Source organism: Mustela putorius, unplaced genomic scaffold (genome assembly GCF_011764305.1).
Source record: "Mustela putorius furo isolate JIRA1106 unplaced genomic scaffold, ASM1176430v1.1 tig00003834_pilon_pilon_pilon, whole genome shotgun sequence".
Taxonomy (NCBI): domain Eukaryota; kingdom Metazoa; phylum Chordata; class Mammalia; order Carnivora; family Mustelidae; genus Mustela; species Mustela putorius.
Window position 1 is genome coordinate 40,313,387 of NW_025421987.1, and position 275,492 is coordinate 40,588,878.

Genomic DNA, 275,492 nt, shown 5'->3' on the forward strand with positions numbered 1-275,492 from the left:
GAAGGTTATTACTGACAAGACTAAATTACCAGCGTGCAAGTTGTTTTTTTTTTTTTTTTTTTTGAGACTTCTCAGTTCATTGATTTACTCTTTTTTCTTCTCTTTACTTTCCCCTTTATTGATTATGGACACTAATTGAATATTAGGATTAGAAAGAGTCTGAGAGATCATCTAACCTAGTGTAAGGAAAAATTGTGAAAGAGTAAAATTTGGTGGGTACCCTCATTCGTTCTTATATTTGATAGGGATACTTTACAACTTTGCCAAGATAAAGGTTAATTTATAAAAGACTGCTAGTAAAGCAAAAAATTCCTGTCTATAGAAATGCATCTGATAGGGGTGCCTAGGTGGCTCAGTGGATTAAAGCCTCTGCCTTTGGCTCAGGTCATGACCCTAGGGTTCTGGGATCCAGCCCCACATAGGGCTCTCTACTCAGCGGGGAGCCATTTTGTCATAGTTGGCCTCAAATCCATGTCTCCTGACTCTGACTCTAGGAACTAGAATTGACTTATGAATTCTTCCCTTGCCAACATTCTACACTTCCTCAAATTTTCTTGGTCCTTCAATATCCTATCGTGTCTCTGTAGTACGATTAATTGATAGCTTCAGTATCTACTTAGTACAGAGCATGTTTACCCCCAATCACATGTGTAGCAATTACTTGGCAATAGATGGTGAGGGTGACTGTGGTGCATGTTCTCAGGGGTTCCTGTCTGCCGTATTCTCCACACTTCTTCCCCAGACTACTCAAAATGCATCTCTTTATCTGACACTCACTAACACTTTGGTGAGTACCAATGAGCATCATTTACTTGGCCAGAAGGTACTGACCCTAAATAAACTATAAATACACCTGGAAGGAGTAAATATAGTACTTCATACATATTAGTTCATTGAATTCTTTACAGTTTGAACTCTAGATGATGGAAGGTTGTTAAAGGAGAAGATTGGCTTGAAGGATGTGGGCATTTGATATTTGAGGAGAGGCTTGTTTTTCACACAATGATCTCTTGATGTCTGTTGTATAGTTTTGGTATACTCTTCTACACTCATGTCTCTTGATCCCTTAATCATTGTGCCTCTACTTTATGTATATTTCTCCTTTATACAGACTAAACTTAATGGTGAGAGTTTTCCTAAGACTGAAAGTGATGGCTGTTGGAATCGCTCAGCTTTATATCTGGGAATTTCAATTTAGTTTGCAAAGTCATATTTTTCTACAAGTTCTCAAGGGTTATAATTTTTAGAACTTTCTCTCTTTTATCCCATTCAGCAGTAACACTTTCTTATACTAATCTGTTTAAGTTTGGTGCCCAGTCCTCCCCATTTTGTGATGAGTCTAGAAATCATGTATTATCATTTCCCTAGATCCCATATTTCTATTAGTCATTGAAACAAGTATCTCTCGGGTTATTTAAATTCAGCTATAAACATCTCTAGTCATATATGGGCAGATATTGATGAAGCTTCACATACTATGGTATTGTACAGTACACTTTAGAGGTACTTAATTTTTGTACACTTTCTAAATATGCTTATACTCTAGTGAATTAATTTGTTTCCCAGGGGCATCCCTAAATTTCTTAATTGACTTCCTTATTCTCTTCCTTTCTTCCTTCCCTTTTCTTTACCTTCTTTTTTCTTCCCTCTCTCCCTCCTTCCTCCCTTCATTAAGTGTTTACCAAGTTCCCAATGTGCAGCATTTTGCTAGGCACCATGAAATATGCTGTAATATCTAAAGTAAACATTTTTATGTCAAAGACTTACAGATTACAGACTTTAGGTACACAATGCCCAGTTTTTCCAGGAGATGGTTTTTGTTCTTGTTTTTTTTGGAGGGAAATGTGTAGAACATTGTTTGAAATGTCCGCCATTTAGAAAATTTAGATAGAAAGTCCATTTTACATTGATCGTGACAAAATGTAACCTTTCAATGTGGTTAGTGACCACTGGTTTTGGTATTTTTTTTTAAATAGTAATGGCTATGAAAGTGATAATAATATTCATTTGGAGAAAGCACCTGTGATGTTGATGAGATGTTCTCCAGAGCAGGACTTAAATTGGCCAAATATCAGGTATATAGAACTTTTCCTTTGTCATTGTAGAAAAATTCACCAACACTACAAGTTAACTTTTGGAAAGTCTTCCTTGCATTTCATGTTTCAGTGAAATTCCCCTTTATTAAACTGTTTCATGTAGTAAGATATAAGAATGGTCCTACTGCATGTGGAGAAATTGGAACCCTCTTATGTTGCTGATGGGAATGTAAAATAGTACATTTGGAAAACCATTTCGGCAGTTCCTGAAAATGTTAAACATAGATTTACCATATGACTCAACAATTTCACTCCTAAGTCTATACCCAAAAGAAATGAAAACATATGTTCACACAAAACTGGTACACAAATGTTCATAGCAATATCATTTATAGTAGCGAAAAGTGAATATAACCCAAATATCCATCAATTGATGAATGGACGAATAAAATGGAGTATGTCCATACAGTGGACTCTTGTTTGAAAATAAAAAGGAATGTATTACTGACACATGCTACAATATGAATAAACCTTGAAAATACTATGCTCAGTGAAAGAAGCCAGTTACAAATCACTACATATTATATGATTCCATTTATATGAGCTGTCTAGAAAAGGCAAACCCATAGAAAGAGGAAATAAATCAGTGGCTACCTGTGGCTCTGGGTGGAAGGAAATGAAGTAACTGCTAATGGAGGTGATGAAATTTGAGGTGGATGAAAATGTTCTGGAATTAGATCGTGATGATGGTTGCACAATTCTGTGAATATACAAAGAAAACACAAAATTGTGTATTTTAAATGCTGAATTTTCTGGTCTATGAATTATATCTCAACAATATTGTTTTTTTTTTTGTTTTGTTTTTGTTTTTTTTTTTTTTTTTAAAAAAGCTTTCTGGAGTGGCTGAGTGGCTCAGTTGTTTAGCGTCTGACTCTTGGTTTTGGTTCAGGTCATGATCTCAGGGTCACGGGATTGAACCCCTCATCTGGACGGCCCTCAGCGCACAGTCTACTTGTCTCCTCCCTTCCCCCTCAGTCATACTCTCTCTCTCTAAAATAAATAAACAAAACTTAAAAAAATAAATTTTAAAAAGCTTTCAGACTTTCAGGGAAGATGGTGGGTTAGGAGAAGGCTAAACTCACCTCTTCCCATGGACACAACTAGATAACACCCATGTCAGTATAAATAACCCAGAAAGTGACATGAAGACTGGCAGAATAGACTTTCTGCCACTAAAGGTAGAGAAGAGGCCACATTGAAGAGTGTAGGAAGGGCAGAGATGTGATATGGAGCTAAATGGACCCAGAGGATTGTCCACTGGAGGGAGGGATGCTGTGATTATGAAGAGAAGAAAGAAACAGACACCCCAGGCATTCAGGTAGAGGGAAGATGAACCTCCCTCCTGCTCCAACATTTGGCTTTGAAAACCAAAGGGGCCAAATATTGTGAGTTCTCACATTCAGTCAGGCTTAACACCTGGAACTTTAAAAATCAGTGGGCTCAGCTCTGGGAGAGCTGGGAGGGTGGAGTCCCTGCCCTTAATGAGACATCACAACAAAGAGCCCCACTGAGATACAGCATAGAGGCGGCAATTTGAAAAAACACCCGGGGTATACAGGAGGGAGATTTGTTTACTAATCTCAGAGCATGTGCTGGAGGGACAGAGATCATTGGGAGACTTTTCCAGGAACAGAAGAACTGGCAGGTTCTCTTTCCCTCCCCCCTGCCCAGCCTACATGCATGGACACCTGCAGAAACTAGCACAGCAACAACACTGTCCACTGACTTTCTAACACCATGCATGTCACCCTCTTGTTCTCCTGCAGACCTGTCCCCTCTGATATGCACTTGGCTGGAGATATCCAAAACAGTACCAGAAGCCTGGCAATGTGCAAGCAGCCCCAATTGGGGCCAGTGGGACTCCAGGTAAAAAGAGAAAACAAGCACACACATCCATCCAATTGAGTGCTAGCAGTGGGCTGGTTCTGAAACAAACAAAAAATTCTCAGGATACAATATAGGGAAAGCACCTGGCACTTTGGTGCTACTGCATCTATGGCAAACTCCTGGTCTGACTCAGCTCAAACCCAACATGGCCCCAGATATGCCCACTAACAATATAGGGACTAAATCCTGCCCACAGCAGGCAAAAGAGCCAGGCAGAAAATGACTATGCTGAAGACAAAAGTGGCTCAACCACAATAGTAGGGCACACATACATACATAGGAGACATCCCTGAAGTGCCAGGTTTTAGTGAATGGAACATTGTACTACAGGGCACTAAAGGACCTCTTCTTCATGACAATTACTTTTCAAACCATTCAAGGAAACATAGCTGACTTTCCTAACAAAGAAATAACACAGAGAATCAGATAAAATGAGGAGATTATATCCCAAATGAAACAACAGGACAAAAACCACAGCAAAAAAGCTAAATGAAACAGGTAATAATATGCCTGATAGAGAATTTAAAGTGTGGTCATAATACTCACTGGACTTGAGAAAAAAGTGGAGGACCTCAGTGAGACCCTTAACAAAGAAACAGAAAACATTAAAAAGAACCAATCAGAATGATGAACTCAATAACTGGAATTGAAAATACACTAGATGGAATAAATAGTAGACTAGAGAAAAAAACAGCAACAGATCAGTGTTCTGGTGGACAGAGTAATGGAAAACAATGAAGCTGAACAGGAGAAAAAATAAAAAATAATAAAAAATGAAGAGAGAGTTAGGGAACTTAGTGACACCATCAAGTATAATAATATCCATGTTACAGGAATCCCAGAAAGGTAAGAGATAAAATGGGCAAAAAACTTATTTGAAGAAATAATAGCTGAAAAATTCCTGAATCTGAGGTAGGAAACCAAAATCTAGATCCTGGAGGCACAGAGAGTCCCCAACTAACACAAGGAGGTCCCCACCAAGACACACAGAAATAAAATGTCAAAAATAGTGGTGATGTGATAAATTCAAAAACAGCAAGAGGAAAGAAAACAGTTACATATAAGGGAAACCATGAGGCTATCAGCTGATTTTTCAGCAGAAACTTTACAGACCAAAGAGAATGGCATGCTATATTCAAAGTGCTGAAAGGAAAAAAAAAAAAAAAAAACAACTTCAGCTAAAAAATACTCTGTCCAGAAAGGCTATCATTCAGAATAGAGAAAAGAGAAAGAGTTTTTCAGAAAAACAAAAGTTAAAGGAATTCATGACCACTAAACCAGCCCTACAAGAAATGTTAAAGGAGAATTTTTGAGTGGAAAATATAGACTGCAAAGAGGAATAAGGAAAGTAGAAAGCACAAAAGTAGTAAAATTAAGTATATCTATAAAAATCAGTGAAGGGATCACAAAGTAAAGGATGTAAAGTATGACACCGTATATCTAAAACATGGAGGGGAAAGGAGTAAGAAATAGCTTCAAATTTAAGCAACCATCAACTTATTATAGACTATAATGTATGCATAAGATGTTATCTGCATAAGATGTGCAGATATAATGATAACCACAAATCAAAAATGAGTAATAGATATATGAAAAATAAAGAGAAAGGAATCTAAGTATATCACTAAAGAAAGCAAGCAAACTGTGAGAGAAGAGAGCAAGAGAAGAAAGGAACAGAGAACTACTACAAAAATAACCATGAAACAGGTGACAACATGGCAATAAGTACATACCTATCAATAATTACTTTGAATATAAATGGACAAAATGTTCCAATCAAAAGGCACAGGGTGACAGAATGAATAAAAAACAGAAGGACCCATCTATATTCTGACTACTAGAGACTCATTTCAGACCTAAAGACACATGCAGATTAAAAGCAAAGAGATAGAAGAGCATTTATCATGCAAATGATAATGAAAGGAAAACCAGGTAGCAATACTTATATTAGACAATGTAGACTTTAAAATAAAGACTAACAAGAGACAAAGAATGACACTATATTGTCAGAAAGGGAAAAAGAACAAGAAGATATAACAATTGTAAATATTTATGAACCCAACATGGGAGCACCCAAATACATAAAGCAGCTAATAACAAACATAAAGGAAGTAATCAGTAGTAATATAGTAATGGTAAGGAACTTTGACATCCCACTTATATCAATGGATAGATCATCCAAACAGAAAATCAACAAGGAGAATAGCTTTGAATTACATTTTGGACCAGATGGATCTAATAGATATTTAGAACATTCCATCCTAAAACAGCAAACCCACATTCTTTTCAAGTGCATATGTAACACTGTCCATAATATATCACATATTAGGCCACAGAACAAATTTCAACAGAGTTAAGAAGATTGAAGTCATATCACACATTTTTTTTCTGGCCACAATGAAATATATGAAATATGAAACAAGAAATCAAGCACAAGGAAAAAATCTAAGAAAATAAAAAATACATGGAAATTAGGTAACATGCTATGAAATAAAGAGTGGGTCAACCAGGAAATCAAAGAGGTAATAACAAAATACTTGGAGACAAATGAAAATGAAAACACAGTGAGTGGTCCAAAATTTTGAGGATATAGCAAAAGCTAACCTGAGAGGTAAATTTATAGCAATACAGGCCTACATCAAGAATCAAGAGAAATCTCAAACACCTATCATTACATCTAAAGGAGATAGAAAAAAAGAACAAATAAAACTCCAAACCAGTAGGGGGAAAGAAATAATAAAGATTAGACTAGCAAAAATAAATGAAGTAGAAAATAAAAACAAAAAACAATAGAACAGATCAATGAAACTAGGAGCTAATTCATTGAAACAATAAAATTGACAAACCTTTAGCTATATTCATAAAAAAATCAGAAATGAAAAAGGAGAAATAACAACCAACAGCACAGAGATACAAAAGATTATAAGAAAATATTATAAAAAATTATATGCCAACAAATTGGACAACCTAGAAAAATGGATAAATTCTTTGAAATATAAACCTCCCCAAAACTGAATCAGAAAGAAATAGGAAATGTGAATAGAACAGTTACCAGCAATGAAATTGAATCAGTAATCCAAAAACTCCCAACAAACAAAGTTCAGGACCATGTGGGTTCACAGGTGAATTCTACAAACATTTAAAGAAGAGTTAATGCCTATTCTTCTCAAAATGTTTCAAAAACTAGAAGAGGAAGGAAAGCTTCCAAATTCATTCTATGAGGTCAGCATAACCTTAATACCAAAACTAGATAGAGATCACTAGAAAAAAAGAGAACCACAGGTCAGTATCTCTAATGAAAATAGATGCAAAAATCCTCAACAAAATAGCAAACTAAATCCAACAATACATTACAAAAATCATTCACCTCAGTCAAGTGGGATTTATTCCTGAGATGCAAGGGTGGTTCAGTATTCACAAATCAATAATGTGATATATCTTATCAATAATAAAGGATAAAACTCTATATGATCATTTCAATGGATGCAGGAAAAGCATTTGACAAAGTATGACATCCATTCATGATAAAAAGCCCTCAAAAGAGTAGATTTAGAGGAACATACCTCAATATAATAAAGACCATATATGAAAAATCCACAGCTAACATCATACTCAAGGAGGAAAAACTTAAGAACTTTCCCCCCAGCATCGGGAATAAGACAAGAATGTCTACTTTCTTCACTTTGATTTGACATAGTACTGGAAGTCATAGCCCCATCAATCAGACAAGAAAAAGAAAAGGCGGGCGCCTGGGTGGCTCAGTGGGTTAAGCCGCTGCCTTCGGCTCAGGTCATGATCTCGGGGTCCTGGGATCGAGTCCCACATCAGGCTCTCTGCTCAGCAGGAGCCTGCTTCCTCCTCTCTCTCTCTCTGCCTGCCTCTCTGCCTCCTCGTGATCTCTCTCTGTCAAATAAATAAATAAAATCTTTAAAAAAAAAAAAAAAAAAAAGAAAAGGCATTCAAATTGGTAGGGAAGAAGCAAAACTTTCATTATTTGAAGATGACATGATACTCTATATAGAAGACTCTAATGAGACCACCAAAAAAACTACTTGAATGGATAAATGAATTCAGTAGGGTCACAGGATACAAAATCAACATAGAGAAATGCACTACATTTCTATATGTTAATAATGAATCAGCAGAAAGAGAAATTAAGAAAACAATCCCATTTATAATTGCACCAAAGATAATAAAATACCCAAGAATAAACTTAACCAAGGAGAAAGAAGACCTATAACTCTGGGAGCTATAAAATATTGATGGAAGAAACTGAAAATGACACACACACAAAATGGAAAGATATCCCATGCTCATGGTTTGGAAGAACAAATATTGTTAAAATATCCATTCTACATAAAAGCAATTTACAAATTAATGCAATTCCTATCAAAATACCAAGGCATTTTTTATAGAGCTAGAATAAATAATCCTAAAATTTGTACGGAACCACAAAAAACCCTGAATAGCCAAAGCAATCTTGTAAAAGAACAAAACTGGAGGTATCATAATCCCAGATTTCAAGATATACTGCAAAGCTGTAGTCATCAAAACAATATGGCACTAGCACAAAATAGACACACAGATCAATAAAATGGAATAGAGGGCCCAGAAATATACCCACGATCATATTGTCAATTAATTTTTGACAAAGGAGGCCAGAGTACATAGTGGAAAAAAGATGGTCTCCAAATGGTATTGGGAAAACTGGACAGCAACAAAAAAATGAAACTGGACTCCTTTCTTAAGCCACACACAAAAATAAACTCAAAGTGGGTGAAGGACCTAAATGTGAGATGTGAAACCATAAAACTAGAGGAGAACACAGGCAGTAATTTCTCTGACATTGGCTATAGCAGTATTTTTCTATACATGTCTCCTCAGGCAAGGGAAACAAAAGCAAAAATAACTATTGGGATTACCTAAAAATAAAATCTTCTGCACAGCAAAGGAAACGGTCAACAAAATTCAAAGTCTACCTACTGAATGGGAGCAGATATTTGCAAATGACATATCCCATAAAGGGTTAGTATCCAAAATATGTGAAGAACTTCTACAACTCAACACCAAACAAACCCCAAATAATCCAGTTTAAAAATGGGCAAAAGACATGAGTATTTCTTCAGAGAAGACATCCAGATGGCCAACAGACAAAAGAAAAGATGCTCAAGATCACTCCTCATCACAGAAATGCAAATCAAATCCACAGCAAGATAGTACCTCACACCTGTCAGAATGGCTAAAATAAGAAACACAAAAAACAATAAGCATTGGCGAGGATGTGGAGAATAAGGAACCTTCATGTACTATTGGTAGGAATGCAAAGTAGTGCAGCCACTGTGGAAAACAGTATAGAGTTTCCCAGAAAATTTAAAAATATAATTACTGTATAATCCAGTAATTCTACTACTAGGTATTTACTCAAAGAAAACAAAAACACTAATTCGAAAACACTGAAACAAAACCCTTACATTTTTTACAGCATTATTTACACTTTACAATGGAAGCAACCCAAATGTTCATCACTAGATGCATGGGTAAAGAAGATGTGGTATATACATACATACAGTAGAGTATTACTCAGCCATAAAAAATAAATGAATTCTTGCCATTTGTAAAAACATGGATGGATCTAGAGGGTATAACGCTAAGTGAAATAAGCCACCTAGAGAAAGACAAATACTATATGTATGTATACACACACACAGACACACACAGACACACACACACACACATATGGAAACCAAAATAGTCATATGGAATATATATATGGAAACCAAATAAGTAGTCATCTGACTGGCTGGAAATTTGAATTTGAGGTCCTAAGGAAATGTAGGTGGTTATTTTGAAAAGACTTTGGAAGATTCAGTAAGGATTGTGGAGTTAACATCAGGAGTTTCCTTTTCTTGCTATCACTTATCAGTTACTAGCTCGCTTTTGTTTTCATTCTTCAAGAAATGACTGTAATGATGTCCCACAGTTTGTGTGTGTGTGTATGTATAGGAGAGTGAGAGAAAATGATCCTGATCCATAGCAATTATATTATTATTTCATTACTTAGGATTGAATTTAGTAATTTTTTAGAGAATTATCAGTTTAAAATCAGACAACAAAGTTCTAATTAAATAGTAATAAGTCAGTCAATAGTAATCAATAGTAAAACTATCCCTCGGAGATGGAGAGAATTTAGGGACTTGGTGAAGAAGAAAGGTTTAAAAAAAAAAAAAAAAGGCAAGAAGGAGAGTTTCACAGGGATAGAGAAGGAGGAGAACAACACTAGTGCTTCCAAAGATTCTGATTGTTAAAAACTGAGGACATTTAATAAAATTGCTAATTAGTTTGAAGCTTAAAAAGCACAGACTTTGAAGCATTCGGAGTTTTGAAACTTCACTGTTTTTCAAACATGAATAAAGAGCTCTCTTCAAAAATGTAGTAGCTGTTGCAACTCCCCTTTAGAAAGAACAATAGACACAAGTGGGGTTATCAAGTTTTCTACATCAGAAGCCTGAATAATTTTCCATTTTAAAATATGAACTTTTGTATATTCACATTATATCTCTGAAATATTAAAAAGTCATTAGGACATTAGAGACTCACTCACTCTCTCTCTGAAAAGTGGCTACCAAGTCAAGGGTGCTGTTCAGTGGCATTAGAGGATTAAGGAAATTGGTAAATGTAGTGTTGAATTCTGTCTACAGAATGGAAGTTTTCCATGATAGAGGCAAACTTCTATCTATTCGTCATCCATTTCTGTGTTGTTAGACAAAGAAAGGTACTTGGAAATAAGGACCATCACAAGTCAGACACCTAAATTGTGTATTATTTGTGGCAACACACTGGGATGTATTTAGTGTCCATTCACATTCTGCACCATAAAGAACTGTGTGAGCTAATATGGTATGTAGCTGTTTGAATGTAAATTAATTGCATTTAAATAAAATTAAACCTTTAGTTCCTTAGTCACACCAGCCACATATGACTAGTGGCTGCTATAGTGGACAGTATAGACAGAACATTTATATTTTCTCAGGCTTTGTTGGGCAGTACTGGTAAAGCCACCCAAAACCACCCAAGGTCACCAAAAAGATACTAATTTTTGCATATGGGCTGATTTGATATTTGGGTTGATTAGTTGAGGTTACTAATAAGGCAGAGTTTTGACACCAACTAAGGGCATTAATTTCACATAGAGCTATCTTTAAGCTTAGCTAGAAGCATCACAAATATATTAATCAACTCAGGCTGGATGAGAAAGTAGAAAAGAATCATTTATTTATTCAGCAAATATTTATTAAGCACCTACTATATTTTGGGTACTATATTCACCCATGCTGGCTCCTCATGGTAAAAACACTGTCCTTGACCTGAAGAAAACTTATGAAAACAGATAGACTTACGTAAGGCTATTATGGGGTCTACATAATAGACCTAGGTTCTTAGGGACACTGTGGAAGGAGTGGTTTTTTTATGGAATTGGGTACAGGGAATAATTGGGGATCCTACTTTAAATTGTTCCATGTTTGTGATAAGAAGATGGGTTCCTTGGTGATGAGGGAGAAGTGGCATTGATTACTTCTTCTTTATCTCCCACAGAATCTAGCATAATTCTAAATTCAAAATAGACCGTCAGTATACCAACTGAATAATTTTGCAAGTACCATTCACTTATTTAGGCTTTAGCAGATTTTTCTTAAAGTAGCTCTCTCTTTTAAACTGAGATTTTTAAAAAAATTCAGCAAAAGACGAATATGTCAGGATGACTTCTGGAAGCTCAGGGTAGTTGTGTGAGCAGAAATTAAGGCAAACATAATATTCTTACATTTTAATGTATATTAAATTTACCATTATTTTAATATCAACCACAGGACCTTATGGATACCATCTACAAATGTACATTTTCTTTCTGCTCATTTTACAATGAACTGTAGATGACAGACAGGGAATGGAAGTCTGAGCACTACCTGCCAGGTTGGAAGCAGTCCAGACATCATAATACTGGGAGCCTAATAAGTGGGGGGTGAGGGGAGGAGGAAGTCCAGAACCAAGAAGATGCGATGTAGATTAAGGCAGTTGTCATGAACAGTGGGGTGGGCATTAACTTTCCTGAACACATTCATGCATTGAACAATTCCAAACTACCATTTCGTTTTCACAGTTGCCACCAGATGGGTTGTCCAGTTCCTCCTACTCTGTATTAAACAACATATCTAATAAATATTCAACACTTAGCACATGCAAACTACACTTGTTGAGCCTCCTAACAGCCACTAATGAGGACATTAGCTTTCAATTAACTATATAAAGCTTTGGGTTTGGACTAGAACATTCATTCAGCACAGGCATCAATTTGTAGATCATTATAGGACATTAGTTGGTTGCTAGACAACCACATGTCCTAGCAGATTTTAGGCTGAGCTCCAACAGTAAGCAAGGATCAGATATTTCAGCTCTTAAATTAGGTCTTATCATCTCCTCCTAACAACTCTGCAAGTCTCCTGGGCAGATGTTTGAGGGAAGCAGCTACTAAGTTCCAATAATGAGGGAAAATATGAAAGAGTAGACCATGTATCCTGAAGGCAGAATTAGAAATGTTAGTGTAGCTTGAGGCTGGTGACAATCTCAGCCAAACTACCAAGAGGACCACCATAAGAGGCAGATAAATCTACTTAGCATCTGGGATGATTTAATAGCTTCATGTTAGTATCTTCTTTGCATTTACTACAGTCTCTTGATTAATATTTTTTAAATAAAACTCTTCTATGAAAAATGTGACTTACAAGTATTTTCTGTAGCTCTTATTTTGTTTCATTATATATGAGTGTTTTCTATAAATATGCCTGTGATATTACAGTGGAACAAATAGGAAAAATAGGATATAAATATTACTAAAGCAAATTGTTCCACCTCAGTGACCTATTTTGTTAAGTACTTCAACAAGTAAACCTTAATAAACAGATTTCTCAGGTTTGATAAAATGGCCACGACAGAAAATTGACAGCTTGGAAAGGAGAAAATAACTTGTTTTGTATTACATAGATATCTGAGCTGTGTTTGAAATTTTTGTGAGGTTTATCTGTGGAGTTCCAGTCATGGTTGTGGCCTTTTATACTCATTCCGTGAAGCAGGCTGTGACCCCTGTCTATTTTTTCCCTGTTGTCACAGGTTGGATCACATTCTATGCCCCCACCAAAGTTTATATACTGAAGTTTTAAACCCCAGTACCTCAAAATGTTACCTAATTGGGAAGTAAGGTTATGCAGATGTAATTATTTAAGATGAGATCATTTGGGAGAAGAGTATTTCCCTAATACAATATAGCTGGTGTCCTTATTATATGGCGACATTTGGACACATACATAACAGGGAGAAGACCATGTGAAGATGAAGACAGAGATCACAATAATGTTTCTGTAAGCTGAGGAACACCAAAGGTTGCTAGCAAATACCGGAAGAGATTTGGAAGTGTAGAACAGATTCTGTCTCATAGCTCTCAGAAGGCAGCAAACTTAGTCTTGGTTTAGCCTCTGGAACCAAGACAATAAATTTCTGTTGTTTAAGCCATCCCATTTGGGGTACTTTCTTGAGGCAGCCCTAGCAAACTAAGGCACCTGTAGTAGTAAAGTAAGTAGCTGCCCATTCACTCCTGGGGTAATCAGTTCTCCCAAGTGTCCTGCACAGAGGTAAGGCCTCAAGCTCCTGGTCATACAATATTTTCAAAATGAAGAGGAGATACAATCAATAGGCTTAAATACTGCTATGAATTCATTTGTGTCATCCGTCAATAATACAGCCCTTGTGGCTGATCCATGTCCAATTCATTCCAGCAAGTGATTTTCAATGATAGCAAAAGAAGCCATCCACTTCTATTCACTTTTAGAAGCATGTGTCAGCACTCCCTAAAACCTGTACTGATCTCATTCCAATAGCTGCCTCTTCTTTGAGGAAGCAGAGAAGGGCCTGATAAAAGCCCAATTAAAGAGGGTTGCCATTGACCAGGGCACTTTTCCAGAGAGAACTAAAAGCACCTGATATATCTTCAGTCCATTAGGGCAAGCCACACCTGCCAGAGGCTCATCAGTAATTAAAAGTTACAAGACACTGAATGTCCCCAGTGGGCCCTCTATAGGTGAGAGACACACACACACATGACCTGGAGAAATGTGGTACATTATGATGCTCTTCACATTTGACTCCAAGCGCTGGTTGAGCTCCATGGTTGTTTATTGCCAGTATTCTTTCTATCCAGGACTGGTCCCCATTCATCAAATATAGCAAATTCTTAGTAACATTTATTAATAGAATCAATGGATGAATAAATAGAACTAAGGCCCTAGAGGTAAATTCTGGCTTCACTCCTAAGCTTTACCTTTATCCCCTTTCAAGAGCTCTTCATTGGGCATTAGCACTGTGACACTGATTCCATTTTCTTACAAAATCAAGTTCCAGATATTCTGGTAAACATACTATTTCTCCTTGCCACAGGCTTGACTTAATGTTGTACCTCTTATCTCTGACTTGGCATCAAGTCATACCTCATTCCTCAAAATGTGTCAAAATCCACCTAGCTTGGTGATCCATCTGACAGATATTAGGGACTGGTGTGTTTACTCAATTGTACAAATAAGTTCATTTTTAATTTGCAGCTTCAGAAACTGTCATTCTACCCAGTTTTGATGGCCAGTCTCTCCTTGCTCATTAAAGCCTGCAGAGGTAAGGGTTTGCATGAAACAGTGGGACTTACACCTCAGGTTAATGGTCTATTTATACCCAAGACACCTGTTGCAGAACTAGCGAGTTTTTCTTTCTTTAGTATCTAACTTCTACCTATTCTCCAGGTCCCAGTTCAGACTTCACTCATTGGAGGAAGACTTCCTGAGCCTCCCGTATCCTTCAAAGTTAGAGGTCTCACCTCTGTGAGACCTCATTTCCTTGTACCATAATGCCCAGGACACTAATCATAACTTTTGGAGACTATCATTTTACTTGTCTGCCTTTATAAACACTTCGAGAGAAGGGGGCCTGTCTCATTGTCTACTGCCAGTACCTACTTAGCATAGTACCAGGGGTACAGCAGACATTCAGTTTATCCACCCATTCATTAGTTCATTCTTCCACTGTTCAACACATGTTAGGCATCTGCATATTGACAAATAATAGTGGGAAAAAATTCTGTGGTTACAAGCCAATGTTATAAAAGGGGAATTTATAATCTGGAGCATGCTGAATAAGGATAAGTTCTGTGGAGAAAAAAGGGAAATAATGAAAGGTATGGGGAATGCTAAGATGGATTGCGGCCCCAATGGTGGTGACAGATTCTAAGTAGAGTTGTCAAAGGAGGCATCATTGATAAGTTGAGCAATGGCCAGAAGGAGCTGAAGAGGCTAATAGGAGTATCCAAATACAATTAGGTCTCTCTTTACTTTCACAGGACAGCATAAAATAGAATTTTTTTTTTTTTTTCGCTAACGCTTCAGAGAGGGATTGCTGGATTTTAGTAGGCCTGCATCAAGTGGTTGCCTCCTCCAGAACAGTTCTTATCTCCAAACGTTAGTTTTTCCTTTCTCTTCCTCCTACTTCTCCCCTCAAGCCCTGCCTCTTCCCATTCCTCTCTGACTCATTCTGCTCTTTGATTCTTGGTCAGAATTCTGGCTTCTGACTCATTCACTTCTAATCAATGGAATTTACTTCCTATGTGGCCAGCACTATCCGAGGCAACAGGAAAAATTACAAAAAAGCACAGCTGCTTGAGAATTTTCTACCTATAGACAAAAAAGACATAAACAAGTACCTCATCTCAACATCTCAACAAACACCTATGCCAATATCCTACGACCTATGAAGTGAGCTCTATTTTGTTCAAAAAATGCATAACATCCCAATAAAAGGGGATCTACATGATATACCTCAAATTGGAAAGAGGTTTATTCACTACCAATGTCTCTATCTTCTGATTATTCTCCAAATCCTTCTCTTACAAATGACATTATTCTAGCAGACAGGTAGTAACTGGATATGCATTATTCATGTACTCAAAGTATTTATAACATTTGTACTTTGGAAAAATACCCACCTCTCTTCCACATCACACATGAACAATTATGCGGTGGCTAAAAACAATGCAGTCATTGTTGGTGAGCAGTTAAGTGTCCCGTAAAGGTGAAGTTCATTTTTATTGCTTTAAAAATAACATACAGATTTGTCCACATTGGATTTTTTATTTGTTCATGTGTTTCTGATTGAAAGGGGCAGGGTTTTGCCAGCATGACTGTAGGAGTCAGAGAGAACATTTTCAGCATTCTGGTTTGGTTCTAAAGGAAGAAGAAAAACGAATTAGCAATTGAACCCCTGTTTGGTGCCAGGTACCATGGCAGGTACCTTCCAATATATTACCTTATTTAACATGTGCTGTCTCCCGATCAATACACACACACCTACACAAATGTGGGAAGGAGGTACTATTACTTGCTTCAGTTTAAATGAAAAAATGAGTAACTCAGAGTTTGAATAGGTTTTTCAATGAGGCATAGCTTGTGAATAGCAAAAATGGGATTCCATTCTAGGTGTGTCTGACTTTAAGATCTATGTTTCATAGAAACATAGAAAACATGGGTTTTTCTATGTTTCATAAAGTTTCTCTCAGGTGAGAGTATTAGGCTGATAAGATGAAGGCCAAGGCCATGAGGAGGGCTTGTGTTGACTTTAGTCCAGGTCATAACCTCCCCTCCCCTCCATCTTCCAGTTTCAGGCTAAAGCCTTACAGATCCAAAGTATGATTTAAAAAGTTACCAAATGAGAATATGTAAACTAGATGAGTAAAAACCCATCCTGACCACTGGGTAAACAAAAGTAAATGCCTATACCGATGATGGGTCCTCTTTGTTGTATTCAAAGGCTAACACAACCTGACCTCTATTTTCCTATAAATCTATGTCAGTCTTTTTCCTTCAAATGAAGGAGGAAATTATAGGGATTCTAGCTCTCTAGATCAGGAGAGGATATAGCTAGATTCATTTTGACTAATCATAGGTGTCTTAGAATAACAGGGAAAAGTTGCCAGAATTATTTGTGTCTGCTAATTTCACTGCTGCCCTTTGAGAATCACAGTCATGAATCCTGAACTCCAGTTTCCATTAGCTACTGCTTTAGTGTAGAGAATGATACTGAATATGTGTGTTTATGGTGATATAAACATATGGTAGTGACTAGAGTGCTCAATTGATAACATTAATTGAAAAGGTTCTAAGACTCCCTTAGAGGAGATAAATGAATCTGAATCCCAACAAATTAGTGGTCTTCAATCTGTGCTACAGCTTACATGTCCACCAAATTTTGAGCAATGTATAAAACTTATTTTTATAATTGAGTAAACACACCGATCCCTAATATCTATCAGATGGATCACCGAGCTAGGTGGATTTTGACACATTTTGAGGAATGAGATATGACTTGATGCCAAGTCAGAGATAAGAGGTACAGAATTAAGTCTAGCCTGTGGCAAGAAGAAATAGTATATTTACCAGAATATCTAAAGCCCTAGATTAGGCACTCAAAAAATTAAGTCTGATGCCCAATGGCAATGGGAAGAAATCAAAGAAGGTAATAGGAACTCCATTTCCTTTCTTTAAGAATACATTAGGAATGTTTATACTTAAAGGAGGAGATTACCTAGTTCAGAAAAAGGAAACCTTACAATTTGTGAAGTCTAAGAATATGCAGATACCAGCTATGTTAAAAAAAAAAAAATCATCTACTTTGAGTCTATGGTATGCTGGATTTGACTATTATGACTCTGAAGAGCTAATTTTTTAATTTTCAGAAAACCTATGAGCCAGGTGTTAAACATCATTTATTAAGTTATGTAAACTTTCAATTAAATAAATTATTTTTTAAAAATAAACACTCCAAGATTATCAGTTCCTAATTATTTTACTGTATTTCACTATTAGTTCTGCTCTTGAGGATATTTTTATCTGTTATATCTCTGTGGAAATACTTTGGAAAGGAGTGCTGCTATACATCTCTTCCCCAGACCCAGAATTCAGTGATGACATGTGGGTAGAAGAAGTCAGCCATTTGAGGAGTACTGACAGCATGGAAAGTGGCAAATGCTAGAAAGCAGGTGTCCCCTAGCCAGAGAGCTAGCATTAAACACTCTCTTGCACAGAGCTGCTTTGAACCCAGAGATCTAATAGTTGGAGGGTCTGAGAGCTGAGTTTGGCAGACTTGACTCAGAGTAGATTTGTGTCATAACTGGTTGCTCAATGCTTCTTAAATGCTTTTCTTACATTTTGTTAATTTCCTATATTAGATTCCCTTGCCATGGGTATAGGCTATAACCTAAGAAGGGGTGCTGCTTAGAATTTCTGTTGCTGGCCATGTTGGTGGGGTGTGGTGGAGGGGCATGGAGAGGGAGCATGTTGGAGTTACTGGTATGGCGACTGTCTGGGTCTCCTAGGCTGTGAGAACTGTGCTGTCTGCCTTTGCCCTGAAATGGGCAGATCACAGCTTCAGGGAACTGATGGAGTGATCTGGCTCTAATTCAGGGCTAATCAACCTCAGACCTGAGCCTTAGCCTGATTTTTCTGACTATGAGGTTTTGGAGAGCCTGTGATCTTCCTCTTCCATCAGTTTATCTTCTGCTTGAAATAACTAGATGGGCTCTGAGTTTTAAAACAAAGAACCTGGATTAATGCCGCAGCTTATTTCTATTTTAGCACGCCATAAATGGAACTATAATTGTTTAAATTTTGACATTATAGAACAAAAACACAATTACATTGCACAGATTAAAATCTTTACTACCAATTTATATTTTTATAAAAATGTTGGGAAATATAGGAGTATTTGTTACCCATGAGTCATCACGGCTAACACTTAATATTTTACTTTTCTCTTTTTGCATGCAGTATGTATTTTAATAAGAGCAAGCTCACACTGTGTATTATATTGCATCGCCTTGTGCTACATTGGTGGCATTAACTATATATATTTAATTAGCATTACCTGCATTTATCTTTTTTTTTTAAGGTTTTATTTATTTATTTGACAGACAGAGATCACAAGTAGACAGAGAGGCAGGCAGAGAGAGGAAGGGAATAGGCTCCCCGCTGAGCAGAGAGCCCCATGCAGGGCTTGATCCCAGGACCCTGGAATCATGACCTGAGCCGAAGGCAGAGGCTTTAACCTACTGAGCCACCCAGGTGCGCCTGCGTTTATCTTTTTAAATGAAAATTGTATTCATTTCTGAATTTGGATAGTTTATATGAGGGCTTTCTTTTGAATCTTACTTTTTTGAAGCTTTGTTAAGTTTTTGATTTGTGGAGACAGTCTGAACATGCTTGCCCAAAACAAGCATGGCCTTTGGAATTCATTTATTTAATAAATGATTGAGTGTCTATCTTCCAGGTGCAAGGCACTATTGTCAGTTGGTTGAGTGAGAACATAGAAGAAAATCCTTGCCCTCAAGGGGTTTATATCTTGATAGTGGAGGTAGGGAGTATAGCTAAGGAGCAAGTTAAAGCATATGGAGAAAAATTAAGTTGGGCAGGGAGGATGGAAGCACCAGAAGAGAAGAAGGTACTTTCAGTTTTAAGAAGGGTGGTGAGGTAGAACTCCCTGGGGTAATGCAGCAACTGAGTCAGAACTCCAAGGCAAAGGAGCTTGTTGGGGAGGGGACCTTCAGGCAGAGGGCCCAGCTAGTGGAAAAGCCCAAGGCAGAATCTTGTCTCCTTTATTTGAGAAACACTGAGGAGACTAATGTGGCTGAAGTGGAATGTGCAAGGGCGGAGAGTAGTAGTGGATGGTGAGAAAGGTAGGGGCCGTGGAGAGAGGGGAAATTGGATCATTTAGGAATGTGGGCCATTGCAAGGAGTATGACTTTTACATTGAGTGAGATGAGAAGCTATTGGATTACTTTGAGCACAGGAGAAATATGACTTCATTTGTTTCTAAAGGTATTACTCGGACTTCTTCCATTCAGAGTGTTGTTTGTGAACTGGGAATATCAGCATTTCCTGGAGGAGGTTAGAAAGGGAGACTCGCAGGCCTCACCCCAGACCTACTACATCAGTCTGCCTTCAACTAGAGCCCCAGGTGATTGCATGCACAATACCATTTGAAAAACAGGAATGCACACTAAGGAGGAGAGTAAGAGAAACCACCAGGGAACAGGTAAGAAGCCCTCACTATAATCCTGGTAGGAGATGATAAAAGCGTGGGTCAGGGTACTATCAGTGGCGGTAGAGAGAAGGAACTCGACACAGGGAGAGAAAGGACAAACTGAGAATTACTCCACAGGTTTGGACACAGGCAAGTGCAAGGATGGAGCTCTTACTGAGTTGGGGAAAGAAAGCAGACAGAACAGATTTGATCAAGTTATATTTGAGATGTGTGATGGTTCATTTTACTTGTCAACTTGGGGAGGGTATTTTTAGATGAGATTGACATTTATATCAGTGAACTTTGGGTAAAGCAGATTGCCCTCCAAAATGTGAAAGGGCTTCATCCAGTAAGTTGAAGGCCCGAATAGACTGCCTTTGGACTTCATCTTCATCTGCACCATTGGCTTTCTTGAGTCTCTGCCTATTGGCGCATACTGCAGACTTGGATTTCCAGTCCCCATAATCATGTGAGCCAATTCCTTATAATAAATAATTGGTTCTGTTCCTCTGGAGAAGTCTTTTTTTTTTTTTAAGAGTTTATTTATTTGACAGAGAGAGAGAAAGATCACAAATAGGCAGAAAGGCAGGCAGAGGGGGAGAGGGAAGCAGGCTCCCCACTGAGCAGAGTGCCTGATTTGGGGCTAGATCCCAGAACCCTGAGATCATGACCTGAGCCAAAGGCAGAGGCTTAACCCAGTTAGCCACCCAGGCGCCCCTCTGGAGAAGTCTTATATAAGATGTTAAATAGTTATTTATGTAAGTCTAAAGGTAAGACTAGGGTAAGACCCAATCTCTGGACGTAAGAAATTGAGAATCATCAGCATATAATTGAAATTTAAAATCATTGGATTAAATAGAACTAAAGAAGTGAGGTAGATAGAGAAATAAGGAAGCTAAAAGAACTAGGCTCTGGGATCCTCCAAAATTAAGAAGTCAGAGACAAAAGAAGAAACCAGCAGAGGCTGAAGGAGGGTCCAGAGAAGAGGAGAAAACCAAGCGAATTTGACACCTTGAAGCTAAGTGAAGAAGTGTTTCAATAAAGAGGTTTTGATTACTGTATCTAATGCTATTAAAAAATTAGGTATGATGAGGATTGAGAATTAGATGTAACAATATGGAGGTCTTGGGTGACCATGATTAGGTCAATGTCACTGGAGAAGTGACACCATGGAAAACCTGATTAGAGTGGATTTAGAGGGGAATGTTTAGACAGCTAAATATATGTGAAATTTTATTGTTTTTATTACCTTTTAAATGACTTTAATAGCAGTTTTAGGTTTACAAAAACTTGAGCAGAAAGTATAGACTTACTGCATTCTCACAGTTTCTCCTATTATTAACATCTTGAATTAATATGGTGCATTTATTAAAATTGATTAAAATATCTATATATTATTATTAACTGAAGTCCATAGCTTACATTAGGGTCCACTCTTCATATGTATGTTCCATGGATTTAGACAAATCTATAATGTCATGTATCCACCATTACAGTTAAATCTTGAAGTCACAGATTGGGGCACCTGGGTGGCTCAATGGGTTAAGCCTCTGCCTTCAGCTCAGGTCATGATCCCAGGGTCCTGAGGTGGAGCCCCACATTGGGCTCTCTGCTCAGCAGGGAGCCTGCTTCCCCCTCTCTATCTGCCTGTCTCTCTGTCCACTTATGATCTCTCTGTCAAATAAATCAATAAAATCTTTTAAAAAAATTTTTAAGTCACAGATCAACCATTTACTAGCTATGTGACCTTGAGCAAAGTACTTCAAACTGAATTCCTTCCAGCTATTATGGTTAAATAAGATATATGAAAATGTCTGACATAATTACCTAAATCTATTAAATATTCTCTTTTATTCTCTTTTGAATGGAAATGAAGAGCTATAGCCAAATACTTAGCTTTATTAAAAGGCAACATTGAAACCTTGTGATAACTTACATGTTTCCAGCTTCATATGAACCTTTGCAGGACAAAAATCCACTCCAAATAACTGTTTTGCTATGATAATTGTGAGTATTTGATCTATGTGACTCTTTGGTTCAGGGTAATAAAGAGGCCAAGTCATCAGTTAATCTCTATGTGGGTCAGCTAGTTTTCCAATAAGAAAAATGGTTACAATGCCATAGATATCACAAACCACCAACCCTAGCCATCCATTGCTCAGACTCAAAGAAGCCTCAGCTTAAGTATAAAGATATCCCAGTGCGGTCTCATCACTTTTAGAAAAACAAAAACTGTTTTCAAACTCTCAAGTGGGAGAGCATATCTTTAGGTGAAAGCTATTTCCATATAGACTTGTAGAAGTTTAAACATTGAATGAGAGGTTAATTAGATAACCTTAAGAACCCTTTCAACCTGCCATCTTCACAAAACTTAAGAGCCAGTAAAATAAGTGTGAGATTCTGGAGCCAGAGAACTGTGTTCTTTAGGAGAAAGAAAAAATAAATAAACTGTTGAAAGGAATTTTATTTGAAAACTTGAAGGAGTTTTGATGGACTTCATAAAGCAGAAGAAAGGTGAATATTTCTCTAGGATGTACTAGGAGGAAATTTTGGTTTGGCTATAGAAGCTTTAATGATCATTTATTTCATGGAATCAAAATCTTTTTTGTTAAGATAACATTTAGGGAAAATATCTAGTTTGTAGAAGGATACAGCTAATAACAAGGCTAAACTGAACTGGATAGTTCAATAAGATTATAGAATATAAAATGTTTTTTCCTTGCTTTTCTGGAAGATGTGTTAATTGTAATCTGTCCTCTTAAATTTCAAGTGCAAGATCAATAGTACTTGTTAGGTCTCAGATCAACAGTAAATCGTCACATGGAGTTCAATTTAATTAAGAGGAGGGAACGTGCTAGTACAGGTGTCCATAAGAGCTCAGAACAGGGCACAGTCTACCTACCAGGAAGAATAAATTAAGTCAGCTGTCTGAGTAGTAGCCCAGGACTGGACAAGGGAGGATTTGAATGAGCACAGTCTTCACAGCAATACAGCGTTTTGGATAAAAACTAGATAAGATTTAGGGTCAAATTAACCAGATCAGGGCAATGGAGTCAGGAAACGTGAGGCCAAAGAGAAGTCAAAGATGAGACAAGGACTTCTGGCAGAGCCAGGTTGTTCCCTTTCATTGGTTGTTCAGGTTTCCAGGGTGAAGCCATCTGCCAGGTAACTCTTTGTGGCCCTTACATAATTAAATTTCCATTTACTCAATAATTCATGTAGCAGCTGCTTGAGTTTTGGTATAGTCAAGTACCATTATGTGATTAGCTGCTTAATGTATTTTCTTAAATAGACTGACTTTTTAAGAACTTTATATACATATGTTTTAAGGGGCACCTGGGTGGCTCAGTGAGTTAAGCCTCTGCCTTTGGCTCAGGTCATGATCTCAGGCTTTCTGCTCATCAGGGACCAGCTTGCCCTCTCTGCCTGCCTTTCTGCCTACTTGTGATCTCTGTCAAATAAATAAAATCTTTTTTTAAAAAAAATGTTTTAAAGGGAAACTTTTTATCACTAGTTTAAATAGAAAACATTTTATGAGAAAAATAAGGTGGTGCTACATAAAAATATAATGGAAACAGCAGTGCTAATTATATTTTAACTGTTCTTACCAGTACTTTTGCCAGACTCTGATATTGATATTCACTTCCTCTTTGTGAAATGGGAGGTTACTTTAGTGTTGGATCACTGATGAACCAGTACCAAATTAAGACTTTCTCCAATCAGAGGAACTGAAGGAAAACAGAAAAAAGGGCAAGATAACTTTTTTCCACTATGTGACTCAGTGTTATTTTTTGCCCAGTTGAAGTGTACTGTGAAACCTTATTCACCACCCCAAATAATCTTATTTATTAAATCATCTGGCAAATATTAAATAGTTAATTCTCTTCCAATCAAAATCATTTAAAATCTCACATTGGGGAAAATACTACTCTGGAATTAAATTTCCAAAATCTGAGGGCAGTTTTCCAAACCCTTGTATGCAGAGACTTCTTCTGCTGCTGCTGTCTAAAAGGATTGTTGCTGGTCCCTACTGAAATAAAAAATAAGGACAATATGTGAATTTTTCTTCTTGTTAAGTTCATTCAGCTTACAGTTAATTATAAGATTTATAATTATAAAATTATAAAACCATAATGGAAGAATTTTTCCAGTTTTATATTTAAAACACATTAAAGGGCACCTAGGTGGCTCAGTTATTAAGCGTCTGCCTTGGGCTCAGGTCATGATCCCTTGGTGCTGGGATTGAGCCCCACATCAGGCTCCCTGTTCTATGGGAAGCCTGCTTCTCTCTCTCCCACTCCCTCTTCTTGTGTTCCCTCTCTCGTTGTGTCTCTCTCTATCAAATAAATAAGTTAAATCTTTAAAAAAAAAGATAAAAATAAAACTCATAAAAGCTCATCCTACCCTGTTTTGAGAATTTTTTTTTGAATGATTGGTCAACCTACAATTTTGGAATCCCCATATCAAAACTTTTAACCGTGAAAGACTGCAAATTCTCTACTTTTGCCCCTTTTGCTCTACCATCCTAGAATGTGACTTCTATCTTCTGATTCAAAGTGGCCTGTACCACTCAGTCATCATGCTAAAGTGTCAGGCCAGAGAAAGAAGGAAAGATAAAAGTATAAAAACTAGTACTCTGCCTGTTGATTTGTGTCATTTTAAGCAGCTGTTCTGGTTGTCTACACCCAATTTGCTTGGACCCCATTGGTCAGAACATAATCAGATGGCTACAGCTAGGTATATACTATGCTGGGAAATATTGTTTCTTGATTTGGTCTCCATACGAATAGAATTAGATGTCTTTTCCTAAGTATAAAGAGGAAAATGGATATTAAGTAGCAACTGGTGTCTGTCACACCATTGTTCAATTCTAGTTCAAGTCTCATGGTTCTTTTTCTGAAACACACAAACTCTCACAGCTTCCGTCTCACCTAAAATAACACCTTATTGATTTTGATCATGTTCTACTTTGCATGTTTTCTTGTCTTTTGTATTCAAAGAGGCAGTGCCTAGCACATCTTGCATATAGCTGATGCTTAATAAACTTGTCAATTATTTAATTAATGCATCAATAATTAGTAAAGAGGCATAATGTAGAGCTAGGAGGATGTCAAGGTAAAGTTCAGCTCTCCCCGTACCACTGCTCCAGTCTTTTTTCCAAAGTTGACCCAATTTGTACTTCTCAAACCATCTGGTAGTCCATCTTTTCTATTTATAGCATTGGTAGCTTTTGCCGGTACCACTTTCCCTTGTGTGAACTTCTTTCAAACATAATTTTGTGTGCTTCATGACCAAGAGAAAACTCAGGAGTGGAGATGGTCCTCTGTGAATCAGGAGTTGGTAGCTATCCAGCTTCCCTGGGCAGAAATCCACACTACAAAGTATCACTGTCCAAATTGGCAAGAATTCTCTGGATTCAGCAGAAAGGACACTACCTGAACAGACAACAGAATATGAAATCCAAATTGTCTCTTCTGGCTTGAGCAACTCCCTAAAACTTCATTGACAGTCGATTAGCTCTGTGTGTCCTTCTAACACTAGACTCTTAATATCCCGGGCTCTCCAATCTAAGAAGAATTAGCCTGTATCCTTCTCCCAGGCCTATATTTTAAAAAGACTTAATTCCAAGATTAAGAAGAAGGTTTTTGTTTCTCGGTTACCTACAAGTATAGCATTACAGCCCAAGAAAAGAAGAATAGGGTTGAGATTATTTTTAATAGCTGTATCATTGATTTCTGACCCCAGCGTATTTTCTTTGGAAGTTCGGTTGTCTGTTAGAAGTTCTGGAAAGGGTATTACTTGGTTGCCTGCATGTTTTATTCCATGACTATATTTGTGGGCCTTCACAGATGTTGGCAAACTCCTTTTTCTGGTTCTTCTTTACAAGTAACAAAGGCTAACTGAGTTAAAGCATTTAGGGCTAAAGACTCCATCAAAGACAAGAATTTACCTTTGTCTTTACCAAAGACGATAATTTGTATAGACACACACGTAGCCTCCCTATTTAGTCTGACATTAATATATATAAATCCATGATGATAAGACAGGAAAGTGGCAGCTTGGAAATGTAGTCATTGTGATGGGAGCAGAGAAATCACCCAAGAGGTTTTGTGAACTGTGCTGTCCTGTCTGAACTAAGATTAGTGCATTTGAAATGTAGGGAGATAATTTTCACTAATTTGGACCATAAAAGGAGGGCATGCAAAGTGAATTACAAGTAAACCTCTTCTTAACATCTTTAGGCTTTGGTTTCTTCAGCTTTAAAGTGAGAAAATTGGACCAGGATATCCCAGAGGCTTGCTTCAGCTCCATGTTTTATGGTTCTGCAGGATCAGCTGATTAGAATGAAGATGACAGATCTACCTCATGCCAAGTTTGATGAGATTTCTGACACATTTAGTAAGGTTTTCCTAACTGAACCAACACAATCACATTGAATACTGATTACGTTATGCTTCCTACCCCTCCCCATTTCTGCATAAATATGGCTTGTTGCAAATAGTTTTCTTAAGGTTCAGAGTGTGGTTTGGCTGAATTCTCACTGACTCATTTGGGTGCCGTATCATTATCTAATTTTGTTCATTGCTCACTTAATCAGGTGCTTCTATGGAATGGCAGTCTCCAGAATGCAAAAAGAAAATTGTTAGTCAGGGCAAGAGGTGGAAAACAGGTGCACTGTGCTCAGCACTGCTAACTTAATATAGCAAAAAACTGTAATCAGGTTTCTAGGGGGTACCAGCCCTACCTATCATAACCTGGGTAAAGTTATTGCTTCTCCATCATAACTTAATCACTTGCCTTCATTCTCAATATATATGAAACAATAACAATATCAATACCATCTCTCCTTCAGGCTATTACAACACTCATAGTGCCTTTTCCAATTGCTTCAGACTTCTGTGAAAATAGGGCACAAATTACTTTCTTAATGCTTTTCCTTCTCTCACCTCTTTCACAAGAAAGGTGTGACTTTCTCTTTAATTAAAATAGATAAGCAGTCTTAAACAGCTTCTCTCCCTTCATCTATTTTTGCTTGCTTTTCCCACTGATCTCAAACCATGAAACCATGAAAGAAATATATTTCCTTTTAAACAGTGAATGTATGTTCACAGTGTCATCTCATAGACACCTATCTAAAAATTCAGTGAACAAATATTTATTAAGCACTTACTACGTGTTAAGAACCAGGGATGCTAAAATAAGGCATGTTCTCATAAAGAGTTCAATGTCTTGGGGGACAGGTAGACATGTAAGCTGACAAATACAAATGGCGTGTGCTATGTCAGAGGTAAGTGCAGATGTAGGGAGTAGAGGAGAGAAGCACCTAAGTCTGGTAGGGCAGTAGGACAGGGTCAAAGAAAGTTTCTCAGAGGAGAAAACACCAGCAGTGTGTTTTGAAATATTAGTGTGAGTGATGGACTGAAGTGGAGGAATTGCAAATGGTCGAATATCACTGGGAAATGAACTGAGAGTGGGGTAAGGGAGAATGGCAAGAAATGCCAATGACAAGGTAGACCAGGCTGTGACATGGAGACCCCAGTAAGCTATACTGTGGGGCTTGGATTTTATTCTAAGGACCCTAGACGCTGGAAAATTGAATTTGAAACAAAAGAATCACATGAACAAATTCACATTTTAGTGGTATCACACTGCATGCAAGGTAATGTCCAGAAACAAGAGCAGAGCTAGGTACTTAGTTAGGCCTCTAGGAAGCTTTTGTTGAATGAATGCATTGTGTCCAGATGAGAATGGGTAAGATACAGGCAAGTTGAGGCAGGGAATCCTGGTGAGTGACTAGTGTACTAATGATTGAGACCAATAATGCTGAGGATGGGGAGAAGAGAATGTATTTTGGGTGTTCTTTAAAAAGATTTTATTTATTTGAGAGAGAGAACAAGCTGGGGGGAGGAGGCAGAGGGAAAGGGACAGGCAGACTCCCCACCGAGTAAAGAGCCCAACATGGGGCTCAGTCCCAGGACCCTCAGATCCTGATCTGAACTGAAGGCAGACCCTCAGTGGACTGTGCCACCCAGTGGTCCCTATGCTTCAGTTTTCTATAATCTAGTATTTTTTTTTACATCATTCCATTGCTGAATCATTGTCTTTAGCCTGTGCTGAAGATACCCTTTTAATCTACTCCATCAGGCTTGGGAAGCCTGATGAAGTTTTCCATGACACCTAAGCCAAACTATTTGATATCAGTTTTGTGCTAACAATTTGAAAAGTAAAGAAATTAGAAGATCAAGACAATAGACTTTTTTAAAGATAAAAACTCACAATTGGGAAATTTTTAAAAAAATGAGTGGGAAGGGGACAGGGATGTTTGAAGATACTGAGAAGTTGTATAAATAGAAGTAGCTTCCTTCAATCCACTAGCTGAAGAATGTCCAGAGAGTGATTGTAATTACCTATAGTCCACTCTCTTCTACCCCCAGTTCCTCCTCAAGGACCCTACTCAAAGCTTCAGTTCCATTTCTCTTCCTTCCTCTTCCTTCCCCATTCTCCTTTCTTTCTCCGCTCCATTTTTCACCTCTCCATCTTCATCCTTCCTCTTCTTTCTCTTCTTTGTCATTACTGAACTCTGCAGCAAGGAATTCAGAAAACTTGCCAGTCTTCACACAAGTGTAAGATATAAATAAAGGCAAGAGTAAATGTGGAATAGAACAACTGGGCAGCATGCCAAGTTCATTCCACCATTCAATACAGTTTAAGTCACTTCAGGAATAATTTATAAAGTGCCTCCTACATGCAAGGCATCATAGTAAGCACTGAGGACACAAAGATGGAATTCAGCATGTCATTGTATTAAAGGATATTCCAGTGTATTCAGAAATTCATTGACTGCTTGCTTTTTGCTGAAGAGAATTATCATCTTTTTCATTTTTCATCTACTGTTTACTGAAGAATTTATGTAGCAGCATTTGAAGACTATATAACTAAGATCTGGCAAGGATGACTGTTGGCTATTTTGTTGCCTGGGACAATAAGTGTGTATCAGAGGAGTTCTTTATATGTCTTGATATTTAAGACTCTAGCATGATACTGTTACTTAATTTCATCCACTTGGAATAAAAAACAAAAAGATTAAACTAAGTCCAAGACTTCCCTTCTTGTCTTTGTTGTAAGAAAAATAGAGCAAAATCCCTAAACTGAAAGCCCCAGGCTGGTTTTGCTATGTATGAATACCTTTCCACTGCACCAGAAGACTGAGCTGGTGATGCTCGTTGTTTTTTCCCTCAGTCCTCCATGCTTTCCTTCCCTCTTTCCATTTCTTTTTTAAGCATTTTTGACTCTCCACAATAGGGTAGGCACTACAGTATATTTTGCTCTTCCTAAGGCCATTTTAAGGGCCACCAATGTCTTTCAAAGGTATAAAGCTTGTGAATTATGTAAGTTACACAGTTTCTTTTAGCTCCCACATACAGTTTTTAAATTGAATAATTCTTTAATCAAAGTCAAACATGAACTTTATTTAAGGAGTGAAAGATTATAAGACAAAAAATTTACATTGTTCTGTGTGCCCATTTCCTACTCTGCAGATGCAAATTCTGTCAGCACTTACAACTGTTTCTTTAGAGAAACACCTCTTTATTTTAAATATGCCTAAATTGCTGCTCCTCCCCCCCCCCCCAATATTAAGCATGATCTATTGATGAGACATTTTGGAAGGTAAATACACAGCCCTGTATTAGCACTGTTCTCCACCCTCCTTTGTAGTTCTGGGATGGGCTATGGTGTGTGATCCTTACCAGTGGAGACTGAGGAAAAGTCTACTGGGAGGTGGGCCAGACCTTGTAAGTGCTGCCTTACATTCTCTCAGCCCCCATTTCCCTGGCCTTTGCTCTAAAAAGCAGATATGCATCCCAGTATAGCTCATAGCATTTTGTCTCCATGAATTCCTTGCTTTCTGCCTTGGACCATCTCTGTACCTCCCTGTGGGAACTCTGGGAATATGAATATTCATGTATTCCTACAACTGGAAGTGAAACCAAGTTCAGCCTTGGTCAAATGGGGGACAAGAGCTGGTAGACATATGTTCCCTTCTTCCATCTTGGACTAAAAACCACAAAGGGCAGTCTATGTGGTTCTTCAGAGGACTTCAGTGGGACCCAGCTACAAGTGCTTATGCTGGTAGCCAGTTTAATAATGCTCCCTCCCACTGACTTTCATTCTCCCTGGTTCCACTTATCCTAGCCCTTCTCCCCAAAATAACTACCTCCATGCAAGCTCTTATACTAGACTCTTTTTTTTTTTTTTTTTTTTTTTTCCTAGAGGGAGGAAGGGAGGGAGGGAGGAACTCAGACTCTATAAAGGCTTTTAGGAAGGATATTTCTCCCTGGTTAAAGAAAGAGATGGGTCAGGAGAAAGGTCTGCCTTTTCTTTTCACTTTGAGGAGATGATGCTTGCAGCTATGAGAAGAGGCCAGAGAATCACAAAAGAAGAAATTCATAAAGAATCGCAAAGGAGGAGGCTCAATATTGTTAAGTTAGGTTAATTGCCTAATTAGCCACTTCTAGAACTGGCTTCTTTTGGATTTCTCATTATGTGAAATAATAGTGCTTTTAAAATAGTGCTATCTAGGAATTTCTTAATTGCAGCTGAAACTATAATGACACACATTGTGATCTGTCTTGGCTTCATGCCCTGGTGGGGACTGAAAACAACTTCCTCACATCCTAATCTTTGCACATGCTGTTCCTTCTACCTGGAATGGCTTTCTATTTCTTTTCTTCCTATTCTCTCTCCTCAGCTAATTCCGGTTCTTCCCTCAAGTTTCAACTCAAGCTCCACATTTAGTTTGGATTAAATGATCCTCCATTAACTTACCTAATGTTCTCTGCATGCATCCCATCAGAATATCTAAAACAATCATAATCTGCTACTTGTCTTTCTGTCTCCTCTGTAGATCACAGTAGTCCTGAAAACAGGAACTCCATATTCAGGGCTTAGCATACTGCCTAATATAACTAAACATTATAACTTACTGAATGATTGGGTGTGGTTGGTGGGGAAAATGGTGGCAGAGTGGTGAGATGGACAAACCATATTTTGGACATTTATGACAGCACTCCTGTTTCATAGAAAAACAAAACAGGTTACATATAGATAGTGAATAACTTGTGTTATATCAGATTACTAAAGTATTCTGTAAAGCAAGTTGAGAAGATTAGGTGATCTTTGATTCCTTCCAAAACAACACAAAATTTATATTATTTTTTTTAAGTTTGTTTTTGTTTTTGTATTTTAATTACCACATACTGACAGGGCAAGTCCTAAGGTCTAGGTTTCCTGATTTAAAAAAAAATTTTTTTTTTGTTAACATATAATGTATTATTAGCCCCAGGGTTACAGGTCTGTGAATTGCCAGGTTTACACTCTTCACAGCACTCACCATAGCACATACCTTCCTCAATGACCATAATCCAACCACCCTCTCCCTACCCACCTCCCCCTGGCAACCCTCAGTTTGTTTTGTGAGATTAAGAGTCTCTTATGGTTTGTCTCCCTCTTGATCCCATCTTGTTATATTTATTCATTTCCTACCCCCAAGCCCCCCATGTTGCCTCTCAACTTCCTCATATCAGGGAGATCATATGATAATTGTCTTTCTCTGATTGACTTATTTCACTAAGCATAATACCCTCTAGTTCCATCCATATCATTGCAAATGACAAGATTTCATTTCTTTTGATGGCTACATAGTATTCTATTGTATTTATATACCACCTCTTCTTTAACCATTCATTTGTTGATGGACATCTAGGTTCTTTCCATAGTTTGGCTATTGTGGATATTGCTGCTATAAACATTTGGGTGCACGTGCCCCTTCAGATCACTGCATTTGTATCTTTAGGGTAAATACTCAGTAGTGCAATTGCTGGGTTGTAGAGTAGCTCTATTTTCAACTTTTTGAGGAACCTCCATACTGTTTTCCAGACTGGCTGTACCAGCTTGCATTTCCACCAACAGTGTAGGAGGACTCCCCTTTCTCTGCATCCTCACCAGCATCTGTCATTTCCTGATTTGTTAATTTTAGCCATTCTGACTGGTGTGAGATGGTATCTTATTGTGGTTTTGATTTGTATTTCCCTGATGCCAAGTGAGGGGAAGCACTTTTTCATGTGTCAGTGGCCATCTGGATGTCTTCTTTGCAGAAATATCTGCTCATGTCTTCTGCCCATTTATTGATTGGATTATTTGTTCTTTGGGTGTTGATTTTGATAAGTTCCTTATAGACTTTGGATACTAGCCCTTTATGTTATATGTTGTTTGCAAATATCTTCTCCCATTCGGTCAGTTGTCTTTTGGTTTTGATGACTGTTTCCTTTGCTGTACAAAAGCTTTTGATCTTGATGAAGTTGCAATAGTTCCTTTTTGCCCCTGCTTCCCTTGTCCTTGGCAATGTTCCTAGGAAGAAGTTTCAGTGGCTGAGGTCGAAGAGGTTGCTGCCTGTGCTCTCCTCAAGGATTGTGATGGATTCCTTTCTCACATTGAGATCCTTCATCCATTTTGAATCCATTTTCATGTGTGGTTTAAGGAAATGGTCTAGTTCATTCTTCTGCATGTGGCTGTCCAATTTTCCCAACACCATTTGTTGAAGATACTGTATTTTTTCCATTGGGCATTCTTTTCTGCTTTGTCGAATAGAGTTGAGGGTCTATTTCTGGGCTCTCTATTCTGTTCCATTGATGTATGTTACTGTTTTTGTGCCAGTACCATACTGTCTTGATGATGACAGCTTTGTAATAGAGCTTGAATTCTGGAATTGTGATGCCATCAACTTTGGCTTTCTTTTTCAATATTCTTCTGGCTACTTGACATCTTTTCTGGTTCCATATATTTGGATTATTTGTTCCATTTCTTTGAAAAAATTGATGGGGTTTTGATAGGGATTGCATTAAACGTGTAGATTGCTTTAGGTAGCATAGACATTTTCACAATATTTGTTCTTCCAAACCATGAGCATGGAACATTTTTCCATTTCTTTGTGTCTTCCTCAATTTCTTTCATGATTACTTTATAGTTTTCTCAGTACATATTCTTCGTCTCTGGTTAGGTTTATTCTTGGGTATCTTATGGTTTGGGGTACAATTGTAAATGGCTCTTATTGACTCCTTAATTTCTCTTTTTTCTGTCTTGTTGTTGGTGTATAGAAATGCTACTCTGGTTAGGTTTATTCTTGGGTATCTTATGGTTTGGGGTGCAATTGTAAAAGGCTCTTACTGACTCAATTTCTCTTTTTTCTGTCTTGTTGTTGATGTATAGAAATGCAACTGATTTCTAAGCATTGATTTTATATCCTGACACTTTACTGAATTCCTTTACAAGTTCTAGCAGATTTGGAGTGGAGTCTTTTGGGTTTTCCACATAAAGTATCCTATCATTTGCAAAGAGTGATAGTTTGACTTCTTCTTTGCCAATTTGGATGACTTTAATTTTTTTGTTCTCTGGTTACTGAGGCTAGGACTTCTAGTACTATGTTGAATAGCAGTGGTGATAATGGACATTGCTTTGTTCCTGACCTTAGCAGAAAAGCTCTCAGTTTTTCACCATTGAGAATGATATTCGCTGTGGGTTTTTCATAGATGGCTTTGATGATATTGAGGTATGTACCCTTTATCCCTACACTTTGAAGAGTTTTGATCAGGAAAGGATGCTATACATTGTCAAATGCTTTTTCAGCATCTATTGAGAGTATAATATGGTTCTTGTTCTTTCTTTTATTAATGTATTGCATCCCATTGATTGATTTGCATATGTTGAACCAATCTTGCAGTCCTGAAATAAATCCTACTTGGTCGTGGTGAATAATCCTTTTAATATACGGTTGGATCCTATTGACTAGTATTTTGGTTAGAATTTTCACATCTGTGTTCATCAAGGATAATAATTTATAATTCTCTTTTTTAATGGGATCTTTGTCTGGTTTGGGGATCAAGATCAAGGTAATGCTGGTCTCATCAAATGAGTTTGGAAGTTTTCCTTCCATTTCTATTTTTTGAAACAGTTTCAGGAGAGTAGAAATTAATTCTTCTTTAAATGTTTGGTAGAATTCCCCTGGGAAGCTGTCTGGCCCTGGGCTCTTGCTTTTTGGGAGATTTTTGATGACTGCTTCAATCTCCTTACTGGTTATAGCTCTGTTCAGGTTTTCTATTTCTTCCTGGTTCTGTAGTGGTAGTTTATATTTCTCTAGGAATGCATCCATTTCTTTCAGATGGTCAACTTTGCTGGTATATAGTTCCTCATAATATATTCTTATAATTGTTTGTATTTCTTTGGTGTTGGTTGTGATCTTTCCTTTTACATTCATGGTTTTATTTATTTGGGTCCTTTCTCCTTTCTTTTTGATAAGTCTGGCCAGGGGGTTATCAATCTTATTAATTCTTTCAAAGAACCAGCTCCTAGTTTCATTGATTTGTTCTAGTGGTTTTTTTTGGTTTCTATTTCATTGATTTCTGCTCTGATCTTTATTATTTCTCTTCTCCTGCTGGGTTTAGGTTTTCTTTGTTGTTCTTTCTGCAGCTCCTTTAGGTGTAGGATTAGGTTGTATATCTGAGAACTTTCATGTTTCTTGAAAAAGGCTCTTATTGCTATATATTTTCCTCTCAGGACTGCCTTTGGTGTGTCCCACAGATTTTGAACTGTTGTGTTTTCATTATCATTTGTTTCCATGAATTTTTTGAATTCTTTTTTAATTTCCTGGTTCCATTCATTCTTTAGAAGGGTGCTCTTTAGTCTCCATGTATTTGGGTTCATTCCAAATTTCCTCTTGTGGTTGAGTTCTAGCTTCAGAGCATCGTGGTCTGAAAATACGCAGGGAATGATTCCAATCTTTTGGACCAGTTGAGACCTGATTTATGATCCAGGATGTGATCTATTCTGGAGAATGTTCCATGTGCACTAGAGAAGAATGTGTATTCTGTTGCTTTGGCATGGAATGTTCTGAATTTATCTGTGATGTCCATCTGGTCCAGTGTGTCATTTAAGGCCTTTATTTCCTTGTTGATCTTTTGCTTGGATGATCTGTCCATTTCAGTGAGGGGAGTGTTAAGTCCCCTACTATTTTTGTATTATTGTCGATGTGTTTCTTTGATTTTGTTATTAATTGATTTATAAAATTGGCTGCTCCCATGTTAGAGGTTTAGATATTTAAGATTGTTAGATCTTCTTGTTGGACAGACCCTTTAAGTATGATATAGTGTCCTTCCTCATCTCTTATTATAATCTTTGGCTTAAAATCTACTTGATCTGATATAAGGGTTGCCACCAGCTTTCTTTTGATGTCCATTAGCATGGTAAATTGCTTTCCATCCCCTCACTTTAAATCTGGAGGTGTCTTTGGGTCTAAAATGAGTTTCTTGCAGATGGCATATTGATGGGTTTTGTTTTTTATGCATTCTGATACCCTGGGTCTTTTGATTGGGGCATTTAGCCCATTTTCATTCAGGGTATCTATTGAGAGATACAAATTTAGTGCCATTGTATTTCCCATAAGGTGACTATTACTGTATATTGTCTCTGTTCCTTTCTGGTCTACTACATTTAGGCTCTCTCTTTGGTTAGAGGACCCCTTTCAATATATCCTGTAGAGCTGCTTGGTGTTTACAAATTCAATTTTTGTTTGTCCTGGAAACTTTTTATCTCCCCTTCCATTTTCAGTGATAGACTAACTGGATATAGTATTCTTGGCTGCATGTTTTTCTTATTACTGCTCTGAATATATCATGCCAGTTCTTTCTGGCCTGCCAGGTCTCTATGGATAAGTCTGCTGCCAATCTAATATTTTTACTGTTGTATGTTACAGACTTCTTGTCCTGGACTGCTTTCAGAATTTTCTCTTTGTCACTAAGATTTGTAACTTTTACTATTAAATGACAGGCTGTGTACCCATTCTTATTGATTTTAAGGGCGGTTTTCTGTGCCTTCTGAATTTTGATGCTTGTTCCCTTTGCCATATTAGGGAAATTCTCTACAATAATTTGCTCCAATATACCTTCTGCTCCTCTCTCTCTTTCTTCCTCTTATGGAATCCCAATTATTCTAATGTGCTTTCATTTTATGGTATCACTTATCTCTTGAATTCTCCTCTCGTGGTCCAGTAGTTGTTTGTCTCTCTTTTGCTCAGCTTCTTTATTCTCTGTCATTTGGTCTTCTATATCATTAATTCTCTCTTCTGTCTCATTTATCTTAGCAGTAAGAGCCTCCATTTTGATTGTACCTCATTAATAGCTTTTAAAAATTTCAGCTTGGTTAGATTTTAGTTCTTTTATTTCTCCAGAAAGGGCTTTTTTTTCTCCAGATGGGATTTCTCTAATATCTTCCATGCCTTTTTCAAGCCCACCTAGCACCTTGAGAATCATCATTCTGAACTTTAGATCTGACATATTACCAATGTCCGTATTGATTAGGTTCCTAGCCTGGTACTGCCTCTTGTTCTTTTTTCACTTCTTTTCTTTTCTTTTCTTTCTTTCTTTTTTTTTTTTTCTTTTTTTTTCTTTTTTTTTGGTGAGTTTTTGCACCTTGTCATTTATCCAGATAAGAATATATGGAGAGAATAAAATACTAAAAGAGTGACAAAGACCCCAGGAAAATGTGTGTTAACCAGATCAGAAGAGATACCAAATTGCGGGGGGAAGAAAGGGGTTAAAAAGAAGTTCAGAAAAAAAAAAATTAAAGAAAAAGAAAAAGAGGAAAAAGAAAATATATATATTAGACTAGTGAATAGAACAGAGCCACCCACTTAATTTTGGGAGTATTTTTGTCTCTTAGTAGAAACTACCTCTCAAAATTTTAAAGAAAGGAAAACATATACACACACACACACACACACACACACACACAATAAGTGTAAACACGAGGAAGGGATGGAATATGACTATAAAGATAAAAAATTTTTTTTTAATTCTAAAAAAGGTGTTGATATGTTGTTTGAGGAAAGAAAGAAAAAGAGAGTGGAGAGAACTTGCTGAGACTGGAGACTAGAACAAAGCCCTGTGCTAGATTTAGGGTATATTTTGATCTATTAGAAGAAGTTGTATCCCAAATTTTTTTTAGAAGAAAAAACCCTGTGTGTATACAAAAAATAAAGTTAGATACAATGAAGGATAATATATGACTATAATAATGAAGTTTCACAAAGATTTGTTTTAAATGAAAGATATTGTTAACTGGTTAAAAAATGTTAAAAGAGGAAAGAGTAAAAGTTAAAAAAAATTAGAATAAGAAAAAAAATAAAATTAAAAAAAAAATAAATAACTTTGCAAGACTAAAGAATCATGGGGTTTGCTTTCTCCTCCTCTGGAGTTCTGCTGTTCCCCTTGATAAGTGAACTTGGTCTTGGTTGGATTTCTTGCTGATATTCTGGGGGAGGGGCCTGTTGTAGTGAATCTCAAGTGTCTTTGCCTGAGGTAGAATTACACTGCCCCTGCCAGGGGCCTGGCTGAGTAATCTGCTTGGGTTCGCTCTCAGGAACTTTTGTTCTCTGAACACTTTGCATAGAGTTTTGGAGGATGGGAATGAAAATGGCAGCCTCTGAATCTCTGGCCCAGAGGAGCTGAGAGCTTGGGACCCCACTCCTCACTGTGCCCTTGGAGAAAAGCACTCAATCACTCCTGTCTCCCTGGCCCCTGGCTGTGCTCTAAGCTCACCCAGCCTATGACCAAGCATCTCTGTCTCTGGCACACAGTCCTGCCTGGACTCTCCAAACCCAGCACATTTCTGCTGCTCTTCCAGGGGGTCTCCCTGGATCTGCCACTTGTGGGGTCCCTCTTCAGAAAGCAGTGGTCTGACTGTGCCATGGATCACAATTTAAGGTAACCCCAAGTTGAGAGCTCACTCCCCAGTTCCATATCTGTAGCTGGCTTCCCCACTCTAGTACCTGTGAGCTCTGTGACACTGAGACACCACCAACCCTTTTGTGACCCCGTGGGACGTGAGACCACACTGTCCCCATATGGGCTTCGCCCTGGTTTAGCCTCTGGAGCAATGCCCCTCAGTGGAGCAGAATTTTAAAAGTTCTGACTTTGTGCTCCATCGCTCCACTGCTTGCTGGAAGCCAGCCCCTCCCCCTGTGGTCTATCTCCCTGTCACTTTGGATTCACTTCTCTGCAGGTCCTACCTTTCAGAAAGTGGTCGATTTTCTGTTCCTAGAATTGCTGCTTTTCTTCTCTTCTATCTCCTGTTGGATTTGTAGGTGTTCAGAATATTTTGATAAACTATCTAGTTGATCTCCTGCTACCTGATGTCATCTCAGCCTGCTACTCTTCTGCCACCTTGACTCCTAGGTTTCCTGACTTTTACTGAGTTTTCTTTTTTTCAAATTTTTCTTTTTTCACCTAGCTCAATGGATACATAAAAGCATATCATTATTGAAGTTGGCCCAAGGCAACAGTGAGCAGAATTACAGGCAAATAACAGAGTGTTGCAAATAAAATGGTGTGCTGGCTATTAAGCTCTCATTTTTCAAATTACCCTTCTATACCCTGTTCTTTGATGCTGTGCTGGGACCCTGCTCACTATGTTGCTGCTTTACCAGCTGACTCTCATAGGTTCTGCCAACAGAGAATACTAGGGGGAGACCGGAAGGCAGGAGGAGGCAAAAGAAAGGGTCATGCTTCTTCCTGTTGGCTTCCTATTCCTGTTCATCTCACTGTCACTTGGGCATGGCTCTTTGTCCCAGCCACAAGGGCAAGTTCCAGCAGCAGTTTGTTCCCTACTTCCAAACTCAGCCTTCTTCCTCACAAATGCCCTTAGTAGCTAGGTCCTAGCTCCACATGGATCCCTCAGAGCACCTGAGTCATCAGCACTAGCTGGGCAGTGATCTCCCTCAGAACACCGCTCTCAGCTCTGTGGGGCCACCCACCACACTTTTTTGGTCTGAGAACCTGTTACCCTTTGTTACTCCAGCCCTAGGGTTGGTAGCTTTCTGCAGTCTCTGCTTCTGTGTTATCTTGGTGTTCTCTTTTGCCTTGTTCTAGTCCTCCAAAACCTGTTTAAGTAAATCCCTATATAAATTCTATTAAAATAACTGGCATGGTTTCTATTTTATTAACCAGACCCATGATATAGGAGATAAATAAATTTACTATAAAACATATGTACATGCATATCTTTCTAAATTTAATTCTATCATAGAAAGTAAATGTCTTAATTAACTTCTGTAAACATTTTTTTCTTTATGTCCAGTCATTATGGGCTCCTTGAAAGCAGTGATGATCTTATTAATTTATATATTTCCTGACCTAACACAGTGCTTGAGCCATAATAGATGGGCTGTTGAATGACTGAATTAATGAGTGAGAATCTGGTTAAAATGCTGCCAATACAAAGGAAGGACTAACACCTGAAGCCACGACTACCTCAGCAGGAATTTAACCTGAACTATTGAAAGCAAAGGATCATCTCTGAGGGAAGGAAACTGTGGCATTGTCTGACATAACTCTTTGAATTTTATATCAATTTGGAAAATAAGTTTATTTATGACTTAAAGAAGCTACACGTGGAGACAAATGTTTGGCCACAGGGAGTTGGAGTGTGCCAAGATCATAAAAACCCTAACCATTCTCTGTGTTCCTGCTGTGTGACTGCAGGGTGCTGACCATTTTGCATATATTATCTGCATCTAGTCCCCCATGAGATATTATTGGTTAGTAATATACTATTCATTTTATTTATTTCTGTTTTTTTCCTTATTTACATAAGCTCTATGCCCAACATGGGGCTCAAATTCACAACCCTCTGATCAGGAGTCGCAACTGCTCCCCTTTTACTACTCATTTTGTAAATTAAGAAAAAGACTCATAAGAGTCTAGGTAAATTCCTTAGGATTCCATAGCTACTAGGAATAGGTAAGTTATGACATAAAACAGGTATTTTTTTTTTCTTACTCCAAAGACCATTTTCTTTTGTCTTCTCTTCCCAGTACCCAAGACTTGGATTGTTATATGAAGATAGAAAAAGATCTGCCATTTAGTGTCTTCATATCAAAGACAATGGACTCTAATAAGCTCTTGAACTTATTGTTGGCCAGTATGAGAGATAAAAGTTTGACAACAACTTCTGGAGTTTTTTCCTGTGGAAATAAATGCCCGTGGAAGAAAAGTACCAGTTACACTCTTCTAATGACAGTTACACTCTTCTAATGACAGTTAGACATAGTTTAACCTATTCCTGGTCTAGTGATAGGCTTTGGACAGATTGTTCACTCGAATCTGAATCTAATTCCCTATTGAAATTTGAGATTTAGGGGTGCCTGGGTGGCTCAGTGGGTTAGATCGCTGCCTTCGGCTCAGGTCATGATCTCAGGGTCCTGGGATCGAGTCCCGCATCGGGCTCTCTGCTCAGCAGGGAGCCTGCTTCCTCCTCTCTCTCTCTCTGCCTGCCTCTCTGCCTACTTGTGATCTCTCTCTGTCAAATAAATAAATAAAATCTTAAAAAAAAAAAAAAGAAATTTGAGATTTAGCTTTGATTATTTTGGTGTCAGAGGTCATTGGGAAAAAATGAAACAAGATGAAATCAGAGAGGGAGACAAATCATAAGAGACTCTTAATTTCACAAAACAAACTGAGGGTTCCTGGGGAGGTGGGTGGTTGGGATAGGGTGGCTGGGTTATGGACATTGGGGAGGGTATGTGCTATGGTGAGTGCTGTGAAATGTGTAAGTCTGATGATTCACAGACCTGTACCCCTGGGGATAAAAGTATATGTTTATAAAAAATAAAAAATTAAAAAAAAAAAGCTGAAATCCTACCTCACTACTTATATCAAAATGAATTGCAGATGAAAACACCAATTTTAAAGGGGAAAAAGCTAAAGATATTAGATAAGTACCAATTCTGAAAATATTAGAGCTGAGAAGAACTTTATAATCATGTTACGAAACCTAGAAGCTATATTGAAAAAAATAGATAAGTTTGACTATATGCAAATTAAAACTATTGAATGGTGGGGGAGGGGAGAAATGCCATTAAAAACTTAAAAATCAAACAAGAAACAGGGACAAATATTTACAACATTTGTGGGAAAGTGTTCATTTCTTTTACAAAACACTCCAACAAATCAATAAGTAAAAGATCCAAAAATTTGGTAGGAAAAGGGCAAAGAACACAAAGAGGAGGTTCACGGGTAAATCTGAATGGCGAGTTGACAGTATAAAATAATTCTGACCCAGTATTCGTAATTAGGAAGTTACAAATTAAAATGTTAGTGAAGTGCCATTTTTCTTCTATCAGATTGGCACAGATTAAAAGTTAGATACTAAACAGTAATAGAGGGTGGAGAAAAACAGGCACTCACTCCTGCCTGAAGACACATGTTTAAAGATGCTAATTGCTCCATTGTTTTTAATAACAAAGCAAAGCAAAAACAGATGTAATGTAAATGTGTCTTATTAGAGAAGTCTCAGTTGGGTAGAAGGCCTTTTTACCATTGTCTGGCTCAGTCACTGATGCAACCATATTAACTCATGAACTGAGGCCCACCTTAAAAACCAGAGGCTATCAATTTATGAAGTCTTGCTACTGGGCGAGGAGTTCTTTCTTGAAAGGATATCTGAGTGGTTCTGAAGAGTAAGCAAATGAAATTTCATTTGCATAGAAAGGCCATTCATATATATGCATTGCTATAGTAGTTGTCCTTACTTGTGGGGGATACATTCCAAGACGCCCCCCAAGTAGATGATTGAAATATGCAGAGAGTACGGGATCCTATATATAATTTTTTTTCCTATGCATACACACCTATGGTAAAGTTTAACTGATGAATTATACACAGTAAGAGATTAACACCAATAACTAATAATAGAATAATTATAACAATATACTGTAATAAAAGTTACATGAATCTCTCCCACTATCTCCAAATACCTTCCCAATATCACCCTTCTTGTGATGTGAGATGATCAAATGCTTACAGGAAGAGATGAAGTGAGGTGAATAATGTAGGCCTTGTGATGTAGTGTTAGGCTACCACTGACCTTCTGATGATTCATGAGGAGGAGCATTATCTGCTTCTAGACCAGGGTGAACCTAGGGTAACTGAAAGCTCAGAAAGCAAAACCATGGTTGGTGGGGGGGATGGACTACTGTATATACATAGATAGAAAATATTTATAAAAATACAGAAGAAAATGGTTAACAGTATTCCAATAAGTAGTAGTTTGGGGAGGACAGTGCTTTTTTATATCCTATTTAGCACATATACATATTTTTAGCACATATACATATTGCTTTTATAACTATTATCAAAAGCTCTTGATGAATTTAGAAATAATGTTAACTTTTTCTGAGACCCTCCTTAGAGGCCATGTCCAACACACACTTACGATTCCTTAATCTTTCATTTGCTCACAGGCCTTCCCAGATACTCCCAGATACTCTAGGCCTTCCCAGATACTTTCTCTTTCTTACCTCAATCACTTTCTATATCTGGCTTCATTTTTCCTTAGGTTTCCTGGACCCAATTCCAATGTGAGGAGTGAGTTTTTTCCCCACTACAAAGACTCCGAACACCAGCTCAGTGTCTCATAATTCAACTTAATTCTGACACTATCTACCTGGAAATAACACCAGATCCCACATGTTAAGCGTTCAATGTCACAAGACTGTCCTGCATCCCCACTTCAGATGCCAGTTGCAAGCCCATGTTGTTACCTGTACTTCTGGTCAACTGGCTACAGATTGGAGGTTCCCTCCTTAAGTTCCATTAATTTACTAGAGTGACTTACAGAACTCAGAAAAACCTTTTACTTGCTCGATCACTGGTTTATTATAAAAAGATGTAAGTCAGGAATGGCCAGATGTTAGAGATGTGTAGGACCAGGCAGGGCCAAAGGGCCCAGAGAGCTTCCATTCGGTCTCAGAGTACAACACTTCCCTGTCTCTGAATGTTCACCAAAGCTCTCCAAACCCTGTCCTTTTGGGGTTTTATGGAGACTTCATTAAATTGGCAGGATTAATTAAATCATTGGCCATTGGTGATTGATTCAACCTCCAGCCCCTCTCCCTGCTCCCTAGAGGTCAGGGAGTAGAACTAAAAAATCCAATTTTCTAACCACATGGTTGACTCCACTGGCAACCAGTCCCCATCCTTAGGTACTTTCAGAAAGCCACCTCATTAACATAATGGAAGATACCTTCAGCACTCATCACTTAGGAAATTCCAAGGACTCTGGGAACTATGAGCCAGAAACCTTGGAGGAAGACAAAATATATATATGAAAAACATATTTTGGTCATCTAAGTGACCAAAAATATATTTTTCTGATTTATCACAGTACCACAACTTTACTCATAATTCTCATCTGAAATTCTTATTTGTTTACATGTTTATTCCCTGCTTCGACCACTATGTAATCAACTCGAAGAGGGCAGGACTTAGTGCCTATCTTGTTTACTGCTATAGCCTCAATTTTCTAGTAAAGTACCTGATACATAGGAAGCACTCAAAAAATATTTGTTGAATGATTGAATGAATTACAAACAATATTAAAAAGAACTTAGTCTACATGTTGCCTCATTTCACCTGGAATATAAATTGGGTTTCTCCAACTTAAAACTTTCATTCTCTATTGTTCCTTTAATACAGTATACAGTTAGTACCTGCTATGTAGAAGAGCACAGAGCTGTGAAGAATAACAATATGTCTGTCTTGTCCTCATGAAACTTACAATTTGCGGATGGAAACAGGTCATTTCTAGTCAGCTAGTCATTCACTGAGGACTTTCTGAACCAGGAGAAACCACACAGGGGTCAGGCCAAGAGAAGTGGTTCTTGTCTCATTAGCGGGTAGGGTGCAGGCGAGTTTCTGCTCCCCCGTGCTGGAAGACAAGAGTACTGGAAACCACCATTATATCAAATCTCCTGGGATTTACCCCCATGTGGAGACAATTCTGATATGCTATCCCTCTTCTGCCAGTGTTTCTCACACATATGGTTTCTATGGTTCCCCTGAATCTCTGATGCCTGGGAGGGACCCCTGCCATCTATGCCAGCTGGCTTGTGGGCCCTGTTTTCTCACCTCTTTTCTGCCAACTCTGTTTCAGATTGCTGTGCCTGGTTCCCATTTTATCCAGCCTTCTCTCAAAGAGCATTTCCTGAACACAGTCATCTCAGAAGGGGAAAAGAAGTATAATCAGGATACAACAGCTTTCCAATACTCATTGGGTTCTCTGCCTGGAAATTTCCACTATTAGAGACTCATTTTTTAGAGTTAATACATTAGCCTCTTTTGGAATTCAAATGCCTTTGGGAATAAAGAGGGGAACATTAAAATATTAAAACAATAAAGAGGAAGAAAACAAAACTATTTAAATCTTGGTGTGAAAATGTGAATAAGGAATCTGGCATTTGGAGTCTGAGCTATCAGAAGTGAAAGGGAAAATGATTATTTAAAAAATTTTTATCCATCCCTCTTGTTTTTACGGAATGAGGACACCGAGCCCAAAGCAAGCATGGTGGCTTGGCTAAGGCCACAACCAAATTTCCTGGGTTTTTGCCTCCTTGGAATTAGAAAGGAAATCCTATGGAGTGTTAGGTGAAGATCCTTACGCAGGCAGTCAGCAGACTGAGATGCTGGGCACCCAGGTTAGTATCCTAAAGAATCACGTTTCTGAAGGAACGTTTTGGTTGTATAGCAGTCAGGGGCTTGGTTCTGGTGATAGCAACATAGCTAAGTCTTTAGCTTTTGCTTTATGATATATATCAGGGCAAGTAACAACATCTTTAATTTGCAGTTTATTCACCTGCAAGAGACAGATGGTGATATTATCTGCAAGATTAAATGAGCTAAAGTAGATAAAACGCATAGCAAAGTTCTTGTCTCATAGTAGGTGCTTGATAAACACTGGCTGTTAAGACCGAGTTATTGAAGAGCTGGTATACTACTGGACGGTGTTGTGAAGGGCTCTCCCAGTGACAGGAAGCTTCTTCAGCCAGTCATCCTCTCATCCCCACTGTCTCTCTGCCTCTCAACTTTCACAGCTTTAGAATGGAATAAATGGTTCATCTCCTTGACCTTCTCCCAAAGAATATCTCATATCTTTTATAAAACAGCTAATTTTAGATGGGATAGTGTTCCTTAGACATCTTCAAATCATACTATTTTGGGAAAATATGAAGGGTTAGGGAAGGTGGGAGAAACAACGGAAGCAGTAGGGTTTTGTGATATTTAAATTATCACCCACCTGTTTCCACATTTCCATTGGCTGAAATGTAGCAGAGATTGGAACCTGAGCATTTGGAGTGTCACTGTGTTCCCTGAGATTTACTGGTTACAGAAAGGGGCAGTATGGTTCTAGTATGCTCCATCTAGCTGCCTAATTAGTCTCAAAGATTGACAGGGATACAGAATTTGTCTACCTGGCTGACTCCAGCAGAGGACAGGTGCTGAGAGCTTACTCTGAAAGAAACTAAAAAAAAAAGAAGAAGAAGAAGAATCCATTCTCTCAGAGGCAACCTGCCTAAACACTCATGTGAAAAGACTTTGTCATGATAAGGCATGTTTGTGGCTTTCCCTGTCATTTATTCCATTTACAACAGCCTATGTTTTTCTGAAGGTCCATGCAGTTATCTGGCAGTTTTAAAATTCAGATTCCTGAGCTGTACCCTTTGGAGAGTTTGATTTAGTAGGACCTTGGAATAAGAATTTTTAATGAGCACCCTTACCTATTACCTCAGGGGGTAATTTGAACCACACTTAGAATTCTATTAAGTGTAATACATGCACATAAATCCCTGTCTCAGTTAGAAAGTTAACATAGACCTACTCTCTTTCATATTCATAATTCTTTTTTGCAGGAACCACTAATTTTACCTAGAGCAGAGATAGGATTTCATTACCTGAGAAGTTGAATAGAACAGAATCAGAAGATTTAGAAAGCAGCTTTTTTTTTTTTTAAAGATTTTATTTATATATTGAACAGAGAGATCACAAGTAGGCAGAGAGGCAGGCAGAGAGAGAGGAGGAAGCAGGTCCCCGTCGAGCAGAGAGCCCGATGTGGGGCTCGATCCCAGCACCCCGGGATCATGACCTGAGCCGAAGACAGAGGCTCAACCCACTGAGCCACCCAGGCGCCCCTAGAAAGCAGCTTTAATTTCAAAGTATATTGAATGAAAAAGAGCAAAACAGTACACTACCATTTTTGTAAAAAAGAAGAGAAAATATCAAATATCTTTAAAAGGAACACAAGATAGTTAATAGAGAGACTAGAGAAATTGATCAGCTGTTGAGAATGGATGGAAATAAAGTGAAAGCAATAATAAATGATACCTTTCTAAATTTACCTTTCAATCTAGTTTTGACTGTTAAACCACATTAATTCACCAAGTGTGTAGTAAAATCCTAAAATTTAACACAAACGGAAACACATGAATTGAATTATATATCAAATTGATAAGAACACAAGAAGTAAAGTCAGAATTAATTTCAGGTGAATGTTGAACACTGTACTCTGACTACATCCCACCTTCAGTGGGTTTTTTCCTACAGATAAACTGTTGTTGGTAGTTTGAAACTATTTTGTTTGTATTATAGAATTGAGCAAATGAGCAATTGTATGCATGTTTGGGGGAATGGAGTTCTCATGTTAAAGAAGTGGAGAAAAAATAGAAGGGGGAAGAAGTTGGTTGGATTATAATTGGAGGTATCAATATGAACTCATGACTTTATAAAAATACATATTCTCTTGCCAGGTTCAAAGAAAGGCTTAGAAGTAATTATACCTCAGTAGCAATGAATGTACTTATCATCCCGATTTTGGTTTCTAACTACCATTTCCCATGCAAAGAAATCAAGACCCCCTGGAAAACTGCCTGATTCTGAGACAGTGGAGTACAAGGTGAGCCTACAACATTAAGTTGCACCAAAAAGTAAAGTAATGCTCAAGCACTGGTAGTAAAATGTCAAAAAATATGAAAACCAGATTGATCACATTTGAGACAACTAGAATATGAAAAGAAATAATGGTGGGAATGGAGTATAGTAGATTTGCTTGTAAAATTGCATGAGGACATAATCATACCAAAAACAATGGGGCTAGATGTAGAGAAGAAAGCAAGCTTTATTTCTACAGAAGAAAAGCAACCATAAATATAGGAAGAATATAAAATAATCATTTTCTATTACCATTGTAATAATTGATTCAAGCAAAACTCATCAAAGCATGCTAAAACTATTGTGTAAAATGTTGGTCTTCATAATTACCCAGTTTCTGAACTATTTAGTAATTATAGAGGGAACATGGTATACTTACATTGGAGAAATCTGGCAGCATCATTTGAAACAAATGATCAAATATACAACCACTAAGTTTGACAAACTTACAACCTATGTCTCTTGGAAGGACTCTCCTGGTGAAAATAATTAACCTTATTCTAGTCACGAGGAAGCAATCAGGAAAAAAAAAATCTAAATTGAGAAATTGCCTACAAAACTACTGGTCTAGACTTTTCAAAATGTCAGTGTCTTAAAAGTTAAAAAAGGGGGTGGGGGAGAGGAGGCAGGCGTGGTTCTAGAATACAAATTACTAAGGAGACATGATGACTAAATGGTGCATAATTTTTATTTGTATTCTGGATTTTTTAAAAAGTTATAAAAGGTATTGGGACAATTTGGGAATTTTGAACAGGGATTGTATCATATAATTCACATCAAGACCAAATTTTTTTTGAAAATGATAAATTCTATTATGGAGATGTTGATTGACCCTGTTCTCAGGAGATGCATACTATGGAATTTAGGGGTTAAACATTTCTGATGTCTCCCACTTAATAATTCACCAAAAAGTGTGAAGGAAAATGAAAGCGAAAATAAGCACAGCAAAATATTAACAATTGGTGTATCTTGTAATAGTATCAGGTGATCATTACTAGCTTTCTGTAGTAGCAGCCTTCTGTAGGTCTGAAATTTTTCAAAATAAAAATTTGGAAGCAAAGAAAAAAAAAGTTGGGGACAGTATTGGTTGCAACCAGAATTGGTTGCCAGAATGTGGTGATATAAACCCCCATTTATCATTTACTGGGCAAGGCATGCACCTGCTAATAGCCACGCCACATTCATTAATTAATTTCCCTCTGCAGCCTGGCCCTCTCCCTTCCACTTCCCCTCACCAGAATGCACAGAAGTACAGTAGTGAGGAGATGAGGAGAAGTGTGGAGAAGATTCTCTGTACTCCCATTTCAGAGGGATATTCCTGCTTCAAGGACCCCTCCACAGGGCTGACGGCTCTCAGAGCCTTATTAACATCCTGGGATAAGTTTAAAAAAATTTTTACTTTATGATAGCAATTTGTTACACCAGTTTACCACTTGCCTGCTGCTTTCTTGTTAATCCGATAATCTATATGAGAAAAGCAATTTGACCTACCTCATTCCATCTGCCACCCATCATCCAATCTATATCTTAACTCCCAGTGATTCATCAGTGGCATCTGCATGAAGCTCATCTCCACTCCACTGGCACTCTCCTCCTCAAGCCTCCTTGGATACGTTCTCTGGGTGTATTAGGAGACAAACTCAGCTTGGAGCTTAAAAGCCACAAAGCCTCCTTTCCAGGAGTTGCTTCTTTCAAACATTAGCATTTATGCACATCCACACACTAAGCAAATTGATTTCAGAGTCAGGCTTTAAAAAATGTGAGAAACCAGGATGTTTCCTATCATGCTTTTTATTTAGTCTCCAACCTTGATTTTCTTAGTGGTTCAAGTTAGTCATTGAAAACTGCAGACAGACAGAGGTGGCATTACTCTGTGCCTCACATGAATATTGCATTTCTTATCCTACTTCCCTCAATATAAGGGCATGTGTGAGCTCTGGACCCTGAACTCTTTTCTGCAGACACCGAAGGGGCAGGTAGCTGTTGACCGGATGTTCTGAGGCTGCTCCAAAGAAGGGACCTCGTTCTTGAAGGTGTGAGCTGGGTCTCTGTGCTTCAGGGCATCATTTGTGATTGCTGTGATTTATTTTTTTCAAGTCACTCTGGCCTACCCAGAAAAGCAAAGGTTCTGGTATGACTGTCCCAAAAGAGGGAAATAATGGAGTTGGGTGAGTTGAGAATGATGGCAAATAGCAATGTCTGCAACTTCTACGGACTGGACACGCCCTTGACTTAGACTCTGTGCTGCTTCTTTGCCTACAGAAGCTTGAGACTCATGGCCCAATCTATGGTAAGAGAAGAAACATGGGCATAGAATGGAAATCTCAGGAATCCATTGCTACCACTATCTCCTTGCAGTTTCCATAAAATGGGAGTTCATATGGCAGAGTGGTTGGTTCATTGGCTATTAGGTGAATTCTGATTCTGCAACTTCCTATTTGTCTGCTTACGGACCCGTTCAAGTATCCATTACTTCTGTAAAATGGGACTCCTATCGCTGCCTCATAAGGTGATGATTGAGAATAATATGATCAACCAGTAAGTTGTTCTTGTTCTCTGTTTCTCATCAAATGTGATCTGATTTTTAATTCTATAATGATTTTCCTTTTTTAATTTTTTTTTGTTAACATTTTTTTCCCATTAGGTGCCCAGGAGTCCTAGTTATATTTGCCTTGCTTTTCCTGGTTCTCTTTTGGTTAGAATGAGTTTTACCTCATTTTCATTGCCCAGTGTTCTTACCAGCACTATTCTAGATAGTAATTTGGAACTCTGTTGGGAGAATAATCTGTAGCTTGTGATGGGAGTCAACGATGAATAAACAGAAGGGCATTTTCCTGAGCTGATTTGTTTTAAGCAAAGGAGAATGAAAAAAGACAACCCGAGTCTACAATCTACATTTAGCATGGGGTGCCTAGGTGGCTCAGACTGTTAAGCATCTGACTCTTGATCTTCACTCAGGTCTTGATCTCAGGGTTGTGAGTTCAAGGCCTGTGTGAGGCTCAACATGGAGCCTACTTAAAAAAACAAATGAGAAAAAAGAAAAGTAACATTCTATCCAGACTCAAGGGTAGCTAGCATCTTATGTTGTCATCCTTTTAGGCTCACCTGGAAGTGTGCCTTATAAGGTAACAGTTCTGAATGGCTGGTATGTTCCGAGTGACTGAAACTCAAGATTTTGCGTAGTAGTTGTTGATTATACATATTTTATCCTGGCGATTAAATGCCACTTGCTGAAGGATTGGAATGGCTTAATTTATTTTCTTTATGTAGCACCCAGTAAGGTACATTGTACTTAGTAGGTGCTCAATAAATGCTTGAGGAACAAGAGATTGTGGTTTCAACATAATAAGCAGGATGACAATATCTTTTACTGTAATTTTTTGAGTTATTTTTCCTCAGAACTCTGTTACTAAACTTTTTCTTCTGTCGAAGAGTTGCATTTCTTTCTAAAGAGAACATCCCCCTCCACCTTTTCTTCATTAACAGCCTTTTCCAGTACATTTAAGGGACAGTCTGTGACAGTTTCCCACTATTGTCTGTTTGCAGCTGTTACGCAGTTGAGAAACTGAGTAGACATGCTAATGAGTGCCTGGTGTGTGGGAAGAGCACCCCTAAATTCTCCTGGACTGGCCGGGCATCCTGTTCCTACTTACTCTTGCTAAAATAAGCCTTGAGTTGGCAGCCTGGGGATGGGTTATTTGCAGTTTCTGTGGAGGAAGTTCTTGCTTGGACTAGCTATCTATGTTTCTATTTAAGCACAAGTAAACACGTTGCTGCTCCCAAACTCCTTAGGTGTATACCACACTTCAAACTGCCTGATCTAGCCAAGCTCACAGATTCATCCAAATGACTGAAAATCGGCTGCGGTTTATGCTTTATTTTAATTAGTTTAAAAAAATTGTCTTGTGGTGTTTTTTTTTTTTTCTTTCTTTTGCCCACATCCAACCTCTTCCGATGTTGATCTTAGATGTAGTCTCTAGAAAATCAAGAGACATTGTGTCACTGAATGAATTTTGGTCCTTATAACTGTCTTTAGAACTTTTGTGGCTGAAACGGAACATCTCCATCAGGGAATTTTGAGCACTTCATTGTTGATTCTTCCCAGGAGCTTTGAGAAAATGATATTGATCACTCGTTTCCTAAGAGAGGTTACACAGGTGCCTGAATTTCCTAGCATCTGGGATGATGATCTGCAGTACTAATCTGAGATTCTCATTCTGAGTCATGTATTGCAGCCAGTAGGCAGGAATCAAGCTAGTTAATCCCCCTTCAGTGTGTTTTACAGCTGTTAGGATTCCATGACCTTTACGAAGAGACACAGAGAATCTCACTGATCAGAGAGCAAGCTTGGGTGGGAGCGGGGGTTGGGGAGAGCAGGATGGAGGCCTGGAGAGAATGCAGGCTTTGAACAAGGCACAGGGTGGTGGCCAGCCACCTTGTTAATGCAGGCATGGTCTCAACGATAAAGATATTTTTCATTTTCCGAACTATACAAACACAATTCTTTTCCCAGGAAGCTTCTCAGGTGGCTCCTTCTTAGGGGAGGGAGTAAAAGCCTAAAGTGACCATTCCTAGAGAAGTGGCCCTCATTAAAGGGCCAGATTAATTTTTTTTTTATAGGGGGGTGCTCTTTGGAGCATAACCACTTTGTCCCTTAAAAACTAGGAGACCATATACAAGAAGCTGGAACTGTGAGTTTTGGTAGATCTTCTGCCCTTCTGTCCGCTCTGAGCATAGATGGGAACTGTGGAAAAACAGGCCTCATCAGTATCACTGCCTTTCCCTGAAGAGGTAGAAATAAGGGATAGACAATATTGGGTTATATATTCTTTCAAAGAGGGCCAGTCCTGTTCATCTTTGTATCCTATTTCTTTGCCAATTGTTCTTCTAATTTCTCCTCCTCCATGACATAGACAAATAAATCTAATAACAGTTGATATTTTCTCAGAGTAATCCTATCTATCTATCATGTAATAATAATGACATTCAATTTGCACCAATTTCATTTACATGTGCCAAGAGCTGACCGAGTCCTTCTTCAGAGCCTCAAAATACAGCATGGCAATTCCTTTCCTCAATCCTATCCATGATTCAGTTGTACCATTATGCTGCTCTAAGTCCGTATTCAGGTTAAATTGCTAGTGGGTGTTTATCACTTTACTCATCATTTGTCTCAGCTTGGGGAGCTCTTTATTGAAAGAGTCAACATGAAAAGTAACTCTCACAGCTGGAGAAGTTGAAAAATATGTGATGAGATAATCAGACTAATTGGCCGGGTCTGGTAATCAGTAGGTAACCCAATAATTTTGACTCAGACAACAAACAAGAAATTGAGTAGAGTGGGTTGATTTTTCCAGCTAAGAAGAAAACATTCCTTTAAGATGGGGAGACTGTTCTGGCTAGGGATACTAGGATATTTTAATTTCTTAGTATCACATATTGATTGTACTTACAGACTGTGAAACTAGGTGCAGATGGTTGGCTGAATAAGAATTGCCATATGTTTATGATTCAGGCTAAGGTGGCAAAAACCTAGAGGGAAAACTTGAGATTATGTATGAAACGACCCGATAGTGGACGTCTCTGTTTAATACAATAAGAATGTGAATACATTGGCACTACTATCAATTGCAAAATGAAAGCAGTAATCTTAATGAACTCCCTCTCTTCCCCCTCTAAGACTATGAATCAGACACTCTGGGGTGGGGTCCAGAAATCTGCTGTAGCAAGTCCATAGGTGATACTGATGCACACTAATGTTTGAGAACCACTGCTCCACAGCCTCACCAGAGTGTGGTCTGCTGACAAGCACTCTGGGAGTCATTAAAAACTTGTGAGGAATGGAGAATCTGGAGCCTGCCCTCTTTGTGTGTGTGTGTGTGTGTGTGTGTGTGTGTGTGTGTGTGTGTTTGAATTTTTCTTTTTCTTTTTCTTCTTTTATTTTTTCCAGTGTTCCAAAATTCATTGTTTATGTACCACACCGAGTGTTCCATGCAATACATGCCCTCCCTCATACCTACCACCAGGTTCGCATTTTTTTTTTTGACAGAGAGATCACAAACAGAGAGGCAGGCAGAGAGAGAGGAGGAAGCAGGCTCCCTGCTGAGCAGAGAGCCCAGTGCGGGACTTGATCCCAGGACCCTGAGATCATGACTTGAGCCAAAGGCAGCAGCTTAACCCACTGAGCTACCCAGGTGCCCCACATTTTTTTTTAATTTATTTATTTGACAGAGATCACAAGGAGGCAGAGAGGCAGGCAGAGAGAGAGCGCGGGAAGCAGGCTCTCCACTGAGCAGAGAACCTGACACAGGGCTTGATTCCAGGACCCTGAGATCATGACTTGAGCAGAAGGCAGTGGCTCAACCCACTGAGCCACCCAGGAGCCTGCCAGGTTCGCATTTTCGACCAAAGCCCCAGGTGACTAGGTTGCCCCATAAGATTTGCGAAGCTCTGGTCATCATCCCTACCTCCTCAAGTCTGATTGACAGCTCATCTAGCTTTAGCTCCTTCCACTCCCATGAAATTGCTCTCAGTGCTATCCATGACTTCTAATCAGGGCATTCAATGGCTTTTTCCTCCATCAGTCTTTACATTTTGTCTTTCTGCTGCATTACACAGAACTGCCTATTCTATCCTTTAGATTATGGTACAGCCTATTCTCCTGAAACTTTGACAGTAGCCTCTATGGTTCCTTTATAGGCTATTTCCCTTTTTGAGCCTTCTAAGTATTGGCAACTCCTCCCATCCTGCCCATCAACCAAGATTCTGTCCTCAGCTCACAGTTCTCATTCTGTACATTCTTTCTTGGTCATCTTAGCTCATACATTGCTGGCATCCAAATCTAATTCTGGGCCATTCTTCAGTGTCTAATTGCTGTTAGACGTTTTTACTTGTATGTCTTGCAGCTACTGTAAATTCAACACTCAAAAATGAACTCATCTTGGAGTTCAACTTCCTCCTCCTTTTAAAGTGTCACTTTTAGTTGGTGTCACCACAATCTAGTGACTACTAAACCTAGAAGCTTGGAATTTATCCATGATTCTTTTCTTTACTCTCTAATAGAGTGCTGATTGCCATCCAATATCTTCTCCTCTTCCCCCTTTTATTTATTTATTTTTAAAGATTTTGTTTATTTATTTGAGAGAGAGAGAGAGAGAGGATGAGCAGGGGTGAGGAGCAGAGGGAGAGGGAGAAGCAGACCACCCACTGAGCAGAGAGCCCAACATGGGACTCAATCCCAGGACCCTGGAGGCAGATGATTCACTGATGGAACCACCCAGTTGCCTCTACTCTTCCCTTCTTTAATGAAGAACAGAAGTGTTTATTCTGGTACTTGGAATAAAGATTATGTTTCCCCGCCTTACCTTTCCCAGCAGATACACCTAGAAACATGTCTGAGCTTTGGCTACTGAAATGTAGCCAAATGTAGGCAGAAGTCTTCTATAAAGTCTTCTGTAAAGATAGGAAGCAGGCACAGATTTGCCCTTCCTCCATTATTCTGCCTGTAACATGGAGATGATGATTCAGGCTCCAGCAGCCATGTTTGATGATGAGGAATAAGGTCTACATCAGGGATGGCAGAGTGGAGTAATGGAAGGGGCTGGGCTCCTGATGAAAGTGAGCCAGTCCCAGGCTAAATTGTATCATATGGAACATAAGTATACTTTCCTCTTTAGAAGTACTTATTTTTAGGTCTCTGTTTTGACAGCTGAACTTTATTTTCAGTGACATATAACCCATATCCAGTTATCTCAAAGACTTGACAATTTTACCTCAAAATGTGTTCTTTTTTTCTTAAGATTTTTATTTATTTGAGAGAGAAAGAGAGAGGGAGGGAGAGGGAAAGGGAGAAGAAGACGCCCTGCTGAGCAGAGAGCCTGATATGGGACCCAATCCCAGGACCCTGAAATCATGACCTGAGCTGAAGAAGACACTTAACCAACTGAGCCACCCAGACACCCTTCTCAAAATATGTTCTAAATCTGTTTCTCTCTACCTTGTAAACCAGCACTTATTTAGGCCTGAATCATTTCTAACACAAACTACTAAAATAATTCTTGTGCTTAGACCTCTAGTTCTTTATCCTTCAAATTCATTTTTCATTGATGTGAATAATCTAATTTACATAAAAATCTCATTTTGCCTTCCTTTGCTTATAGCTCTATTGACAATCCCCCTTTTCCAGTAGAATAGCTTTCCAGCTTATTTTCTATTCCCTGTGCATTATTATATGCCCAGACATATGAATGTCTTACAGTTCTCAGAATAGCTCTTGATTTTTCATAGATCCATGCTGTTGCTTTCATTCTGGAATGCCCTGTCTCACTTCTAATTGGAAGGCCCATTTTTAGTTTTCTTTCAAGATGTGGCTCAGGGTTCTCATCCCCTAGTCTATGGATGACATTTTAGTTGTGCATTCCACGAGACAAAAAGTAAGAGCATGCAACTGAAATTTAGGTATGTTAATTTACATATTCAAAAAGATGTATATACATACACACACACACACACACACAAATATCAAAATCTTCATAAAAATAGAAGTGAACATAGTTAGAAGTTTTCAAGTTTTATCTTCACCCCCCTGGACTGGCTTGTTTCTCCTGGAGTAAGAGCACTGAATTTGGGAGATCAATTTCTCTACTCTGCAATCTTTTCTCTGAGGACCCCCCACCAAAGCAGAATTGATCACACCCTCTTTCACACCTCCATAGTCTTATACTGTTTATTGATGTGTTTCTCCTATTTCATGAGATTATTATTTAAGCAGGGACTGTATATTAGACATTTTTATATGACTACTACCTATCATTTGGCCACTATTTTATTTTTTAATTCGTTCAATCAAATGACAGTCAACATTTATTGAATATCACCTGTATACTAAGCATTGTTCTAGGTGCTAGGGACTTACAACGAGTTAATCAAAGTTTCTGACCCCATTTAGCTAATGTAGTGGGACATGGGGAAGGAACATAGAGAATAAATAAATAAATAAATAAATAAAATGCTAGGTGTGATAAGTTCACTAAAGAAAAACAGTAATAGTGACATCTTTGGAAAGAGATACTAGCTGACGTCCTGAACAATTGTCATTTCTGTGAACCTAACCACTGAGACATCAAACAACATGTGGTTCTCTTCACACAGTTCCTTTAGCCCTCCTTTATTTCCCAGCAGGAAGTATGGATCCTTATCAGTATGATAAAGGGCTTAGAGAGGAAAGTTTGTAAAGCACCAAGTTCTCCTTCCCCTATTGCTTTGCCACTTCTATTAGAAAACTGGAGCAGGGGATGCCTGGGTAGCTCAGTCAGTTAAGCATCTGCCTTCAGCTCAGATCATGATCCCAGGGTCACGCAATCAAGTCCTGCATTGGGCTCCTTGCTCAATGGGGAGCCTGCTTCTCCCTCTCCCTCTGCCTGCCACTCTGCCTGCCTGTGCTCTCTCTCTGTGTCAAATTAAACAAAACAAAACAAAACAAACCTGGGACAGAAAAGCAAGGGAAGCAAGGGCAAAAATGAACTATTGGGACTTCATCAAGATCAAAAGCTTTTGCACAGCAAAGGAAACAGTCAAAAAAACTAAAAGACAACTGACAGAATGGGAGAAGATGTTCGCAAATGACGTATCAGATAAAGGGCTAGTATCCAAAATCTATAAAGAACTTACCAAAATCAACACTCAAAGAACAAATAATCCAATCAAGAAACGGGCAGAAGACATGAACAGACATTTCTGCAAAGAAGACAGCCAAATGGCCAAAAAACCACATAAAAAAGTGCTCAACATTACTCACCATCAGGGAAATACAAATCAAAACCACAGTGAGATACCACCTCACACCAGTCAGAATGGCTAAAATTAACAAGTCAGGAAACAACAGATATTGGTTAGGACGCAGAGAAAGGAGAACCCTCTTACACTTTTGGTGGGAATGCAAGCTGGTGCAGCCAGTCTGGAAAACATGCATGGAAGTTCCTCAAAAAGTTGAAAATAGAGCTACCCTACAACCCAGCAATTGCACTACTAGGTAGTTACCCTAAAGATACAAATGTAGTGATTCGAAGGAGGACATGCACCCAGATGCTTATAGCAGCAATATCCACAATAGGCAAACTATGGAAAGAGCCTAGGCATCCATCAACAGACAAATGGATAAAGAAGAGGTGGTATACAATGGAATACTATGCAACCATCAAAACCCCCCAAATCTTGCCATTTGCAATGATGTGGATGAAACTAGAGAGTATTAATGCTATGTGAAATAAGTCACTTAGAGAAAGATCATTATCATATGATCTCTCTGATATGAGAAATTTGAGAGGCAGGGCCAGAGGGTTATGAGAGGTAGGGAGGGAAAAAATGAAACAAGATGGGACCAGGAGGGAGACAAACCGAGACTCCTAATCTCATGAAACAAACTGAGGGTTGCTGGGGGATGGGAGAGAGGGAAAGGGTGGCTGGATGATGGACATTGGGGAAGGTATGTGCTATGATGAGTGCTATGAAATGTATAAACCTGATGATCTACAGACCTGTACCCCTGGGACCAATAATACATTATATGTTAATATAAAAATAATTAATTAGTAAATAAATAAAAATAAATATTTTTTTAAAAAAAGAAAGAAACCTGGGTGGGCACCAGGTTCAGTCATTAAGCAGCTGCCTTTGGCTCAGGTCGTGATCCCTGGATCCTGGGACGGAGTTCTGCATCAGAATTCCTGCTCAGTCAGGAGTCTGCTTCTCCCACTGCCTGCTTCTCCTTCTGCCTCCCTCTCCCCTTGCTTGTGTGTTCTCTCTTTCTTTCAATCTATCTTTCTTACAAATAAATATATCTTTGAGAAAACTGGAGTTCTTTAATTCCACAATTGCCTACATAAATCAATTACTTGGGCTTATCCAGCTCTACTGCTAAGTCCCTCTAGCTTACTTTCTGACTCTGCTCCTCTAATGTTTGTTCAGGACCTAACCCTATGTGTGAATTCTCCTCCCTAATACCTGCATCCCTATTTAGTTGACCTGTTGCATTTAAAAGGCCCCCTTAGGTTCTATCCATCCCTAGACAACTTCCTTTCCTGTGTCCTTTGATTGTAGATAAATTCCCTTTGTCTTCAAACCTGCCCACAGAGATTCAGCCAATCTTTTGGCATTTTCTTCAGGGATATCATTTGTATCCTAATGCAGCCAGGTGCATCTCATCACCAGAGAAGAGGTCAGTATGTCCTTGCTTCCCTGTGGTTACTTTTAGTCCACTCTCCCATGGTGACATCTTCATTAAGTTTCTTCCATTTGATCATGCTGCCTACCTTCTTTCTTTCCTTGTTATAGAAATCTCATATTCTGGAAAACTTCCACCTCTGTATTCAATGTGTGAATTACAGTTGTCATTTACTTACTTATTCATGTTTTTTTCGACTCGACATTTCTTGTGATTTAGTCCTCTATAAGATTCAGCCATTGTGGGCACCTGGGTGGCTCAGTGGGTTAAGCCGCTGCCTTTGGCTCAGGTCATGATCTCAGGGTCCTGGGATCGAGCATCGGGTGCTCTGCTCAGCAGGGAGCCTGCTTCCTTCTCTCTCTCTCTCTGCCTCTCCATCTACTTGTGATCTCTGTCTGTCAAATGAATAAATAAAATCTTTAAAAAAAAAAAAAAGATTCAGCCATTGTGGTTGAGGCTTTGTACTAAATACCCTGGTGCCTGCCTTTAATTTTTTTCAATTCTTGCTACCTCACTAAAAATGGCCCCACACTCCTGATCTTGAGCTCAAAATCCCTAATGTGATTACAACTTTGCGTCTTTCTTTTCCTTCTGTTTCATTCGCATGGTCTGCAGGCTCTCCACTCCTCTTCCTCCAAGGCTGCTCTAGCTTCTAGCTCCTTTTCCAGCCTATAACACATGGTAGTGTAAGGGTCTATTTAGCCAGAGTGATTCCATCTGGTTAAACAGTGATTTTGTTTATGCAGTAAAACTTAAACTGACCCTGCCCCCCCGCCCCAGGGGAACTTACTTAAAAGCAAGTCTGGGAAGCCAGTCCCAGGTAACAAAGCCCAAATGCAAGGGTGGGTCAGGTCAGGTGGAGATAACAGCCCCAATGCAGGGATGAGTCAGGTCAGGTGGAGGATGCTCCAATCAGTGGAATGTACATACTCTCTCCCTAGCTACCAAGGAGTATGGGCCCCGCCCTTTGGGCACCATTTGGACGCTAATTCTGACCAAGGTGATAGTTCAATTAGCTACTGTGGGGTGAATTGTAATTCAACTGGCCACCCGTGTGGGACCTAGCATGACTGTGCAGCTTTCTCTGTGTGTTACAATCTCATTGGCCACCTGTGTGTGGCCAGTCCCAACCACACGGCTTTTGCTCTATAAAAGTTAGTCTGTAAGGCAGGGAGGGGTCGCCTCTTTGTAAGAGACTGCCCTGGCGGGTCAGTTTGATTCTCGATGCTTGGCAGGAAATATAGCTTTGCTTGACCTTCACTTTGTATCAGTTTCGTTCCTTTGACCATGGACTCAACAGTAAGTTGTTTCGGTTATGCAACTGCTACCATCATAGAATCTCTTGCCTCCTGCACTTTGCAAATGTCAAATTAATTTTTCTTCTGTTTTCTAATGGGTCACTTGCAGTGGATGACTTCCTCTTTAATATGTATTTTATCACCCTCCTCTTTTGTTCCTGTTTCTCAGGAGGAAGGGCTTGTCTTCTTGCCTGTGGAAATAGTGAACCTGGTTTTAGGTCTCCTGCCTCACCGTGGTGTCATGGCGTCATAGAGAAGGGATGGCCTTGAGCCCAATCTTCACAGGGGCTAGAATTTCAGGCCTGTTGTGGACCTAGATGTATGTCCTAGGGCAACTTATTTAACCTCCTTGCACCCTAGATTTTTGTCATGAATGGAAAATAATAATAATACCTTTTTCACAGTGTTGATGTGGGAACTAAAGAATTAAACATAAATGTGTCCTGCATAGTGTTGGGCCAAAGTAAACAAGGGATAAATGTTAGTTTATTCCTTTCCTCTAGGGCTGCATTAAGAATTTTTACCCTTTTACTTTTTATAGAAGCTCTCTCCTTCCTTTTCCTTTGTGGATACATGTGCTTACACTTACCCTACTTCAGACAAGTTTTCCTCCATCACAGAGTAGTAAATCCTGTGGTTCCATGCCTCCCTGATCTCAAAGTCACATCTGGTACTATTGACTATAATTTTTTTCCTTGAAATGGTCATTTCCTTGGGTTTCTAGAATTAAGTTGCTATCCTACCTTTAATGACTTCTTATTTCTTCCCTTCTCTGGTTTTTTCCTGCTGTGCCTAACAAAAAAATACTTCCCAAAGATCAGACACTTTGCTCTCTACAGTTTTTACCTCCAATATCCTGGTTCCCTCCCATGGCCACAACTCTCACATCTAAAATGATTTTTTCTACCAAATCTCCCTGAAGATTCAATCCCTGATTTTTACCTGCTTCTCTTCAACTTCATGGTCTGGAAATACCTCAATATTCAAAAATTGAAACTCTTCCTCTTAATATCTTTCCCCCAAAGGGGACATTATTTTCTCAGTTATCTCTTTAAGTAAACTCAGTGCCCTACATGGGGCTTGAACTCACAACCCCGAGATCAAGATGTCACGTGTTCTACTGAGCCAGCCAGGTGCCCCTTCTCAGTTATCTTTTATATCTTCTCAGTCTTGCCTCACATCTAATCAGTTGCCAAGACCCATCAATTGTACAATCACAAGTTTTGTTTCTCTTCAAAAAAGTATTATTCTTAGTGCCTTCACTCTACTTCAGACTTGCACCACCTCTCATCTGCACCTTAGAAGTACATTCCTCACCAGTTTCCCATCTTATGTCTCTTTCTTCCCAATCTGTACCAGATCCACCTAGAGACATTTCCCACTTCAAACTCTTTGGAGGCTCCCATTGTCTTTCAGCATCCTAAGCTTTTAATAATGTCCTAGCCCATTATCACTATTTAATCTACTTAACACAAATTTACTCCTAATGACCTTCATGTCCACCAGACTGGAGTATTTGTCCTTCTTGGAACATGCCTGGCCTCTTTCTGCCTTCATTAATATATTTATGGTGCTGCTTTGCTCTGGTTCTCCTTTCACAGTTTGAAATCCTAACCCGCTCTCAAGGCTCATCTGAAGTCTTTCCTCCTCTGTGAAACCATTTATATTCCTCATCTGCACTTCTCTCAACTTCAAAAAAAATATATTATTTGGGGAACATAATTCTTCCTATTATAGCTATTTGTGTACTTGTCTACTAGACTACGTTGTATGTTGTCTAAGAGCAAAGATAGTGTTTTTTCATTTTTTTCTCCCATTTTGTGCTTATCTCATTATCCTGCTAATAGTATTTATATCACAGATATTTGTTGAATTGACATAAAATGGAAGTATGAGCTGATTTATTATGTGCAAATCAAAACTCTGATTTAGTAAAAAATGACAGAACAGATTATTGATTATGAGCTATTTTTTCCCTATATAAGCAATGTGGAGACTCATAAAAAATAGTCTGTGAGGGTGCCTGGGTGGCTCAGTGGGTTAAGCCACTGCCTTCAGCTCGGGTCATGATCTCAGGGTCCTGGGATCGAGTCCCACATTGGGCTCTCTGCTCAGCAAGGAGCCTGCTTCCTCCTCTCTCTCTGCCTGCCTCTCTGCCTATTTGTGATCTCTGTCTGTCAAATAAATAAATAAATAATCTTAAAAAAAAAATAGTCTGTGAACACAAAAAGGGAAGTAGCTGTCCAAGAGTAGACAATCAGGTACATCCACTAGGGCAAGGGAGACTATTTAGGACTTGGTTTCTAAAAAACAGTCACAAGAGGAAAAAAAAAAAAATCACTCCATTTGATAAATTGCCTCCATCTTTGTGGAGGGTTCAGTTTAGCTTTTGAAAGACAACAATTTCTTGTTTGGGCACTTGTGGTCATTTTTAGGGTGGATTATAGTCATAAAAATAGTAACCTTTAAAGTCTGTGCTAGTGAAACACACAAAGGTTAAACAATTAAATGGCATTACTCTTTGGCCCTCAAAGAATCTGGTGGTGTGTGTCACATGTTTGGCCCTCAATTCATTTATTTTTCCAATATCACCACCTGGAGAGGCCCTCCTTTAACCCCTTTACCAAATTAGCTTGTCTCTGTCATGTGACTATCTGCTCCTTTACCTTTCTTTGTTTTTTCTTCAGAGTACTTACATCAACCATCTGTGTCCATTGGAATGTAATCACCCTGGGGGCAGGGACATTGTTAATCTGTTCCTGGCAGTAGCTCCACTCAATTCTAGAAAGACCTGCTACATGGTGAGAACTCGGTTCCCAAATAGTTTTCAGAGAATTAAAATGCCAAAAATAATCGACTCATTCATAACATGTTTGTTACAACTCCCAGTTGTTCGATAGGATATTATTTTATTTGGTACCCCTTAGGTTTTGCTCACAAGGGCAAGACAATTGTAAAAGCTCCTTAATCCTTTCCAGAAATCCTCTTATGTAAATTGACCAAACTACTCTTTCCTTTCTCTTTCCATGATTTACCCTGCTTATTCTTTGAGGGAAGCTGGCTTCAATTTTCCCAGTAAGTGAAAATGGGTTTCTAATTCAGGCTTTCACTCTTTATCCTTCCTTTTAATTCACGGTCATTCTTGTTCCTAGCTGGTCTCTGTTGACCTACTCAGAATCATTACTGGGAACCAGAAGATGGTATGTAATTGAATTGGTATCGCTGCTGTCACCATCAATTTGTGTAGGAAAAAAGGCTGAGGAAACACAAAGGCACAAACTATAATTGAATTTGGTTACTCCAAAGGTAAAACACAGTTGCAATTTTCAGAGAGCATGGCAGGTCAGATGGTGAATGGTAAGGGGCTGAGTGAGATGGATTATCCCTAGAGGATATGAAAACCAAAAAGATGGACTTGGGCCAAAAGGGATCGTCAGAAGTCACTAAACCCACAGCCTTCTTGAGGTCACTTCTTTTCCAGGCATCAAGTACAATGAATTGGATTGTGAGGTGAACAGGAGCTCAGGAGAAGTGGGTTCTAGTTCTAGTTTCACCAGTAAAGGTAAAACAATCAGCACGGTTATTTAATTGCCCTGGGGTATCATCTCGCTTATAAAATTGAGACAACAATGTAATTCCTGCCTCTCAAGTCTGCTAAGAGGATGAAATGACATGGTATCTTTGATTGCTTTTGAATAGTGCTTCATGCTGTTTGGAAGCTAAGTCTTATTATTATTACATGATCAATGCCTTATTTCTACAATGACTAATCATTCCAGTTAGCTTTTTATCCCTTACAGAAAGCATACCACAGAGAATTGGCTTGCTCAAATTATATTTATTTAACTTCCAACCTCCTATGAATATGTATTATCATGGCTGGGAATTTAACAGTCTGTAAGCCAGGACATATGAAAGTGATATCTGCCTGCATTCTTACATTTCAGCACTTCCCCTGTCACAGTGAGGAGTGATGTTTGCTTTGATAATATTTTATCAATGTCATCCACTTACTCTGTTGCCTGAGCAATTATTTTTGTGATCTTGTTACAAATACTACCTTTGAGGGGATCATGTGACTAGACTCACTATTGATCATCAGATGTCTTCTATCCCTCTTTCTTCCACCCAGAATCTTCCCCCATCACTGTTTTTACTTCTTCGCACCTTAGTGCATATAGTCCTAGTCGAGAACTCGTTAATGTTTTAGTCTAATTTTGACCTCCATTAGTTAGTTAACAGATAGACTGCGAACTGCTCAGGTTTTGTCCCCTATTTCATACGTTTCCAAAAGTGTTGGAAAGGTACTAACAGACTAAAGTTTATTTCCTTTTGTTTCACCTCTTGCCCTCCAAAATATTGGCAGCTAGACATATACGTTTTGAAATCCTAATGAAGGTCTGCAAATGGATCATCTATTAAGGACAGGATCACCATACAACCCAGTATGCCTAGGGGGTTCTGGTTTATACTTGGTACCTAGGAATAATTATTAATAGTAATCCCTGTCACTCACAAACATTTCTCATTTGAGATAATATGATCACCCTTTTGGAGATGATATTTTCAAATTACCTTCCACTTGCTAGAACCATGGGTTATCACAATCAGAAGTGTCTTTAGAGTTATCTGTCATTCTTTAACCACAGGGACACTAAGAGGAAAACTTCAATAGTTTGGGTCAACTCAATAAGCTAGTTTTGCTGCAAACTAGCTGTGTGACTTTTGACAAACCAAATTATCTCTCTGACTTTGAGTTTTGGTTCTTTCATAGCATTGTCCTAGTGATAGCATTGGCCTTGAGCCTATGTGGTCGGTCCATCTCTGTGTTTGTGTGTCTCTCTGTGTCTCTTTGTCTTTATTGATATTTTCTGGTTAATGCATAGTATTTTAAAATTGAAACATTATGAACCATAGGAAAAGTGCTCCCACAACTTTATTCTCCAGATATAACCAATATTAGATATATTTGACCTACATTCTTAAACTTTTTTATCTTGTGCCAAAGATCTAAGGAAAGTTGTCTTACAGAAGAGTTATAGAAATATTTATAAAGACAACAGGAGTCATATCAAGTGTCTTGAGGCTGATGACTCTTTAAACTGATTTTTCTAGAAATCATTTCTATGTAGGTCTCATGAAATAGTAGGGGGGTAAGAGCAGCTTTTTATCTCCTCTTTATGCCTCCCTGGTTTTGCTTCGGGACCTGTCATTTGATTGTGCAAAAGCCCACGATGATGAAGTGTAGTGTGCTCTATTTTGGCTGATTCAACATGGTATGAATTATCTGCTGGTTGTATTGTAACTCCTGGACTGGAACACTAATGGTCCTCTTTGGCTTCTTTGGCTGTATTTAGTTGCAGTGATTTGCCTGAATTGATCAGTGGTGACAGGGGCAGATGTCCTGAGAGCCCTCATTCCCCAGGATGAAATGTCCTGGTGGACAGATTCTCTACTGTACATAGAGCGTGGTTTGGTTTCAAAAAGCACATGTCTAAAATTAAATTCTGGGCTTTGGGTTCTAAAGAAATGAATGCCCTCAAACTAATGAACAAATCTGGGCCCTACACTTACCTACGTAGCTTTTGCCATTTATTAATGTGAGAGTAGGGAAAGAGATATGGTGGAAAAATGAATATAATAATGCTGTCATACTTGTTGCAGTAGCTGCAAGAAACTCATAGGGCCACAAAAGCATTTTGAATGTAAAGGGTTACTCAAATGTTAAGCATAATTAAGTTTATTATACTTGATTTGTGGTCTTTCGGTGGATATTCTGGATACTTCTGGTATCCTATTTTGCCTAAACAAAGTGAGTTTATTACAGTTTGTGCCATTTTGTCTCCATTGGGTGGATACATGGAAGGTATACCTCACAGCTCTAGGATATCCCAGGGGGAGGAATTTTAATACTGGTCCCTCCAGTTTTATGATCAGACAAGCATTTGGTCTGGTGTAGAAAATGTTTCAGCTCTTGCATTTAATAATCAGGTAGTAAAGTTATGCCACTTAATTCTTTATCAAATGGATAAATACCCATAAATTGTTTCTCAAATTAAATTAATGCAAAAGAAGGCTTCTTGCCACTCAACTACTTTCTTCTCATCTTGCAGTTTCTTAATTCCACATTTTCTACTGCTGAGGGCTCCCCCGCTCCTGGGGTGCCTGACCTCTAGTCTTTTGGAAGCCTACCTGTATTCTGAGCTTTACTGTCAGGGACCTGATGCCATTTTTTTGCTGGCACTATCTTTTGAGCTCCTCAAAAGTACGTTATTAATGCTAGCAATAAAAAATACTTTCATGCAAAGCACATTTCTGGAACCTGGTAACAGTACAAAATCAAACCCAAAAAACAACAGACTGATAATATTTCTGTGATTATCCAGTTCCACCTGGCTTGGCTTTGATAATCCCCAGTGATAACAACAGTAGAAGCTGGAGGTGTTTGAGACAATCTCAGCGCATAGGATTACCCCGGCTAGTCTCAGTCCAGCTCCTTCTGCTAATCAAACCAGTGATGCAATCTTAGACCATTTTCCAGGAGCCACTTCTCTCTCCAGAGAGACAGAATACATTTAGTGCTTCTTACCCTGCCCTAGGTCCATGACTCCCTACCTTCTGAACAGTCACTGCTGCTAAGGAGCCCAGTGACCCTGTGGCATTCAGCCTCAACCCTGTAGTCTATTCCATCTTTGGTTTTTTTTTTTTGTTTTTCTTCTCTTTGCTGAATTGAATTGCAAATCCAGGCATGCCTCAGTGAAAGCACTTATATTTCTGATTTGCTTCCTGACTCCCCTCCTCCTCAGGGACAGCAAAAACCCTGAGGAAATGTAGTCAGCCTCAGTTAAGTCAAACCTCTGATCAGATTAGCTCCCTGTTTAATAAGACCAAGGTAGGCATTCCAGCTGCGCTCCATTCCATCTCACACAAGGAGAAGGATCAATGGCAGAAGACCCTAGTTTATGAATGTAACTTTGGGCCCTGTTTCTCTTGTTTTATCATGAGGTTTAGACCATAAGGTATATTGTGGGTTTCACTGGGGAGATTTAAAACATAAGAAGAAAGAACTGGAAATATTTATCTAGGGAATGTGACAAAAATGTGGACTATTAAAATGTGGGTCCTATTTACTCTTTTTAAACATTTAACCCTAACAGAACATGATTCTTTTGATAGCATTAAGTCATAGTCTTTCCACATCTTCAGCCCTCTGGCTTCCTTTCCTAATATGTAAAACATATTGGGATAACACAAGATAATTCTCAAAGTCCCTCTCTGTTTCAACACTCATAAAATCCTTGGACCCTAAATGGCTTTTATGGGCAAGATATTTTGAGGAAAGAATGAGGAGACCATAAGTAACATTACTCATTCATTCAACTACCCATATATTTGGCCAACATCTCATTCAGTACTCAGGTGAGGAAGCATGGTGTTTGACTCTAAAGAACTCCATTTAGTGGGGGAGATAGGGCCATAAGGAATCATCATAATCCAGTGTGGTCAGTACATTATCAAGACCGAACAGGGTATTCTGGGTATACAGAAGAGAGACTGTAATATCTATTACAGAAAGAAAAGTTGCCATGCCCTATTTACAAGCTCAGAAGAACCATAGGTGTCCCCACTTTTCTTAGCTCTCTCTTGGAGCTCTCATTGTTCGTTCTCCAGGCCTGCTCTGAGTCTTAACCCAGAGCCTACATTATAATCATTTTGCCTTACAGAAGGATAATAAATCACATAAATGATTTTAGACACCTTAAAATTTATGTTTACCCATAGCGGGCCCTATGAGATCTCAGAAAAGAGCCTGCTGAATCTGTCCTGGGTTACCTCCCAACCCAAATACATCATCAACAATGGCGGCTGGCCCAACCAAACTGATGTAGCTGGTTATCTATCTTACAAAAGAACAGGAAACCAGTAATATTTTAACATGTTACAATATCTGTTTTTGAAAACATACCAAAAACTATGACAGGTGGATTTGTTTCTAAATGCTTTGTTCTTCAATTTTGTAAGTTCATGTCAAGTGCTACATTCATCCTCAGGTGTAGTGCTAAGCCTTTTCTCTTTTGAGGGCAGTGTCCTTGTGCAGTAGAAAAAAAAATACCATATCATTAGGAGGGAGAGCTGGGGTTTAGTTTTGTCTCTGTCATTAACTAGCAAGGTGACCTAAGTCAGAGTATGTAAACTCAATCTTTTCTATGAAATGAAGTGGTTGGGTGAAATGATCCCCAAGTTTTCTTTCAGCTTTGAAAGAATAGTCTCCATTTCACTATGAGTCTCTGATAGTCTCTGATCCTGAGGCTGTTCACTGAATGTGCATAGTCAGCAACACAGGCTCAAAGCATAAGAAATGAGCATGGGTTCTCTGGGAAGCAGGCTCTGAGGTGGAGATTATCAAGCAAGTGGTTATTAGGGAATGCTCTTGGGATGAATCCCTAGAGAAGGGACAGAAGGGAAGCAGTACTGAGCAGTGGGACAAGTAGAGCTTTGATGCCGCCTCAGTGGAAAACACAGATGGGATAATTCTTCAGAGCCATCTTGAGTTGGAGAAGAGAGTTGGGCCTTTGATACCCTTGTGTTGAGGAGTTGTTGGTGCAGCCTGTGGTGAAGCAACTCTCTTGAGCCTAAATAATCTCCCGAAACAAGCAATAATTGAGTGCTTTCTGCCAGCAGCACTCCTGGTAGCTAGAAGAGTGAGTCCTTTGCTCCTAAAGGGGATGGTACATCACAGCATCCACCCAGGGTATCTGTGTGCTTCCACTCTCGTGAGCATCTGTGGAATATATGCAAAAACACCTAACACAGTAACTAGGCTCAACAGATGTTCATTCATCCATTCATCCATCCATTCTTTTATTCTTTTTTTCCCAGAGGTTACAGGAGAGAATCAGCTGGTGATTTCTCCTTTCATTAGCAAGAAAGGATTCTTATTTAAGGAAGAAGATTGGATCTATTAATTTTCTTCCAATCTGAAGCTTCCTCTGTTCTATGATTCTACACTAATTAGCAATAACAAATAGTAATTATTGCTCCATGGTTTACAGTGTTTTGAAATATGCTATTTCATGGGATCCTCACAACTAACTTGTGTGACAAACTAAGCCAGTATTAAGGGTCTCACTGTAGAGATGAAGAAACTGAGGATAGATCTGGTAATTTGTCCAAAACCAGGATGAGATGAAAGGAGACTTTGAATCCAGGTCTGCTGATTTCTGGTCTGGGGTTGTTTCCACAATGCCGGGGTCAGCAGGCACTCACAGGCTCTGAAGCAGCTGATAGGACCTGGCTTGGGGGCAGCCCGCCTTGCTGGCAAGTCTTCTCAGCTAAAACAGACCTATTAGGCAGCACCGGCTTCTAGAGTCAGTGAGTGTAGAGTCTATGGGCCCCTTCCTGGTGCTTTGGTTCCCCACACGCCAGCCCCCTATAGCTCATGGAGCCTGGGCAAAATCCTATGTATATACTGTTGGTAGACCCCTGAACTTGGTAATTTTATACACAGAGCAGCAGAGATTGTTCGCTATGACCTAGTGTGGGTTTATGGTGAAGAAATGATGATGTGACACCACCCCATAGACCAGTGCTTCTCAAACCTCAACTTGTGTTCTGATCACTTGGAGATCTTGTTAAAGTGCAGACTGTTTGAATCGGTCTGGGCTGGGGCCTGGGGTTCTTCATCTTAAGTGTGTGCCCAGGTTTTCCTCTCTCCCGGTGACAGTGAAGGAGCAGGAGGCTGGCTGAGGACAAAGCAAAAGCTGGCGCCTTGCACCCCCCCCCTTCACCCGCTCCCCTCCATATGTGTAGCATTCCTCAGGCACCCCTGACTGCCATAAAATGATAAATAGTTAACTTGCAGAGATCACAGTTCTGCAAGGTAGGAGTCTCCCCTGGTTTGCAAATGTCCTTGAGATTTACAACAAAGAAGTTACCTTATCAATAGCCCTAATGTCATCCTCCCCTCCATGAAAAACCAAAGGAGGCGGAGGTAGAAGGAAAAGTAAATACTTCTAAACCTAAATCTCATTAACAGGGATGCTTGATAGCAGGAATGTAACATTCCACCAGGAGACTCCCAATTGTGTTCAAACTATCAATCAATCAGCTCAGCCCCACCCGAAACTTGTTTGTATCTGTCTATAAAAATCCTGCACCGACCCAGCTCCGGACCTCTCCAGCGTTATCCGTTATCGGCAACGAGAGGCACAGAGGTCCAGGTTCGAACCTGCAATAAACGACCCTTGCTGATTGGCTTTGACTCACGTCTCTGGTGGTCTTTTAAGGTGGGGGTAATATTCAATTGGCATTTCAACAGAAACCCACAGTCTTTCATAGAAAGCTCGAGATTGGTCTCTGCTTTAAAGGCTGATCAGAGCCAGTGATTTGGAAGAAACAGGTCATAATTTTACTTATCTCTTTCACCTCTTTCTAGCCTCCATTCTTTCTAAGAAAGGAGGGAAGGAAGGAGGGTGGCAGAGAAGGGCGGGAGGAAGGAAGAAGAGAAAATCAAATTGACAATGTAAACACGTGGTCAGGATCAATTCAGCCAGAAATGCATCTGATGCTGGTAGCAGGTGCCATGACACTGAATTGGAGACTCCTCTTCTTTAGCAGAGTCAACATTATCCATTTTGTGAAAGAGAAATGGAAACCATATGGATGAAATCTGCAGACACTAAAGGGAAAGATGCTGCGGACAGCCCCTTGGGAGTAAAGGGAGCCCTTGGGGTTAGAAGCCCAGAGGAAAGCCCTGTGATTTGGTTAAACCAGCCCCATTTAATGGGCTGTGGCTGGGTGTTTAAGCAACAGAATGGCCCTCCCTGCAGTCCCTAGGGTGTCATTTACTCTTTGATGGTGTCTGTCCTGTAGAATCTGCATTCATTTCCTGGCTTTGCAGGCTGCTGGAGGGGGTGGGTGGAAGCAAATGCTTTTGAAGTGATTTCCTTGTTAAAACATTCAAATCACTTTTTCCTAAGGGGATGAAATATTTTCTGAATTTTCACTGTACAGTTTCTCCAAGCAATAGAAGGAGGGGGCAGGGGATGCAAGCTGGAAACAGCCTTAGTCAGGAACGTTCTCAGGGGTAATACCAGACAGGGTTGGGGGGAAGGGAGATTTTTCCTATAAGGCAAGAGCTCTAAAAGCAAGAAGAAGAAATATGAAAATCAGGGCCTGCTCACCACGGAAACACTGCCAGTGCAGTGGTGGACTAGGCATGTGAACGGAATATTTAAAACAGGCTTGGTCAGAGCCCTGAGAGCTATTCTGCGAAGAGCAGCGCCTCTCCAGTCCCCTCCTGTCTTCCTGACTCTCCAACCCTGTCCCAGAGCGGTAGTATTGGGTGGGGTTGAACTGATGCCAACAGCCATTGTCTGTCTGTGTTGGGGGGGGGGCGGGGTCCGGGCTGCGAGCCTCTGTGTGCGCATGCATGGTGGGGGAGGGGCGATGGCTGAGGCTTTCCAGGAGCCTGTGTCTCTGGAGATTTGGGGGAGAGCTGAGTTTAGGCCCTGGCGCCAGCCTTCCAGAGGGAAATCAGAAGCATGGTGCATAATTAAGCATCGCCCCCCCTAGGGCAAATGGGGAGAGTTTGCTCTCCCTGAACATCAGTCGGCCTGCAGAGATGAAAACCAGGAGCAAACAGCAGGATTCCCTGCATCCTGGCTCAGGATTCCTGAGGCCCTTGGTGTAAAAAGAAGGTGGTACCCTGAGCTGCTGTCACAGGTGCCACTAGCTGTCAATCTGAGCATCCTGGTCTCTTTAACATGGCGTTTTTTTTTTAGCCCACTTGTTTGATTTATCACAAAGAAATCATTCTATCCTTGAATATTGAAAACTGTGGCATAGAGAGACGCAGGGAGACAGAACAGGGATGTAGAACTTAAAGGAAATCTCCATGGAACTGGAAATAACTTAAAATTTAAAATAGCCAATTTTGCCAGAGCACTTGCCGTGTTTTAGTTGATTTGCATGTGTTCTTCTGTGGAGTTCTATAGCAGGCCCGAGGCAGGCACGGTGATTATCATTTCACAGATGAGGAAACTAGTACTCAGAGAGGCTGTGACCTCACCAAAGTCACACAATTAATAAGTGGCAGATTTGGGACTCAGTAAGAGATATTCCACATTGTGACAGCTCTCCAAATATGAGTCGTTCCATATCTTCTCCATATGGCAACTCTACCAGCCTAGAGTTTGTTTGGGATCTAGTTTGTTATTGTCTGCAGGAAATAGACTGACTCCACCCACTTTGTAATCCTGGGCCATTTCCTTGTTTGTTATCATCTCATTAGATTTATTAAAAAGACCAGAATTTCCCCTGTATGGGGTGGTTGCCTTCCCTGTCTTTCTACCCACTCTGATTTCCAGGAAACAACAGGGTGTCTGCATGCACCAGTGTTATAAAGGTGAAACCAGACTCTGGCTTTCACCTGTTCTAGTAGAAAGCAAGTGAGAGGCAATAGGGTAAATACCAGCATGGGCTTTGCAGTCAGACCTACTTGAATATTCCAGCCTGATTAAGCTTTCTAGGCCTCGGTTTGCTCATCTGTAAAACAGGAATAATAATACTTATCTCAGAGGGTATCCACGAGGATTAGAGAATGCATACGAAGTAGTCAGTAGAATGCAGTCTCAGAATGTTCGAGACTGCAATTTTTAAGTTCATAGACTTTGTAGTGGGACTCATGAAGCGAAGGTTTGACTTTGAGAGACTTTCAAGAATTCAGAGGTGATTGAAACTGCTGTTTGAATGAAAAACCTATATTTGCAACTCTGATTCTAAGTGTTTAGGAAATACCATAGAGCCAAGCCTTTGTTTAATGCATCAAGGCCTTCAATGGAAAAGATGCTCCGTATATTCCAGTTCAGTGGAGTAGGATGGGGAAAGTAGATGGGTAGTTGGTTGGATGCAAGTTATGGCAGGTAGGGGGATATGGTGCTGTGCCCTTTGACAACCACAACCCAATGTCTTTGGTATCCTCCTTTTTAGCTTTGCCTTAGGGACATACGTTAATATTCTTCTTTCTCATACCTTTTCCAGTACAATGTCAGCAGAGATAGATACTCTCACGATTATTGTCTTAGATATAATAAACTCTGCCTTTCTAGGGGTGTGAGAATCTTTGTTCTTAATAAAACCAAAAAGCAGTTGCCTAAATAGAACTTCCAGCTTTTCTGAGCTTTGGAGATTCCTTGAAGACTAATAATTTCTGAATTCACTGCCCTGCTCTTCTTGGCTTACATCTTTTTCTTCTTGAGAATTTACCAAGTCTACCTTCCTTACAGGTCTCATCCTATTTCTCTGCATAGACCAAGCTGTGCTTTCCTGGGTTCCCTGGCCACGGCCATGGTCACAGAGAGCTGTACCTTTAGCTCAGCAGGCTTGATCCTCAGCTTTAATGGAATTCTGTCTTTCAATGACTTCTCAATCCTTTATAAATTGTCCTATAAGATCCTCGTTTCTAAACTGGAGAAAGCAGAGAAACTCTATGTTCAGAACCTATAGGGATTTGAGATCAAGAGAGCTCTTTAGATCTGTTTACCTTGGAATTGATGACCAGTAAAACGTTTAGTTTAGATCATGATTGACTTGACGAGAAGAGCTGCCTATACCAACATGGAGGAGAGAAGCTTCAGTGAAGTGTGATATAAAAGTCATTGAGATCCCTATTAACCTTCAAGTTACTTTACTTTTATGGCATTGAAAGTGCTTTGTGATTATTGTTTATTTCCTCAAGTCCTGCATTAGAGATGCTCAATCAGATCAAACCAAATAGACCCAGAATCATTTTCTAGCTTTGTCCATTACTGGATCTGTGACCTCAGGCAAATTGCTTCAGTTTCCTCATTCTATAAAATGGCAAATATACTCCCTGTGTGATTGTGGTACAGAATAGAAATAATGGATGTAAAGTGGTTCTTGGTGCCTGATGTGTATTAGATGCACAATAAATGAGAGCTATTTATTATTTTAGTATTTATAGGCTGTTCCTCTGTTAAGCCACTCACTAAAATATGAATATGCCTCCTAGAAGGAGTAATACATTCCATTTATCAGTGTAACTAGCTTTCACCCTGGAAAACAAATAGGTTTTAAGGCACGAGAGAAGAGAAGGGTATTGAGGGCCATGGTCAAGGGAAATGGACAGCTATGGCAGGAAGGTAGAATCTAGATAGATACCGTGATGAGATTCTTGGGTAGCCAGGAAATAGCACAAGAGCCCTGGAAGCTTGGGAAGGGGTGGTGACCAAACTGGGAGTCACCCACAGATTATACTATAAACAGTCCCCTATCACTAACAATGGACTCATTGTACCCATGGTGATGGTGGTGGGAAGCGAGGTGGATCAGGCCACAGAATTCCTGGCTATAGGAAAGGTTCTTCATCACAGCTGTGACTCATGAAATCTTCCAAAAAACCCCATTATTGTCTGCTTTCTCCAGCTGCTGCAGAAGGGAGGTTGGTCAGAAACAAATTGGACATTTCTTAAAATGCTGTATGAAGACGAAAACTACACAGCACATGTATTCTTTTAGCTGGTCATTTGACCAATTGCTTGCTCATGGGAGACTGACTTTTGGAAAATTGAGCTAAAGACAGAATCTAAAGGACTCTCCTATTTCATCTGTATCAACTCTGCTTTTATCTATTTTATTTATAGAGTGGTTAAATTCTGTGAAATAATAGAAAATATATGTATTGGTCTTGATCTCCAGTTTCTAGCACAAAGCTAAAACCCTTATAATTTCCTAAGTGTTAAGAAGAGTAGGAATATTTTTCTGATATTTGGTCTTTGACTCCAGTTCCTGTTACAGAGCTTCTAAATCCCTTGGAAATTACAAATTGTCTTCTGCTCTAATGAGGTGACTCTTTGTGGGCTTCTAGATAGCTTTAGGATGGGAGCTGGTCTCCAGAATGATCAAGCCATGATTTGAAGGTTGGAACTTTCAGGTCTATTCCTCATCTACTGGGAAGAAGGGGGGCCTGGAGATTGAGATAAAGATCCTTTCTGCCTACACAATGAAGCCTCCATAAAAATTCCCAAAGTCACCAGGTTTGGAGAGCTTCTGGGTTGATGAGCAAGTCTACAGGCCAGAAAGGTGGCACACTTCAATGGCACAGGGACAGAAGCTCCTGAGCTCAGGACCTTTCTAGACCTCACCCTATCAATCTCTTCATCTGGCTATTTACTCATATTTTTTACTATAGCCTTGATAATAAACCAGTGACTGTAGATAAGTGTTTCTCTGAGTTCTATAAGCCATTCTAGTGAATTATCAAACCCAAGGAGGGGTTATGGGAGTCCCTATTTAGAGCCAGTTGGTCAAAAGTAAGGGTGACAGCCTACAACTTGCAATTATTGTCTGAAGTTGGGGCAGTCTTGTGAGTTTGAGCCCTTCAACTGTGGGATACCTCCTGACCCCAGGTAGACAGTGTCAGAATTGAATTGAATTATAGGATACCTAACGGTGTCAGAAAATTATTTGATACATAGAAGGCCCACACCTCTGGTGGCAGAAGTATTGTATGATAATTGTGTGAGTGTAAAGGAGAAAACAGGAGTGTTTTTAATAGATTCCCTTTTCCCTGTACCTGGGACACTATATTAGGGAAGGCTTTGTGTGGTGCTTCAAATTTGGATTTTTTTTTTTTTTTCCTATACCCAACGCAGGGCTTGAACTCGCAACCCCAATATCAAGAATTGCATGCTCTACCAACTCCAGCCAGGCATCCCTGTGTGGTGCTTCAAAATTGAAGACTATGATTTCTTTTTACTGTAGTGAGGTACAAAAAAGATGTTTCACCAGAAGGGTCAACCACCATTGATATATGATACGGTTTTATGAGCTCTATTCAGAGTTCAGGCTGCTGGAAGCCCTTCATCCCCTGCCCCCTCACTTTTCCAAAACCCTGAATTTTCCATCTGGTAGCCTATCAGAAATTCTCTGGAATTGGCCTAAAATAAAGATGTGGATGACTTTCTAGTTATATGGAGCATTCATCATGGAGGGTGGGAGTAGTAAAACCTTGCTGCCTTCCTGAGTCAAAGCAAAAATATCTGGAGGATTGAGAGTTTGCTGGGCCTAGTGAGCAACTTCCTAGTGAATTATCTGTGCTCTCACTCTAGTTTCTTCCTGAGTTGGATCCACAAACAGATTTATTTGCTTCTTATGCATTTTTTTAACTGAGTGATAAATTTAAAGAGCATTTTAAAGAACACCTGCCATGTTTTATCAAGGGGCTTTGATGCCTCTTAGGAACAAACTCAATCCCAGAAAAACCTCACAAGCAAAGGAACAGCCAAGGGAATACAACAGCCATCTGGAATGCCTGACCAAAGCAGGAGATATGCCCAGTTGTAGTACAGTAAGTGTGAAGTCTTTTTTTTTTTTTTTTTTTTAACTTGGCCTAGAATGTTGATTTAATTACATTTAAAATAAGAGAAAGAAAAAGAGTTCAGGATGCAATGTTCTCCACTTGTAATTGAGGGAAACAATCCATTTTAAGGAAACATCTGACCAAGGCCATTCAGAGAATTAACCTGATTGACCAGAGGGATACAAACAGAATTACCTAGAATATAACTTGAAGCATTAGGATTCTACAAATAATTATATTATCATTTATAGCAGTTCTTGGCATTGTTATACTTAATCCTCATCACAAACATGCCAAATGGGCATTGAACTTCCTATTAGTTAGATGAAAAGAAAGATAAAATATATCCAGTATTGACCTAAGTTTATAAAACCAACGAATGGAAGAACTTGGATTTGAACTTAAAGCTTTTTCTCCTCTCACAATGTCACACTGACTTCTTACTTGCTTATTCTTTATTTCACACAAAGTAATTGCTGTTTTGTTATTAACCATGTATTCTAATTATTCGTACGACGTTCATTTAACCAACATTTGTTGGAAACCTCCTATTTTCCAGGGATTATAGGAGATACAACAATTCATAAGGCAAAGCCCCTCATTTCAGAGTTTACAGTCTGATAGGGAAATAATTGCAACACAAGGCAGAATGTAAAATATGCCAAGAGAGAAGTATGGGTTTCTGCTTCTCTATTCCTCCTTCCCACAGATAATCAATAATTAATCCCACTTTGTATTTTGCTCATACCTGCCTTCCAAGCACACCAAATGCTTTGCATATATTATCTTGTCAACACTCCCAGTAGTAGAACAGCTTCATAGTTCAATTCTGTACACCTATCACTTTGTAAAACTGTGTGCAGACAGCCTCACCCTTTCTCATGTCAGAGCAGTGACACGGCGAATCATGATAGCGCCAGTGATCCCAAGGATGCGGCACCAGCACCAGGGGTCACACACCTCAGTGTTACTTAGATGTACATGGGCACACAGTCCAATTTTCTTTTTATAGATTATGGACTGATAATCCAGTCAGTAGGGCACTAGTGGGGGAGAAAATGAAAAGAATGAAGAAATTTTATTCCTTTTGGACAGTTGCAGAAAGCAAACCCCAAAGGCAAGTTAAGGGGCACCAGGAGCATCTGAATGCTGAGTTCTAATGAAGGCAACCACATATGGTACCGTGTGCTTTGCTTTCATTATTTCACTTAGCCTCTGCATCTTGCAGTCCAAAAGGGTTGTACTTACCTGTGGGCAAGCACTCGTGTTATCTCCATTTCTTTATGGGTGAAGGAACTGGAACTCAGGTCGGTTCAGTGACTTGAGTTGACTTAGGCCACATAGTTAGCCTAAAATGAACAGAAGTTCAGTCACAAATCCGTTTCTTGAAAGCTCTGGTTCTAACAGCTATGTTCTCCCCCTTCTCAGCTTTGGTCGAATCAAGGAAAGCTGTATATATGGAGGTTGGATGCCTGGGAAGGCTGGGGCAAGAACAGGAAGACAGGAATTGGGAAACACTCGGGTTTAAGGTGATGTCATGTATAGTCTAACAGTAAGAATGGCTGAAATGATGGAAACCTTTCTCAAGCTATCTTAAACCATAGGGGAACTTTTTGGCTCAGGGAATCAAACTATGGCACTAGTGGGAGAATGGTCCTGTGGTCTTCATCTAGAGAAGGGAAGGCCTCAGCTCTCTATCTCTGTCTCCCCATACTTGAGGTCTGATCCTCTCTTTTCACTAATACCAGCTTTCTCCATGAGGCTGCAACCATGTCTAGAAGCTGACTCAGGAGTTTATCTTTACAGCTCCATGACTTGCGAGGAAAAAGAGCTGTTCCCATTAATTTGATTTAGGAAAATTTATGACTGGTTTTGCCTACACTATTTACCTCCCTATTAGAATTTTACCCCAACCGACCAGAGGGCAGGAATGGGAGAACTGCTTCCTTTCCTAGGAGAGGAAAAAGAGATGTTTGACTCACAATAACATATACCTCCTACAAGCAGAAATCAGATCAGACATCAGAATAACAGACATCAGAAACTAACCACAGATGGAAATTACACCTTAAAATCAGGTTTTATTTTTCCTTCCTAATAAAGCTTCCTCCTTCCAGAAGATGATCCATGCCAAACCAGGATCTACAACATCATAGACTCACAGAATCCTCCTATCTCCTATCTCTCCCCATTGCATAATATGATCTATCCACATTATTCTTCCTTTGGCCACTTTTTGTATGTACCAAGCTGTTTCCTTGTTAGAGTATACTAGCTGTTCCTCTGCAATGATTTCCCCCAGATAGATGTTCAGGTCTCAGCTCAAATGCCACCTCCTGATACAGGACATCTCAAACTACCTTTTTATTATAAGGCAACCCCTGGCGAGTTTTATCTTGTCATAAACATTACTGACCTTCTCATTCCTCTCTTTTCTCCTCTCCTCTCTTTTCTTCACTGTTTAGCTTCCCTAAAATATGAGTTCTCTGGGAGCACAGATCTTTTCTGTCATCGTGCCCATTGTAATGTTTGGCATACTGTGCAGGTCCTTAATACATATTTGTTGAATAATTGATGAATTTTAGACTTCAAAGAGACCACAGCATTTAACTTGGTGATTTGTACATAAGAGGGTCTTTAGACATGTTTCTGAATAAATGAAAAATAGGAGAATCCAGGAAACCTATATATTTTGTTCAAATTGTGGTGGGAATTTGCTGAATTTATGTAGTATAACCAAGACTTCAGATCTTCACACCAAGGGTGAATGGCAAAGAACCACCTTTCCCTTCTGCATTCTTATTAGGTGTCTGAGCTGTGTGAATGATACTTTGGTAACGACTGGCTTCTCACTTGGCTGTTCATTTATTGAGCAATGTCATATGGTACACACCAAGCCACCTGCTTTACATAGTTTAGCTCTAATTCTGAGAGTTAAAGTAGTAGGTAACTTGCCCAGGGCCCAAAGATTTATAAAAGGTAGAAATAGAAGTGTTCCAAACATGTTCTAGCACATCAAGAAGATCTCAGATTGTGTATTTGGTCAGCTCTAATGGTTAATATCTGCCACAAACCCATCTCATTTTGATCTATGCCTGGCATGTTTGTGAACAGATGAAACTCAGTTCGTGGTTGTCCCTGAGGTCTTTGTCTCTTAGGACTGGTTGAAAAGTATCCCCAGAAGCACATCATTATGTCCCTAGGACATGTTAGAGATGTAAACTCTGAGGTTTCATTCTTGATCCACTAAATCAGAAACTCTGGGGATAGGTCTAGCAATCTGTTTTAAACAAGTCCTCCAGGTGATTCTGATTCACACTCATGCTTGGGAATCGTTGCTTTAAGGGTATCTTTTGAGAAGCCAGGTAATTTCATCCGAGGGTACCTAAGTATTGACGGAGAATTCTAGAGCCCAGTACTGGGAATGAAAAATGGGGGTCGCGTGACAAACTGTCCTGGTTTGTCCAGGACCTTAGGGGTTTTTAGTTTTAAGACTTGGACAGTCTTGGGCAAACTCAGATAAGTTGGCTCCTGTATTAGTTTTTTTTTTTTTTTTAATTGCTACCATAACAAATTACCACAAACTTATAGCTTAAAACAACACATTTATTATCTTTTCGGTTCCATTGATCAGAACTGCAATGCGGGTCTCACTGGGCTGAAATCAGATTGTAGCAGGACTGTTTTTCTTTCTGGAGGTGTGAAAAGAATCCATTTCATTGCTTTTTCCAGTTTCTAGAGGGACCCTTCCTCTGTCTTCCAAGGCAACAATGTTGCATTTTCTGGGACCATTCTTTGCAGCCACGTGGGTCTCTGGCTATAGCCAGAAAAAGTTCTCTTGTTTTAAGAACCCATGTGATTGGGTAGGGCCTCCCTCAAGATCCTTATATTTGCCAAGTCCCTTTCATGTCAGCGAACATACTCACAGGTTCCAGGGAATAAGATTCAGACATCTTTGTGAAGCCAGTATTCTGCCTCCCACAGTTAACCATAACTGGAAGCCAAATTTTCAGAAGTAAATACAGAATTTTTAGTAAGAAAACCAGTAAAGTCCTAGGCAGAGCCAATACAAGTTGATCCCTTCACTGGAGTGAGAGAGGGCAGAGAAGAGCCATCTTCCTGTGGTGGCAGCCACATCATTAAGTGGAGAAGGAGACTCTGAACTAGGCAGAAGTCAAAAGCAGGCAGATCTGTTTTTTTTGAGTCACTTGTTCTGTAATTTTTGTGGAACCTGATTCCAACTTTCTCTTTTTCATGCTTGTGACATGATCTCCCATCTGTAGACATTTTCGTGTGTGTCAAGTATAACAATACTAATTTATTATTAGTCACTAACCATGGGTAATTCACTGTTGCTTATAAAATGCTACATTAACCACTGATACCATTTAGTTATCAAGTTTTGATGGTAGCGAAAACAAATCACAACTTTAATTGTCTGAATCTGCCTCTGTGTGTGTGACCAGCATGTGATCAGGGCCTTGCTGAGTCCTATGGAGAACCGGTAAAAGATGTTCATGGGAATGCGGCTGTCATAGTAGCTCTTGCAGGGAAGTAATGTTCCATGAGTATTTTATTGTGTATGGTATATAGGAAAGATTTGTTTGTTCTGTGTAAATATCTGCCTGTCTCTGGTTCTGCCATCTCTTTAGATGAAATGCAACCAAACAAAATGCCTTTGAGAATAGCTAGAAATGGATGCGTGGATAGAGCATTGGTTATGCCGCTGAAGTTTTGTGACTTTAATATAAACATGGGTATATGAAACCAATCAGTGTCTCCTTCATGGTGACCAGAAGGCTGGGAATGGAATGGAGTGAGGGGTTGGCCCCTGTGAAGTCATAGGTATGGTTTTACTTTACATTATGATATAGATGCTTCTCTGTAAAGGGGAGAGCACAGTCCTGGAGTAAAGATAGACATACAAGTACTCAGATCCCAAGTCCATCCCTTATTAGCTGTGTGACCTAAGGGACATTTCTTATCTTTGTGAGCTTTGTTTTTCTCAGTCTTAAAAAAAAGGATAATGAGACCTTATATTTGTTGTGAAGATTAAATAATAGTATTATACATTAGGTGTCTGGTACAGAGTGGCACAAGTAAATGGCAATTATTAACATCATTAGTTCACTTCTCAAAGATACCTCCAATAACAGTTGAGTGTTTATAAAGGTATTTTTAGTGCAGAAGTAGCTATTTTCACTCCTTGAATGCCATTCATTCAGTTTGCTTTCTATTCTGTGTAAGGCTGAAATGGATGGCATAAAATTAATAAATGAAGAATCTGTATCTTCCAGCAACCACAGTCTTCCTGGAGAGATGACGCTTGCTTGAACTGGAGGAATTGATGAATGACATTTGGAGGAGAAGAGAGCACAGTACCCTTCTAGAACAGCATGAACTGAACCAAAGCACAGAGGTAAGATGCAACCCTGGTCTGTGTTGGGAATGACATGTAGTTTGGTATTGCTGCAATGTAAGTATATCAAGAAAGAAGTAGTAAGAGCTGTGGCTAAAGATACAGCTGAAGCATGAAAGAACTCCATGATGGCAGGGAGCTGGGACATTATCTGTGCATGATGGGGATCAATTGATGGGTTTTTTAAATTTTTTTTTTTAAGATTTTTATTTATTTATTTGAGAGAGAGAGACAGTGAGAGAGAGAGCATGAGAGGGGGGAAGGTCAGAGGGAGAAACAGACTCCCCTTGGAGCTGGGGGACTTGATCCCGAAATCCTGGGGTCATAACCTTAGTGGAAGGCCATTGCTCAACCAACTGAGCCACTCAGGTGCCCCCAATTGATGGTTTTAAGTGGGGAATGATGTGATCTAGCTCTCAAAATATCACTCCAGCCAGTCTATAGAGAAGAGATTGAGGGAGAGGAAATGTAAAAGTGAAATTGGGGAGATCAGTGAAGAGTCTCTAACAGTTATGGTATCTGCATTAAACAGAAACCGACTAAGGTACCTCATGTGACTTCAACTAAAGAACTAAAATAGTGAGTGTGAGCAGAGTTAAGAGAGGCACCAAGCCTGAGAAAGCATGCTAGAATTAGCAACAGTGGCAATCATTACCAACCCCAGTGGCAATCATGGCCACCCCTGTCACGTTCAAGGGACGGGAATAGTGAGAGTTGGAGTCATGGAGAAAGAGGACTGTGATAGGAGTTGTAGGAGTTGGGCTCCCAAGAAGTTGACCCTAGAGGAGGATTCGTGCACAAGTGATTTATGCAGCAAGTGCTTCCAGGAGGAACTAGTAAGGAGCAGGGGAAGAAGCCATGCATAGGTACTATTTCATCAGCATCTGGTGGGAAGAAATTATTTCTTTCCATGAGTTAGGAGTCAGAAGGCTTGGTGCCAGTCTTCTGCCACTAAGTGACTCAAAGTCCCTGGCTTTTAGTTTGATTGTCTATAAAATGGAGAAAGTGCATCCTTACATAGTCATCATGGAAATGAAATAAGGAAGTATGAGGGTTTTTTAAGGGAGGTATGCCAATGTAGGGTGCAATGACATAGAGAAGTCATAGATGTTTTAGCCTGAGTGATCTAGGTAATGTGAGTTTAGACCTAGGACCACACATGGAGGCTGGTCTTCAGTCTTCTGGGCCTCATGTTTATGCTCTAGGCCTGATGTAAACAGTCTTTGAATTAGTTTCTGGACACTAATCTATTTTTTTATGACTAATAGAAAAGATCCCGCCAAACGAATTTTTAATTTTTTATAATGGTGGTTAATTTTGGAGATTTCTGTCTTTTAAAGTGGATACAATACCTGAATGATGGATATAGGTACAAATTACTATGATTATTGTATTTTTAAAAGGCAATTTATCTGATGTTGATTCATTATCACTATATGGGCTCTGTTGACCGACAATATTGTTATCTTGCTATTGGAAGTCTGATGGTATATCTCAAATGAATAGAATTGCTGCCTTCTAAAATGATTTTAAAATCTAATTATTGTCATTATCACTATTTTACATTCCCTAAACTTTTCTATAAACATCTGGGTTATAGAATAGTTTCTCACTAATGATAACATCTAAAACACTGTGAAATAGTTTGGCAAAACTTTTTGCTGTAGAAGACCTTGTCATTATCTGGATGTTGAGGAGACAGGCAGCATAGCAAGGAAGGTGTCCGTTGGGGTATCTGATTCCATTGTGATCGGACACACAAGTTACTTCCTGCGATGACAGCAGGAAATACTGGTAACCTTGGCAACACTGGCGGCCCTTCCCATCCTTTTAAAATTGAAATAGCTGTTGCTAGGAAACATCCTAAAGCAAAAAGAGGGGAAAAGAAGGGAGCAGGAGAATGAGAGAAATGTGAATGGGAGGGGGAGAGGGGATGAAAGGGAAGGAGAGAAAATAAAGAGAATGAAAAAGGAGGATAAAAGAAAAATAATGAGTGGTGTTTGAAGGGTTGGCTTCTGGACATGAAAGAGGCTGTTGAATTATTGCCAAAATTAGAGAACATGGAGTGAGGGTAAAAGTAGAATATTAGTTCCTGACTTACTGAAAATCAATAATTCATACTCCATTTTGACTTTGACTTTTCTCAAGCAAGCTACTTATCCTTGATGCGGGTGTTTTCCTCCTGCCTCAAAAGGGAAATGTTTGTCAGCTCTCTTGCCTTTAGCCAAACCTCTATCAGCATTCTTTCTTCTGATACCTCACTTGTCCACTAGCCTGAAAATGACATATCTGCAGAGAAGAGCATTCTTTTAAAATGCAGTGAATGCTCCCCTGTCAAGAGGGCACAGCCAAAGTTCCTCCAGTGTCTAGAGGAAGCCATAACCCCCCAATCCATATGTCTGCCCTCTCGATCTCCTTACTCTCCAAACATTGCTTGGAGAGTAGGGGAAAACAAAGAGTTGCAGCAGCTGACAACCTCTGAGTTCAGGGGAAAGGTCATGCTTGCTCTGGGTGATTGTAGCTTTTTGTAGCAGGGGAGTCATATGCCAGACTTACAAATGAGAAGAACTGCACTGTCGCTTCCTCTCCCCTGTGGTATGGAAAAGAGTCACCCTGGGCACATTCCCCCATTTCCAGAAATGAGTAGGTTACCCAAGATAGAGCCATAGAGTCTGTGGTTTTGAAATTGTGGACCTCTTGATACAGCTGAAAGGATTGTGTACACTTTGTTCACCATTGGAACATGGTAGGTGCTCAGTAAGTGCCAATGAATGAATGGAAAGCAATCGCTTGCCACAGTCTTCTCACAGTTCCCAATCTTAGTTTGCAGGGGTGCCCATCCCCTTTGGGATCAAAGCTGAGAAAATAGAGTGAGTTTTTTTTCCCTAGAATTCCTACCAATGAACTTTCACTGTCTTCCCCCTGGACGTGAATGAGAAAGGAGATAGTGTCTCATTCTGCCACAGCCATTTTTAAACATGGTAGCCCAAGACAAGAGCCAGTCCTAAGGAAGCAAAGCCAAGAAGGGAGGATCCTGACTTTCTGCCCAGAGGACTGTTTCTGGTGTCTCCCAAAGCTGCACACTCTTCAAATGTCCCAGGGATCAGTGTTTTCCACACTGGGAGCCACAGAGGAACAGAGATGTTGAGATGGCCTTTTCCCAATGCAGTGGCCCACTCTGCCATCTGGGCAGTAAATTAACATTGCTTATGGGTTTTTTGTTGTTGTTGTTGTTTGGTTTTTTGTTTGTTTGTTTGTTTGGTTGGTTGGTTTTTTTGCTTTACGAAATTCCTAAAAACAAAAAACAAAACAAAACAAAGCAAAGCAAAACAACAAACCAAACTGGCAACTCCCTTCCACAGGAGTAACTCCCTTGGTCCCTAGAGCTTCAGATTTGACTGAGAAACTGTCTTCCCTCTTTCATCTTATTACTCTCACTCTAGAGTTGCTCCTGAATTCTTTGGATTTTTCTCACAAACTTTCTTTTTAACGATATCTTCCACTAATGCAAATCATTAAAACAGACACCAAGAAGCTTCCTACCCAGCAGTTTATGATAGTCCTTCAGATTACTCAAGTTTTAGGTAGGCCTCAACCAGGACCCAGTGCCATACATAAAATAAAAGACATTCTAAATGGCTCATTCATTGCCAACATTCTATGGCTTTTAATGCAATGCATGATTTGTATTATCATTCTAAAATTTAAAACTCAATATTTTTTATGTCCTATTGCCTGCCAGGCACTAACCTGAACACTGGTTACTGCTCTCATGGAACTTACAGTCTAGTGGACATGGGAGATAGATAGGCCATGAACAAATGAATGAGATTTTAGGTCATGATATGTGCCACACAGAAGACAAAACAAGGTGATGTGACAGTGTATCTGGGTAGTACCTAGGGTAGCGAAAAGGGCTCTTAGAGGAAGTGACAAGTGAACCAAGATTAAAATGATGAGAAATAGTTAATCACATGAAGAGACAGGGAAATGGTGTTTTAGACAGAGGAAGCCACGGTTGAAAATCATGCAGTGGAAATGAACTTACAGGGTTTTTGTTTTTTTCTTAAGATTTATTTATTGGGATGTCTGGGTGGCTCAGTCATTAACTCTCTGCTTTTGGCTTGGGTCATGATCCCAGGGTCCTGGGATGGAGACCCGCATTGGGCTCCCTGTTCGGTGGGAAGCCTACTTCTCCCTCTCCCACACCCTCTGCTTGTGTTCCCTCTCTTGCTGTGTATCTCTCTGTAAAATAAATAAATAAATCTTTTTTTAAAAAAAGATTTAAATCTTTTTTTTCCTTTTTTTTTAAAGATTTTATTTATTTATTGGGCAGACAGAGATCACAAGCAGACAGAGAGGCAGGCAGAGAGAGAGGAGGAAGCAGGCTCCCTGCTGAGCAGAGAGCCTGATGCAGGGCTCGATCCCAGGACCCCGAGATCATGACCTGAGCCGAAGGCAGAAGCCTAACCCACTGAGCCACCCATGTGCCCCAAGATTTAAATCTTTTTAAAAAAGATAGATTTATTTATTTATTTATTTATTTGAGAGCGAGAGAGGGATAAAGAGAGAGTACAAGCAAGAGGGGCAGGAAGAGGGAGAGAGAATCTCAAGCAGACTTTGTGCCAAACACAGAGTCCAACACAGGGCTTGATCTCTCATGACCTGAGATCACAACTGAAACCAAAAGTCGGACACTTAACCGACTGTGCCACCCAGGTGCACTGAGCTTGGAGTTTTAACGAAAACTAGCAGAAAGATTAATGTGGAAAGATTAAGCAAGGGAGAGAAGAGGGTCCTAGAAAGGATCAAAGTCATGTAGGGTCTTGAAGACCTTGAGGAGGAGCTTGGAAGCTAGTGCAAAGCAAGGGAGCAGTCTGTGATTTTTAAAAGATCAACCTGTTGTTTTGTAGACAGTTGATATAGGGAGATAAGGATACAAGCAAAGTGGCAGACAGGAGCTAATGCAGCAATGTAGTCGCAAGGTGCTGGTAGCTTGGACTAAGGTAGACAGTGCAGTTAGAGAGATTGGATCCAGACAGTGACAAAAGGAGGCAGAATCAAGGACAGCAGCTAGGTTTGGGACTGTGCAAGTGGGTGAATGGGGGCTCATAAACTGAGGGGAGATGTGGGATATAATATTTGGGGGGATTGAGAGTTTCATTTGGATCTAATGCATGTACGTAGGAAGTTGAATACATTAGATTGTAATGCAGAGAAGGGGTCAGAACTGAGGACTGGTATAGATTGTGTATACCAGGTATAGATTGTGGTGTAATTGGGCCATAGATGGTATTTTAATGATGCAGCTGGATGAAATCACCTGGGAGAATGGAGATAGATAAATACAGAGGGCCAAGGAACTCCCACATCTAGAGGAGGTGAAGCAAGCAGGGGAGGACGTGCCCCCAAATAGGATATAATAAAGAAAACCCATAAAGCCAGAGGAAAACAAGAGAGGCTGGTATCAAAAAGTCAGAAAAAGGAGCAGTAACTGTACTGATGGTTGCCCAGAGGTCAGGGTAGATATGTAGGAGATGGAACCATTGGATTTGAAAACACTGATGACCTTAGCAGGAAGGGTTCCAAAGCAGTGGTGGATTGCAAATGAGATTGCACTGAGTTGAAAACTAAGAAGGGCAATAAGGAGAGACTGCAGGCAAAGGAGTTCTGTTATACAAAGAAGAAAAGAAATGCTGTAGCATTTGGAAGGGGATTTGGATTCAAGACACAATTTCTTCTACTTAGTTAAGATCAGAGATACACAAGCATTTAGTTAAGATCAGAGATACACAAGCATTTTTGAGCATGAAATGGAATGATCACCGATGAGCCTTTCAATGTCTGGCCAAAATTCCAAGGACCTGGATTTACAGAGGTAGACAGGTCCTCTCTGAGAACCTTCAGAGGCCTGTAGAATCTAGTCTCAATAGCGTGCCCAAGAGGCATGTGTGTTTATAATGGTTATTGACACACTCTTACAACTCTGAGTTATTAAAAAGTCAATGCTAGATCCAGCTTTCCTTATCAAACTGCTAATGCAGTATCAGTTTTAGCCAACGAATTGAAGAAGAGAAAGCTTTTCTGGGTGGTTAATAACTAAGAAGACAGAAATTAAACTTGGCCTAATATTACTATTTAAAAATAAAATCAAATAGAAGAAAAACAACGATGAGAAAAATAATCTCTACTGAAACAATCTTGGCCATTTTATATTCCCATTCTGCATTATTTTGGGATAAAATTAGTTTACCCTTTTTGCTAAGGGATCGGGCAGTTCTATGTGCTTTTGGGAAATGAGGAGAACAGTCTGGGATCGTACACTGTCCCCATAAGAGTATACACGAAGTTTTAGGTTTTTTTTTTTTTTTTTTGAAGGTAAAAATAAAGCTTCTGACTTTAAAGTTTATCTTCTAGGAGAGAAATGGGAATTAGGTTGGAGGCAGACTATCTTTGTATCCTAATTTAGAAGAAACCCTTCAAAGAAAAGAAGTGGCTATACTGATAGTGCTGTTCTTATTCTGTTTTTGTTTTTTAATTTGGATTGGCCATATAAACATGTATTTATTTCCTCTACATGTCTCTGAGTCTTGGGTTAAGGTGGAGATGGTCACTGAGCATGCAGAACGGTATTCTCCATAGTATAGTCATTGGACCCCTCACATCGGCATCATTAGAGACCTCTCTTAAAAGGCATTGTCCTGGATGCCACTGGCAGACCTACTGGATTAAAATCTTCATAGGTAGATCCACAAAATATGAATATCCAGGAGACTCTCCAGATGATTATTATCAGTTGTGTGCTCCTAGATGTTCAGTTTGGGGGGTAGAGTGGTTTTGGGGGTAGGGTGGAGGGAGAAGCCCTGATTTATATTATTTCCCAATTTCGCCTCTACTCCAAAAAGAGAGGTTAGGCTAATAATGAAAAAGAAACCCTGATGGAGACAAAGGGCAGTTTGGCGACTGTTTTCTTTTTCTTTTTTAATCAAGGACTGTTTTCACTACTCTGAAGTTCAGGCTTACAGCAGACATTTATATTAGCAAGCTCGGCTTTCACCTTGCCTCCTCTTTTCTCAGAAAATAGATAAATCTTTGTTTGATAGTTGCTGTCTCTCCTCCTCACGTTCTCCCTCCAGCCAATCCTTCTCCTTTCAACGTTTCTTCCCCTTCCCCCCAAAGCACTATTTAGATGCCCACTCTTTATCATCTGTGTTATATTTGTAGCTTTGTCTTGAATGCAACAAAGCTGGGATTTCCAGCTCCCCCTCCCCCTCCCTGAAACATTTATATATTAAAAAAAAAAAAAAAAAAAAAAAAAGGCAGCGTTTCTAAGAAGGCAAGAAACCTAAAAACTGATTAGACACAGGAGAGGGAGGTTTCTGCCTTAGACCTGAAGCTCATCAGCTTGCCTCTTCACTCCAGAGAGGAGTCACTGAAAATTCTTCACGCCCACCAGGGTGTCTCACACTGCCTCCTTCAACCTGAGGCTGACCTCAGAGCCAAGGTGCAATCTTATTCCCAACCTCATCACCCGTCACCTGATAATGCATCCCTGTCACATTCTTTTCAATAAACCTTATAATGTCTGTTCATCTCAGCACCTGGGGCCTAACCCCTGGGCAATCATCTCAGAAAGATGACCCTGAAGTTCCTTTCATCTGTTATAGGATTAACATGATACATCAGTGTCCTTTCCTTTTCCCAGTAGGTTGTGAGTTTGGTGGTTACAGGCCCAGTGGAGTTTAAGGATCTGAATTGTTTATCCTGACTCATCCTGCGGTAGGACTTCAAGGAGCTTAACAGCTCAGCCTTCAGTTCTCCCAGCTATGAAAGACAAATAGTACATAATAAAGCTCCCTTCAACCAGGCACACACACTTATTTCATGGGTATTTTTAAAGGATAAATAGCGATAGAAGTTTTGTCAGTTCAGGATCAGTCCTTTGGTTGACTTGAGAACAAAGCTGGAAGTGGTTTAGTATGCCATGTAAAGGTTGCATGTTTTCAGAGAGCTCTGTTGAAGTGCTTCATATGAATCACCCCTTTCATTCTTCCTAACAACTCTGGGAGGGTTTTCTAGATAAGCAAACCAAGGTTCAGAGGACTTAATGTAATAGGGAAAGAGCTGGAATAGACACTCAGGTCACTGGCTTTCCTTAACGACTCTCAACTCAATGTCTCAGACATAAGGAACTCCAGAGCAAGATCTTGCTCTTGAATTCCAGATTTTGTGTCCAAGTACCCATTGAGCATTTCTGCCCTTTGGAGGCAGCCATTATAGGACAAAGGCTTTTCCTGATCTGGTAACTGCTTGCACATCTCATCTGGACTTCTTGTATACCCCTCTCCCTCTCTATGTTGAGCCCTACTGAACTACTTACCAGTTTGGCAAAAACACATGCTCTGATAAATCCTGTGGTCTCTCACATGTATCTTTCCTTTGGGATCAAGGCATCCATTTCTGTAACTACCAGAAGTGCTGGCTTTTGCCCACTGATAGCTGAGAATTTCTAAAGGAATTGCCTTCTACTAGAGGGAGTTGTCATGCAGAAAGTCACACCTCACTCCAGAAGCAATCTGCATTTCAAGACTGGTCAATGCAGGGGTGAAAAGCCTAGTACTCAAAATGGACAGCTCTGAAAGCCATTCCAACTCAGAGCCTCTCCCATAGGAATGGCTGAGTCTTTCTTTGTTGGAACTGTCTTGCTGTTCAAAATTTTCCCTCTACCTAATCCTACTCCTCTTCCTCCTTTACAAGTTTTTTTTTTTTTTTTCTTCCTGAGAGTCCTCTCCATAAATCTATATTCACATTCTGCCACATAGACTGTTTCCTGGGAAATCTGACTTAAAACAATTGTTACCAGAATTGTCTTAGCAGCTTTAAAATGGGATTTTGAAGTTATACTGTCCTTTGGCTAGCTGGAAATGAGAACCCCATTACTGGTGGCAGGTAGAATTTTGATAACTTCTGGAATGCTAGAACAGTGCAAAAGTTACATCTTTCTTCAGTGGTAAACTGGGATGGAAACCAAAAGAGAATGTCCTGGAAGGTGTATTGTCTCAGGAGATTAAGAGGTTCTAGGAAAGTAGTCAATATAGAGACATGGCTTTCTTGGACACTATCAGACATTAGAGAAAAGCAATGAATGACTGAGAGTGATTAATCTCAAATTTAAGACAAAGCAAGAGAAACAGAAGGCCTACAGGTAGAAGATCTGAGGATCAAAGCTAGAATGCGATTTTAAGTACAGAAGAGTTCCAGAGAAGATAAATTTGTCAACCTGGCAAATCTGCCTTACCAAGTCCATGGCCTTAATTGCAAAGGAGTGAGGCTCTGAGATTTAAGAGGACATTATCTAGGTTGATGCCCTTGAAAACCTTGAATCCTGTTTCCTCTGAACCCATAGAAGTACGCTATTCCTTTTTGTTAAAAGTTATCACTTCTTTTTGCTTGCAAGATTGCAAAATAACATATACTTCCATACCTCCCCTCATCTATTTCCACCTTCCCTCTTGCCACCAAACCATTAACTAGGTTAAAGATAGAACATAACTGGCTGTGGAAATGTTTGGTCTACTAGCAAAAAAAAAAAGTTACTGCACACTAAAAGACCTGGAGGAACTGGCCAGCACCAACATGTATTAACAGAACCAAGAGAGAAAGTATGGACTTGACCCTGAGGTTCTGGGTCAAGGCGAAAGGTGTGGGACAATGAGGGCAAACACATAAGTTTGGATAAGGGAGAATTTATATGGAACATTCTCCATTAGTGCAGGACTTAATACCCTGTCAAGGACCCAGGAGATAGTGGTAACATGTAGCTAGAATGGCTCCTAGAAGCTTGGAATGAGCTTTGGTGCACACTAACTTAAAGTACCAGACATTGTCTGGCATACGATAAAAGAAGAAATCAAAGGGTTTAGAGAAGTAGGTGTGCTGGAGTGGTTGTACTATGCAAAGCACAAAATTCATTTGCTAACCAGGTTTCACTTAAAGGTCCACTGGACACTCCATTTACCAGAGTGATAAAGGATGCACTGATGAGAGGGGCACCAGCATAAATGAGATACTCAGTAGTGACTGTTCTCTGTAGGCAATGGCTGACAATGGAAGATGCTGCCATAGGGTTGGGAACCCTGAGAACAATAAAGACAATGGCAAGATAATAGAGGCCAGGTGATGGCACTTCACTATTAAAAGCAAAGTAGTCACAATGATCATAAGTGGCCAGTCTGAATAATAGCCAGGGAGGCCTGACCCAAAGAGGGCCAAGGAAATGGCTAATAGAACACAGTATACCACAGGCAGTCAGCAAAGGTATGCTCTATGTATGCGATCAAAGGAGTCAGATAGATAATCAGGAGGTTGAGAATTTACCTCAATAAAAAGTCAAAATCACTTGTTCAGTTTCTGGAAACTGAGCCAGTTCTCTGGGGCCCAGATCCCATTACTTAAAGAGAAGTCAGTTCTCCAGGAGGGAGAGACCTGCAACCCCTTATTAAGCACATGTGATAATGATTGCCTTAGTACTTCCTCCAGGTACCTATGACTATTAGAATAATCATGCCCTGGGATAAAAGAGAACAGCCAGTTATTTTGATTAAATTTGTAGACAGGGTCTAAGTTAATAGTGATATCCAGGGACCTCAGGATCATTGTGGCATCAATTAGAGGAGAAGCACATAGGAGCCAATTAATAAGTAGAAGCCTGGTCTAGTTCTATTTCTCAGTGAGTTCACTAGGTCCGTTGACTCACTACATAATCATTTCTCTAATTCCTAGATGTAAAATTGGGACATAGTTGGTAGTTGGAAGGACTGCTATACTGGTTCTTTGTCTTTGGACTGGCACATCCCTCTTTAAGCCTGGCAAGATTACTTGGCTCTCTGTGAGCAAACTAATGAATTCATGGGTGGTATCATGTCCTCTATTTCAAACATTAGTATGACTTCTACAAAAAAAACAGGTGGGTCTGTGAAGGTGAGAGTGGACTTCTGCAAACTCCATAAGTAGTAGCCCCCATTGCAACTGCTATGCTGTGTGTGATATCTTTGCTCAAGTAGATTAACACAGCTTCTGATCCATGATATGTAGCAACTTTTCCATTCCTTCTAGGAGGAAGGATCACAAGTGATCTGTGTTCATGTGGACTGGATAGCCATATATAATGGTCTTGCCCCAGACTCTGGTAACTCTCTTGTCCTCTGGTATAATACAATCCAAAGGGACCTATAATCTATTCTTCAGAACATTATCAGTCTACTTATATCAGTGACATGTCACTTGGATTGCATGAGAAAGAAATAGCAAATACAGTGGAGGCCTTGCTTGGTAAGACACATGCACTCCAAAGAATTGGAGATAAATCTAATGAAGATTCAGGGCTCTGACATGTATGTTTTTAGGAGTATAGTCATCTGGGACATGCCAGGATATTCTTTCCAAAGAAAAGGAGAGATTAATGCATCTTGTATCTTCTACCCTTAAGAAAGAAGCACAATACCTTTAAGGTTTCTTTGCACCCTGAGTATGGCATATTTCATACTGGAAAATATTGTTTCAATCCATTCACCAAGTGGCACAGAAGGGCTACTAGCTTTGATTAAGGCCCAGAGCAGGAAAGAATTCTGCAGCAAGTCTGGCACAGATGGTCCTGTAGAAATAGTGGTAGGTATCTGTGATGGAAAAGATGCTGTCTGAGGTTTGTGGTCAGCCCTAATTGATAAATTGCAAAGAGAACTCCTAGGATTTTAGAGCAAAGCTATGCCGTCTTCAGTAAACAGCTAGAGATCAAGGTATTTACAAAGTAACTCTTGCCATGTACCTAGGACCCAGTGGGGCTGGCCCACTGATATAGGAGGAAAAGGACAAATCTTGTTCATTGGTGAATTGGCTTTGTATGTGGGTCCAAGCTGAAAATATAGCTCCATTTCAGGTATGCCCAGAAGGTCAGCAATATGGGGCAATCCTCCCACTGAGTACAGCTTCAGAGGGTCACAGCTATTTCTCTACTTCTTTTGGGGGCAGGGAAAGGAAGAAAAAAATGGCTGGAAGTAAGATAAATAGGAATGTATAGGAAGTGACCTGTTTGGTTGCAGGATTGGAAGGAGAAAAATAATTGAAGGAAAAATTGGACAAAGAGGTGTGGAAAAGAGGTATGTGCATCTGCCTGTAGCAATAGAGATGAACTTTGAATGTCTTTGCATCTCATAGTAATCCTTAGAGCATTTACCAAGGAAGAAACACTAAATAACCAAGTAGCTGGGTAGACAAAATGACTCGGCCAGTTGATGTCATCCAGCTTCTGTTGCTGGCTACTCTAGTGTTGGCATAATGGATGCATGAATGGACTTGAATTGTCAAAGCAATTGGCTCAATGGCATACATCCTCACTGACTAAGACTGATGAAGCTACTACCACTGCTAATTCTCCAGCCTGCCAGCAACAGAGACCAATGCTGAGTCTCTATGAGCATCATCCCTAAAGGACACCAACCAGCTACTTGGTGATTAGTTGATTACATTGGAATCTTTCTATCCTGGACGTTAATAATTCATTTCCACTGGGAAAGAGACATATTCTGGGATAGGTTCCCTTTCTTTCCTACAGGGCCTCTTCTAGCAGCACCATAAGAAGGTTTACAAGAATAAAAAAAAGAAAAAATACTTGAATATTTGATCTATCCACACTATATACTGTGTAGTGTAGCCTCAGACCAAACAATGATGTTGCAGCAGTGGGCACATGACCGAGTGAGTATACATTGGGCCTATTCCATTCTGTACTAATTAGAAGTTGTAGGTCTGAGAATGATGGAATTGACTTTTGAAAGAGCAGCTGAGTTGTTGGCTTGAAGATGATAGTCTATGAGGTTGGGGCACCATCCTCATAGTAGTAACAAAGACCCTTATATAACTCTGTTCTTTAATGGGTCCAGGATGACTCCACTTATCAGTCCTGGTGACTCAGTTGAGGAGTGTATTATTCTCAACCATGTATTCATGGCTCTGTGGGTCTATACTAAGTCCTGGATCCTAAAGGAAGGATCTCTTATTCTCCCTTTAAAAGTCCCGTTAAACTTTAAGCTATGACTACCACATGGTAACCAAAGTTTAGCAAGCAAGGAAAGGAAGCACAATACTGGTAGAGGTCATTGACTCATCATTAGGAGAGGTAAGGCTACTACTACACAATAGGGTCCAGAAAGAATGAAGTTGGTACTCAAGTAATCTATTCTACTGACTTTAGTCAAGAAATGGACAAGCACAGAGGTATGTGGGTGGCTCAGTTGATTAAGCATTTGCCTTCAGCCCAGGTTTAGCCCCATGTCAGGCTCCCTGCTCCGCAGAGAGTTTGCTTCTCCCTCTCTGACCTTCCACCCACTTCTTTGAATGCTTGCTCTCTCTCTCTCTCTCTCTTAAATAAATAAATAAATAAAATCTTTTTTTTTTTTAAAAAAGAAAGAAATGGACCAACCTTGTTGGGAATGGCTGACACTCACCTTACTCACTTTCCTCTTGTAAATTTCTCCAGCAAGAGAGACCACCCAGACACTTGAAGGAGCTCTTTTCAAATGGAATGACTTCCTATATGAATCAGGTGACACTAAGTGGTACAAGGATGGCCCATATTGGATGCTGGGATGTAACACCTAGATCCCTTCTTCAGAAGAAACGTACTCATCCCACAGTTGCTGTTGATAGGCTATAGCTGATATGCTCTCTGAAATTTGAAGGGAGCTGCCTCGTCCAAGCCATACCTTCTCCCAGGGGCAGTCTAATCGAATTACTTGATGAAGCAAGAGTGCATCTTGTCATGATGCAAACAAATATTAATGGATATCCCAGCTCCAAACCTCCCATAGGTCTCTGTCAGTTTCTCCTTTGACCCAATCCTCTTCTCTCATTCTTTTATTGGTGTTGTTCTAAAAAGTGTTCCTTTATAAATAACCCTCATGCAAATGTATACCTCAGAGTCTGTTTTCTAAGCAACTAGACCTGAGGTAAGTGCTCTTACTGCTTTCAGGCTTTTCAACAAGCTCATATGTCGGCTTGAAGTGCCCTTACCTGTCTTGAGCTTTACCTAAGCCAGTGATTTTCAACTCTTCTTTCCCATTAAAATTACTTAATTGCTTAAAAAAAAAAATTCTGAGCACCTATCCCTGAAGAGATGAAATCAGAATCTCTGGGCATGGAGCCCTAACATCTATATTTTCCAAAGGCTCCCTTGATGTTTATGATGCATAATGATGGTTTAAAACTACTGATCTTACCAGTGCTTGCTTATCTTTTCTATATCAACTAGCTATCCCTTCTTCTGAAAAGTTCTCCAAGATCCTTTAAGTTCCTTAAAGAATTCTGACACTTACTGCCCTCTGTACTTGCCTCCAAATGGGGACTTCTCACACTCTTCTCACACCCACTTCCTGATCATTTTCGTCTACTAGACTATGAACTTCTTGAGAGAGAGATTATATCTTAATCATTGCAGTAACCACAATGAATAGCCATGTGTCTGACACTTCTTTCTCTCTACATATATGTTAAGTAAGTAGGATGTAGATTTGGGAGTCACTGGTTTTCAGATAGTAACAAAAGCTGAGAATGAGGATAAGATTACTATGGAAAGTGTACAAGTGTCCATCTTTTTTTTTTTTTTTTACATATGAGAACTCTTTTTTAACTTTAAAGTTCTAATTACAACAGAAAATCCAACATATGTTTGAAACAATTAAAATATGTCTATGGGGAGATTTAGTACATTTATTTTTTTAGATAGTACACATGTGGTTTCAAGGATTTCTTTTGATTATGCAGAAATCTGCTCAAGCATTTTCTAGAAGGAGAGTAGGAACCAGGACAGAACCTTTGGAACATTGATACACAAGAGTAAATGGGAAAAGAAGTGTTTGCCAAGGTAGAAGGGTGGGTCAGAGATAAGTAGAGGCCATTCAGAATGTTGCAGAGGCAAGGGAGGATGGAATGTCAAACTGCTAATATCTAGAAGGGTTAGATAACAGTAGGTTTTGGCTATGGATTTCACCTTTTAACTTCCTTTCTTCCCTTACCCCAACCACAGCCTTTTGAGAAGAGTGGGTGGCCAACACCCTCTGTTAAGACCTTTACCCTTAAATGTACAACTCTGCATACTGGGGCAATCAGATTCTCTCTCTTTCCTCTCTAGAGAATTTGAATTAGAAATTACAAGCATGGGCAAACTAAGAGTAGTAGCAAAGCTGAAAGAAACTACACAGGGGGCCATGAGGTAGAACCTGGCAATAAAAGCAGAGGCTGTGAGTAATTCAAAGACAAATCCATAGACCAAATGAATAAATAAGCAAGTAATTTTACTAATCTAAGTTTTAATTTTCTCTGGGGAAAAAATAAGCAATTTGGATTTGATTGATTTTTTACATTTGACCAGAACTTATTTATTCATTCATGTGCCCATAATGCACTGTGCTAGACACACTCGTTCATTTTATTGGCAAATCTTGTCAGTTCTGCCTTCAAAATATATTGAGAATCCTACTATTGCTTTGTGTATTGTGACCTTCCTGCCCCAAGTCACTATCTTCTCTCTTCTGGATTATTGTAATTAGGGCTTTAATTGGTCTTCCTGCCTCTCACCTAATCCCCACTACAATTTAACCTTCATATAGCACCTAATGTAACTCTTCAAAAACCAAGACAGATCATATTATTCCTCTGATTAAATCCTCCAGACAGTTCCTTTGTCACTCAAAGTAAAAGGCCAAGTCTCTTCTAGTTGCATTCCTGCCTCATCAAAGCTCACTACCACCCTCTTGTCACCCAAGAGGAGGGTTCACCCTCCTTTACTCTATTCTGGGATCACCAGCCTCTTAAGTTTTGCTCCAATGCCCAAAAAGTCTTCCCACTACAGGACCTTTACACATATTATTCTCTCTGGCCAGAAGGAGAAATCTGCTTTGTTGGTTTCCTCCCTTCTGCGGACGTTTACTTAATTGTCACCATGTCATTACAGTCTTTCTTGGTCACCACTTAAAATAAATATCATAGATCCTCTTGCAATGTCATAATGTTCCATCTCCTTTCCCTGGGTTATTCTGTGCATCTATCCCCTGGTCAGCTTCATTTACTGCAGTGCCTAGAACAGTGTCTGGGCTGTGGCTGGCATTCAAAAAAATATTTTTTGAATAAATGAAGTGTTAAACAATGCCTACTTGTGAGAGTCAGAAAAAACTCGGAATTCTACCTGAGCATTTTACAGTGCATTTGGGTTGAGAAATAATCCTCTCTATATCAAATTTGGCAGGGAATTCTCTCTGCTTTTTTTCTTTTTTGAATGGTACTGTGATGTCATTTCTCCCATGACCATTCATCGAGTAGGGGTTTCTATGGTTACAGTGTTATTTCTAGTCAGAATCCTGCTGAGGAGAAACCTGAATTTGGTATCCTGTAAGTCAAGATTCCCATGACATACTATTAAGATAGAGATGGATTTTCACAAATCAGCTTCCTGTGTCATTCACCAAATTATTGGAAAGGTGGAGTGGAAGACATATTTAGAAGCTTACTCTGAATCTGAAAAACAGCATTGTGGGAAATAGACAAAATGAGTTACCAGAACATCTGCTCATTAGTGAGGGTCACAATGAACTCAATCCAGTTTTACCTTGCTTCCCACCACTGGAGCCCTGGTGTACCCCTTGTCATTATCCCCTCAGCTTTATACCCAGTCAAGCTGTGGATTCCATAGGCTGCTTATCCTTTCTGTTCTATTCTGTCAATTGGAACAGAAGTACAGGCGGGTATACCTCTAGAGCCTAACTTGTGAGTTTACCCTAGAAAACAAATGAAGTATGGCTAATGTTGACATTCAGTAAGTACATGGAGAGCTGGCTGCTTTGGAACATTACAGAGGCGCTAAACACACAATTTAGACACATGCCTTAGCTCCTTAAGCTTAGTGTCTACATAGCCAGCATAGAGAACCATGGAGAAGATACAAAATTGTACTTTTAGTTTTGTCTCTTTTTTTCTTTTTGGTGTCCCCTCTATCCTGGTGGCTCTTCTTCCCACCTATTTCCAATCTAGCTCCTATTACTCATAAACTGCCTAGGGATGAACTGTATACAGTTCTGTTGTTAATGAATTATGAAAATGTGAAAACATTTCTGTAACTATTCAGATATCTTCATGAAATCTTTAAGGAACGTTGTAAAGTACAAATTAAATTGCATATGTATGACCCAAATAAAACTTTCATGTCCAAGCCCAACTTTATAAGGAGCTCAAAGCCAGTATCAATGTAATCACTGAAAAGAAGTTTATGTTTTTGTTGAAATCTCTCCAAAATATGGCAAGAGAAATTGGGTCTTAAATACCAGTGTAATGTATTCCTTCTCTGTACCTTGTTGGGGCTGTTTGCTAGTTTCCTCTCCATAGGCTATCTAGCTCTGCTTGCTCAAGCCTGTTCCCTCGGCACGCTTAAAAACAAACAAAACAACAACAAAAAAACTTTGTTCAGGACTTATCATGTCTCCCAGAGTTCATACAATCCTTGAAAGAACTAAGCTTTCATTTATTTATTCATTCAATAAGTGTTTACTGAGCACATACTATGTACATGCACTCTAATAGGAATAAGAACTGACTTCTGTGTTTAAGAAAATGACTATAATGTATGCATTGTGGAGCAAGGTAGGGAGGTATGATATAATCAGTATATTGTCAAGAAGTGACAAATTCTGCGAATCAAATAAGTGAATAAAATCATAAAAGAGTCTCTTGATCCTTCTGGGTAACTCAATTCCTTATTTCCTTGGTGAATAGCCTCATTGCTTCTCTATCATTAAAGTTTTCCCTCCACTAACCCTTCCAAATTGAAAAGAATTCAAGGCACCACTCTAACTTGAGTTTTAAGATCTACCTTTTTGCAGATACATTTTATGACTAAATTGTTCTGTCTGTCTGACATAGGTCATTAGCTTCTTGACTAAGATCTATGCCTTTTTCTAAGTCTATCCCTGCACTAAGTAGCTGCTATTTCACAAATAATAAATAAAAAATGGTAGGGGCGCCTGGGTGGCTCAGTGGTTAAGCCGCTACCTTCGGCTCAGGTCATGATCTCAGGGTCCTGGGATCGAGTCCCGCGTCAGGCTCTCTGCTCGGCAGGGAGACTGCTTCCCTCTCTCTCTCTCTCTCTGCCTGCCTCTCCGTCTACTTGTGATTTCTCTCTGTCAAATAAATAAATAAAATCTTTAACAAAAAAAAAAATAAAATAAAAAATAAAAAAAAATAAAAAATAAAAAATGGTGACGACTCTCTGAGTGTTTGTGATCTACTCACTGGCTTCTAAAACACATCTTTCATTTCTTCTGCTGGGAAATACAGCAAATGCTTCTCTGAGTAATTGAAAAAGTTAGTTTAGCTGTTCATACCAACATTTTAAAAGCGCTGAGTGAGAGTAGATAGAATCAATGATTAGGTGAACTGATTTCCTGGGACCTTAGACTTTGAGTATAAAGAAATATGGCACCTTCTCTGTGCCCAAGAAGGGTACAGCTGTTTGGATTCTTATGTAATCAATTATAGATGAAAGAGAAATTTTGCTTAATAAAATGAGCTCAGTCACACATAGCTAGCTGTGGGGCATGTCCCTTTCAGAAAGGCGACTTGGGAGCTACGCTTGCAATTTCTCTTAGCCAAAATAGCCTCAGACTCCTGAGTCCTTCATAGGATTTCATCTAATGTAATTTCCTGCTGTTGAAATGAGAATTCTTAAAACACTACAGGTTTCATAGCAAAAAAAGCCACTCGTGGCTTGGAAGCTCCAATAGAGAGAACTGCACCAGACTCGGACAAGCTGCTCTGATGCTCAATTTCCTCTGACTTCGTGTTGGCCTTGAAATTACAGTTTTAGGGCTTTCACTCTTGCTTAGACTCCTTCCACACAAGGCTTGCCATGTATGTGTGTAGTAACCATTGCTGTTAGAATGCTAATATGTAGTCAGAAAACCAAAAGTTTGAATTGATAGATACACATTTTAAGTTATTAGGAAAAATTGGGACAATACTTAGTTGCTTTTTAGCATCAAATAATCAAGTATTTAACTTTCTCGATGAATTTATCAGTCTTATTCAGTTAGTGCATCTCATTACAATTAAGCACTGCATTCATTCTAGTGGGAATTTGAGTGAAATCAGACTCCACAAACTTCCCAGGATAGACTGGAACATGCAGACCTAAACAGGATTCCTCACAACCTTCAATAATCTCCAAAACAGCTGCTCCAAATTCCAGCACAGATCCTAATTTCTTAGTGTTTGGGGGACTCTGGGATGGACCAGAGATTTGGAACCTTGTCTTACATTGGGACTAGCAGGTATAAAGTCATGATAATAAAACCTTCCACTCTCTTTCACTGTTCTTGGGTTGTTTTAGTGAAGTGGACCCAGAGGAAACCATGAAGATGTCCATCCAAACTAAAATAAAAAGCATCCAAAAAGCAAAAAGATCAAAAAAAATGTCTTTACATATATTTCTCAATGCAGTGCTAGGGGTGGTAAAAGAGTATTGCATAGACTTTGTTCTTGGTGTCTAAGATCTTAGCAACTATTAGTCTGACTAACAGCACACCCTGATTTGACTCTAGGTTGTGACACTTAGAAAACTGTAGAGATTTGGGTGTGAAATGAAGTGACTTACACAATCCCTATGTGCAGTATTTGTCCCTGTGAGGATCAGCTGACCCAAAGTTTACCATTGGCTGTGGGCTTCTGGTACATGTGTCTCTAATAACTTCAAGTAAGGCTTTTCTGTGTAGACTTTTCTCTTCAATTGTCTCCCAATTGGATTTGTAGAACATATTCATGACTTACATTGATCTGACTTTCTTCTCTTTATTTTTACATTTAATTTAATTTAATTTTTTAAAATTTCTTAAAATGAGCCTTTGTTAGGTTCTTATATATTTTCTAATTTTTTTATTAACGTATAATGTAATATTTGCCCCAGGGGTACAGGTCTGTGAATCATCAGGCTTACACATTTCACAGCACTCACCATAGCACATACCCTCCCCAGTGTCCATAACCCGGCCACCCTATCCCTACCCCCTTAGCCCCCAGCAACCCTCAGTTTGTTTCATGAGGTTAAGAGTCTCTTATGGTTTGTCTTCCTCCTGATCCCATCTTGTTTCATTTTCCCTCCATCCCCCACAACCCCCCACCCTGACTCTCAAACTCTTCATATCAGGGGGGAGATCATATGATAATGGTCTTTCTGATTAACATACAATGTGTTATTCGTTTCAAGGATACAGTTATTTTTACATTTAATTTTAGTTCTCCATAAAGCAGACTGGCAAAGGATTTGAGATTTTTAAGTGTTTTTGAATTGTTTTTTAATAAATTCCTAGCAGTTATAGAAAATGTTAAAGCAAAATTTGTGGGTTTTTATTCTGAATTTCCAAAATTTATTCAAACACTGGCTATTACTCAAATATGAGCAATAGGTACATGAAGAGAGATTAAGTAACAGCTTGAGACAAAATCATGAACAGTTTTGCTACATGAATAACAAGAACAAGACAGTGCCAGTGGAAGTAAAGGTGAAAAACAATTAACGATCTGTACAAACTTCTATAAAGATTTGGGAGTGGAAGCAACCACTACCCACATAAGCCCTGAAATGTTTGGGGAGTCTGCGGAGGCCACATAAATACTTGCTACCTGGCAAGAACATTTTGGCACCCTGGAAATATAGGGACACTGGGAAGAATTTTATAAAGGTTGTTTGAGAGTGGCTGGGTTTTAAATTTATGGTGCTCAATTCACAAGTTGAAATTTTCATGATAGAGATTTAAGTCCTGGATAAACTGTCTTTTACCACGTTTAAGTTGACACCTGCCTGCTCTTATGGTCCAGAGTGTCATGCCTGTTGATACTGACAGGTGGTTGAAGATTTCCGGTAGATGGAGGCTTTGCAAGGAAGCGCTCTTTCTTGATCTGGCCAATGACGCAGTGTGTCTTTTTGCTGTCTTTCGTCTAGTAATGCTTCCTCACTGGAGGTGTAGAGCACACTAGTTATTGTTCAGGTGCAAGGAATTCTACCTGTAATGACCTTCTGTACATCCAGCAAGCTGTGTACCTCTGACCAACCCAATTATATCGCAGGCTAGACAGACCACGCTATATTGGCTCTGGTGAATGGGCCAGGAAGCAAAATGATAAATCTTTATGATAAGTCTTGATTGTTGTACAGGAGGAGAAAAGACCCCTAACCCCACCCAATTTTCTTTTTCATTAGCCTCCTGATACTATCTCCTGAATAACAACGGAAGTAAGCAGCCTATAAATATTGCACAAGTTTCCAATACTAAAAGCTGATAAAGTTTATTGTACTTGTAAAATAGAAGGAAATGTTTTCAGTCTCCTATTTACAGGTCTCTAGGGACATTCCAGGTATAATTTATGGCTTCAATTTAAAAATGTAGTGTCCCTTCAGACATTTTCTTACTTCTTTTGCTTTCTTTTCTCTTTGGTGTTTTATGTCTTAAGCACAACATGTAGGTGACCAGGCACAACCTCAAACCTTCCCTTACACACTTTTATTTTTGTTACATCTTTTTAATTACCCCTTTAAAGGTACATCTCTCATAAGTTTCCCTTTGTTTTCCATTTCTTTTTCTAGTCTCTTCTTAGTTGACATATAGACTATTCTTTCCACATATTTAAGTGTCCTCCTACCCCATGTTTGTATTCTGAAACCACCATTTTTGTAATGGTGTCCTCATAAATTTAGAGACTAACATACAGCTGGTAGTCTGCAACGAAAAATATAAAATATTGTCCATTTCCAGGAATGCTCACCTAGATTTTGTCATTGCTTTATATGGAGGAAAATCTTCTGAGTGTGTGATGAATGGATTCCGAATTTAAAATGCTAAAAAAAAAAAGGGGGGGGTGGGGGAGGGTGCTTCCAGAAACCTCTTGTCATAGATGCTCTGCTTACTGATTATCCAGTGCTGTTCCTACATTCTGGAAACCTGGGCTTTCCCTGCACATAAAAATGACAATGACTGTGGGGATCATCTGGTGTAATATCTCCTTGCATTCACACCACTCCTGGTTTCATTATTTGTGAGATGCTGCATTTTAAAAACAAGTTTGGACTTGAATCATCACCCTGTGTTCTTGGAATCACTGTGCCTTTAACCTTTAATGAATTGCACTTTATTCCACATAATATCCCACAAGGCAGAGGTAGTGGCAGCATCTTAGTTTCCAGATGAGATGGGAGAGAATGGTGTTGTGTTCCTTTATTTATCATACAAACCAGCTGACAAAGAGGCCATCCAAGAATGCTGGCTATCAACATTAGAAGTTCAGAGCTTTGCCAAGTGAGGCTTATAAAATGTAGGAGTGTTTTCACCCATGCCTTTTACTAGAACGTTATTTATATCCACATATAGAAAGGCATGATGCAAAACAATGAATACTATTATAGAGCATTGGTAAATTGCCTTATTAATTTTTATTTTAAAATAATAATACCTGACATTCATTGGGGCTTACTATGTGCCAGAAGTTGAGATGGATTATATACATATTTTCTCATTTAAATTTCATAAGAAAACTGAAGGAAAGACTATTGTCCTCAACTTACAGAAGACAAAAATGGGGCTTAAATAGGTGATATAATTCACTCAAGGTCACATAGGCTCGGTGGCAACAGGTTTAAAATTCAGCTCTTTTTGATTCCAAATTTTTAACCAACTATAATTTTAAAAGCTCTATTTTGAGTCACTATATGTATGCCCTGAGTAACTGTTTTTTTTTTTTTTTGAAGATTTTATTTACTTACTTGATAGAAAGAACAAGCGAGAGAGAGAGAGAGAGAGAGAGAGAGAGAACATTAAAGGGGGGGGGCAGAGAGAGAGGGAGAAACAGGCTCCCCACTGAGCAGGGGGCCCAATGCAGGGCTTGATCCCTGGGATCCTTGATCCCAGGATTCCCATGGAATCTAATCGCCTAGATTACCAGAGGCGAAGGTAAACACTTAACCAACTGAGCCACCCAGGTGCCCTAGTAACTGCTTTTTTGAGGTATTAAGTAAACATTTGGAAATCGTTTGCTTTTTTTGTATTTCAGTAAAAACAATCTAGATAACACTATACTTGATCCTTCATTAAAAAGACATTATACTCTTATAGGAGAATAGAGATGACATAAACAGGAGAAATATTAATAATTAAACATTACATAATGACTTTATACTAGCCTGCAAACTTTAGTTTTTATTTCTAAAACTTAAGCAATTTTTTTCTCTATAACTTTGGAGTTGGAAGAATTCTGTCTAACCTACTCCAAAATACTTCATTTATCTTGTCTAACCCAAAGTGTAACTCTGCTCCATAATGTTCTTCTAGATGTGAAAAAATTTCAGCAAAAAATAAAACTCTTTTATTGAAAGTGTGGGTCTTAAACAGCATTGGTGAGCAGTATAAATACTGTAATTCTTGATAAATTACTATGTAAATTCAGTACTCAAAGATTTGTGCAGTTTGGTTCTAAATTCATTTCTATTTCTTTTACCATTCAGAACCATTCTTCACCCAAACTAGTCTCCCAACCAGTTTTTTGTGTATGTGTGTGTGTTTTCTTCAATTTAGAATGTCTTTTCTCCTGTTAATTCCCTTATTTCCATTCTTTTGTACTGTTGGACTCTTTATAAATAGAACTGTTTTATTCTGTACTTATTGTCTCTAATTCTCTCACAGTCATTATAATCATCTGAGGTCAAAACTATATTTTTATTCCTTTTCACCACAAAAAAGTTTTAATCAGTTTTTTAAAATGTCCATTATGTGGCAGCCCTCTAACCAGATTTTTTAAATAGACTATTTTTAAGAATAGCCTTATATTTACAGAAAAATTAAGAATTTCCCCTATTAAGATCTTACATTGTTGTGATACATTTGCTATATACACTTAATGAACCACTATTGATGCATTAGTACTAAGTTAGTTCATAGTGTTGGGTTGCTTTTATGTAAGTCCCCCCCCCCGGGGGGGAGGGCAGGGTCAGTTTAAGTTTTACTGCATAAACAACAAAAATCACTGTTTAACTGGATGGAATTGCTCTGGCTAAATGGGCCCTTACACATAGTTTACCCAGATTTCCTTAGTTTTTAACTAAATGTCTTTTTCTGTTCTGAGATCCCATAAAAATAGCATATCATGGTATTCATGTCTCCGTAGCCTACTTTTGGCTGTGAGAGTTTTTAGATTTTCCTTGTTTTTGATGACCTTGGTAGTTTTGAAGGGTAGTGATCAAATGTTTTCTAGGATGCTCCTCTAGCGGCATTTGATGTTTTCCCGATGGTTAGACTGGTGTTAGAGGTTTTGTGGGAGGAAGACCTCCAAGAACCATTGTCATTATATCATATTAGAAGTATACAATATTAGTGTGATTTATCACTATTGATATATCTTTAGTCACTTTAGCTAAGGTATTGTTTTTCAAGATTTTTTACTGTAAAGTTATGTACCTCCTGTCCCATTCCCAACTTATAATATTTGAAAGGATGCCACTGTATGTGACCTGTCCTTAGGGGTGGTGATTTATGGAAGGCAGAGTATCTACATAAATCATTTGGAGTTTTTCTGCAAGAGAGATTTCTCTTCTTCCTACTTTTTAATTTACTCAACAGTTTATGTCAGTATGGACTCCTGGATATTTATTTTACATTGTGTGTTATAGTCCAATAGCACTTTATTTCTCAAATTGTTTCAGCTTTAGCCATTAGGAGTTCTTCCAGTTGGTTCCTGCTTCTCTCTTCAATATATCCCCACCAGTGTAGGGGGTTTTATTGTTGCTTGATTTTTGAGAGCTTCCCTATCTGCTGGCACTGTAGATGCTCTAGGCATATCTTGGATATTTCCTGCCTCAGTACCCAAATAAGCCACTTCTTTAAAAAGCCCTGGTTTCTTTATTGGTCTTTGTTACTAAGGGCTGGGGCTAAGTATGCCCATTTTACTGGTGTGTGGTTGCTTTTAGATCATGTTAGCAGACATAGCAAAGAAATGCATGTATGTAACATAACCCAGATATATACACATATCTAGAAGTATTTCTTATATAACCATTTGTATCTATATTAAGCTAAATATGAGTTCATATTGATAGCTCTAGCTTTAATCTGTTTCCACATGGCTCCTGCTAGCCTCATTTTCCTGTTTATCTGTAAATTTCTACAGATAAACATTTTTTACACCTGTAAAAAATGAGAGTTCCTGTTGCTCCAAATCCTTACCAGCATTTGCTGTTGTCAGTGTTTTTGATTTTAGCTAATCTAATTGGTGTGTAGTGGTGTCTCATTGTTGTTTAATATGCAATTACCCGATGACATATGATGTTGAGTGTCTTTTTGTATTTTGGTTTATCATTATCTTATTTGGTGAGGTGTCTGTTCAGATCTTTTGCCCATTTTTAAATTGGGGTTGCTTTCTTACTACTGAGTTTTTAAGAATTCTTATTGTATTTTGGATATAAGATCTTTACCAGTTATGTGTTTTAAGAACATGTTTTGCCAGTCTGTGGCTTGTCTCTTCATTCTCTTAGCCATGTCTTTCACTGAGTTGAAGTTTTTAATTTCAGTAAAGCCCAGCTTTCTAATTATTTTCTTTAATAGGTTGTCCTTTTGTTATATCTAAAAACTTACTGATAAACCCAAGGCACCTAGATTTTCTCTCATGTGTTCTAGAAGTTTTATGATTCTGAATTTTGTATGTAAGTATATGATTCATTTTCAGTTAATTTTTTTGGAAGTATGAAGTCTGCATCTAGATTATTATTATTATTCATTTATTTATTTTTGCAAATGAACATCTAATTGGTCAGCACCATTTGTTGACTATCTTGTTCCCATTAAATTGTCCTTCTGTCTTTGTCAAAGATTAGTTGACTGCATTTGTGGGGCTCCATTTCTTTCTTTTCTTTTCTTTTCTTTACTTTTTTAAGATTTATTATTTGAGAAGGGGAGGAGAGAGAGAGAGTTGGGGAAAGGGCAGAGGAGGGAGAGAATGTCCAAGCAGATTCCCACTGAGAGGGGAGCCTGATGTAGGACTCCATCTCATGAACCATGAGATCAGGAGATGAGCCAAATCCAAGAGTCAGATGCTTAACTGACTAAGCCCCTTAGGGATGTGGGGCCCTATTTCTGGACTCTATTTTGATCCATTTATCAACATTCATATTCTTTTTCTTTTAAGATTTTATTTATTTATTTGACAGAGATCACAAGTAGGCAGAGAGGCAGGCAGAGAGAGAGGAGGAAGCAGGCTCCCTGCTGAGCAGAAAGCCCAATGCGGGGTTCAATCCCAGGACCCGATCATGACCTGAGCTGAAAGCACAGGCTTTAACCCACTAAGCCACCCAGGAGCCCCAAAATTCCGATTCTTTCAATAATACACTGTTCTGATCCTATAGCTTACAATAAGTTTCGAAGCCAGACAGTGCCAGTCTTCAATTTTGTCCTTCAGTATTTTCTTGGCAATTGTATTCAAGTATTTTGCCTTTTCATACAAACTTTGGAATCACTTTATAGAGACATACAAAAATAGCTTATTGAGATTTGGATTCAAATTGTATTGACTATATAGAAGAGTTGGGAAGAATTGACAGCTTAACAAAGTCAAGAATATCTATCTGTTTAGATCTTTCATCAGAATTCTCTAGTTTCCATAGAGCTACCCTATGATCCAGCAATCACACTACTGGGTATTTACCCTAAAGATACAAATGTAGTGATCCAAAGGGGCACATATACCCAAAAGTTTAGAGCAGCAATGTCCACAATAGCCAAGCTATGGAAAGAAGCTAGATGTACATCAACAGATAAATGGATAAAGATGATGTGGTATAGAAATACAATGTAATACTATGCAGCCATCAAAAGAAATGAAATCTTGCCCTTTGCAATGACGTGGATGGCACTAGAGGGTATTATGTTGAGTGAAATAAGTCAATCAGAGAAAGAGAAATATCATATGATCTCCCTGATATGAGGAATTTGAGAGGCAGAGTTGGGGTTGTTGGGGGATAGAAAAGGAAAAAATGAAACAAGATGGGATCAGGAGGGAGATAAACCATAAGAGACTCTTAATCTCACAAAACAAACTGAGGGTCACTGTGGGGAGGGAGGTTATGGAGAGGGTGGGTGGGTTTTGAATATTGGGGAAGGTATGTGATACAGTGAGTGTTGTGACGTGTGTAAGCCTGACGATTCACAGACCTGTACCCCTGGGGAAAATCATACATTATATGTTAATAAAAATAATTAATAAAAAAAGAAATAAAATCTTTCAAAGACTGAAAAAAAATTTCTCTAATTTCCCACATAGAGATCCTATACATATATCATTGGATTTAAACCTAAGAATTGTAGTCTTTGTTGTTATTTTAAATGGTATCATCTTCTTAATTTCAAATTATAACTGTTCATTGCTGGTATATAGGAAAACAAATGATTTTTGTATTTGAGACTTGTCTTCTGAGATCTTGCCATAATCACTTATTAGTTCCAAATGATTTTTTGTTTTTGTCTTTTTTCTTTCAACTCTTTTAGGTTTGTTCACATAGTCAATGTTATTTTTTTTTTTAATTTTTAAATTTTTTTTTAAATTTCTTTTTTTTCCCAAATCTGTTTACATTTCTCCCCTTTTGTTTGCTTAGACTGGCTAGAACTTCCAGTATGATGCTGAATAAGAATGGTGAGAGCATATATGCTTGGTTTTTCCCAACCAGAGGGAAAGACCCCAGTTTCTCACCCTTAAATATGTTACCTATAGGTTTTTGGTAGATAGTCTTTATCAGGATGAAGAAGTTCCTATATATCCCTAGTTTACTCACAGTTTTTATAATGAATAGGTGTTGGATTTTACCAATTGGTATGATCATATATTTTCTCTTCCTTACTATGTTGATGTGGTGGATTATATTAACTGATTTTCACCAAATGCTGAACCAGTGTTGCATACCTAGAATAAACTCTTCTTGGTTCTGGTTTTAAATTCATTTTATACATTGTTGGATTTGATTTGCTGATGTTTTGTTTAGGATTTTAAAATTTATACTGGTCTATAGTTTTCCATTCTTATGTCTTTTTCTGGTTTGGGTATTAGGGTAATGCTGGTCTCATAGAACAAAATAGAAACTAGTCTCTCTCCCTTCTAATTTCTGGAAGAGATTGTAGAGAATTGGTATCATTTATTTCTTCATTGGTAGAATTCACTAATCAAGTCATCTGGGTTGGTACTTTTATTCACTATTGATTTAATACCTTTAATAGATATAGGCTGATTTGGATTCTTTATCTGTTCTCTTATGAATGTTCATAGTTTGCATCTTTGACCTATTTTATCTAAGATATCAAATGTGTGGTTATAGAGATGTTCATAGTAGATTTTTATTATCCTTTTAATGTCAGTGCATCAGTAGTAATGAAAATCTCTTATTTCTGATATAAATAATTTGTGTCTCCTCCTCCTCCTCCTCCTCTTCCTCCTCCTTCTTCTTTTTCCTGGTTAACATGACTAGAAGTTTATCAGTCTAATTGTATTTTAATGGTACATTTCTAATTTGAGTTATCTACTCTAATTTTTATTATTTTTCTTCTTCTTGTCTTTGGCTTATATTTCTTTCTTTAGTCCCTAAGGTAGAAGCCTAGGCTACTAATCTGTGATCTGTTTCTTTTCAAACATATCGATTTCAAGGTTATGAATTTTCCTTTATGTACTGCTTTCACTGAATCCCACAAATTTTGCTAAGCTGTGTTTTTATTTAGTTCCAAAATATTTTTCAATTCTCTTTAGATTTCATTTTCTATGTGTTATTTAGCAGTGTGTTGTTTAATCTCCAAATATTTGAGGATTTTCCAGATACCTTTCTATTATTGATTTCTATGTTAAGTCAGTTAAGATCTGAGAACATGCTTTACATGATTTTCATTTTTTAAAATTTGTTAAAATGTATTTTATGGCCCTACATGTGTTCTACCTTGGTGAATTCTCTGCATGAGCTTAAGAAAAATTTGTATTCTGATGTTGTTGGGTCAAAAATTCTGTAAATGTCAGTTAGTACTATCTGAGTCAACTCTATCATTAATGATTTTTGCCTTCTTAATGTACCAATTTCTGAAAAAGAGATGTTTACCCTCAAGCTACAATATTCTATCAGTTTTCTACTCACATATTTCAACTATCTGTTGGGTGCGTGCTAATTAATGATTATAATGTCTTCTTAGACAATTAACCCCCTTATCTTATGTAATGCCTCTCTTTATCACTGATAATTTTCCTTTTCCTGAAGTCTGATTAATTTAAAATTAAGATAGCTACTCGTACTTGCTTATATCTTTCTCCATATCTTTACTTTTAACCTATTTATGTATTTATATTTAAAGCAGGTTTTTTTGTAGAGAACGTATATAGTTGGGACTTGTTTTTTATTCACTCTGGTAATCTTTGTCTTTAACTGATGTACTTAGACCAACTTCTTTAAAGAGTCTAAGGTTTGCAGTTCTTTTACTTTTTAAAAAAATTTTTAAATTTTTTTAATTTAAATTCAATTAGCCAACATACAGTAATACATCATTAGTTTCAAATGCAGAGTTCAGTAATTCATCAGTTGTATATAAAACCCAGTGCTCATTACATCAAGTGCCCTCTTTAATGTCCATCACCATAATACCCTAGCCCCACTTCTACCTTCCCTCCAGTAGCCCTCAGTTGGTTTCGTATAGTTGAGTCTCTCATGATTTTTCTTCTTCTGTGCTCACTTCCCATTCAGTTTTCCCTCCCTTCTCCTATGAACTTCTGCCCCATTTCTTATATTCCACAGTTAGTGAGCAGCTCCTTAAATATAATCCATCGCTACTATACTGAAGCCATGTATATGTGGTGATATGGAGTGGGAGATGGGAGTTATCCTACAATCTTATGATTAATTTTCAGTCTTTTAATAAACCTGGGTCAATGGGCTATGATCTTCACAAATATTTTTCACCATTATCCCTCTATCCCTTCCCACTTCCTCTACCTTATCTTTACATATGACAGGAAGGGGAGAGAGAGTCAGGAAAATGTCCCTCTCTCAGATGAAATACAGATTATGATAAAGTCTTCTTTTTTTCCATTGGGGAGCAAAACTTTGTTATGGAGAATGCTCTGAGCATATTTGCAAATGGTCACTTTTCTCTTCCCCTTGCCAGAGAAATGAAGTGACTTTTTTCTTGTCTCTTCACCATGAAAACCTCTTGGAGCTCTTGGAGGTACAAATCCATTAAAGCATGCCCTTCACCCCTAAGAATATAGTTTCTAAATCTTCTCACTCTTATAATAGTCTATACTTAGCCACCAGTAATTAATCAAAATTGCCACTTAAGCATCTCTTTCAGTTACTAACTCTAGAGGGTCCTACTCCAGGTAAGATGATCTGACTGTCAATTCTTCTTATTTACTTCTCTCCCCAGATTTCAGGCAATCATTTGCCCTGTGACTTTGATGGACCTGTTGAAGAAAAGTCAGTAATATTTAATTTCTTTTCAGCTTTTTTTCATGCTGTAAGGTTGGGAGTGACAACTTCCAAGCTCTTATATGCATAAATTCTACTCAATTTTGTAGTGCTTTAAGACTCCAACTCACTGTCTTATATTAGCCAAGTGTTTGTTAAATGATCAAATCAGCAAAAAAAAGAAAAAAAAGGAACCAAGTTTAGGTAATTGCTTATTAGAAATAAAATTAGAAAACATGGGAAAAAAGAATGTAGAATAACCATCATTCTATGTTATTTTCAAAATATATTTTGTGCGATTTGGATATAAAACAATTATACAAGATAAAAATTGGATAGTTTTTTTTAGAAATACAGTTTTTTTAAATTTCCAAATATTCAATTATATACTTATTCCAAAACTTCATGCAAAGCAGGGGCATATACATTAAAATGGGAATATAGCCCCTCAACCACAGCTTGGCCTTCCTACTCACATATTAAGAATGGTGCTTTTTTGGGGGGGGGTATGTTTTCTAGATCTTCCCTTGTCATTACATACAAGACTCCCTCAACCCCTTTTTAATCTGGCAAATCTATATTGTGTACCTTATTATATACAAGTACTGTTCTAGATGCTAGAGGTATTAGTAGTAAGATAAAATTCTTACAGATACAGAGAGATACAGATAATAATATCTTACAGATACAGATACAGAGAGATACAGATAATAAATATAGGTAGATGAATATATAATACAATGTCAGAAGGTGGTCAGTTTAATGAAGAAATTAAAGCAAGTGTGGTCAAGAAGGGCTTTATTCTTCTTTACATTTTCATTCTTTTTTATGCCCTTTTACTCAGGTAAAATATAGTAGATCCCTGTGGTTTAGTTCTTAGCAACACTTCCTTAATAGAATTTAAATACAATTCCAAGATTTCTATTAAAATACCTATATCTAGCTAATCTCAAATTTATTTTTTTCTTTTTACTCATTGATTGTTTAATTCATTTCACAACTCTTCATCAAAAGCCCACCATTTGCCAGGCACTGTTCTATATGTTGAGAAACTAAAGATGGTGATATACACTTTGGGATGGTAGGTAGATGTAAAAATTAGGTTAATCTTGGTATCTAAATTACTAAACACATCTCTGATTCAGTATGTTCTTATATTGGCTTAAATCATTCTTTTATTATAGACTACCACTTATGTAACTCTATATGGCTTTCAATACTCTCTCTCAGTTTGCCTATTCCTTTCTTCTACAAAGCAGGAGCAGAAATAAAGAGAAGTTATAGTGTCTGTTGAGAGAGTATAAAACTTGTCACAGGGCCAGATTGTCCTTAATCAGATGTTAAATACTCATTATTCCAGAGAACAAAACTAAAACTGCCCCAGTGCTACCCCTTTATAGTTGGAAGCTAATGTAATTGATTTTATATGGAGAGTACTTCCTTTTACTCTTATCTTATTTACAAACTGCTTCATTAGGAGTGTTCTTGAGAAAGTGACTTTTGAAAGATTCTATATCTCACACACAGACCAGTGTATAAAAATTTTCTGGAAAGAGATTTGTTTCATGTTAATAGCATATAGCATTAAATGGAGGGGCAGCGAATCCAAACTCCCCCCAAAATTAGATATTGAAAGTGTTAAACGATTCAAAATGAAATAATAAAGCACTGGGAAAACAGTATGGAATAAGCAATTTGACTTTTCTATTATTTACAAAACCAGGGGCTGGAAAGAAGGGAAAATGGGTGATTATTGCTCAAGGGGCATAAAGTTTCAGTTATATAAGATGAGTAAGTTCTAGTGATTTGCTGTACAACATAGTACCTATACTCAACAGTATGGTTTTGTGTGCTTTAAAATATGGCAAGAGGATAGGTCACATGTTAAATGTTCTTAATACACACATGCAATACAAAAAAAAAAAAACAAAAAACCCACAAAATATGGAAGTGATGGATACGTTTTGTGGTGATGGTATCATGGGCATATGCATACATCCAAACTCATCAAGAATATGTATTTTTTATATAAATTATACCTCAGTAAAATTTTTAAAACTTCGGGGTGCCTGGGTGGCTCAGTGGGTTAAGCCGCTGCCTTTGGCTCGGGTCATGATCGCAGGGTCATGATCGCAGGGTCCTGGGATCGAGCCCCGCATCGGGCTCTCTGCTCAGCCAGGAGCCTGCTTCCTTCTCTCTCTCTCTGCCTGCCTCTCTGCCTGCTTCTGATCTCTCTCTGTCAAATAAATAAATAAAATCTTTATAAAAAAATTTTTTTTAACTTCAATTTTATATGTTTTGGACAGGAAAACAATACATAAATTAAAAGCTGAACAATTTTTAAAACCATAAAAGACTTGGCATAGTGCCAAATGTTGTTGAAAATAGCCAAATAATAGATCAAATGTTTTGAAGATAAGGCCTGTGTTTAAAGTGCACCAACTGATATTCTCAAGGACCCAGCGAGTTTGGTGTTTTATCATCATACTATCTCACAAATATTGAAGAAGTGGATCAGAGAGAACAGGGGTTTTAACCAAGGTACTACCCAATAAGTAGCAATAATAGTGCCCATCCTTTGTCTTTTGTGTCCCTAGTCCCTAGTTTTTCTAATAGATTTATCTGTTTTAGGACTTATTTGAGGTTATATGTTTTAAGGAAGCTCTAAAGATAAAACAGACTGAATACAGTGGCACCTGACAAATAATTAGATGTATGCACAGCCAATCTGAACAATTCAGAAATAAAATTATCTCTCTCTTTGCCCCCTCTCAATGGTCTGTTTTTCCTGAGTCACTGCTCATAGCATTTCTCTCACTTGGATTTATTCATCTCCCTCTGCCATCTAGCCTTTTCAAGTCTCTCCTTTGCCCTGAGGCTTTTCCTAAGTGTTTCTGTAATAATATAAAATTGAAAGAGGTCCAAACATATGAATTAGTGAATGATATTTTAAATTATAAACGTATTTAATGTTTTTAATATCCAGGGTGCCTGGATGGCTCAGTCGGTAAGTGTCTGCCTTTAGCTCAGGTCATAATCCCAGGGTCTGGGATTGAGTCCCACATCCAGCTCCCTGCTCTGCAGGAAGCCCACTTCTCCCTCTCTCACTCCCTCTGTGTGTGTTCCCTCTCTCTTTGTGTCTCTCTCTGTCAAATAAATAAATAAAACCTTTTTAAAAGATGTATTTAACATCTATTTATTGATAAAACTTCTCAGAAAAATAGGAATAGAGAGGAATTTCCTGAACTTTATAAATAGCATTTACAAAGTAACCAACAGCTGCCATTATACCTAACAGTAAAAGACCTATTACCTTACCCCTAAGATCAAAAACAGGGTAAGGATGTTCATTCTCTCTTCTTTTAATTCAGCATAGTGCTAGAAGTTCTACTTAGTGCAATACAATCAATAAAAGAAAATGGAATACAGATCAAAAAGGCAGAGGTTAAACTACTCCTATTTACAAATGGCATCATTATCAATGTAGAAAATCCTGATAAATCTTCAGAAAACAAAACTCAAGATCTAAGGGAGTTCTATAGGGTCAGAGAATACAGAAAAATATACTCATCCATTTTATTGCTGTATATAAGCAATGAATACATAGGTATTAATAATACCATTTATTATCATATATTCTCTATATATTATTCATTATATGATATATAATGTTATTATATAATAATAACAATACTATTTACAATTGTCCAAAAATTGATATGCTTAGGTACAAAGTTTTCATGAACAGGATTTATATGATGAAAACTACCTAACACTGACGAAAGAAATTAAAGATGATTAAATAAATGGAGGCACATACAGGTGCATGGATTTGGAAGAAGATTCGATAAAGATTTCAGTTCTTCCCAAATTGAATTACAGGTTTAATGTAATTTTTGTCAAAATCCCAGTTATGTTTTTTGTATACAGATAATACTATTCAAAAATTTGCATGGAAAAGCAAAAGAAAGTAGAATAGGTAAAAGAAGAAGAAAGTGAGAGTAATCAGCCTACCCAATTTGAAGTCCTATTATATAGCTATAGTAATCAAGACAGTGTGGCATTGATAGAGGAATAGATACATAGATCATAGACAGAATAGAAAAGCTGAAAATATGCCCACAAAAACAACTCATCTGCTTTTTGCCTAAAGTACAAAAGCAAAATAAAAAAGATCGCTTTTCAATAAAAGTTCTAGAAGCAACTGAACATTAATAGCCTAAACCAAAAAAAACTAAAGTAGTCACACTTCTTGAAAATTTAACTCAAAATGCATCACAAACTTAAATGTTAAATGCCAGACTATAAATCTTTAAGGAAAAAACATATAAGAAAACCTTCAGGATTTAGGGTGAAAAGATAAACATTTGTTTAACTAAACAAATGTTTAGAGTTCTTAGTCTTGACATCAAATATGAACCGTAGGGGGAAAAATTGTACTTCATCAAAACTAAAAACTTTTGCTTCACAAAGATGGTTACATAGATGAAAAGCATACTACAGGATGGGCAAAAGTTTGCAAATCACATATTTGGCATGTTAGTGTCTAGAATATATAAAGAACTCTCAAAATCTGACAGTCTAAAAATAAACAGTTCAAGTAGAGCATGGGCAAAAGAAATCTCACCAAAGATTTTTCAGATGGCAAATAAACACATAAAAAATGTTCAACATTATTAGATACTATAAAGATGAAAAATTAAAAACACAATGAGGTATCACTGCAGATCTATCAGAATGACTAAGGTACAATAGGAGGTGGCAAGACCAAATGCTAGCAAGGTTGTGGGAAACCTGGATCATTCATAAATTGCTGATGGGAATATAAAATGTACAGCCACTCAATTTGGCAGTTTCTTTAAAAACTAAACATGCAACTACAATCAGACATAGCAGTTGTATCCCTGGCTGTTTATCTCAGAGAGGTGAAGATGTGCTCACATAAAAACCTGTGCACAAATGTTTAGCTTATTTATGTAGCTTTATTTCTAGTAGCCCAAACTGGAAACAACCCAAGTGGGCAGAGGTTAAAAAAAAATACTGAGGTAAAGCTACACCATGGAATACTGACTCAGCAATAGAAAGGAAAGAAAATGTTCCGTATCTTGACTATCAATGTCAATATCCTGGTTGTGGCATTGTACTATAGTTTTATAAGATGTTAACATTAGAGGAAACTGAGCAAAAAGCACACGTGATCTCTGCATCATCTCTTAGAATTGCCTTTAATTCTCCAAATATTTCAAAAGTTTTCCTTAAACAATTATGGAACTTTTATATGATGGATACTCTACTACAAAGCCAACTCTCTCTAAACCCCTAAAATGTTAAGTAGACATACTTAATTATGTTATCTGATGTTACATGTTCTATTCTTAAATTCCCAACTATAATGTGAGGTTCTTGAGGGGGTACAAGAAGTTTCAGCACACCACTGAGTACTTGGCAGCCATTCAGTATATTTTATGGAATCATCTGGATTGTTTTATGGAATCATCTGGATATTTGCTCCCAACTAACCCCACTTGGTTTCCGGCATAGATGACCCATAACTGGGGACTTATTAGTACTCTGTTCCTTTGCAGCTTGATAGCGTTTGACATTATTGGCCTCTTCCTCCTCAAAATTCTTTGTTTTGATTTCTGTGACCAACTTTCTTTTAATTCCCCGAGTTATTCATCTACTTTATGATTCATTCTATGATACTTATCTTTCCAAACTCTACATGTAAATGTTACTTAAATTATTTTATTTGGCTTTGTTCTTTCTTTTCCTCTTGAATTTCCATTGATAATCTCAGCCATGTTTCTGCCCTTTTTTCCCCCTTATTAAGACATCTTTACAGATGGCATTCTAATTTTTAGTTTCAATTTTCAGTTCCATGCCTAAGTTCCTAGACTAATGCCTCACTGTTTGATGAACATTGCCATCTGAACTGCCCTGTGACATTTTGAACTCAACATTCCCCATAGAGAACAAACATATAATCTTACTACCCACATCTCTGCCTTCTTTTCTGCTCCCTGTTTCTTGTAAAGACCTTACCAGCATCAATGCCATAAATTCCATATGTTTATCATAGGCAGTGGCCAAGAAAAGTTTTAAATTTCACTCCAGAAAACTGGCATCTATTTTCTGTGCAAGAAAGAATCTTCCCTGAGGCTACTTCATCTGTGGATTCCCTGCAGAGATTATGAACATGGGCTTTGGAGGGTACATAACTCTGATCAAGGCAAAGGCTGTATTTCTCTGCACTTGCATTGGGTATACACTTCACATCATATTGGCTCACCCATTTACTGTAGCCATCACACCTGCAACCAGCTGCAAAAAGATATAAACTCACAGTTGCCTCAAGTCAGCTTCATCACATATTTCTTACCTCCTGATTTGGGGCACCTGTGGCCCATGGGGCTGCCTGCAGAACCTGCATAACCATTCTTTTTTTTTTTAAGATTTTATTTGTTTATTTTATTTTATTTTTAATTTAGTTTTCTTCAGTGTCCCAAAATTCATTGTTTATGCACCACACCCAGTGCTCCATGCAATATGTGCCCTCCACAATACTCACCACCAGGTTCGCTCATGCCCCACCCCCCTTCCCTCCAAATCGCTCAGTTTGTTTCTCAGAGTCCACATTCTATCGTTGTTTGCCTCTCCCTCATATTTCCCCAAACTCGCCTCCCCTCTTCATCTCCCAATGTTCTCCATTTTATTCCTTTTGCTCCACAAGTAAGTGAAGCTGTATGAGAATTGACTCTCTCTGCTTGACTTGTTTCACTCAGCACAATCTCTTCCAGTCCCATCCATGTTGATACAAAAGTTGGGTATTCATCCTTTCTGATGGAGGCATAATACTCCATTGTATATATGGACCATATCTTCTTTATGTATTCATCTGTTGAAAGGCATCTTTGTTCTTTCCACAGTTTGGCGACTGTGGCCATTGCTGCTATGAACATTGGGGTACAAATGGCCCTTCTTTTCACTACATCTGTATCATTGGGGTAAATACCCAGTAGTGCGATTACAGAGTCATAGGGAAGCTCTATTTTTAATTACATTTATTATTATTATTTTTTAAATAAACATATAATGATTTTTAGTGCCAGGGGTACAGGTCTGTGAATCGCCAGGTTTACACACTTCACAGCACTCACCACAGCACACACCCCCCACAATGTCCATAACCCCACCACCCTCTACCTCCACCCCCCCCCAGCAATCCTCAGTTTGTTCTGTGAGATTAAGAGTCTCTTATGGTTTGTCTCCCTCCTGATCCCATCTTGTTTCATTTATTCTTTTCCTACCCTCCAAACCATCCATGTTGCATTTCCACTTCCTCATGTCAGGGAGATCATATGATAGCTGTCTTTCTCGTATTGACTTATTTCGCTAAGCATAATACCCTCTAGTTCTATCCACGTCATCACAAATGGCAAGATTTCATTTCTTTTGATGGCTGCATTGTATTCCATTGTATATATATACCACATCTTCTTTATCCATTCATCTATTGATGGACATCTAGGTTCTTTCCTAGCTTGGCTATTGTGGACATTGCTGCTATAAACATTCAGGTGCACACACCCCTTTGGATCACTTCGTTTGTATCTTTAGGGTAAATACTCAGTAGTGCAATTGCTGAATCATAGGGTAGCTCTATTTTCAACTTTTTGAGGAACCTCCATGCTGTTTTCCAGACTGGCTGCACCAGCTTGCATTCCTACCAACAGTGTAGGAGGGTTCCCCTTTCTCCACATCCTCCCCAGCATCTGTCATTTCCTGACTTGTTAATTTTAGCCATTCTGACTGGTTTGAGGTGGTATATCATTGTGGTTTTGATTTGTATTTCCCTGATGCCGAATGATGTGGAGCAGTTTTTCATGTGTCTGTTGGCCATCTGGATATCTTCTTTGCAGAAATATCTGTTTATGTCTTCTGCCCATTTCTTGATTGGATTATTTGTTCTTTGGGTGTTGAGTTTGCCAAGCTCTTTATAGATTTTGGATACTAGCCCTTTATCTGATATGTCCTTTGCAAATATATTCTCTCATTCTGTCAGTTATCTTTTGGTTTTGTTAACTGTTTCCTTTACTGTGCAAAAGCTTTTGATCTTGATGAAGTCCCAATAGCTCATTTTTGCCCTTGCTTCCCTTGCCTTTGGCAATGTTCCTAGGAAGAAGTTGGGGCCGCTGAGGTCGAAGAGGTTGCTGCCTGTGCTCTCCTCAAGGATTTTGATGGATTCCTTTCTTACATTGAGGTCCTTCATCCATTTTGAGTCTATTTTCGTGTGTGGTGTAAGGAGATGGTCCAATTTCATTTTTCTGCATGTGGCTATCCAATTTTCCCAACACCATTTGTTGAAGAGACTGTCTTTTTTCCATTGGGCATTCTTTTCTGCTTTGTCAAAGATTAGTTGACCATAGATTTGAAGGTCTATTTCTAGGCTCTCTATTCTGTTCCATTGATCTATGTGTCTGTATTTGTGCCAGTACCATACTGTCTTGAGGATGACAGCTTTGTAATAGAGCTTGAAGTCTGGAATTGTGATGCCACGACTTTGGCTTTCTTTATCAAAATTCCTTTGGCTATTCAAGGTCTTTTCTGGTTCCATATAAATTTTTGGATTATTTGTTACATTTCTTTGAAAAAAATAGATGGAATTTTGATTGCATTAAATATGTAGATTGCTTTAGGTAGCATAGACATTTTCACAATATTTGTTCTTCCAATCCATGAGCATGGAACATTTTTCCATTTCTTTGTGTCTTCCTCAATTTCTTTTGTGATTATTTTATAATTTTCTCAGTATAGATTCTTTGCCTCTGGTTAGGTTTATTCTTGGGTATCTTATGGTTTGGGGTGCAGTTGTAAATGGGATTGACTCCTTAATTTCTCTTTTTTCTGTCTTGTTGTTGGTGTATAGAAATGCAACTGATTTCTGAGCATTGATTTTATGACACTTTACTGAATTCCTTTACAAGTTCTAGAAGATTTGGAGTGGAGTCTTTTGGGTTTTCCACATAAAGTATCATATCATCTCCAAAGAGTGATAGTTTGACTACTTCTTTGCCGATTTGGATGACTTTAATTTCTTTTTCTTGTCTGATTGCTGAGGCTAGGACTTCTAGTACTATGTTGAATAGCAGTGGTGATAATGGACATCCCCGCCATGTTCCTGACCTTAGCAGAAAAGCTTTCAGTTTTTCTCCATTGAGAATGATATTTGCAATGGGTTTTTCATAGATGGCTTTGATAATATTGAGGTATGTGCCCTCTATCCCTACACTTTGAAGAGTTTTGATCAGGAAGGGATGCTGTACTTTGTCAAATGCTTTTTCAGCATCTATTGAGAGTATCGCATGGGTCTTGTTCTTTCTTTTATTAAAGTATTGTATCCCATTGATTGATTTGCGGATATGGGACCAACCTTGCAGCTCTGGAATAAATCCCACTTGTTTGTGGTGAATAATCCTTTTAATGTACTATTGGATCCTATTGGCTAGTATTTTGGTAAGAATTTTTGCATCTGTGTTCATCAATAATATTGGTCTGTAATTCTCTTTTTTGATGGGATCCTTCTCTGGTTTTGGGATTAAGGTGATGCTGGCCTCATAACATGAGTTTGGAAGTTTTCCTTCCATTTCTATTTTTTGGAACAGTTTCAGGAGAATAGGAATTAGTTCTTCTTTAAATGTTTGGTGGAATTCCCCCAGGAAGCTGTCTGGCCCTGGGCTTTTGTTTGTTTGGAGATTTTTGATGACAGTTTCAATCCCCTTACTAGTTATGGGTCTGTTCAGGTTTTCTATTTCTTCCTGGTTCAGTTGTGGTAGTTTATATGTCTCTAGGAATGCATCCATTTCTTCCAGATTGTCAAATTTGTTGGTGTAGAGTTGCTCATAGTTTGTTCTTATAATCGTTTGTATTTCTTTGGTGTTGGTTGTGATCTCTCCTCTTTCATTCATGATTTTATTTATTTGGATCCTTTCTCTTTTCTTTTTGATAAGTCTGGCTAGGGGGCTATCGATCTTATTAATTCTTTCAAAGAACCAGCTCCTAGTTTCATTGATTTGTTCTAGTGTTTCTGTGGTTTCTATTTCATTGATTTCTGCTCTGATCTTTATTTCTCTTCTCCTGCTGAGTTTAGGTTTTCTTTGTTCTTTCTCCAACTCCTTTAGGTGTAGGGTTAGGTTGTGTATTTGAGACCTTTCTTGTTTCTTGAGAAAGACTTGTATCACTATGTATTTTCCTCTCAGGACTGCCTTTGCTGTGTCCCACAGATTTTGAACAGTTGTGTTTGCATTATCATTTGTTTCCATGAATTTTTTCAATTCTTCTTTAATTTTCTGGTTGACCCATTCGTTCTTTAGAAGGATGCTCTTTAGTCTCCATGTATTTGGGTTCTTTCCAAATTTCCTCTTGTGATTGAGTTCTAGCTTCAGAGCACTGTGGTCTGAAAATGTGCAGGGAATGATCCCAATCTTTTGATACCGATTGAGACCTGATTTGTGACCCAGGATTTGATCTATTCTGGAGAATGTTCCATGTGCACTAGAGAAGAATGTGTATTCTGTTGCTTTGGCATGGAATGTTCTGAATATACCTGTGATGTCCATCCGGTCCAGTGTATCATTTAAGGCCTTTACTTCCTTGTTGATCTTTTGCTTGGATGATCTGTCCATTTCAGTGAGGGGAGTGTTAAAGTCCCCTACCATTATCGTATCATTGTCAATGTGTTTCTTTGATTTTGTTATTAATTGGTTTATATATAGTTGGCTGTTCCCATGTTAGGGGCATAAATATTTAAAATTGTTATAGCCTCTTGTTGGATAGACCCTTTGAGTATGATATAGTGTCTTTCCACATCTCATAGTATAGTCTTTGGCTTAAAACCTAAATAACCTGATATAAGGATTGTCACCCCAGCTTTCTTCTGATGTCCATTAGCATGGTAAATTCTTTTCCACCCCCTCACTTTAAATCTGGAGGTTTCTTTAGGTCTAAAATGAGTTTCTTGCAGATAGCATATTGATGGGTCTTGTTTTTTTTTTTATCCATTCTGACAGCCTGTGTCTTTTGATTGGGGCATTTAGCCCATTTTCATTCAGGGTAACTATTGAGATATATGAATTTAGTGCCATTGTATTGCCTGTAAGGTGACTGTTATTGTTTATTGCCTCTGTTCCTTTCTAATCTACTACTTTTAGGGTCTCTCTTTGCTTACAGGACCCCTTTCAATATTTCCTATAGAGTTGCTTAGGTGTTTGCAAATTCAGTTTTTGTTTGTCCTGGAAGATTTTTATCTCTTCTTGTATTTTCAGTGATAGCCTAGCTGGATATAGTATTCTTGGCTGCATGCTTTTCTCATTACTGCTCTGAATATATCATGCCAGTTCTTTCTGGCCTGCCAGGTCTCTATGGATAAGTCTGCTGCCAATCTAATGTTTTTACCATTGTATGTTACAGATTTCTTTTCCCGGGCTGCTTTCAGGATTTTCTCTTTGTGGCTAAGACTTGTAAATTTTACTATCAGGTGACGGAGTGTGAACCTATTCTTATTGATTTTGAGGGGGGTTCTCTGCAACTCCTGGATTTTGATACTTGTTCCCTTTGCCATACTAGGGAAATTCTCTCCAATAATTCTCTCCAATATACCTTCTCCTCCCCTCTCTCTTTCTTCTCTTTCTGGAATCCCAATTATTCTAATGTTGTTTCGTCTTATGGTGTCACTTATCTCTCGAATTCTCCCCTCATGGTCCAGTATTTGTTTCTCTCTCTTTTGCTCAGCTTCTTTATTCTCTGTCATTTGGTCTTCTATATCACTAATTCTATCTTTTGCCTCATTTATCCTAGCAGTAAGAGCCTTCATTTTTTATTGAAACTCATTAATACCTTTTTTGATTTCAACTTGGTTAGATTTTAGTTCTTTCATTTCTCCAGAAACGGCTTTTATCTCTCCGGAGAGGGTTTCTCTAATATCTTGCATGCCTTTTTGAGCCTGGCTAGAACCTTGAGAATCATCATTCTATTCTGAACTCTAGATCTGACATATTACCAGTGTCCGTATTGATTAGGTCCCTAGCCTTTGGTACTGCCTTTTGTTCTTCTTATTGTGGTGAGTTTTTCCACCTTGTCATTTGTCCAGATAGGAATATATGAAGGAGCAAATAAAATACTAAAAGGGTGGTAAAGACCTCAGGAAAATGTACTTTAACCAAATCAGAAGAGACCACAAATCATGGGGGGGAGGAAGGGGATAAAAAGAAGTTCAGAAAAAAAAGTTTGAAAAAGAAAACAAATAAAGAAAAAATATAAAAAAAGAAAAAAATATATATATATATATTCGACTGGTGACTAGAATAGGGTCACCCACTTAATTACTTAATTTTGGAAGTATTTTGGTCTCTTAGAAGAAACTACCTATCAAAATTTTAAAGAATGAAAAAAATATATAAGGGTAAACACAATGAAGGGATGGAATATGCCTATGAATATGAACAAAATATTTTCTTTTAATTTCTAAAAAAGGAGTTGATAAAGTCAGTTGGTTGGGAGAATAAAGGAAAAGAAAGTCGAGTGAATTTGCTCAGGCTGGAGACTAGAACAAGCCTGAAGCTAGATTAGGGTATATTTTGATCTATTAGAAGAAGTTGTATCCCACATTTTTTAGAAGGAAAAAACCCTATGTGTACACAAAAAATAAAGTTAGGTACAATGAAGGATAAAACATGACTATAATAATGAAGGTTCAAAAGATTTTTTTTTTAATGAAAGGTATTGTTAAGATAAACTAGTTAAAAAACATTAAAAGAGGAAAGGGTAAAAGTTAAAAAAAATTAGCAGAAGAAAAAAATAACATTAAAAAAAATTAATTAACTGCAAGACTGAAGAATCATGGGGAGAAATCCATGAATTCCATGCTTTGCTTTCTCCTCCTTTGGAATTCCACTGCTCTCTTTGGAAAATGAACATGGTCTTGGCTGGATTTCTTGTTGATCTTCTGGGGGAGGGACCTGTTGTAGTGATTCTCAAGTGTCTTTGCCTGAGGCGGAATTGCACTGCCCTTACCAGGGGCCAGGCTAAGTAATCTGCTCCTGTTCACTTTTATTCTCTGAATGCTTTCCATAGAGTTCTGGAGGACGGGAATGAAAATGGCAGCCTCCCAATCTCCAGCCCAGAGGAGCCGAGAGCTCGGGTTCCCACACTTCAGTGTGCCCTCAGAGAAAAGCGTTCAATCACTCCTATCTTCCTGGCCTCTGTCCGCGCTCTGAGCTTACCCAGCCTGTGACCAAGCATCTCTGTCTCTGGTACACAGCTCCATTTTGAGTTTATCTTTGTGTATGGTGTGAGAGAATGGTCAAGTTTCATTCTTCTATACATGGCTGTTCAATTTTCCCAGCATCATTTATTGAACAGACTGTCTTTTTTTCCACTGTATATTTTTCCTGCTTTGTTGAAGATTATTTGACCACAGAGTTGAGGGTCCATATCTGGGCCCTTTACTTTGTTCCGCTGGTTTATGGGTCTGTTTTTGTGCCAGTATCATCCTGTCTTGGTGATCACAGCTTTGTAGTTAAAGTTGAAGTCTGTCAATGTGATGTCCCCAGGTCCCCCCCCCCCTTTTTTTTTCTTTTTCAACATTTCCTTAGTGATTTGGGGTCTCTTCTGGTTCCATATAAATTTTAGGATTCTTTGTTTCAGCACTTTGAAAAATTCCAGTGGAATTTTGATTGGGATGGTATTGAAATTATAGATTGCTCTAGCCAATATAGACATTTTAACAATGTTTATTCTTCCAAACCATGAGCATGGAATGCTTTTCCATCTTTTTGTGTCTTCTTCAATTTCTTTCATGAGTGTTTTGTAGTTCCTCAAGTACAGATCCTTTACCCCTTTGGTTACGTTTATTCCAAGGTATCTTATGGTTCTTGGTGCTATAGGAAATGGAATTGATTCTCTAATTTCCCTTTCAATAGTTTCATTATAGTTTCATTGTTAGTATATAAGAAAGCAACTGATTTCTGTACATTGATTTTTTGTATCCTGCCACATTACTGAATTGCTGTATGAGTTCTAGTAGTTTGGGGGTGGAGTCTTTTGAGTTTTCCATATAAAGTATCATGTCATCTGTGTAGAGAGAGTTTGACTTCTTCTTTGCCAATTTGAATACCTTTTATTTCTTTTTGTTGTCTGATCGCTGTGCTATGTTGAACAACAGTGGTGAGAGTGGGCATCCTTGTCGTGTTCCTGGTCTCAAAGGAAAGGCTGTCAGCTTTTCCCCATTGAGAATGATATTCACTGTGGGTTTTTCATAGGGAGGTTTTATTAAGTTGAGGAATGTTCCCTCTGTCCCTATACTTTGAAAAGTTTTAATTAGGAATGGCTGGTGTTTCTTGTCAAATGCTTTTTCTGCATCAATTGAGAGGACCATGTGGTTCTTCTCTCTTCTCTTATTAACTTGTTCTATCACATTGATTGATTTGTGAATGTTGAACCACCCTTGCATCCCATGGATAAATCCCACCTGGTCATGGTGGATAATCTTTTAATTTACATTTGGATCCTATTAGCTAGGATCTTGTTGAGAATGGCATCCATATTCATCAGGGATATTGGTCTGAAATTCTCCTTTTTGGCAGGGTCTTTGCCTGGTTTTGAAATCAGATTAATGCTGGAAGTTTTCCTTCTATTTCTATTTTTTGAAACACCTTCAGGAGAAATGGGTATTATTTCTTCTTTGAATGTTTGGTTGAATTCTCCAGGGAATCTGTCTCCAGGCAATCTGTCAGGTCCTGGGCTCTTGTTTTTTGGGATGTTTTTGATCCCTGCTTCAATATCGTTACTAGATATTGGTCTACTCAGGTTGTCAATTTCTTCCTGATTCAGTTTTGGAAGTTTATAGGTTTCCAGGAATGCATCCATTTCGTCTACGTTGCTTAACTTATTGGCATATAACTGCTGATAATAATTTATGATGATTCCACTTCCTTGGTGGTCTCTCCCTTTCCATTCATAATTTTATTAATTTGGGTCCTCTTTCTTTTCTTTGGATTAGTTTGGCCAATGGTTTATTGATCTTATTGATTCTTTCAAAAACCCAGCTTCTAGTTTTGTTGTGTTCTACTGTATCTCTAGTCTCTATCTTATTGATCTCTGCTCTAATCTTGATTATTTCCCTTCTTATATGTGGGGTTGGCTTAATTTGTTGTTGATTCTCCAGTTCTTTAAGGTATAAAGAGAGCTGGTATATTCTGGATTTTTCAGTTTTTTTGAGAGAGGCTAGGATGACTATGTATTTCCCCCTTAGGACTGACTTTGCCATATCCCATAGGTTTTGGACTGAAGTTTCTTCATTTTCATTGGTTTCCATGAATTGTTTAAGTTCTTCTTTGATTTCCTGGTTGATCCAAACATTCTTAAGCAAGGTGGTCTTTAGGTTCCAAGAGTCTGGATTCCTTCCAGACTTTTTCTTGGGTTGAGTTCCAGTTTCAAAGAATTGTGGTCTGAGAATATGCAGGGACTAATATCAATATTTTGATATTAGTTGAGCCTTGATTTGTGACCCAGTATGTGGTCTATTCTGGAAAAAGTTCCATGTGTGCTTCTAGAAGAATAAGTATTCTGTTGTTTTAGGATGGAATGTTCTGTATATACCTATGAGGTCCATCTGGTCCAATGTATCATTCAATGCTCTCATTTCTTTATTGATTTTCTGTTTGGATGATCTGTTATTACTGAGAGTGGCATGTTAAGATCCCCTACTATTAATGTATTCATATCAATATGATTCTTTATCTTGATTAACAGTTTTCTTATGTAGTTGACTGCTCCCATATTGGGGGCATAAATAATTACAATTGTTAGATCTTCTTGGTGGATAGACCCTTTAAGAATGATGTAGTGTCCTTCTTTATCTTTGACTATGGTCTTTGGTTTAAAATCTAATTTATCTGATATGAGAATTGCTACCCCAGCTTTCTTTTGAGGCACATTGGCATGAAAGATGTTTCTCTCCAGCACTTCACTTTCAGTCTGGATGTATCCTTAGGTTTCAAATGGATCTCTTGTAGACAACATATGGATGGGTCCTGTCATTTTATCCAATCTACAATCCTGTGCTGTTTTAGGGAGTGTTTAGTCTGTTTACATTGAGAGTGATTATTGAAAGATACATTTTTATTGACATCATGTTGCCTGTGAAATTCTTGTTTCTACAGGTTGTCTCCATAAATTTCTCTTCTATGTCACTCTTGGGTTCTTTCTTCTTTTATAGAACCCCCCCACCTTAATATTTCTTGTAGTGATGACTTGGTGGTCACATACTCTTTAAATCTTGCCAGTCCTGGAAACTCTTTATCTCTCCATCCATTTTGAATGTCAGCCTTGCTGGATAAACTATTCTTGGCTTCATGTTCTTCTCATTTAGTGCCCTGAATATGTCTTGCCAGCTCTTTCTGTCTTGCAAGATTTCTGGGGACAAGTCTGATGTTATTCTGATGGAGCTTCCTCTGTATGTAAGGAGTCTCTTCCCCCAGCTGCTCTCAAAAGCTCTTGTCTAAAATTATGATTTGTCAGTCTCACAATCAAGTGCCTTGAGGTCTTTCTAAATTTGTTGTTCTTGAGGGGGAGGTGGGTGTTCTCTCTACCTCTAGGACACGAATGCTGTTTCCATTTGCCAGATTGGGAAAATTTTCAGCCAGAATTTGTTTAACTATATCTTCTAGTCTTCTCACTTTCTCTCTCTTTCTCTCTCTCTTTTTAAGATTTTATTTATTTATTTGACATACAGAGATCACAAGTAGGTAGAGAGGCAGGCAGAGAGAAAGGGAGGAAGCAGGCTCCCTGCTGAGCAGAGAGCCCAATGAAGGGCTCGATCCCAGGACCCTGAGACCATGACCCGAGCCAAAGGCAGAGGCTTTAACCCACTGAGCCACCCAGACCCCTCAGTCTTCTCTCTTTCTTCATCTCCTCAGGGATATCAATAATTCTGATGCTGGAATGTTTCATGGTGTTATTTATTTCCCTAATTCTGTTTTTATGGTTTCTAAGCTGTTTCTTCCATGCCTCTTCCTGACCCTTTTTCTCTATCAATTTGTCCTCTAGATCACTAATTCTATCTTCTGCCTCCTTACCCTAGCTGTCAGAGTATTTAGATTAGATTGGATCTCATTGATAGCATTTTTAACTTCTTCCCAGCTGGCTTTCACTTCTGTCCTTAGAGATTCTATGTTGTCACTAATGGTTTTCCCCAGCATAGCCATTGCCTAGATAATTGTTACCCTGAATTCCCTTTCTGACATACTGTTTATGTCCCTATCCAATAGTTCTGATGGAGAGGGCACAGACTCTGAATTTTTCCTCTGTTGAGTGTTCCTCCTCCTAATCATTTTGGTGAGAGGTGGTTGAGAGGATGTATAGCTGAATATATCAATTGTAATCCAGGCAAGGTGCACCCTGGAATGCTTCTGAGCAATCAAAAGTCACCACCAAAAAGAAAGAAAAAAGAAAGAGAGAAGGAGAAAGAGTGAGGAAAAAAAGAGATGATCCAAGCAGGATGGGCCCCAAAGTTAAGATTTATAAGGTAAACAAACAAAAACGGATAAACAAAAAGACTGACAAAAGTAAATGACAAGAAAAAAATAAAGAGCCCAGCCAAAAGGAACCCCAAGGATAGGATTTATATAATGCCAGAACAAAACCAATACACAGAAATACTGACAGAAGAAAAAGATGGCAGGGTGGTTATAAAACCTCGATGTGGTCAAGGAAGGTTATTTTGATTCTTCCTTGGTGTGTCTTGATATCTTTGCTAAAGGACTCAATTTTCCGAGATAAAAGGAGAATAAAACTGGTTTTTATTTAGGGATAGTATTGATTAGGATAAGAGGATTATCTTGAAGATTATATCTATATGTATATTAGAAAAATAGAAAACAAAAAGAAAAACAGAGGTATATGTATGAAAAAACTTCAAGTTAAAAGGTTATTATGGGGGGCACCTGGGTGGCTCAGTTGGTTAAGCAGCTGCCTTCGGCTCAGGTCATGATCCCAGCGTCCTGGGATCGAGTCCCACATCGGGCTCCTTGCTCGGCAGGGAGCCTGCTTCTCCCTCTGTCTCTGCCTACCACTCTGTCTGCCTATGCTCGCTCTCTGTCTCTCTCTCTGACAAATAAAAATAAAATCTTTAAAAAAAAAAGTTATTATGGAATATGTTGTATTAAACCTCTAGTTGTAATGGTAAGTAGGTTAAAAAAATCAAAAAGAACAAGAATAGTGAGAACAAATTAAAAGTAAAAGTTGTATCTATGAAATATACAGGTTTTAGGGCAATGCTGGGAGCTTAAAATATTGTTTTTCCTTGATATTGAAGTTTTACAGTTTTATGAGGACCCCGTGATGGTTGTCCTCTCCTTCTTTTGACTGGATTTCTGGGGAAGGGGACTGTGGCATCGTTTTTCAGTCAGTTGTGTTTGGGTTGAGTCCTCCTGTTCCCTATCAAGGGACTGGACTCTGTGGAAACTGGTTTTTCAAGCTTTTGTTCTCTGGAGGTGTGTTTTTCTTTGGCGGCTTTTTGCGGCTTTTCGGAGGGTTAGTGGAAAGCAAACTGCACCCAGACCTCCATCTCAGAGAGAAGCACTGGGTCCAGAACACACAGACTCTCCTCTCTCCGCTGAGCCGTGCAGCCTCCCACAGGCAGTGCATGTCTCCAGCCACAGTCTCAGGGGTTGCCCAAAGCACCCGCTAATCTCCGCACCCCTGTGCCACTAAAACCACAGCAATATTGGTCCAGGGAGTCTGCTTCTGTGGCTGCCTTTGCCAGGACTGCTGCCCAGGGTCCAGACCTCACAGTTGCACAGGTTGCATGGAGGGATCCTGACCAGAGAGCGCAATGAGTTTTTTCAAGCCCCAGGTGGGAGAGTCCAGACCCTCAGCCGGTTCAAGAGACTGCTAGCTAGTACCCACATGGGTTGGCAGGGAGTAGGTCTGACTCCGGTCGCAGAGTACGCAAAAGTTCTAGGAAGTGCAGGCTGGCACTGTCACCAGACTCCCTCATGCGGGGGTGGGAGTGGGCCCAGCTGATCCGTGGTGCAAGCCGCACAACTCTGGGGGTTCCACCGCACTCTCTCTGACATGGGTGGCCACCGGCAGTGGCCCTCCTGGGAACATGGGCTTGGAACCATGGGCTTAGGCCCGTGCCCATGACCTCCCGATTCCAGCAGTTGCCCCTTAAGATCTTTTGCTCTTTTTGAGTGCTTTTAACCAGACTCCAAGTTAATGATGGTCCCTAATCACAGGGCACTCTTGTATTGGGATATAACTTTCCAATGGGTCGCTTCTGGTGGCTCCCTCCCCCTTCTGTTTATCCTGCAATATCAGTCTGATCATTCCCACTCCTTTACTTCTCCACTGGTGTTTTCTGCCCCCATAGAGTTCCAGAAGTGTATAATTCTACAACTCAGGCTGATTTCATGGGTGTTCAGAGTCTACTGGTAGATAATTAGTTCACTTTAGGGGACCAGTTGAAATAGGGTATCCTACTTCTCCACCATCTTGCCCCTCTTCCTTCTTATTTGTTTATTTTAGAGAGCATGTGTGAGTGGTGGGGGGTGAGGGGTAGAGGGAGAATCTCTAGCAGACTCCATGCTAAATGTGGAGCCAGAGGCTGGGCCCAATCCCAGGACCCTGAGATCATGACCTGACCCAAAACCAAGAGTCAGATCCTCAACTGACTAAGCCACCCGTGTGCAACTTAGCCACACCTGCTTAACCATTTTGACACAAGTATGTGCAACCTTGGACCAACAGTAGAGAATTGAGAGCATTGCCCATCACATGAGCATTTCTGAGACCTGTTCTCTATGGAGCTTCAGAGATTCCATAAGAGGACTGGATCAGGTCCTGGTTACCAAGTAATTAACCTGCTCAATAACACATCCTTGAATTGACATTTCATCCTTTCTGGTTTCACACTTGAGAGATCACAGTTATGTTGTCCAAGCTCTCATCCAAAATTAAATGACATGAATCCTAATCCCTGTCTCAGGCTTTGATTTTAGGGACGCCAAGGCTAAGAATCACTGGAATGCCAAGGTAAGCTAAAACTTGTATTTTATATTATAGGTAATGAAAAGTCACTAAAATTTTACCATTTATACTAAAAATATACTATAATACTATAAATTATACCATTTATATAATGGCATCTTAAGATGATCAGTATATTTCTAGGGTGTAGTGTAAATTGAGTGGTGGAAATTAAGAGGTTTTTGCACTCATTCAGGACTGGGTACCAAGAACCTAAACATTGGGATAGCAAAGTATGGATGATAATAGGACCCTGTGCAGGACTTGGGGGTGGGGGACTATCTGATATTGGTAAGGAGTGGAAGGTTGAAAAGGGAAGTGACAAAGATGTAGCTTTAGGTTGAATTGTGTTCTCCCCCAAATTTCCATGTTGAAGTCCAAACTTTTAATACCTCAGAATGTGACTTTCTTTGGAAACAGAGTTATTACACATGTAGCTAGTTAAGATGCAGTCATACTGGAGTAGGGTGGACCCTTAAAACAATACAATATCCTTATAAAAGGGGAGTTGTGGATATAGGTGGCAAACAGAGAGCCAGATGAAAATAAAGGCAGAAATTAGGGTGCTGCTCCCATAAGCCAAGGAATGCCAGAGATCATTAGTAACACACTAGACCTAGGAGAGAAGCATGGAATAGATTTCTTATTCATAGCCCTTAGAAGGACTAACCCTGCCAACATACTGATTTTGGACTCCTGGCCTCCAGAACTAAGAGAATAAATTTCTGTTGTTGAAGACATCTAGTTTGTGGCACTTCGTTATGGCAGCCCTAGGACACTACTACTGTAGATAACTAGGTGCCATTAACATAGGTAAGAAAGTCAAGGGGGCAAACCCAGTTGAGGTGAGGACAAAAGTAGAGATGCGAGAGTGCTTCAGTTTGGAGCACACTAGATGCATTATAAGGGAAATATAGAAACATGAGTGCCTATTGGAATTTTTGTGTGATAGGGCAAGAACATGGCCCCATTAATTTAGTTGGAAAGGAAAGCATTATGTGAAAAGGGCAGCACTCATCCTCTGCATGTAACTAATGAATCTGCACTTGAAAAAGCATGCTCGCTCCCTTAAGCCTTAGAAGGATAGAGAGGGACCAATTAGGTAAATTGGGTGAAATTCAGATAAGGAATTTATGAGAATGAAGGATTGGCTTTGAGCAAAGATGAAAGGAAAGAAATGTACTTAGCTAGACAAAGTGATGATTAAGTGGGATTTGATGATAAGGGACACGTATATTAAGGGTGAAGCTTCGAAGTAGAAATAAAGTGATATAAAGAGATGCATGCATTGTATCGGTTTTGTTTTATTTATTTTATAAATAAACAGTTCAAATATTTTAAACTAAATGCAGGAGATATTTTTGTAATATGGAAGTGGGAAAGCCCTTTATTATATGATAAGAAAGTGAGAAACAATAGGAGTAAAATAAAAAAGAAATGGTTAACAGGAAAATCTGAGTCTGGAATAAAAAAAAATTTGCATAAAACCACTAAAGGACAAATGAAAATAGGTAAAACATTATATTATATATGAATGATAAAGGATTAATATCCAAAATTTGTAAAATGCTCCTATTAGGAAAAAGTGATTAGTCTAATTTTAAAAAAGGAAAATTAAGTGACCCCAAAATATATCATGGTAGGCATAGAGATGATCAACAGACCATTGGAAAGATACTTAAAGCCACTAAATTATCAAAACATGGAAATTTAAAGTATAAATATATTTTGTATCATATTAGAGAAGTTTGTAGAGACCTAGAGTACTTAATGTTGTGAGGAGAAATTGGTACTTTTGTCCACTAGCTAAGGGATTAAAATGGGTCTAGCCTTTTTTGAGCCCATTTTGAAATTATTTTAAGATTAAAATGTATATATGTTTTGATTCAGCCAGTCAACTTGAAGGAATGTATCCTATAGTAATACTCTTACAAATTCTTTAAGAAATATGTACCATGATATTTACCACACAGTTGTTTGGGTAATGAAAAATTAGAAGCAACCTAAATGTCACCATTTATAAGGAAATAGTTAAATTAATGGTGGCAGCCATAACATAGAGGGCTATGTGGCCATTATAAAAAGAAATGAGGTAGCTTTCTGTACTATTATTATGGTACTAGGAAATACTATAAGTACTAGGAAGTACTAGGAAGTTCCTGTAAGTACTAGGAAGATGCTCGTTCCATATTTTTCAAGTGTAAACAAGTGAATGACGAGATGGTATTAGTCATTAGTCATATGAGCCTCTTTTTTGGTAAGCAAATACATACATATTCATTAAAAGGCCTTAACCACGCATATCTCTGGTAGATGAGATTATGAATGACGTTTACTTTCATTTTGTGCCTATCTGTATCTTTTGAAATGTGTGAATGTATTTCTTTTATTATCAGACGGTTTGACAAATGCATAAAATAAATCCTAGTTAAGAAAGACAAAAACAAAAAAGGGCAGATGCTCCAGGAGTATGTGGTTGAAAGGTAGGAAGGAAACACCTACTAAGAAAATGCTTATGAGTATGGATGGGATGTCTCTGGGGTGTGATACTCTACCTAGTTAGCAGTACTATTTAAAGATCTATAAATTTCATAATAGAATTTTAGCTTGATAAATTAAGTCAAATATATCTTTGGATGTTATGGATTTAATGTTCAGAGTTTCCACTGAAATTTTGTGATACAAAGCAAGTTGTCATTTTTCTAATGCACAAACCCGAGTTAGAGGCTGAAAAGCTAGTTTTTTAGATGCAAGTCATTTTTTTTTTAAAGATTTTATTTATTTATTTGACAGACAGAGATCACAAGCAGGCAGAGAGGCAGGCAGAGAGAGAGAGAGAGGAGGAAGCAGGCTCCCTGCTGAGCAGAGAGCCCGATGCAGGACTCGATCCCAGGACCCTGAGATCATGACCTGAGCCGAAGACAGCGGCTTAACCCACTGAGCCACCCAGGCACCCTTGAGATGCAAGTCATTTAGCTGTGAACATGGACTGCAAAAGGGCAAGCATCTTCATTTCAACAAAGCTTTGATTCTTTTCTTATTACATATACCATCACTCTTGTGAGGTAATAAAATCTCACTGTGTGAAAAAATGGCCAGTAAAGAAGAAAGGTGTTTTCAGATGAGGATATTCCCTCAAGAATATCATACTGTATTAGTAATTAGGTCTTTAGATCTAAGGAAAGGCCACATCATCTCTGGTTTATCTATTACTTGTGTTTGTCCAGCCCCTGCCCTCCCTTCCCCCTACTTCCAGTGAAAGGTCTTTCTCCCTGGCCATGGATAGGAACCCCATGTCAGGGTTTAGACAGTCAGAACACCTTGTTTTTTTCTGATTACAGTCATTGCTTAAGGCTCAAAATTATCAGAAACTGTCTTGGGTTGGGTTCCCCAGAAGTATACCCTGAGATGAGGAGTGCTATCAAAATGATTTATTAGAAAATATCCCAGGAAAGATCTAGAGGAAAGTCAGAGTGGACAAAAGTAGAACTGGGAAGGAGAGAACACTGAGCAAATAGTGTCAAGCAGGTCCTCTGAAGAGTACTGTGTCCGGGGTCTCTAAGACCACTCCCAGCTTTGATGGTTCACTAGGAGGATTCACAGGACTCAGCATATAGTCATGTGCACAGCTAAGATTTTTTAAGGTGAAAGGATACAAAGCAAATTGAGCTAAGAGAAAACGGGTGTTTAGGATGAGGTTCAGAGGAAACCCCACAAAAGCTTTCTACAGAGATCCTTCAGTGGGGTCCCACATGACACTCCATTTCTCCAGTCAATAAACTGTGACAACACTTATGAAATGTTGTCAACCAGGGAAGATCATTAGATCATTAGATCATTAGAGGCTCAGTGCCCGAAGCTTTATTGGTGCCAGGCACTTACCAAAGTTCTAAGCTCCCAGAAGGAAAGCACGTGTTCAGCATTAACCCTATTGTGTGTACCAACAGCTTAGGTACAGTTAATGGTGGAAACTCTTCTTATACCCAAGATTCCAGATCCTAGCTCAGGGCTAACCTTGCAAGAGGAACTTTTTAAGGCTAGCAGTTTTAGACCTGTTGTGTTAACGCTTTTCTACATAGGTACCTTTGGCTCAACCCCATAGGAAATCTCTGGAAACGGTGCAGGCTATACCTCACTTTCAGTTCAGTGAGCTAGAGTATATTTCTACACCTATCAGTCATTGTCTAAAGGCTACCTTCCAGGGACATATTTTTTGAGACACTTCTAGCAGTCTGTGTGTGCAGGCCTAGCTGTTCCACTGAGGAACAATTGCCTCAGGGCAATTCCTCCAACAAAGAGATGCAGGTGTTGGCTGTTAAGAGTGACAGACACTAGGAGACATGTGCATAAAAAATGGACCTGACCCTGAGAGAGATGTGGGTGAAGTTCTGACAGCATCAACTACAGTGATCCTCCCTGGGTTTTTATATACAGAACCAGAGGTGGGGAAACCCTCCTCCCGAGGTAGGTAAGCTGGCATATAAGCCTACAGCTGCCTGCAACCATACTCTCCACCTTCTAGAGAAGACCCGTTTGCAGTAGCCAAGAATGAAATCTGCATTCAGAAGCAAAGAAGACAGGGATACAAAATCAGAGGTACCCAGTTCAAAGGTATTTGATAGTAAGCTTTATTCTGTTAAAGATAAGGACTTAAATGAATGGATTTGTACAATCTGAGGTGTTTTCAAAAACAGATTTCAACAAACTACAGTCAAATCTACCACTCTGCCCCCATCCCAACCCATGCATCCCTCCCAGTGTGTTTTGTAGGACCTCCCAGTCTGTTTTGATGAATGGTTTTTACATTTTTAGATGGTTGAAGGAAGAAATTAAAAGAATATTTTGGTGCCACATAAAAATCATATGAAATTCAAATTTCAATGTTTATAAAGTTCTTAATTTCATGAATAAAATATGTGTGGAACTTTGTTTTCTCTCTTGTTATATAAATATGTATAAAATAGCTTTGATTTTGCCTCTTGGTCAACAAAGGCAGAAATATTTATTATCTGGACTTTATTTTTTTTAATATTTTATTTATTTATTAGACAAAGAGAGAGAGAGAGAGATCACAAGTAGGCACAGAAGCAGCAGAGAGAGAGGGGAAAGCAGGCTCCCTGCCCAGCAGAGAGCCCAATATGGGGCTTGATCCCAGGACCCGGAGGCCATGACCTGAACCAAAGGCAGAGGCTTAACCCTCTGAGCCACCCAGGCACCCCTTACCTGGACCTTTTAAAAAATGTTTGCTCATCTCCCTCTTAGAACGATGAAAATGGAAAATTGACGAATGCTTCTTGAGGTAAAAGACTGATGTGTTGTTGTTATTATTATTTTTATCAGAAATAATAGTACTTAGAAAAATTCTTGGCAAATCGAAACATGAAAGAAGTTGAACTGACAAAACTAGATGGGATGTAATACCCTCTCTTCATAGTGGCAGAAGGAAGGGTGGCTTAAAGATATTGAACCGAGTATCACTCAGTGGGTGACTGCAATTACCTTGAAAACAATGCTCCTCTCTCCTTGCTCTTCAAAGCATAGTAAGGTAGAGGGGAACTGATGAACCTCTTCCTTGTGATTAAGTTTTGAGGAGTCAACTGAGGACTTATATGAGATAGTCAATCTCAGATTCTGACAGCTCAAAAACCAGACATTCAAGTGTGTTAAGTAGCTCATATTTTAAAAGCAGACACATTTTTAAGAATACTGAACTCATTTATATCCTGGTATGCATAGTTTCTACCACGATAATCGAATAACTTTTTTGGTTAGCTGTTGAAGGTTAATAGGAGATGTAAGCAAAGGAAGAATAGGAGGGAGAAAATGAAAATGGGATCTTGGATCTTAGAAGACTGTGGAAGAAGGTGACCCTGTGCATGGCACTCCTTTGTAGGATTTTACCTTTTCAGCCTAAGAACTCTTCCAAGAAATGTGGAGGGCACCAAGGAAATTTGTTTTATTACACAATTTTATCAAGGGAATTTGTTTTATTTTACAATTTTATCTAGGGACCAGATCTCTTCATATGCTTGTGAAATGCATGTCGCCTGCATATAAATAGGAAATCAAGGCGGATCAATTTTTATGTTAATTTTGATGTTGAAGATATTTTGGACCAGTTGTGGTTATGGAGTCATTGAAGTTTTGTCTTACTTAAGGTATTTCCAAATACTTTTCTCTGGTTGTGTCATATCCTTTCTTAAGGAATTACTTGAAACCAATCCTTTATAAAGCATTACTGCTGGACTATTTTCAAGGAAAATCACTTACCAATATACAATGAATATCATGGAAACCAAGAGAAGACCTAGAATGAAGGAGCAGGTGGACAGCGTCAAAGGTAATAAAGAGATCAGGAAGACTAACATTGAGGCGAAATCCGACTTGACAAATAGGAGATTAATGACAACACCTGAGAGAAGTTTAGTTCAATGGAAGGGGTAGGAATAGACTTTGGGAGATACATAGGCAGGACCGTGAAGCCAGTTTATATAGGTCCCAGCTTAAGAGCTTTGGTGCTGAAAAGAGGGAAATTGAAGTGTTCTAGCATAACATACCCCTATTTCAAAATAAAAGACAGTAGAAAAGGGAAATTCATCTTAGAGAACTTCACTTTCCAGCAACAATTGCCGGAGTCTCTACCATCTTTTGTGGGAGAGAAATCAGTGGTAGAATATGTCTTTTTACTACTGAGAACTGAACTGCCTGAGTCTTGCTTTCTAAGTTGCTTTCCATCAGCATTTACTTTACATTTCCCTTAACTTGTCATCTTTCTGTGCTGACAGTAGGAATGAAAAAAAAAAAAAAAAAAAAAAAAAAACCCTGCTAATCGACTTGAGATAAAAGTGAAATTTCCAAGACTGTCGATCTACATGATTTCTCTGGTGGCTTTTCATTGGCAAAAGAGTGTCTAATGTTCGGGGACAAGAGGAATGAGACCGCAGGATGCCTGCCAACTCTCCAGGGGATAGAAGCCCACTTTTGCATGCATATAAATGAGCCCAGAAATAGGTTGTGAAGATAAGAAGTGGTGTAGTATGCTAGGTCTCTGTACTGTGCACAGGGGCCTGGACGGTCCTGATGGAAGGAGAGTTTGGATGCTGTGTGGCTGGAGAAGATAATGATACTAGAAAAGACTCTTTCAGAAGCATGATATATTTTCCCTGAGTGCTGTGCCAAGGTGCCAGGTTGTTTAATTTTGTAAAATATAACACTGAACAGCTCCTTTCCTCTCACCTTCTAAAAATGCTTATGCTTGCAAAGGGAAAATTTGGCATCCGTTTCCATTCATTTCAGAGGATTAAAAAAAAGGCTAATGTGGATATGTATTGATCTTTTGAAAGGTCAGCAGCAGATTCATAGTTCAGGTGCTACTCCTTATAGCCCAGATGCTATGTGATGGGGGGACCTCAGAAAGAAACAATAAAAGAGCAGAAGAATGTCCCACGCACAAAATCAACTACATTTTCTTCTGTTTTTGAAGAACAGTATAACATTGTGTGTGTATGTGTGTGTGTGTACATTATACAATTTACTTTAAAATTAGAAACAGAATTCTGTCAATCTAGTAATCAAAAGAAATAATTAAAAATATGGTATAACCTTAAAGTTTGCGAAAAGAGAAAGACATACAGTGATGGGGAAGGGAAATGGATAAAGGAGAGGCGAAAATTACAAAAGTAGAGAAGAGGATTTTAAAAGGAAAGTAGAGAGATACCGGGATGGCTCAGTCAGTTAAGCATCTGCCCTCTGCTCAGGTCATGATCCCGGGGTCCTGGGATGGAGTCCCGCTTTGAACTCCTTGCTCAGCGAGGAGCCTGCTTCTCTTTCTACTAGACGCTCACCCCTGCTTATCCATGCATCTCTCTCACTCTCTGACAAATAAATAAAAAATAAATTAAAAAAAGGAAAGTAGAAATAGAAAGGGAAAATTAAGGAAAATAGTGAGAGAGAAGGAGAAAGAGAGAATGAGAATGTGTATTCAGTGAGAATTTTCTGTGTTCACACAACAGCAGAAAGAGCTAAGAGCCCGGTGGGGGTAATCAGAACAATGAGGGGGAAAAGTCCCAACCAATTGTCAGTACGTTCTGAGACAAATGTGCCCGCTAGTGATCTGCTGCCCTTTTTACTTATACGCTGTTCCTTGCCTGGTTAAGGGCACCAGCAGAAGCTTGGCTTCATGCCATTAGGTTTTAAAATTAGGACTAGCTCTCTAGTGGTTTAGATCAGTCCTTTCAGAGTTTGGAATACATCTTGTTTTATTTTCAGACCTCAAAGCAAATTTTTGAAGTAAAGTTTTAGTTTCTTTTAGGATCTCTGAGGTTCTTCTGCAGTATGAAGGGAGGGCTCCATTTCAGAGGCTGACTTTGGTGTTTCAGTGCTATCATCCTACAAGGTCCTACAGAAAGTTGCTTGACATTCAAAGCAAGACACTGCATGTTAACAGCTCTGGTGGTTTATTTTTGGAGCAAGATATTATTTCATTATGTTGAGCTTTCCTCCAGCCTTGTACACTCACTATCTTTGTGCTTTGGCTTTGTCTTGGTGGAGAATTTCTACCTGGGTCCATCCCTCCATCCATCCCTGCTATCCACATAATACCTGCTACAGTCCATAACTCTTTAATTACTCTTCTAGAACAGGGTAGAACTCTGTTTACCTAGTTCTAGAATCTAGAACTCTGGATTCTTTGTGATCTCTGACCTACCTTACCTAAGTCACCTCCTCTGAAATTTGGACAAAATCTGTCAGTTCCGCACACACCACATCTCAGCTCTAGCCCTGTGACTAAAGTGTGCATTTCACCCAGTTCTTTCTAAAATGGTTGCCTTCCAGCTGACCACAAACTTCTGAAGCATACCTATTTAAATATACTCTCCTCATTTTAAAGGTTACTCTATTACACAGTTCGGGAGTATGAGGATTTTGCTTTCTACTAGGCAACTTGCTCTAAGTGTCACAAGTCTGGACCCCTTTGATCTCTGCACATTCCTGAACTGATGTAACACTGTATGTCTCTGAAATGATTTCCTTTAAACACTAGATACATATCCAAGAAGCCAGTGCACTGCCCTTGTTTATATATGCATAGATACTTTTATTGCAGAACTCTCTGGTGACCACTGGGAGCTAGCACAGCCATCTTGTAGACTTGAGACTAATGAAGTTAGCACATTGTATTGTAGATGCTCCCAATGAATGAGTACCCTTCCGTAGCATCCTAAGGTAACTTTTTTTTTTTTTAAAGTATAGCTGTTTTCTCAGCGCAGCCTGTCCGTCTGCCACTCTGTTGTCCTCTCAGGAGTAGTTTTAGACTCTTGTAGCTGACACAACTCTGTCCTCCATTTGCCTTCCTTTGTGACAACTCTCGTGCTATTTTTTTTTAAGTTTTTTTTTTTTAATATTTAATTTATTTATTTGACAGAAAGATCACAAGTAGATAAAGAGGCAGGCAGAGAGAGAGGAAGAGAAGCAGGCCCCCTGCCGAGCAGAGAGCCCGATGTGGGGCTTGATGCCAGGACCTGGGATCATGACCTGAGCTGAAGGCAGAGGCTTTAACCCACTGAGCCACCCAGTGCCCCAGCTCTCGTGCTATTAACACTGAATCGCAGCATGCAGGTTTTGCAGAGGCTGTTCTCTTCACCTTCAAGGAAGTGGTCAGGAACAAAGGGTTCAAGACACAGGCATTTAGGAAGTGTTAAGGGAGCTTTGACATTATGACGAGTGTCCTAAATATCGGGATTGACCAACAGTATATGTAAGGTATCAAGAAGAAATCTTGTGAAAGCTTAAAGAGACTTCAAGAGCCAATTTCCACTGAAAGATGAAGAGGCCACCTCCCCAAAGGAACAAAGTGATTACAATGTACTCTGCTTTGGTTAGTGCTGAGCTAGCACTTCCATCTCCAGAAATGTGTGTCCCTCCTACAAAGATTATGTCCACAGAATAGAAGCTGGTGAACCATGACCTGCCACCTGCTTTTGTAAGTCAACTTTACTGGAACACAGAAGCACCATTTCTTCATATACTTAAAATGGTTGGATTCTGGCCACCTACAGACATGAGCAGTTACAGCAGAGACTGACCCACAAAGCCTAAACCCTTTACGTTAAAACATAGAAAAGGTTACCAATCCCTGCTCTTTGTAAAGGATGCACCTGAGTGGCTCAGTTGGTTAAGCCTCTGCCTTCAGCTGGGGTCATGAACTGGGGATCCCAGGATCCAGTCCCACCAGGGCTTCCTGCTCAGTGGGGAGTCGGCTTCTCCCTCTTCCTCTCCTTATCCTGCTTGTGCACTCTCTCTCTCATAAATAAATAAAATCTTTAAAAAAAAAAAAAAGTTCAGTTGTAGAAAATATGGGAGAATGTTTTAATTCAGGTTTTTAGTACCAGTAGAAATTCACTAATTTATGCTATGCAGCCCCTGACCTAGAACGTCTCAGGATGAAGAGAGATCTAAAACATTGCCAAGTCGAGTTCCTCACTGGCCGGAAGACAGCTAGGCAGGGTGTCCGTTTTCTTCAGGAACAGGTTGAGGTAGCGAGTGGAGTGAGAAGACTAAACACCTGGCTGAGGGAACGATTTACCCATTTAACACAACTGGGAAAGCAACCTACCTCGAAAGAGATGTAATTGTGACATGAGGAGAAACCACCACTGCTTGTGCTGTGTTCGAAATGTTATTTGTAAAGTCTTCTTTAGTCCAAATTTATTTCTGTGCAGCTAGTGCTGGGCAGTATGTTCCCAAAGTTGAGCTTTTCTGGAAAATTAAAAGCAATTAAAACGTAGTTTCTTTCATGTATTATAAGCCACAAGTTACATTCACTAACATTCTTCCCCAGACGTTTTGAATCAGTTAAGATTTTACTGTTTTTTTTTTTGTTTTGTTTTAACAGAAAATGAATCTACTTAGGACCAGGAATCTACTCAGATATTTTACATCTTTATCTTTTATAGGATTTCACATATTTTGTAACTTGCAATGTATTTATTCTTACTCATTCCGCATGCTTTTATAAAAACTAGTCGAACAGATAACACAGCTTATAATGACATTTTCCCACTCTGTCTATTCACTGGAGCTACTATGAGATACAGTGACTCATTGACTATGCCTACACAGAGTCTATCACTTTCTCTTGCTCAGATTTTAGAAAAGTTTTGCCCAATGAACCAGGCATAATATTTGTATCCATTTGAAGACTTGTTTAAAATATAGACTTGCAGGTATCATGAACAGAAATCTTGGAGTATATATTATTGGTACAAGAATGAGATGTTCGGATTATTTACATATATTATGGCCCCAAATCTATGCCTCCATGAAAATTGCATGGCTACCAATGGGCTTCACATATTGGAGATGTTTGTCAGGTGTTTGTTGAATGAATACATAATTTTCTTATAATAGTGAAGATGTGAAGATGTTCAGTGTCTATCCCTTTGTGCTATTGTTCATACTACTAAAAAACTTTCTAATTTTAAAAGGTTGGTGGAGTGCCTGGGTTGCTCAGTGGGTTTAGCCTCTGCCTTTGGCTCAGGTCATGATCTCAGGGTCCTGGGATCAAACCCCACATTGGGCTCTCTGCTCAGTGGGGAGCCTACTTCCCCCTCTCTGCCTGCCTCTCTAGCTACTTGTGATCTATCTCTCTCTCTCTGTCAAATAAATAAATAAAATCTTAAAAAAAATAAAAGGTTGGAAATGGAAGAACAAATGTAACATGGCTATCCAATGGAATACTATTTTATAAGAAAAAGGAATGAAGTATCAGGGAACTCCTAAAACTCAACAACAAAAATAATTCAATGAAAAAATGGGCAAAAGACTTGAATAGACATTTCTCCAATAAGCATATGAAAAGATGCTTGCCCTCACTGATCATTAAGGAAATGAAAATCAGATGCACAATGAGATACTGCTTTACATCCATTAGGCTGGCAATTAGCAAAGAAACCAAAAATAACAAGCATTGGTGAGGATATGGAGACATTAGAACCTTGGACACTGTTGGTGGGAATTTAAAATGGAGCATGCAGTTTGTCAGTTCCTCAAAAAATTAGAAATAAAATTACCATATACTGATATATGCTACAAAACAGTTATTCCAAGTGAAAGTTGCCAGTCTCAAAAAACCACATATTGTATGAAACATCCTACAATAGTAAATCTGGGGACAGAAAGGAGATTAGTAGTTGCCTCTGGCTGGAGGGAAGAGTGAGGTGGAGTAATGAGTGCTAATAGGTATGTTACAAGTTTCTTTTTGGGGTGATGAAGTGTTCTAAAATTGGATTATCACACAACACTGAATATACTAAAACCATTGAGTTTTACACTTTAATGGATGAAGTTTATAATATAGAAGTTATATCTCAATAAAACTGCTTAAAAGACTGGAAAGAGTTACTTGCACTGTTGCATCATGTTATGCATGTTTTAGAAATACCAATCTATTCTATGTAGAATAGAATTACATTATTTATAATGTCCTGCACACAGAATTTAGTAGTCTATGGAGCAATTTTTATAATTTTGTTTTCATGTTTCAGATAAAGGTAGTAGAAGCTTTTATCATTAGCTCCATGATGAAACTGGGGCTCAGAGGGGTACAGTAAGGTTAGATCAAGATCCCACAGTAAGTGACAAAGCCAAGACTTAAATCCAGTTCTCATTCCAAAGTCATTGATTTTTCTGCTATATCCTTCTTCCTAATGGACAATGGTTTAAGTTCTATGAAACATTCTTTACATAAAAGAATTTCTCTGGTCAAACTGGGAATATTTGGGATTAATGTGTTTTAGACAGTGGTGCAAAATAAATTGTTTTTTTTGTTGTTGTTGTTTCTGTTCTCAGAATAACTTGTGATTTGTGAATGTCCCTACACCCCAGAAGCTTGATGATTTCCTAGATGGACAATCTAGGGAGTGCTCAACCAGGGAGAATATTAGGGACAGATGGTTAGTGGCCTCCCATTTGTTATTAAATAGGAGGTACAGGCAGGGCAGGAGTCATTAGAAAAAACAGCTGTTAGGAGACTCAGTATGCATCCAGTGTAAGGATTCTGGGTTCCAAAATGTCCTCTGGGAACTAACAGGAAAAACTACCTTCCCAGAAAACCTAACATGGGAACTTGGTTGGAAAAGAGGTGAGATGAAGCAAGTAGCGACCACATTCCTAGAAAATGCATATAAAGGAGGCTGGGGTCACAATAGAAGAAATAAGCCTTATTTTATTAAAACTGGGTTGAGATTCAGAAATGAAACTATCGGGACGCCTGGGTGGCTCAGTTGGTTAAGCAGCTGCCTTCGGCTCAGGTCATGATCCCAGCGTCCTGAGATCGAGTCCCACATCGGGCTCCTTGCTCGGCAGGGAGCCTACTTCTCCCTCTGTCTCTGCCTGCCATTCTGTCTGCTTGTGCTCGCTCTCTCCCTCTCTCTCTCTCTGACAAATAAATAAAATCTTAAAAAAAAAAAAAAAGAAATGAAACTATCGAAGGACTAATCCGATGTTTAGGTGCAAACATGGGACGTCCTTAGAATTTACAAATAAAAGCCGAGTCGTCTCTCCTGTAAATAGGAATACAGATCCCTATGCAGGTATCATCAGTGTAGATCATTATGTAAGCAAACACTAAACTCTCACGTGAGAACACTTGAGACTTCTTGAAATTATTGCCTTTAGTAAAAAAGTATTCTCCCTTTTGTGCCCTGGTTCTTTATGATTTCCCTGGTCTTGGGGACTCAACTTCTTTTGGACATATTTTTCTCTACCCTGAAGCTTATAAGATAACTAAGTGCGAAGCAAGTTGTTTCTAATCTCCGTAACTGAAGAAAGGATATTCTTTTTGCTGCCCACTTCTTTTCCAGTCCTTTGAGGCTTGATTAAAAGAGCAGGAACCTTCCCAACCAGCTGGATTTCAAAACTTAATAAGAGAGAGCTGATAAGTAAGAGAGATCTTGAATACTGTTTTGTGTGTGTGGAAATAGCAGTGCCTCCTAGAGGCAGAGATGCATCTCATTATTAATTGGGGGAGTAAGAGTATTGTCTGTCCTACTGAACAAGGGGATAATAATCATCTATTAATATAAATAGTCCCAGACTCAAGTCCAGTAAAATAATCCAAAGACAAGAAAACTACAGAGAGAAAAAAAAAGAAGAAATCAGAAATCAGGGACCTGAATAATACCTACTGTGGCAAATTCTAGGAAATAATGCTAACTCACAAGTAACTAGCTCCTTAATGGTTTGAAGTATTTTCACACACATGAATTTTCATTACTTGTATTGTCAATTAACATGTTTAATTTTTAAGAAATTTTCACTATTAAACTGTTCTAAAATCTTCAGTGTTATATAACTTATACCTACCTTCTAGTTTATTTCCTTGTTTTCTTTTCTCCTCTTCTCCCTTCCATTCTTAGAAATAAGACTCACCCTCTGGTCAGGCTTTGACTCCTTTGTATGTAGGAGTACTTCTCTATTGAAGAAGTATCCAGTGTTGTCCAGTCATGCTCCCTACTCTCAGAGGGAACTTCTGTTGTAAGTAAATTCAGTGTGCTGAATAAACATAAAGGCATGTATTTATTAATCAGATTCTTGATATCAATAGTAAAAGACCCAACTGCAAGCTCCTGTGGAAGTCTAGAGCAGTCTAGTCCAGAGTACAGCTGACTGTTTGAGAATGTCATAGTCCAGTTGCCAGTTGTTCTTCCTGTGGCTCCTTTTGAACTGTGACATTATTTGTTCATTGCTATTGGACAATACTCTTACAAGTATAGCAGATAAAAACAACATATAGATACTATCTTGTAGATTCCATGGGTTAGGAATCCAAGCATGACTCAGTTGACTCCTCTGCAAGGCAGCACTTGAGGTGTGAGCTGGGCTGTGATTTCATCTGGGAAAGGATCTGCTCCCTTGCTCATGTATCTGCAGGCAGAATTCAGTTGCTTGTGGGCTTCTGCACTCTGAGCATCAAGTCTGCTCCTGGTTGTTAGCTGAGGGCCATCCTCACATTCCAACTCTGCAGACCTCTACCAACACAGTTCACCAAATGGCAGCCTACTAGAAAGGAGAAGGGAGTCTTTTTGCAAGGCAGATAAAGCAGTCTCATGTATGTAACTGTGTACACCCTATTATCTTTGCTGTGGAAGTAAGTCACTGGTTCCACCTATGCTCAAGGACAGAGGATAGGCAAAGGCATGAATACCATGAGGCAGATACTGTGGGGGCCAGTCTGTCTACCACATTGGTTTATCCTTCTCCTGGAGCTGCTCATAATGCTGCTTAATTTCTCCTCCTATGTTTTCTCCTGCAGAATGAACATGAATTCAGTTCACGATATCATTTAATACTCCAAAACTTAAAATTGGAATATTACCATAAAAATCATGATTTAATGGCAGGGATATATCATAGCTTGATTTTAGCTTCAATGTAATATATTCATTATGCTTATTACATATTTCCTGTCTCTCCAATTGGATTATAAGTATATTTTTCTTTCTTCTAAATCTTTCATGCTATCAAGGATCCTCTTCTTCCAAGTTCTATTTATAAGTGTACCACTTTGTTTTTGTGTTTTATTGTAATTTCCCTTCATTTGTAAAATGAGCTTTCAGCTTCCTCTCTCCATTCCAGCATCTTTCTCAGTTCTCCCTTTCAAAGTTAGATCTATCTGAGAAATTACTTTCTCATCATGAACGGTCCCATCACTTGGCTATTTTGCCCTGACTTCTTTCTCCAAGTTTGTTCAGGTTGTTCTCCTGAAAAAAAAAAAAAAAAAAAAAAAAAAAAAGATTGTGATTATTCTGTATAGGTCCAGAAGACAGAATGAAGATTAATAGTGGGAAGTGAGAAGAAGAAAAATTGTAACTCAGTTTGTGGAGGATTTTTCTAATAACTATAACCATGTGACAGTCTCTGGATGTGCCCGGGTAGGATCTGGCCATTTATCAGCTCCTGGAGAAGAAATGCCAGGGTTTCAGGGTCATGCTTTCGAAGACTGATTCCTCCCGGATCCCTCTTTACTCCTTTGGGCCATTCCATCATTCCAAGAGGATGTTTTTTGAGTTCTTTCACCACTATGACCATCTTTTCAAAAGTCTAAGCAAAAATTAAAATAAAAGGCAAAATAATACCAAACAAAAAAACTGATGTAGGCACCAAATTAATACCTTCAGGATGATTGCATTTCTCCTCTGCAATCCCCACTTTGACTTTGGACTTTGCAATGTTGAACTTTGTTCCCCCTTTTCAATGTATAGATCCTTTTCTCTGATTACTAGTGCTATTAGCACGTGATGCTATGATTAGTCTTAGCTGCATCTCCAAATCTCATTTTCATTTCCGCTTTAAAAAAAAATTTTTTTAAAGATTTATTTATCTGATAAAGAGAGAGAGAGAGAACATGGGGGAGTGGCAAACAGAGAGAGAGAATCCTCAAGCAGACTCCCCGCTGAGGGTAGGGCCTGATCCCAGGACCCTGAGATGACCTGAGCTGACATCAAGAGCCGGCTACTTAACAACTGTGCCACAAAGTGTCTCTTCGTTTTTCACTTTTCAAAAATTTTTAGCATGAACTGACAAGAAAAATAAAAGGGCCACATTGGCAGTAAAAGACGAAAGAGAAGTCTTGCCTCTTTAATTCTTCAATTTTTTTTTTCCATCTATTGCATCAAGTTTAACTTCTCACATAGCTCTACAACTCAATTGAAATGCTGCATTGTGTCATGCTTTTGTACTGGCTAAAGAACCCTAATTTTTCAGGCTAAAGTCTTTTCCTTCTTTTAATCTATCTGCATGTATGTGTATACTTTTTTGCTATATTCAGCTTCCATAGGAGTCAGCAGTCATTTTTCCATCCCTCCAAGAATGCTCCTCTATGTTCAGTGTCTTAAGACAAATTCTGCCATTCCAGCCGACTTTAATCTCAATGTTATTAAATTCCTAATCTGATATCTAATATCACATAACAAGAAGATGGTAGAAATTCCACCCAAATAGTAGAGAGTGTAAGAGTGAAATTGAAGTAGGCTTAAGACTAGTTACATTGGAGAGAAGCATTATTACTGTGTGGATCTAAAATAAATGTAGAAGTTCCAAAAGTGGAAATTATGTATTCTTGCAAAGATTTAATGTATGGTGTAAGATAGCATATATGATCTAGGATAATCCCAGTGAGCTAGGAGAAAGTAGTAGCCCACTCAATGTTAGAATGACCTTGGTTGTTAATTAGTCACATAGGATCTGCCCTGGATGTTAAATGTTAGAATCATAAAGGCTTTCATGGCTAATGTTGCACCTAGATTGTTATTGTTAATACACAGCTTGTGGAATCATTCACACTCTCTATCAGCCTAGTATTTCTAGGATTGAAGATATCATGCAGGCAAAATACCAGTACAGTAATGGTATACCATAGGTGCTCAAAACAAGTCAGGCCCTTCCTTCTCACCTCACAACCCTCTCACTAGCTTCCTATTTTTGCCTAGGCTCTTCAGCAATGCATAATATACTTGGGCAATAAATAATACACCTCCTGACATTTCCAATCTTTTAAGGTGGAAAATCTGAAATTGAACCTCTTTCTTTCAATGGGCTTATCCTGCATTATCTGTTTGAATTCTGGAGGAAGGGTTCTCGAGGGGTTTGCAAGACCAAAATGCCAGATCAGCCTTTTATATGGCCTTTGAAAATCATTAAACCTGGAAAAATCTATTCGGCCTATCAAATTTGCATTTGCCTCAATTGTATTTTGGGGTTACTTTCTTTCCTGGGAGTCAAATTTACTTTCTTCTATTCCCTTAGTGTTTCTAAGGTAAATGAAAAAAAAGAAAGAAAGATAGAAAAGCAACCAACATATATAACACTACCCCCATCACTACCACCACACATACACCCAGACACACATTTGTACATCTATCTGTAGACTTACCAAGATGACTTCATACTTGATTTTTTTTATACCCCTGCTAAATCAACATGTTAATTTACTTTCAAGGCTACTTGTATGACTCTTTAGATTGGCTCAGTTTTATTCATCTGGCTACCATTTTGAGTACTTGTAAATATTTCTGCATTTCATGGGGTTTAGAGACAATTGTGGATACAAGGACATTTTCAAATAAGCAAATCACAAATCCAAAAATGGAATTTCCACTCTGTATTTATTTACTGGTTATTGATTTACTTACACATTACAGACCTCAACTTCTAAAGATTGTAAGAACTTTATCATACCTATTTTAGTTAATCATGCTGATAATAGAAATGTGCCAAAGAGCTTAGCAGATTTTTAAATGATGTTTAAATAAAGTAATTGAAAGCCACTATCTTCTCTCCTCTGTACCTTGTTATACAACTGTTTGACTTAAAATTTTGTTCTTTAAATGCATTTTAGTTCTCAGAGCTGCAATCTTACAGTAAATGATACTCTACACACTCAAACATGCTATATATATTAATACATTAGAGACCATACCTATTACTTATATTGTCAGAGGAGCTGGGTTTTGTGCAATGATATGAATAATGCTTTTGCTATCATTACCATGCATAAATTTGAGCTTTGTGTGACATGTTGTAGATTTGGAAAAGTCTAGTTTCATGCTAGTGTTTTACAGAAAAATGCACAGCCGCACATCTCTGCAGCACTTGTCTACAGAGACAATTGAAAGGCCAAGCAAGGCTCATCTGGTGCTTGCTCCACTTCTAGTTTAGGAGTCACTCATGTGGCTGATGACTACTCACACATGAGTATGGAAACTTTATGTATTACTTGTAAATTTGGGACTTATTATGAAAAAGACCTTTATAGATAGCAAGATGTTAAAAGGAATCTCTTTCAAACTAATAGTGAGTGCCTAGAAAGTTCAGAGCTGAAAGAAAAGTGGCAAATTCTGAATTCATAGTCCAAAGTGAAATGATGCACCCTCTCCCCAAAATTTGCAAAGGAGGCTTAAAAATACTGGTTTTATGACCCTTACCTGACCACATACTTTCAGCTTTCAAGGAGACCTAGTGGCCTAGAGAAAGGAAGTTGAGAATTTAAGAAAAGTTTTCCCTAAAGAGACATTCAAATCATATGAATTCACTGTGTTCACCTTGCCCAAGGTGAATGGCTGCCCTGGGAGGGTGGGGCAGGTTCCTCCTACTTTGCAGGTATGAGGGACTTCAATGGGATCAATCAAAGAGCTTAAAAGTAACTTTCCTACAGTTTAAGGAACTGGAAGCTTGTGTTTGACTCATGCTTGAGCCCATGTCTAGATCTGCTTACTCTCATAGAAAGCAAAGAGTGGTAGTGATCTCTGGGACAGTCTTCGTGCCCAGAGTGTGTGGGCTAAAGATGTGGGAATGTGGGCTTGGTGTGAACTCTCATAGAAAGCAAAGAGTGGTAGTGATCTCTAGGACAGTCTTCATGCCCAGAGTGTGTGGGCTAAAGATGTGGGAATGTGGGCTTGGTGTGAACTTCCTTGGGGTTGTCTTAGATGCTGCTTATGGGCATTGCCTGGCAGAGTTAGGAGACACCAGCCAACCAACCTAGGGCTAATGGAGGGATAAAGTAATCAGCTTGGAAAGATGCATTTATACTGTAAAGGGAGCTTCAGGTGGGAGACCGCAGCATTTAGAAGGGGATGTGTGAGAAATCCACAAAACATCTGATGAGTAGAGTCAGCCCTGAACTAACACAGCCAGATAATACCAAGGGCATATTACAAGGGTGCCAATAAAGTGACACTTTTCTATAAAACAAATCACACACACACACACACACACACACACACACACACTTCTACCCCAGAAGAGCCAGGAGTCACAGCTAATGACCATTTTTTTTTTTTAAGGAGATAAAATTTTTTTTTAAAATCTATTTTTAGAGAAGTTTAAGGTTCACAGAAGTACTGAACAAGTATGCAAAGATTTCCCAGTTACTCTTTGACACTCCACATGCAATGTAAAACCTTCCCCATTATCAACATTCTTGACCAGAGTGGCACATTTGTTATAATTGATGAACCTAAATTCATATATCATTATCACTTAAGTCCATAGTTTACATTGTTTCACTCTTGGTGTTGTTCATTCTGTGGGTTTGGACAATTTTATAATGATATATATCCACCATTATAGTATCATACAGAGTAAATTCACTGCAGTACAAGTCCTCTCTACTCTGCCCATTCCTCTTCCTTTCCTCCTGGCAAACACCACTCTTTACTGTCTCTGTAGTGTTGATTTTTACAGAATGTCATATAGTCGAATTCATACACTATGTAACTTTTTAGGATCAGCTTCTTTCACTTATTAATATACATTTAAGTCTCCCTTATGTCTTTTCATGGCTTGAGAGCTCATTTATTCTACTGTCTAGATGCTCCACAGTTTATTAATGCATTCACCTATGGACGGGACATGTCAGTTGCTTCCAAATTTTGGCAGTTGTGCATGGAACTCTCATGAACATCCATGTGTATGAGATTTACATGGACAGAGTTCTCAACTACTTCAGGTACATATCAAGGAGCACGATTGCTGTATCATATGGAAAGAGTATATTTAGTTTTATAAGTAACCACCAAACTGTCTTCTAAAGTGGCTATATCACTTACTTGCATTTCTACCAGCAATGAATGAGGGTTTCTATTGCTCCACATCCTTGCCAAACTTTGGTGTTGTCAGTATTCCAGATTTTGGCCATTCTGATGGGCATATAGTAGTATCTCATTGTTTTAATTCATTTTTCCCTGATGTAAGGGAAATAATCATTATATGATCATTTCCATATGATGTGGGGCACGTTTTCATATGCTGTGTGGCATCTGTATATCCTCTTTGCTGAGGTGTCTGTTAAGGTCTTTGCCCATTTTTTAATCAAATTGTTTTCTTATTGTTGAGTTTTAAGAATTCTTTGTATAAGAAATGGAAAAATGTTCCATGCTCATGTATTGGAAGAACAAATATTGTGAAAATGTCTATGCTACCTAAAGCAATCTACATATTTAATTCAATCCCTATCAAAAATCCCATCAATTTTTTTCAAATAAATGGAACAAATAATCCTAAAACTTATATGGAACCAGAAAAGATCCCAAATAGCCAGAGGAATGTTGATAAAGAAAGCCAAAGTTGGCGGAATCACAATTCCAGAATTCAAGCTCTATTACAAAGCTGTAACCATCAAGACTTTATGGTACTGGCACAAAAACAGACACATAGATCAATGGAACAGAATAGAGAACCCAGAAATAGACCCTCAACTCTATGGTCAACTAATCTTCGACAAAGCAAGGAAGAATGTCCAATGGAAAAAAGACCGTCTCTTCAACAAGTGGTGTTGGAAAAATTGGACAGTCACAGGCCGAAAAATGAAACTGGACCATTTCCTTATACCACACACAAAAACAGACTCAAAATGGATGAAAGACCTCAATGTGAGATAGGACTCTATCAAAATTCTTGAGGAGAACACAGGTATCAACTTCTTCCACCTCAGCCACAGCAGCTTCTTCCTAGAAACATCAGCAAAGGCAAGGGAAGCAAGAGCAAAAATGAACTATTGCGACTTCAAGATAAAAAGCTTTTGCACAGCAAAGGAAAGTCAACAAAACCAAGACAACTGACAGAATGGGAGAAGATATTTGCAAATGACATATCAGATAAAGGCCTACTATCCAAAAGAACTTATCAAACTCAACACCTAAAGAACAAATAATCCAATCAAGAAATGGGCAGAGGACATGAACAGACATTTCAGCAAAGAAGACATCCAAATGGCCAAGAGACACATGAAGAAATGCTCCACATCACTCAGCGTCAGAGAAATACAAATCAAAACCAACTCACACCAGTCAGAATGGCTAAAATGAACAAGTCAGGAAACAACAGTTGTTGGAGAGGATGCAGAGGAAGGGGACCCTCCTATACTGTTGGTGGGAATGCAAGCTGGTTCAGCCAGTCTGGAAAATAGCATGGATGTTCTAAAAAAGTTGAAAATAGAGCTACCCTAAAACCCAGCAATCGCACTACTGGGTATTTACCCTAAAGATACAAATGTAGTAATCTGAAGGGGCACATGCACCCAAGTGTTTATAGCAGCAGTGTCCACAATAGCCAAACTATGGAAAGAACCTAGATGTCCATCAACAGATGAATGGATAAAGAAGAGGTGGTATATAAATACAATGGGATACTATGCAGCCATCAAAAGAAATGAAATCTTGCCATTTGCAATGATGTGAATGGAACTAGAGGGTATCATGCTTAGTGAAATAAGTCAATTATAGAAAGACAATTATCATATGATCTCCTTGACATGAGGAATTTGAGAGGCAGAGTGGGGGGTTTGGGAGGTTAGGGAAGGAAAAAAGGAAACAAGATGGGATCGGGAGGGAGACAAACCATAAGAGACTCAATCTCACAAAACAAACTGAGTGTTGCTGGGGGTAGTGGGGGTATGGAGAGGGAGGTTGGGTTATGGACATGGGGGAAGGTATGTGATATGGTGTGTGCTGTGAAGTATGTAAGCCTGGCGATTCACAGACATGTAATCCTGGGGCAAATCATACATTATATGTTAATAAAAGTAATTAACAACAACAAAAAAAGAATTTTTGTATATTTTAGATAACAGATCTGTATCAGGTCTTTTGCAAATCTTTTCTCCCCATCTGTTGTTTGTCTTCTCATTCTCTTGACAGTGTACTTTGCAGAAATTTTATTAAATTTTAATTTTAGTTTATCAATTATTTCTTTCATGGATCATGCCTTTGATGTCATATCCAAAAAATTATCGCCAAATCTAAAGTTATTTAGATTTCCTCCTATGTTACCTTCTAGAAGCTTATAGTATTGCATTTTACATCTAGGTCTGTGATCCATTTTGAGTTAATTTTTATGAAGGATATAAAATTTGTGTTTAGTTTTTTTGTTTTTATTTTTGTTTTTTGTTTGTTTGGTTTTGCCTGGGATGTCCAGTCGTTACAGCACCCTTTGTTGAACTGACTATCTTTCTTCATTGTATTGCCTTTGCTCCTTTGTCAAACATCAGTTGACTCTATTTATGTGGGTCTGTTTCTGGGCTCTCTATTCTGTTTAATCATCTGTCTATTCTTCTACCAATATCATGCTGTTTTGATTGCTATAGCCTTTTAGGAAGACTTAAAAGTCAAATTGTGTCAGTCCTCTAACTTTGTTCTCCTTCCATATTATGTTGGCTCTTTTGGGTCATCTGCTTCATTTTGTTGACCTCTCCAAGACATCTTGTTGAGCTTTTTACTGGGATTGCATTAAATCTATAGCTCAAGTTGGAAAAATCTGACATGGTGACAATATTGAGTGTTCCTATCCATGAACATGAAATATCTCTCCATGTATTTATTTTTGTATTTTGCTCATTAGAGTTTTGTCGTTTTCTTCATATAGGCCTTAAACATGTTTTGTTAGATTTGTACCTAAGTATTGCATTTTTGGAGGATGCTAATGTGAGTGCTATTTGTTTTTTTTTTTTTTATTTAAAATTCCACTCATTCATTGCTGTATTAGGAAAGCAGTTGGCTTTTGTATATTAACCTTGTATCCTACAACCTTGCTAGAATTGCTTATTAGTTCCAGGAGTTTTTACTGATTCTTTCAGATTTTCCAAATGGACAGTCGTATCATCTGTGAACAAAGATGGTTTTATTTTTTCCTTCCCAATCTGTATAACTTTTATTTCCTTTTATGTTCTTTTTGCATTATGTTCTTATTGCATTAACTAGGATATCTAGTACCAGTGCTAAAAAGTAGTGTTGAGAAGATACATCCTTGCCTTGTTCCTGATCTTTGTAGAAGAGTTTCAAGTTTCTTACCATTAAGCTGTTGACTTTTTGTTGATATTCTTCATCAAGCCAAGGTTTCTCTCTATTCCTAGTTTACTGAGAATTTTTATCATGATTGGTGTTGGAACTAATGACTTTTTAACTCATGAAGTGAGACGTAAGTTATGATAAGAAATAAGTGAATTTTTAAAAGTGTATGTGTCTTAGAAAACCTGTCATTTAGTAGCAGTAAATTGTGTAGATTCATTAGACAACACAGAAAGCAACCATTGTAATTTCACATAGCACAACTACGTGGGATTTTTTTGAAAACTGAAAAATTTATATAATATTATAACTTTTAAATAGTTAATAATGGGAATATAATTAATTATTCTACTTACTAATTCTACTCCCAAAACTTCAGAATTTGCACTGCATTACAAATTGTTAGTTCTATATATATTTATAATAATATTATATTTATATGTATAATATATAAAGTATTATAATTTAATTATACATTTGTTTTATCATATTAATAACTGTATTATAAATTATAATTTACAATAATTATAAATAATGTTTATAATATAAAGTATATATATTATAACTTACAAGTTACAAACATAGTATAACTTATAAGTTTTTAATACAATTTCTACTTGTTGAGAAATCCTTGTCTGCATTTGGGAGGGCAGCATAACCATTTACATCTGTTATATTCCTGGCAAAAGAAGAGAGGATGATGTGAAAATCCTTTGAAACGGGTGTGACAGACCACGTCATGTGCCTGTTCTTGCTTCTGCTTCCTTATTATGCCTACCTTTCAGACGTAAAAGAGGACTGTCTTCTTCCTAGCAGTAAATGACTTTTGTTCCATGAAATTCAGGTGATTTCCACTGCCTCTGAGAGAGTAATTTTTGATTCAACCATTACCAGTTTGGGCTATCCAATTCAATTATGTCTGATTGGGCCTGATTCACTGATGGGCCAATTGCAGAATTATATCATCAATATATGCCATACAATAGAGCAAATGGTTTTTAAAATTGTTACAATAGTATGATTCTTAAGAGTAGATGATCACGGAAATCATTTTAGGACAATCCTATTGTTTGGATAATTTTAGTGTTTATACTTTTGAATGAAAATGCTTTTATTCATCTGTTTTTAGGTTTCTGGATGGATTTAATTGAGAAATATCATGATGAAGAAGCAATCTTAAAAAAAAAAACTATAGTTCTTTGTTATTTCTTAGCCTTGTGAGTCAGATATTTTTCTACCATCAAGTATCAAAATAAAATATATTGTTGAGGTAAAGATTTTGTAGTTACCAACTTAATTTTCTGTGTTCATAAAAAGCCTTGTTCTCCTTAGTGGAATGTATAAGTTATTCTTGCAAATTTGAGATCATGAGACAATTTCATGTCAAAAACAAACTTATCAACTTTATTTGAAATTATTACTTTAAAGAATATTTATTGGAGAGAGAAAGTGAGCAGGGGGAGGGGCAGGGGGAATGAGGGAGAAAGAGAATCTCAAGCAGCCTCCTTGCGAACATGCCACCAGATGCAGGACTCAACCCCATAACCCTGAGATCATGAACTGAGCTGAAACCAAGAGCTGGAATTTCAACCAACTGAGCCACTCAGGTGTCCCTTTTTTGAAGTTATCTTTATATATTTTATTTTCAAAAGGTCCCACTGCTCTGAAAAACTGCTGGAAACGTATTGGTCTACCTCAAAAGGTCAGGAAATAACCTTGTTTGTCATTTGTGTTATGACACTCTGGGTGTGGGATTAAATAAATTATCCATATTTTAGGGGTGCCTGGGTGGCTCAGTGGGTTAAGCCTCTGCCTTTGGCTCAGGTCATGATCTCAGGGTCTTGGGATCGAGACCCACATCAGGCTCTCTGCTCAACAGGGAGCCTGCTTCCCTCTCTCTCTCTCTGCCTGCCTCTCTGCCTACTTGTGATCTCTCTCTCTGTCAAATAAATAAATGAAATCTTAATTAAATAAAGAAATTAATTAATTATTCTTATTTTAATCCAAATAGCTACTTCTGGTGTTACATTAATAACCTATTAATTTGAATACATGGATTTAGATTTATAATAACAATGTCTACAAAAATGTTTGCTAAACATTTTGGTAAACAATATCATAGAAAAAGTATTTTCAGTGCCTTTGCTATTGTCTGTGGACATGCAAAAAGAAAACATTTATTACAAATGATTCTCACCTGTTCATTGAAGCAGTTTTATGAGGTTGATATTTAGACATAATAGCAAATGAACAAATCAAATTAAAAAATAACCAGAGTAAATAAATAAATAAATAAATAACAGAGTAATCAAATCAGAATTTCTGAGTTGTTAAATAATGCGAAGATCAGCAAATCCAAGTACTTAGACGGTGATTAAGCTATTACCACTAGGCACAGGGATCTTTATGCAATACAAATAAACATACGTGGTCTGTGCTTTTCCCTGAACCTCGATGTGGGAAGTGAAGTATAAACACGATGAGATTTAACTAAAAAGATTTAAATCAGTTAAAGAGATTACCAATAACGATGGCTAAAGACAGTTTATTACCAACTGCCAAAATAATTCATTAAGTAATCTATTCTTTTCAGAGGAGGCCACCCAATGTTTCCTGTAGATAGTTATTATATGAAGGAGACTTCCAGATACATTCTTTGAAACTTGCAGACCATCCATTTTAATAATTCGGCTCAATTTTCTCTTGATTTGGATGTTTTAGGAACATCTCATATAGGGCATTCCTTGAGATAAAATACATATTTCATTATGTTAAATCAGTATCTAGGCATTATTAAGGGTGATGTTAGACTCTCCAATGCAGATCTTTTTTGGTTCATGTGACAAGAAGAGCTAGGAAAATGAGACTACTGTAGAACAAGAAGTGGGCAAAAGAGAATTCAGTTGAAATTTTTTACTTTGTGTAGATTATAGGTTGAATCTAACCTTTCAGAGTGCCACATTGTAGCAAATAATTGCCAACGAGGCTATGAAATGATAATGGTGTTGGTTGGGGGTAGGGGATGGAAGGCCACGGAGATACTGGTTCTTCCCTTTGTTAAGAATTTTGAGCTCAAAATCTTCCCATCTTTTTCCTTTCTTTTTATAATTAATTACAATAAAACAGCCCCTCTCCTCTCCTTTCCTTTTCCCATTCACCCCGACAAAAACAAAGTTCTCTAATTCTTGGGGTGAGTTCCTGTCACCACTACTTTCTGCCCTGTGTTACTTTCAAAGATTTCGACACTGGGGCTCAAGGTCTTTCCCCCTTTTGTACCTCTTCGGATATCATTACCTTGTGTTGTCTCCAGCGGTGTGAAATGTTCTATTGTAAAGGGCATGACATGATTATTTTACTTTAGTGCAAAGGAATCTGAGGGGTGAAACTATAATGGAATCAAATAAGTTATAGTTATGCATTATTCAGTTACTAAGTCTGTCTTCTGAGTTTTGCAAGTTAAGCCTCTCATCACAACCTTGTCCTCTCCGTTTCATTCAATAAATAACTTCATTGTGATTGCACTTTAACCCTACCCTTCCAACATTTCAGCTCTCTGTATTAAGCGATGTAAAAAGTTATCCTTCAAAATTTACATACTGTTATGTAATCTTAGATATATAAAGAATGTTAGAAGTAGTCTAGTCTAGCCCTTTAAATATAAAATGGGACAAGAAAATTCAGACCTGAAGAGGTAACCATCACAAAGCAAGTGGCAGTACTGAGATTCGGCAGAAGTCAAATGCAATGCTTTTACTCACTACTCCTCTATTAGCAATACACTAGCATGTCCCTTTCCCTGTGGTCTTAAATTGTACAAACTCCAGTATTTCCTATAGGAAAACCTCGCTATTCTAGTGTGTAGTAAGATTTTTAGGCATCTGGTAATGATTCGGTGTAGGATATCCTTTTTTTTTTTTTAAATCAGGTAATAGAAAATTAAGCCAGATGTGAATAACCATTCTATAATCATTAACAGGTGTTCTTGATCTCATGGTAGGTTATCCTGAGATTAGACTTCAATTCTGAGTTATTAATGGCTAAGGGCACGGATAAGACAGTTATTGTAAAATTTCCATACACTTGCCTCCTCAGGTTCAGGGATGGAGTAGGAACTTAGGGAACACAAATATATGCTTGTCTGGTAGAGTAGTCATCAATAGCACATGTTAAAATTGTCTAAGAAAAATACCTTCCTTTTCTTTCTTTTCTGTAGCTTCCATCTCCAACCATTTCTCGCACCTGTCTGAGGGCTCCTGAATGCCAGTGTGACTAATGAGTGCCAGAAGCAGCAGATGGGAAGGTAAGCCTTCCCTGTCTGTACTCTCATATTAGCCAGTAGGGCTCCTTGTTCCTTCCCATAACATTCCACTCAATTGATCACTAAACAGTCAGATACAACGTGAGAGGCATTTGGTACTTGTTCAATACAAGGCTCTGCATCAGAGTTTACCCAAGACTCCACTGAAAGCGTGGTATGACTTTATTTGCTAAGCTCACTTAATCCTCAGTCATGAAAGTCCTTTTGAGCCCCACCTGTGATGCAGTGCATCTTCAAGCTCACTTCCCGTGCTTTGCTCCAGACTGGGCTATTAGGGTTTTATTGGAGTTAGTGGAGTTTTACAGTAGATCTACCCTAACTCTGACCTCCAAATCAGCTTCATGATGCTATAGGCCATATTAAATTACTACCAGGTTCCTAGAGGGATCCGTCCTTCCAGTTGGGTAAAGAGGCTCTGAATTGGGGTAGGCAGGCATGCCTGAAACAGCTCCCAAGTCAGGAACTCATTTTCAAGTCAGAGGATCAGTAAGATCTTTCAAAAAGATTCTTCTTTATTTATTTTTTATTTTTCAGTGTTCCAAAATTCATTGTTTGTGCACCATACCTTTCTTTTCCTTCCAATAGTAGCTTTCCTTTTGGTCATTTTGCTGCTCATTAGTACCCCCACTAGTGGATCAGAGAATAAGGAAAAATCAATTCACCTGTTTGGGTGGTAGTGGGTAACAAAATAAGCCATTGTACAATACAGAAGATCTACATCTTCTGGTTGTATGACTGCGGATTATCTGCACATCAGTTATCAGGGTTCACCTTACAGCTATGGGAAACTGGGAAATGCCTAGGTACAAACTTTCACTTTTGTAGCCATTTATGTTCACTATCATCTTGACTATTAATTTTTATAATCATGAAAGCAATGGTAATAAAAACCTAAGCATCATCTATAGGCATGAAATAAAAATAAACTCTCTTTTCCCCCTTCCACAATCTTACTTCCAACAAGTAGTCTATTGGGGGCTTTTTTAATTTTTAGATCTCCTATTAGTGGGCTACTTTACTCTAAATAATATACTCTGTCTCTACTGTTTTTTTTTTTCTTAACAACTCTACACAGTTATCTCTGTGTAAAAGATATAAAAGATAAAGTTTAGCCCATTTATACTCTTCTCTTTTTATGCTTATTTTAATTTTTTCAACTCTTTTCCCTGTGGATTTTTTTTTTTTTTTAACCACAATTAAAAGCAAGGGGTTGTGTTACTTCATACTAAGCAGTTTTAAGTTTCATTCTAAAAGCAGAGGTAAATAGAGTGCATAATTTTGTTTTAATCTTTTCGTTTTACCTTTTAGAAATTAGTTCTGGAGTGAGTCTGTCAAAATATTTGAATAAGAACTGAGAGCTTTATTGCTACGTTTTAAGCATAATTTGGACATTATTTCGTGTTCTTTATAACCACCAAGTATTAAAACTGTAAATCATAATGTAACTGAAGCATAAACATCACATGGCATGTTCTGTCATTGTTTTCAGGTACTGGGTTCTTACTTGGGTATCATAAAATATTGTGTTTTAACACCAACACTGTAACATTTACTAATTATTTTTTTAAACTTCAGTTTTACTGCATTTTTCACAACATATCAGACTTCACCAAATATATGCCTTACTATTGTATTATATTACTGCTTTACTGTGTATCTCAATAAAGCACGCAGTTATGTTACAAAAAAAAAAAAAAAAAAAAAAAAAAAAACTCTTAGAAGAGTTAAAAAATTAAAAAATTAAAGTAAGCATAAAAAAATTAAAATAATCAATTAATAACTCTTAGAAGAGTTAAAAAAATTAACTCTTAGAAGAGTTAAAAAATTAAAGTAAGCATAAAAAATTAAAATAATCAATTAATAACTCTTAGAAGAGTTAAAAAAATTAAAATAAGCATAAAAAGAGACTACTCTTGCCTTTATAACTTCAAACATTAGATTTAAAAATTGATATACACACATACTATAGCTTTCTATCCATCTATATCTACCTTTATATGTAGATACTATTTCTTTTTTTAACAGATTTTTGTTTAAGATTTTATTTATTTGACACAGAGAGAGATCACAAGTTGGCAGAGAGGCAGGCTGAGAGAGAGGGGGAAGCAGGCTCACAGCTGAGCAGAGAGCCCAATGTGGGGCTCAATCCCAGAACCCTAGGATCATGACCTGAGCCGAAGGCAAAGGCTTAACCCACTGAGCCACCCAGGTGCCCCTGTAGATACTATTTCTTGAATCTTCACCATGTAAAGTAAAAAAAAACCAGTACCCATTGTATTTCTGTGTTTTGTTTCTGGAGTTGATTCTAAGAATTAAAATTCAATAAATTTTGTAAATATTATTCACTTAAGATGAAGTAAGTGTGAATGTACCTGTGGAGAGGGTATTATTTTCTTTGAGTCAAAAACTAGAGCCTCTTGTAGAAGAATACACCTCTAGCAAAAAACTCTTAGTAGTCTCCAACAGTTACTCAAAATCATGACTCATTTTGCATACTCAATTATATACCATAATTTCATTTTTTTCTCAAATTTCTAACTTTTTAAGTATCTCATTGTTGCTAAAAGAATCATATATTCACTCTATCCTTAAATGTCCTAATTATACTATTTATTATAGAAAATTAATTTTCTTGCTGGAAACATATTTTTTTAAGGATTCTTTAATTATCTATTCTTATTTGGCTCAGTTACTTTCAGTCTTATTCTCAGTAGTCACGCTGGGATTTTTACCTCTCATACCTTTGGTTTAACCCCTTGGTTCTAGAAACCTATGTATTGCTCTTTTTTGGATTCTCTTTCAGTTTGCTGTAGTACTTCCAAAAGAAATATCTTTCAGAAGTAGTGGGTAAAAGATAAGGGGTAATTGTATGCTTAAAATATTGTGACTTTGCCCTCATGCTTTTCTGATACTCTGAGTATAATATTCTATGTTTATGTGATGTGATGTGATGTGTGTGTGTGTGTGTGTGTGTGTGTGCGTGCGCCTGATAGAGAGAGAGAGAGAAAAGAAAAGGCATTTACTGCATTGCTTTTGGTATCTAGTGATACTGATTAGAGGTCTGGTGCCAATCTGCTCATTATTCTTTTAACCTTTTTCTCTTGAAAGCTTTTAGAAATTTTTTCCCTCTATTTTTGAAGTTTAAATTTTCTTTTACCCTGCTTGTCATTCTAGCAGCCCTGAATCTGAAGATTTGGATCCTGCTTCAGTTCTAAACAATGTATTCTATTATTTTAAAATTTATTCCTCCCTTCCATTTTCTCTCTTCCTTCTTTGGAGAATATGCATTAGATTATGTGTTGGGTAGCCTACAAGTATTTTCTAGTTTTCAACTTTTCTATTAAATTTTCTATCCTTGTATATGTTGCTTTACATTCTGGAAATTTCTTCAAGTGTTTATTTTAGCCCTTTTATTGCCCTTTTTTAAAAAGTTGTTGATCAGGTTCTAAATTTCCAAAAATTCTTACTCATACTCACACTTTTTTTTTTTTGCTATAGTAGCCTATTTTTATTTTACAGAATCAATATCTCCTTAAAACTCTCTGAGCATACTAAATAAAGTATTTTTCAATTCTGAATTATTCCTCTTCATTTTGAGGTCAGTGGTTTTGTTATTGTGATTCTTCCTTTTTTTGTGTGCTACTAGTTTTCCTCAATTCTGAATATAATCAATTCTTAGATGCTCATTCCTTATTTTTTTTTTTCAGATTTTTATATCTTTGAAATCAGGATGCATCTTACAATTAATACTACATCACAGTTTAACTGGCAGTGCTTTTGCTTTTCTTTTGTGGTATATGAGTGTTACAATCTTAACTGAAATGAAACATGCTTTGGTCATCTGTAGTAGGTTATTAATATACACAAGAGTTACATCAGCTGGAATAGGTTTCTTACATAATTATTTAGGCTTGTTTCTTCTGAGGGTATTTGCTTTCTAAGTACCTGTGTGAGTTTATTGGTTGGCAGACTTCATTTTAGGTTGCACAAGTGGAAGTAGCAGACAGCCCTATCTTGCCCTGGTACCAAACTGAAGAGATCTGTACTCTGGCTTGTGGCAATCACATAGTTGTTTCATGTAGTGCTGAAACCAAGGATAGATGTTTCTCCTATACTCAGGGGGAGGGGTTAGAAGTTGGGCTTAATTTTTGTCACTGTTTTCTAGAGATTATCATCTTGATGTTTGCCTTTCTCCCCATTCTTAATTGGTATGCCATCTAATTGTCCTTTAAGGTTCTGAATTCTACTAGATCCCACCCAGGTAGTGGCATTTTCTTGGTGGGATTTTTGACTCTGGTTTCTTTTGCTTTGATTTGTTCATTAATATCATCCTATAAATTTGTGCTGCTTCTTTATTTAGGTCTAGGGTTAGTGGTTCTCACCCTTGCATGCATGTTGCAATCCCCGGGGGACTTTTATAATACATTGATCCCTAGATCCCATCCCAGAAATTCTGAGTTTTGACTTGCTAAATCTAAGGTGCAGTCAAGATTGACAGCTGTTGGCCTAAAGCAACTCTGAAATCTAAAGCATCAAGGAGAGGCAGCATGAAGTATCACCAGTTCAACTTCTATAACCAAATTGCCTAGGTTAAAATTCGAGCTCTTCCGTTTAGATCTGTATGGTCTTAGGCAAGTAAATTTCTCATGACTCAGATCTCTGAATTTATAAATTGGGGGCTATAACCATAACAGTGGTTCATTGGGTTATCGTATAGATTCAACAAATTAATATTAAACAACATTTAGATCACAGTGTCATATGAATATAAAATAATAAGTACACCAGTTATGAACACTATTTCTCCTCTCTCTTAGGTTCTTAGCTTCACACTCTCCAACATTTTGAACCCTGCCTCTTCTCTGAGTCCATCATTTCATTCATAGTTTCATCTACTTCCATAAGTATACTAGATTCCATGGTCCAACATTAGGCTTTTCTTTTCTTCCAGCACCCTTCATTTTGTAGCTCTGTTGTCATTCTGATGTTGTAGACCACTCACTAAGTCATCCTTCACTCCTTCTTGTCCACTCCTTACTTGGGACTATGGAATCCTGTTGAGAAAAATGGTGTCATTACTAATTCATGGTCTGGTCCACTATGTGGGTTATCAGCACAACTCTAATTTTTTTCTAGTGTGTCCCTGGTGGACTCTTCCACTCCCCACAGTGAATTCTCCAAAGTTCTCTCCTTGCAGACTGTCTGTTGGAGCTCTTTCTATCTCAGCAAGCAACTTTGCCTCCTACTTCATTAAAATGTTAGAGGTTATTCATTGCAGATTTCCTCACCTTTGTACAGATAGAGCAATTAGTTCATTTAACTTAATTTTTTTCCCTCTTGAAGTGTCAAGGAAGAGATATACCTCCTGCTCACAGAGAATCTACATGTTTTTTTGTTGTTGTTGTTCTTGGCCATTCTCATTCGTTTGGTATCTCTCTTTTCCTACCTGTGTTTCAAGCTTTTCATCTTCTTCACCTGGATTCTTCCCCTTAATTTATAGATCTTACAGTCTCCCATGAAAAAAAAAATTCTTTTCTCCAAAAATTACAACATCTATGTTCTTCACTTCACAGCCAAGCTACTCAAAAGAATATTGTACACTTACCTCCCTTCCTGTTTCAGTCCCTCTCACTCTTGTCCTACTAAAATTAAACGTCTATCCCTCATTCTTCAACAAGGCTGCATGATGACCTCACTGCCCACTCAAATGAACTCTTTTTCATCTTCAACCTGTTCGGTTTCTCTATGGTGGTAGACATAATGTGCACTTCTCTCTTAAAAGTAGTTTCTCCTTTGGCTTCTGAAATATTGTTCTCTTCTTGTTCTCCTTTTTTGGTAATCTTTGTCAGTCTTCTCTGTAAATGTTTTTCGACCACTCATTCAGTGTTGATGTGTCATGATTTGTGACCTTAGTGTCTCCTCCACTGCCATATTCTGGTGCTGCTATGTATAAGCTATAGCTCATAAGTGTTTATCTGCACCTAGAATTCACCCTGAGCTCTACTTCCTCAGATAAACTGTCTAGTAGAACTTTGCCATCTTGTTAGTGTAAGGAACCTCAAAATTGAGCTAACTTCTTTTTCCCAGTCTTGTTTTCTTTCAAGTTTGATGAATTTCAGTATAGTGAATGACTTCCGAGACAAAAATCTGAAAATCACTCTTGACATCACTCTCACTCTTACTCTACATTCTAGATGAGTGGGTAGGTGCAGTTACTTCTACTTGTGTAGCTTCTCTCATGGGCCACCCTGTTACCTACCTCCACTACTCTTGTATTAAATCAGAATTTGATCTTTTATTGGCCAAGCTTGCGATAATTGCCTTCTAACTGGCTTTCCTATCTTCCAATACCTCCTTTACAAAAGAATTTTTCCCAAAAGCCTTGTGGAAGAAAATGAGTGTTTACTGGTTTTAAAATGAAGGTTAATTTTCTTTTGTCTTATTCTTTATAACCATTATAAAGAATGATTTAATTCATTCTGTGGGAGAGGTGAGATTATTTCATCTTCCAGGGAATGGCGATCAAGGAATTATGGTTTTTTTGAAGATACAGTCCATCTTGCTCTGAGGAAGAGAGAAGCCAGCTTTTCTCATGCTAATACTGAACTCTAGTTTTAATGGGCCATCAAGGTTGCTATTGTTGACAGAAAAGAAAATAATTTAATTTTCAGGAGCATACAGATTTGTTTGTGTGTGTGTGTGTATGTCTTTTTTTTTTTTTTTTTTTTTTTTAGTAAATAGTATAGAGGTTCTCAAAGTGTAGTCCTTGGATTAGCAGCATAATTATCATCTGGAAACTTCTCAGAAGCACAAATTAGGTCCTACCCTGATCTAAATTAAAATTCTGGCCATGGGACAATGGCAATATGTGTTTTATTAAGCCTTCAGAAAATTCTGGTGTAAGCTGAAATTTGAGAACTACTGACCTTATATAATGTCTGCCATATAGTGGGCTTTGAGTAATCACTTATTGAAACAAAAAGGTAAATATTGGTATCAAGAGATAAAAAGGCCTTAAGGTTACTGGTTGCCCTATGAAGTACACTATGGATGAGCCCAGGAAACCTGAGTCAGAATTTTTGCAGTTAGTTACTATCTTCCTGCAAGAGGGACTTTCAGGTTGCCTACACCTGGGACCTGAGTTGTCTAGTTGTCTGGTCTTTAAAAAAGTAGACCCATCTCTTCATTTGCACCAAGAACTTTTTTTTTTTTTTAAAGATTGATTGATTGATTTACTGATTGATTGATTGATTGATTGAAGAGAGAGAAAGAAAGCAAGGAGGAGGGGCAGAGGGAGAGGGAGAAGAAAACATTCCACTGAGCAAGGAGCCTGGATACAGGACTCAATCCCAGGACTCTGGGATCATGACCTGAGCTAAAGGCAGATGCTTAACTGACTGAGCCACCCAGGTGCCCTGCACCAAGAACTTTTTGCAAATTTCCAGGACAGCTATAACTCCAAGAGCAGCCCATGGGACACCAGTCAGGGAAGTTGCTAGGAGCGTTAGCATGCAGGTGGCTGTGAGTTGGATAGGACAGGGAGGATGCTGTCGTCACGGTGGTACCATTTGTGATGGTGTTAACATGGGATTCTGGCTGCAGCTTAGGTTACATCACAGACATAATGGCACACACAGACTAGACCCAAGCATTTTTTCCCATATCACTTTTACTTAATTCTAGATGGTTCTCTGTCACCAACAGAGTCGTTCAGGAGGTCAGAAAGAAACACTAAGTGCTGGACATGGCAGAGTAGCCTGTAGTCCATGATTAAGACTTGAAGATAGAAGGCATCAGAAGAGCTGAATGAGAACCACTGAAGATGAAAGTTTTTTCATGGCTATTACACCAGCAGGGTAGTGATTCTGATGTTATTTTTTAAGATGCTGCAGGCTGTTGACCCTCATTGTTTTCCCCAAGAGGGCCATGAAACATGACCCACAAAACCATCCTTCTTGATTCAGCTTTTTTTAAAAAAAAAGAAAAAAGAAAAAAATTACCTCATTTCTAAGGGGAAAGCTCTGGATCCTGGATGACATAACAAATATACAAATATATTTGGGGAGAAGGTTCCTATTTACAGCTAGAAGGAACACTCACCCACCACTCTTAAACAAGTTTTTCTCTTGTCTCTAAAGGAAATATTATTGACACAAGGTTTGGGGGTGGGGAGTGCTTTTCTAGTATAGTCTAGTGCTAGCAAGGAAGCATGTAAATCCCGAACAGGGAAGACCACTGTGGTGCTTCAAAAACACCCAATTCATGAGCCCAGGAAATGCTAGAGGCAAATGGGATGTCTCAGAGGCTCCCCTCCTGAGCCTGTGTTGAGCTCAGTGGCATCTCCAAACTGATTAACTCTTTCATCTTTGTTCTGAATGCCTAAGCCTTCTTAAGCAAGACTTTGCTCAAGAAGAGAACTGGAGAGCCTGGTCAGTCACCCTCCTGAAGGTCTCTGAGGTCAGTAAGACAGGTTCTGTGATGCTGGAGGCCTGGTTCAGAGAACACTAGCTAAGGAGCTTTAAAACATAGGAGGTGTTAATTAGATACACTTGAGATCAGTGTGGACAGCGCATTTTCCATTTTAACTCAGCCTGCTAAAAACAAAACACTCTCCCCGACTCCGATAAACATTGGTCAGGGTGGGAGAAAAAGAGAAAAGGGAGGCTACTTCTTGCCAAAGGCTACTTCCTGCCTAAAGTGTTGCCCCAGCCCTCTACCCACAGGAGCCAGTATGGAGGAAAATTGAGGCAGTTGCTGAACCTCCAAACATAGCTCTGAGGACTTCCTGGGAGTCAGCTGCTGACATCCTTGGCTGCAGGCTATCAGACAGCTTGAGGCAAGCAATTCCCACTATCCCACCCAGAGGGGACTCGCTCAGCCTGTTCTCACTGGCACGGTGGAGAATATGCACAGTGAGATGGTAATAAGGAAAGCACTCCAGACCCAATGTCTCTGGGGGAAGCGTGGGCGTAGGGGCAGAGCCTGAGCCTTCCCTGCACAACTATGGAGGAGATCCATGTGAGGCTGTCGTTTAAGCTGGAATGTTTCCCAGGACTACTGGGGTATCTGAGTATAAGCGATAGGGCTGAGAGAAGGGAGTGGGCCTTCTTGGTTGGTCACAAGAAACTATTACATTTAAATTGTTCCATGGAAAACATGCTTTCTGAAGAATCACCTTACTGAGGCCAGAATTAGGTGACGGTTAGACCAGAATTTATTTGAAATGAGAGTTTCAGTGGTCAGTGGTTGGGGTCAGTGAGTTGTGTCCAGACCTGGAGAGGAAGGGCAGGGAGTCTCACTGTGAACTACAACCGAATGTAACTTGTTTAAGATGCTAGGCTCACACTCTTGGAAGAACACAAGCTTAAGGACCGTCCATGTCTTTCTGCTCACATTCCGAGCTTGGGTGCCTACAAAAAATCCAAGGCATTTGCTATGATACATTACCTCATTTTAGGAGTCAGACCTCTCAGAACCCTCAAATTAAGCTCCATGAGGTTTGAATTCAGGGACTTCCCAAGACCCAGGGAGTGGAAAGAAATGAAGAGTGCAACTATAAGCCAAGAGCAATGTTTTCTCTCACCACGATTGAAATGTGGAATGTGTTCAGGGTGAGAACACAAATAGATCTGAATGACCTCGACCATTTGAAAAAAAGCCCAGAAATACCTCATGTATGAAGCTAAGGACCTGAGAGCGAATAAATAAATGTGTTGCCAAATAGTGGCATAACCTCTGAAGCCACCTAATCCTTTCTATTCCACCGTCGTGGTGAGTAGGAGAGTAGTTCTGAGACACTATCTTGTGACTCTCTACCCACAAAGTCTTCAGACCAGGAGGCCCAAATCCATGCATGAGATAGAACGCCTTCTAAATCGAAACCCTAACAATTTCCGTAGCCTTAGCTCCCATCACATTCATGGTACCCCCCAGACAGCACTATCCCATGGTGAGCGCTCAGTATAAACGTACGTAAGGTAGAGTCTTCTGTGTAGATAATATCTCATCTTCCAAGAACCATCAAGGCTATAGAGCCTTTTCTCACTCTCTCATCCCCAGAGATAACATTTATTATTATATACTTCTATAACAGCAACCATGAGACTTTGAGCCCCATATCACTCTACTCTGTATCCCCAAAACCTAGCAGTTTCAGATATTCAGAGAGTACATAAAAAATATTGAATGCATGAGTGAATGAATGAATGAACAAGAAGCTGAAGGGTAAGGATGTGTAGTGCCTTAACCAAGAACGTACTATAGAACCAAGGCCAGGACTGAAAATTAAATATAAAAATGTTAGCCCCTGCTTTGTTCAAAACCTCACCACAACTCTATGTTACATGAATCCTTTTTTGCTTTGTTTTGCATTGAATATCTATAGCTATATATAAAGTGAACGCCTGGTGAGTGGGCGGATGGTGGTGTTCACTCTTATTTAGCGAAATGTGAATATGTCAGAATTACAGAAAATAGAAAGAAAGAGGTTTATGCAAAGCTGTCAGTTCTCATGTCTGTTTTTTTTTATTTTATTTTTTTAATCTGAGATGGTGCCGAGATGGTTCAAACTTAATATTCACATCCATTTTATCACATTAAATATGATCATTAGCAAACAGTGTTTGGATGGTAGCTATTTCCTAACTGACAATAGCCATCCGGTGGTACCCACTTTCCCATATGCCTGGGACTGATACAATTCAGATAGTCTGGAAAACAGTGGGAGGAAGGAAGCAATTAGAAATGAAGGGGAAGCTGAGGGCAGAGGAGAGGCACCAATTTTATCTTGCACAAGAATATCCCTATACCTATTCTTTTGAAACTTATGGGTGGGGACAGAAGTACTATTTTTAAGTCTGTTTCATATCCTCAGTTGGCATGCAGTCATGCCCATAGGGTGAGTGGCAGGAAACCTTGAGGGTGGGCACTGGTGTTTTAAAAAAGCTCAGGCCGTAGACTAAGAAAACAGGAAGAAATGAACTCTAGAATACTGTGGCTATGGAAGAAGTTGGAAAAGTAGACGGACAGTGGTAATGCTAAAAATTCAGTGTATCAAGCAGTATTTTATAACAGCTCCTTACCCCAACCCACCCTTAGCAATATCTTTACCAGCTGGGGTGAAGGATGGGAAGAGAGATGAATGGGTGGGAAGGAGGCCTGTCCCTTGGGATTTCTACATACTTGCTGAAGATTCTCGGGCAGTAGCATCATCCAGAAAAACAGAAGGGAAGAAAATATCTGGCAATAATTTGTGAATTCTGAGGATCCAAAGTGAGGACGCTTTGACTGCATTCTGAATTCTAGGACTAGCCTGTTACAAACACTGACTAGTTGTTCATTAAATTCCTGTCCTTTCTAAGCATTCTACTGGATTACATTACTCAACTTCCTTCCCTCCCCCACCCCCCGCCCGGTCTTGGGTAGGTGATGTCATGTGCTGAGTTCTGGCCGAAGGAATATGGGCAGGCATGGTTGGTGCCATTTTCTAGGCCATGTCATAATCCATGACTGGGTCTTTGCTTGCTCACAGCCTGTGTGGAGAGGAATCTGAGCCTCTAGTGGAGGAGGAAGGTGTCCCCAAACAGGTAGGGTCTGGATCCTCATATGATCTACTTGTAAGGCGGCCTACCAAACACAGCACTAATTCCTTAGGAGCCATTTGGATTTTATATGTCATTCTGTAAATTCCCTGAGGCACGGCTGCTTCCAAACCTTTTACAAAAATGACCGATTGAGTCTCACAAACCATGTTGTCCCATGTACTGTCACCCTCCAGAGTATCTTCAATCTCCCACCCATTTAGGGTATGCAAGCAAATTGTTCATTCAGAATGTCAAAAACTCACATGTGGCTAGAATTGTAATGATATTTAAATAGCCAAGGAACCAACAGAACAATGTTTTGGAGAGAAGGTATAAAGAAGTGAGGGGACACAAGGCCATTGATGCACACATGTAATTTCAGCTAAAGGGCCAGGTCCAAATGCACGCAGCCTCCCCCATAATTCCCAAAAGCTCTGGGATTTAACTAGAATAATGGGGCAATTTAAATAGCTTTCAGATTTCAATTTGAGCTGGATGTTGAAGTGAGGTAATTAAACAAATAAATAGGCAAATAATGAATCTTTGCATATCTGCACTGTGGACATGGGAGTTTAGAAGTTGGATAGGGACTAGAGGACACATACAATAGGGGCGCTGGTGAGCAAAGGATTTCCTCAATGTCCTGTTGCATATTTGAATCTTACTCTAGCTACACAGCCCTCTTACTTACCTGAGTGATGAGTTTGGAAGTAGCTCTCCAGGCAAGGGCAAGAGTAATCTCTAAAGTCTGATGGTTCTGCCATGTACATTCTGCTCACTGCTTGCTCTCAGTCTGAATTTTCTGTTGTCTCTACCCAGAGATAAAAATGAAGTTTTTCTTCAACAAAGATCATTCTGTGATTAATTCCCTTACTGCATTTCCTTTCTTTTCTACTTCCTCTGTGCACTTGGGCCACGTAGTAAATACAAAGATAAAAGTTCATTTAAGAACTACTCATGATTGCACAGTGAAGGAAATCTGTGTACCCACCCAAGTCGCTGAAGGAACCAAAATGCTGGGCTTCAGAAACACAGCCAGCTAAGGATTCCCTGCTGGTAGCTGGGACAGAGTGAGAGGGATTCTGTCTACTCATCCTTGCCTGGGGCAGACAATCAACTCCTAGGGACAGAAAAACAAATTATTGGTGACTCTTCTCTGTCTCATTTTCAGGAAAATTCCTCTGAGTGTCCTGAATGACCCAACCCACAGGGCCCCATGGTCATATGGTCCCAAGCCATGCCTTTGACTACCTCTTCCCTCCCTGGATATTTCTCTTTGAACTTATTTTTGGCTTAGAAACGTCCCTTCCTCCACACACACACCTCCTGAATATTACTTTCTAGCAGGTTTCCTGCCAGCTACTTTTCTTTCCATCTCACAGACACCTCAAACAATGGTGCTAACACAATACAGAGGAAAGATCCCTGAGGGACAATTTGAAGAAAAATTTCCCAAGAAAACTACTCATTGTTAGTTATGTTATTGTTCACGGATATATTCACTTCCCTGTAAGAATCCCACCTATTGCTGTTAAGCACAGCTGTGTCATTACTTGAGGAAAAGAAATGTGAGCATACATGATATATATGCTACCAGCTTCCAGAAGCTTTAGGAAGCACTGTGAGATTCTGCCAAGTTTTTTTTTTTTCTTTTTTTCTTTTTTTTCTCTGCTTCTACCTCCTGCCATGAAAATGGTACATACCACACAGACATTTATTCTTTAGCTTGGGTTGGGGAATAAAAAGACATATCGAGTAGAGCCAAATGGATTTAAACAGAGACACAGAGTCTGCAGTCATCCTGCAGCCACCATCACTGAGATTTTAGGATTGTTTGTGGGTGTAGGAAAGCTGATTAATATATCACCTGTTAAGGAATATTAGGTATAGATTTTGTAAATAAGAGATGACATTTATTGGGATAAACCTCTATAAGGTTTTTGGACTGCTTGTTATAGTTGTAAGTATTAACCCTAAATGTGCCAAACCCTTTCCCCTTTCCATAACCTAGACCACTCAGTCCCTGAAATGGAGGAGCTATGATGAGGTAGAGGGGTCAGATGCCTGATCCTCAAACTGGGTGGAACTAAGACTCTCCAAAAAGCTGGACACCACCCCGGTAAACATCCACCCCTCACATCTACAGTAAGTCAATGCATTACAAGTAGAGTGGGGTAGTCTCAGTGTGTATCTTTGTAATAGCTACGGAGATAACTTGGCTTTCCTTTTTTATCTTTAGCCTGTTTTACTCCCAGATTTGCAAGGTACTGTTTCTTAGCAACACGATTTTGGAAGAAACATGGTCCTTTCAAGCTGGCAGTGCAACCTGAAGATGCTCTTTCCGGTGACCTCTCTATTCCCTAAGAAGCTTCTTAGAGTCTCTATTTCCACTAAAATCTTCTGAGTTACTCTCTCTCCATGATTCAAGTATATGTCCTCCTTCCTACGTGATTTTCTCTAGCACCTGCTCTTTATTAGAGTTAGGATTTCTTATCCTAGCTGTGCTAGCTTTACTTTTTGGTTATCTGCTTTTGTCAATTCCCTCCTCCTTTTGATCTCCCTCCTCTTCATCTACCCATCCTCACACTCACCGCTACTATCACATTATTAGGAGACAGCCCTCCGTGAATCCTTTGTATTTCTGCACGTTCTGTGAGCAGAAATACTGACAACTTTTTGTTCTAGACTATCTTTTCAAGGATGTATAGAGCAAACAGCCTTGGAAAATCGAGATAGTGACTTGCTCCAGAGAAGACAGCAGGTTTGTCAAGATAGTGTCTTCCTCCTGGGTAAATGCTGGGTAGGTTTGCTTGTAGCCCATCATAAAAGATTGGAGTTGCTTAAGCTCAGGGTTCCTCAGCTGTGACAAAACAAAACAAAACAACAAAACAAGGCAAACAAAAAACACCAACAGTTACCTCCCAGCATTCCTCTATGTCTATCTGTGTCTCCCTTGGGAGTCTTAGAGGACACAGGGAACTGACACAAACATGAATCTCATTCTACCTAATGTACTGTGAGTCATAAAATCTTTTGTCTCTCACTCTACCAATATCGGTAAAACTATGGTAATTTTTTAGCCTACAAGTTGGGCAAAATCTTGGGCCCTTCACAATTCTTGATATACACCACCTTCTATACAATTAAAATTTAAATTATGATATATAATTGGACATAAACTAATATCTGTAAGTATCCATATTTTTATGTATTATACAAGATCCCATTTCGTTTAAAAATGGTATTGAAACAGTACACCCATGGAGCACCTGGGTGGCTCAGTGAGTTAAGCATCTGCCTTTAGCTCAGGACCTGGTCAGCAGGGAGCCTGCATCTCCCTCTCCTTCTGCTCCTCTCACCTCCTGCTTGTGCTTTCAGTCTTCTACTCTTTCTCTCTCTGTGTCTTTCTCAAATATATAAATTAAAAATAAAAAAAATAGACCGACAACACACAAACACAATGATCATTGTATCTCCAAATATTTAATGTAACTCCTCGCTTTTGTAAAAGGTCTGTGGAGTGACTGAATGAATTGAAAACTGGGGAAGAATTATATATTTTTGTTACAGAATTATCAACCCATTTGTACTCTAGTTACTACTGATCCTCCCGATAGAGTGGAAGAAAGCCGATATTGACTCCCGGCCTCTGAAACAGCAGCGCAAATTTAGTTGATGTCCCCCAGAAGCAGAGGCACTGGTTTTGTTAAGAATGCACGGAGGCGGGGCGCCTGGGTGGCTCAGTGGGTTAAGCCGCTGCCTTCGGCTCAGGTCATGATCTCAGGGTCCTGGGATCGAGTCCCGCATCGGGCTCTCTGCTCAGCAGGGAGCCTGCTTCCTCCTCTCTCTCTCTCTCTCTCTCTGCCTGCCTCTCTGCCTACTTGTAATCTCTGTCTGTCAAATAAAATAAATAAAATCTTAAAAAAAAAAAAAAAGAATGCATGGAGGCATCTCATCGCTACTTATCGAGGACAGGGCTGGGAATGTGTGCTTCTCCGTGAAAACTTTTGACTGCCTAGCCCTGACTACACTCTTCAGTATAGCGCTGTAAATATTGGTTCTTGAGTACATCATTCAAAAAAAGATTTTGAACACCTATTCTTTGCAAGGAAGTACTAGGCTTTGGGGATTTGAACATGTAAACAGTCAGATTATGGTTCAAAAAGTAGTAAATGGTAGAATACAATTAAAAACTCTGCAGAAGCAGAGAAAGGCAACCAATCCAAAAGAGAGAGGGGGCAACGAAGACTCAGCACTGAGGCAGGGGTTATGTATGGTACCAGTATTTCTTTATATCCTAGCCTAATTTGGGGGCCACATCTACTTTTATTTTACTGCTGACTTCTTAGGCCTTGATTTTACTGGATTGATATAACCATCCATTCCTTTTTTTCCTCTGTCTTGATAGCCTACTTTAGCTTTTCCTACCAGCCTTTTGCTCCTGTAAAACGTCCCTGATTTGGTTTTTATCCCTCATAACATTTTGTTTCGAGCTTCTTATTTTCATTCTCTCCTCTGGTTTTCCCTGAGGCTGACCACACGGAGTCATCCTTGTTTGGTTCTAGTATGGTCTGTGGCAGGGTACCTATGTCTCTAAAAGCCCCCGCATGTGTACTAGTGTGTAGACATGTTTAACAACCCCTGCCCTAGGACCTTCTACAACTCTAGCAGTTCTGTACTAAAATGGATTAGGCATGCCATCAGCTTATCTTTGTAGCTGGGTTTTGCCCAGTTAGTTTCTCCCTACCTTACTTACCTTGACTTGCTTTCCTCCCACTCTGCATTTTGACTACTGAAAATAGAGGAGCCCTGGCTATAGGACTGTATGTTGTTTTGATTAAGAGTTTACAATGTACCAGAGAAAGAAGTAGAATCCTGGTTTGCTTTTTTTTATTTTTTTAATTTTTTTGGTGGTTTTGTTTTGTTTTGTTTTGTTTTTTGGGTTTTTTTTTTTTTTTTTTTTTTGTCTCTATCAGTAGGACTTGCACAATGTCTCACAAGGTGTAGAAAATTTTAAGCAAGAGGGGTGTCTGGGTGGCTCAGTGGGTTAAAGCCTCTGCCTTCGGCTTGGGTCATGATCCCAGGGTCCTGGGATAGAGCCCCGCATCGGGCTCTCTGCTTAGTAGGGAACCTGCTTCCTCCTCTCTGTCTCTGCCTGCCTCTCTGCCTACTTGTGATTTCTGTCTGTCAAATAAATAAAATCTTTAAAAAAAAAAGAAGAAGAAGAAGAAAAGAAAGAAAGAAAGAAAGAAAGGAAAGAAAATTATAAGCAGAATTTAATGCTAACCTCTGTCCATCCCAGACCCAGTGGAGAAGAAAGGGAGGGAGGAGGGGGAAGGAGAAAAGATTACAGCTTTCTACCTCTCCTAGTGAAATAGCACAAATAGAAAGTGCAGAAAAGACTGGGAGTTGCCATGGCAGCCTGAAGCTCCCCACAGAAACCATGACCTTCCTTGTCTAACCACAGGAGGGAGAGACCCTTTCATAGTAAGTCCCAGCAGATACTATGGTGACTTCATGGGTGAAGGGTGTCCCTCGGCTCCAGACAGATAGCCATAGTGACAGGATCTTTTCATTTATGCAGCAAGCAGCATATTCCTACTGAGTGTGACCAGACATCCAGTGGCTGGGATGCCCACACAGTAGAAACCCACCAATTTCTTAAAAAATATGTAACTATAAATCAACCACACTCTTATATTTCAAACAAACATTTTCCCATGTAAAGCCAAGCAGCTGAATTCTAATCATGTTGTAGCAGTCAGATTTATATTTAAGTCATTTAGCCGGCCAGCTAATTTAGGAGATAATCTAAAAACCAGAGAAAGTATTATTATACTATGGTGTTTATTTGAGTATCTGGACACTCTTAAAAGGACTGCCTTGAGGATTCCTTCCAATTAGAGTTGCTGGTAGAGCACTGAGTGGGCTGAGTGTGATCAAGCATCCCTATTTTCATGCCACTGTAATCTGAGACATGGGGGCTGCTGTTTGATCAGTTGATCAACTAATCCACTGTCTATTTGATTCATTAATTTATTAAACATTCATTGAATGCCTAAGATGGGCTAGGGAGTATGCTAACTGGTAAGGATTTAGAGATATGTAATGAGAAAAACAAAACAAAAACAAAAACCGAACACCATCTCGGGAAGTTTTCAATATAAACAAGCAGTTCCAGTTTCAGAATATTGTGATAAGTGTTATAATCACCAGATAAGAAGTATATACATATGTATGTGTATCTATGTAAAAAGAAGCATAGGTATTCATAAAGGAGCAAATACCCCATTTCTGCCGGGGGGTGAGAAGAGATTAGAGTGAGGGAAAAAGTTAATGGTGGCTCAGCTCAGTTTCAAGGGATTTAGTAAGAATTTCTCAATCTGAAAATGTTGGGGCAAGTATGTACGCAGCAGGGATTACACAAGCTAAAGAAGCACGAAGATATATGGTGCAAATGATGCATATTATGAAGAATCGGTGTGTGGAGAGGGGATGCTGATAAGAAAGAAAAAGACCAAATCAAGAGGGCCTCTGTCATTGTGCTGAAGAATTAAGATATTATTCTGCATATGATGAGGGGAGGAGAGAAAAGACAAGATACTGCTCTGATCAAGTTGTGTGTATGTTTCAGAAAGCCTCCAGACACTGGGAGTTGCAGTTGTGGGGAGGTTCTGACACTCTGCTATAATTGCCCACAGGAACACTAGCTAAGAAGTAATAGATGATATGATTATGACATGCTCCAATGGCCGCACCTGGAGATGCAAGAAGGTACTTCTGAGAAGTGACATGACAAGATGACAGTGTGAATGTGGGGATGAGGAAAGGACAGGGTGTATGTTCTGGGTTGGGTACTTGGGCAAAAAACTTGTTGACAGAAACAGGGAACATGGGGGATTGGAGACGATGGGTTCCTTGTGAATGGGGTGAGTTTGCAGTGCCTGTGAAACATCTAGAGAAAGATGTTCCATATACAAATATAGCTCCATATACAAAGTGTGATTTTATGCTGATGATGTCAATTTGGAACTTGTGGATAGAAATTGGGTAGTTTATCAGATTTCCCAGGGAGTATGTTAAGGAATTAAATACAAAATTCTAGACTATTTTTCAAGTTGTACTGTTGTGTAGTCACCTGGGGATCTTCAGTTTTGATTTAGTAGGTCTGGGGTGAGCCTGGTATTCATCATTTAGAACAAGCCGCTAGGTGATACTGATTCTCCAGGTCCGCAGACTACAGAGCAAGACTCTGGAAAACATTCAGGGTTTAAGGACAGACGGATGATGAGAAGTCCACAAAAAAGACTTAGTAGAGGAAGTCAAAGAGTGAGGCAGGGAAAGGAAGAATAAGGAGGCGTACTGTCTTGGAACCCAAGGGTAGACAGAGTTTCAAAGAAGAAAATGTTCAACAAAGTCGAAGGCTGCTGACAAGTAGAATTAAGACTAGTAAATATCAAATGAAAGTGGCAATCTGAAGGTAATTTTGAACTTAGATGGGACAGTTTTTATATCACAAAGAGAACAGAAGTCACTTGTGGTGGAGAGCTAAGTAAATAGTAGGAGAGGACACAGAGATAGTAAATATGGACTAATTTTTGTAAAAACAAAACAAAACAAAACAAAAACTTGGCTATTATGGACACAGATAAATTGGGTGACAAGTAAAGAGGACAGAAGCCTGAAAGAGTTCATCATTTTTGTAACAGAAAGGACGTGTGTTTTGTGGTATGTACAATAATGCTCTCCCCCCCCAAAAAAAGACATTCATATCCTAATTCCCCAGACCTGTGAATATATTACTCTGTATACTAAAAAGGACTTTGCAGATGTAATTAAATGAAGGATCTTGAGATGGAGAGATTATCCTGGATTATCTAAATTGGCCCCATGTAATCACAATGGGTAAAAGAAGGAGGCAGGAAGGTCAGGACCAGGGAAGTTGTGACCAGGGAGGTGGGAGTGATGCTGTTTCTGGTTTCCATGAGGAAATAGGGTGTTGAGCCAAGGAAGCTTCTAAGAGCTGGAAAAGGCACAAACTGAGTCTCCCTTTAGAGCCCCCAGAAGGAACCAAGTGCTACCAACATCTTGGTTTCAGTCCCATGAGACTTCTGAGGTCCAGAATTGTTTAGATCATAAATTTATGTTGTTTTAAGCCAACAAATTTGTGATTTGTTACAGCACATAGAAAACTACAGTTGACCCTTGAATGACTTGAGGGTTAGGGCCCTGACCCCTGCATAGTCAGAAATCTGCTTATAACTTTTGACTCCCCAAGAACTTAACTACTTACAGCCTACTATTGACCAGAAGTCTTACCAATAGCAGAAATGGTCAACTAACACATTTTTAGAGTATGTATTATATCCTGCATTCTTACCATAAGGTAAGTTAGAGAAAAGAAAATGTTAAGAAAATCATAAAGCAGAGAAAATGCATTTACAGTGCTATATGGTAAAACAAAAACAAAACAAAACAAAACAAAACAAAAACCCACATATAAGTGGACCCACACAATTCAAACCCATGTTCAAGGATCAGCTATAGTACAGGGATCCTTAATATGATAAGGAAAAGAACCAAAGGAGAACTGGGATGTGTTCTATCAAACAAGAGGAGAAGAAATAGAAATCCAGCATGATATAACTGCTCTGGGGTCCAGTTTTCTCTTAAGACTTTGTATCAGATGTGAAGCTATGGACAGAATAACTATCAACTACTATCTCTTGTGCAGCATTCCAACTACTTCTCTAAGAATATACATCATCAGAGGTGCCTGGGTGGCTTAGTCAGTGAAGCATCTGCCTTGGGCTCAGGTCATGATCCTGGATCCTGGGATCAAGTCCAGCACAGGACTTCCTGCTCAACTTGAGGAGAGGGGGGTCTGCTTTTCCCTTTCTCTCTGCCCCTCTTCCCTATTTGTGTTCTTTCTCCCTCTTAAATAAATAAATAAGATCTTAAAAAAAAAAAATAAGAACACACATCATCAGATCCATGCTTGGACTGTCACAAATTACCTTCTTGCAGATGTCCCCAACTCTGTTATTTTCAGATCTTCTCAGACCCAATCCAGTTTTCTTGGATATCCGCTCCAGTCTCTTTGTGAACACCTGTCATGATGATTATTTCCTTCCAGTGAAAAAGTAGGAGAGATTCCCTTACAGTAAATTACTTAGGAAACAAAATATAAGACCAGGAAATTTAGACTATAGCTGAAAAAGAATCTGGACTTTGGTGATCGTAGATCTGGGTTCAAATCCCTGCCCTTACTAAGTATCAGCTTGGAAGAGTAACATGTCTGAGCCAGTTTTCTAGTCTGTAAAATAGGGGTCCTAACACCACCTTCCTGAAGATAAAATGAAGTATCATATGCCAAATATCTAAGCACACTGGAGGAGTGCAATGATGTTGGCTCTCTTACTCATTTTTAGTGCTTTCAGGGAAGTGTTTTGTTTGAGTAAATTGTGGCTGCTTCAATGTAGGTAAACTCAGAAACTGACTCCCCTAAGCATTCTTCACTTAGGGCTGAGTTCTGTGGGTTGCATGAGAAATTGACCAGTGGAAGGACCCTGGGGATTTCTTGGACTTCATCTTTTCTGAGGGTTCCTAGGTTGAAACCAAAATTGAGAGGGAATCTCATGTTAGCCCCTTCTGTTTCTACCCGATTTTACGTCTTCTCTGTCTTTCACATCCATATTTTGAAGGTCTTCGAATAGCACACCCAGAACCTGCCACGCCTCTACTCGGAATCCGGCGGTGGCTGCAGGAGACCTCGGCGCCCTCCTGGTTTCCATGGAGACACTACGTGACGTCTGGACGACTCCACTGCGGCCGGAAACCTGAGCATTTGTATTTAAATGAGGAAAGTGGGGGAAGGGACAGTAAAAGGAGGGGAGGAAACGGGAGTAGGGAGAATGATGGAAGTGAGCCTGTGAGCGTTCGAGGACTCAACAGGGGAATAGAAAAATCCCTGAACGCAGTCACCTCGGGCTCTCAGGAGAAATCAGAAAGAAGGCAGCAGGAGGCAGAGGGGTGCTTATTTCAAGCATAAGAAGTATCTTCTAAAGACTCATTTCTGGTTTCGGGTTGTAAGGGACAGAATTACACAGATAACTGCGAACCCCCTTTCCTTGTGGGGGACTCCCAGCTGTGAACGCTGCTCAGTTTCATTTCCAGGTAGCAAGAGAGACTTTTCATTCGGCCGAGAGTCTCAGGTGTTGTAGGTTCTCTGCTGGTGTAGGAGGGGGCCACACCTCTTTCACTCTCCACCACCTTTCCCCCTGTAATGTCGCTGTATAAAAAGCTCGGGCTTTGGATTACCTGCTGCTTATTGGCTGAATCCCTAGCAAAAGGTTTGGGAGGGTAGGGAGGGGGAGGTAGTGGTTGGGCAGAATCTATGCTAAGATTGAATTGCACAAGGGTTTAGATGATGTCAGCTTTAATAAAGGCCTGACCTAGTGAATGTTAAATGTGGCTGCATGATGAATACTCAGAGGGGATCGACGGCAGAAACCTCTATGAAAGGGCCGCGCCTCTTCTTTAAAATATTAAGCAGGTTGCTCTGCTGATCTCTGGCTGCAACTCCCAGAGCGCTGGTGGATTCTCAGCTTTCTGCTATAATCACTCGAACATTACTTACTGCCCTAGATAACTGGGGGTCACGTGCAGTGTGCTCCAAAAAAGGAAGTCTTTGAAAAAAGAAAAAGCCATTATAAGCCATCAGAGTGCCTGCTGGTCTTACAAAGAAAAACCAATTCCATTTCATAAACACTTTCTGAGGTCTACTATGAGCCAAGGGTATGCAAAAGGAGTGAAATTCTCTTTGCCTTCAAGGCGCCTATGCTCTGATTGGGGAAGCAGATGCATTCACAAATGACCCATGGTGACAAGCAGCAGGTAATGGACACCATAGGAAATCCAAGAGAGGTGAAATTAATTATAATACCAGAAAGAAAAGAATAGTTTGTATGAAATGCCTCTGAGGCCTAGCCTTTTATAATAGATATGAAGCAGAGAAATACAGGGAACACTTCTATAGGGGTAGACTAGAAAAAGAAGTTTTACAAATGGCCTGATATATAAAATGCCAATTTGGTAAAATTGTCTGTCAAGTGGCATAGTGAACTGGTTTTCCACCCGCCCCTCCCCCATGAGTTATTTCTATTGCTGTAATTTATAAGGGACTTTGTATTGGTCTTAGCTTTGCTTGGCCTTTATTCCATTTTTACCACTCACTAAACCACAATATTTTGGTATTACAAGTTCAAGGTTTAATGTTTTCATTTTAAAATGGACCCAGAGGCTAGAATTGTGAGAAAGAATGCTTGAAAAAGTATATGGGTTCAGGCTGAATAAGAACTATGTGAGCTTAAAGGGCACTGAGAAGCTTGTCTAGTTGAGGTAGGGCTGAAACGCAGCAGGCATTGGCGCCACTCGGGCTCCTTTTTAGACTCCTGGCACATGACAATGAAGAGATGAGTGACAGCATCACAAATCCTGGAGAAATTTTTGAAATACCTATCACTTATGGCCTGAATAGAGTGCATACCATACAGTTATGAGCCTTTAGTTTTCCTTCCAAAATTGGGAAAAATTGAGGAATAAATTAAAGGACAAGGAAGTCAAAGGCTAATTCGTGGCTTTAAGCCTTTGGATGAAGAGATCAAGAGGTAAAGGGATTAAAAAGGGGCAATTATTTCTTAGAAGGGAGAGAGAAGGAAAGCCATATGTTCTCAAACTAGTCATAGTTTGTGTATCATTGAGATGTCGGTTACCAAGGGCTTGTTTTCTAGGTCTTACTCTCAGTGGGTTAAGGAACATATCTATCATAAAAACATCTCACTGGAGTTTTGGCAATACAGTAGAGTATTAGTAATTTTTAGATGAAAAAACATAAAAACATAGAATGCCAAGAATCTACTTAATTTCATTCTTATTAATTTTTCATCCTCAGGCACATGGTTTGCCACAGAATCTTTGGACTCCTAGTTTATTTTAAGGCCATTCTGCCAAGCTTCTGGATAATTGAATAAAACTTTCTGGCTTCTTAATTTCAAATAAACACCCACAGACACATGGGTACCTCATTTATCCAAACATAGTCAAATGTACTTCTATCTTTTTGTAGTGGTAGTCAATATGGAATGACAGTTTCTGGAAATGAGCTTGGTAATTTAGGAAGTGCCCAGCTGACACCACCAATAGCTAGAAGCAGAGCAGTGGAGATAAAATTATAAAGAAGAAAATTAGACATAAAAATTAGAAAGATGAAGAAGATAGAAAAGAAGTAGAAAAACAAGAGATGAAACGAGAAAGACTAAATAGAACAGGTCTGAAGCACTTAATGAGCAGGTTAGGATCCTCTAGTTTATTTTCATCTTGACATAAAGATAGAAATTTCAGAGCTGCTAAGAATCTGGTGATTATCCAGTCTGGTTTCCTGTTTCACAGATGAGAAAACAGGAGTCAAGGGGACCTGAGTGACTTGTCTAATATCGGAGTTGATTAGAGATGAAGCCAACATTAGCATCTGGGTCCACTGTTAGTTCTGCTACACCCTTTCTGACACTTGTAAAGGCTAACGGTATCCAAAATTTCTTTTGAAATTTAAACACTTTCCCATTTTTCCTTGAACTTCTAACAACATTTTTACATTTAGATTTTTGTGTTACAGCTTACAAAGTGCTTATTTGGTACCCATTCTATGGGCAGAAAATAGCAGTTATAAAATGACCAACATGGAACTTATCTAATTTTTTTATGATATATTTTTCCCTCGAATACTTTCCCAGCTCTTATTTGTGGAGTACTGAGTCAATTAAAAATAAATAGACAGTATTGTTCCTACTCTTCGCCATCATATCACGAACTAGGAACTCATTGTGCTTTATGAAAAGGAAACATAGAGATAGGATGGACAGCCTGGAAATAAAAAGCAAGAAGGAAATAGTGATGTGGACAGACAAAAAAAAATTTATAGAACTTGGTGCTATGGGTGATAGCAGTTAAATCTTGTAATGTTCTCAATACATAGGATGGGAAATACTACCTCTAGTTGCTTCTGTAATAGTGACCCTTGTTATTGCAAGAACGTTCTCTCTGAAGCTGATGAATTCAGTTCCCAGAAAGAGACCTAGGACTGATGTTGGGGAATAGGAGCGCCTCCTCCCCACCATGAACTGCACTCTCTGAGGCCCACCCACCCAAGGCAGGATGGTTTCAATCACTCCTGCCATCCAGCCATTGCTGACACTACTTGGCAGCCAGCCTACCTCTAATGGAATGTGTCCTGCAGCTGGGAATTAGGTCATCAGTAATTCACTTAATAGCATTTTATGAGCTGGGCTCTGACACAAGAGAGTGATCTGGTCTTACCAGCAGGAGCTTTCCTTGATGTGAGAGGAAGGAGGGAGGAAAATATACCATCCTGAATAATCAGACACTATATTCATTTCCAGAAAGTAATGGGTGAGGGTAAGAAAACTGGATGTTTCTTCAGACTTTCTATTTGATCCAGCCAGCTGCATGATCTTGGGCAATCTACCTCTCATTTCCAGACTTCAGTTCCTCTAAGATCTCATCTAGCTCTAACACTGTATACTTTTGACTCTACCTTCATGAAAGGTAGAAAATGCAGGTTTCATCAGGTCACCCCTTTCCCCCCACCTCCCTGATGGGTGCTTTCTGGAAAGGAGGATGTATGACCCTGCTCTCTGCTACTAGTGTGCTAGAAAATGAAAAAACCCTGATTTGTAGAGTTTGCTAATTTCTGTAGTGTATTCCCAACATGGCTGAGTCCAGGCTATCAGTGATTTAACAACTGGCTAGGAAATTTTTAAATATCCTACAGTTGACTCTCTTGAGCAGGTAAGAGCCTCACTAGCACATCACTGGTGCGCCCCCCAGCTAGAAAGAGCTGCTTCAGTCAACCGTTTCTCAGGCACAGACTAGATTGGATTCTCCACACACCAAATATGAAACATCAATAGTCTTGCTTTGGTTTTGGATAAAAAACTACTTACAACTTCTCCTCTTTGATTCTTTTCTAGCTGCTATTCTTAATTTATCTGAAGTGCCCTCAGAAACAGGAAATTCTCGGGGCGCCTGGGTGGCTCAGTAGGTTAGTCCTCTGCCTTCAGCTCAGGTCATGACCCCAGGGTCCTGGGATGGAGCCCTGCATCAGGCTCTCTGCTTAGCACGGGGACTGCTTCCTCCTCTCTCTCTGCCTGCTTCTCTGCCTACTTGTGACATCTTTCTGTGTCAAATAAATAAATAAGGTCTTTAAAAAAAAAGAAATAGGAAATTATCATTAGAAAAATATCCATACTCATCAGGCTTGTCATATGAGTTCTCATTTCTTTTCCCTCGTGTTCAGGGAACCTTTTGACTTTTATATTTTCTTGCCTTCTATCACCCTATATCTTCCTTGCTGAAAAACCCAATATGTATCTCATGAATTGTTCAAAAGGTTCACTGCTATACAGGGCTTAGAAGTTGAGAAAAAAAAAAAATCCCTAAAGTATTTTCTCCTTTTCACTTGATGCTATAAAAGGGTCCTCAAACTTTAGTGTACAAAATCTCCTGGTTCTAAGAAAATCGGAGCAATTGAGGATGAAATTAGCACCTGGAATGGTAATAGATAGAAAGATGAGTCACTTCCTTTTATCCCTTCAATTGAAGAGCATATATAGATAGTATTTAATTAACAACTACCTTCTGAGTATTTACTACCTGCAGCACTACAAAGTATTATGAAGTAAAAGAAGAGAATATAAGCTATAATACCAGTATTCAATTTATAATCTAGTTGGGGAGATAAGATTAACATGTACAAATTAATGAAAATCAGTTAAAAACATTTTATAATCAAATGTTTAATGACATGCCACAAATTCTAAATGCAACAGGAATATAGAGAAAAGTAAAACTACTCAAAGTAAACATTATCAAAGAAAACTTAATGACTGGCAATGAGGTTTAAGTTGCCCATTTGGGTGAGGACAGTGTTTAATATCATGTAAAGGTACAGGACTATCCAGGTTGGGGGAATTGCATTTAAAAGGCTGATGACAAAAAAATGGGGAGCTGGTAGAAATAGGAGGCAGTAGAAAGTGGAGAAAAAAGTGAAAGCCCTGGCCTAAAACAGGGTCATAGAATGTGTGTCAGAGGGAAAAGTGTGATTGTATTCAAATGACCGATGGCCAGATGCCGTATGATAATACATTCCTGACCTTCAACCTCTGCAGCAATGAGGACAAGTAGCCAAACCTCAGTCAGTCTCTGCGGCAGTCATTCCAGAAAATTCAGGACTTGGTCGGTGATTGCCAGCAGCCCTAATTTTTGTCCTGCCACTCCCTGCTTCCAATTCAGGACTAAAAAGAGAGAAAGCCAAATATGCATCCCAGACCCGTCACACAGGATGCCCTAGTGAGTCCACCTCCACCTTCCCTGTATTAACAACCTCCAATCAGAACAGACCTGAAGTCTTTCCCTTTTCCACTGTAAACCTTTCTGTTCCCCTGCTTGCCTTTTAGTCTCTGCCAAATGTGAGTGATCATGGCTGAATTCTTTCTTTCTTATTTTTTATTAACAATAACAGTCTTACACAATTCACAGCACTCACCAGAGTACGTACCCTCCCCAATGTCCGTAACACAGCCACCCTATTCCTCCCCTCTCACCCCCCAGCAACCCTCAGTTTGTTTCTGGAGATTAAGAATTTCTTATGGTTTGTCTCCCTCCCTGGTCCCATCTTGTTTCATTTTTTCCCTCCCTAACCCCCATGAGCCCCCACTGTGCCTCTCAAATTCCTCATATCAGAGAGATCATAAGATAATTGTCTTTCTCTGATTGACTTATTTTACTCAGCATAATACCCTCTAGTTCCATCCACGTCATTGCAAATGGCAAGATTTCAGGTTTTTGATAGCTGCATAGTATTCCATTGTATGCACATATATGGACACAATGGAATACTATGGAGATTTTACATATATATATCTCACATCTTCTTTATCCATTCATCTGTTGATGGACATCCAGGTTCTTTCCATAGTTTGGCTATCATGAACACTGCGTCTGTAAACATTCGGTTGCATGTGCCATGGCTGAATTATTTGCTGTGTAGCATGGTCTGAATAATAGCCTAATTATTCTTAGTTGTGTGGTCTTTGTTTATTCCCACAGCGGGAGAAGAGCACACCTAAAATAGTTCTATCTCCAGTTATTAAACAGGGATATATAATCACATATCTATCTATCTATCTATCTATCCATAGCTTTCTCTTTCCCTGATCACGCTACCCCTTAACCTCCTGATATCTACACGTTGGTAGGATTTCTTACTAATTTTCTTAGAATGCCAATGAAAAATGCAGGTATACTGAGATGTTCAGGATAGACTGAAGAAATTCATTTTTTCCTTTGGATCTAAAGGGCTAAATGTCTTAGTCCTATCCTGACTTTTGAATCTGGTTAACCCTTTTCTCAACAAGAGGCCTTTTTGTTATTAGTCTTAAATAATATGCACCATGCTGCAAAAGGTTTAATCTAATAATAATTAATGTTTTTTAGCTTATTTTAATTTAACACATCTAAAATGGTTGATCAGAGTTTCTGATAAACATAAGATAATAAGTGTTGCTGTCATGCTTAGATGATATATTTCTGGTCAAGTCAAAAAACCTAAGTGCTTTAAATAGTCACTGCAACATGATCTCTGATAAATATAATTGATTCTAGTAGGGCTTTCTAAAAATCTGAAAATAGTTCATTAGCTCCCTTCTCCATTCATACTTTGGGGATTTATTATGATCCTGGGAATCCAAAGTTGGGAACAACTTTTTAGTGTTATTATAATAAATCTGTCATTATAGCTTTACTAATTCCTGGAAGCCTATCTCTTGACACCATGTTCCAAAACCCTAAGGCAGATGGTTTTCTGGTTTTACAGGTAGAATCTGATCATTTTGGATACTTAAAGGAATCTGATACCTCTACCTAATTTACCTTAAGGGACTGGAAGTTGAGATATAGCTAGCATGAATTTTTCTGTTGTAATATCCTCTTTTCTCTACCATATGAACAAGAAGCTAGAGGCAGTGATGTGTGCAGGAAGATTTGGTTTGGCTGTGCTAAAGCTCCCCATGTTTTTGTTTTCCATTTGAACTCTGGGGTCTAAATCTAGGTTTGTAGACTTAGACACTCAGTTTTCCAGCTCATCCTTGAGCAATTATGCTTTGGTAAATTTCATCACACCCACTCTTCGATGTTCATTGCACTCTCTCCCAGCACTCTGATGACACCAGCCAGAAGTCTGTAAGTCACTCTTGGGAAAGGGAGAGATTACTTCAGAAAATGTCCCTTGCAGATGATAATTTTCCTCCACAGCATGTATAATCATAGAGGCTGAGCCTTCCTCTCCAAGGGATCTTGTCTTCTTCCTCCTGAACTTTGTTCAATCATCTCTTGTCCTAATTCTGGGGGATATGTTTTAGACCATGTGTTAGGTTAAGATGAGCCAGGCTGTTGTAACAAACAGACCCAGATTGCACACTGGCTCCATACAAAAAGCTATTTCTTGTTCATTCACATAGTCCACAGTCCAAGATCGATATTTCTGGACAGCACCTGGCTTTCTCCAGGTTCTTCTTCAGAAGAACCAAGGCTTCTTCTGAATCGTGGCTCTGCCATCTCCAGGACTTTGTCATCCCTCATTGGCTGAATACAGATGGGAAAGAGTATGGAGAGAGCACATCTGCTTCCTACAACACCTTGGCCCTAAATTGGCATATATCCCTTCCATCCATACTCTGTTGAGATTATTTAAGTTAGAACTAATGCAAGAAAGTGAAGATATTTAGTCTGCTTATGGGCCAAGGACAAGAAGAAAATGAAAATTTGGTGAACAGTTAGCTATGTCTCCCTTTGGTATTTGTAGCCTCTGCCTTTTTTTTTTTGTTTGTTTTGTTTTTGTTTTTGTTTTTGTTTTTGTTTTTTTCCCTACCCTCTAAAGATATTGGAATACGAGCAGAGTTGCAAACAAACCATTATATAAATGATCTTCCTTTCCCTGGCCTCACTCACTTACTCAGCAGGTATTTGTCATTGTCTTTTATCAGGGAGGAGAATTATAGCTGGTCTATCATTTCTAATTTTCTCTAGTTTGGTAGGTTACAGAGAGGATGGATATCTCTAGAGTAAAATGTCCTTAGCCATTCTCTCCTCAGTGAATTCCCAGTGGCTGCTCTCTGCTGCTGTGACAGCTGCTCTTAGCAGAAGCTCATTTTGGCTCAACCCTGCATGCCCTGAGGTTTCTCAGCAGTAGAACTGTTCAGGGTTATGTTTTCAGTGCTTCCTCTTGAGGCCCAATTCATGGTCTCTGGGCCTCTGAATTCTCCTCAAACCAGCTACAGCTTGGGGCCCTAGATTAGGCAGTAGTGGTAGAAACATTGCAAGCAGAGCCTCTTTCCCTGGTTCTTCTCTGAATCCTAGAACCGCATGCTTATCTCCCCTTCTCGCCTTTCAACTCTCTGACTGTAGTCTTGCCTCAGCTAGATATCTGGGCAGAAAGGGATTTGATAACTGGAATCCCTCTGTGTTCTAAACTATTGCCAAGAGCTGAATATGTCTTTGCTAGTAGAGAGACATTTACGATTTAAAAACAGACACTCTCTACTGATGGGATACAGCATTTGAAAGATGAATAGCATGCCATGCTTGAGCAAATGTTGCTTTTCTTTATTGCTCAGAGCAGTCAGCTTAAAATCCCTTCCATGTTTGCTATGGATAAAAGAACTTGCCTGGAATCCTTCATGCAATGATTCATTTGTTTCTCCACTCAATATATATTTTTGAGCACCTATTATCTTTCAGGTGCAGGGGATATGAAAGGAAACAAGACAGAAACATGATGTTGTTAATATTGGGACATTGAGTCGCCATAACATAAAGGGTTTCAGGGATGTGTGGACCTAGGGACTTTTGAGTAGCTCGGTCTCTAAGCTGTATAGGTGGTTCCCTATCCCACCTCCTTTACACCCGTCTCTGCTTTGTTGCATAGACTTTAGAGTAACCCAGACATTTTCCCAAGGAAACCAGTTTTCTTTTTAAACAGATCAACATATTTAAAGCACTAGTGAGCTCCCAAAATAGTAGAGAAGACAATTAAATGGTAGCTCTTCTTACTGGTAGCATTATGCTCTTTAGGAAACCATAGGGGAAAAAACTAGTCTAGCTGACAATTTTAAATTGCTTTTATTCCTAAAAAGCATGCTAATGTCCCAATAACTCTCTCGTGTTGTCTGATGATCTCTGCAAATCACTTATTGAATTCCCTATCTCAGGTAAGAAGTAGCCACTCATTAATTCCCGACAGCAGCAAGAGTTCAACAAACTTGAATTGGTCAAATGTTCCCAGATAGCTCAGTCATGGCTGGGGTATTTAATGAATAGTGCAGGAAAGAATGGTGAAGACATGTGGTGGGAGCACTGACACCGTAATGCAGGGACGCTGAAAGCCTCCAGCAAGCATGGCCAGGCATCGTTCCTCTGCATTTCCATGAGGGAAAGGACACATGTTCAGAGGTCTTAAGGGTGGAGAATGAAACTGGTTACTTTGCTATTATTTCAACATCATCATCTTCCCCTCCTATATTATTCCTGCCGCTGGACTCAAGGAGAGGGAGGCCTCCAGATGAATGATTCATGAGGATTACAACCTCAAAGTGTAGATGCTGTGTAGTTATCACCAGGGATCAGAATCCCTGATCAATCTGTGTATTCAGTGAGGCCTCTTCTGTTTCTATAACTGCAGGAGGCCCTGTGGAAGGAGGCAAGTGAAATTTATGATCCCAAGTCTGCCCTTAAAGAATGTATAACGTCCAGGTGGAGGCCAGACAAACACACAAAGAAATTGCAGAATACCTCTGGTCTAAGCTCTCTGGTGCTGACTAGAATGGCACTTTTAAGCCCCAGCCTGGTCTTCATAGCCACCTGCAGGGAGGCACTCTGGGACTGTAGAGGACGGGTCTGTGGTCCAGCACATGGAGACCACAAGTCCTCCTGCTGTTTAATGGACTGAGGGACATGTTGACGAAATCTCAGAGCCTCAGAGGCTTCATGTGTCAAAGGAAGAAAATGCTGTCTCCTAGGAATTGAGTGACCCTTCAGTGACTTTATATACATCAGTGAGTTAATATACATGGAAAATAGTAGGTTTTCAAACAAATATAGGTATCCACCCCACGTCCACATGGTTGTCCCATAAGAATCTCAGGCAGCGTTTAAACCAGACATGGCATCTTCCACACCCATCCCACACAGTAAGGCTTACTTGTCTATTTGACTTCCAGTTTCTGTTTCTGGCAATATGCTTTTTCTGGTCATCAAAGGCTTGAACCTGTCACAGCATCTTTGACTCAAACTCTCTATCCTCCACATCTGATGGGTTTCAAAATTCTTTCTATTGTTTTACATTACCTCCAGGACCTCTCAAAGGAGAGTTTGGCAGGGGGAATGGGTGAAATAGATAAGGGAATTAAGAGGTACAAACTTCAAATCCTGAGGCTTGTAATGAAGGGTCATGAATGGGCTTTATTTAGAAGTCCATGAACCGGGTGCCTGGGTGGCTCAGTGGTTAAGCTGCTGCCTTTGGCTCAGGTCATGATCTCAGGGTCCTGGGATTGAGGCCTGCATCGGGCTCTCTGCTCAGCAGGGAGCCTGCTTCCCTCTCTCTCTCTCTGCCTGCCTCTCTCTCTACTTGTGATCTCTCTCTGTCAAATAAATAAATAAAATCTTAAAAAAAAAAAAAAAAAAACCTACTCAATGCCATTAAAAAAGAAAAAAAAAAGAAGTCCATGAACCTATGGGGGGAAAGGTCATAATTTTCATAAATTCAGAAATGTATCTTGACTCAAACGGGTTGTCTTTCTCATCCCTTTCCTTCTGTTTCTTCTACTACCATGTAAGCACAGGGTTGGTTTTTTGTTTTTGTTTTGTTTGTTTGTTTGTTTGTTTTTATCATTTTCTGCCCAAATACAACAGCCTCCTAACTCATCATCTTCTAATTTTTTTCATTCTCTGTACCCCTGTCACAGCAAACCTAGTTCCAATCATGACATTTCCCCAAGCCACGATGTTCAACACTTCCAAAATTCTTTCAAATAAACTAAAGATTCTTAACTTAGCTGTCTAGACTAACTTTGGAACTTTTATATTCTGTCACTCTCTTCACATACTCTGTGCTCCAGCAAAATCAATTGCTCACTATTCTTTAAATATACCATCAAAAAAAATTAGTTGAGTCTTATACAATATAAAACATTCGGGGGAAAATGCAAAACAAATCACCAGTGGACATAAAATGCAGATTTCATCACTAAGTTTCACTCCAAGATGTTCCTCCCACTTGCACACACCTTTGTATTCTAGACTCCTACAAACATAATTCATAACAACCTGAGTTAGTGGATGCTTGAGATAGGTTAGCCATAGACCAACCATTGTTAAAAAAGAAAGAAAAAGGGTCAACTTTTATTACTATTTCAATATGAAAACCCCAGAGAATCCCTTTTTGTAAAATCCAAGCTTATTAGCCAAAGCTCCCCTCCTTGCAGCAATTTGCTGCATTCTTTGGCTGACTTGATGGCTTGTGTTTGGGTGTACACCTCTCCCTTCTCTGAGAATGCCCTCACCTACTTTAACATGTGGAGTGGACTACTCACCAGCTGCCTTTATTTGCACAGTGCTGCCCCCTCCTTCTGGATCTTCACCAACTAGATAATGAGAGATACCCGGTACAACCTGGGTCAATCGCATCTCCCCAGACATTTGAAGTGGAACAGAGGGATTGTGAGTTAGCCATGACATGTGGATAGAACACCCAGATGTAAATGGTGGACACTGTCACAGGAAGGCAAAAATCTGTTCTGTAGCCAGAAAGAAGACTAAGGTCAATGATCTGCAAAAAGCAAGAATAAAAGAGAATGAAAATATTCCTAATGCTTTGTCAAGTACTGGCTTCAGACCTTCCAAGGGTCTGGCTTCTTTCTTTCCTAGAATCTCTAAGAGACACTTCTCTAATTCCCCTTCCCACTTTATTATGGTTAAACTAACTTGAGTTGGTGTCTCATACTGGCAACCAAGACTCCTAACTAATACAAAAACCTGATTCCAGGCTGATATTCTGTGGGTTTTCCCCCCCTCAGTCATTCAGTCATTCAGTACACATCAGTTGACCATCTAGTATATGCCAGATACTCTGTTAGCCTTCTTGCAGGTGCTTTTAAAGAAACACAAAGAGATCATTGTAATTTAATAAAAGAAATCCTCCATCACACATATGTGTGAAATGGATAGACATGGCAAATAAATGAAGATTGTGAGGAGGGAACATAGATATTTTGAAAGTAAATGGTGTCTTAATTAAGCCTTGAATGAAGATTTTCTCAAGCAAAGGAGGGAAGGGTGCCAACATGTCCAAAGGTGTGGAGCAAACAGAGTTTGATCTGTTCTGGAAACTGTAAGTCACTTCTTACATTTGGAGTCTAGTGTATATACATTCAATTTTTCCACGCAGAGAAGAGTGGCAAAACATAAGGCCTGGCCCAGATGTAGAGAGTATTGTCTGCCATATATGGAGTCTGTCTTTAGGTGGTGGAAGAATCATTGAAATTTTTAGGCACTAGATTTAAGGCCTTATTTACAATAGCTCAGGTACCCCAGTTTTGGATGGTATGTCTCAGTATCTTATCAAGTGGAATCAGTGTAAAATAGCTCTTGTTATTAACTGCCTTAGGATCCAGGGGCAGTTACAGCTGTGCCTCTCTCTGGAGTAATTGATTTTGACACATGGGTAGAATTCCTGTTCCTCTGTCCTTTACCAATTGCTTAGTTTATGATTCTCTCTTCAATGTGTTCTCTTTCTCTATTTCTCATCATATACACCCAGATCTTTTCATTCATGTTCATAATTCTGTATTTTAATATCTTTTGTGATTTATCTCTTAATATAAATCATTTTCTAATTTATTTTTACAGTAATTATTACAATTAAATTTTAATAGCAACCACATAGCAATTAATCTCATTACAATTAAAAATGATATAAAGCCAGGAAGGATATAAAACATTTTGGATGTCAAGTAGGGACCCAAAAGGATCTCCACAAGCTAGAGTGCTGGTTGAATGCTAAGAAAATCCACATAATAGAGATAAAATGTAAGGTCCACACTGGGTCCTAAAAAGCCAAGTACCCAATAATAATATGGGAGACAATCCAATCAGGAGAGCTTTTAGTAATTTGTAGGTTCTATGTGAGTCTGCCTCATGCTATGGTCTTTCTTCAAAGCAAAAATACCTCAGGGTCTATTAGTGGACATATACCTGTCTTAAAAGCAGGAGCCAGTGGTCCAACCATTGTTGAATACTATGCCCATGACATGAAGAATGTCAAACTCATTTAGGCTCATCACACTCTAATAAAGATATAGAAAAGTCTTTATATGTTCAGAGAACTATGAATAAGATCATGAGGAGCCTCAAAAAAATTAAGGATTTATGATTTAGTTTGGAGAAAAGAGGATTCAGCTGTTTTAAATTGTGCAGAGAATTGTCATACAGATGAAGAGCAGGGGTCAGATTTGCTCTTTATGGCCCCAAAATGGAAGATGTAGGACCAACAGGATTGGGTGAGAGATATGTAGACAGACTTTGGTTTAGAATAAGGCAGTTTTTCCTTAGGGATAAATCTGATGACAGAATGAGCTGTTTCATGCAGGGTAGTGATTTCTCTGTCACTGGAAGTATTCAAGCCAGGATGCAGGGCTACCAGTGAGCTTGCTATAGAAGGGATTTGAGCTTTGTCATTATTTTTGGCTTAGGTTCCTCAAGTTTCTTCAGTGATAGATCCTATTTACGCTGACTAGACTAACCACTTACACCATGCTCATCTGAAAAAACTTTGCTATCCTTTGAGGCAGATAAACTCCTTCAAATAAGCTTGCTTTCTGTGTAATGTAGATTCACTTTTTGTGTAATATAAAGTCATATAGAAAAAAATAAATTTGTACTGTACTTACTGCCTTTTTAAAATATTTTTCACATTGTTTTGTGTAATGATTATGAATATTTTTGATCACATCTCATGGGCTATACATTCCCTAAGGGCAGAGAACAATTTTATTCATTTGAGTATCCCCTAAAGTACTTTACACAAACCATATACTTAATAAATGCTTGTTGAATGAATGAAAGAATGACTGTTGTTGGTTAAAGACAAATAAAGGCAAACATCCAGAGGACTTTTATTAATATTAATTCTTATTTAAATTTTTATGAAATAATTTCAAACTTGAAGTACAATTCAAAGGGCATCTATACTCTCTTCACACAGATTTCTTGCTATTAACTATTCACTGTATTTTTCTCCATCGCTCTATCTCCCTCCCTCCTCCTCTCTCCATCTTTCCGTATGTATGTCAAAAACGTGCATACATTTACATCATATACATATATTTCCATATATACATGTGTGTATATATACACATACATAGACATTTACACATCTATATACATAATATATTCGACTTCCATTATCATTAGTCTTTTGTTAACTATTTGAGAGCAAGCTGAAAACAGTCTTCCCCATTACTCAAAACACTACAATTTACCAAATCAGGGACACTTACCTACCCAACCATTGTACAAGCCTTTAAGTCAAGAAATCAGTAATGACACCATATGTTTATCCAAAACACAGATCCTATTCAATTTTGCACACTGTCCCAGTGATGACTCTTCCTTTCTTCTGGTCCAGGATGGCATCCAGGAAATCCTTGTATTTAGTTGTCATATCTCTTTAGTCTCTTCCAATCTGTATACAATTCCTCATTCATTTCCTGTCTTTCACATTTTCAACAGACAGTGCAAGGTCTGCAGTTCAGCTGCTCAATATGGCAGCCACTAGCCACATTTGTTATTCAAATTAAAATTACTTAATATTAAATAAAATTAATTATACCATTTTCAGTCATAGTAACAATTTCAAGCATTCAATAACCATATGTGGTTCATAGTTACCAAATGGGAAAGCATAACCATAAGACATTTCCATGATTGTAGGAAGTTTGATAGGAAACTGGAGGTCTTCAGAATGACCCTCAACCTGGGCTTCTCTGATGTTTCCTCATGACCAGCCTCAGGTCATTCTGTCTTTGCAAGAATATGACAGAAATTTTTGAATATCTTCTCCCATTCTGTGGGTTGCCTCTTTATTTTGTTGACTGTTTCCTTTGCTGTGCAGAAGCTTTTTATCTTGATGAAGTCCCAAAAGTTCATTTTCCCTTTGTTTCCTTTGCGTTTGGACACATATCTTGGAAGAAGTTGCTGTGGCCGATGTCAAAGAGGTTACTGCCTGTGTTCTCTTCTAGGATTTTGATAGATTCCTGACTCACAATGAGGTCTTTCATCCACTTCAACTTTATCTTTGTATATGGTGTAAGAGAATGGTCGAGTTTCATTCTTCTATACATAGCTGTCCAATTTTCCCAGCACCATTTATTGAAGAGACCATCTTTTTCCCACTGGACATTTTTTCCTGCTTTGTCAAAGATTATATGACCATAGAGTTGTGGGTCTATATCTGGACTCTCTACTCTGTTCCTTTGGTCTGTAGGTCTGTTTTTGTGCCAGTACCATGCTGTCTTGGTGGTCACAGCTTTGTAGTAAAGCTTGAAATCGGTCAGCGTGATGCCCCAGCTTTGTTTTTCTTTTTCAACATTTCCTTAGCAATTCAGGGTCTTTTCTGGTTCCATGTAAATTTTAGGATTGTTTGTTCCAGCACTTTGAAAAATGCTGGTAGAATTTTGATCAGGATGACATTGAAAGTATAGATTGCTCTAGGCACTATAGACATTTTAACAATGTTTATTCTTCCAATTCATTAGCATGGAATGTTTTTCCATCTTCTTGTGTCTTCTTCCATTTATTTCATGAGTGTTCTGTAGTTCCTCAAGTACCAGATCCTTTACCTGTTTGGTTAGGTTTATTCTGAGGTGTCTTATGGTTCTTGGGGCTAAATGGAATTGATTCTCTAATTTCCCTTTCTATATTTTCATTGTTGGTGTATAAGAAAGCAACTGATTTCTGTACATTGATTTTGTATCCTGCCACATTACTGAATTGCTGTATGAGTTCTGGTAGTTTGGGTGTGGAGTCTTTTGGGTTTTCCACATAAAGTACCATGTCATCTGTGAAGAGAGAGAGTTTGACTTCTTCTTTGCCAATTTGAATACCTTTTCTTTCTTTTTGTTGCCAGATTGCTGCTGCTAGGACTTCTAGTACTATGTTGAACAACAGTGGTGAGAGTGGGCATCCTTGTCGTGTTCCTGGTCTCAAAGGAAAGGCTGTCAGCTTTTCCCCATTGAGAATGATATTCACTGTGGGTTTTTCATAGGGAGGTTTTATGAAGTTGAGTTATGTTCCCTCTGTCCCTGTACTTTGAAGAGTTTTAATTAGGAATGATGGTGTATCTTATCAAATGCTTTTTCTGCATCAATTGAGAGGACCATGTAGTTCTCCTCTCTTCTCTTATTAACTTGTCCTATCACATTGATTGATTTGTGAATGTTGAACCACCCTTGCATCCCATGGATAAATCCCACCTGGTCATGGTGGATAATCTTTTTAATGTACTGTTAGATCCTATTAGCTAGGATCTTGTTGAGAATCTTGGCATCCATATTAATCAGGGATATTGGTCTGTAATTCTCCTTTTTGATGGGGTCTTTGCATGGTTTGGGGATCAAGGTAATGCTGGCTTCATAGAAAGAGTCTGGAAGTCTTCCTTCTCTTTCTATATTTTGAAACAGCTTCAGGAGAATAGGTATTATTTCTTCTTTGAATGTTTGGTAGAATTCCCCAGGGAATCTATCAGGTCCTGGGCTCTTGTTTTTTGGGAGGTTTTTGATCACTGCTTCAATCTCGTTCCTAGATATCAGTCTATCCAAGATCTATAAAGAACTCCTCAAACTCAACACCCAAAAAACAGATAATCACATCAAAAAATTGGCAGAAGACATGAACAGACACTTCTCTAAAGAAGACATACAAATGGCTATCAGACACATAAAAAAATGTTCATCATCATTAGCCATCAGGGAAATTCAAATGAAAACCTCACTGAGATACTACCTTACACCAGTTAGAATGGCCAAAATTATCAGAACAGGAAACAACAGGTGTTGGAGAGGATGTGGAGAAAGGGGAACCCTCTTACACTCTTGGTGGGAATGCAAGTTGGTGCAGCCACTTTGGAAACAGTGTGGAGATTTCTTTAAAAAGTAAAAGTAGAGTTACCTATAGTCCTGCAATTTCACTACTGGGCATTTACCCCAAAGCTACAGATTTAGTAAAAGAAGGGCTATATGTACCCCAGTGTTCATTGCAGCAATGTCCACAATCAGCAAACTGTGGAAAGAGCAGAGAGGCCCTTCAATAGATGAATGGATAAAGAAGATGTGCTCCGTATGTACAATGGAATATTACATAGCTATCAGAAAGGATAAATACCCAACTTTTGTATTAACATGGATGGGACTAGAGGAGATTATGCTGGGTGAAATAAGTCAAGCAGAGAGAGTCAATTATCATATGGTTTCACTTACTTGTGGAGCATAAGGAATAACATGAAGGACATTAGGAGATGGAAAGAAAAAGTGAACTAGGGGAAACTGAAAGGGAAGATAAACCATGAGAGACTATGGACTTTGACAAACAAACTGAGGGTTTTAGAAGGGAGATGGGTAGAGGGATGGGTGCGCTTGGCAATGGGTATTAAGCAGGGCACGTATTGCATGCAGCACTGGGTGTGGTGCATAAACAAATGAATCTTGGAACACTAAAAAATAAAATAAAAAATCACACACACACACACACACACACACACACACACACACAAGAATACCACAGAAATGATACTGTGCTCTTCTCAATGCATCACATAAGGGAACATTCTCTTTAATATCTCTTTTTAATTTGACTTTTTATTCCATACTATCATCAGGAACACTTACTCAGTTCTACTCTGTATATTGCCATATGACATTACAACAAAGCACATACTCCAATCCTTGATATCAAGAAACTTCTCAGCCAGGAAGCTGGATATAGTTTAGTTGCTAAGAGTCCAAGCTTCAGCCACAGACTGAACTATATTTGAATTCTAGCACTGCCATTTTATAGCATAATCTCCCAGTTCAAGCAACATGCCTGTGTTGATTGCATACTCAAGTGCATGCCATTGCAGGAAGTAAGTTTATTGAAGCAGAGACTGATCCCTTCTTGGTATCCTTTATGGCATCTGAGTTCTATAGGTGTCCTGATAGCAGGAGACTGATGGCATAGAAGAACCCCATAAATGTTATAGTGATTCAGAGACTTTATAAAGTGTAGTCACAAAGTTGAGGAATGCTGTCTTGTGTCAAACACTCCTGATAATTTTAAATGAAAGTTTTATATTAATGGGAGGGATTATATTGAACTCCTCTATCCTGATTGCAGACCTACTTAAAGCTGGCTAAGCCCACCCAGAAGTCATTCATATCTCAGCATGCAATGAACCCAGTAAAAAGAACTAGAAGATTAAATATTTATGCCCTTCCAAAGTCCAGGAAAAAGGGAAGAGAAGGATATTATATAGTTATATAAATTGGATTTCTTCATAAGACATAAATCATACTATTAATCTATCATTAGTACCTACATGCTATAGGCTAAATCTCCATTTTCAGGTTGCTGTTAAAAACAGCCATCTTTTTTGCAATTGGAGTTAGGTAGAGTCCAAATAGAGGTATACTTGATAAGCTTGAACTCCTCAGTCAGAATAGGTCTATGAACTTGTCCAAGTTACTCACCTCTCTGCACCTTAGTTTCTCTTTCCATGTGTGAAATTGAGATAGCAATAGTTTCTCCATCATAAGGTAGTTTCAAGGATTAAATGAGAAAATGAATGTAAAGACATTTCTTAGCATGGATCCGGGTGCATGGTAATGGTTTAATACATGCTTACTGCTGTATTTTATGTTTTATTTCTTTTTTATCATCATCCCACCTTCCTCACACTTCCATAAAACCATGGGACTTACAACTGAAGATGTTATCACAGGTCAGCTAGTGACCCACTCATTTTTCAGGAGAATAAACTGAAATTTGGTTTATTGTTACATGCGTTAGGTGAATGTGCCGCTCAAGGATAGAATTACTTTCTGCTATATCATACTGACTGCAAACAAGAACTGAATTCTTTGGGCTGCATATTTATTAAGTACTATTAAATGCCTTGCACTGGGCTAAGCCTTGGGGATTAAAACCAAAAAATGATGATATCTTCTTCTCAGGAAGTATGCACAGGGGGCTGTAGTGGGAGGCATGCAGGAAATCCATAACGATACAGTAAGATATAGTGGCTAATATAGAGGTCTACAAAGGGAGATGTGAGACACTTTGACTCCCTTAGAAATCCTGGGTTCTGACAAATCTTTTCATAGATCTCAGGAGTTCTTTTAAAAACTACCTGTGATCATGTTTTGCAAGCGAAATTCCCCCTTGACACATGGGTAGCCAGTCCCCAGCAGGGACTCAACTCATATCTTCTAGTATCATTTCCCTCTTAGCTGAGTTGTTTGGGTGAGTTTACCAAATATGTATCTGTGAGCTCCTCACGTTCAGCCTCAGTATCATTTTTAATTTGAGAGAGGAAATTGATGAAACAATGACCTGAGAGCATGGATTTGTTTGGGTGAAATCCATTTGTGCTACTGATGTGTTGTATGACTTGGTAGGAATTGTTTGTTCACACTGCTGTTATCTGCTTGGCTCCAGCAAAATCTCCTCTTCTCAGGGCTATTGTGAGAATGTTTGGCCCAAGCGATGCATGATGCTTTCTAATTATGAAACATTTTGCACTAAAAATATTATTTTCTTCTGTCTAATCTATTTGATACAATTACAACATTTGCAAATATGCAAATATATCAGGGAAAGTAATAAAATATTATTTAAAGATGGTTAAGCATCTCCTTTGTATTTGAGTGAATATTTTTTATCTTTCTGCAGGTAAATTTGAAGTTTTCTTTATAGAGGATTTGAAATGTATATTCAACATAACTGCAGCTTAACTTTTGAGTCAAGAAAAGATGGAAGTCCTTAGGATTATGAACAATACCAATTTTAAGAATGTATCATCCTGAATCCTATAATGAATTGGTGAACTCACCTTATTCATTTATTCATGCATCCACTCAAAAGTGATGCATTGAATTCTTATATGTCAGTTGCCAGGCCATGCACGAAAGATACAGGGTTGAATAAACACCTTGTCTGGCAGTTAGTTAATGAGTAAATGAATATATGAATCTATGAATATATATCTGTGCCCACCCCATAGAAGTCCTTACACTATCTTAAGTGAGCTGGAAATATACATAGTGAATCATAATACAGTGTGATAAATGCTAAACTGAATGACGTTCAGAGTGCCAGGAGAAGAGACTTATTGGTTCTGTTAGCTGTGTCAAGCAATGCTTCATATGGGCAATATTTAGCTCAGCTATTAAAGAATCAGCCAACTCAGTCTGAGAACCAATTATGAAAATACTAATTTATTGTAATATTTTAAATTTTTTAATTGATTTAAAGCACTGTAGCTGCATGGTTCAAAATTCAAGAGCTGTAAAAGGTAAATAAGAAAATCCCTGGGGCGCCTGGGTGGATCAATAGGTTAAGGCCTCTGCCTTCGGCTCAGGTCATGATCCCAGGGTCCTGGGATCGAGCCCCACATAGGGCTCTCTGCTCAGTGGGGAGCCTGCTTCCCTTCCTCTCTCTCTGCCTGACTCTCTGCCTACTTGTGATCTCTGTCTGTCAAATAAATTAAAAAAAAATCTTTAAAAAGAAAATTCCTGTTTCACACTTGTCACCCAGCTATCCATCTATCCATCCATTCCCCTCTCTGAAAAATCTAATGTTATCAGTGTATATACATTTTTATATAGTGAGTGTACAGGTGCAAATACATGCACACACACATACACTCACAATTGTCCCCTTTGCATACACAAATGCAGTATACTACATATCTCTTTGTACTTTGTTTCACTTAATGTTTCTGGAAGTCACTTTCCATCCCATGTATGTCATTTTCAATATTTTGCTGTAATGAGAAAATTTTGCAACAAATAGTTGCTGTACATATTACTTTTCTAGCAATAATACCCAAGAAATAGGATTGCAAGGTCAAGTGATAATTACATGGAATTTGAATAGATTTTGCCAAGTTGTATCACCTTGCACTCCAACCACCAATGTATGAGAGTGTCTGTTTCCCCACATTACTATTAAGCTATTTATTCATCATTAGTGGTTATTATGTCCCCCACTTCATTTAAACACCTTAATTATCAGACATTTAATTCCTACCTATGACCTGGATCTGTTTTGGGCTGATGCCAAAGTTACTCAAACTTTCTGATTAATTTCTATATCTGGGAGAAAAGACAGCCAAATGTAATTGCGATTTTCACATACTTGCTTATTAAACTATCATCCTGGGCCTCTCCTTTGTAGTTATTCTGGAGATTGCCTTTGGTTCTACACTGTTGCTCTCCTATGTCCTGGGGTCCATGTCTTTCTCATTCTTGGTTTTCACTCCTGTCTTGGTGGAGTACAGCCTCTAGCAGCCTCATGAAGAAAGCTTTTAGTCTTCTCTCACACTCAATGCCTAGTTTGTCTGGGTAAAGAATTCTAGGCTAAACATGTTTCACTCACATTTGAAGTACTTTGAAAGTAGATCTCCGTTATCTTTCAGATTCTTATGAATGACTGCTAAGAAGTCTGAAGCTATCCTTTTCTATATGACCCATTTTCCTCTCTGCAGATTTTAAGGAACTTGTTTTTACTCCTAATGTTTGGCATTTCTATGATAAGAGTATCTTTCTTTCAATTACTGTGCTGGGGATTCAGTGCACTTGAGATTCATGTTCTTGTGTTTTGATTCTAGAAAACATTCTTAACATTATTTCTTTGAGGGACCCCCTCAGTGGCTCAGTGGGTTAAGCCTCTGCCTTCAGCTCAGATCATGATCTCAGGGTCCTGGGATTGAGCCCAGCATTGGGCTCTCTACTCAGTGGGGAGCCTGCTTCCCCCTCTCTCTCTGCCTGCCTCTCTGCCTACTTGTGATCTCGCTCTCTGTCAAATAAATAAATAAAATCTTTTAAAAAAATTACTTCTTTGAGAAATTGTTCCTCATCACTCCCCAACTCTAATTCACCCCTTCCCCCCCCCCCCGCCCACCAACTGATTAGATTTTGGATCTCCTGGTGTGGTAAAATTAATGTGGATTCATTCACCAAATGCTAACCTAGATGTATTACAGTATTGAATTTGAAAGTATGTCTTTCAAAAGAAGAAAGAAAGCGATTGAGAGAGAAAGAGAGAAAAGAAATAACATCTTTCATTAGCACCTCACAGAATCAATATGTTCGATAGTAATGGCATAGAGTCTGTTAACACCTTAAAAGGTGATTAAAATTGGAAATGTTGGTACTATGTTTTGAGCATTTTTAATGCATGTGTATCATAGGCAGAGTAGTTAAAATTGTCTACAAAGGCAGACCAGCCTGGGTTAGAATTTGGCTGTACCACATACTACCCACTTAAACTCTCTAAACCTGTTTGCACATACACAAAATGAAGATGATAGTGACTCTTGAGATATTTAATGAGAAAATGCACTTAAAGAACTTTGCACAATGCCTGGCATATAACAGGTACTTAGTAAACATTTTATATTGTTGCTAATGGGACGGGTTATTAAGGAAAAGTTGACAATGTTCAGAATACTTCACCTACTAGAATTTGATTTCATAGAGAGCCACCATATTTTTCTATAAGCATCTTGATGTTACTTTGTAAGACATGAACATTGCATGAGATGGGCCATTTGTCTCACTTTAGAATAGCATGTCTTATAGTCTTAAATCCCAGGAAGCATTTTCTGTTGCCATGCTGATGAATAGCTTAAGAACATCTTTACCAAACTATGTAATTTAGTTCCCTAGTTAGATACTCAGCAACCTGGGAAGGAAAATAGGCAACCGAAGGCAGCAAGAAAGTGGGACCCAAACAGAAAGGGGTGGTGAGATCAGAGGAGGAAAAATGGGTGGAGAGGGACCAGTACCAAAGGCAGAGAATGAGAAGGAGGGACCTGAAAGAATCACTGGGTTGAGATGCTACTTTAGTGAAATAGTTCTGTCAGTGTGATAAGTGGTCTTCCCTGAAATATTCCCAGAAGCAGTCTCGTGGGTCAATCTTATTAGAAACAGAAATAAGAAGGTTGTTGGAGATGGAGGTACAAATCCATCAGGCAAGTTTTGACTGCCAAGGCCATTTCACGTGCAGCTAAACTAAAAGGGAGATACATAAGCTGCTGCTGGCTGCTCTCTCCGTGATGTATGGAGCAAGTGTTTTTCTGGGAAAGCATCTTGTTGACAGAAACAAATATTAGTTTTTATGCCTACGGTTCATTTACTGCCTTGCTTCTGTTGCCTAGTTATCTGGTTGCCCCAGTTTATTGTGTTCTCTTGAAACCAAGATTATGAAATAGGAGATATACACACCATGGAATTACTTCTGGCTCCTGATTTAGAGTGGTGTGATGTTGGGATGCCTGAGTGGCTCAGTCGCTTAAGCGTCTGCCTTCAGCTCAGGTCATGATCCCAGGGGCCTGAGACTGAGTCCCGCATCAGGCTCCCCTCTCAATGGGAGCTCCCTCTCCCTCTGCCTGCTGCTCCCTCTGCTTGTTCCCTCTCTCCCTCTCTAACAAATGGATGAATAAAGTCTTCTAAAAAAAAATTGAGAGTGGTATGATGTTGACATTAGTTCACTTGATCATCCCTGAGGCTCCTGTTAAGGACTGATCATGTGCATCCCTCCAAAATTCAACCCCTAAGGTGGTGGTATTAGGAGGTGGGATTTTTGGGAGGTATCAGGTTGTGAGGGTAAAGCCCTTCTAAGAAGGGTTACTAGAGAGATCTTTCCTTTCTCTTCTCCACGTCAGAACACAAGGAGAAGATAACCATCTTCCCCATAAGCCAAGAAGAGGGACTTCACCAAGAGCCTGACTGTGCTGGCACCCTGATCTCAGGCTTCTCTCATCAAAAATCTGTGAAAAATGAATGAATGTTAAGCCACCCAGTCTGTGGTATTCAGCTATAGCAGCTAGAACTGACCAAGATAGCCCCTAAAGTACTTAGTTTCTGCAAGGGTTGGATGGCTGAAGTGGTGATCTGGGCTTGGATAGAACTGTTTCCTAGTCATGGTTCTCCCAGTTGTCCTGGACAAATCTCCTAACTTCTCAAAAACTTCACTTCCCGTATCTGTAAATCATTTTATTCATTAACAAGATGCTTCTTAGGCCCTTGAAGTCAAGGACCCTTTAGGAATCTGGTAAAAACTACAGATCATCTCTTCAGAATCATGTCTATTGCAGTATTACGGATTAGCAAGAAGTGACCACACACATGCAGAACTTTGCAAACCTAGATTGGATTTCTAATTTATTTATACAAAAATACAAAATATTTGGGAAGTGAGGAGCCACACAGAGCAGGAACAGCTCCAGATGGTCTGGTGTAGTTTTTCTTGGGCCTGGGTGCCTGATAAGGGCTGAAGATTTGCTTCAAATCAGTGTCTTCCTTGATCCAAAAAGGGGATGCTGGCTATGCTGCTTCCCTTTATATTCAGGGCTTGCTTCACCATTGATGAAGCATCAGCTCAGCCACATCCTCATCTAGGGAAAAATCCAAGTCAGTGCCCTGATTTCCACCTCCAGCTTTCCAGCATTCCAGAAAGCACATGCATGTGCACACACACACACATACACAATTTTGCTTATAATTTCAGAGGGTTCATAAATTGCCCCACCATCATCCCACATTTATCCCATGCATGGACTCCAGGTTAAGAGTCTCTAATTTGTAGAACCTTCCTGATGTTTCTGACCTCTGAAATGTTACTGTTCTAATCAAGAGATTTTACTCTCATCACCAATATTCCTTCAGACTACAGTGGAAGGAGTTGGGGGTGGAATGAGTGGCTTTCATCTTGTAGCTTTCAGACCAGCAGTATAACATTTTCTTTTTGATCTATTTCTTTTCCTATTTTAATGCTAAAGTTGACAGAGTTTGCACCTATCATGAAAAGTTCAGAACTTTATCTCTCACTCTTGTTCACATTAGAGATGATTAGATCCCAGAATAATATTTCTAAAATCCAAAGTGGAAGATTTGGGGGAGTCTTTCTATGCTGACTTGAGCTGAGAGTGAAATTAATGTCTGTATTGTGCTTTGTATCTCAACTTGATCTAACCTACTGCTCCATCTTGAGAGAAGTGAGATACCCTACCCCTCACGTTTCATCTGAAATTTCATCTCTGCGGGCTCTCATTTAAACAGAAATTGGTTTCATGTTCATGGTCACTATCATTATCAGTTCACTTAATACTGCTCAACTAAACATCCAGTGGAGCCCTTACCGATCTGCTTAGCCATTCTTTCATTCCCAAAATAGTTTATGGGAATGGATAACATTTACTGAGCATTTACTGTGTGCTGGGCACTACACTAAGAAATTTTGCAAATACCGTCCTGTTCAATCCCATTTTGATTGCTTCTTTTCAGGGATTTGGAAGTTATATTCAGTTTTTCCACAGTTTTGGAACAGCAGGTGATAACTGTTGGTTATAACTGTTCCCTGAAGCCTTAGGGTCACTCCTGCTGCTGTTGCAGCTACTCCTGTGGTTAGTAAGAAAGAGGACCTAAGGACAAGCTCGGTGATGGCTGAGTGGGAGGAAGCAGCATTGGGCTTCTGAGTGTCCCTAGGAGGTGACCTCTCTAACCTCCAACTGGAGATCCAGGGAAAGCTTAGAAGTGAAGTGATCAGGGAAATAAAACTTGTGAGTGCCCACTAAGTATCCTACTCAGTAATATGTGCTTTCTGGCATTTTACTCTTAGTCTACTATTTGAGGTAGGTGTTATTACCTCCTTGTGGAGAGACCTGAGACTCGGACCACATGACTAATGCATGTGCAGCTGGGGTTCTAAGTAGGCCCACTCACCTTCACAGCTAACCCTCTTTCCACTGCCGCACAATGAAATGGAGAGGAAAGGGGAGGGAAAGGCATAATGGAGAGGGGATCATGTTCTTACAAAAGCAACATGGGCCCCATAAGTTGAGATTGACAGGCAGGACTTGATCTGCCGCTCAGGATTCCTCACTTAGCTGCCTGGTAAGAGGAAGGTAGGGAAATTCCCCAGTAGGAAACGCTTGATGTTGAGTAGCAAACAGAGAGAAATAAATAATGCAGTCATCTGACTAACTGAAATGCATCTGTTTCAATGAATGGTCTTAGTCTGTGAACCACATTCTCTCATAATATATGCTCTACATCATTTTAAGCAGCTGATTACATTTTTTTTTCAAAATGCAATTTTGAGTCTTACCTTAAGGGTTTAATCACATATATCCAAGGGATGATAAAACCTAAGTAAGCTACTTTTTTGAAAATTCTTTTGCCCTTTGCAGAGGAAATCTTGCCAGGGAGAGAGATTCTTGCTATCATAATTTAGGGTCTTTGAATCAGAGTTATGAGAAATCATTTTAATTAAGGAAAATCCCTATGTCTTCCCCAACAGCTGGCTTGCTCGCAAGTAAGAAAACCTAAAAATGAATCAGAGAAAAAGGGTTTGCACAATTTCTAAAATAACTTGATATATTTAGAAGTGTGACTCTGTGTGTGTGTGTGTTCTTGTGCAAATGTAGAAAACCAGAAAATTTGTGTGAGAGAGTCTTAGCTATGTTGTCATTTTCAGAATCTCCAAATATCACATGAAAGAGACTGCAAAGCTGTATAGATCTATGTCTAATGTCCTATCATTCCTCGCTGTGGCTCCATATTGCCATCACAGTGTGTGAAAGCATGGACTTAATATTTTTTAAATTCAGGAATTACAGCTGCTGTATGTGCAGAAATGGCAAGGAGATTATCTTAGGTGTATGCGAGTGCACAGCTATCAGTGAGAAATAGCATATTAGTGAAGTGATCTTTGAAGACAGGTGTATGCACCCTTTTCCCCCTCTGTAATTTGTGATGTTATTTGGTGATTTGTCCACAGAACAACAGGTGGTGCCTAATGTTAAAAGCCCAAAAGCAGTTACTATGGAAACCAGATGCAAATTTAGATCAGTGAGTCCACTCTGCTGCATATAGAAAAAATGTGTTATAATAGAAATGAAAAAAAAAATTGAAATATGATTCACATCCATGTCTTCTGAGTCTTAAAATATCTGCCAAATACTGTCAAATGTTGAGTAAGTTACAACTTCTCAGCCTTAGCTTCCTCTAAATCTCTAAAAATGATGGAACAAGAGAACATTTCTGAGATTCTGGTATTTCTGCATTTTTCCAAATTCACTTTTCTAAGTATATGGCTGCAATGATATCAGATCTATTATTTAGAGTGCATAAAATTCCATGAATGTACAGATAATGAAATATAATATTTGAAATACTAAGTGCTTATTAGAGATACTTTAAAAAATAGAGAAAAGTGCAAGAAAAAAATTCCAAGTCATTCATAGCACCAAGACTCAGAGAAAACACCTACTAATATCTTAGTGTGTTTCCCTCCAGTCTTCTTTTTATATAATTACTTAATGTCCTTGAGATCATATTGTATGTACACATAGTACACATACTATAAGTGCATGCTATATATTCTGTTTTTTTTCATCACACATAACATCATAAACAAATGTATTTAAAATACTTAATGGGCATCATTTTAGTAACAAGATAATATATGACCATATAACTTCCTTTGAGGTACTTAAATCTTTTTCTTCTTCTTCTTTTTTTTTGTGTGTGACAGATCAGGCGTTTGCTTTTTTTATAAGTATGAATAACACTGCTGTGGTTATACAACCACATGTGCATACATTTCAATCGCATTTCTGATATATATACCTATAAGCAGGGTAATTAGGTAAAGAGTAGAAATTTTACATTAATGTACACTACTTTTGAGATTTTATATATATATGTCTACACATAGAGATTGTATATGTACACACATATACATGTGTGTATATATTTAGAGAGAGACTTTTTCAGTTACAGTAACAGAAAACTAATTAAAACTGACTTTAAAGGAGGATTTAAACAATGTGAATAATAATAATAGCTAACCTTTATGGAGGACTGCCCATATGTCAGGCACTGTTCAAGTACCTTATGTTACAAATTAATTTAATTCTTACAGCACTCAGTTAGGGAAGTCCTATTATGATTCCTGCTTTATAGCTCCCTCTGTCTCTTGTGTCTGTCTTCGTCTGTGTGGCTTCATTCCCAAGCAGGTGTTCTCTGTCTGTCTCTCTAGCTGCTTCAGAGTCACATCCTCCCATATCGAGGCCAGAAGATGAAGCTTGTCTCCTTTCTGGCTGCTCAGGCGAAAGTTGCAGAATTAACTCTTGTTTGGACCTGACTCCTGGCCTGGCCTTGGCCCCATTCTCACCCTTGATCCAATCACCAGGAGAATGTAGGGCCCTGACTGCCCAGATTGAGGTTAAAGTCTCACCCAGCCCTGGAGCTGAGAAGGGAGTTTTCTCCACCAGAGTGCATGGCCTCAAAATGGGGATGCAATAATCCCCGCCTCCTGCCCCCCTGAGACAAACCTGGCACTGTTGTGAAAGGCAGAGTGAGTGGAAAACAGATAGTTAATGCCATCACAGCAGCAAACTGACTATAGTGAGGGCTCAGAAATTGTGGTTGCATTTAGAGAAGGGAACAGTACCAATACACAGAGAAAAAAACTATCTTCCTGGTTCCAGTTTCTGAAGAATAGTCTGTCTGTCTATATGTATGTCTGTATTTGTTTGTTTATTATGGTTCACATTTATAGTAGTTTTAGTCTCAAAGAATTGTTCAGATGCCAGATACTAAGGTAAATGTGTTCACTCTACAGGTAAAATTCAAATATAAGTACATAGATAATGATAGAGATCTCTAACTCTATATATCTATCTAGGAATCTTTTTAAAACTACTAAATTCACTCCTTCCAGCTTAAGCACACATCACTATTTTGCTAAACCTGTGTGGTGTGTTCAAGAGACTGTCTAAACAAAGGGCATTTTTCCCAAGTAGAAGACAAAATATAAGGTTTCTTTCCTGCTTTGACACAGATCAGGGGGTATGATACAGACTGTAACTATTCTAAAATTAGAATATATCAGCCATAATTTTAGTGACTGTGATACTACATTACATTCACCAAATATGTCTGTTTACTAATCTTAGCATTCTTTGCTATGTAATAGAGGTAATGTAGAATAGGAGAGAAAAAAATGTCTGAGCTGTACATGGATTGCCATGGAAACAGCAGCTGACCAACCAATGGTGAGTACTCAGAACATATGCCTCCTCTATTTGACAGTCTTGATGAACTGATGTTCTCATATTGAATACTTTTGGCTCTTGTGACACTTGTAGTGATAGCTTTTTGACATCTAAATATGTGACGCACACCTGTTATAAAAAATCAGATTTATAAATTCTAAGTTTTAGAATTTTCAACCTCCATGTACAAACACCCACACAGGCAGTTATGTCTCTCTCCAGAATGTTCTCTAAATCTCTCATACATTTCCTCTCCCAGTCATTTCACTCACATTTCTTCATACCATCTCATTATCTTCCCTCCCCTTTACTACCCCAAACCACCACAGTCTAGTTGTCACAGAGCAGTTTCCACAATATCAGGAAATATCTAATCATAAGACAGTTTAAAACTCCTTTCAATTTTAGATTTAATAAGGGAGCCAAGTCAAAAATTCATTCAGAAGAACTACAAAAGGGTCAACCACCAAAATCATGAAAAGGCCTATTTTGTATTTCCCTAATTCAGGAAATAAAAACAGATGTGTTTCTCAGGAAAGCTTGTGAAAAATGAATGAAAAAAGAAGAGTCTTTGGGGGCATAGTCTAATTTATAAAAATGAGTAAATTACATTTTTCAACAATCTGCCAGTTATGGAACTTGTCCCATTGATTAGAAAAAATGTTTGTAGATTTCTCTCTGGTGGTGAACCCTTGATCTGCTGAAGAGTTCAGGCTCTCTGGGACTTTAATGAATTTCTTGTGGTGTGACACGTTCTCTAAAATGGCTTCAGTGAGCAGGAAGGGGTATTTGCTGTGATGATAGAGACAAAAGCAGGCCCTCTGGTCTTTGCTATTGTTGCATTAGAGATTTAAGGGGCAGACTTCCACTGAGCAGACTGAACAATACATAATTGTTGCTGACATTTAAACCTATCTCCAGATCACACAATAAATCTGCGGGGATGATTGAGCACAAGTCTTATAATCACTTAATGTCCAACTGATTCACTGGTAAAACAATGGCTGATTTGATAATATGGGAATGTTCTTATTGTTTGAGCTCACTAAAGAATTAAGTTTTCTGAAAAACAGTTCTTTTCTGTATATAAACCAAGGCTTTTAACATTTCTAATACCTTTTTGACTTTGTTCAGGAATTGTTCTAGGAGCTTAGGATATGTCAGTGAATAAACAGAATTCCTGACCTCATGGAGTATACCTTCAAGCAGAGGAAGAAAACAATAATAAACAAATTAAACAAATTAATTATGTAATATGTTAGAAAGTGAATGTTCCTGTTAAGGTGGCCAGTAGCCTCATATTCACTAAAACTTTATCTTTCCTGATTTCCTCAGAACATTTGGCAGTGTCGAAGCCATTCTCCTTATTCTTTTATCTTGCATCCCACAGATGGGCATATATTTTTTGAGGGCCTACTAAAATCTAGGCATTATACTGATTGCTAGGGATCTAACAGAGCATGCGGCCTATCTTCCCTGTCCCCTTCTCTTCTAAGAGTTGCTCTTTTCTTAAGCCACTGATCATTGATCTTGTTAGCAGGTTTTTCTCTTCTATCTGCTCCATAAATATTAGGGTTCTACTTCTACAGAGGTTTATCCACCTCTTCTTGATCCATATGCTTTTTTGGTGACCTCACTAACTCTGAGCCTTCAACTATTATTAATATGTGAATGACTCTATCTCTGCACCTCATCACTACAGAATGCGTTAAGAAGAAGGCATAGGAAGGACATTGTCTCTACCTTCCTGGGGATTATAACCCAGTGGAGAAGACAGAGAAAACACAAGTAAGGAACCAAATGAGTGAAAATAACTCTACAGTTGTAACAATTTTCATAAATGATGAAAATGACAATTTTCATCAGGGAGATGAGAATAAGCATATAGGAGACCTACTACCAGTTGGGATGGCCAGGGTAGACTCTCAGAGGATGTGACAACTGACAAAAAACAGTGATGAAAAAAAGTGAGCCTTGTGGGAATCTTCAGAATAAGACCATTCCAGGTGAAGAGAATAAGCTAAGGTCCTGAGGTGGGGAAATCTTGCTAACCTTTGTGACTGGTTGAAAATGAATACGTGAGAGTGTTGTGAGATTGAGAGAAACACAGTGACTAGATGTTACAGGATCTTAAAGTCCTGAAAAAGAATTTAGATTTTATTCTAGGTAGAGCTGGAAGTCCTTGAAGTTTTTTTAAACAAAGGTTTAATATAATCTGACTTATTTTTTGCCATTACTTTTGCTACTAAGTAGAAAATGGAATTACAGGTGTAGAAGCAAGAAGAAAGCTCTCACTAAAGACACTACCAACCTCAACTCTGTCCCACCTGACAGTTATTACCTAAAACTCCTTCAATAGGAAACAATTTTCTCCACAAATGGCATGAAAATCATTGCAAAAAATGAAAATACTCAAGAAAGGAAGAAAAATAACCTTCCAAATTCCTGGGAGTGTGTTAGGTTACCCCTAAATTTTCCATGTATAATTTTCACATAAAATGCAATGTGAATACTTTATTCTAAAAACTATGTAGAATAAAGGGAGATTCAAAAAGAAGTTGAGCACATAGGTATCTCTTCTACCTAAGGAATGAACAAATGATCATATCTGTACTTTTAGTGATTGCTATGTATATTGCCTGGTATAGAAATGATTGATTCCTGCACAGTTGACTGAAAGTGAATTTTCTTTTTTTTTTTTTTAAGATTTTATTTATTTATTTGACACAGAGAGAGAGATCACAAGTAGGCAGAGAGGCAGGCAGAGGGAGAGGGGGAAGCAGGCTCCCTACTGAGCAGAGAGCCCCATGCGGGGCTCTATCCCAGGACCCTGAGATCATGACCTGAGCTGAAGGCACAGGCTTAATCCACTGAGCCACCCAGGCACCTCAGAAAGTGAATTTTCTTACTGGATCCCATTTTACACTGGTTTTTATTTTTAAATAAAAATTTGTTCTAATGGTTTATCAGACCAAGTTATTAGAATAGTAACACAGACTCGGTCACTTGGTATCTAATTATCCTAAAACCATTCTTGTTACTAAAAAAGAGATTAGAAATGGGTGATTACTTAGGTACATTGTGAGTAATTAAAACATCTGGATAACCATGCATATTCCCCCATTTAATTGGGAATGCTTAGCATTATGTTAGAATAAAATTCTCAGAATCTTCTTGAAAAAACAACTGGAGTTGGGATTTTCCTGATACTATATGCTACTTACAAACAAAACAAAAACAAAAGACCCACGAGAATTGTTTGTCATTCATTCATTCATTCATTCAATACTTATAGGGATCCAGAATGTTAGCCCTGGGCGTGCCATATTGAACAAATAGCAAAAATCTCAAGCTGTCAGGGAATTTACATTTTAGTGGGGAGATTAGAAATATAACAACTAGAAATAAATAGTATCAGATAATGATAAGTACTATGAAAACAATAAAGCAGACAAGGGAAATGGAAGGCTGGAGGTTGCAATCTGAGAGGTGTTAGGGAGAACTTAAGAAGATAGTATGGAAGATAAAAGTAAAAGGAGGTAGGGGTGCCTGGGTGGCTCCGTTGCTTAAGCATCTGAGTTTGGCTCAGGTCATGATCCCAGGGTCCTGGGATTGAGTCCCACATCAGGTTCCCTGCTCAGCAGGGAGCCTGCTTCTCCTTCTCCCTCTGCCCCTGCCTACTTTCTCTTTCTCTCTCTCTTGCACTCTCTCTAATAAATAAATAAAATCTTTTAAAGATTAAAAATAAAATAAAATAAAATAAATCAGAAGGAGGTAAAGAACTAAGCCATGTTGATATCCGGAGAGATGACTATTCCAGGCAGAAGAACAGTACAAATGCCCTAACGTGGGATGTGCCCAGAATGTTCAAGGATTAGTCAAGTGAATCAATGGAGAAAACAGTAAGAAAGAAAAAGAGGTACCAAGCGTCTTAACTATTATAAAGACAGTTTCCTTTATTTGAAGTAAGATAAGAAACAACTGGAGGGTTAGGGACAGAATGATGTGATCTGACATATTTTTAAAAGATTCCTTGACTGTTGTGTTGAAAATAGACCTTACATGCAAAGGGCTGAAGCAGGGAGACCAGAGTTAAGAGAGACTATGGCAGTAATATAAATGAAATCAATGGGGCACAAATCAGAGTGGGAAGTGGTGACAAATGGTCAGATTCTGAATATATTTCAAAGGTAGAGCAAGAGTATTTGCTGGTGGATATGCTGTGGAGTAAAAAGGAGGCATGATGGGGCGCCTGGGTGGCTCAGTGGGTTAAGCCTCTGCCTTCGGCTCAGGTCATGATCCCAGAGTCCTGGGATCGAGCCCCACATCGGGCTCTCTGTGCTGCAGGGAGCCTGCTTCCTCCTCTCTCTCTGCCTGCCTCTCTGCCTACTTGTGATTTCTGTCAGATAAATAAAGAAAAAATCTTTAAAAAAAAAAAAAAAGGAGTCATGATGACTCCAAGGATTTGAGTCTAAGTGGGTGGAAAGATAGTGTTGTCATTTAGAAGGAGAATTATGTGGTCACTTAAGTTTGGGGAAATGACCAGGATTTGAGATTTGGACATGTTAAGTTTGAAATGCCTGGTAGACATAGAAATAGACATATCGATATAAATGAGATATGAGATACACAAGTACACGATACACAAATCTGGGATTCAGAGAGGTCCAGTCTGGAGAGAGAACTTTGGAAACATCAGTACATAGGTGGTATTTAAAACCAGGAGGCCAGAGGCACCTGGGTGGCTCAGGTTGGTAAAGCATCTGCCTTCAGCTAGGTCATGATCTCAAGGTCCTGGGATTGAGTCCCACATCAGGCCCTACTCAGCAGGGCTTCTGCTCCCTCTCCCTCTGCCTACCCCCCAACCCCCCGCTTCTGCTCTCTCTCCCTCTCTCTCTTTCAAATAAATAAATTAAATATTTTTTAAAAAGTGAAGCTGGAGGGCGCCTGGGTGGCTCAGTGGGCTAAAGCCTCTGCCTTCGGCTCAGGTCATGATCCCAGGGTCCTGGGATAGAGCCCCACATCAGCTTCTCTGCTCCGCGGGGAGCCTGCTTCCTCCTCTCTCTCTGCTTCTCTGTCTACTTGTGATCTCCATCTGTCAAATAAATAAATAAAAACTTAAAAAAAAAAAAGTGAAGCTGGGAGATTAGATGAAATTACCAACAGGAGAATCAGTATAGATGGAAAAGTGAAGAGGTCCAAACCTGATCCTGGAACGCTCAAAGTTTAATAGTTTGGTAATGTGAGATGAAACCAGCAAAGGAAGTAGAGAATATATGGTCAGTAAGATTAGAAGAAAGCCAGGAAAATGTAATGCTCTGATAACCAAATTAGAAAAAAAAAAAATGTTTTAAGGAGGAGATCAATGACATGGAAGTCACTAACAACCTTGATAAGAGTGGCTTCTGTGCAAAGGTGGGCCAAAATCTTCCTGGAATGAGTTTCAAGGGAAGATAGCCAGAAAAGGAAGTGGGTCCAAGAGACATGTTTCTCTTTTATTGTTTTGTTTTGTTTTAATGGTTTTATTTACTTATTTATTTATTTGACAGAGAGAGAGAGAAAGAGCGAGCACAAGTAGAGCAGCAGCAGAGGGAGAGGGAGAAGCAGGCTCCCAACTGAGCAAGGAGCCCTGTGTGGGGCTTGATTCCAGGAGCCTAAGGCAGATGCTTAACCAACTGAGCCACCCAGGCACCCCTGTTTTATTGTTTTTAAGATGAGAAGAATAACATCATTTCTATGCGCTGGTAGAGAGAACCTAATGGCAAAGAAAAATTTGATCCTCCAGAGAGAGAAGTAATACAGGTTATCATAGTTAATGTACAAATTGAAGGTTAACTAACCTTAGGAACATGGACCATAGTAACAAAAAGAACGGCGCAGTGTATGGGCACTGGATTCAGTTGTTGGTTAAACAGAGTAGTGGAAGCTTGTGGAAGTTCTCTTCTGATTACTTCTGGGTTTTTTTTTCAGTGAATAGGGAAGAAAAATCATGAGATGAGACTGAGGATGGGGGAGAAGATGGTTGAGGTTTTAGGAAAAGGTATGAAATAACCATCCTGGAGAGTGAGAGAGTGAACAGAGCAGGGGCAGCTTGACCAACCTGCTTGAGGACAGTGATGAAGCACTTGTGCGTATCTTTCCCCAGTCAGATTCAGCCGCAAGGGTGCGGGTACAGAGGAGATGCAGCCTTTGAATTGAGGAACATACAATTGTGTTAAGTTGCTGTTATGACAAAGAAAGAGGAGGACAAATGAGTTGAGGATACATGCAAGTGTATGTATTCTGTGATAGAGTGTGAACTCTCAACTTGTTTTGGAGGTTAAAGTGCACGGAAGAGAATGAAAGCTGCCATTCTGTTTTGTTTTTCTTGGAGTCTACATCTGTCTTGAAACTTCTGACAAGCTTCCATTGACAAGCTGCCATTCTGTTTTGTTTTTCTTGGAGTCTACATCTGTCTTGAAAACCTTGAAACAGGCTTTATTTTCTCTCCTTATCCAGATCCCTCTCTTTCCCTCACCCTGCTTCTCCAGGTATGAGATATTCCTCTCTCTGATCCTTCATTTCTCTATCTCTTACTTAAACAAAAACCTTCCCTTTTGGTACCACCTTCCCTAACATTCCAATGCTCTTCTTCACCTCTCCTCACTCACTCTTCTACCCAAATCTCAAGACTCATTAATGGGAGAATGGAGTTGGGGAAGATCAAGAGCAGAAAGAGTAGGGCTCCAGTAAGGAAAATGGGGCATACCTATCTAATTTGTATCATCTCCTAAAATCTATTCAACTCAACTACCCACTAAGCTCTTTCAGACATGGTCATGGTGTATTTACATCTTGGATACAGGGTAAAGTTGCATGCGTGAGGCTCAAAGCGTTACCTGACTAGATACAAAATGCTCTATGGTATGTGCAAATGGGTGGAGTAAATTTGATTACATATTCTGAAGATGAACTCAGGGCTTCTACAATGGGTGCCTCTCCACAGAGTAACTGCAATAATGATGATTACTATAGCATCTACTGCAGTAACAGCAAATGAAAAATCAGTTCCTTTCACGACTGAATTGAGCCCTTAGACTTTTGACTATAGCACAACATGCTTAATAATCAGTAAAACCTATTATTACCTACCTTACCTATGGCTTGCATAGCGCAGAGCTTGCCAATTAGCATTTTAAAATGTTTGGGGTATAGACTGTGACCCTAATTGCAAAGATTTTTTTCTGAGAAGACATAAGAGGTGATCAAATAACAGTCAACAAATCTTCTTCTGTAAATGCTGGGTATGGTGGGCTATAGACCTTTGCGCATGAAACAAAACATGGGGAAAATGAGATTTTTTGAAAATGTTATCTCTTCTATAGCATGATTATAGCTCAGCATTACATTCAACTTTTTCTTGGTCCCAAGACTTTAAATCAATTCAGTTAGTGTGACATTTTTAGTATTAGCAGGAAGACAAATTCAAGACTGAATAATGAGCTGACCTCTCACACAGCACTGAAAGGTTTGGTTATTTTTAAAATCCTTTTCCAGTAGCCAGAAATCTTCATTCCCATTGGCAAACTTCCTGAACAATTCCTCCTGACATTAATGTAATTGCCTCTTTGTCATACACAAAAAACCTTATGGCAACACCATTAGTTTGATCTTGAAATGGCAGACTCTTATCAGGCTCAATACTAAGATAGAATCAGATCTGATCAATACTTATGGAGCAGATCTGAATGACTGAATATTGATAGTGTTGTTTTAATAACTTTATAGTACTCATCTTGGAGCATACAGATTTAGTGCCCCAGGACTTCTTTCCCAAGAGGCTGGAAAGTAAGTTTCTTTCAACACATTTTATGAAAGACATGTGCTGATATGAATTGATAGGATTCAGTTCAAATGTGGAAACCCTTCCTCTTTTATGGGCTTATCTATATTCTTGCTGCTGAAGGTATGATTTATAGACTACCTGGGCATTACCTGGTCTCCAGTTAGAGACGCCATGTTTAATGAGTCCAGCCCCACCCCAGATCTATTGAAATAGAATTTGGATTTGAACAAGTTCTCTAGGTGATTCACTTGCATATTAGCATTTGAGAAGCTTTGGTTTATGGGATTTCCTTTGTAGATGTGAAAGAATGAAGAGGCATATAGGGAAATCACACAGCAAACACTTACAACATTAATGTATTTACTCAATATGTATTTTTTTAGTACTTTGTATGGACCATTCTCTACTGGGAGCTAGTGACACAGCTATGAAAAAGTTAGGCCTTACCACTGTATGTATGGGGTCTCCAGTTGCCTAGATAGTTTGCTATGGGTCCAGCACTGTAGCAGGTATGATAGGACCCTGAAAGAAGAGGTGTGATTCATTTTGCTGAATTTATAAGCAATTAGTATATGTGAAAGTGATGTAGGAGCTACAAGGGCTTATAAAGGTGTAGGCCCTACCCTCAAGGAGTTTACATAGTATGTCAACACACATTCCTAACTCTTATAACCCAACTAAGCCAGTGAGATTTATATATGCATCATAGGCACTTATCTATATCCTTGGTGCTGAAAGTGGGATCTGTAGACTACCTGAGCATCACCTGAGTTCCAGTTAGAGATGCCATACTTAATGAGTCACAAGTCAGATAAATTGCATGATGTGAATTACAAATGGTATTGTGATTAGCAGAAGGAAAGTATAGTGTTTGAAGAACTGTTTCTTCGGGATGAAAAATACAAGGGATACTTGTTCATGGTGGACTCCAGAAAGGAAGCATTTTCAAAGGGATAATTCAGAAAATAAAAGGGAAAAATAAAGCTAGATTTGGAAATTTGGGAGCCATTGAGTTTCTTTAAAAGAATTTATGCAGTTAAATCTATTAGAGAATAAACTGAGATACCTGCACCTCAATTATGGTTTAAAAGATTAATATAAAAGATTATAAAAGGGCCAATATCCCACTCTTTTATGGGAGCTCTGAGCATGTCTGACCCACATCTCCAGGTGTAGGAAGACCAGTCTGGTGGGACGACAGAGGTTTAGAAGTCCGAGGACCCAAGGTTTTGCTTCCTGGTACCTTACCCAAGTTAAAATGTGGTAAGGGACATCACAGTCCTCACTTCTTTACTGGTAAGAGCACAAAGTATTTTGTTTCTGCCTCTGTCTCAGCAAGCATGTGATGATCCCCAGGCAGTGTCCCTTACCTTCTATGCCATCCCGTAGGAATTTCACATATCCAGCATGTCTGCCTCTCATGGAAGTTGGAAACTGAGACAATATGTCTCTCTTGTACTGTTGCTTATAAGGTCTCAAAAAATACCTTCAACAACCAGAAGTCGTTAATTTCCAGGATAATTCTGTTTTCAAATATTCTGTAACAAAGTCTTCCTAAGTATATTTTTTGCTCAGTGTAGTGAAGTGGAGCAGGGGTTGGGGGAAACTGAGCTTTAAAACCATATAAATGAGTTCAGATCATTGAAGAAGTCACCTGCCCTCTCTGAGACTTAACTTCTGGGTTGATAACATGAAGATAATACTTTATAGGATTTGTCGTAAAGATTATGTGATGTATATAAAGTGTGGCACAGTATGATAAAAGAAGGAGGGCTAAATAAAAAGTAGATTATTAGCCATATGTAGCTAGGGTGGATTATATAGCCATATATAGCTACATATATATATATTTTTCCCCTTAATCACTTTAGGTTGCAATTTTCCATGCAGTTGTGCTTGCTGCCCATACACTTCCACTGAGGTGGAAGTGGGATAAGTATATTTACTTTTCAACACCCTTTCTTTCACCCCTTTTCATTCTGTACAATCAGATCTCTCATGGCAATCAAATCTGTCATGGAAAGGTCACACATGCCATGAGTGAAAGTAAAGGAGCCTGTGTAGCAGTACCTTTTCTCCGCCCCCTACCCATTACCAGCTGTGCTCCAAAGAAAGAAACTAAAGTCTAAGCATAATTAAATAAGCTTGATTCTTTCTCTACCTCTTTTTTTTATGGGATGTGAAAATTTAATTATATTTATGACAGGTGCTCTATGAATTGAACAGGTGAATGGCCATCTTCCTTTGCTAATTCACAGAGAAAATTTGGCTTCCTACTCTGTGTCAGTCACTATAATATGCACATTCCAGGGGGAGAGACTGACAACTATAATATAATGTGATAATACTTATAAGAGAAATACGTAATTAAGCAAATCCTAGCTGCTGTAACCACAAAAAGTACATAATTGTTCAAATATGATAAATATCTGTCATTTATATAAAATCTGAAATGGATAACTAAACAATGGGCAAATTCTCCTCCAAGACATGGTTTAGGGGCCCAGGGCCCTTCCTTCTCCTAGGTGACACCATGTCTTAGGTCCAATGGTTACCAGCAGAATGGGGAATAGATGGTGGGAAAGGGCACACACATTACTTCTGCTCACCTTCCATTGGCCATAACTCAAAACTTCGGAGTTCTTTCTGGAAGTGTGGGTGGAGGTGGGAAGTGTTAGAAGGTTCATTTCATTAAAACTAGATATATTGTGTACTTAGGTCCTGCTAGTCACAGTATTAGACATGAATCAGAATCAGCTGCTGCCTTCAGGGAATCTCTAGTCCAGGATCTTGGACCAACAATCTCACCATCACCTGGAAGGTGACTGGAGACATAGACCTAGCTAATGAGAATCTGCATGATTCATACGTACATGAAAGGTTAAGAAGCACTGGTCTAGACCATTTCATTAACACTTCCTTTCAGAGAATATTGTTCATTGTTGAGGCCCAGCAACTTGAAAAAGCTTTACATTATACAAGGAAGAAGGTGTGCTGGTGGGCCTGGGTGAGAGCTGCTGGAGAGAAAAGAACTGACTGAAAGCCCAGGGTCAGTTGCTGAGGAGAGGCTAATGGTGCATTCTGGACAGAGCCTAAGTACCTAGGAACTTCTTGCTGACAGACTCATTAATGTCCTCACAGAGATTTATGTTAGACATGTCCACACTCCCACACATTTGCTCGTGTCTCCCCAAACATTATATAGAGCTAAATCTTTGCATGCCGGAATTTATAAGTGCTAATGAAACTGATGAAACACATTTTTTCTGTACATTTGGAGGGGAGGGAACCCTCTCATGCAAAGCAGTTACTCAGAAGTCCTGCCCTGTGTATTTTGTACTTGAATGTAAAATCAAAAACCACAAATGTGAACCAAATCTCCTATTTTCTAAGTTGCATATGTGCAGAGAATCTCTGTATCTGCTGTGACACAAATATAGTTACAAAACCATTTAAAATCTGACAAATTTGGACTGAAATTTCTGCCGGTCCCCTCGGTTAGGACTTAGGACTTCACTCGCCTTGTGTGTTCTGTGTTGTGACCACGTCACCATTAGCCATCTTTCCCCTAGCCTCTCTCTCTCTTTTACTCTTTTCTCCTTTGGCCTCTTCCTTCCTCCAAGAACACGCTCTCGCTGTTCTTACAACTGGAATATATATGCCATGGTAAACAGAAAATGATTGAAAGACAAATTTAAGCTGACGGTATAACCTGGTGTGAGAGGAGACAGCTTAGAATTTATAATTAGAAGCCTATTTTAGCTTCCTTCATAGGACTGTTGAAATTCCTTTCAGGGGTGTCTTGACTGCCTTGAAAATGAATGTCATTGAGGACATTTTTTTGCCCTCTCGTTTCCTTGGCAACAGGTTGATGATGCAGCAGCTGAAATCCACTGTCTCCCTGGAGATACTGGGGTGGGCAGGCCTCAAACCACTGGTAATGCCTGCCACGTGTACTGCACTTGACCAAATCTTTTCATTCCAGTCCTACTATACACCTTATACAAAGAGATCTACCTAAAAGAAGAGCTTCACAATATAATTTTTGGCATTACTGTCAGTGAAAGAAGTATTCATCTGCTTTTTAAAATGGCTTACCTTTCACATAAAACTTAATACTGAGTCTTGAAATGTAGAAGTCTGAGGTAATTGTATACATCAATTCAGTGTCAGAGTAGTACATTTTAAAAATGGCATTCTGTGTTAATATAAAGTCTGATAGAAGGGGTAAGGGATCAAGGGTCAGGACCCTTTCCTCTAGTGAAGCGTATGGTCCTTGTTGGGTAGCCACAACCAAGAGCCACTCTGTACCCCCTGGATATTCTGAAACAAATCATGCCTATGGTCTGCAAAGAAAGTATGAAGAACTATAAATGGATAATGTCTGGGAGCAACTAGAGAAGAAAGTTCAGCTAGGATGGGAGTACCACTCAGGGAAAGCATATAAGATGCCTGAAGGGACAGACAGACACAGCTGTTGACAAGGTATCTGGGCCATAGATGGACTGCCAAATTTAAGATGGCCCAGACACTCAGGGATGGATGGATGAAGGCTTATGGAAACATGATAAACAGAGAGACACACAGGTGATAAAGCTGTAAGGTTGGTGCCACAGGTGAGCAGAGAAGATGGAATTAGACAAGGGAAACTTACAGCTGAATTCAATTAAAGAGTAACATTTAGAATGGATTCATTTCTTCTTGAAGTAATTGAATCCAACCAACGGCTGAATTTATGCTGAGCATAGATCCAGAGAAAAAGAGAACCAAAAAAGAGAGTATGCTTCACCTGGAGGGGATGCAGAGGAAAAGAGAAAACCCAGGGAGTGTTGAGGGCTGGCTGGCGGCTGAGAGATAGGAGGGTGTGGTTATGTAATGGAGAAGCAGGAGATGGAAAGATAAAGTCCAATGGACTCCAGCACCAGTCATGAACCACGGAAGGAAGGAGGATGCCTGCTACAGGCAACTCAAATGAAGACAAGTACAGTGAGCATACAACAAACACATTCAGTAAACATATACACTGAGTGGACAATAGCTATTATAAAGCTAAGAAGGATTCTAAGAATTTACAAAGTTTTCATGGTCCACATGTGACTTGTAAAATATTTTGGGTGATGAGTTCCTTCTGAAGTCTGGAAAGATGAGCAGGTAACTTGCTTTTTGTCCCTCTGACCTCCGGTAGTCGGTTTAGGGACTACGGAAATATCTTGAGAAATGACATTTTTGTGCAGTATTTTTTTTTTAAAGACTATGTTCACTGATCTAACCTTTTGCTCCCCCCATTGACATGAGCAGCACAGCCCCAATGAATCAACACTGTCGTTTTCCTTCATGTTCAGGCAGAACAAATAGTATAGGAATAGGAAGAGTAAAAAAAGCAATAAGAGAATTCTCTTATTGAGGCACTGAGCAGTTAATTGCATTGGCTTTGGAGTCAGGTAGCCTACATTGGAATCACTAATCTAGTTTTTAACAGCTGGGTGATGTTGAAGGAGGTAATTAATTTATCTGGGCATCCACATTTTCATCTGTAAAATGGTGAAAATAATACTAATACCTACAAAATAAAGCTATTCTTGGATTAAATCATGAAATGCATATAAAGCTTTTAACATAATTCTTGGCATATTAAAAAAAACCTGAGCTACTATATTTTATGATCAACATACTTGACTAATCAAACTAATTGTGAAACCTAAATTCATTATTAAGTTTAACATCTGGATTGAGCAGCAATGCTGAACAAAATGGAGTCAATGTCTCATTTCCAATTCTTTATCTAAGAGTACCTCTGATTCTTCCTTATATGTATAACAGGACTTGCTAATGCTTCCAAAATCAGTGTATTAATATTAAAACGTTAGGCAACGATCGACAAATTAATTTTCTTCCATCCTCCTTTGGTTATTTCCCTTTTAAAAATCATATTTGAATTTAGTTAATTCAGTGAATTTAACTTATGGTAGATTTAGAGAAGCTTATCTTTTTAATCAAATGATGATTCATTACAGATCCGCTGACAATTTTCAAATCATCATTTTAAAATGCTGCCTCTGATATTCTTTCCCTATTTTCTTCTCTCTCTCTCTCTGTAACCTATACAGATTGGGGGTGGGAACAAAAAGGGAAAAGAATTAAATTCATCTTGGCCGAGTATCTTCTGCTGCAGAGCAGAGGTCAGAAACTTGACGTAGAGTAGGGGTAAATGTTCTAAGTCATGCTGGTACCATCAGCAGCAGTAGAACATGAGAATAAAGCAGGATATTTGAACCAGGAGAACATGGCAGAGGCCTCAGGGTAGTGAACAGAGCAAAAAAGCAGTGATGATTCTACAAGAGGATAGAAATGGACACAACAAAATGGACACAACTAGCAGTTTGGTGATAAGGAAGACTGGACTCTCCCTACCAGAAAGGAGCCAGAGCACAAAGTTAGCATGTGAGTTAAGTGGACCAAAAACCCAAGTCTAGGCAGGCAAGCATCACAAGAGGAGCAGGCTCAGAAGTGGGTCAGGAAGTCAAGTAGACTAGGAGAATAGGTCCAGGAACTAGGGAAGCATTTGTCTCTTAGTTCTGCAGAGGGCACCCTCCCACCCAGGAATTTCTTAGAATTTTTGGTTGGGACAGAAATCTACACAGTATGGACAGTTCAGAACTGGGAAGTTCTAGGAGAGGGGTCAGTCATCTGAATGGAAGAAGGAAAGAAGAGTTAACAGCTCAAGATAGATGCTGACCCAAAACTTGTTTGATGAGCTAAATTCAGATAAGTCACCAAAATCAAATGGCATCCATCCAGTAACTTTTAAGAATTTTAAGGCTATGGCTTTGGAATGCCTGTCTAAAATGGACAGCCCATCTTTGGAAATCATTGCTATGAAAGGAATTTTTATTCTTTTTATTGATTTATTTTTCCTCCAGGATTCTCTCTACCTCAGGGCCAAACACGTTAAAGGTCTGCTCGATTTTCAAACGTGTATTTTTTCAATCCAAAGGACAGTCCCCGGAAGAAGAGATGCATGTTGCCCAGAATTGCAGGGAGCCAATGTGGCCCATGTTTAGGTGGCTCTGAGGAGAGTAACATGATGTAAGCCTGCAGTGGGGTACTGGGCCACAGCGAACAGAAACTGAGAGAAACCAGGGTAATAAGGGGAATTTACAGGGTGAATCACGGACTATAGGAGGCACATGTTATAAAGCTTGCTAAACAAATGGCTAGTGGACCTTTTCCGAGGTTTACTTACCAATACACAGACTGTTCCCCTTCATTGACCTGCGCTTCAAATAGCTAGGTGCACATGTCCTATGTAGGAGGGACTCTGTGAAGAAAGCTGAAGGGAATAAAAGGGTAGGACGTAGTCCCAAAAGCAAACCCCTTCAAGTAATGTGAAATAATGGAACAAAAAAGTTGGAAAGTGTTTGGTTTGCAGGCACCTAGAATAATTACGTGTGAAATTTTTTGTTGTGTTTTTATATATGTCAACTCTTCACATAATCCTTTAGCTGCCTTGCAGTTCTCAGGGGCACTGTCTTTGACTTTAAACCCATTCAACAAAATCTGTGTGTTTTGGCATTTTTCCATGATGTTCAAGCTGAAAAAAAAAAAATCAAACTCTGTGTTTTTTTCTAAACCTTGATAGAACCAGAAAGAACCGAAGTCGTTTTCTGGCTTATAAGAGGGAAGGACTTGCTCCTTTAGGGCACTCTGGTCCCTCGGTTTACAAAAAGCACCTAAACAAGTACTGTTGCAAAAATGCAAAGCAAGACTCTGTGCATTATTCATCAACAATAATACCAAAGCTGTGAAGGAAGTAGATCTTCTCAGTGAGAAACCAGGGGTTCAGTCTGATGACGTGAATTATGATACAGGTTTGAGCCCAAGAAATATTGCTTCAAATGAGATTACTTGGAGGAGAAGCTGGGATGAGGGTAAGGAGGGTATTTATTTTCTCTATAGAAATGTAGACAACCCCATGCCTATACATCCTTGCTTATATTTCTGGTGAATGTGTGTATATGTAAATGTGTGTGAGTGTGTGTTATCAAAGATCCTTGAATCACTGAACTCAATCCTAAAACCTGAGAACTGCAGGGTGGAATTTGATTTCCCATAGTAAAAACCATAGATGACCAATGATAACAAACCAGGGGAAATTCTATGCAGACGCTGCTCTTGATGACTTCTATTATGAATAATTTAAAACTGACAGTTACCAGTAATTCCATTACTAGGTATATACTAAAGAGTAATACACATGGCCTTGTACCTCAAGTTTCATAGCAACATCATTCATAATAGACCCAAAGTGGAAACTTTCCAAATATCCATCAGCTGATGAATAAATAAGTTGGTATATCCATACAGTAGAATATAATTAGGCAATAGAAAAGAATGAAGTTCTCATACATGATACAGTGTGGATGAGCCTTGAAAATATTATGCTAAATGAGATAAACCAATTACATAGGACTGTATATTGTGTGATTTCATGTATGTGAAATGTCCACAACAGAAAATCTATATAGAGACAGAATAGAGATGGTAGTTGCAGGTTGTGTTGGGGAGGGGAGCAGGAATGGAAATGACCGAGCGCTACTGAATATGAGATTTTTTGTGTGGGGAAAGGGTGATGTAAATGTTCTAGCATTAGATCGTGGTGATGACTGCACAAATCGGAGAACATACTAAAAACTATTAAACCGCACACTGTAAAGTGAACTAGAGGGTATATGAATTAAATCTCAATTTTAAAGCTTTTTTTTTTTTTTAAAGATTTTATTTATTTATTTGACAGAGAGAGATCACAAGTGGCAGAGAGGCAGTCAGGGAGAGAGAAGGAAGCAGGCTCCCCACTGAGCAGAGAGCCTGGTGCGGGGCTTGATCCCAGGACCCTGAGATCATGACCTGAGCCGAAGGCAGCAGCTTAACCCACTGAGCCACCCAGGCGCCCCTAAATCTCAATTTTAAAAATAAAAAACAAACAGTGATTCAGAGTTTGGACAGAGGGCTTCTCTGGGATGTGAACCTGTAGGATGTACTGGGTAGCGGCATCATAGGCTCTGATATCAGACAATTGGGTCCAAATACTAGCTTTGCCACTTACCAGCTGTGTGATCTTGGGCAAATTACATACCTGCTTTGTACTTCAATTTTCTCATCTATAAAATGAAGAAAATGGGGCACCGAGGTGGCTCAGTCATTAGGCATCTGCCTTCAGCTTGGGTCATGATCCCAGGGTCCCGGGATTGAGCCCTGCATTGGGCTCCTTGCTCAGCAGGAGGCTGCTTCTTCCTCTCTCATCCACCTGCTTGTTCCTTCTCTTGCTCTCTCTCTGTCAGATTAATAAATAAAATCTTTTTTTGAAATAAATAAATAAATAAAATGGGGAAAATAATTGTTCATCTCTCTTGAGATTGCTTTGAGGATTAGATTAATCAATAATGTTGATAACAAAAAATAACATTTTTGTTATCATCATTAACATCTTTACTGAAACCTTGTCTTGCTAAGATTGGGAACAAGGTCATACTCTGGTGGGTAGGAGGTGACATTTCATTTATAGAAAGTGATTATGCCCATTGGCAGTCATCCCAATAAGTCACTAATCTTAAGTAATGAGACTTTGGAAAGTAGGACTTCACACCTAACCAAAGTCTAGCTTTTTTTCTCTGAGCCTAGGACTGTTGGCATCGAATTCCAAGGATTGTAGACTTAGCAGATTCCTGGTGATGGAGTTTGATCAGTCCGGGCTTCAGAGAAAAACTTGGAAAGAGACAGAAAGCCTTAGAGCTGATCAGGCAATGATACAAGGAAACTGTGAATGGGTACCTGACCCCCAAGCTCTGAAAGCAGCACTTCAAGAAGCAGTTGAAGGTAACTCTATTGATTGCGATTCCCTTCTGCCACGCAGAACTCCAGTAAAGTTCTATTAAAAGGCGGAGCTTGAACTGAGCTAGACTGTGGGGAGTGAAGAGAAGGGTGTGCTTCATATTTCCAATGGCAGGGACAGCGTCGGGCCCCAAACCCATGCTATGGAGTGGAGTGGAGTAGCAGTGGAGTAGCTACAGAACTCATTGGAGAGCTCAGAAGTCGCAGACTCACAGGAAATCAACAGAGGGGCAGTCAGTGGTCATAGGATGGGGTAGAGATTGGTAGGTCCAGAGCACAAATGATGGAGGGAGAGGCAAAAGCCCAGGATGACAGAGAAGTCCTGGCACTGCCTGGAAAGGGCAAGATGATACAGGTGAAGGACAAATGTCCACAACACCGGCAGGAGTGGCTTTACCTATCATTGCTGTAATCTCACACATGCTTCCAGACTTATGAAGCCTAATAATTATGACATGCAAGATAGTCAAACTTTCAAAACCCAAGTCGAATTAAAGCAATGTCTTTCATACCATTTCCCATAAGAAGAAAACTTCTTGGATCTCAGCATTCTATGTATTCTCAATTCCCTCAATTTACCTTTATTACTGTTGTATTTACACTATTTTAGGACTGTTTACTTGCCATTCTCAAACATGGGGTTGAGAATGGCAAGTAAACAGTCCTAAAATAGGACTATGGGCTTCTTGAGGACAACAACTCAGGAATTTTAAGTGTTCTTTTTTCTCCTTTGCTTAGCTGAGCTCCTGCATTACATTAAACACTCTGTGAATGAATGAATGAATCCAGAGTGAGGATAACTTATGTATGAGAATCTTAGTCAAATTACAACCCACCTTGGATGATAAGATGAGATCCCATTATACTTCTATTCCTTTCCTTTCCATGAGATTCACTGAGCTGCCCAATTTGATGCTCCCATGCATGTCAGCCCCTCACTTTTCTGACCCAGACTCCCATTTTCTGTTCCTCTGTGCCCTCTGAAGCTCCTATGATGTCACCAAGAACATTTTGCTATGCACAGGTCTTTTTTTTAAGATTTTTTTTAAAGCTTATTTATGTCTTTGGAAGAGAGGAGAGACAGAGAGCATGCGCATGACAGGGAAGGGGCAGAGGGAGAGAGAAACCCAAGCAGACTCCACACTGAGCATAGAGCCCAATGCAGGGCATGATCTCATGACCCTGAGATCAGACTTGGGCCCAAACCAAAAGTCAGATGCTTAATCAACTGAGCCACCCAGGGGCCTTGTAGAACTTTCTTAAAAACCTTCTTCCATGTATATGCTTAATACTGGACTGTTCACCTTCCATGTATATGCTTAATACTGGACTGTTCACCTTTCAGATTGCTCTATCTTGATCCCATTGAATGGCTTCTTTCTTTTCAATTGACAAAATGTTGAGGTCCTAGAATCAGATCCTTTGATTTCTTCTCTTTTCATTCTCTATCTGCTCTTCTTGGGTGAAATGGAGCCATAGAGTAAGGGTGAATGTTCAGCAGAATCAGAAGGCCAGAGTGACTACATAGGGGAGTAGATTGGGGATGGATGTTAATGCTATACTATGGAGTCTGAATCTTGTGGGGTTTTGTGTTTGTTTCTTTGAAGGGAGGTTTTAAGAAAAGGAGCCACACAGTGAAAGCTCTAATTCTGAAAAAGAATTTGTGGTGTGTTTTAATTGCTCTAGTGCTAATAGAGTTTAAATCAGGGAGATCAACTGATTCAAGCTGACTCTGGGAAATGGCAGTGGATATAGGGTGGGAGAGATGAATTTAGAGCATTTCCAAAGAAGAATATATGTTATGGGAGAGAAGAAAAAAGAAATCAAAGATGACTGTGGTTTCTGGCTTGGCTAACACATGAATGGTGATGATGTATAACCAGTAGGAGATAGAAAAGGATAATAATAATTAGCCATGGTTTGGCTTGGTGGTATTATTGAAGTAATTTCCCTAGGTCTCTCATGGTCAGTGTCTCCCAGGAACAAGTGGCAGCTCATCAGTTTAATTGGCACCAATGTAGGTAAGGCCTCAGGTGACAAATGACAAAAATATATCAACTGACAACTTCTTCACCAAGGTTTAATAGATTTTTCCCCTTAAATCAGGATTACCGCAAAGGCACAGCATAAGAGAGCTAACATGAAAATCAAAATATTTTGGTCTAAGTCCAAGTTATGCCACTCACCAGCTGTGGAATATAGAGTATCTCACTTCTTTGAGTCTAATTTTTTTTTAATCTGTACAGTGAAAAAATAATACTTGCCTAACAGGGTGGCGATAACAACTAAATAAAAATGTAGAGAAATTGGGGTATGAAGCAGCAGAGGCAATAGTCAGCTTGAACAAATGCAGGGCCAATCTGAGGAGCTATTTAGGCTCAGGGTTTGGAAAGGCAAGATCCAGGGTTAGAAGGTAAAACACTCTCTAAAAACCACATGTCTCTAACTTTGATGCAACTTGGGAAGATACCCACTCACTAATCTAAGTGGCTTTGTGAGTTCCATGTTACATTCTCATACTTCGTGCAGCCATGGTGTGTCTGAGGTGGAAGAGGTCTGAAGCATCACATATTTTTGCTTTTCAGAAGATGAGTCTGAAGCCAGAAAGGTTCTAAAATGTGCCTGAGGTCACAGAGACCAATATGAAACGTGGGTAAGAACCCATGTTCCTCAACTCTCAGCTCAGGGCTTGTCCACTCTATTATGGGGCCTTTCCATTGCTATTGGAAAAAATATTTCACACTGTGACCAAAGAATTATCTTTGAGAGCCTATTGTTTTGTTTTTCTTTTTTTTTTTTTAAGTAAGGTTAATGGCATGAGAATAATTTGTGGCCTAAAATTATTCTTTGTTGACCCATCTGCTTTACCAAACTGTACTTCCCTGTGTCTCTTAATTTGAAAATTAACATTTTTTTTCTCTTACCCACCCCCCCCAAATAAATTTAAAAAGTAAGCCAATGGACAGAAAACTTCTATACATATTTCAGCACTTCCAAGACCTGAGGGGAAAAAACTCATACAAATGGATTTATATCAGCAAGGGGGTGTTGCTAGCCAGCACTTTCACTGTCACAGTAATGTCACAGAATATGCATTGTGCAGTTTCAAATCCAAAGTCATAGGAAATTACTTACTCCTCTTCTTATGCCACTCCTCCAGCCTGTCATAGAAAATGTAGAAATTGGGGTGCCTGGGTGGCTCAGTGGGTTAAGCCTCTGCCTTTGGCTCAGGTTATGATCTCAGGGTCCTGGGTTTGAGCCCCACATTGGGCTCTCTGCTCAGCGGGGAGCCTGCTTCCTCCTCTCTCTCTGTCTGCCTCTACCTACTTGTGATCTCTGTCTGTCAAATAAACAAATAAAATCTTAAAAAAAAAAAAAAAGAACGTAGAAATTGTATTTTTTAAAAAAGGAAAGAAAGGAATTGCATTTTGATTATCTGATCTTTGGGGCACCTGACTGGCTTAATCAGTAGAATATGCAACTCTTAACATCGGTGCTGTAAGTTTGAGTCCCATGTTGGGCATAGGGATTACTTAAAAATAAAATAAAAATAATTCTGGGGATGCCTGGGTGACTGAGTCGTTAAGCATCTACCTTCAGCTCAGGTCGTGATCCCAGGGTCCTGGGATTAAGCCCTGCACTGGGCTCCCTGCTCAGCCAGAAACCTGCTTCTCCTTCTCCCACTCCACGAGCTTGTGTTCCCTCTCTCACCATGTGTCTGTCAAATAAATAAAATCTTTCAAAATAATAATTCTGAGTTGCCTTCTTAGCACAGTGGGCAGCACATCAGATTCATAAAAATAATAATTCTGTGATCTTTATCATCTCTGTTTATATAATTACCACTTCCCAACCCCTTATTAAGGAGACTTTTGACAGAGACCACCCTGACACAGGGCTGGGCAAGGAAAGAATGTGGAATGGGAAAGGATTTGTCCTGTGTCCAGTGGTGGCTGGATGGCTATCAAATGATTCAGAGAGGAGAACCTTGGGTACCATTGCTGACACTTTCATTCATGCATATGCTCCTTAGAGAGCTGAAGTCCACTCTAGGAATGTGTTAGGTGGTGAGTCAGGATACTGTCAGCTCTGATTGCTCCCATTCATAGTCTTGGGACAGGAACTGTGCTTCCCTTAGCTTAGTATCTCCTCTCTCCTGCCCTGCATAGTCAAGAGTGCACAATACAGTGTTGTGTGTGTGTGTTTAATTTATGGAGATATAACTCACATAGCCCATGCACAATACAGTTTTGTTGAATCAATAAACTTACTCAAAAGTCAGTGGTATTCTTTCAGGCAAGAACATTTATTAAGCTCCCCCAAATCCTCATTTATTTGCTTACTGATATAAGGAGTTTTATTTTTTTTTCTAAAAGTTCTATTACCTATGAAAACTCAGATGTTCCCAAGACTAGTAATAATAACAATAAAATTTAACAATAACAATAAAATGTAACCTTTAATGAATGCTTATTGTGGGCCCATGCTGTGCTAAGCACTCTGTGTGCCTTTTCTCATTTACTCATTACAACATCCCATTGAGGGAGTCACTATTATCAACTGTATTTTATAGCTGAGGAAGCTGAGGCTCAGGGGTCATACAACTTGTCCAAGGTCAGAGAGCTAATAAGGGGAAAAGCAGGGTTTGAATGAAGGCTTATAAAACCCAAACCCTCACTTGCTACAGCATCAAGAACTTCCCAGTTTTCCTTGAAATGGTCATTTACATCTTAGGGGGGAAAAAAAATGAAAAAAGTGGGTATTTAAGAAAAAACACTGCAGAACTGAGGATACTGGTGTTCAAGTTAGACCACCAAGGACACAATTAACAAGAAAATGTTTGCAGAACTGAAAGAAAGAGGAGCAATTGAAGGCCAAGTACTGGCGTGCTTCATGCTTGACTATGAACTCGTCTTGCCCATTCAGGTTATGTTGACTAGGATAATTAGAGATTTCCTCTTACTGCCTTTTCCCTGAGTTTGAGGATACCTGACATGATTTTGACATGGTCTTCTCCAAGCATTTCTCTGACTGAGAGCCAGCCAGTAAAATCCTTACAGTTTCCATTAAAAATAGTATTGATATAAGCATCATATAATATTGGAAGATGAAGGTGACAGCTGGAGTTGACAATTGATGGCAAGGTACTTTGAAGATTTTTGAAATGTCCATCTACTTTATGTACCTATATATGTAAATAATGTTTTATTTATTCATAATTTCTATATAATTATATGTAATACCGATTTAAAACATATGTATTTATCTAATCTGTAATTTCCTGTACTCCAAGTCGGTCCCTTGACACCAGCAATGTTTAGATACACGAGAGAATCCACAGGCTTAAATCTGGAGGTAAATGGAGTTAGGTGAACACATATGGAAAGAGAGCAGTTGTCGCTCCAAGCAGTCAGATGGAATTGTGCCCCGAGTACTTTTCCAAAAGGAAGTAAGAACAACAGAAAAAAAGATCCGGGGATAGCCCAAGGAGGAAAAGCATAGGCAGGAGCACCAACTTCAACAGACTCAAGCTGAACAGAGGAGCGGGTGGGACAGGTGAGGAGATCCACCCCACACGCATCTGACGTTCTACACACGTTGCCCTCACGACAGTGGTTCCCAGCACTGTGGTTACCTGGAGATCATCTAAAATGTTCACATTCCTGGGTGCCAGCCATGGCTTGATGACCTTAGAAAGTGAAGTCATTTCTTACTTGTGCATCATTGGGTAATCCAAGTACATGGGAGCTTGGGGGAAGCTGTTTTGTTGGCAGATGCTGTCTTGTTATGTTGTGAAGGCTGTGTGTTGACTTGAACCTTCCACCAAAGTGCTGTGTGGTGTGTGGCAGACTGCATGATAATTTTCACCATCTCCTTCTTTCAAATCGAGACACAGAATGCTCCCTCCTATGAGGAAAGGGAGATCAAAGCATAAAGAGCAGTTTGAGGATCCTGATAGGAAAAAAGAATTCAGATACAACATGAGCTCCACATTTTATTTAGAGAAACCAAACATATTGGTCATGTTTGGCTTCCTTTCACTGGCTTCCAAAACTGTGTCTCCAGCAGGGGGTGACCTGACTTGGGGTAGCTCTGTCCTCGAGTAGTATTCTTGAAGTATCCACAGGGACCCTGTGTCCATTCTCCAGGCAAGGGAGGGATGCTTATTAAAAATGCAGATTCTCCAGGGGCACCTGGGTGGCTCAGTCAGTTAAGTGACAGCCTTTGGCTCAGGTCATGATCCCAGAGGCCTGGGATGGAGTCCCTCATCGGGCTCCCTGCTCAGCTGGGAGCCTGCTTCTCCCTCTGTTCCTCCCTCTGCCCCTCCCCCTGACCGTGTTCCTTCTCCTTCCTCCCTGATAAATAAATAAAGTCTTTAAAGGAAAATATGCAAATCCCCAGGAGGCCTGGGTGGCTCAGTCATTATGTGTCTGCTTTCGGCTCAGGACATGATTCCAGTGTCCTGGGATCGAGCCCCACATCGGGGTCCTTGCTAGGCAGGGAATCTGTTTCTTCCTCTGCTTGCTATTCTCCCTGCTTGTGCTGGCTCTCTTGTTTCTCTCTCTCTCTCTCTCTCTCTCTGATAAATAAATAAAATCCTAAAGAAATGAAAATAAAAATGCAGGTTCTTGAGACCTATTCTACAACAGTGGAATTATCATCTTTGAGTTATGGCACCTGGGTATCTGTGTTTTAACAAACTCCCAGGAGATTCTTATGACAATGAAGTTTAAGGACTATTGCTCTGGACAGTAAGCCTTCTGAGACAGGAATGGAAATATAGTCCTCATTGTAGCCTTTGCATTGTATTTAGAATAATAAATGGCCAAATAATATCTGTGTAGTAAAAGAAAGCACAAAGAAAGAAATTATCTCATCCTTGATCCTTCTAGTAACATGTTTTCGTAATCAGAGGCCGTGGTAAGAGGATGGCTAAGGCAAGCTTTCAGCTGTACCTCCTGATGAGGAGGGAGCTTTATATTAAGGAAATGCCCCTTTCAAAATGATCCAGAATGACTTTTAAGAAAAGCCTCTGGGGAGCTAATTAAAGAGCCAGAGGCAGACAGGCTGCTGAATTAGGTCTTTGGTAAGCCACTGAACTCAAGGGCAAAAATCAGAGAGCAGGAGTGGCCATGAAAAGCCTGAGGCTGGGGAAATGCACGTTCACAGGGAAAGGCCAGACAGCAGATCCTGGTCACTAACGCGGTAGCCAGAAGGGACAAGGCAGCCAGACATCCAGATTCCAGAAAGCGATCATGTCACTATCCAGAGCAAGACAGAACGCTGGGACTAGAGACACTTCTGAGTCTACCAGTCCACCCTCGGTGGGCAAGGGGAAGGGTGGTTTGGGTAGAGGGGTTCAGGAGAGGAAGAGCCACCAGGGGAGTGAAGTGCCAAACACAACATTGTCGAACCCCCTCATTTTAAAAGGACTTTTACTTTGTCAGTTCGTCTCTCTGAACAAACACCTGAGACTTCTGCAGGGTCAGTGGAAACACACCTCCCTGAAGCGTTAATTGTTATGAATTGCTTCTTATGATGATCAGATAATTACATTTGTTTTCTAATGTTGTTTAAGCCACGTTGTAGTGTAATCCCTAGTGAACTCTGTTTGCTGTTATCCCACATGTCTCCACATGTTTTGACATTTCCCAAATGAAGAATTCTTTTCTTCCAGCTTTTAGTTAGGTAGAATCTTTAAAGATTTATTTATTAAAGAGAGAGAGATACAGAAAGGGCACACACTAGAGCCGGGAGAGGGGCAGAAGAAGAGGGAGAGAGAGTCCCAAGCGGACTTCACGTGACGATCCACCGTGGAGCCTGACGAAAGGCTCCATCTCAGGACCCTGAGATCACGACCTGAGCCAAAACTAAGACTCAGCCCCTTAACCGCCTGTGACACCCAGGCGCCCCTAGATGGAACCCTTTAGACAAACTGCGTGGTAGGAAGAACTTAAGAGACTCTCCCAAGAATTAGTAGTGCAGATGCTAACACTTCACAGTACAAGAGCTGTGCAAATGGCAGAGGACCTGGTGACAGTCTGCTAACACATATTGCTTCATCCACAGCTTTACACGACATTGTAGGAGCTGAGCCAGCACGAGTGATGTCATTGCTCTGAAACAGGTGGCGGAGTCCCAGCTTCCTTCCTCTGCACACTAATGGACTGTCCTTGACCTCAGTTCTCTCAAACCCTTGAATAGCATGAAAGAACCCCTAGAAAGGAGTAGGACTCCCCTGGACTTCCTTTAAGATGCAAACAATCTGGCCCAGGCCTGCAGAAACCACATAGATCACAGCCAAAGACTGCTAAATAAAGCAGCAAATCCCTCTAATTAGAAAGGCCAATTAAGGAATTCAAAGGGAAATGGTGAATCCCTTGTTATGGAAGAAAGGTGTCTGTCTTTTCTTCTTTCTTGAAAATGTTAATCATCTGTGGGTGTTGTCCCCGGATAAGTACCCTCAGGACCACTTGTGACCAACGAAGTGAGTCATCCAGGACTAACAACCCGAGTAAGAGGAGCCAGCACACATTTCCTACCTGTGTCCTCTTTCCTCCTTTTCTCTGCTTTCTGGACCCGGCTCAAGGGAACCGTGGTTTTCCTATGAATGGGAGGATACTAGATGAGAGCAAAGAGGCTGGGTTATGCAAAGGATTAAGCTGCTGGCAGTGGGAACCAGGAAGAGCTAGGTAACTAAACCGTGCTAGGTAAGTACCCGGGCCAACCTGTGGTACTGTGTCCTCCGTCATATCCCGGACTTAGAGCTTAAGAAGATGTTTCCTATAAAATCAAGTTAGGTTCTTAGGTAGGGAAAACATACTCAATTGCCCTATGAAGGTTGTGTATACCAAAGGACTGTGTCCCCTTGAGATTCTGGAATGATGCAGACCTCTCTTTGATCTACGGTGTATTAGCTAACATTTATTGAGCTGTTTACTCAGTACCGAGGATTGTCTGTGCGCTCTCCCTGAATTCTCTCATTTCATCCTCAGTGAGTTCTGGAAGCAGGTGCTACTATTATCTTCCTTTGACAGATGAGAAAACTGAAGCCTAGACAGTTTCAGTAATTTGCCTAAGGACAGAGATCCAGTAAGCAGCATTGACAGGACTTGTACCCCAGGCACTCAGATCCCCAACAGGTTCTCCTAATTAGTTAATACATTCTGCTACCTTTGGTAAGATGGCCTTTGTAAAGTGCTTGTTAACTACAAAGTCATATCCGCACATAAAATGTTCTTGTTATTATTAAAATCCATTTAGTTCTCTAATTCATTAAGATGATATAATAGACCTATTAAAATTTAGATATATGAGAAAATGTGGAACAAACCAACCTATTTCTAGTGATGATCTATCTTCTTTAAGTTCAATCATTGAGCAATAGAAGCTCTGGCTGTGATTTCTTTTCATTTTTCATGTATCTATGAAAACTAAAATAGACTCACTTGACCTAGCCCCTATACTTGTGTTGAAACCTAGTGAAAATAAAAGAAAGTATAGTTAAGGATAACAAGAGAAGAAATATAAACAAAGCGGTTTAGAACATTATTGAATGCTTTCTCTAAGTCATTTGAATGATTCTGCATGAAGCCATAATGATATGCTCTTCTTTAAGACAAACTGCTTATTTTCTTGATTCTAAGATGCAAATTTTTTCACATCTTGATGTTTTTGAAATTAGTAGATGTCTCATAATCAATGTGAACATTTAAAGTAGGATTCTTCACCCTCATTGCACCCTCCAAGCAGCCATTATTAAAACTAGTACTGACATTCTTGTTAAGATATAGACCACTGGGTCAACCAATAAGAGTTATCCACTGTTTGGCTCTATGGACACAGTTAGCTTTGCCTAAATAGGTACTTCAGACATAAACAGAGGAGACACAGAATATCTTTCAAAGCCTATGCCTACATTTGCAATTCTAAGTCTCATTTCTCCACGAAAAAGGACTAGAGATTCCAGGACTGGGGCAGAGAAAATCCAAGATGAGCTCAGAACATATTGCTGTGCTGCAAAGTAAAGAAAGAATCGAAAAATGATGAGGACATGTCAAAAGGATACAAGAGCCAACTTGAAAGGGCTCCGTCTGATCAAACCTGTTACAATTTGTGCTTTGAAATGGGTAATTACAGTAATTTACTATAGCCCACTGAATAAAATAAGAACCCATGGGCCCATATTGATAATAAATAAATAAATAATAGGGGAGAAAGGGAAGCTCTTTTTACAGTAGAATGTTACATCATAAATCTAGAAAGAACAATAAATTTAAAAACCACCATTTTGCAGTTATCCATAGTAATTAGGTATAGAATTATCAAGAGATTCTATAATTTTTGGTGAAAAATTCAGTAAAGAAACAGTATATTTTTATGGTCTCCAAATATCTCTCTACAGATTTCTTGTTAATACCAACGGAAAAATGATCATCTTTCTAATGGAAAAAAACCTGACACCGAGCACCTCAACCCAAGTGATCAAAATTAATGTCACCAACAATGGGACAACCTGACATCATGGGCTTGCTGACTGGAGGTCATGGAAGGACACAGCATTTCTTACACACTATACCTGCTAGAAAATGCATAACCTGCATGGAAATGTGAGGAACTACCATACAAACTTTTAACAGTTGGGCTGTACTCTTTTAAAAATGTCAATGTCATAAAAGACAATGAAAGTCTAAGAAATTGTTCCAGATTAAAAGAAACTAAAGAAACAAGACAACCAAATGAAATGTGTTCTCTTGGGTTGGATTCTGAATTGGGTATGGGGGTGGGGAAGATTGTCATAATGGACATTATTAGGACCTTTTTTTTTTTTGTAAAACTTTTTTTTTTTTTTCAACACAGTAAGTGTACTCTTGGATTCCCATCACCTATTTTACCCATCCTCCCTACCAGACCCATCTCCCTTCTGGTAACCATCAATCTGTTCTCTATAGTTAAGGGTCTGTTTCTTGGCTTGTCTCTTTTTTTGTTTTCCTTTGTTCATTTGTCTTGTCTCTTAAATTCCACATATAAATGAAATCAGATGGTATTTGTCTTTCTGACTGGCTTATTTCGCTTAGTGTTTTATTCTCTAGTTTCATCCATGTTGTTGTAAATGGCAACTTTTCATTCTTTTTATGGCTGAATAATATTCCATTGCAGATATATGCCACATCTTCTTGATCCATTCACCTATCATTGGACACTAAGGCTGATTCCATAGTTTGGCTATTATAAATAATGCTTCAGTAAACATGGGGGTGCAGGTACCCCTTTGAATTAGTGTTTTTATATTTTTCAGGTAAATACCCAGTAGCGCGATTACTGGATCATAGTGTGGTTCTATTTTACTTTTTTGAGGAACCTCCATACTGTTTTCCAGAGTGGCTGCATCAATCTGCATTCCCAACAACAGTGCAAGGGGGCTCCATTTTTCTCTGCATCCTCATCAACACTGTTATCACTTGGACAGTTGGTGACATTTGATAATGAACCTTCTGTTGGGTAATAATACAGTGGGAATATTAAATATCCTCAGTTAAATAATTGTGCTATATTTTCTAAGAGCATACTCTTGTTCTTAAGAACAATTGAAGTATTTAGAGGTAAGGAGGCATGTATTTGTATTTCTTTAACTTACATGTGCTGACACTCCTCCAAGTAGCCTATCATTTTTTTTTACTGTCTTCTTGTTACTTTTTTTGTATTCTGTCATTTGTTTTTGTTTTGTTTTGTTTATTATCTTCTGGTTAGTTCACTGTTCAATTCTGATCTCATGGTAAAGTTCAATTTTAAAGGTAAAAGAATGTTATTTGCAACATACACTATGGTCTAGGCCTCAATTATTCATGGAGACTTATAAAAATACCACCATTAACTAAGTGAATATTATCTGATTTGTATGAAAGCTGCAAAATTATTCACTTTGGAATCCAAATACACAAAAGAGGGGACATGCCAGGATGTCCAGTCCATATCTTGCTCTCAGAGTCACACTCATTCTAACTAACTTCTTGAAAGATCAATGCTGGTAAATGCAGGAAGACTTTCTTTTGGTTCTTCTCGATAACTGATGATCATGATGGGCGTCCCTGGGAACTTTGAAGCACTGACTTCTTTTTTTTGAACAATATCAATATGTAAGTTTATAGAAATGTGTCCCCCTCCTACTCTCTTGGTAAAACCTTTGAAAGCTGCAGTTTTTTGTGGTTTTTTTGAATGTCTAACTCATAAAATCAAAATAATTGATAGATTAGTGAGGCTGACCTTGACACAGAAGGCCTGAAGTAGGAGCTCCTGGCTGGTACAATGGGTTAAGCATCTGACTCTTCCTTCTGCTCAGGTCATGATCTCAGGTTCATGAGATTGAGCACAACATGGGGCCCTGAGCTCCCCTGAGCTCACTATGGAGTTTACTGCAGATTCTCTCTCTCTCCTTCTTCCTCTGCCTCTCCTCTCTCTCTCTCAGATAAGTAAATAAACTCTTAAAAAAAAAATTAGACCTTAATTAGGGAACCCAAAAGTACAAAATCATTAGTCCACAAGTAGTTACTGAATACAATGTGGGAAGCATTATGCTAGCTGCTCTAGGGGAAACAATTAAAATGGTTTCTCTGTGCTCCTGGAGCTTGATGACCCTTGGAAGATAGCATATTAGCAAAAGTAGCTACAGTGCAGGCAATATACCCTAAGGGTCCTGGGAGTTGTGTAGAGTGGGAACCAGTGAGCAAGGAGCCATCTCTTATCTCTTATCATCCGTTTATCTCTGGAACCAGCCCCATTGTTAAAGGAGAACCAAAGACCACAGATGATCAGTCGCAGAAGAAGCCCTCTAATACCATAAATGCAAAAACCAAGCTCAGAGAGGTTGTTATTTGATGAGAAGCACATGTTATAATTTAAGTTTCCTGCTTTTTCTGATGTGAGTAGAAGATTTTTCTTAGTCTGGGTTCTTAAAGCAGCTGAGGGATGGTTGAAAGGGGACAAGATATTAGAATGAATTCTCACTAATTAGAATCTAGAACGTTTAATCATTTACAAACTCCATTTTATCATGGTAAAAATGAGCATGATACTACATGCTTTGCATTTTATACCTGGTGGGTTGGTTAGGAGAGTCACGTGAAACTATGTGAAAATACTTGGAAAGTAATTAAGTGCTATAAAAATGTAGAGGATTATTAATAGCATCTGACATTTATTAAGTACTTAGTATGTGCCAGGCATTGTGCTGGCACTTTATATTCATTACCTAAGTTAACCCTTCCACAACCCTCTGAAGCAGATACTTTTATTAACATTTATTTCACTGAAATAGAAACTGAGATTTAGTGACTAATTGCCTAAGAGGAAGTGCCCTGGAGAGATTTCAGGCTCCGGCAACCTGATTCAAGAGCCTCCACATAATTACTTCATACCAGCTCTCAGTTACTACAGAAAAAGCCAAAAAGGATGCAAGAGCATTGCCTATAGCTGGGCAGGAACCAATCCGGCTCAGTCTCCTAGTGAAGCCCAGGTTTGGTGTTGAGGGGTTACAGCATGGGGATAAAATCAGGCATCTTGCTGGGACAGCCCAAGAGCCCATGGAGCAGGTTCCTCTTAGGGAAAAGAGGATTTCTCAAGAGACTCACTAAATCCCTTTCCCTCATGAATGCACCGGCATGCACACTCCAGCCCTGGGTGTTTAACCAAGGTAATTTCAAACTAATATTCAAGGCTGGCATGCAAGGCACTGATAATCTATTAGCCGCACTTGGTAACGACCTGAGAAATTATTGCTTCAACTGCTCCATTCCTGCTCATCTGCCTCGTGAGGCTGCCCCATGTTCTCTCCACAGCCACAGGTTTAGTGGAAGCCCCCGAGTCAGTGAACAAGACCACCCGAGGACACAGTCTGAGGTCGAAGCAAGAAGCGCCTAGAAGATGGCTGGTGATTCTGGAGATCTGGGCTTCTGCTTATGGAGTTGAATCCGAACGCTGCGTTAGCTCTCCACTATCTCTTGGCAAAAGCCTGAAGCAGAGAGCGAAAGGTGACCTGAAATCTGCAATAAGACGGCCAGAGAACACGTGCTAGCGCCTGTGTCCTGTGCAGAAGCGGGAAGGAGAGAAGAGACTGAAGGTCAGCGGTGAGGAAGGGGCTTTCCGTTTGCTGTGCGAGCAGTAGTGTTCCTGGCTCCGCACGAGATTGGCCAGCACCAAGGAAGCCGCTTCACTCCATCCTCCCGTGTAACAGCTCCTGTTCCAGGCCCCAACAGGAAGTAGCAATCATGCGGAATCGTGTACTGGTGGGAGGAGCGGCAGCGAGAGATGAAAATCACTGTGCAATGAGGTGAATGCCTCAATGCCGTCCAGTTTGGAAGAGAAATCTCTGTGCAGACGGTGGCCAGGCTAGCACAAACAGCAAAGCATATCACCTGCGCTACCCTGCCCATACCCCTCCTTCCTAATCCTTCCAGATGAATAAGGCAACAGCCATGATGGAAGTGACCTGCCTCCCACCAGCCTGAAGCCTCCTGATCGCAGCCCGAAGCTCACTACCCTTGAATCTGTCATGTGTCAGACACTGCCTGTCAGCCAGCGTGTATTATCTCATGTGATCCTCACAACACTCCTGAGAAATAGGTATCGTTATTGTCATTATCCGCCCCTTCACTTTTTGTTTATTTATTTGAGAGAAACAGTGTGTATGTGAGAGAGAGTAGGGGAGGAGGGAAAAGGGGAGGGAGAGAAAGCCTCAACCAGACTCCCCGCTGAGCGCAGAGCCTGACTGCAGGGTTCCAATCCCAGGACCCAGAGATCATGACCAAATCAAGGGTCAGACATTTAACGGCCTGCCACCCAGGAGCCCTCCTTACCCCCCTTCATTTTTACAGCTAAGAAAACGACTGCTTAGAAAGATTCAGTAACTCAGATGTGCAGACTTGGAGTCAGAGTCAGAACACATTTTGTCCAAGTTAAGAGTTTGAGCACTTTCCCCTATAACTTACTGCTGAGCTCTACCACACCTTGAGGATGTCCCAAGCAAGAATGCTGAAGGAAGAGTTTGGCCTCGGTAATTTCAGGCAATGTGCACCTGTCCGCCACCTCTCTACACCCCGTATATACTTTTTCTCTGCTTGTCAGTTCTCCTATTCTCAGTTCTTCCGTCAACTGCCAGAGGAATTAATTCACATGAATGTGTTAGGAACTTACTAATTTAACTCTCCCATGATTGTTTGCATTTTAAGAGGAAATAAAGAGTGAGACATTCATAGAAATATATTAATTCTTCAAGAAGGAGTAGATCCAGGGGTGCTGGCTGGCTGTCAGTATAGCATGAGACTCTTGATCTTGGGGTTGTTAGTTCAAGCTCCACGTAGGGTATAGAGATTACTTAAAAAATGAAAAAAAAAAAAAAAAAAAAAAGAGTGGATCCAGATGTTTTCTGGGAGAAGGGAAAATGATTTTAGGGATTATGCATCCCATCCTTGGCCCAGAATGAACAAACGCAAAAACACTCAGCCTAGCATCAGAGGCACAGGTATTGGAGGAGGGGGAAGAGACCAACAAGATCCTGTCTGAGATTGCCCAAATAAGCACATTTGGGGTCTCCAAAAGGAGAATAAGCCATAAGCCACAAGGAACAAGGATCTCCCCGCATCACTGCAGCCCAAGCCAGGCAGGGCTGTGCCAGGAGAGTCAGCAAGTGAAGTATGAGGTCTTCCCTGGCAATGCTACTTCCCGCTGCCCGCCACCTGGTGTAGACAGCCTCATTCTCTCCCTCAGCACGTATTATCTATTCCTTGTCAGCAGCGGTGATACACAGCTCAGGTTGTCTGTGGCATCCAAAGCAGCAGAACTGTACTATAAGCTTCACAGTGAACAGGAAACATTCTTTCTACTTTCATACTCAGTGTAGAAATGCAGGCTCCAAAGGAAGAGGAGGATGGTGGGTGGATCCTTCCTAGCATTGTTTTTCCCAGCCTGAGTCTGTCCTGAATATAGCCCTCTTGAGCATGAAAGCCCTGGGCAGAGAAGGCCACGCACAGTGCAACTTTCTCAGGTATAATGTTCTGTTGGTCTCTCCTACCTTTTCCAAAGCACATGCCTTTGATGTTGGCCTGAGTGTTTGCCTGTTCTCTTCTCTTTAGCAGACCTAGTCATGGTCTTTGTTTCCTTTTTCCCAACCCCACCCCCCACTGAACAAAATATAGCAAATCCTAAAAGGACTAGAACTTTTGATAATTTTGTCAACTATTGTATTCCCAGTGCCTAGACCTGTGTCTATTACATGGCAGTTCCCTAATATTTATTTAATGAGGTAAAAGAATGAATATGTAGGTATATGAGATAAATTATAGCTTGACTTTAATATCTATAGACCCCCCCCCCACCATGGCATTTAGCCAAATATTCCTACTAAAGAACTTGAAATTCCCATTCCTTGGCCACTTGTTGGGACACAGCTGCAGCTGTGATGCTTACTCGTGTCAGTTCACAGGACAGGGGTTGATGTATCTAGCAGATCAGTTTTCTCTTCCTAGGAATTTTAAACCAGATCTTAACTATCACCTTCTGAGTTTCTGATGAGAGCTATAACATTAAAATGCAGTTTTAAAAGACAATCAACGGAATGGAGAAAAAAAATTTCCAAAGCATATATATGATAAGGGGTTAATTAATATGCAAAATACAGAGAGCACTCATGCAACTCGATAGCAAAACTATAATAAAACACACACAAAAAAAATCAACCTGATTACAAAATAGGGAAAGGACCTGAATAGATATTTCTCCACAAAAACATACAAGAGACCAACAGGTACATGAAAAGATGCTCAAATTACTAGCCATTTGGGAAATGCAAATTAAAACCACAATAAGATACCACCTCACACCTCTTAGAATGGCCATCACCAAAAGAGATAAAAGAAATGCTGACATGAATGTGGAGAAAATGGAACCCTTGTGCATTGTTAATGAAATTGTAAATTGGAACCATTATGGAAAACAGTATGGAGGGTTCTCAAAAAATTAAAGATAAAACTACCATATGTATGATCCAGGAATTCCACTTCTCAGACTATAGCCAAAGGAAATGAAAACACTAACTTGAAGAGATATCTGTACCCCCATGCTCATAGCAGCATTATTTCCAATAGCCAAGACATGAGAACAACCTGAGCATCCATTGATGGCTATCTAGATAAATAAGTTGTGGTATATATAAACTAGATTATTATTCAGCCATGAAAAATGAGGAAATCCTCCCCAATGTTTATAGCAGCAATGTCCACAATTGCCAAAATATTGAAAGAGTCCAGATGTTCATCAACAAATGAATGAACAAAGATATGATATATATATATATCACAGACATATATATAGATATGTATATCACATAGATATATATATACATCACATAGATATACATACACACACACATATGCACACAATGGAATATTAATCAGCCATCAAAAAGAATGAGCTTGCCATTTGCTGTGATGTGGATGGAACTAGAGGGTATTATGCTAAGTGAAATACGTCAGCCAGAGGAAGACAAATACAATATGATTTCACTCATGTAGAATTTAAAAAACAAAACATATGAACATAGGGGAAAGGAAAGAAAAAATAAGGAAAACAGAGAGAAAAGCAAACCATAAGAGACTCTTAACTATAGGGAAGAAACTGAGGTTGCTGGAGGGGAGATGGGTGAGGGGATAGGATAACGGTGATGGGCATTAAGGAGGACACTTGGGTCAGGGTTGGGGCAGGGCAGGGAGAGATCTGGAGAAAGTTGGTCAGACTTCAAGTTATAAGATAAATAAGTACTAGGGATGTAAGGTACTATGTGATGACTGTAGCTAACACTGCTGTATGATATGTAGGAAAGTTGTTAATACAGAAAATCCTAAGAGTACTCATCACAAGGAGAACACTGTTATTCTTTATTTTTCCTTCTGTTTATTGCATCCATATGAGAAAATGGATGTTAGTTGAACCTACTGTAGTAATCGTTTTGTAAATCAAACCATCATGCTGTATGCCTTGAGCTCATACAGTGATATATGTTAACTATTTCTCAATAAAACTGGGAAAAGGGGCACCTGGGTAGCTCAGTGGGTTAAACCTCTGCCTTTGGCCCCGGTCATGATCTCAGGGTCCTGGGATCAAGCCCTGCCTCAGCTCTCTGCTCAGTGGGGAGCCTGCTTCCCCCTCTCTCTCTGCCTACCTCTCTGCCTTCTTGTGATTTCTCTCTGTCAAATAAATAAAAAAAATATTTAAAAAAAATAAAACTGGGGAAAAAATCAGTTTGTACATTCATTTATTCAGCCAACATTTAGTGAGTACTGATACATCAACCACTCTTCTAGGGACTGGAGCTCAAACAGTGACCAAAACATGGACATGGAGTGTATGCTCCAATGGAGTCCTTTATGAAGAAGAAAGGGCTCTGCAGTAAGACATCTTCTACTCATTTTTACCCCTCAGGAGATACTTACTGAGGGGTTCACTAATCAAAGAGGCTGCATTTTGCCTAACAACAAACATTCCAAAGATGGCTGGATGGCTGAGGTGGAGAGGATACCAGCCACCAGCCTTTCATTCTTTGGTTCAAAAAATTAGAAGAAATACCCACAAAAAGGCAACTAGAGTTGATTCAAAAGGAAAGAGAAAAGTGTTTCTGAAATAAGCACGGAGATGAAAAGTACAACAGAGGAAATATAGTTAGTTAATATTATAATAATGTTCTTTAGTGATAGGTGGTAACTTACCATGGTATTAGTGCTGAGTCATGTCTGAGACTGTTGAATCAATATGTTGTCCGCATGAAACTGACATAATAGTGTATGTTAATTATACTTCAGTTAAAAAAAAAAAAGAGGGATGGCTGATGAGGGAACAGAAGGCTAACAGGACAAAGCAAAAGCTGACACCTTGCAACCTTTCCCCACCCCCATTCCTGAGTGGGACCTATGTGCCATTCTTTAGGACTCGCCCACCTATCTTAAGGTTAGTACCTTGCTAGAGGGAAAAACCTGACAATCACAAGGCCTCAAGTCCTCCTGTATCTCTCTCATAGGTCATCTTTAGCACATAAAAGTTCTTTTGAAACCTCCCTTTTTCCTTACCTCCTCCAACCCCATCTATTTAACCTGCCACCCCTCACAATCCCAGGCTCTGCCCATGGGTCCTGTCCCTGTGCTTTAATAAACCACCATTTTGCACCAAAGGTGTCTCAAGAATTCTTTCTTGGTCATCGGCTCTGGACTCTACCCCACTGAACCTCACCTACATTCTAAAACCTCAGATGCAGGGACATTCCTGCATGTGAAGCCGAACACCACTAACAGTGTGATGTGGAATGAGTTTCTCAGGCAAGTGAGCAGAGAATGGATGCTGGCTCAAACCCTAGCTCTACCTTACTTAGCTCCTGGTCTGGACAAGTTCCATAGCTTCAGTTCCATAGCTTCAACATCCTCACTTGCAGCATGGAGAGATGGTACTATGCCTGATTCCGTCGGATTTTGTGAGGCTCAAGGCCAACTGCCTAGCTTATGGTGTTAGCTGAACAAACAACAAGGCCTACTGAATTATGGAAGAATGAGAGGGAGCAAATATGGAAGGGAGATGAAAAGGTTTCCAAGGACCAACCTCTATTCTGAATTTTGCCAGAATCAGATCTTGCCCTTCCTCTCCGAAGATAAACATGAATACTGGTTAATTCAGTTTGGGTCTCACGCCCTCTTTTTGTCTTTCCCTGTATAGCAGTGATTCTTGAACTCTGACATACATGAAGCAAACATGGACACTTGTCAAAAAGGATCCAGACTCCTGAATTCAAATTTAAGAAACTCTGATGTTGTAGGTCTAAGACAAGGCCCAGGGATCTACATTTTAAAATGGCACTTCCAGTAATTTTAGTGAGTATTACAGGTGGATTCTATTTTGAAACCTGCAAGAGAACTGCAAATAGAGAGTATCTAAATGAATCCATGACACGGAAGGAGCAATACATCAAACATTAGAAAGCGTAAGCAGAGATTAATGTACAGAGCGTAATAGTAATTATATTTGGGAGAGGCCTGACTCAGGATGACATTTGGAATGAGTAATTTGATGGACTAAGGCCCTGCTATTTTTTAACCTTTCAATAAAACAGCTATCAGTTTGGCTCCCTTTATGTGACTCAAAAGCCCAAACATATAAATACTTGGTACTCAGGTGGTAGCCTGGATATCCTCTTTTAATCTTACTGACTCAGACAGATGACCTTAATCGTCTAAGTCTTTACAACAGTTCTAGGCTTAAGTTATTTCTGTAATCAAGTAACTATTCACAAATAACCAATTTCACAAAATTAGCAAGATAGGAAATAAGCAAGAGCAGACTGCCATAAGTAGCACATGTTTCCATGTGGCTAATTGCTGAAGACTAGCTCTTCTCAGAATGTCAATGTAACCAAAGGAATCTATGTAGGGAAAAGGGACAGTAACAATGACAGCAATGAAAACAAAATTTTTAAGTAGAAAGAAAATCTCATAGTTCCAAATAGAGTTCGCCACAGTAGGCCACTTTAATAGTGATGGGGATATCCATGAAATAAAAGCTTACTGGCAGTATAATGCCATTTAATCCCAGATTAAGATGTGTTCTAGGAAAATGAAAATTTGTGTCTTCACTTCTCAATTTAACTGAGTAGTGAGAAATCAAATCCTTCAAGATTGTCCTGTCTACACCCATCTCTTGCAGACCTTGTCTTCACCCCATCACAGCATACATACTTCTTCTGCTATACTCCATGGGCTCTTTCCCAAAAAAAAAAAAAAAAAAAAAAAAAAAAAAGACAAACTTGGGAATGGCATTATCATATTGGTATGCTAGACCTATTACCTCGATGGCCCCAAAGGAGCCATGCCTCTTTCAGCGCTTGGGTAGTCCCCTCCCACACAGAGTGTGAACTAACTGATGATTTGGCCATTGAGATAGCAAGCATGAGGGCTGATAAATATTTGCACACTGGGGATTATCTTTTGGAACGTTCGCTTCTAGAAGCCAGCTGCTATATTATAAAGAAATTCAGTCCTGACTACTGACCGATGAGAAGACCAAGTAGAGTGAGGTTCTGGAGAATATCTTGGACATTCCATCCCCAAAGTGAGCTCCCAGCTAAGTGCAACCACTGGAGTGACCTCATTTCCATGACAAGGAGAAACAAAAGAATGCTCAGCTGAGCCAGTCAATCCACAGAACTGTGAGAAATAAAAAATAATGAACATGTTAAGCCATTGGTTTCGGGGACTGTTCTGTAGCAACAAAAAATTAGCGCAGAAATTGGTGCCTAAAAGTAGGGGGCTATTATAACAAAAACCTTAAGTATATGACATTGGATTTCTTTACACCTAGGAATTTGTTTTTACTGAGGTACAGGTAGGTTAACAGATGAGGAGAGGAGAAGATTGCCAATCAAAAGGCAGTTTGTTCACTTATAGTTAGCTCTCAAGAGGAAGAGGCATGTGAGGCCACAGGGAAAGAACCAGGGTCTGTCAGGAAACAGGAGTAAAGGAATAGCATGGGTAAGAGCCTTTATTGCAGTTTTCATGGGAAAGAATGGGCAAGGTGGAGAATCAAGGTAAGCCGATTTAGGATTGGTTAGTTTGAATAATTTTGGCAGGCTCTGGGAATACAGATGGAGTTGTATGATACCTGCCCCTGGAGTGATTAGGGCAGGAGCTAATGTGTGAGAGCTTGGCAAAGTGGGTAGTTGGTGGTATGGGCTCTGGATTACTTTGGCATATGTGAAGGGTAGTCATTCGCGATCTCTAGGAATTAGCTAACCAGGGGAGGGACAGTCTCTCCTGGGTCAGCAAGGCCCCAAGATCCTTCAAAGCATCATGAAATACAAAAACTAAAAAACATGCTTAACACAGAATTTAGGACTGCATGGAAGATAGAAAAATGAGAAGACTGCGGATGGATCCTGAAAGAACTAAACTTTCTGTCAAAGGCTGGAGAAAAAGGGACCAATGTTACATATTGGTAGAGGAATGAAGGAAATTTTTACCTGTCGTTGTTACAGGATTTCTTTTCCTTCAGTGTCCTCTGCTCTTGGTCATGCTGTCTCAAAAGAGTGAAGAGGTAGAGGGTGCCTGGTTGGCTCAGTCAGTTAAGCATCTGCCTTCCATGATCCCAGGCTCCTGGGATGGGTCCTCTGGTAGCATCAGGTTCCCTGTTCGGTGGGGAGCCTGCTTCTCCAGTTCCTGCTGCTTGTGCACTCCAGCGCTTTCTTTCTCTGTCAGGTATATAATAATAATAATCTCTAAAAAAAAAAAAAAAAAAAAAAAAAAAGAAGAAGTAGACCAAAGGGTGGTGGGCAGCAGAGCTAAGTTTTTTGAGTGATACTGAGTGATAGTACAAAGCTCCCCAAGAGGCATGGGACCCAGGATGGTTGCTGATTTGGTGTTTATATCTAGGGGTTTTTATGGGCTTCTTAGTGGACTGTTTTAATTTGATTAATCCCCCACGTGCCTGTCAGCCAATCAGGTTTTTTCAACTACCTATCACATGGGAAAGGGTGGAGGGCCCCTTCTAGAGCAGTGTGAAATCCTTGTAAGGGTGGTTTCCTCTTAGGATGGGGCCCTTGTCCCAGCCTGCCTGCCTTTCAACTATCCTTTGTTAGTGGTAACTTAGAAGATAGAAAAATTATATACCTAATAAAGTTGAGAATTTAGCTAAGAATTTGTCTAAATTTAGGTGGAATACTGAATATGCCAGTTGGTGCTTTAAGTCACTTACGGTAAGATATTGCAAGAGAGGGGCACCTGGGTGCCTAAGTGGGTTAAGCCTCTGCTCAGGTCATGGTCTCACGGTCCAGTCCTCGGATAGAGTCCTGCATCGGACTCTCTGCTCAACAGGGAGCCTGCTTCCCCCTCTCCCTCTGCCAGTCTCTCTGCCTCCTTGTGATCTCTCTCATTCTCAATTAAGTAATAAATGAAAATCTTGTAAAAAGATATTGCAAGAGAATTAGAAGCTTAAGATAGTACTATTCAGTTTTCAAGCAGAACATAGAGAAAATATTTCCAACTCAGGACTTTTTGAATGAGACAAGATAGCTGTTTCTCATTTTCAGTCTTTCGAGTGGGTAAAACATCTTAACATAAGAATTTTCCGCAGGGAAAAAGATCAACCCCAAGATGCTATCAGTCTAGAGGCCTGAGGGCAAATAGAGAATCAGGGTTGCAGCTGTTTGATCCCTTGTCTAGGCCCCTGAAAGATTTAAGGCAATGCTTCATAGATCCTCTCACATGAACAAAATCACTTCTTCTGAGAATCTTAAGGGCATTTTACCACAAAACCTGTATTCTGAGCTCAAATCGGGGAGACCTCTGGCACGTTATCTGTGGGTGTGGGCTTTTGCCTAATGGAATGGATTTTAAAACTGGATATCTACAAGTCCACGGCATTTTTTAAAAGAGTTGTATCAGCTTGGACTCAAAGGAATAAGTCAAAATGAAAAGATGTCTGGGCCCCCAACTTCTCAGGAAGCCATCTGAGAGCACCACTTAGCAGTAGGCATAGACATTATTCATAGAAAGGAAAACCATCTCCGAAAGTGGAACCAATAATCAAGAAGATCAAAAAATGGAGGAGAGCAATAGATTAAGGAACCAGTTCTCGGGATCACAACAAACATTCTGTTCCCCCAAGTAACATGTGTCCCAGTAGATTACAAAATTGCTATGGAGCAATAAACATACACCTTCTGCCTCCTCCCCCTGCAGTCATTTTTGGAAAGGGAATATCCATTGAGTTTATCCTTTCCTATTTTCACAATTGAATGTATGAGGACATCCTAGGGACCACATCTTCATGTAAAACAGATTTCTATGACAAAGTGCTTGACCCCGGGCCTGAACCTGATGCTGAAGTGGAATGGTATTATTTGGGTCTGGGAAGAAACTGAATGTACTTTGAATGTAGGAGACAAGCATCATTGAGGGTTAGAGGGCAGACTCTGGTGTTCTTTCCCATTGGTTGCCCAATGATGGATGCTTCAGGGTATTCCTACCCCTGTGTAGCCCTGTTCCACATCAGGCCTGGGACTGACCCTGTGACTTGTGTTGGCAAATGAGAATTTCACAAAGTGATACAAGCTGAGGCGTAATAAGCACCCGTAATCTGGAGCTTGACCTCTTGGTGCTCTAGTCTAGTCAGACTAGACTGCTGAATAATGAGAAACTGTATGGAGAGAAGTTCTGGAGGATGAGGAGCTATTTGGGATGTTCCATCTCTAGTTGAACTACCTGTGAGTTCCAGCCAAATATGTGACCTCACTCATACCCCATGGAATAGAAAAACTTCCCTGCTCAGTCAGGGCAGTGACACAACTCACAGGATCACAAGAAATGATAAATCACTGTTGTTTTAAGTCCAGGGATGGCAAACTACAACCTGAGAGCTAAATTCAGCCCACTGCCTGTTTATAAATAAAGTTTTATTGAGAAACATTATACCCATTTGTTTACATATCATCTGTGGCTGCCTTCGCATGACAATGGCAGAGACCACATGACTCATAAAGCTGAAATGTTTACTATACAGCCTTCACAGAAAATTTTGCTAGTGTTAGTGTTAGTGTTAAGCCACTAACTTCAGCAGTGGTAAATATGTAATAGGACATTAATGAAACAGGGGTTTCATTCAATGGAAGTAGAGAAATGTCTAAGTTTTTACTAAAAGTAAGTATATGTTACAAAGAAGTAGAAAAGAGGAAGAAAAGCAAGGAGAGAAGAGAGGACAAAATGCCTAGAAAGGAAGATGAGTTATAGGAAAGAGATTTAATAAAAAACAAACAAAAAACAGGGAGAAGAAAGAGAAACGGAGAACAAGCTTCCTGTGGAGTGGATGTTAAAGACAAGAGTAATATTTGAACCTTGGAAATTTTTGGTTATAATCTAGGAAGTCATGTTTTTGTTTTGTAGATGGTCATTATTTATATTATAACTAGTGAAAGCATCAGTGTGGGTGGTTAGCACAATATTCATTATACCTTAATCTGTACCTCAGAATTATGATTTTTATTAAGTGTACAATATGCTAAATTAAACTGCTAAGGAATGACTCCTGACCAACTTCAGCAAGAAATGGTGATGTGTCCTAACCCCTTCAGGGTGCTGTAACAGAACGCCATAAACTGGGTAGCTTATAAACAACAAGAATTTGCTTCTCACAGTTCTGGAGGCTGAGAAGTCTCAAGATTAAGGCACCAACTGATTTAGCGTCTGATGAGAGCCCTTTTTCTGGCTTATAGAAGACGCCCTATGGCTATAACTTCCCCGTGGCAAAAGGGCAAGGAGTTTCTCAGCTCCTTGTATAAGGACGCTGATTCTGTGCATGAGGGCCCTCATGACCCAGTTACCTCCCAAAGGCTCCCCCTCCTGATACCATCACATTGGCATTAGGTTTTTCAATAGTTTCCCCACATCCCAAGGGAGTATGTTCCAAGACTCCCAGTGGATAGTACCGGACCCCAAATATGCACATGTTCCCCGACTTCAAATGGGTGAACTTACGATTTTTCAACTTTGCAATGGAAAAGCAATACATGTTCAGTACAAACTGTACTTCATATTTTGAGTTTTCACCTTTTCTCAGACTAGCAATATGTGGTAGGATGCTCTTTTGTGATGTTGGGCAGTAGCAGCGAGCCACAGCTCCCAGTCAACCAGGCAATCATGAGGGTAAAGTATATGCTTACTGTTTGTACTACAACCATTCTGATTTTTACTTCCAATAGCATATTCAATAAATTATGTGAGAAATTCAACTCTTCATTAGAAAACAGGCTTTGTGTGAGGTGATTTGCCCAACTGTAAGCTACTGGAAGTGTTCTGAGCACATTTAGTGTAGACCAGACTAAGATATGATGTTGAATAGCTTAGGTGTATTAAATGTATTATCAATTTATGATATTTCCCCCTTACAAAGGGTTCATTAAGATGTTACCCCATCATAAGTCAAGGAAGATCTGTATTATGCCTTTTCCTATATATACATACCTAGGATAAAGCTTAATTTATAAATTAGGCACAGTAAGAGATTAATAACTAATAATAAAATGGAACACTTAAAACAATATACTGTAATAAAAGTTACATGAGTGTGGTCTCTCTCCCTTTTCCTCTCTCTCTCTCTCAGTATCTTATTGTGCTATATTTACCTTTCTTCTTCTTGTGATAGATGTGAGATGATAAGATGCCTACATGCTCAGATGTAGTGAGGCGAATGATGTAGGGGTTGTGACGTAGCTTTAGATCACTACTGACCTTCCGATAGTAGGATCATCTGCTTCCCAACCATGCTTGACCACAGGTAACTGAAACCACAGAAAGGGAATCTGTGAATTGTTATTGTTAGACTACTGTATGAAATCTGAGGTGGCACATTCAATCAGTACTATCATGTGACTCAGGTCTGCTCAGTGACATATAAGAAGAAATCACTGGTAGGGACTTTATGGAAAGCTTTTTAGAAGGACAGACCACTGGCTTTTTGCCTCCTTTTGCCCTTTGCTTTTGTCATTTCACTCATTCTACCTGGAACACAAATGTGATCTGTGTAATTATAACTATGATCTTGTAACCACAAAGATGATGCCCTGAGCCATGGTTGATAAAGCAGAAAGACAGAATGAGCCTTGGCCCCAAAGAGCACCTCTGAATTGCCAAATCAGCCCTGGATTACATATATCTTATATATTTTGTTATGTGAGAACAGCAAATCACTTCTTTGTTTATGCCATTATTTTCCAGTTTTCTTTTATTTACAGCACCAATAAATCATAACTAAATATGGACAAAGATGTAGGTGAAGAGCCCAGCTATAACATGAGAGCAGCTCTCTTCTTTTGAGCTAGAATTTAGTGTTGATCAAGCAGCCCCTTCTTTTATCATTTTGTAAATGATGAAGAATAAATGTATTTGGCTATTTTGACTTGTTCAGAGTGACATAATAGAAATTAAAATTAATTACTGGCCAAATTATATTAGGCTATGCAAACCAGTGCATCATAAATTTCCCTTCAACTGCACATTCCTTTTAACCCACAAATAAGGCAGATAGATTTTTTTTTTTTTTTAAGTTTTAGTATGGAAACATCTGCAAAACCATTAAAACAAAACCCCTGTGCCTGCTTTTTTGTTTTTTGGGTTTTGTTTTTAGCTTTTGAATTGACTGATTGAATTCTGCAAGGACCTTCAAACTAATCTTCCCCTCTGGAGTATTCTTCCTGATACCAGCCAGTTCTTTAATTTTCTGACACCAACTTGGTGTTCAGCAATTGAACTCAGTTATGACATTAACTTTAGTGAGCTAGCCCAGGCTCCATAGGTTACGAGCTCAGTCCCTAAGACTGCTCCTATACCACACACCAGTCCTGTACCACTGGCACCTCTGACTGACCAGTTATAAACTGGGAGTTCCCATGACTGCCTCTTCCAGCTCAACAATGTATTAGAATGGCTCACAAAACTCAGGAAAGCACTTTAGATATGTTTACCAATTTATTACCAAGGGCAAAACTCAGAACATCCAAATGGAAGAGATGCATAACAAGGTGTGAGGAGCAGGGGCACAGAGTATCCCTGCCCTTTCTGGGTATGCCACCCTCCCTGCAAGAAGAGGAGTTCAGCAGCCCAGAAGCTCTCTGGACCTTACTGTTCAAAAGTTTTTATAATCCAATCTCCTGTCCCCCAAAAATGGAGGGGTGGGCTGGAAGTTCCCATCCTCTCATCACAGTTGAGTCTTTCTGGTGACCAGCCCCTCATCCCTGAGGCCATCTAAGGGCCCCACCCTAAGCCACCTCATTAGCATAAACTCAAAGGTGATTAAAATGAACTTCTTAGGAATAACAACAACAACAGCAACAAAAACCCTTTATTACTCAGGAAAAGCCAAAGTTTTTAGGAGCTCTGTGACAAAAACTGGGGACAAAAACCATCTATATTTCTTATTATGTTATATCCTCCATTCCTTTGTCTTCCTCTACTTACCATAACAGTGACATATGCAGAAATTCTGTATTTTCCCAAGCAGTTAATGAAATGAATATAAATTTTGGGTGCCTGGGTGGCTCAGCTGGTTAAGCGTCTGCCTTCAGCTCAGGTCATGAACTCAGGATCCTGGCACTGAGTCCCACTTCGGGCTCTCTGCTCAGCAGGGAGTCTGCTTCTCCCTCTGAACCATTCTTTCTCAAATAATAAATAAAAATATTCTAAAAAAAGAAATGAGTATGAACTTCATAAAATCTTTAACTCTTAACACCTGTTAAAGCAAGCAAGGTAGCCAGATGTTTAAATTCCTCAGGTAATCCTTAAGTATTAGTTGATGTAAGTGCATCTACTCCATCTGACCTTTTCCACCATAAGCTCTCCATAAAGTCCAGGTTTTCCCAAGACAAATGGAAATAATTTTGTATGGAAGAAAGTGTAAAGGCCCTTAACCTGGGTCAATCTACTCAGGCAGATGGATTCCCTGAAAGATGGATCATGTATTTGTAAAGAGTAAAACTTCCTTCCTCTTCAGCTTGTCAAACCTTTCAGAGTCTTTGACATCTCTGAATAGCCCAATTCAGCACCGTCAAAAAAATGGTATTTCTATCTAAGATGGAGATAGACAGCTCTTTAGATTATGGAGATGACTATGGTCATACAGACTAAGGATAGGAGGAAATCCATACGGGGAACAAAGGTTTGTGTTGGCTATTCTAACTGAAGTTCTACTGTATAGATGGGACAACCTTGGAAGTCTGGAACTTTGACAATAAAAGGCCTGCATGTGATGGGGGAAACAAAGGCAAAAGAAAAATTAAATTTCCTTACTACTTACAGCCCATTGCAAGTCCTTTAAAAAGGCAGAGTGACATTCCTTGAGGAACTCAGCTGCCTCAATGTTAATACTTGTTATCAGCAAGACCCCCAGAATCCTGTGAATCTGCTTGAATATATAAAAATTCCTTTGGAAACTTCATTTACCTCTACCCCCAAAATACATGTTGGCAATCACCACCCAAGTATATGACACACTGATATCATCTGAAGGGTTTCATGACTGAGTTTTTACTTAAAAGTAATAAATGACATTTTCCCAACAATGGCTGGCCCCCTCAAGGTCCTGGAAAACTTGTTTCCAAAACAAGGTTTGGAGACTTGTGCTTTCCCTAATCCCCTCCCAACATGAAAGTATATAATGGGCCACTCATGACCTCAGTGCAGCTCTTCCTGCCCACGGGTCCCGCCCTCTTGCTTAGATAAAACCACCTCTCTGCACCAAAGATGTCTCAAGAATTCTTTCTTGGCTGTTGGCTGTGAACCCCAACATCTTTCCTATCTCACAGGGACCACAGAATTTATTAAATCTACTCCAGGGAAGTTGCCCAGACCATGGATAGTTGCTGTCTGAAGTGCTTTCTTAGCTCCCACTTCCAGAGCCCACCCATAGGCCTGAGTGCTTTGCCTAGAAATTTGTTTCTCTGACTTCAAATACCCCCAAATAGCAGCTGCCTCCTCTGACCCTTATCACACCCTCACCTGCCCACCATTCATCCTTGTAATCAGTTCTCTGCTCCAATTGGTTAGACCTGACCTCACCTGACCTCAACTACCATCTGTTCTTAGAGCAGAGCCTGAGGCACATACAGGCTGTATCCCTAATCCAGTTATTGCAGTGAGTCCCCCACGGCTACCATTTAACCACGGTAACTGCCTCCCCCCAAAAAAGGCATCCACACATATGCATGCATGTGGATGTGTGCACACAGCATACACACCTAAAAACACAAAGAGCTCAACACTCAAACTAATTATCAGATGGTTACAAAGCTAATTCCTGGAAAACGGAGACAATTCTGATCCTTTTCACCTTTTTTTTTTAAAGCTATATTTTTACTATAAAATTTCCTCTTCAGTCCAAAAATTTTTTTTCAGGAAATAAAGTCTTCACAGAATTGTTTTCTGTGCCTACATGTACCAAGGCATTTAGGCAATTCTAATAATTTCATTAAAATAAGGAAATCACTAAAGAAAACAGTTAGTCTGCTTTTCCCCCCAAACACACACCAAAAAACAAAACCAAACCAAACAAAACAACTATTAGTTTACCAAATATTCAGCTTCCGTTTGATTAACTATTGGGTAGACCAGCCTAGAAAAGAGAAGGAGTCCAAAGCAATGGCAAAACTTAGTAGAAGCTGACCACTATAGGAACACAGGAAAATTAAAGCTGGACATACGGTTAAGTATAAACCCAGAGGGAAAAAAATAGATCAATCTATTTGCAAGATACAACCTTAATATGTCTAGAATAAATGGTCTAAGTATTTGGACAAGGATTATAGCTCATTTAAAAACTACACAGGCAGATATATGTGTAAACAAATAAATATCCAGGCAAAAGCTTAAAAAACATATGTATGTATTATATTTGGCTTATATATAAAATATAATTTATAGCACTGTTCTGTTTGAGTGAATGCTTCCAAAGAGAACCAAGTTAATTAGAAACCTCATACATACATGTAGCAACAAAAAATGGAATACACACAGAAAGACATTTTCTAATAAGGCATAATAAGTAAGTAGGCATATAAAAGGAATGATGACTTTAAAAGATGAAGTATGATTGCTTTAAAACTCTGTCCACAAACAAGATAAATTGAAGAAAGTAAAGTAGACAGAAAATAATGGCAAAGAGCAAGCTGGAGATAAACACTTGGGAGAGTGAGTCTTCCTAAGTAATCAGAATGAAGGAAATGCATCTGGACCACAAAAGGCACAAAAACCAGGAGCCAGCATATGCTTGGCAATCTTGTCTGTGTAGCTTTACTAAGCTGATCAAAATACTGCCAATTTGTTTTGTTTTGTTTTCTGCCATCATAATGGATAGTTACTGAGCAATTGATTGTATCATTGTGCAGTTGGTTGGCTTTGGTCATTAAGATGGATGAAATGATTGGACCAAGTGTTTCATGGTCTGGTGATCTTGGTCACCTTAATGACCCAGTTGTATTGACTGCAGAATCCTGACCGCCATGCATTCTCTCCATCTTCCACAGACATATTTTGATAATACCTATTACTGTCCTTACAGCTATTTCCTTGCTGTCTCTCCTTTTTAAAAGTCTCAGAGAACTAAGGTGCTGCTAAAGAAGATCTAAAATTAACAGAAACCAACGATGTAACTATATTAAGAATCACAAATCTGTAAACACACTGTAGATAATGAATTCATGAACACCACCTACTACCAAGATTTTTTTTTTTTTAAACGGCAAGATAAACTTTACCTATGGAAATACTAAATTGAGATTTGTAGATCCCGACATGCCTTCTTTTTCCCCCACCCCAAAATAATTTTAGGTAAACGATAAGTGTAAATTGAATTCTAGCAACTTCCGGGTGTCGCAATCTGGTCTCCTGCAAACCCACAGGCTTGGTCCCGCCTCCTATCCTAAGCCAGTGATTGGCCGAGAGGCTGGTGAGACTTTGAATTACATCCTAACCCTAGACCTGAGGTCTGAAAATTCAGCTGTGTTTGTTGGGCTTTCTTAATGCCTTACAAGCCTCTTTTACAGCCTTTCAGAACCACTGTACTGAAGCTCTGGGCAAGCCAGTCCTGGGTGCGCGAATCGCCAATGTCAGGAGACTGGTCCCTGCCATGTACTCTTACTTCTGCCTCTAACACGGTTTACAGCCCATCATCCTGGGACTGTCATCCCCTCTCCCTGTGACCGGAGCCACACTCCAAACTGCAGTACATCTGGCTAGGGCCTGGGGCCCACCTGGCACCTGTCAGCCCTCCACTCCAGGAACTGGAGCCTCGCCCAAACACAGCCTTCTGGCGGGGATTCTGCAACATATGGGCACAACTCCCAGAATCATGACTGCCACCTGCCTAGCTCCCAAGGGCTCACCCACTGCTGTGCCCTGTCTTACCAGATTGAACCTTGTGCCCAAGATCGCTTAAACCATTCCTCAGCTTGCGCCATGCTTTTCAGCTGGGCTTGGTCCTTGTCCTTTCTGGGACTAATAATGCAGCCCATTTCCTTGGCTCCTGTTCCACTGACCCAGGGTTTCTGTTATCTCAAATGTTTCTCATGCAAAACCCACGCACACCCCAATCGAATGGAGAAAACATTACACTGAAGACCAGAACACCAGGGTTTCTAGCATTGTCTCAAACACTAAATTCTCATTTTGACTTTCTCGGTCTCAGTTATCTGACCTATAAAATGAAAAATGTTGGAAGCTCTTTTTAGTTCTGGTGTTCTTTAACTTTATGAAAAGGCTTAAGATTTGGTTTAAATATGTGAGGAAATTATAAAATGTGTATGTGTACAGTTGGTGAGAAATGTTTTCATTAAGACTCAAAGGTTAATATTATACAGTCTGATTTGTTGGGTTTTTTTTAAAACATTTTTATTTGTTTGTGTTTATTTTTTGAGAGAGAGTGAGAGCAAGAGAGATCACAGAGAGAAAGGGAGAAATAGACTCCCTGCTGAGCAAGGAGCTCTATGCCAGTCTCTATCCTGGGACCCTGAGATCATGACCCAAGCTGAAGTCAGATGCTTAACCAACTGAATCACCCAACCAACCCTGATTGGGTTTTATTTTAGTATTATATTCATGATCTAGAAAAGGAAGCAAGCAGAACTCCAGTAAAATTGGCAGATTATATTAAAGTTTGAGTTATTTATCAGCACTGGTAAAGACAAAACAGTGTAAGTGGACCTAAAGAGATTAGAAAGATGATTAGAAAAAATGAGATTTTTGCCTACTAAAATGCCAGTGACCAGGGGCGTGTGGGTGGCTCAGTTGGTTAAGCCTCTGACTCTTGGTTTCAGCTGAGGTCCTGATCCCCAGGTCCTGGGATGGAGGCCCATGTAAGCATGCTCAGTGGAGAGTCTGCTTGGGATTCTCTATTTTTCCCTCTGCTCCTCAACCTGCCCTCTCTCTCTCTCTCTCTCAAATAAACAAAATCTTTAAAAAAATGCCAATGATCGGGGCGCCTGGGTCGCTCAGTGGGTTAAAGCCTCTGCCTTCCGCTCAGATCATGATCCCAGAGTCCTGGGATTGAGCCCCACATCATGTTCTCCGCTCTGCGGGGAGTCTGCTCCTCCCCCCCCCCTCTCTGCCTATCTGCCTACTTGTGATTTCTGTCTGTCAAATAAACAAGTAAAAATCATTTTTTAAAAAATGCCAATGATCAGAAGAAGAAGTAAGGAGAGAAAAATTGTTCAAACCTGATATTGTGCAGGTGGGAAAGGCAACAGAAACATTGTCAAACTATCCAGAGACAAGTTCAGTACAATTTTTGAATTAAGAAAACAATGGAGTAATGTAAGGTAAAAGCCAATACATATTGGGAAACAGAACAGCTATCAGACAGTCACATCTGATCTTAACCCCCAAGGCAGACAAGAGTTGATTTTCAGCCCTATTTTCCCTTATTTTTCTTTCATTGTGGAGGCTAAAAAAAAAGTAAAATAGTTACTTTTCCAATCTCCCTGATGTTCAGAAGTGGTCATTCAACTCAGAACTGTCCAGTACAATATAGGGCAAAAATGTGCCTGAAGGATTCTGCAAAAGTTGTTACTTTGTTACAAAAGGGGCCAATATTGGTGCTGTTTCCTCCCTGTTCCTGTCTGGAAAGTATCCATAATACCAGGAGCTGCAGCAGCCATTTCATTGTCAGAGGCAACATACGTGGGATTGATAAACAAATGAACAAAATAGTTCAAGATATAAGAACAAAGAAAATAAAAGAACCTGGGTCCCTAATGATTCCATCCATAAGATGAACGAATGCAATCACCTACCACCATATTTCTTATTATAAAATACAGAAATGGATTTAGTTAATTACTTACAGGTCTAAAATAGCTCTTTTGTCCCTGGTTTTGTATCAGCACACACACCAAACACACACACACACACAAACACACTTCAAAAGCTTCTACCCAACAGTGAAGACTTTTATGTAAATGGCAGTTTTATCTATAGTACCATTTCTGGAGCAGGAGAGTTGAACCTGGATAATTTTTTTAGGTCTGTTTTCAAAAATTAAAAAGGGAGAGAAAAGAAAGTTATCTAACAAGTTAAGGACTTTAATATTGGTACATTTATCTAGAGTGGAATTTTGAAATTCTGGGTTGAGAACATAAATGAAAGAGTACTGATCCCAAAGAGCCAGGATCTATTCATCAAGAGTAACTCATGCTATTTTTCATGTATCTTTCTTTGATTGAGTATGAAATATTATGCAAGGAAAAGTTATCCATTCAATGAAAATATACTGAGTTACCTAAGATATGCTGGGCGTGTGCTAAGAACTGGAGATGCAAAGATAAATAGAATTCAATTTCTTCCTTTAAGAAATGTGTTAGTTTCTTAACTTCCATGTAACAGTGAAGATAGGCAGGTAAGTAGATACTATCAATAATGTATGGTAAGTGCTTGACAGGGGCCGGTACAAGAAAGAATAGTAACATAAGAAATGGTGGCATGAGGAATGTCATCATGATTCATGGAGAGAGATTATTTTAGCTGTTTTTTGGAAGAATGAGAATTTCATCACTCAACATGGGGGAAATTATTCTGTGAATCAAAGTCAGTATGTGTAAAGGCACAGAGATAATTAAGGCATAGACCTCTTTGGAAAATGCAGTAAATTTGGCATTCAGGGATGGCTCTGGAGAGGTAGATAGGCAGATCACCTGCTGGGGAGGCATTTGGACTTTCTCCTGCAGTTAACTGGGAGTTAAAGCAGGATATTACATAAAGGAGGTCCATGATCCGGTGTGGCTGTTTTAGAACAATGACTCTGGCTCTGGGTAGAGGATAGATTAAAGAAGTGAGCGATTACAGGCAGGGAAGTAATTAGAAACCTATCACACAAAAATCAGACAAGAAAGGAGGACCTGAAGAATTGATACCTCGAGGGTTTCCTGACCTACTGACTGACTGTTGTGAGGGGGAAGCAAGCACACTATTGGCCTGGGCGAGTGAGTGAGCGGCAGTCCTATAAACCAGAATAGAGATTCCAGGAGGAGGTACATATTTTGGTGAGAGGACGCGGGAGGAAGATAAGATGTTCATTTTGGGAGAGTGAATCATGCATATGGAGATCTGTATTTGAAGCAGAATTCCAACGAGGTCTGGGCTGAAAATACAGACTTGGGAGTCACGCAGAAAGAGGTGGTGGTGGTGGAGGAAGCTGTGGGCAGTGCTGAGAAGGCCCAGGCAAGTGGTGATTGAGGAAGAGCGATCTGATAAGAAGAAAGAGGAGGCATCCAGAGCTGGAGGAGGAAAATTAGGAGAATGAGTGTCAGTGAAACAAAGATAAAAGGAAATTAAATGAAAAAAAAAAAATAAAAAGCTACAAGGAGTGGTTAGTCTTGAAGCTGCAGAGAAGCCTTGTAAGGTAAGGAATGAAAAGGGGTGTGTGTGTGTGTGTGTGTGTGTGTGTGTGTGTGTGTGTATGTGTGTGAAAGAGAGAGAGAGAGGGAGGGAGAGAGAGAGAGAAAGTGATGGCAACTATGGGGACCTAATTAGAGCCAATGGATTGGGGGAACACAAAGGCAAATCACCAATAAATGAGAAGGGAAGAGGAGGTGAAGAGGTAAAGATGGTGGGCAGAATATGATGCAGGGCTAGAGGTAAAGGACATTTTATTTTTGAAGGAATGGAAGAAGCTAGAATCTTTTAAAAGATGAGGCTTGGAGATTCAGGGGGGTTGCGATAAGAGAGGGAATAGGAGAACCAAGATCTTGAGGAATTTTGAGAAGAGACTATTCCAGATATGCAGGGGAAACTTCCACCTCCACTTTGCCAGGTTCAGATTAAGTCTGAAGGTGGCAAAGCAGCAAATGAGTGAAGTCTCACCTGAATGCATTCACTTTCCAAGTGGAACAAGGTCATAGTATCGGTCATGCTGAGAATAGAGGGGCAAGATGGAATAGTAAGCCTAAGAAAAGTGAGAAAAATGGAAATCTGCAATATTCCGAATGGGAAACGAAAGCAGAGGAGAGAAACAAAGATTTTTCCGGCACTGTTTATATGCTATGTTCACATGTTAGGGGGGTGGAGGTGGAAGAGAGGCAGATTGAATAGACAAAAAGGAGGCATAATTGATGACTCCTGGAGAAAAGTGCTCAGCTTTACATACGGGGAGGGTAATCTTTTCCTCTGACATGAGAAGGAAGAAAGTGAAGGTTTCTGGACAAAGTCATGCACTCTGTAAATAATCTCTTGAGAGTCTTACGAACAAGGTGGAGAAATTTGGACTGGATGCAAAGGCTATTAAGTAGACAAATATCTCATTGAATCAATGCTGATTAATGGTTTGATGCCTGTGTTTAGGAAGAATTCTATTTGCATGGCCAAGGATTCTGTCCTTGGCCCTGTCCTGTCAAGCTTTTTTTTTTTTTTTTTTAAATTCAGTGCCTTGGATGAGACACATAAAGCTTGCTCATCAAATATGTGGATGACATGAAGCCAGAAGGGATAAAGATGACAGAAATATGGGATGACAGAATTAGGATCTAAAGAGTTATTGGCAGGGTGAAATAATTGGTTGAATCTAATAAGACAAAAATAAATAAAAATACATATGCAATATTTTACCCAGATGAAAAAATAAAACAAAAATCAACAATGGAACTAGACAGTTTCAGGAAGGTGTACGAGGTACTTAGTTAAGCAAGGTCACACATAAACAAATGTTTCAAAATGTCATTTGGAGTAAAATAAGTGATATGATATATGACCATATGAACTTTTGCAAACTAATTGTTGAATTTTCAGGAATTTTGCAAGCTAGTTGTTAAACACAGTCACTATTAAAAATTAAACTACACAAATTTAAAATTAAGTAAATTATATTAAAAACAAATTAATAAATACTCAAAATGTATCATTTGGTTTGGTTTGTTTTTACTACTTATTGTCTAAACTGTGCAGATTATTTCTATTGTATCTATTTGCTGGGAACACTATATAATGCTGTTTTGCTGTGCATGTCTTCCCAGCTCTACAATCAGTGATGACACATTTGTAGCTTGAAATAGGACATGGTGAGAATATTTACACCATTGAAATGGGCAAAAGCTACAAATCATGTCTGCCTTACTCCTAACCCCTTGAGATCCAGTTGTTAAACATTTACCAGCACACTCCTGAACAGGCTCACATTTTAATGGTATGGTGGTGGGACACACATACACACAGATCTTACAGGTCTGTGATGTATTGATTGATATTGAACATCTAAAATTACGGCATTGATTTATTCCTTTCTCACTTCAAGGGTAATTATTAAGTAGGGATGCTACATTTTAAGGACTGTTGATAAATTATAGTATGTTAAAAGGAGGTAGGAGAAAGCCAGAATGAAAGGACTCAAAATCTTGTTAAATGAAAAATAGCTCAAGAGGTGCTTGGTATGCAAAAGTCAGCGAGTATGGATGAGCTATATTTAAACACTTGCTGAAATAGTATGTGAAAGAGATATTACCCTAAGTGGCCTCAAGGTTTACAAACAGAACTAAAGGTGGGAAACAAATATCAATTTCTATAGGAACAAATAAGGACAATGAATAGGGACAACAAATATCCCAAGCATTCTCAAAAGTTAAAAAAATGAAAAGCTTCGGAAGTAACATACTTTGCTTCAAGCTCAGCGTGTTTTAACATTTGGTAACATCAAACAAGGACCTGGGCCAGATGACCTTATAGGTATCATCCAACCTTCTGGAATCTTTGAAGTTCAGGAACATTTAATGCAAATGACTAAAGATATGCCCAGTCTAGTTTCTGTGACACCAATTACTTGAAGACTTATTAAGAGGGGTCCCATATCCTCATTTTCCTTCAGACCGTTAAACACATCCATTCAATGAAGGCCTCCAGAAGACATCAATATGCTAAAATGAGGGGAAAAGACTCCTTTAGGAGTGAGGATGAGATATTAGGAGTGGGGATGACAAAACCTGAATGAGAAACTCCCTCATCTTAAAAAATTAAATAAAACTTGAGTCACTAGTTAGTTACAGGGACATAGACAAGATGACATTTTTGAGCTCCCATTTCAGTACCTCAAACCTTTCAATGCTGTGCAGTCTACATTAATGGATTAAAATACATGAAAACTAATATGAATATAATATCACTTTCTAGTAGTAAACGTCTTTATGTTGGTCAAAGAGACTATGGTGTGGACTGAAGTGTAGTGCAATTATAGATGATCTGGGAGAAATAGTACATGCTAATTTTGCCTGGGAAAATCAGAGAGGTGTATTTCAAACAGCAGAGAATCTTAAAACTTGAATGGTGGAATTTTTTTGTTGAATTTTAGAGAAGTTGGAGGCTTTGAGATGAAGGAAAGAATAGAGACTTGGAAATAGAAAGCCAAATAATCAGCAGAGCAATTTTGGAGGAGCTAACAGGTACTAGAGGGGATTTAAAGGAATACCAGATGAAAATTGTTGGAAATAAATATCCCAGAGCCTTAAGGACAGAGAATGGGAAAATCCATTCAAGAAAATTCCGAGGACAGAGTACATTAGCCCCTCTAAGTATGTTTTGGATGGATTCACTAAGAAGAATTTTAATGTAAGGAAGAGTAGATTTGGATTTCAGACAGAAAAAGAGCAAAGTTGTGTAAGCACAAAAAGCTCAGTTCTAGACTTGGCAGAATCATGGACAGGGGAAAGGGAACAGTAGAAAAATAAAACAAGGGATTGTATTATAGGATGAGCTGCCCTGTTTGAATGAAGGTTGAAATTAATAATGTTTAAGTGAAATCTATCAATACTTCAAGTCAATGTGAGCAAATTAAATAATATGAAGCCATATATCTGAAATTTCTCTTACTGTCCAACCACACGTTGTAGACTATACAACACCTTCCAAAGCCTATAGTCTATCAAAAATAGTAAAAGAGGTATCAGGAGACATGGGAGAGGATGAAAGGTGATGAATTTAGGGGTATAGTCTTTGGAGGACACCTCTCTGACTCCCCAACAGAGTGGCAGTTAACATTTAATGGAACGCAAATGGGGAGCCTCATGTTCGGACCCCACCAAGAGGGCTGCCTTTTGTCACCTCCCCAAGCCATGTACACTCTAGAAGGAAGTTTAGAATGGGACAAATTCAGGATAGGAGTGAAGCTGGTGAGAAACAGCCATTCTGTATAGAATAAAAATCACAATTATGGATTAAAACAACTGGGGATCCTGAAAGTTAATGTTTGAAATTTAGTTTAAACAGCCTTCCTCCCTCTTTTTTTCCCCTTCTCACCTCCTTTTTTCCCTTTTTCTCTCTCTTTCTCCCACCTTCTTATTCTTCAACAAGGGTTTCTTGAAGACTTAATGGCTCTGTATCAGTACTAGAAACCAGAAGCAAATTTACAAAGAAGCTAATTCAGCTTAAGTTTTAGGGCTCCCTACTCACATGGGCCATGAGCCACAGGTTTATACATTGGTATAAAATTTGAAAGAGTCAGATATCTTAATAATAACCCATTCAACTTCTGTCTGTTTCTACTCAAACTTCCCCTCAACCACATTTCCCCTCAAGTCAGGTTGTGTTGAGTTGCTGTGGACAGTTCCCGGAACTAGGTAAGATGTGGTTGTATTGGTGTTACATTTAAATTGGATTTAATGGGATATATTTATGTTTCTTCTCAGGGTTTTTATGTACATAAAGTTGTTGCTAACGATTCATGGCTGCAAAGAATACAGGGAGCCAACTCACTGGGCATGGTCACCTGAAGTGCAGAACTAGAGGCTGAATTCAAATGCAAACATCACTTGGCTTATGTCATGTAGCGCCTGAGTCATGTGGTAAAGATGAGAAACAAGATTTGAAATGTATGAACCAAAATCCAGTCTGTGGGGAATTTTTCCAATCATCAGCTGTGTAAAATTTAATGTGAGAGAATCAATTTTTACCAAAGCCTAACCAAAACTGAAGTTTTTTTTCTGTTAGGAATAAACTTGATAATGCCACATAATTAATAATTCATAATTTATAAATGTACCATGCATATATTTTTTTTCTCTTTCTGGAGCAACTATTTGGAATTTCTCAGAATTCCTGTGTTTTGTATTACGTCTGGTGCCCTTTACCAAAAACACATCTGTATGTGGAAGTCTCATGCTTTAAGCCCCACAACTATCAAGAATAAAAACAAATCCAGTCAGCTGTGTGAGAGGAAAGACTAGATTACCTTTCCATTCTCCTTCAGAATATAGCATTACAGAGTTATTGTTATACAAAGAGATGATGAGAAAACATGCAGACAAAAATGTAGGAATTATAGAGATATGTTAGACATGTAGTATTTTAAAATACTACATTTGTTCTTCCAAATTTTGTGGTATTTATGGTAAAAATCATTATATATATATATATAAATTCTTATTCCAAATAAATATCCATTTTCATACTGAACTTGTATACTTTTTCTTAAGGAAGTCTCCCCTAAATCATAAAAGCTTTAAGTCCCATAAAACCCTCCTATACCCCTGCTAAAGACAGGAGAAACAAATTTTAAAAAGGCAGGGAGGGGCACAGTTGGTTAAGCCACTGCCTTCAGCTCAGGTTGTGATCCCTGAGTTTGGAGTTCGGGGATGGAGTACCACATTGAGTTCCCAGCTCCACGGGGAGTCTGCTTCTTCCTCTGACCTTCTCCCCTCTTGTGTTCTCGCTCTCTCTCTCTCTCTCAAATAAATAAATAATCTTTAAAAAAAAACAGCAATAAAAAATCTAAGACGTGCAGTCAGAGAAAGACAATTACCATATGATTTCATTCATATGTGGAATATAGGAAACAAAACAGATGAACATAGGGGAGGGGAAGGAAGAATAAAATATGATAAAAACAAAGAGGAAGGCAAACCCTAAGAGACTCTGGACTATAGGGAGTAAACTGAGGGTTGCTGGTGGAGGGGGGATGGGTAACTGGGTGAGGGGCCTTAAGGAAGGCACTTGATGTAATGAATCACTAAATTCTACCCCTGAGACTAAAAAAAAAAAAGAAAGAAAGAAAAAGAAAAGAAAAGTAAGTCACGGTTCTTGCCGTCTAGGAATGCACATTGCAGGGAGGAGACAGGCTGGCAAATAAGCTATCACAAAACTTCAGGGGGAATAGAGAAGTATGAGAAACATTCTGTGGTTCTTTTCATGACCAATTCAAATGAAACTTTCATTTCAGCCCCCGATCCTGTGTTGGTGGTGGAGGTTTGTGTAACCCGATGTAATTTTTCACATCACCTGCTATTAATACACTCCCAAAGCCCCTGAGTTAGATCTGTTCACTCAGGCAATCACAAGCTTCCTCAGGAGCTGCGTGGCGACTGAGTCTTGGTTTGTGGGCCACAGGTCTTCCATCTCCTCTGGTGCCACCAGCACAGCACAGGTCTCATCACTGAGATTCCTGTGTTCTGGGATATTGACTACTCACAGACTCAGATGGCCTCCAATGCGCTGGAAGGAGAAACTATGAGGGTATTTGAGGCAAGTTTGGAATGATGGATTGAGATTGAGGGGGTCCTAAAAACCATCCAGGTCCTTGTCTGTCAGCAGGAAGCAGGATGAATTCTGGCGGTGAGGCCTTACCAAAATGCTATCAGCCTAATTAATGTGGTGACATCATTTCACAGAGGCTTGCCTCTCCCTGGATCCCAAAGTAGCCACGTCTGCCTGGAAACCTTTGGCAGGCTCAGACAACTTCTGAATCTTCTTTCTTAAAATCTGATCCTGCGATACACTTGAAACTTGAAATGCTTCCTGAAAATGAATGCTTTCAGAACTGACTCATCACCTCCCTCACTGGACCAGCCCATTTTCTGGACCTCCTCATGCCTGGGTTTGGTATTTTCAGTCTCCAGGTTGCCCAGGCCCAATCTCCAAACCACTTTCAGTTCTCCCATTTTCTTCTTCCCCTAGGAGATTCTTCTGTGAGGTGAGTGAGACAAAACAGGGAGAGTATGATATACATGGTACCTGGAACATACTAGGCACTCAGCAAGTGACATTTCACTTTTTCTTCACCTTTCCTCCCAGAACTAGGCATTAGAACAATTCCACGATTCTCTCACCAGGTCCCAGTGTGTCCTTCTCTCTATTCCATACTATACAATATTAACACAGGTGTTGTCTAAACTATCCTATAACAAACCTTATGTCTAATCCCCTGTAGGAGGTTGACTATCTAAATCCTAACAACTCCTTTCTATGAATGTGACCTTACTTGAATGAAGGATCTTTGCAGATAATTAATTTAAGGATCCTGAAATGAGATCATCCTGGATTTAGAATGGATCCTAGATTCAATGACAGTTGTCCTTATAAAAGAGGAAAAGATAGATGAAGGGAAGGCCCATGTGGCGAGAGAGGCAGACATTGGGGTGATGCATCTTCAGACCAAGGAATGCCAAGGACTGCCCACAACCACCAGAGACTAGGTGAAGGGTATGAAATGGATTCTCCCCCAGAGGCTCCAGAAAATCCTGTCAACATTAAATTTCAACTCCCAGAAATGTGAAAGAATAAAACGTTTTTGAAGATTTATTTACCTCAGAGAGAGACAGATAGAAAGAGCACAAGTGGGGGGAGGGACAGAAGGAGATGAAGCAGCAGGCTCCTCACTGAACAGGGAGCCCAATGCGGGTCTCCATCCCAGGACCCTGAGATCATGACCTGAGCTGAAGGCAGATGCTTCAATGAATGAGTCACCCAGGTGCCCCTGAAACAATAGTTTTATGTTGTTAAGCACCCCCAGGTTTGTGGAAATTTGTATAGCAGTCCTAGGACACCCCATTTGCCCATCCGGATGTGGCCTGCCCTGCTAAATTTCTTTCTTATGACCGCCCTGTACAACTGCCCCTCTTCTCCATATTGACAATCCCTTAATCATGCAGTGAGAGGTGGTACATTTTACCTTTTCCAATATGACTGCTTTCCTTTCTCTAAAACTCAGCATGTCTTCTGTACTTGTCCAAATCCTAATCATGAAATGGAAGGTCAACACTAGTCCACGGTGACTTCTCTTATGTTCTAAATTCTTTTAACACATGTGTGACATTGAATCATGTTTTGTCCAAAGAGCATTTGTTTCGTTTTTCACATGTGTCTGTATCTCTTTGAGGGTGGGATGTTTTTGTAACACAGAAAATGTTGAATAAGCAAGTGATGTCCAAAAGTACTGATGGAGCATGCAGGTGTTATGGGCAGAACCGGGTCCTTCAAAAGACACACGTTGAAGCCCTAACCAGTACCTCACAATGGGACTGTATTTGGAGACAGTTTTTTGAAGAGGCAATTGAGGTTAAATGAGGTCATATGAGTGGGCTTTAACCCCATATGACTGATATATTTTAAGAAGAAGATATTTGGACACACAGAGACACCGGGAATTCAAGTGCATAGGACAACCATGTGAGAAGGCAGTAAAAGGGTGGCCATCTACAAAGCCACGGAGAGAGGCCTGGAATAGATACTTCCTGGAGAGCCCTCAGAGGAAACCAATCCTGCCATTGGACTTCCAGTTTCCAGAACAGTGAGAAAATAAATGTCTATTGTTTAAGCCACTCAGTTTGTGTGGCATTTTGTTATGGCAGTCTTAGCACCAGAACACAGCAGGTAAAAAGCTAAGACTGAAAATCAAAAAAAATAAACTCCTAAAAGGGGGAGTAAAAAGATGAACATATTTTCTATCTGCACTGCCAACACTCTTCTCTCAAGTGCCAGTCTCATTCCTAAAATGACGTACTCTCTGATGGAGCCCTTCATAAAGCCCAGAGTCTTCCAGGTTTATTACGAAAACAATATCACTTTAGTATGAAGTTCAAAGAGATCTGAGAATGGAACTGGTACCTGACCTCCACCACTCTTCACCCTCTTCTAGAATGATGTTACTGCCTAATCTACAGGTAAGAAGTTACCTGACAGTCTCATGAGATGACATGCCAATTAAAATTATATAAAGTTCAACCTTGGGGCTTAAGCCCAGGCATTTTCTGGGATTCATTATCAGAGGATGAGGATTAGTGGTTCCACGGAACAGTTGGCAGGTGGGCATCAGGACAATACTGATATTTTATTTTATTTTTTTATTATTTTATTTTTGTTGTTTTATTTTATTTTATTTTATTTTATTTTGTTTTATTTGCCAAGATCAGATCAGTGTGTGCTTTTCTCCTTCTCATTCTTTTCCCATCCTATAACTTCTATTGCTCAGGATAAAAATGTATTGGAATTGATTCCATAATATTTAAACTGAACTTGGAATTCTGAGCTCATATCTGTAAAGTAATTTTAGAGTTAATTGACAGAAGGTAGTATGTCCGGAGGGCATTCAGAATGTCAAAGACCCCAAATACAGAGGCACCTGGGGGTGTTTGAAGTATATGATGTTGGGTCAGAAGTATACAGAGGGCTCACTGTTGGATGAGGGTATCAGCTTGTTCTCCGTGGCTCTTGAGGTGAGGGCTGCGTCTGTTAGGTGGACCTTGCAGAATGCTGGTGTCCTTTCAACACAAAGACTTCCACTGCATCCTAATCCCCTAAGGACCAGAGGTAATGAGGTGGTAGAGGTCCATTCAATGCCATGTAGCTTAGTGGATAAGAGGGTTTTGGAGTCCTAGTTTTACCTATTATTAGCCATGTGACCTAGGCTAGGTACTTAATTCACTTAGCTTTAGTATCCCTACCAAAATGGGATTAACAATCACACCTCCCTCATTTGGGTATTAGATGAAATAGTGCACGTCAACTACTGGAGAAACTGGTGCCAAGCGGGAGGTTTAATGTATTTAGTCACAGTTCATCCACTCCTATGCCTGGTTTTGAGCTCTAGTCTCTGCCTGACTTCATTATGTCACGATGTTTCCAAGGTCCCTTCCAAAAAATAAAAGGGAAAACAAGATATAATTGAGAGGGCGGAGGGGAGTGAATTGAAAAGGAAAGGACTTGGCCCCTTTCTACGGCCAACTTGGTTGCCATAGTTGACAAAATGGTCTTATCAGTGAAGTGATGTATCTGTTTAAACACCAAAAGAGGCCATTCCATTTCTTCTCCTTTGCCCCCAGTCCTCACCTCCTCAGTTTCCTTTCTTTTCCACTCTTCGGCCCCAGGCACGCGGGTGGGACCATCATCACCCATAACTGGACTGTCTCTGATGGAGCTGGTTCTTACCCATTCTTTGTCCTCCTCTACCACTTCCAAGCAAAGAAGGTTGTTTTTGAAAGCAGACTCTGACTAGACTCATTATAACATCAAAAAAAAATTAAACTCAGAGTTTAACTCTGTTTCCTAGCATAAAATATGAAAATCAAGAAGTAAATGGGAGTAAAAGAACAAGTAAGGAAGGATTTGAAGCAGGTCATGCTCAGAAAAACCTCTGGGGTTAATGTATAACCATCATCCCTTGGGTGTCTCTCTGAGATAGTCCATTCTGAGAAAGATGTACCTTAAATTTTGTTAAAATGTATTAAGCACCTATTAAGCTCAGTGATCCTGATAATATGTGTGATAATAAGCTGTCTGGTTGACACCTATTAACTAGGCTTGTGTCTAGGAGAGACTGGAAAGAATGTGAGGTGTTTAATTGGGGATGTTTCCTGTCACTAAAGGACAACAAGAAATAGTTTGGTAAGTTCTTTGAGATATTTACTTTAAAATGCCATCAAAATTTCAGAAAAGTACAGTCTCTGAGGTAAAGCTAGTATGAAGTAAGAATGGCTCCATTCTAATATAGGCTTTACATACATTATATTACTTGGTCCTTATAATGCCTTGTTGGCATTATAATCCCTATTTGACAGATTAGAAAATTAGGTCAGAGAGGGTCATTAATATTCTCAAGATCACACAGTACCACACATCTAAAAATCATTTTACATACACTTTTTCTTAAAATATTTTCCTTTACTCAAATTATGAAAGAGCACAGAAGGAATTGAAGACATAGACATCACGTTATATGGTTTCTTCTTGTAACAATTAAGTTTTTAAACGTTTTAAGGATTTTATTTATCTATTTGAGAGAGAGAAAGAAAGGGAGAGACAGAACACAAGCCAAGGGGGAGTAGCAGAGGGAGAGGAAGAAGCAGACTTTCCAGTGAACAGGGAACCTGAAGACATGGGGCTATCCCAGGCCCCTGGACTCATGACCTGAGCTGAAGACAGAGGCTTAACCAACTGAGCCACCCAGGTGCCCCTACTTTTATTCTTCTTGCCCAAACTATAAAATATCATTTTGGGTGCCATTAGTATCACAGACTTATTTTTCAAATGTGTTCCACTTTTTAAGTAAAATTAGAAGAAACCCCAATTTTCAAACAGGTGTGAGTGCATTAAAAACCACCATGTGATTTTAGATATGAATGCTGATTCCTAAACATTAGTTATCATTTTCTTACCTTACGTGCTTCAAATGTTTAAAATGCTACATATTCATGTGGATTTCTCAAGGATATTTGAGCATATATGAGATATGTTTTTTGTGTATATTTAAGCT

At 39.1% G+C, this 275,492-nt stretch overlaps 1 long non-coding RNA gene across 1 annotated transcript; it reads left to right on the plus strand.

Annotated features, from left to right (window-relative positions):
• The first annotated feature begins 3,860 nt into the window (after positions 1–3,860).
• On the plus strand, positions 3,861–239,660 carry LOC123394387. The gene is made up of 4 exons (XR_006609098.1): positions 3,861–3,962; positions 81,206–81,327; positions 160,031–160,117; positions 239,341–239,660. It is a non-coding gene; the product is annotated as an uncharacterized LOC123394387 (long non-coding RNA).
• Positions 239,661–275,492: the final 35,832 nt, after the last annotated feature.